The sequence below is a fragment of the Battus philenor genome, unplaced genomic scaffold (assembly GCF_028537555.1).
Source record: "Battus philenor isolate CCGP_79_NKW_IND1 unplaced genomic scaffold, ilBatPhil1.0.hap1 SCAF_9, whole genome shotgun sequence".
NCBI classification, from domain to species: Eukaryota; Metazoa; Arthropoda; class Insecta; order Lepidoptera; family Papilionidae; genus Battus; species Battus philenor.
In genome coordinates, this window is record NW_027181759.1 from 833,700 (window position 1) to 1,062,570 (window position 228,871).

The window sequence follows — 228,871 nt, forward strand, 5'->3', positions numbered from 1 at the left end:
ATTTTGATTTTTATTTTATTTTCTTCTTTAGTGCTTCATATCTACTTTTGTTCGTCACCTTTCGTTCTTCACAACATCTGTCACTCATAACATTCTATGAATTTTGTTCAGACTTCCTCTTTCACGAAATACAATAAACAAAATTTGACAACAACTCTTAATGTAATGTAAGAGATTTTTAATAATAATAAATGTTTGCAATAATTTGATTTTCTACTATATTAAGGGTATTTTAAGTGTCCACAAAAAGAAACATGAGAGAGAGTTTGTTCTAGGCTTTTTCTCACATCAGGTTGCGTTTGTAATTCCGCTTAGGTTTTAAATTAAGGATGTCATTATGGAAGAGTTTAAACTAATTATTTGGGTGATGATTTGTGTAAATAAAACTAATATCCCTAATCATGGAAGTTCTAGTCCTGTACAACTCGTTATTTTTTAAATTTAGTTAACAAAACTATAATCGATTTTTACGAATAAATGTAGAATGGGAATAAAAAAACAGAAATCTGAATTGAAAAACTCGAATATCGATACATTTGAAATATGTCCGTCGGAATTGAAGAACACAGGTGAAATGTTGCCAGTTGCAATTACCAATACATATTACTTTGCTGATATATTAATGTTATATTTATTAATATAATTATTTATAGATTTTAAATAATTAATTAAATTGTTGTTAATTGGTTTTAATAAGATGTTTATTTTTAAAAAAGTCGCTTGCATGCGTCACACAGATGCAATTATTTCAGTGGTTTTTTGGCAATTAATTACATACCATGTTCTAATAACATAATTAATGAAATTCAGCTGGTACCCAAATTGATAATGCGATTTAGCATTACCGGACTATTTTATAGCAAAAGGTTATCTATTCATAGCTTTCCTCGTCTTGGGTACACGGAGACGAGTATTTTCGTTCCCATCTTTTTTCCTTCTAGATGTCATTTATTCATTCATCTTCAATTCTTTTGAAATCTCTTATTCTCTAATCCTTTCATTCATTACCTCACATTCATCGCCTTCCCAACTGAATACTACAATTTACATGTTATTCTGTTTTGCTTTATTTGTACATTTCTTTACAATTTAATTTTTACTTTGCATTTATCACGGATTTAAGCATTAATTTTAATGAGTCGCATACACTTTTAGTTTTTTTTTGCCTGCTTGTTCCTTTTTATGGTCTTTCCTATGACCCTTCTGTAGTACTCTAGAAAGGTCCCGTGACTCTCTTCGTTGTCCATAAGAGATGCGATGTTCCTTTCTTCGACCCCTTGCTGAAACTGAACTGGTAATTCGTTTTTAGCGCGACTAATATGGGACATATATAAGGTTGCATTACATATACCCAAGCGACACAAGAGTTTGGACATCTCTCGATGAAACGGCCCGGGCCTAGGCTTCCGAGAAAGGTCTATCAGTTTGATTTCTGCTAAAGTGATTTACTTTTGTCATTCCCAACATCCTATCACCACCAATAGTGACCATTATCGTTATCATCATATCAGCCTATAGAGACCCACTGCATGGTACAGACCTTGTAAAAGATCGCCACAAAGTTCCATATTCAGCAGCTTCTTGCGATCTTGATTGGGTCATTGGTCCACCTATTGAAAGATCAATCTGGGCCGCGTCTTTAGTAATCTGTACTTGAGATCCTTTCAACTCCAAAAGCCGACGGTTTCAAGAGCGTTTTGCCCCGCCCACTATTACTTTGTACCAGTAATTCTCTGTGCTATGTTAGTGACCTTCGATATTTAACGTATGTCAAGTAAGGTTCGAGCGTTGTCCTATCTATTACTCTGCTTTATGGTGAGCCTTCTAATAAAGCCCATCGTTAACGACCACGTCTTAGATTCTGAAAACAATGACCATCCGACACAGAAGTCTAATTACACACCCCTTACAGTACGTAAACGAGTTCTGATTGCAGCTCTGTTACGTAACATTAACACTCTATCAGAAGTTTTCTCCGGCAGTGCAATATTCATTAGGCGTTGGAGTTAGCTACATATTCCCGAAGCTCTGAGCCCGAATCCGCCCCTACCCCCGCAGCGCCACGCCCGAATTCAAATTTGTTGCCCCCAATGGAGATATGGAATATTGCAAAAGCGAAATGAACTGTTACGATGTTAAATTGAAATATTAATAACCGGCACTAGTCTGCCGTTACTCTTCGCTTCGCGTGCAGTTAATTATTAAAACCAACCGCAACGGCACGCAGCGGCCCGGATCGGGGAATCCCAAATTTCAACAATATTGCACTATTATTCTTGAAATAAAAGTGATTGAGGTTAAATACTTGGTAACAACATGACCTTTTACTCTTTCTGGGGTAAGTTTAACTAATTAAGATTCCGTTCATTAACCCTTTCGTTACCAGCGCTGGAGTTAGACGGCATCCACTGGACACCCCGTGTGCACCAGCGCCACTATTAAGTAGCATCTATATTTAATGGAATCAGGCGTGACCTCGCGGAAATCCATCCTAAGTAAGAAAAGGACCAATATTTAGCCACTTCCGCACATGCAGTGGTAGTCGTGCAATGAAATGCACCGCCCGCCAGCCCGCTGATAAATGCGTATGCGGCAAACAATGCGTCACACAACCGCCACCACCAAATTACTCAACACGTGTTTCACCCCTCCACGGGGCATCTTCAGGAGTTATGTTACACCGATTAGTGCCAAACACAGAGTCTTTGTACTACCACTGCATGTGCGGAAGTGGCTAAATATTGGTCCTTTTCTTACTTAGACGGCATCCATTTGCCGTTCCTTATACTTCATTGTTATTGAATTGATTCCTCTAAGGGCACAATCATGTTATTAAATCCTTAAAAAACAATTCTTCCAAAGTATAGTATGTATTTGGAAACTTAAAATTAAAATATAAAACAGTATCACCGCAATAATGAACTACTAAAGTTGACCGAAATATATTTTTCTTTCAATTTATAAATCAGTAGGAACGAAGTAGAAGGTGAGTTGTTTTCATTGCAAATGAACGCAAAAGACGGGAATCTAAATATGAACGTAATTGTAATGTAGGCTTATGTGTAGATCCATGTTTTAAGATTTATCACAGCCAAATAAATTACTAATAATTATCCTAAATTCCATTTTTAATTAATATAGAAGTAAGTTTAAATATGTAACACTTAAATGAGAAAATTCTAACATTAGCCTACCGCCATGCAATGTGCACACTTTGCGGCGCGATTCACGGTTCAGACCGTCACTTCGGCGGAACGTACTGCGGTAAGGAAAGGGTTATTCAGTTAAACATCTAAATATCTAGGATATCTAACAGAACACGAAGGGTTATACAAAAATACAGATTTTTTTAATGTGTAGAATCAATCATATATCAAATATGAATGCTGATTTGACAGCGCATCGAACTTGCTAAAAGTAAGCTGAGGAAAAATATATTGTAGTGTAAATACAAATTGATAATGCAGATTTTTAAAATACAAACGCTCATAGATCAGTTAAGACTAGAGAATTCTCAATGTTATGTTATGAGCAAACAGATGATGAAGATATCTCAGTGTACATCACCGTTCAAAGAAACTATGATAATGCTGATATTTTAGTATATGCCAAGCGAAGCGGCATATATGTATATTCTGTTTATTTTGTTATAACTACTAATATTGCAGAAATACTGTTGGGCATCATTCGTTCTATGTACAACTGAATTACTATTTATAGAATAATTACGCTTCAACAATTTGTCTCGTACTGTTTTTTTTATTATTGTGGGATTGTTCCTAGGGCCAATATGTCTTGAGGTAACAACACGGAGTCCGAAGTATTGTGTATTCATTCAAGCATCGCCCGTATTTATACCGACGTAAATAAACAATTTTATTTCTGTGGGATTTCCCTTTTCGATGCGCCGCTGACTATGACGTAATGTTGCCCCTGTATTATTATTAACCTATATTCCACAGACATTATCGTCCGTGCGTTTGTTTTATATTTACGTTTAATATTCCTGAAAAAAAATTTTTGACGTCACAGTGTTTACTAACTTACGTTATAATTGACCTTTAAATATTTTAATTAAGTTAAACTAAACTATTTCTTTCAACGCGCCTTAACAATGTCAACTTTTTAACATTACGGTTCGTGCGACAATATTGCCATCCTCAAGTTGTGTGCCAGTATCTGTGCGGCGGTTGCAGTATTCGCAGCATCGATGAATCTTGCTGTCTCGTACTGCAAACTGGAATGATTCTTGAGAACAAAAATTTGTTCGACTCTTTGTACTTTATGCTACGGCAGACTTGATCCTGACAATGAAGATTAAGTCAATAAGAGAAGTTGTTAGAGGAAAGATAATCACAATATTTAATTCAAATAAAACATTTTTCTACTTATATCCGATGAAATACGTCGAAATCGACGTCAAAGCGCGATATTTGCAATCGACGGCAGAGAAATCAAGCGAATATGAGAAAAGTTTCTCAGCGGGAGCTACGGGCACAATTTTTATTGGTTCGAATTTCTATCGCCGTGTGAAATACGAGGTTGCACTCCTCTGGCGCTTTGTCTGGAATAAATCTACGGGCCTGCACTTTCAGGAACTGGTTTTGACTCTTCGCTATTATCCATTTTACTTTTCGTTTTTCCATCTCGTCTGCTTGCTATACAGGGTGATTCGTTATAGATATAAAATCTTAAAGACAGATCAATGATTTCAGAAATTATAAACAACAATTTATTGTTTACTATCTTTCCTCGCAAACTTTGGTACTTCCAGAAGTTCATCATCATCTTATCAGTAAATAACGGCATAGGCCTTCACCAAAGATCGCCACGACCGGTCTCGCTTATTGGCTTGCATCCCGCTACTTCCCATGACCTTGACTATGTCTCGGTCCACCGATAGAAAGTTATACCGGCTAGTGGTCGCTGCTCTAGAACCTTCCGTAAACGGCTGTCGGTTGCAAGAGCGATGTGCCTAATCAACTGCCACTTTAGTCATCATTGTAATATATCAAAATTGACAATATCTATAATTATCTATTAATCAACTATTTCAAAACCATACAACATATATTAGACCTATTAATAGGAAAAAATTATAAAAAAAATGTTCAGTGTACAAGATAATTTCGCAGAAACATATGTGTGTTTTTATTTCTTCCTACTTATATATGTTCTAGGAGTCTAGATTTCTTAATGGCTTCATTTTACAAACAATATTGTTAAATAAATGACATAAAGTAACTTCAGATGATCATTTCTTCGAGCTACATCTGCTATATTGTTTCTTCTGCGGAGTTTCTTATTTCTGCAATAAATGAATGTGATATTTCAGAGGGTGATTTGCTTACAATACATTCATCTATTTATAGCTTTTACATATATATGTATTTCAGTATTCTTTGTCAAAACAAACAATTCACTGCACACACTGATCTTGTCATTTCATTTACCTGATGCACAACATGGAGGAGATGAGAGGTTAATTAGACTGGGAACCACTAAGGGTATAAAAATAAAACTACCCACATTACAGCTGCGCTTGTCGCGGGTAATTGGCCGAGCGAGCACAAAAGGCGGGCAATGAGAGGGTGCGAGTCGCAGTTTCTCATCAGGCTATGCTTTTTAAAGGTAGACACGCTTTTTAGAAAACTGTTAATGACTTCTTAATTACATAGCACGCACTATATACACAGCTAGTCTTTTAAAATAAAACGCGATGTTAAACAAAGGAGTACACATACAATATAAGTACATATATAAAGTGACCAAGTCTTTGAATATTACCTAAAGAAATATTTATTTTCCCCACTATGATGGCTTTACACACTAGTTGTGAGTATCTTTAGACACTTTTTGTTATTATCTTAAAGACTTGCAGAGATTTTCATGCACTTGCTGAAGTTATTTACAAGCACTAAATGGGAACATGTTTAAGCATTTATTGTTCTTGTCTTAAAGCTCTGGAAGTGATTATTTTTATGCATTTTTTAAATTTTTTTTCAAGTACTAACTGAAATAATCCTTAAACACTTTACGTAATTGTCTTTGAACATTAACAGAGATTGTTTTTATGCACTTCGCGGTTGTCTTGCATCTTTAACAGAAATTATCTTCCGGCACTGAGTAAAATTGTCTTGAAGAAGTCTTTGTGATGATCTTTAAGCGAACAAACCTTAAACTTATCGGCACTAACTTTTTGCAGTAGAGATTGTAATCAAACTACCGGGGTTTTTTTTTATTTTTTTTTATTTGCGTTTGACCTCAACTCGCCTGAAGAGACTTGTTAGATACTGTACTTGCTTGCCTTGTACCAAGAAAAGATTCATTAAGTCCTCTTTACTTGTCCAATGAACTTGAGGAATCGTATTTGCACAGTCGACGATTACCTGTGCTTTATGTTGAGATGTTTTAGGATCAAAACGTCAGTTCAGTGCACCTTCCACGTGATTCTGAGTATCGATCTCCAGCACTACATATCCAAGGCGTATCGGCTTTGTTTAACACGTTCACTGCGGGCCCAATTTTGATGAACTTTCAGCTGGTGCGGCTGAGGTCGAATCAGCCTCAAGCTGAACTTTCTAGTAGTGCGGTTGAGGCCTTTTCTGCCTCATGTTTCAATCATTTTTTTTACAATATTGAGTCAATGCTTCGCAGACATAAAGAAAGCTGTATTTGTCTTTGTCATATCTCATACGGTTGAGTGTAAACAGCCGCCGCACTAGAGAGAAAACACGAGTTTTACGCGCCGCACCAGTGCAAAGTCTACCATGAGGCTGAATCGGCCTCAAGCCGCAGTGAACGTGTTAAAAACGATTATAAAGATCAGGCTTCGCATGAGTCGAATCTTCTTTCTGTTACGTCACGTTAATATAAATCTCTCAATCGAACGGTCATCATTTGCCTGTATCTCAAGTCTCGCGTCCGAAGGTAAAAGCAGATCTGAAAGCTCGTTTAAAGTTTTATAAATTTCTTGCGATGCCGTATCGCTCACATCGAGTCCGGCCACACATGGGTGGGCAATGTCCGCGGGGAGTTATAAAACACGCTCGGTTGCAGTAATTCAACTTTCGCATGAATAAATAACGTACGTTTTGGGCATTACTCACAATGGGATCGAGTGCGAGCCAGATTTCAAGTTGGATATGAAATATTCGAAAGCGTCTGTATTTTTAAATTTTATATACGAATACTTTATTATTACGGGAAATATAAATTTACTAAGCAATTTACTGCGTATGTTGGTAAAAAAACTAATCTATCTATATCAGTCAATTTTCAAATTGGCCCTATTTAACAATCAAAATGCAGTAGCTATATATTAGTCCTTTTCTTACTTAAGGACTTCCGCAAAGTAACGCCTGAATCCATTAGATATAGAAGAACCCAGATCGCTCGTGCAGCCGATGGACGTTGGAGCCGATAAGTTCTCGAGTGACGACCACAAGTCAGTAGACGCGACGTGGTTAGATCCCCAACTAGATGGACTGACGACATAGTAAAAGACGCGGGAAGATCTGGCAGCACAGGGCCAGTTATCGTGGCAATCTTTGGCCAATGCCTTGGAGTGAGCGTACATCGACTGAAAAGAAAAGAAGATCTAGAACAGAGTTCCCCAAACTTTTTGTGTCGTAGCCCCTTGCCATGTTTTTCCGTGTTGGATAGACTCCCTACTTACCTGATATTGATTTCCTGTAAATTTTTAACTGTAGTGAAGTTTAGTGTTAAGAACTTAAAGTAAAAACACATGTTAATTTGTACATTTATTAATTGAATTTAAATTAAAACTACTCAAAATAAAATTTTGTATGTGTAATGTAAAATATACGTAACATTAAATAAACATAAAATAAACTAGAAATAAAATAACTTCAGCAATAAGTCAATATTTTTAGTGAGAAGGATGAACCTGATGCTTTAATAATAAACTATCAACATTTGGCGTCAATTTTGTAAGGATTAATTTTAAATCTCCTCGGCGAATGATGTCCAGTCTGTGGACCCCCATTTTCATTTCATGGACCTCCAATTTTTTTTTCGCTGACGTAGACCCCTTGCAGGTTGTCGTCGACCCATAGGGGTCGATATAGACCACTTTGGGAATCACTGTTCCAGAAGAAAGATTGAATTGGCTTTATAGCGGTGAATGTAGAGCCGATTGGTTGTCAGTTAATATAATATACAGCCTATCCAAAGATAATTAATTTTAGAAACAATTTACAACGTAATGATAATATGTTAAAATAATTATTACTTACTATCTTTTTATGGTAGCCCGTTATTGTGGCCTCTCCTACTCCCCTTCCACGTGTGAGAATCTTCTACTTTCATTCTCATCTTATATTCTTCTTAACGTCTACCATTCCATCTCCTTTCTTCACTTCACATTATCTTTTACTTCTTTTGTTTATTATCTGCACCTGCATACTTTGTACTGCTAGAAGTTATTGACCTATTGTACACCAGTAGGTTTAAACTGATCAAATTTACTGGATGATTTTAAATAGGTATAAAATTATTAAAGTTTTTTGCTGGGAAATGTACTGTATAGGCACATTGACCCTTTATATATTTAACAACTAATCTAACTAATCACACTGTGTAAATTCGTATTAAAAATATTCGTTCATTATACCATTATAAATTCTTTATTTCAGCGCGAGGATAAGAGACTTATGGTTAGTTATTTGCTGGTAGCGTAGGCGACAGCGCCACAAAGCTTTCGGTTTAAGATCGTCTTAAACAAAACGCAAAATGGGATCCAACGTCTGTTTAAATTATTTAGAAATCCATTTTCCAATGTTATCATCTCATCGCGCCTTTAATAAAGCTCTATTTTGGACCGGGCTTAAATTATTACCGAACCGTATTACTCTCCCGCATAAAACGGACCGGAGCCGTTATCAGCGACGGCTCTGTGTCAATTTCATTATCATAAAATTTGAATGGACCTTAAAATATCAAAGCCCTATCTTTTCGTATGTAAATGAGAACAAACAGAGATTTCGGACGATGTACGAAATATAATTCAATTGAAGTAGATTTATTGATACGAGGATGCTCCCACGCGCGCGCTGTTTAAAAACATCTACATATTTTTTTAAATTATATAACAAAAGTTATATATACCTTCAAGAAATGTAACAAAAAATGTACTATATGTAAGAGAACAAAATCATATTTTTGAAAATGGAATTATTACTTTTTAGTTATATAGTGAATGGGCTGGGCTACTCGGATGAAAAATTCGGGAAACAATGAAACATCTCATCCAAAATATCGCAATATTTGAAGACGAATGTGTTGCCGGAAGGGCTAAGTTCGGTGGAGATTCGTAGAAATAAATACATTTAAAAAAAACTTTTAAGTTAAACGGTTTTTTGATACCCATATTGTGGTGGTTGTGGAAAAATATGTACCTAGTCCGCCATATTGGAGCGGCGTCCATCTTGAATTTTAAATTTTGACATAAACATCGTGTTTTACTAGTGTAGCCCTTTCATTTGATACCCATATTGAGGGGGTTAAGCAAAAATATGTAATCCGCCATTTTGTATCGGCGGCCATCTTAGATTTATAATGTTATTGGTTTTATTATATTGTATTGACATCTAAATTAAATGTGTGTACCAAATTTCAGATCAATCTGACAACGGGAAGGTGCTTAAATTTCAATTTCTAATTTTGACTCAAATAAATTCCGTACGGGTCGAACTAAATAAAACCGTTTAAAAACAAGGTCACTGACGTAGCTGCAAGAATTGCTCGTATGAAGTGACATTAGGCGGCGTACATCGCTCGTAAAATCGACAACCGTTGGGGCCAAAAATCCCTCGCGTGGCGATCACGGGCAGGTAGACGCGGCCTGGGAACCCCTACAAGATGGACCGACATAGATAAGGTCCTGCAAAGTCGCTAGATACGATCTTGGGGGAGGCCTAGGTCTTGCCAGTGGAAGTCTATCAGCAAAGTGTAAGGTGCAAACATATACTCATATGTTTGCACCTTGAACCTCGCACAAGAGTTTTATTCAATTGAACAAGCGACTGAACACTCCGGCAGCTACAAGCAAAGCGTATTTCTCCATTAATGTTTTAATATCGTACAATGTTCAGCGTGATAATGTAAAGTTTTGCATAAATATTAAATCCGGGCTCCGCGAGCGAGGCGAAGCGGCGACGTGTTCTTTTGAATATTTAAAATTAGTGTTTCTCTCCAGCAAGGATCGGACTTTGAACGTGCATATAGCAAACACTGTTATGTCATCTTTATTCTTATTTACTTTATGAAAATTTACGACTACCGTAACAAAAAATGGTCACAATTGTAATAACCTTATTGAGCGCCATCTAGCGGAGTTGCCGTGAAGCGAGATCGGGTGCAAAGCGCAGAGCCGCGTGCGCAGGCGACGAGCATAAATGGTTCCATTGACAGCTTGGTTACAGCGGCGAAAGCATGAATTTTTCTTTGTTAATTTCTTTACCGCGCGATCTATTATAATTGTCTGGCATACCTCCAATAAAGTTGTATTTACAAGAGTATTGTTTACAGCTTATATCCTACAAAAATCATCACGTTTCAGTCGTAATACGACTACTGCTTCACATAGACCTCCAGGCTAACAGGACCTTAACAGAGACATCTGTCTACTTATTAATAAAGTCCTTTATAGCTTTTCAGTACGTGGTCTCCGGAACCTCAAAACTTAAGCAATAATCTGTTCTGCGAATTGTATATGTTTTTTGATGGCTTCGTCGTCACTAGCAATCGGGAAGCATATGGAAGCTGCAGTGTTCGCTTCTTTAGGATTTGGATATGTGGTTGTAGACTACCATCAAGCAGTGGTACCCCACGGTAGAACAAATTAACGAGATACAATGTTATATAATTAACACTTAGCATTAATTATATAGAATTACCACTACTCACAAATAAGTATCCAGAGATATAAGATATTGCGATATATATATATATATATATATATATATATATATATATATATATATATATATATATAGGAGAAAAACCTTTGTCTTGAAGAGGGACATCTAAATAATGCATTAATTATCTAACCCTTTATAAAATCTTAAGTTAGACGAATAGGATAAAGATTTAAGTTCTTTTAGGGAGTAGAGAGGTTTTCTGTACTAAATAAAATTAAACACGATTTTTTAAAATTATTTATTTACAAAATAATTTACTTACACCAGAGACAGATGCCTATTACAGTACAATTAATTTGATTATTAGAAATATGTGCAAAATTCACAAAATATATCAGGTACAGGACATAAGCTAGAAATCAGATTAAGATCTAATTATATAAAACAAAAAAAATATATTATTATCATTCAACTTTATATATAGTTGTATATATCAAAGCTTCTTTTCTGAACATGCATGGCGATGTATCAAAGATGTCTATACCAGGCAACAGCGTTTAAGAAATTGCATATTTTGTTCTTTTTAACTATGGGAGAATTTAGACCTGTGTTAATACGGTAGACAGACGATGTATGAAAGTGTTTTTGAATATAACATCTAAATATCAATAACTTTTACACACATTCAATAATACACATGGTTTATCCTTATACTAAATTATTCTTAATTACTAGTTGTTATATTTATATTCCTCTTTACTTTATATAAAGACCTGTGCTATTAAGCCTCCATTTGATTGTTTTTTGAAGAGTGTCATAAAAATTACATTTTGAGTTGATTTAGCGCCACCTATTGATCAATAATAAACAACTAGCAGACAATTTTAAAATTAAATATAGCGCCATCTAGCAATAATATTTAGTAACAATACAACGAAACTATTGTTTTTTAATATTCAAAACCCTGGTTATAAAGAAATATACTAGATGGCACTTTAACATCAAAACTAACCAAGATCTATCTTGACTGTTGTTAAAACAAGGAAATCGTTAAAAATTATAAAACAAAACTATTCACTTGTTAAATTCATAAAATCGCTGAAAGGTTGTTTTTAAGCTGGCGCCAATTTGTTCAACTATATGACATAAGCAGTCAAAAGTTCTATTTTTGAAATTTCAAACCGGTCAAGTCTAAAAATTCTCAGTGCCACCAACTTCAAGTCGGAATAGTTGCTCTATAAAATGTTGCAAGGGTTATAAATTAAAACACAGGTTGATTTCAAGCTAAAATGGTCTTTTTATTTGACGTAATCTAAAATTCACAAATTTATTATCCAAGACAAATAGCCGTAAAGAAGGCCCCAAACAACAAACGTGCAGTAAACATTTTTAATATAATAATATGTATTCAATGAGGTATATATCGAACCACTCTCTACGATTTATTAAATAATGGAATTTATAACTACATATATAACGCTATGAGGTATTTTTCTTTATAAAAGCTTATATAATAACTACGTGGTATAAATAGATACATTTTTATATGGTAACATTAGTGTAAATTAGTAGAAAACATGCGATTTGTGGGCAACAAGTCATTTAATTACTACTACGGATTACTGTAATCTAGCATCACTATTTAAAAAGTTATAATTGTGTTCATGTGATTATGAATTTTTTTTTAATTTAAATACAAATAAATATTATTAGATTATGTCAATTGAAATCGAATTATTTTTATTAAGTCAAATTGCTTTTTCTACCAAAAACGATAGATTAAAAAAATGTTACCAGAAATAAAAAAATACTACCGAAAGCTATTTTCATACCAAAAACCTTAATGATTATGAAACTATAGGACTGTAGAAAATATATGACAGTATCAATTATGAAAGATTTAAACCTACAATAGATTTATTCCCGAGATTTTAGAATATTGCGTACTTATTTTTATATCACAATTTATTCTTTGTTATTTTATCTGTTTTAATTTCTAGGCACCGATTATTGAATTAATTCATTGAATCACTAGTTATATATTAAAATAATAAAATATATATTATTGATAATAATAATAAAGGTGCATGCATCGATGAAATAAAACAAAAATAAAATTAAAAATTAATTTTACTAGGCACACTTTTGTCATGCGACACAAATATACATAATACGTCTTTATACCCGTATTGGCCTAAACCAAAAAGAAAAACACATCAAAATGAAATGATTTAAATTAGCCAAAATTATTGAAAAATATCTTGGAAATAAACTACTGATTTTATAGAAAAAAATTATAAAAAAAATAAAATTGCCTAACGATTGGTAATATTTACTAATTGTATTTTTTCATCTGGCAAGAAAATAACGTCAGTGTTGCTCGCTTACGTCCTAAAAAATTTATAATCTACATTTATCACAAAACCTATTTCCAAGATACCATATGACCTCGATATAAAAAAATATCGTATTGCTCTCTGACACGTGCACGTATTTTTTTTAATATACAGTATGTTTAAAGATGGGGTTAGACCTTATATGGTTGATTGGTGTTATATGTGAAGGTATGATAGTGTATTATAAACAGAGAAAAGATATTCGGATGTAACTAAAACTATTTAAGTTTAAAGTGTTTGATTATTATGGAACCTATTTATGAGTTTTTTCTATCCATATACAGGATGATCGGTTATAGGTGAATAAGCTTCAAAAGTGTGAATACATCTCATTTGACTCGTATAGAGACGATAGTGACTTTTATGAATAATTCTGTATAAGAATTTACTGCAAATTGACAAGAGACAATGCCTGTCAGAGTGACACCTTTTATCTAAAATCAAATTACTCTTAGTTTATCTTATGTTTTATATACATGGTGATTGTTAGTAGGTGTAAAGGCTCTAAAAGGATATTTATCTCAATTTCTGTCGATTAATATGTGTAAAAAAATTTTAGAAATAGTAATAGTGTAGTGATAATATTTTTTTATATCCATTCTTGTGATATTCGTACTACTAGAAGGTATTGGCTTGTCACATTTGCTTTGTACAAAATGATTAGACACAGATGTACCCTTTAAAAAATTTACATCTATAACCAAGCATCCTGTAAAAATTTTAAAACAGTTCTTTTTGTTAATATATTTTATGTTAACTCAATGAAACTATCTCCATATTAGCTGGAATAATAATACGTAAATATACATCCGATGATCCAATCTCTGGTCATAATCTGTTTTTGTTATGTCGAACAACCTTTTTCAACACAAAGAAGCTACATGATCTAAAAGAATTTAATAATATTAAACCGTATTTACTTTTTAAATGTTTCTCATATAGAAATTATACTACTAAAATTACTTAAAAACTAAAATTATAAAATACCTTATTTTTTGTATACAAAAGGAGACAATATTTCACGAATATTGTAATTTAAACATAAATCTAAACTTAAACTAATTTAATTCCAAACAAAGCTTTGATAATTTGGTACGTTAATAATTGTCCAAGGTTTTTTAACATAAATGTGTTAATTACTACAAAATACTCTTGTCCATTAGTTCTCAAAATGGTCAGGGTGGACCTCCTGGGGACCTAAAAGGACCACTTAAATTTTTCTGCTTCCAAAAGACTAAAATATTGACCTGATTTTAACAAACTCATAGACTGTTGTAAAAATCATATATTGAATCGTCATCCATTTTTCAGAATATGGTGTAAATGGTGATGGTTTCACCGGAACCAACAAAATTTTCAAAATGATCTAAGAGAAAAAAAAAGTCTGAGAAAACTTTTTCTTTTAATATTGGCCCCACGTCCGTGTCCTTTGCCTTACCAACGATGACGGATACGTAGCCAGGCAAAGGTAAACACGGATACGGCCTCATCTCTAATTACAACTCTAAGGGAAGATCTTAAAATTTTTACATTCTGTTGTATTATGTGAGGCAGTCTTTGGTGATTTTTAATTAATGTAATATTTAATTTTCATTCGCTATTTAATTCTTTTTATATTTATTTTGATCACATCAAAAGTTTATTTAAGCTGATTAATTTTAAAATAAACTTTTGACGTGAAATGTAACATCACGAACATATATTTCATTCAGTTATTCAAGCTATCAAACATTCAAGCACAAAATATTTCCCGCCAAATCTAAATGTCAAATATTACGATTTTTTTTATTAGCGTTCCATTTCACGAAATCGATATTCGACAGATTAAAAATTACGATCGTACAAAAATATGAAAGATTAAAAAATTCCACATTCAAATATAAATTATAACGTACGAAATCAAAACACATTCCTATGTTACTTCACGATAATTCCAAGTAGCCTACAGTCGTACCTAGTCATAATCCAAGCTATTCCAAATACGAAATCCCACGATTAGCCTATTCTATTCACACCACACATCTACACTAATCAAGACAAACTAGATTTGCCAGTATAGACATCTTCCTACACGTCCGCGGAACTTCTTTTTGACAACCAAATATGTCAAAAGTGACAGCAATATTCAGGTTTGCCATTTAAAAAAATAACTACATCTAGCTTCTCATTGAACTTAGTAGGTGTAGAAATTTACTATTAATACTGTATTGCTCTTAATAAGTAGAATTGTATCATTTATTTGATTTGTATCTAATTATTAGTATTGAAACATGATTTGAAACTAATTTTTCACCAATACTCATTATTGACAGTTACAAGGTTTTCATAAATGCTATGTTTTCATATAATTACTGATTGTAATTGTATATTGTTGGTATTTCATTTTTTACACTCATATACAGAAAGAATAGATATTTACATAAAATTTTATGTTTATTATGATAAACAGCTTTTACGCAAAAATAATGAAAATGTGTGAGTGAGATAGACAGCTATACCTTCTTCACTGGTAAGTTATTAAAGCTGTCTCCATATAAAATTAATAATTTTATGTAAATATACATTCGATATCTGTTTACAAATCGCTCAGAAGCTACCACGCTTACCACAGTTTATATTTTTCTTCGTCAAAGTTTACACAACTCTCAAACAGGCTTAACATTATTTCACAGCTTAATTTTATTTTTAAAAAAATCTAATGACTCCAACATGTATTAGTTTTGGAATTAATTAAATTTGATTATTGAATCAGAATTTATTGAATCAGGCAAAGTAAAAAGTAAACAATGATAGTGCGATCATTAAAAAAAATGTTTAGTTTATTCTGATTCAAGTAATAATCTGTTTACACGTGCAAATTTTTAATTACATTCTGTATTATCATCTATGGTTGTATGAAGGGTTATATGATTGTCTCTTGTATTTTTCACTCACACATTGATTCGTTCGTAAAGAAAATTAGTATTTATGACAGTCATTTTGATTTTAATAACATTATAAATGATATTTGAGTGAAACTTGTTTTATTTAACTATACCCTTAGTTCTCAAAATGGACCCCTAGGAGGCTACGGTAGACTTTAAGTGGATCTATGATTGAGATACTATATCTATATCTGATTTTGATTACTAGTAAATAAAATATATACTTGATTTGTATTTTAAGTTCAGACCTTCTAACTTAAATCCTTCACAGTTACATCGAAATGATCCACGTGGCCTATTAGGGTCCAAGTGAACTCAATAAGATCCAGAGGAAAGTCGACAGAGGTTTACAAAAAAATTGAGGTTTACAAATAGGTGTATACTAAAATGTAACAGCTTTCGAAAACTTAACATGTAAGCCTAACATCACTAAAGATATGCAGATATTTTAGCAAATTCAGCGACTTTTAATTTTAAAACTTGCATATTTAGTAAGTGTCCAGATCTGTGCAAGTAAAATGTGATTTACAATTTTTGGTAGAATTTTAATTTGGTAGAAATATTGGGGTGGGTCCACTGGATCCAACTTAATTTTATAAAGGTGTGACAAAAGAGGTTCAAACTTAGTGATTTTTCGAAAATTTATCTACATACAATTGTGAAGAGCTAATGCTGGCATCTTGACTGACAGATATTATTTTAAGAAATAATGCATTAGGTTTTTTTAGTGTCCACTGGAAAGGGTCAAATTTTAAAAGTGATCTATGAGAAATAATTTTGGAACCAATGTTTTATATATTTGTTATTCACACATAGAAATCATCATTTTTTTAAATGTTAATCATTGTTTCATTAACTAAGTTTAGTTAAATGAAAAATTTCTCTCTACCAATGTACCTTAAACGACTATATACTTTTGTAATGTTACTTTTTTTTTTGTTCAATTCCTGATTTCTTATACTAAACCAATGATCCTAAGCGACTCGTACAATTGAATTTCTAATTTCGTATTACGTCTCCTCTCAATTAAGCTTCCTTATACAAATATCAATCCTTAATTAATAATAAACGACCTTGTGGAAGAATGTGCTTAAACAGATGATTTAGTCAATAAAACACGGTCTATGGTCATAGACTTGAAAAAAATCATTTCTTCCACTTCATCCGAACTCTAATTTTTCAAAATGTTCACTATTCAACAATCTAAAATATTTTAAGAGCTTTAGAAATAGTTGCGAATACGACTTCAGACGATCAGCTTACCGTTCGACTTGACCTCACCGTTCCCAACGCTGGGCCCGTCAGAAGATGGCGAACGGGCAGGTTTGGCTTTCCTTATAGCATTGTACTTCTTCGCCTTGTTGCAAATAGGCAGTATCACCAGAACAAGCCCGGATATGCCGATGAACACACCGGCAAGGTAGAAAGAGAGGTCGTAAGAGTTCGTTATATCGTATATCCAACCTGAAACGTCAAAAAACATATAACAATAAAACACACGGATATTATTATACTAACTTCAAGATTTTAAGTGACAGATGAGATATACGTTCACTCTTTTAAAGCCTTTACATCTATAACCAATCACCTATAATAAATCGTAGCCGTTGAAGTTGCCAAAATAAAATACAAGATGGCATTCATAACGCTTTAACTTCGAACCTTGCCGATAGATGGCGTTGGTAGTCGGATTTTCTAGTAATCCCACTTTTAAGTAAATTTACTCGTAGATATGTTATATTGAATAGATTACATGTATTTTCTTTTCTTATTGGGAATTCTTATATGTGAAATACCGGACTACCTTAAGATATATATAGATATATACGACCAAATAGTTTTCTTTTGTTAAAACCACGAGAAAGCTTTTACGCATCACCGGGCCGTTCAATTGATTCCTTACACATAAGGATATTGACACCAATAGCCCAAATTTTTTGTATGTTAGACCATTTCTACTTCTCCTATTTTTCAGCTGATAGATGCCCACTGCAAGGCATAGGCTTCCCCCAAAAATCGAAACGACGACTGATCCCACGCTGCCCTAATCCAGCTACTTTTCGTGAACTTAACTATGTCGTCGGTACTCCTAGTGGGGGAGGGCCTACCCATGCCGCGTCTACCGGCTCATAATCGCCACTTGAAAACTCTTAAACTATTTACTCTAACCTAAACTTTCGCATGACGTCATCAAGATATTAAAATTTTGGATGAATTGTTTCCTAGATACGTTGCTCGATCTTGAGCTCCTTAAAAATTGATAGCAACGCTTCGATGCAATTTCGTTCTTCAATATATATGTATGTCTGTCTGTTTAAAAGCGTCGTAAAACATAAATGAAAACACGAAATATCTTGCAATGAGTATACTGGTTGCTTTCGTATTTGACCTTTCTATAATACTAAGACTAATGGTTGTATCTAAATGGTAAAGGTAAAGAAACCAACCTGCTAACGGCGGTCCTGCCAGATTGGCGACGCCCTGTATCAGAAGCAACAGGCCGTACGCGTTGGTGAATTTCTCCAACGTGATCTGCTCCACCAAGATTATACTTGTAAGGGAGTAGTTGGCGGCAATGAAGGCACCGAAGGCTCCGGAGGCAACAGCCAGTCCAAGGTACGTGGTCAGCAACGGCATGAGAACCGTTACGGCGCCACAGAAAACCATGCAGACCGCGTACACTGTACTAGGGTTCACGCACTTCCAATCCCCCAACCAGCCGAGAAGGATCTAGAAACAACAGACTTACATTTTATATACTTGTTCAGGTGTCATCGTCATTTCAGTCGTAAAAATCCCACTGTTGACCATGGGATTTTATTCCACTAAGACTTCCAACGATCTAAACGAAACCATTGGTCCTCCTTGTGGTTTGTCCCACGCTGAGCTTGCCCATGCGTGGTAAGAGTAAACAAGAAAGCATAGAGTAATTTTAATTAGCTCAAAATGTCAGATATACTTATCCTAGATGAACGGATTTCTGCATATGCAACATACCATATATATATATATACATATTAATAAAATTATTATTTATTTTAACAATACTTTACGTAATTTAAGTCATAATAATACTAAAAGACAATAACAAAAAAAATTAAACTATACTATGCATAAACATACACACATATAAAAAAAAAATTCTTAAATGTTCCGAACGGAATGATATGTGTGTGTATGTTGTGTGTACATACGTGTTACGTTATGTTTTGTGTGTGTGTTTTTTTTTTTTTTTTTTTTTTTTTTTTTTTTTTTTTTTTTTTTTTTTTTTTTTTTTTTTTTTATAGAGGTTTAAAAATACCTTTACGTATCATAGGGCCTGATGTTGGTGCCCCGTATGTCGGACTCGATCTAGATCAATACCGACTAAAAACAATCCTCTCTCTTCGGTATCCCTGGTCCCCACGGCATGGCCGTTAGGCATTACTTCGCGGGGGGGATTTAGCCGCAGCTTTCTCTGATAGAGTGGCTGTTCAGGCCAACTTCCTCCGCTCTTGCTCTATTTTACGCAACTCCTTTAGCACCGTCGTACAGTACGCGCTCGTAAGTTCCCAGGCCGAAGGCGAGGATAGCATTGTAGCTATCAGAGTTTCAGGATAGATTTTGCATCCTACACCTTCTTCCCAAGACCTCCTGGCTTCGTTAAATCGGGGGCAGACGAAAAAGACATGCTCTGCATCTTCAATCATTCCGACACAATTAGGACAGTCAGGGGAATCTTCGTATTTGAACCTATGGAGATACGCTCGGTAACAGCCATGGCCGGATATCATCTGAGTCAGGTAGTAGTTCAACTCTCCATGATCTCGGTTCACCCATGACTCTAGGTTTGGTATAAGCTTACGCGTCCATTTTCCTTTCGTCGACTTATCCCAGAACGATTGCCACTGTTGCAAGCTTTTCAGTCTTCCCCGAATTCTAAGTTCAGCTGAAGTTGGGTCTGATTTGCTTTTTTTGCTACGGTACAGATCAGTTCTTTCGTCTGCAAGAAGCGCAACAGGAACCATACCTGCTATCACGCATGCTGCATCCTCCGATACTGTACGAAAGGCGCTAGCTACCCGTAGAGTGCTGACTCTATAAACAGAGGCGATTTTCCGTCGGGACTCCTGTTTGCTCAGTGCATCGGACCATATGGGTACTCCGTACATAAGCACTGACGTAGTCACCGACGCTAATAACTTCCTTCTGTTTTGCTTGGGACCTCCGACATTAGGCATGAGTCGGCAGAGTTTAGCTGTCACCAGAGACGCTTTCGCTGCTGCTCTCTCAGCCTGATCTTTAAAGTTTAGCCTATGGTCGATCATTACTCCAAGGTACCGTATAGCTGGTTGAGTTGCGATTTCACAGCTGCCGACATTGAGTGTGATGGTCTCCGCAACTCTCCTGCCAGTAATGAGCACTGCTTCCGTCTTCTGCTCAGCCAGTTCTAGTCCGACTGACCTCATCCACAGGGTGATTACTTGGAAGGATCTTTCAAATGCCCACTTCACTTCCTCCACGTGTTTCGCTACTATAACGACTGCTAGATCATCAGCGAATGCGACGAGTTTAGTTTCGCTGGGTAGATGTTTCTTTAGGAGTCCATCGTACATAGCGTTCCACAAAAGTGGCCCTAGTACTGACCCCTGTGGGACGCCTCCGGTGACTTTGTACTCCTCCGTCCCGATTTCCGTAGTGTATATGAGGACCCTATCAGAGAAGTAACTAGCGACTATTTTACGTAGGTATAGAGGTACATTCAGTGAGCATGATGACCTCCCATTTTGCTGAGTTAAAGGCGTTTTTAATGTCCAAGGTGGCAACCAGGCAGTATTTTATCGAGCCTCTCTTCCATCTTTTCCCAGACACTGCTAGTTTTGCTATATTGACTACTTGCTCTATAGCGTCTAGCGTAGACCGGCCTTTTCTGAACCCATACTGTGAGTTAGCTAGGTGGGGTTCAACTGCTGCTTCGATCCTGCTGTGGATAATACGTTCTAGTATTTTCCCCGCAGTATCCAGCATACAGAGGGGCCGGTATGACGATGGCTCGTCTGGTGGCTTCTTACCTTTAGGGTGAAGTACCAGTCTCTGTCGTTTCCACGCGGTAGGAAAGGTGCCTTCCAGTAAGCAGCTATTGTAGGCCTCCAAGAAGACTCCTGGTGTTGCTACAATAGCTTGCTTAAGAGCTACGTTGGGGATCCCATCCGGTCCCGGAGCTTTGTTGTTTTCAACCCTACCGCATGCTACCATTAGCTCCTTCTCGGTAATAGGGGGGATTTCATTCGGATCCACAATCCCTAGTTGAAAGGAGGATTTTGGTTGCGTGGGGAACAGAGCTCTGACAATTCTTCCCAGTAGAATAGGACAAGTGGGCGTTGTATTCTCATGTCTCAGTTGTTTAACTACAACCTGGTACGGCTTGCCCCATGGATTCTTTTCAACCTCTTCCAACAATATTTTCCACGCGTTTCTCTTGCTCTCTTTAATGGATTTATTTAATTTTAATCGCGCTTCCTTATATTTGTCGTAGAGCTGCTCGAATTGTGGTGTTTTCCGAGCCCGTTGGGAGGTTCTACGCGCCTTAACACATATTTTCCTAAGCTCAGCAATGTTATCATTCCACCAGTACACCGGTGGGGTTCGGTTGTTGTTGCGTCGCCTTGGCATTGTTGCATCGCAGGCCTCGGTCAGCCTCCTTATGATTTCAGCCGCCTTTTCACTGGCACTTTTGGAAAGCAGTGGTCGATCCTCGAGTGCTATCTTGAACAGGCCGGGATCATACATGCTAGTCCTCCAACCCACTGAGCCAGTTCTTGTGTGTGGTACTCTATTTGTATTTGGCTTACATGATACCTCCCAGTATATGGCACAGTGGTCGCTAGCGGTGTAAGTATCCGAGATCTCCCAACTGTTATTTCCTCTTGCCAGTGTACTGCTGACGAAAGTCAGATCCACAATTGAGCTCGCCTCGCCTCTTGTGAACGTGGGTTTATCGCCTGTATTAAGTAAGGCGACGTCCAACAGTGACATCGCTTCCAGAAGCTGGCAACCTCTAGTGTTTGTAGCTTTACTACCCCAGTCCACTGCCCAAGCGTTAAAATCTCCAGCTATAGCTACCGGGGAGTACATTCGGGCATCCTCCACTAATTTGGCCAGGAACCGGACGAACTCATCGTGTGTTAGGCTAGGTGGTGCATAGCAACTGTAGAAATGTATTCCATTAAATTTGGCTCTTACAAATCCAGAACAATTATTTTGATTACCCTGGAGAGGTTTAGTGCCACATGCCCAGATGACAGCTTTTCCTTCCTTATCAGTGATCCAGTTTAGGCCACTGATGTGCTTATAGGGTTCCGAAATTAGTACTATGTCTAATTTTAGCTCCTGTACAGTCTGCATGAGTAGGTCTTGGGCAACCTCACAATGATTAAGATTAATTTGTAGTACCTTGATCATTTTTGAGGCTGTCTTAACATCTGAAGTGCTTTTTTAAATACAGGGCAATGACCACATCCTGCAATGTGAGCACAGTCTTCGGAATTCCCAATGTCAACACAGAGGACACATCGGGCTTCCTTACCGCACTCTTTGGCTCTGTGGCCTATTTCCCCACATTTGATGCAGCTCTTCGATCTGTCATGTTTGTTGCTGCATTTGTTTGCAACGTGACCATAGTGCCAGCACCTGAAGCATTTTATAGGCCTTTGAGTAGCTCTTATTCTACAATTGACCCAACCTATCTTGATGTTTTGCCGCTCTGTTAAGGTTCTGGCCAATTCTGCTGCTACTCTAATAGAAGCCGTAAGTGTTCCTCCGTATGCTTTGCGAAGGGACTTGACGCAGTGTTCAGAAATATGGCTTCCTCTGCCAGTTATTTTCTGTAGGGCTTCTACGATTTCAGGCACCGTCGTGGTTTCGTCTAGGTCCTTAATCTCTAATTCCTGTTCAGGTACTTTGCATACTACCGTAGCATCTTTTCCAAGAACTGTGGAAATGGTGTTTCTTATCTCCTGCGTTTTATCTTTTTGATTTTTCGCTAGGATAAGAAGCATATCGCCCGTAGCCGTCCTTCTAATTTTATCAACACATTTGCCTATATGATCCGCGGAAGCATCTTTTTTGACCCGCTTAAGGATCTCGGCGTACTGATCCTTCTGGCTTGGGCGAATGATAAGAGCACTCGGACGCGTTACTACTTTTTTCTTGGGTTGCTTTTTCTTTTTTACCTCTTTCCACTCCGAGTGATCGTGTGGAAGTGGCGGCTTTGGCTTCAGTTCTGGCCTTACCGTAACTGCTAAGTCCGCTGTATTAGCTTTTCGCAGTTTCGGTGCCTGGCTGATCTCCAAGGGTGAAGAGCGTTCCGTCCTTTTGACTTTTCGCGTTTTTCGGCTCTTCGGTGTTGCCGATTTGCTTTCTTCTTCGGTTTCTTTTACAGTCGTGTCCGAATACAATCTGTATAGAGACGGTGACGTTTGCACTTCTCCTACGGATGTGGTGGCGTTTGATTTTCCGACGCTTCCAATTTCCCTGGTGATCTTTGCAAACGATGTACCTAGCGCGGCCACATGTTTGCGGATCTCTCCATGAACGTTTAATTTGCCCTTTATGTACTCCGCCAGGGCAGTGATTGTATTTTCGTGGAGCTGTAATGCCTTCTTCAGCTCCATATTACTTTCATTTTCGTTTGTTTTTTTTATTAATTTATCCATGCTGTTCCCACGAGAACCTAGGGAAATATACAGTCCGCTTCGGCAGAGCCCCGGTTACCGAAGTAAGGCCACTTAAGTACGCCTGAGGTGGGACCTGGTACCCTCAGGGGAGCGCTTGCGACGACCATTCCCTGTCGCCTTCCAGTCCTGTGTGTGTGTGTGTGTGTGTGTGTGTGTGTGTGTGTGTGTGTGTGTGTGTGTGTGTGTGTGTGTGTGTGTGTGTGTGTGTGTGTGTGTGTGTGTGTGTGTGTGTGTGTGTGTTTTTTTTTTTTTTTATAGAGGTTTAAAAATACCTTTACGTATCATAGGGCCTGATGTTGGTGCCCCGTATGTCGGACTCGATCTAGATCAATACCGACTAAAAACAATCCTCTCTCTTCGGTATCCCTGGTCCCCACGGCATGGCCGTTAGGCATTACTTCGCGGGGGGGATTTAGCCGCAGCTTTCTCTGATAGAGTGGCTGTTCAGGCCAACTTCCTCCGCTCTTGCTCTATTTTACGCAACTCCTTTAGCACCGTCGTACAGTACGCGCTCGTAAGTTCCCAGGCCGAAGGCGAGGATAGCATTGTAGCTATCAGAGTTTCAGGATAGATTTTGCATCCTACACCTTCTTCCCAAGACCTCCTGGCTTCGTTAAATCGGGGGCAGACGAAAAAGACATGCTCTGCATCTTCAATCATTCCGACACAATTAGGACAGTCAGGGGAATCTTCGTATTTGAACCTATGGAGATACGCTCGGTAACAGCCATGGCCGGATATCATCTGAGTCAGGTAGTAGTTCAACTCTCCATGATCTCGGTTCACCCATGACTCTAGGTTTGGTATAAGCTTACGCGTCCATTTTCCTTTCGTCGACTTATCCCAGGACGATTGCCACTGTTGCAAGCTTTTCAGTCTTCCCCGAATTCTAAGTTCAGCTGAAGTTGGGTCTGATTTGCTTTTTTTGCTACGGTACAGATCAGTTCTTTCGTCTGCAAGAAGCGCAACAGGAACCATACCTGCTATCACGCATGCTGCATCCTCCGATACTGTACGAAAGGCGCTAGCTACCCGTAGAGTGCTGACTCTATAAACAGAGGCGATTTTCCGTCGGGACTCCTGTTTGCTCAGTGCGTCGGACCATATGGGTACTCCGTACATAAGCACTGACGTAGTCACCGACGCTAATAACTTCCTTCTATTTTGCTTGGGACCTCCGACATTAGGCATGAGTCGGCAGAGTTTAGCTGTCACCAGAGACGCCTTCGCTGCTGCTCTCTCAGCCTGATCTTTAAAGTTTAGCCTATGGTCGATCATTACTCCTAGGTACCGTATAGCTGGTTGAGTTGCGATTTCACAGCTGCCGACATTGAGTGTGATGGTCTCCGCAACTCTCCTGCCAGTAATGAGCACTGCTTCCGTCTTCTGCTCAGCCAGTTCTAGTCCGACTGACCTCATCCACAGGGTGATTACTTGGAAGGATCTTTCAAATGCCCACTTCACTTCCTCCACGTGTTTCGCTACTATAACGACTGCTAGATCATCAGCGAATGCGACGAGTTTAGTTTCGCTGGGTAGATGTTTCTTTAGGAGTCCATCGTACATAGCGTTCCACAAAAGTGGCCCTAGTACTGACCCCTGTGGGACGCCTCCGGTGACTTTGTACTCCTCCGTCCCGATTTCCGTAGTGTATATGAGGACCCTATCAGAGAAGTAACTAGCGACTATTTTACGTAGGTATAGAGGTACATTCAGTGAGCTAAGTGCCCCCATGATGACCTCCCATTTTGCTGAGTTAAAGGCGTTTTTAATGTCCAAGGTGGCAACCAGGCAGTATTTTATCGAGCCTCTCTTCCATCTTTTCCCAGACACTGCTAGTTTTGCTATATTGACTACTTGCTCTATAGCGTCTAGCGTAGACCGGCCTTTTCTGAACCCATACTGTGAGTTAGCTAGGTGGGGTTCAACTGCTGCTTCGATCCTGCTGTGGATAATACGTTCTAGTATTTTCCCCGCAGTATCCAGCATACAGAGGGGCCGGTATGACGATGGCTCGTCTGGTGGCTTCTTACCTTTAGGGAGAAGTACCAGTCTCTGTCGTTTCCACGCGGTAGGGAAGGTGCCTTCCAGTAAGCAGCTATTGTAGGCCTCCAAGAAGACTCCTGGTGTTGCTATAACAGCTTGCTTAAGAGCTACGTTGGGGATCCCATCCGGTCCCGGAGCTTTGTTGTTTCCAACCCTACCGCATGCTACCATTAGCTCCTTCTCGGTAATAGGGGGGATTTCATTCGGATCCACAATCCCTAGTTGAAAGGAGGATTTTGGTTGCGTGGGAAACAGAGCTCTGACAATTCTTCCTAGTAGAATAGGACAAGTGGGCGTTGTATTCTCATGTCTCAGTTGTTTAACTACAACCTGGTACGGCTTGCCCCATGGATTCTTTTCAACCTCTTCCAACAATATTTTCCACGCGTTTCTCTTGCTCTCTTTAATGGATTTATTTAATTTTAATCGCGCTTCCTTATATTTGTCGTAGAGCTGCTCGAATTGTGGTGTTTTCCGAGCCCGTTGGGAGGTTCTACGCGCCTTAACACATATTTTCCTATGTGCGTGTGTGTGTTTGTGTGTTTGTGTGTGTGTTTGTGTGTGTGTGTGTGTGTGTGTGTGTGTGTGTGTGTGTGTGTGTGTGTGTGTGTGTGTGTGTGTGTGTGTGTGTGTGTGTGTGTGTGTGTGTGTGTGTGTGTGTGTGTGTGTGTGTGTGTGTGTGTGTTTGTGTGTGTGTGTGTGTGTGTGTGTGTGTGTGTGTGTGTGTGTGTGTGTGTGTGTGTGTGTGTGTGTGTGTGTGTGTGTGTGTGTGTGTGTGTGTGTGTGTGTGTGTGTGTGTGTGTGTGTGTGTGTGTGTGTGTGTGTGTGTGTGTGTGTGTGTGTGTGTGTGTGTGTGTGTGTGTGTGTGTGTGTGTGTGTGTGTGTGTGTGTGTGTGTGTGTGTGTGTGTGTGTGTGTGTGTGTGTGTGTGTGTGTGTGTGTGTGTGTGTGTGTGTGTGTGTGTGTGTGTGTGTGTGTGTGTGTGTGTGTGTGTGTGTGTGTGTGTGTGTGTGTGTGTGTGTGTGTGTGTGTGTGTGTGTGTGTGTGTGTGTGTGTGTGTGTGTGTGTGTGTGTGTGTGTGTGTGTGTGTGTGTGTGTGTGTGTGTGTGTGTGTGTGTGTGTGTGTGTGTGTGTGTGTGTGTGTGTGTGTGTGTGTGTGTGTGTGTTTATACAGAGAGTATATAATACTGTGACCAAAAAGTAATGTGAATATGTTTATGAAATATAAATTCCTTCAAATCAATTTCATCTCCTTCAAAGTAATAAAACTCACTTTTTTCAACGCTTTTTGCAGTCCAAGAAACAATCTGGATAGTCTTTTTCGGTATAGCCTTTAAGACCTTCGATTCGATTTTTATCTCCTCGATGGAGTCAAAAGGACGTTCCCGCATTGGCTCTTTGAGTTTGATGAATAATCAAGTTTTAATATATGATATCAAATGAATTCTATTTTGACATAAATCGTGACATGACGCGTGTGAGACAAAACATCCTTGAAAATGTTTTGGTATGAGCAATGATATTTCAACTTTTAACCATTTCGTTACCAGCGCCGGAGTAAGCCGGCGTCCACTGGACGACCCCTGTCTGGTACACGCCGAAGTTAGAAGGTATCCACCTTGTAATGTGGTCTTATGTGTACATCCTTGTTTTAAGATTTATCACAGCCAAATAAATTACTTAATATACCAGTAAGTTCAAATATGTAACACTTAACCCTTAATAGCCTGATTTTCGAAAGTGATTTTTTTTATATCACTGTGTTTGCTTGAGGGTCTAGATGAGGGGAAAATAGATTTTTTTTAATTTCGTTGGAAAAAATATTATACAACAGTAAAATTCGTACAGCCAACCTATAAAAAAACTAATAGTAATGTGAACATTCGGTTTAAAAGATTGGTATCAAAATTGAAACTCTAGGCTATTAAGGGTTAAATGAGAAAATTTGAACATCAACCTACCGCCATGCAATGTGCACACTTAGAAATGCACATGCCCGGTTCAATATCGTCACTTCGACGGAAATGACTGCGGTAAGGAAAGGGTTAACATTCAGACGCCTTGAAAGATGTTATACACGCGCTACCAATCTAGAAAAAATACCTACTCATCTTACAAGCAATTGTAATAGATTTTTACTATGTAATAGTAATTAAATTTGGTGTATTACGTAATATAATTATCAGTTCAATTACGGAAGCTTCTAGTAATGTACGTTTTAATTTTTATGATAAGTTCGCGTTATAATTACGTTGTCATGCAGCGTTATCGATAAGAGAAAGATAAGATCCTTGGTCGGACGTTGGTGTATGAACTCGGGTCACAGATAGAGACGCGAAGATATGGATTAAGGTCACTTGACGAAATATAACATAGACGGGACAATACGATGTTATATTTTTACTGTATTCAAATGAGATAGTATGAATTAATATCTAACGTAAGTATATTCAAAATTGAAAATACATATAGCGCACAAATAGTGGCGTATAGCCCGACTATAGCAATATTAAATAGGGATGAGGAAGTGGTCGTAGGAATCTTGTAAACAGTACATTATTAGTACATCGGTAAATAGATCAACAGACTTGCTTATTTACTTAAACACTAAAATGCAAAAATACGAGCGTAAAAATCGGAAATTATAAACGTAAATGGAAAACAAGGACACGGACGCTAATGTCTATATATATATATAGAGAGAGAGAGATATGTAGATATTAGAGGGACCGGAAATGAATGTCGCTTTCTTAAGTTAAATTCACACGACTATATATTCGACAATATATTCACCTTCGTTATCAACAACCTTTTGGCATCTAGTATACAAATTTTCAATGCCAGTGCGGTAGAAATCAATCGGTTTTTCTGTAAAAATTGTCGACACAAACGACATTATTTTTTCCCTAAAATATGTATATGCCAGTCACATTCTAAATTACGTATCTAAAATGGGCAGGTAGACTAAGACCACTTGGGGTTCACTGTTCTGAAATATCTCGTGTGCGTCGCTGTCAGTTAGCGAGTAGCTCTACGAAAATGAAGTCATAACATGTCACATATCTATATATATAAAAATGAATATTCATCTGTATGTCCTTTATAGGATCCTAAACTATACATATGATCATGTGATAATGTTTAGCAAAGATTTCGTGCGTGATCCCACGAAGGTTTTCAAGTTGGTTATTTATTTTAATCAATAAAATAAGTCAAAATTAATTCAATATTCGTGTAACGTTTTCACTTCAGATTTAATATGATTGCTGACATGGCAACGCAAAAAGAATGTATTGTATTGTTGACAATTGGTTTCAATTCCAGTGAGAATATAAAACTCTAGGTCAGTGTTTCTCAAAGTTGGCCCACGCCCCACAGGGGCAATTCCAAAAGGGAGTCGACGCTATCTTAACTCTATTTCTTTAATATTGAAATGATGTATGTTACATGAGGGGCGAAAGAATTTTAGAATGGCTTATGTGGGGCATGGCACAAAAAAGGTTGGGAAACACTGGTCTAGGTGAATCAGGTTAGACTTGATGCACTCACCTCTCCGAACATGTTGAGGATCCCGATCATCGAGATGAGTATAGAGGCCTGGGACTCGTCGAAGCCTATACCGATAGCACAGTCCGGTATGTACACGTATGGCACGTCGTACCACATGTACAACAGGAAGTTGGACACCGTGAACACCAGGAACGCGGGGTTCCGGAAGTGGGAGAAGTCGAGCACGTCCACCGCCAGGTCCCAGAAGTCCCACAAACCCGCGTACCACTGCACCTGGAATATTGACATATCATTTCGATTTCATTATGCATACAATTTTTACCTCGAGTACCTTCGAAAAGGCACTAGGATCTCGAATGTGCAAAAGACACCGATATAGCCCAATGTATTGACTAAAAATGGGACTGGACAAGCGCACAGAACAGCCGCTGGAGCCTTATAGGTTCTAGCGCGGAGACCACGGATATGCAAAGTGAGACATCAACCCACAAGGTGGACAAATTACCTTGTCAAAGTCGTCGTAAAGAAGTGATTGCAAGCCTTCAACCGATCCTATTGGAAATTTAGATGAGGCGTTAAGCACTGGACGTGCTATTAAAATGTCTATAATAATGAAACTAGGATTAAATATAGCTTCTTTTATATGACATATTTTTATCCAAAAGGATTTGAACAGTGGTGACCAAGCGGAGGGGGACTGTGACTTACGATCGTATGTCAGATTCGATTCCCGATATACAATCTTATATAATTCACACTGTGCATTAATTATATAGGATCGTCACTGCTCACAAACAAGTTTCAAGAGGATAAGCAGCGTGTTCTGTGTACAACAATACTATACTGCAATGTGCAACCCGCCTGCCAATCGTGGTTATGGTATATCCCCCCATAGATATCTTTGGGGGAGACCAATGCATTGAAGTGGGTATCTATGGACTGAAACGACAAAGTTATACAAAATGCTAGGTTAACTAATGTGCTCTGATCTCAAAAAAAAAACAAACTTGTTTTTTTTTATAAATCAAAAATATCTTTAATTGGGATCAATTCGTTACTCGTCGTATTGTCAGATAAATTAAAATGAAAAACAGTTATGGATATAATGCAGTTATTAAGGTGGTTTCTAAATAAATGATGATGAAAGATAGCTAACAATATTCTAATTTAATATGAAGTATTTTTAAAATGAATTGAAAAGACTGAATTTTTAAAAAGTTTTTTACTATATTACCATACATTAATTGTCATCAAATGAACCATGCATTCACCAATAAGCTTTTACACTTATAACTAATCACCATGTATTGCCACGTGGCATTTGTGTGAATACGTGGAAAATAAAAAGATCATTCTTCTTATCAAAATCGGTGATTTTCATACTAAAACGGTTCATCATCTATGAATGTACTAAACAAAAGAATTTTTTTTGGCAAAAAGTTTTTGACAGAAATCGTACCGGTATTAAACTAAGCTGGTCGATATAGACCCTCCAGTGACTGTTTAGTGTCAACAATGTAGATAAGAGAGACAAGTAAAATTATATGAAATTCTCACCTTTTCCTTGGCAATGGTGGTCATGGAATTCCTGAAGATGTTCGGGCACGACGAAGCACGCAGCCTATATCTGTTTATATTCAACATGGCGCCTCTATACGTCAACGAATGTCGGTGTATCCTCAAATCTTTCAAAAACGCCGGCGGTTTCTTTGTACTGCCACCAGCTTGCCGTCTTAGCCACAGGGCGACGGCCGCTTTATCGCTGAGAGGGACAGATGTGCTCGTGTTCTCCGGAGGTGGGGGCACCGATGACGGGGAAAGAGGGCCGGGTGACGCTGTCCCCGGGGACATCAGGGCTCTAGGAGGAGACTGCTCGTGTAGTCTACCACTGTCGCTGAAGCTTCTAGAAGGCAACATCATCCCTGGATAATTCTGCGCCATGATGGCGTACGCTCTGCCTTTGTTTGACATCAGTTCAAACACCTCGAGGGAGACACCTTCTCCTCCTGTCATGTAAGTAGGAAGGTCTACAAGGGAACTGAACTGTGGCACTATAGGCGAAGATACAGTCTCTATGTCAGCCGTCTCGGCAACCTTTGTAGAACCAGCGGCACTGCTTTTACTGTCCGAAAAACTGTCAGCCGATGCCGCCAGACGCTTGTTTCTCTTCCTTTCTCTTCTTCGTTTTCTCTCTTTCGCTTTCTCCTCGTGCATCGTCGCCGTCCACGGTAAATCGCGGAAAAGCAATCCGCACACAGCCATGTTGAGGAAAAACCCAGCGAGTATCAATGTAGTGCCCCGCCATCCGTACTCATCTAGTAGAACATGCGTCAATGGGGCGAAGATAAACGTTCCGATACCACTCCCGCAGACTGAGATGCCGGTGGCCAGAGATCGCTTCTTCTCGAAATAGTAAGCGACGATTACCACCGCTGCCACGTAGCATAAACTCAAACCGAACCCAGCCATTATTCCGAACGTGAGGAACAAAGTCTCCACATTATCCACGAAGGCTGAAATCACGAATCCAATAGAGGCCAGAATGGCTCCGAAAATCGTCATGCGACGGCAGCCGTACCTGTCCGTCAGGAAACTGGCGATTGGACCAGAGAGCAGGGGCATCGCCATGAAAATCCCTGCAATCAGAGCCGTCTTGCCTTTCCCCTCCCCGAAATATTCAAGAAAATGCGGGTAGAATACGCCGAAACTAAACGTGATGCCGTCTGCGATGAGATTGACCATGAAGGACGCGAAGACGACAACCCAGCCCCACCCTCCGTCGGGTGGGCGGGCCTCTGCAATCGACAGGTCCTCGTCATCTGAACTGGACGTAGAGCTGGATCCGGACACGGAGCCATTAGCGGGCGGGGACTGCGCGTCGAACTGCACGTGCAGGCGGCCGTTGGGCTTGCGCGAGGCATTCTCACCGACGATACTGAGGCCAGTGAGTAAGGGTTCGCTCTCGGGGATGGAGGCGAGCGTGCGCGGGCCTAAGGCCTCCGCGGGCGGGGCCTCTGCGTCGGTTTGGCGGGGTCCTCCTTGGAGCGGCCGACGGTGCGCGGGCTCCGGCGACGGGTCCATGCCGGCGCGGCGCGGCGAGCGGGCGCCTGCCTGTGCAGCGCGAGCTCAGCAGATCGCTTTCCTTCCATGCGGACACCGCACCGCCGCCGCGACCTCATGCTGCCGAACAAAATAATCATATTTTAGCCACATTATATAAATATGAGTCATAAATATCTGTGTATTACATATATAATGTAAAATTGTGATAGGTAATGTAGACGAGGGAAGATGATGTATGGAAGAAGATTTGCAAATGAAGAAAGATAGAACGTTTGAAGGGTGAATAATAAGACATAAAATATATTGTAAAGGAAGGAAGGAGCATGTAATTTTTTTTATTAAACCTAAAAAACTTATTTACCCGAAATGTAACATCCCTGCCACACATGACAGAGGAAACGAGCGGCCACGAAAAACAGAGGCCACTATTAAAAAGAAACATACTATACTTATTACTTTTATTCTAAACCCATCTATTTCTTAAGGAGTACTACACAGTTGAGTAATATTTAAATGACAAAGATTCTTGGGAGTCTATCTACTCTATTTCAATCTGCTCTCAAAAAATACAAGATCTTATATCAAAAATTATTACTTTTTGAAAAGAACAATTGTCGAGTATCTTCGGAAAGCGGTATAATTTTTAATTCCTATATCCCCAAAATGGGGCAGAAGGCGTTCACAGTACGTCGCCATCCCGAGCGATCTTGAACCTCGCGCTTTACTTCACTCCACGTCATTCCAACTGCTTTCACTTCTGCAGTGATCGTCCGCCGTCAAGTTTGCTTTGGGCGGCCACGTTTCACTTAGAGCGGTATAATGGATGTATAATAGACGTGTCATAAATACACATAAGTAAGACCTATTTGAAATAAAGAATTTTGAATTTGAATTCGGTTTAATACACTATTTATTATCATTATTATTTTTATTTATTTATTTCAATTCTTAATCATTAAATACGTAAATGTAACCCACTATAGTATCAAGTTAAGAATTATTTACTATTTCTGTGTTAAAACCTTCACTGTTTTAGATAACAGATATCACAAGTACATGCATGAGATTTGGACTAAACTTCATCGCTGTATCAAGTGTGATAACTTTCAAACATATCTTTTAACACGGATCCCGGAAGAGTTGAACAATTCAACAGACAGTAACAGGATGAGGCCAGTTGCCAATACCAAAAATGCCAACTAGCCTATTGGTGGCAGAGGAAACCCATTACACGTTGAGGACGATCAAAGTATTCAATTGTTGCGGAACACGCACTAGACGTTTATTAAATCACAATGGTGATGTATGTAACACGCGTACAATGTGCGTCTTGAGTTTCGATAGCATAAAGCTAAGTCGGTGTCTCAAAATAAAGTTTATATTTATTTGGATGATTTAAGACATATAATAATATATATCGTTGAAATATTAATTGATTATTTATATACACAATCTGGGAATTTAGTAACAAAAATGAATGTCTAAATTCAAGCCTTAAGAGTTCGTGATAGTCATTTAACTTTTAACAACTTGTCTTGTTTGCTGATGTTTCTATGAAAATAGTTTCTTATATATATGTAGGAAAGTTATAGTATGAGCAGTAACTTTATATGTATTATAAACCTTCTAGAAAATAGTTCATAATGGTTATAAAGAGACGTGTACATGTTGTGTGTGTGTTTTTTTTTTTTTTTTTTTTTTTTTTTTTTTTTTTTTTTTTTTTTTTTTTTTTTTTTTATAGAGGTTTAAAAATACGTTTACGTATCATAGGGCCTGATGTTGGTGCCCCGTATGTCGGACTCGATCTAGATCAATACCGACTAAAAACAATCCTCTCTCTTCGGTATCCCTGGTCCCCACGGCATGGCCGTTAGGCATTACTTCGCGGGGGGGATTTAGCCGCAGCTTTCTCTGATAGAGTGGCTGTTCAGGCCAACTTCCTCCGCTCTTGCTCTATTTTACGCAACTCCTTTAGCACCGTCGTACAGTACGCGCTCGTAAGTTCCCAGGCCGAAGGCGAGGATAGCATTGTAGCTATCAGAGTTTCAGGATAGATTTTGCATCCTACACCTTCTTCCCAAGACCTCCTGGCTTCGTTAAATCGGGGGCAGACGAAAAAGACATGCTCTGCATCTTCAATCATTCCGACACAATTAGGACAGTCAGGGGAATCTTCGTATTTGAACCTATGGAGATACGCTCGATAACAGCCGTGGCCGGATATCATCTGAGTCAGGTAGTAGTTCAACTCTCCATGATCTCGGTTCACCCATGGCTCTAGGTTTGGTATAAGCTTACGCGTCCATTTTCCTTTCGTCGACTTATCCCAGGACGATTGCCACTGTTGCAAGCTTTTCAGTCTTCCCCGAATTCTAAGTTCAGCTGAAGTTGGGTCTGATTTGCTTTTTTTGCTACGGTACAGATCAGTTCTTTCGTCTGCAAGAAGCGCAACAGGAACCATACCTGCTATCACGCATGCTGCATCCTCCGATACTGTACGAAAGGCGCTAGCTACCCGTAGAGTACTGACTCTATAAACAGAGGCGATTTTCCGTCGGGACTCCTGTTTGCTCAGTGCGTCGGACCATATGGGTACTCCGTACATAAGCACTGACGTAGTCACCGACGCTAATAACTTCCTTCTGTTTTGCTTGGGACCTCCGACATTAGGCATGAGTCGGCAGAGTTTAGCTGTCACCAGAGACGCTTTCGCTGCTGCTCTCTCAGCCTGATCTTTAAAGTTTACCCTATGGTCGATCATTACTCCTAGGTACCGTATAGCTGGTTGAGTTGCGATTTCACAGCTGCCGACATTGAGTGTGATGGTCTCCGCAACTCTCCTGCCAGTAATGAGCACTGCTTCCGTCTTCTGTTCAGCCAGTTCTAGTCCGACTGACCTCATCCACAGGGTGATTACTTGGAAGGATCTTTCAAATGCCCACTTCACTTCCTCCACGTGTTTCGCTACTATAACGACTGCTAGATCATCAGCGAATGCGACGAGTTTAGTTTCGCTGGGTAGATGTTTCTTTAGGAGTCCATCGTACATAGCGTTCCACAAAAGTGGCCCTAGTACTGACCCCTGTGGGACGCCTCCGGTGACTTTGTACTCCTCCGTCCCGATTTCCGTAGTGTATATGAGGACCCTATCAGAGAAGTAACTAGCGACTATTTTACGTAGGTATAGAGGTACATTCAGTGAGCTAAGTGCCCCCATGATGACCTCCCATTTTGCTGAGTTAAAGGCATTTTTAATGTCCAAGGTGGCAACCAGGCAGTATTTTATCGAGCCTCTCTTCCATCTTTTCCCAGACACTGCTAGTTTTGCTATATTGACTACTTGCTCTATAGCGTCCAGCGTAGACCGGCCTTTTCTGAACCCATACTGTGAGTTAGCTAGGTGGGGTTCAACTGCTGCTTCGATCCTGCTGTGGATAATACGTTCTAGTATTTTCCCCGCAGTATCCAGCATACAGAGGGGCCGGTGTTGTGTGTGTGTGTGTGTGTGTGTGTGTGTATATGTGTGTGTATATATATATATATATATATATATATATATATATATATATATATATATATATACACATATATATGGACATCCGCAGAAAAACCACGATCACCGACGTAGCTCGAAGAACTGCCCGTCTGAAGTGGCAGTGATCGCTAGTGCAACCGATGGTCGTTGGGGTCGAAAGGTTCTCGAATGGCGACGAGCCAGTAGATGCGGGTTGGGTAAGCCCCCCCTCCCCACGAGGGTTTCGGGGGTAGTGTATCCACGCATACCCCGGGACGGGCTATCGAAAAATAGCACAGCGCGAGCGAAGACCGCGTGGCGATCCCTGATCGGGAGATACCGCGGTCCCTCGTTTAGCGCAGAGGGCGACCACTGGGGGGGGTTTTAGTGGGTACGAATCCCACATACCCCTGTCCTCCCCCCAGAGGCAGGGCATCTTGAATACCAGAAGATTTCCCCCACCGAAACGAAAAAATAACCCCCCCTCCCCAACTAGATAGATCGACGGCATAATTAACATCCGTTAATTAAGATCCGGAATTAAGACCGATCATCTTGGCAAGCTTTGGGTAGTGAGCTTTGCCTTGCAGTGGGCCTTTTTCAGATTTTATGATGATTATCATCATTTTAGCCTACAGAGGCACATTGCAAAGCGGTGAATCTATCGTCGGACCCCTAGCAGAGGTTACATTGACACAGGTCTACCGCCTCGTGGTCTTTTTTATGCTAAACTATAATGTGTCCAGGCCGCTGCCTTTCCAGATGAGCAATTCTTCAATCTACATCTGTCTTCTTGGTTCATCTATGGATCTCCTCAGTTCTAATTTAAAACGCCTTGTATATCTCTGCATTACTCTCTGGATGCACGTAAGTATTCTTATAATTTACATATGTTTAAGATTTTTTCAAAACATTTTAATTACATTCTATAAATGGAATATACACTGTGATCAATAATAAACATTGCCACATTGACCTTGAATTTATTATAGGGCTTATTTAATTGTGTTATTTTAATTTCCAAGAACATATTAGAATATGTTTACGACTGCCACAGTGCAATGAAGTACGTTGCTTGTTCTAAGTGCGTTGCATTTGCTAGTACACGAACGAGATGTAATTACGCAAATGGGTCCATTCGAATACATCCCGTCCATTTCATTTTTCACTCGCAACTCACGCGGAGAGTTTCTAACAAACAATCCATTTAATTGTAACTTATAATCATGACTTCTATGGCGTATTATATTTAGATACATATATACTATTAATTGGTGTAATCATAAGGCAGTAAAATATAATTTATATAAATTACACCCAATTTAACTTTACACGGTAACTGCGTCGCTGTTCGTACGCGAGTTTCAACTAGTGCGTTGTGGGATCATATAGACCTTAAGAGAACTTTTTTCATTGCGTCGTGAGGTCATAATTTCCCACAGACACTCGGTCTGTCTGTCGATCAATAACGCATTGTAATATCATTGTTAGCTATATGTAGCTGCGTTTTTAAATTGGAAGGACGGTATCTAATGTATAAAATTTTCGTGTCACGGTGTGCGTGATTGAAATCCGAAACGGCTCGACCGATTTTCGTGAATCTTAGCGCGCATATCGGCTAGGGTGGAGAATCGCACGACATCTATTTTTCATCCCCCTTAATGTTAAGGGTGAACCTAATTTTTATTTTTTGGAAAAAAAATTGTTTTAATTTTTTTTTGAAAATACAAAAATACATACAACCCTAAATTTTTACCCTTCTACGATCAACACTTATTTTTAATTTGTTAATTAAAAACTCTTTTTTTTGCAAAACAACGTTTTCGGAATCAGTTAGTTTAAATATAATAATGAATATTAAAAACACTTTGTCTCGCGTTGTTTATAATTTTTGAAACCGTTGATTTTTGAATAGATTGTACCATGACAGTAAATGAACTATACATTCACTCCTTCATAACTTGACACTTATATCCTATTACCCTATATAATAAAGTTTTATATTAACGCCCACTTCAAGGCATAGGTGTCTTCCAAATATACTACGTAATATACTATAATTGCCATGCTTGGCAAGTGGGTTGGTGATGCCAATTTGGTATTATGGTAAGCAGAAGACGCTGCTAACCATTATATATAAACACTAGCTGATCCCGCAAACGTTGTTTTGTAAAAAAAAAAAAATAATTTTTAATTTAAAAATAAGGGTTGATCGTAGAGGGGTGAAAATTTAGGGTTGTATGTATTTTTGTATGTTGTATCATAAAAAAATAAAAACAAAAAATATCGTCAAAAAAATAAAAAAAAAATTTAAGGGTGAACAACCCTTATCACTTAGGGGTATGAAAAATAGATAGTAGCCGATTCTCAGACCTACTAAATACGCATATAAAATTTGGTAAAAATCGGTCAAGCCGTTTCAGAGGAGTTCAAGTTCGAACACCGTGACACGAGAATTTTATATATTAGATGTTTGTGGGTAGTGGCCATTCTATATAACTAATGCACAGAGTCTGAATTATATAAGAATGTGTAGCAGAAATCAAACCTGCGAATTACAATCGCAAGTCTCAGTCTACTACCGCTTGACTACCACACTCAATTCACATATATTAACAATGTTTTTAAATATATTTCAATTCACAGAATCTTTCTTTCAGAGTAAAAAAAATGATAAAAACCTTATTCTAATCCAGCATGAAGGTTTTTTACTCATAGGTACAGTTTATGCATATATAATATAGTTCCACGAGATATCTTAGACCTCCGAATTCATAGTTTTAAATCTAAAATTTAAAGTATACACCTATCCCCCGATTTACACGGTACTTATTTTACACGTTTTCGCTTTTACACGGTTTTCCAAAGAAGTTTTTTTTTTGTTTTAATAACCGATTTTATTACCGTCTCTCATAATGTAAATATTTATGCTTCAAACATCGAATCGGCACAAATAACTTCGAGTGATGAAAGTGAATTCGAGCCTTCGATTCCGAAAAAAAAGAAGAGAAATGAGAGTAATTTCTGACAGTGATAAAGGATACTAAAACACCTTTGGTTTTATTTTTTGTTCTTCTGTTTAATGTATTGTAATTAAATTAAAAAACAGTGTTTCCGTAATATATTAAATATTTTAACTTTTCAATGCATTTTATTTTCATTTCTGTGTACTCCTAAAAATATTGAAAAAATCACGACTGTTGAATAGCATAATTATGCATTTTCTGCAAGCTTTTCGATTTACACGTTTTTCTCAGGGACGTATCTACCGTGTAAATCGGGAGATAGGTGTATTATTAAATAAATCTTATTACAGCATTCAATAGTTCTTAGTTGATCGAAATATATGGAATGTGGTTTGATGGCTCATTTACATGATTGATATTATAATGTACAAATTAATAATTGTTAAATTACATTTAAAAGAGCAACTGTTAAGTTTCTGGCCGACTCTTCTCAACAGATCAGCGTTCAAGCCGGTAGCTTACTGCTTATAATGTTAAAATAATCGACGACACAAAAGCGCATGTAAATGCTTACTTTAATAAAGATATTTTATACACAGGTATACGTGGAATGTTTTTATATATTTTAGGCAAAAATTTCTCCGTCGATTTCACCGCTTCCATATTAAATGATTTCCCAAAGGATCGGCCGATGGGTCGTGTCGTGACGTCATAGGAACCCACTTTGCTAAGAGTCTTAAATTACACTTTAACTAAATACACTAAAATCCCCAGATCCACTTTATATATGATGGACATGAAATCACGTAATATGAGAATGCTTCATAAAATAATATAGGGGGATTTCTGATTTTTAATAAAGATAAATATGTAATTCGTTTATTCAACATTGGAACTTGTAACAGAACACTTATTGATCGTCAACTTATTATTATTTTTAATCAATTTTATTTTTGACTCTACTCTAGTTCGTAAAATACCTAAAGTGCCTGTAAGCGTTTTGAATTTGTGATCTTTCTTGACAACTAAAGAATGTATTGCATTGCATTATGTTTCAATTTTAAAGATACGAGCCCCTTAAAGTAAAAAACGGATAAAAGTTAAAAACATAAAATTCATTTATTCAATATGGAATATTCTGACAGAACTCTTTCTGATCGCCAATTTATTATCTATTTTATTTTTGGTTCTACTGTGCTCCTTGAGGTGTTATAATTGTGGAGAAGAAGCAGGAAGAAACTCAACAACAACACATCTATTAGTAAAGTTTAACAATACAGATTTATACAATTTATCAGATATAGCCTAAATGAAATCAAAATAATCAGACGACATCACTGCCAAGGATTCTTATCATTTAAATATTCGTTTATTGAATAATAATCTTTTTCCGTCAATTTATTTTAACACGAGTTTTAAATTTTGCAAAATGTAGTCCAATAATATTTTGCGGAATTTAATTGTAAAATCTGATTTCGTTTATTACAAATGAATTAGATACTTTTTGCAGTCAAAACTTTGATTTGTAAATGCAGATCATAGTAAATATACATTATTAAAGAAAATTTAATTTATATTATTATTACAAAGCATGAGTTACAGAACCCTCTAAACAAAAACACGGAACTCGAGGATCAAGAAGTGTCTTAAACACGCGTGACCTTAAAGTTATTTATACATTTTTGTGTACGGTTCTCGGAAATTCTAACCGAGTACTATCTCGAACTTACACCATCTATGTTACATCTCCTCCGCAACCTTACGAAGCAAAGTCAAAAATAACATTGATTAAAAAAGGTTAACGAAAATAACAGTTCTGTCAAAACTTCCAATGTTAAATAAATCAATTTAATCTTATTTTGTCTTCCTGACTTAAAAAAATATCATGTGTAATTTTTAAATAATGTGACTATAATTCCAATTTTAGACCGACTGCGGAAATGATTTCAAATTTGTCACAGCGTAGCGATGGAGTTTCGTCTGTCCTTGTGTACGAGGTTATTACTCGAAGCGTTCGTTCTTAAACATCTGTTCGAGTTACATTAGTAAATATGTCTCAAACTAATATAGATTTGTACATCACAGATGCTTTTGTAGCTTGTTTATTTAGTAATTTGTTATTTTTGCATGCTCAGTACAGGACATTTACCCATAATTTAAACAGACGACTTTGTTAAAGCATTTCGGTGTTTTTTTTTGGCCCCCGCTTTTAGAGGTCTCTGGTTCCCCTATTTTATAGCTATAACAAGGACGTGAAATAATTTATCAATTTAATTTTTACTACCGTTCTCTTCTCATGTTCTTCACGATTTCTTTCTCTCTTTCAAATTCTCTTCTCTTCCATTCTCAGTTCTTACACACTACGCCCTCTCCTTGATTTTAATTTGACATTTTTGTTCATTTTCTTATTTGTATACGTATTTTTCTATAGAAGTTAGATGCAACCCACTTCTAACCGGTCTTATTAGAATAATAATAATAATAAAAATAATATACAAAAGTTATGAAGTAGCTTTCGTATTAGTAATGTAAATTAAATGCGGTATATATAGTAAGAAATAAATAAAGAAATAAAAAAAATTAACTTAAAATTCTATAAACCTGGACTAAAGGACGAGAGGCGATGTATGAAAAGGAATGACAGATACTGTGAAGGATATCAGAAGAAAGAATGAAAGACATTGAGAAGGACGAAAGATGGAGATGAAACATTTAATGGAATCAGGCGTTATTTTGCGGAAGTCCATCCTAAGTAAGAAAAGGACCAATATTTAGCCACATGTGTCTAATGTGCAGAATTGGCTAAATATTGGTCCTTTTCTTACGGAGATAAAACAGTTACTATATAAAAAAGACCCCGAAGAAAATGGTCCCAAAAATCCAATTGTAAATCTCTGGGGTCTTATAGCTGAGATGGTGAAGATGGTGACTACATTGGATCACTTTTATATCATAGCGCCATCAAAGTTAGACTTGATCGAAGTCAGTATCGAATTAACTTCTATATGGGATATTATCTTATGCCTTGATGCAATAAAACCCGGATAATTTATGTTGACTTGTATAAATACATGGAACAGATAGATCTACAAATCGAACAGCACGATATTTAATGCTTATAATGGAAAATGATGCAAGAGAGTCCGTCCTCAAATTCTTCAGGAAATTTGCACAATATGTTATTAATAGGAATAAAACATAGTTAAACATAAAATATTGTAAGTCTTATTATATGTTTAAACTTATTAAGATAGATTTATTGAAGTTAAAATAAAAAAAAATGTAAAATTGATGTACGTGAGAAAAATAAATAAACTAAATAAAGCTGTGATACTGCAATAGAAAATACAACTGAAGTGTTTGAGGACGAATGAAAGGAATGGAATGATTTAGAAAGGAAGATGGAATTATGGAATGATAGAAGGAAGAAAAATAAGATATTGTGAACTATGGAAGACAAGGACGAAAATAAAAAATTCATGTGAAAAAATTGTTAAGATAGAAATAAAAAACCCTGCTCCCAAAAAATAGGGGAAGGAGAGGTCCCAATAGCGGAGGTCTCATAAAAAAAAAGATATTTAATGCTGGTCGTGTCCAAGCGACGCGCGTCTGATATTAAACGTTCAATATTAAACAACCGAGATAGTCGCCACAACCTATAATGTATACTCAAACTTAAAACTTTAAAGGTACTAAATAACTTCTGATTTGTAAAGAGGCTACAACGTACTGTCTATTCTACAACTATCTTCATTAGTCTATGTCTAATTGAGTATTTATTTATATATGTTACAAATAAATAAACATAGTTACGCAGTTAAGAAATAAACATAGAATGGTAAACATGTGGGTATGAAGAATTTTAATAACAAACATTCGAAATTCAAATTAGCTCGAGACTTTGGCAAACGGCAGAAATCTGAGGAATCGGGAGAAAAACGTACCATACGCAAGACGCATACTGACAGTACTATTAATGGCAGATGGAGCAGGACTGGCCAATTGCCAGATAGTAATTTACGTCATGTGATATAAATAATATCAATGTTTGCCAACAGAATACCGTCAGACCACGAGGCATTAAAATTTCCAAGAGTAATATGTTTTTTAGGCGAAAATAATATCTTTTACAGTATATATGTAGTATACTACCATCATAGTGATGATCTTGAGACGCCTTTGCCTTGCAGTATCTGAAGAGAAAAAGAAGCTACCATCAGCTCGGAATTCTGATCCAAAAGACCAACCATGTTGTTGTTTCTTCTCCATGCGTCTCGTCCCACACTTCAAGTACGTTAGTTAAATTGTTCAAGTGCGTTATATTCAAAATTCGAACGCCGATTTGAAAATGACATATCTTACGTCTGTCAAATTTGTATTAGATACACACTATTCATAAATCATTGGTTTCAGAAATCTAATATATAAAATTCTCGTGTCACGGTGTTCGAACTTGAACTCCTCTGAAACGGCTTGACCGATTTTTACCAAATTTTATATGCGTATTTAGTAGGTCTGAGAATCGGTTACTATCTATTTTTCATACCCCTAAGTGATAAGGGTTGTTCACCCTTAAAAAAAAAATTTATTTTTTTGACGAAATTTTTTGTTTTTATTTTTTTATGATACAACATACAAAAATACATACAACCCTAAATTTTCACCCCTCTACGATCAACCCTTATTTTTGAATTGAAAATTAAAAATATTTTTTTTGGAAACAACGTTTGCGGGATCAGCTAGTAATAAATAAAGTAATGATACTATAGTAAGAATATTCGTTTTATAAATTCAGATTACTGTATATTAAAATTGATAATTGTTTAATATAATTAAATGAATTGCTTGTCCGAAATGGCAGTGAAAACAAATCGCCGATGCAACGAAAGGTTCCCGAGTGGCGACCACGTTCCCACGTTCCCACTGTGTGGACCGATGACATAGTTAAGGATGTGCAAAGTCGCTAGATGCTCTCAGCGCAAAACCTGTCATCATGGCGATATTTGGTGCAGGCCTATAACTTGAAGTGGCAGACTTTGTTCTACTAAAAGTTATTGGCCTGTATATATACAAGGCGATTGGAAATAGGTGTAAAAACCTAAACAATTTTGCTTATAAATTACCTATATATAAGTATTGTTTGCACATTTGTTGTGACCCTATCGAAGCTCTAATGAGGTGGTTTGCATTATTGAGGCGATGGTTTCGAGGTTGGGGGGGGTTAGTGGGTAGGAATCCCACATTCCCCTGTCCTCCCCCCAGAAGCAGGGCATCTTGAATACCGGAAGATTTCCTCCACCGAAGCAAAAAAAAAAGTTAAGCCAACTTATGCCAAGTATACGGACTCGAAGTCATCATTCAACAACCTTTCAGACCCATGGGTTTCACAGGTGATGTTTTCCGCCCAATGCAACTTTATACGAGCAATTCTTAAATATAAGTCGGTGCCCTTGGTTCTTTGGATCTCATTTCAGATTCGATCGCCCGTATTTCTGTCCATTGTTGTCTGCGTAACCTTATTATAAATATAACCTGTACTAGAGAGATTAGTTAATACCCATATATTTACCGTACATTACAGACGAAGGTCTAAATCCACTAAATGGATTACTTCTACTATATTTACGTCATGGTAGTAAAATTTGTTCAAAGTCGATATATTGTTTTTTATATTTTAATACCATCAAAAGTTACTGTCCAGATGGAGTTTGATTTTTTAAAAAAAAGAATATATGGCAGACTGAATATATAATTTTAATACAGTGTCTTTATTGATTACAACAATTATTAACAATAATAAGACCTAAGATTATCACAAGTTAGTGCCATAAATACACAGACCGTGTATATACGAGTATATATTCAAAAAACCACTTTCACATCGATTCATCAACCATAGTTTTGGTGTCAGGTTGATTTTAATAACCTTTTAAGATATGTTAAAAATTTACATAGTAGCTTAGTGGTTGAGGATTGAGATTCGCGATCGTAGGTCGCGGGTTCGATTGTCAAGAAACATATTACATAATTCACGTTGTGCAATTATATAGGATTTCCACTTCTCACAAACAAGTTTTCAGAGAATTTACAGCAGCGTCCTCTGCGTAACATAATACCACACTGTGATCACCAACCCATCTGCCAATTATGGTATATCTTCACATAGATATCTTTGGATACCTTTTCCTGGTAGAGACGAAATTTATATCTAAAATTGGGTTTATATTTATTTTGTAAAAAAGTCTGACAACGGTCAACATAATGACTTCAATTACAATATGTATGTTTTCATTATAATGTATGACAGTTTTTTGTAACCATTTATATGCTACGCCTCACCTAGGCTTTTTTAAATCAAATTGCGACCGCGGATATGGACTTCACATTGAAAAACACTGCCATAATTTATAATCGTACAAAATTAATTTAACAAGATAAAGAAGACATAGAATTAAATGAGGAAAACAAAAAACAATAGTACTTATAAGATAATTGAGAATTTAATACCTGTAATTGTTTACCGAAAACTATTTATTCTCCAATTGTTCTAGAACTTTCTTTTTTAAATTTTGACGTTGCATTTAAATGTCCACGTGATCACCTAATTTATTGTAATTATTACATCGTCTTCTGTATACTATAATTAAGGTATATCCTCCCATAGATATCTGTGGAGGAGGTACATCCCAGAAGTCGTGTATGGACTGAAACGACGACTATGGAACATTCTAGAGATAACAGACAACTCTTTGAGGCAAGTGGTGTTAAGGAGTTAAATATGTCACGAAACGTAAAAGTTTATGTTCAAGTCATATATCAAATTCAGACAAATAATCAATGACTTAAAAAACAAAGAAGGTTCTAGTTCTGAAACGCCGGCGCCAACGAGTGCCCCTGGTCTAGTGGTCTATCATCCACTTATCTCCTCCGCCCGGAAGACACCCGTCATTCAATTGTCTTACTTCTGTTTAGCGCTCCGACTCGGTAATTTGCTAGATGAAAATCGATTACCTTCTCTTGCTGCCGCATGCTATATTTAAACGACCCGTTCCATATTCTCGTGTACCAATTACATTATTTGACATATGTATTTACATTTCTAATTACTTCCCCATGTTTAACGACTAATTATCTATTTATGTACAATCGTGCACAGAAATTATTTAGTAAATAGTTTATAATTGTAATATAGATTCTCAACACAAGATATATAAAGTTTTTTATTTCCGTACTAGATGGCGCTAGTTGTATTTTACATAACGCTATCGTTACGCTTCTGGAAATATAAGTATCTTAAATATTGATTGTTTTTTGGCCACTTCTCAAATGGTGGTAGTTTTTACAAGGTCTCAGGCGTCATTGAGTCAGAATGTTCGGAGGTTTCCCCAGGAACTCGCAAGGAAAGTTTATTTAAAAGATTTTGGAAGATCTCGCTTTCATCCCTACATATGGTATAGGAACTTTGTTTACAAGTGGCAAATGATTTTTCAGTTTTGAATTTTTAATCTTTCCATTCGTTCTACATATTTTCTTTTGTTCATCATCTTTCGTTCTTCACTATATCTATCACTCTTTACATTCTTACATACCTCTCTTGCATCCAGAATATTTAACCCTTAATAGCCTGATTTACGAAAGTGATTTTTTTAATATTATTGTGTTTGCTTGAGGGTCTAGATGGAGGGAAAAATAGATCTTTTTTTTAATTTCGTTGGGAAGAATATTATACAACAGTAAAATTCGTACAGCCAACCTATAAAAAAAACTAATAGTAATGTGAACATTCGGTTTAAAAGATATCAAAACTGAAACTCTAGGCTATTCAGGGTTAACAAGAATTTATTTTAACCAACACATTACTTTGCTAATACAGACTTTAATTGCTGTTTTACGACTTGCGTCCATACCCTTTATTTCTTTAGTTCTTTTTTAGTAAACACCGATAAAAGAGGTATTAGATTTTAATATACAAGCTTTTAAATAAGTATATATAAAATAGAACATTTATTTTTTATTCATAGAACAAGACTTGCTTGTATCAGTTCGCTGACGATTTATATTCAAATATTAAATCCCGAAACTGGCTTGGCGTGATGCCAGTAACACGTACCGAAGTAGGGATTCCATTAACTTAATAGAATCCTGGATTTGAAGTCTTATGTTGCACGAATATGAAAATTTCATCAATTTGCTTATTTATTTTATACTAGGAAATCGTTTGTACATGGTCACCCTATTATACGGCGTAATTTGGACAGTCAAACGGTGCTATAAAATTACTTGGACGATTTTATTTTTTATATAGAAGGTTGACCTACTAAAAGGACAGACGATCTTTTTAAGGTACAGTAATACCCCGCTTTACGCGAGGGATACGTTCCAAAAATAATCGCGTTAATTGAAATTCGCGTATAACGAGGTTTATGATTAAACATAGTCAAAAATTATTATAAAAAATACAAATCATTTTAATCAATCACTTTAATTCTAGAAACACTTTATGCAACACATACTCTTATTTTTTACGGAAAAATACATCTATTGTCTTTTGGGTAACGTTTTGTTTACGTTCTTGTAGAATACGTTAATAACACCCAACACCGTTTTTAATTGTTTGACAGATGGTCAAGACACCATAGAGAAGTTGATGACATGCCTACATTATATTTATACGCACTCTTTCGCGTAATTCGAGGCATTTCAGCGCGAAATTTGCAATTCGCGTTATAGTGAAACCGCGTATAACGGGGTCGCGTAAAGCGGGGTATTACTGTAGTAGAAAGACTGGGTGGTGTAGACAAGGTCTGGTGACAGTCTAGTGGTGGACGCTTACGCCCAACAGTGGACTTCTTACGACTGATATGGTGATGATAACCTTCAATTTAAATAACATTTGAACGTATCATTCAATTATATTGATGGGGAAGGGAAAAGGACGGTTGTCTTCATCCCATTGCAAGACATGACTCCCAAAGACCGCCACCATGAACGGTCTTGCTGCCCGCATCCTGTCATCTGTCACTTTAACCAGCCACCCAGTGGAGGGCTTACCCACGCCGCGTCTACTGGCATGTGGTCGTCACTCGGGGACCTTTCGGCTCCAACAGCCATCAGTTGCACGAACGATATGAAAAGCCCTATGTCACTTTTGAAGAGCTTCGAGCCACATCTGTGACCTTGGTTCTTTTACGGATCTCGACCTAGCCGCGAAGCTCGGATCATATCTCACTCCATTGCTCTTAACCCTGTTATTTTAAAATAAATAATCTATTGTTTGTATTGCACGATAAATAAAAATATAAAGCGAATAATTAGTAGTACCTTTTAGGAATCAATACGTAATTATAAGTTAAGGAATTTACTCCTGATCTATTAACATAAGAATGCTCAACCGCAACATACCTCCGTTTTGCTACCTGCTTACGTAAATGACCACAGATCACTTGTGGTCACTGCCCATTGGTGTAATTTTTAATTGTAACATGTGGCGTAAAAGTAATGTGATAACGTGAACGTGTCTTAATTTTTACAAATAGCGCCGATTGTCTCTATACTTTGAAATTTATATATTTAGTTGTCAATAAGCGATGAAGCGATATCTCAAGAGTGTAAAATTATTGTTACTGCATATTTGACAAATTTTCAGTGTGTTGTGTTAACAATAGAAATTTAAACATATACATGTTATCAGATATAGCCTAAATCAAAATAATCAGGCGACATCACTGCCAAGGATACTTTTTATTTAAATATTCATTTATATATATAAGCTTTTTATCCGTCGATTTACTTTTAATATGCGCTTTGAATATTATAGGTCAGTGATTCCCAAAGTGGTCTATATCGACCCCTAGGAGTCTATGACAACCTGCAAGGGGTCTACGTCAGCGAAAAAAAATTTAGGGGTCCATGAAATGAAAATGGGGGTCCACGATAGTGGATCTCAACACAAACACTGATAGCACCTATTTACTTACATCACACTATCTTATAATATCAAAACATTTACATAACTTATAAAAGTACCTATGAAGTAAAAAAATTATTATATATGTTTATAAAATTGTGTACGTTGTAGAATGTTGGTATTCGCTTTGTGGTTTGTTACGTATATTTTACATAACAGATACAAAATTTTATTTTGAGTAGTTTTAATTTAAATTTAATTAATAAATGTATAAATTAACATGTGTTTTTACTTTAACACCAAACTTCACTACAGTTAGAAATTTACAGGAAATCAATATCAGGTAAGTAGAGGGTCTACCCAACACGGAAAAACATGGCAAGGGGTCTACGATACAAAAAAGTTTGGGGAACTCTGGTCTAAATGAAATCAAAATAATCAGGCGACATCACTGCCAAGGATACTTTTTATATAAATATTCATTTATATATATAAGCTTTTTATCCGTCAATTTACTTTTAATATGCGCTTTGAATTTTATAAGTGATAGTCCAATAACATTTTCGAGTAAATTACTCGTAAATAGAAAGTATTTAGATATATATTTAATAAGATAGTTTTTTGATAGAATATATATTGGCGCTATGGAATAGCACAAAGTAAAGTCTAACCGATCCGAGCAAGTTTTAAGTGAATGTCATTTATCATCCGCCTCAGAGCCTTCAGCGACCTCCGCAGTGAGGGGGCGTTCATAACTTCGCGTAACAATCCATTGCGCGCTCCATACTTTAATTAAACGTATACAAAGTTAAACAGACTTTCTAATTAATTATTGTTTTTTTGGGACGTAAGCTAGTCTCTTGTTTCATTTATTTATCCAATTATATATATATATACATCATTTACATTAATAGAATTTATAAGTGGTCATATACTTTCGAATAGAATCAAATTTAAAACACTTATACTGCTGTAAGGTTTAAGAGTTCAGTGTTTTCGCTAAGGAAGATGGATTGAATGTTTTTGAAATAGTTTAAATTATCTTTAATACGCGGATATCAATTGCAAAATCAGACGAGACGGGCGTGTGGGAACATCTGGCGACACAGGTGGTCCAACGCTCACACGTCGAGTATCTGATACTATGAAATATATGTGGCCGCTATTGGGGACCTCTAGTACAACTCTGTCTTGAGTTCACAGGGACAGCTTTTATTTAATCATTTTTATATATACATAATCGACAACGATACTTGCCCATACTTGTTCAATAGTACAGACTTATCACTCTTACTCAGACAATGTTCCATATTCGAATCCAAAAGAAGTAACCACGTGACCTTATGCGAAAATCTTAATATGCCTCCAACTTACCGCACCTCCTCAGTAAAATATCTAAGACAGAATCATTCGATGAGTTGGCCCGGGACAACAAACCTCAAGGCATTTAACGGTATGTACCGCTTGGGCAGCGACTTGAAATAAAATAATGATTTAGTAAAACTTCTAAATTATACTGTGTATATGTAAACATTTTAGCTATATTTACCCATAAGAAAAATTGTTAATAATGATATAACGATGTCGTGATTCGCAGCTGGAAGAAAGATTCGTATCAAATAGCGACCACCCTCTCCGAACTCTAAGTTCACAGACCCTTGCGCTCCGTGACCTCAGCTTAGATGAAGCTATAAAAGCCTTCGGGATGACAGCACCTACATCATCAGAGAATAAGTCTTCCGTCTGCGCTCAGTAAACGCGAAAAAAAATTATAACAAAACATACGATAAAAAAAATAGAAAGACAATACTAAGGCGTAGGTAAGGAAATCACAAAGGGTCGTCAGCCAAATGAACTGGCGCACGTGTAACACGTAAACATTGATAAGATTACATATCACTGTCTGATTTAAAAATAAATACTGTCTCCATTTCAGTCCGTGTCAGCTGATATTATAAATGGATCGCGATAAAACATATGATTATTCATTTGTTAACATAGTCCACTGTTGCCGACTAAAACTAAAAGATATATCACTGCACACGAGGGAAACTTTACACTGTATTTTTATTTAATATTCTTTATTGTACACGATAATATACAGATACAATAATATACAGAAAAGTACAATGGGCGGTCTTATCACACAAGGCAATCTCTTACAGACAACCATAGTAAGGAAAAGATAATAGTACTTATAAAGTGTAGTTCACGTGTACAAAAAAATACATATTCACAAACAAATGAACATAAATATATATAAACATACATAGACATACATACTTAAACATACATACATACGTATATAACATATATACTTATAATAAAAAAGGTTTAATACATATAATAAATATAATACAATAATAAATAAAAACATCCAACTGACCCCGATCAGCAAATAAAAAAAAACACTGTACAAATTGTTTAAAGCTTGAGACTTCACATGAGAGTCAGTCAGAAGTTAACATTCTTTGTTTGCTGTTTATTTATTTAAAAAGATTTAAATTTTATTAATTTAGTACCTTTTGCATACAAAACTTGCATACATCACGCACCGGCGAGAGACCGGCACTGCTAAAAGGATTCTCTCTACCCGTTCTGGGTCTCACGTTTTCTGGCTCGTGGCGGAATCATTCTCGTACTCATATCATATCAACCAATAGTTCACCTACGAAGTTAGAGTTCAAGCGCATTGCAGACATATTGGCATGTTACTTAGCGCTATGCCGGCGCTATTCTGTCTCATAAAAGTTTGTCGGCAGGCATTCCACGCCGGCGCGAGACCGGCCCCTTAGTATTCAATATGCACAAAAATAAGGTGAAAATTGTAAAATAGCAGTGCCCAGGAGAAATGACGAAGGATGAGAAGCGATATATGTAACAAGGTGTGGATGTTTAGTAAAAATAAAAAATAAATAAAAGAAGACCGTGAAAATAAAATTATTACATGAATAAATTATTAAGATAATATTGTTCTTGTTCGCCTAAGACAAAGAAGGTACGATAAGAAAAAAAAACTACACTGTAAAAACATAAGGTGACGTAAGAGGAAATAAGATCGAACCACATACTAATAATTAAACTTCTTTTACTGACATAGATTCCCATTTATATTTTGTTTTATAGTGCCATTCCTCTTCTTCTCCACAACTACAACACCTTGCGAAGCAGAGCACAGTCAAATATATAATAAAAAAGTTGACGACCAATAAAGGGTGTTCTGTTAAAAGTTCCAATGTTAAATAAATTAATTTTATCTTTATTTTTTTGAACCATTCGTGTACTTTTTTAATGGAATCAGGCGTTACCTTGCGGAAGTCCATCCTAAGTAAGAAAAGGACCAATATTTAGCCACTTCCGCACATGCACAGAGACTTTTGGCACTAATTGGTGTAACATAACTCCTGAAGATGCCCCGTGGAGGGGTGAAACACGTGTTGAGTAAGTTGGCGGAGGCGGTTGTGTGATTCGCATTGTTTGCCGCATACGCATTTATCAGCGGGCTGGCGGGCGGTGCACTTTGTTGCACGACTACCACTGCATGTGCGGAAGTGGCTAAATATTGGTCACTTTCTTACCATTCGTGTACGTCGTGAGATACCAGATTTTGTATAAAATTGTGCTATCTTTTATCTTTATCTTTTATTTTATCTTTATCGTGAAACGACCACGTCCTTTAGGCGACCGTCAGTACAGAGTGACCTACCAGAAACTCAACAGTTGCTCTTTTATATGAAATTTAACGATTTTTCATGCGTAATTCTAATATCACTCATATAAATGAGTCAACAAACCAAGTTCTACACATTAAAGTCAAATAAAACCTCTTGAATGCTAAAAAAGATTTATTTAACAATATACTTTCAATTTTAAATCTTTACAAGGTCTAAGATACCTTGTGGAACTTTATTATATACACATACACTCAAACCAATGAAAGATTTGTTATCTTTTTGATGATAAGAGTTTATTTTTATTTCTTGTACTTATCATGTACCTGTCAGTATTTCATATAAGATTTTAAATTATGACGCGTAAATAATATGGCGTTAAAATTTATTAGGAAGCCTTTTTAAAAGAAATTACATCTAATATATAAAATTCTCGTGTCACGGTGTTCGAACTTGAACTCCTCCGAAACGGCTTGACCGATTTTTACCAAATTTTACATGCGTATTCAGTATGTCTGAGAATCGGCTACTATCTATTTTCCGTACCCCTAAGTGATAAGGCTGGTCCACCCCTAAATTTTATTTTTAATTTATTAGACAATTTTTTTGGTTTTTAGTTTATTATGATACAGCATACAAAAATACATACAAACCTAAATTTTTACCCCTCTACGATCAACCCTTATCTTACATTTGTTAATTAAAAACTTTAATTTTTTTGCAAAACAACGTTTGCGGGATCAGCTAGTTACCATATAAAGGTTATAAATGAGCACTTCCTGCTATCTGAACTTCAACTATGAATATGCATACACTATAAGACAAAAGGTGACCACGCGTCAAAAAAAAAAGGAATTATAATCGCGATCGAAATTGACCATACAACACTAAACAATATGGTAATTCTCGAATAATACAATGCATTTCTTTGAAACTGTCACCATAGGCCTAACGGACGGTCGACTTACACGCGAATCGATTCCGCAAGAATCGATATCATGGTGCAGTCACGAGAATCGATGTAATTATGTCAACGTACACAAGCTAGTGAAGTGTGACGATAAACGATTATTAATAATGTTGTAGAGCATGTAATCACGGGTCACGGACCGATACGGTGGTTGCTTATCGTACGGGTCAACACGGGTCGCTGCGGGTCAGGCCTCCGTTAATACGACGGGACTATGATCACGGAACAGATATCACAATACGTTTTTTTTATATTTGAAATATTCGAGTCGACTGGAGTATACCTAAAAGATACACCTAAATATCGTCTTGTTGTTAACTTCCCTCATAAGTCTTTTTTTTATGGCCCCCACTATTGGGGGCCTCTCGTACCCCTATCTTTGGTGGGACAGGGACTTTATGGGCAATTTTATTTATTCACATAATTATTTTTTTATTTTCATTCTCTACTTTCATACTTCACATAATCTTTCATTCTATTCTTTTATGCCACAATTTTATTTCTTTCCCTTTTGCTCTGTTTACCTTTCTTTCATCCTCTTTTCATTTTACGTTTTCTTAATTTCTCTTGTTTTATTGTATCACATTTTTATCTATTCTATATAGGCCCTCATAGGTCTAAGTGTATGCATATATAATAAATTTCCACAACATATCTTAGACCATGGTTGCACAGACTAATTAAGACTAGGGGCCACTCGGGCAAATCATGAACTGATGGCGGGCCGGCCGCCAGAAGTATAGGTAATTAAATTTTTTTTGGTTTTATTCTGGAATAGAATTCGATATTTTTCGAATGTACGAGAGTATTATTTTTCTTGTCGGCGGGCCACCAGTATTCGACCTGGCCGCGGTCTGTGCATCCATGTCTTAGACCTTTCTTTTCATAGTTTTTCTTTTTCTTCTTCTTGTCAGTCTAGGGATGCCCAATGCAAAGTCTAGGCTTCCTAGACTTCCACCCCAATCTTCCCAAAAGTGGGAACGATAAGAGACTATCGAAACATTTTTGTACACGAGCGTACGTTTAATCTTACGGCTTCAACGCGCCAATGTTGAAGACGTAATATTTTATCATGTAACTAAGCGAGGCTGTTATGAATCACGTACATTTTGAATAAACTCGTTTCACGTACGTGTGTTATGGACAGATCTGCCAGTAACTTTGTTGTGGTCGCGACAGCAATTAACTGTATGGCGGGCACGTGTTATTTGTAGGGTGACCATGTGAAAACATTCCATTTTGGGATAACACTTTTACATATAAAACGACAAGGCGGAGGTATAAACTAGATGCTCCAACGGTATATTCAAGATCTCGGGAAGTACCAGGTCATCGGGGTGATAAATAGGAGAGGTCTTACTCTTACAGTGATCACCAACAGGCTGATATATGATGGTGATGACATGTCAATAAATTTTAAGTATCAATTCAGGTACAACTGATACATATGTACTTTTATTACAAATATAACAAGATATTTAATATATACAGGGTGATTGGTAATAGATTGGCTTTAAAGGTGTTAATATATATCTCATTTCTAAAACGCAATGATTATAGATTAAATAAACAACGTTCTTGCGTTTTCAAATTTCGAATTACTACATATAGAAATTAATTATTGTTTATTCTCTGTCTTTACAGGTGTTCTACTGCCAGAAGTTACTGGTCTGTCGTATTTCAATAGAAAAAAAATTATTTTAACATATTTAAGAGAAATCACATTATAGATGATAGAAAAGCTATACATTCACCCATTTAAAGCCTTTAATATAAACAATCATCCTATGTTAAACTTCCTGTTTTAATTTGTTGTGTCTTTTTCCAATACAAAGATTCCAAGACTATTTTTGTGAAAATGTCCTATTTACTAAAAATAAACCTACTGCAGATCCCCTACCAAATTAGTTTAAAATTCCTATCTGAAGATATTTCTTTTATATTCATATAACGTAATAACTTATTTAAAACTATGTTTTATAGGAGAAATGTTTATTTTAATCTTTATTAGAGGAATGTTAATTATTTATACGACTATATTAACCATGTGTATGTATGTGAAAATACCGACCTGATAAGACAGTCACTATTTTAGCCAAAGGAACTCCACTGACGTAGGTATCTTATAGGTTTCCTATAGAACTGAAGTAAAGCCGCCCGCATCTAGATTAACAACTCTAACAAGGCCATATGTCTATTGTAGGTAGTCATTCTAGGCTAATATTGGTAGTGCATGGTCTACAATACAGAACCTTAAGATTCTATCGACCATCTGGTCTCCTAGTAGCCTGCCCACTGCAACTTCTACGTGTCAATTCACATCGTTTCTACTACACATAAAGGAATATGAGGGATACATATATTCGTTCAAGGAGGTGGTGCACTCTCTGAGTAGGCGTCCATACTTTGGGAAGAATATCCCGAAACAGAAAAACACCCTGTACCTAACTCATGCCAAAGATAAACAAGTCCTCATTAGCCAAGGTTACGGTATATTGAAATCAGGGAGGAGACAATAGCCTCCCTGATAGGCGAAAAAGAAACTAGGAAAGAATTCCTTGCTTGTTGCAAGAAAATAGTTAAAAACGTTATACAAAAAAATAAAAATCCAAATATACAATAAGAAATGTGATAAAATAAAACTCAAATGTGATAAATAATGTATTATAGAAAATAAGTAAAAATGTAAAATAAAAATGTAAAATTAAAAAAATGTAATAAGAAAAGAGGAAAGAATGATAGATGAACAGAGCAAAAGGGTAAGAAAGTAGAAATGTAGCATGAAAGATAGATAATAGACCGAAAGAGAGAGTAAAATATGAAAGAAGAGAGAGAAAATAAAAAATCATGTGAAAAATTAAATTGCAAATAAAGTCTCTGTCCCACCATAAATAGGGGTACGAGAGGCCCCCAATAGCGGTGGTCATAAGAAAAAAAAAAGGTTACGGTATAAGGAGTGGTTTAGTGACGCTCACCATCCAAGAGGCTCAGGGGGTAAAAAGCGAGGAGGAACAACAGACACCTCTGGACTATATAACAGTGTCCATCATGCGACGGTAGCAATATCACGTTACACGAACTAGTGTATATTACAAGGATGAGAGCCAATGATATCAAAAGATTCATCGATGTGAATACGGCAACCGCCGCACAGATACTAGCGCACTGAGGATAGCAATATGGAGTAGGGATGTGGAAGTGGTCGAATTAAACTTAATTTTAAAACAAGACATTATAAGAACGTCGTTAAAAACAAACAAGATATTAGAAAACTTTAACATTTAACATAGTTTACAATTTAAGTAAGTAAATACATTCAGATACTTAGTAAACAAAACATGCAAAAATTTAAGCAAAAATAAATCTTAAATATATAGTGGGCCATAATTTTTTGCACTTTTGAAACATGTGTAGAAATAAAAGTACAAATGCTATTTTGTTTATGATTTATTTACCGTAATTATCATTTATTAAAATTTATTTTTTAAAAATTACATCGTCGAGATGTGCTCCGTCTCGACGTTGGCACTCCTGTAATCGACTATTGTTTGTGTGTCGTGTTGCTATTTGCAAAAATTTTTGGCCCACCCTATATTAAAGATGAACGCATAAATAAGGACGCTGATGTCTGTGTGAATATAGATCCTAATAATAAAAACAATCTTTAAACAATATTTATGTACATTTATAGTCAGCGTTGCAGTACCAGTGGTGGCAATCTTTGGTGAAAGCTTATGTAACGGTGGGCATTTATCAGCTGATGATGATAATTTGGATGATATGTCAGTTATTATTATAGTTCATATGAGTTATATTTTTTGATGTTTCACAAATATATTTTTTAACGACTTATATTCTCAATATAAATACAATTTTATTCATACGATAAAAGAATAACATAAAATTTTGATTTAAGAATAACATATAATTTAGAATTCTCTGGATCTCTATCCTCTCCAAAAATTTTAACGGCGATAAATATTGCATATCGATCTTTGGAAAGAGACAATCGGCTAATTTCGGCTTAGTAGAGCTTTATCTCTATCACACGACTGACAAAACGTCACATAGGTAGTGTGGTCACATAGGTGGTCCCTTTCCAATGGTTGATGTGCAATATTTATCGCCGGGTACTTTATATACAAGTTCGACGTCGTTTCAGCTCTTAGATATCTGATGGGGAGATATACCATAATGGCCACGCTTGGCAGGCGGGTCACCGATCGTATTGTGGTAATATAGTACGAAGAGAACGCTGCTAATCATCCTTTTGAAACTTGTTTGTATACAGTAGCAATTATATTTAATTATTGCATAAAGTGTTATTATATAAGATCGTATAGCGACCTATGATCGCAATTTCAGACCTCCCTGCAAGGCTTCCACTGCTCACATTGGGTACTCAATTTTATTAGTGCTTGGGTTAGCTGTTTTTTTTAAGAATAATTTTTTTTTCATACTTTAAATAAGTCGATATAGCAACATCCTATATTACTAGTAGTGGACCAAGTAAGTTTTGATAAACATAATTTTTAAAGTACCCTATACTTTGTTTATTTTTTTTTACTAGCTGTGCCCGCAACTACACCTGCGTAGATTTAAAAAAAATATTTAGATGCTATTAATTGTTTTTGTAGTTTCCAATTTTTTTGAAATAAACGTTATCTAAGTTACTCCTTATTACATAAGCTACCTGCCAGTATCAGTTCCTTAAAAACAGGCTTGTCATTTAAGAGATTAGCCAGAAAACCGACAGGCAAAAATAAAAAAAAAATAATTATAATTTTGGTATATATATATATATATGCAGGTAGTAAAAGCGGTTACTTTAATATTAAGCAGACACTCAAATCTTACTTATTTGTATAGATATACATTTAGTTATATAGATATATATTCCAAATTACGAATTAAAGAAATAAAATAATATTGAAAAATGTTAAATTTTTAAGGTTATACCGGGAAGAAAGGCGTATGCAGTAACCTTATAAACAGATATTTGTGACAGAAAGCTAATTGAAATTTATTGAACTTTTAATAATAAATTAGATTTAGTTAATATAATAAAAATAACTTTAATAAATCTGAATAAATATTTTCTGTGAAAATGTCATTCGCATTCTCTAAAAATTCACTTCATACAATTTGACTTCTACGAATGTCAAAATATTAATAATCCGTGTTGTTATAAAAAAAATATAATACATACATTTACGAAGTCGAAAATTCGTACGCATATTGGCTTGAACGTTGTCATTTTGGCAGCTGCTTTTGTTGACCGATCTCTTGCCAAAACGTATTCCCTTTTTAATATCACTGCATTCCTCAATTCGGGAGCGAAGGCTATTAATCAAACACCTCACTGTACACCACTGTACACATTTCGTTTATTTATATTAACACTTGGGAGGGTAGATGGCGAGTGTCACAGAGTAATAAAAATCGGTATATCAAATGTAAGACATATGTATGTCCGTACTCGCGTCTCTAACTCCACTAACGCGGTCGTCCGCGGACCAGTCTCAATATTTAATAGGCAGATAAAAGATTATCTATTGAGGCGTCCTCGGTCAATGCGATGTTAATTTAGGTACTGCTGTACAACTGCGCTATGTCGTTGGAGTTTTTTTTTTAATCGTACCTAATTTATTAATCTGTGACCGTAATTAAGATTGTATAATTAAATGTGAACAAAACAATTTAAAGTCCATATTTCTAATCATCGTGTATAATCATTTTAAAATTACTACGTTTATTTTTTTTTTTTACTTTTGGAATGCCACAGACTAATCATGTCTGGCAGGGACAGACAGTAACCATTCTTTTTTTTTAGCTGATGGAGGTCCACTATAAGGCATTGGCCTCCACCAAAAATCGATACTATGACAGATCTAGAGCTGTTCGCACCCAGGGACTACCCGCGACCTTGACCAAGTCGTCGGTCTACAAAGTGAGGGTTCTATCCACGCCGTGTCTACCAACTCGTGATCGCCATTCGAGAACCTTTTGGCCTCCTCGTCCAGAAATCGCACGAGAGATGTGCCCTGCCCACTGCCACTTTAGACTCGGCCTAGTGGGGGGCGTACCCACGCCGTGGCTATCAACTCGTGGTCATCATTTGAGAACATTTTGGCCCCTACGTCCATAAGTCACACGAGAGATATGCCGCGCCGGCTGCCACTACAGACTCGACCTAATGGAGGGCCTATCCACGCCGCGTCTACCGGCACGTGGTCGCCACTCCACAGTGCGATATTAAACGATAAATTATTTTAAGTAGTAATTCTAATTTTAAAAAAATATTTTTCTTACTATATTATTTTTACGTTATTTTATTTTACACCTGTAACTAATCACTATGTATATAAAAACATATAAATTAATCAATTATTACTTTCACTTTGAAACATGCTGTAGTTCGGTTCTGTCGATATATAGGAATAATAATAATGATGTGACTTTTGCTGCATTTGAAACGATACCAAATTAGAAAAAAATTAATTATACTGGCTATGAATAACCTAGACAGTTTAAAAAAAATAAAAAAAGAAAAAGTTTTATGTTTGTTTAAATGACCTGATCGAAATATCACGTAAGCTCAGAGTTAGATATAAGGATGTGACATTAATGGCACGACACATGACGCGGGTCAACGAACAGTGGAAAATAAACAGAATTCAACAGATATCTGAGTAACTTGAACCCCGAATACCGCAGTTTTTCGTCTCAAATCTTACTCGTGAACCGTATAAATGTAAAGTATAATATTGACTACACTAATTGAAGCAATAGTAGTCCAGTGGTAAAGGACTGAGACTTTTAATCCGATTCGATTCCCGGCATACAACCTTTTATAATTCAAGTAAGAAAAGGACCAATATTTAGCCACATCCGCACATGCAGTGGTAGTCGTGCAACAAAGTGCACCGCCCGCCAGCCCGCTGATAAATGCGTATGCGGCAAACAATGCGAATTACACATCTGCCACCGTCAAATCACCCAAAACATGTTTCACCTCTCTACGGGGCATCTTCAGGAGTTATGTTACACCGATTAGTGCCAAACCAAGCTCTGTTATATAATTCACACTAAGTGCATTAATTATATAGGATTGCGACTACCCACAAACAAGCTTCCATTGGATGAATAATACATTGGGATCGCCAACGCGCCTACCAATCATGGCGACTATAGTAAATCCCCCATAGATATCTTTGAAGAAAGCCTAACACGTCTATGGGCTGCAACGAAGACGACAATGACACGAAATTGAGTTTATTAAATACGACAATATAAAGAAGTGTACACAATTATACTTTAATATAATCATATAGTACAAATACATTAAAGAATTTCGAAACAGTTTTTTTTTTTAAATTTTCAGACTTTTTTGACTTTTTAAATATAAGAATTTACTACTGTGATCAAAATGTAAAGTAAAATTGTCATGTAAAACTCTCAATAGGAAGGTAGGTAATGTTTTTTCCTAGTTTAGTATGACTGTATATAACATTTGCCAAGCGTTTGTTTTTTGGCTTAGACCAAACAGTTTTGAGGGTAGTCAAGTCTGGATTATTCGATGTCATACTGCATTGATTCTTCACGACTTTTTTTGCCAAAAACTGAACTCATATCGTTTCGCAACCACTGTATTCGCCTGTTTTGGCTTCGTGCGTCTTCTGGCTATTCAAGTAACAATAGGCCAATTCAAGGACGCCATTTTAACACAATTGAGGAGTTAAAAACCAAATCGAAGAAGCTCTTCAAGGCTGTACCGGAAAAAGACTATTTCGACTGCTTCGAGGACTGGAAAAACCTTTGGCATTAGTACGTTTTATTGGACGGGAATTACTTTAAAGGGGTTGAAATTTATTTGGAGGAATAAATGAATAATTTACATTTGATAAACAAATTCACATTACTTTTAGATCACAGTATTATATGCGATCTATATATACCTATATATACTTTATATAGGAGTTCGATTAGTATATGTAGTACCAGTAGTATTGAGTTTAAAATATCGATATATTAGTTATATCACTATGTAAGTATATAAACGGGCTGTGGCGTGTACATCATAGTACCCGGCACTTGATTTGGCACGTCAAGTAAAGTTTAATTTGAGCATATTCCCGTTTATAGCACAATATATTTTATAAGGTTTTGTTAATGATATTGTATAAATTTAAGAAAGTTCGCCTACAGTATACCTGGACTTAATGATGCCATTTAAAACGATTAAAAAGAAAATTGTAATTGCTTTTTTTTCGTTAACGATGTCTTATTAATTGGCCATTTACCGTCATTAGTAATTCTCTCATTTGTTAATAAACCTAAAGACAAAGAATCAATTTTTTTTTTTTGTTTAAAGAGCAAAGCATTTTGTTTAAAGTTAGATATGTCATAGTTTAAGCCGATAGACGCATACAAGGCAATAGATCTCTACGAAAGATATCTATAGGACATACTATAGGGTGGGCCATAAATTTTTGCACTTTTGAAACATGTGTAGAAATAAAAGTACAAATGCTATTTTGTTTATGATTTATTTACCGTAAAGATCATTAATTAAAATTTATTTTTTAAAAATTACATCGTCGAGATGTGCTCCGTCTCGCCGTTGCCACTCCCACGGTTACTCTCTCGGTTTTGGAGAAATCAAGTGTTGCTATTTGCAAAAATTTTTGGCCCATAATCGCCACGCCCGGCAGGCGGGTTGGAGATTACCGTTTAGTATTATGGTATGCATAAGACACGCCTATCCATCCATCCTTTTAAGTTTTTTTTTTAATTCTTATTTACATACTCCTACCTTCCTTTACAATATCTTTTATGGCTTCCATGTATCTGCATGTTCTATATCTTTTGCAAATCTTCTTCCACACGTCGCCTTTCTTCCCTCATCTATATTACCCGATCACAATTTTACATTACATATCACAGGTTTATATGACTTCTTTTTACATAATACACTTTTTTTAGTTTTAAAATATTTTGCTTGTATTGCTTTTTATATAATTTTGTCACAGTTTTGTTTATTCCCTGTCTTGCCGACCCTTAGATTTTCGTTCGAATCTTATTATTATTTATTATAAGCTGTTCCGCGTTTTTTACAGTAGTAACTATTCATATTGTTACAAAGCACGAGTTACAGAACCCTCTAAACAATAAACACTGAACTCTAGAATCAAGAACACGCGTGAACTTGAAGTTATTTATAATTTTTTTGTGTACGCTTCTCGGAAATTCTAACCGAGTACTATCTCGAACTTACTAGAACCTTATCCGTAGTATAAATAGGTGTACTCCCAATGACGACAGTTCAGTGTTGTTTTTTGAGTTATAAGATTAAGATCTACGATCAGTGATACAAAGTGACTATTTGGTAAGTTATTTGGACAGTGATTTCTTGAGCGATTTGGAAGCGTAGTTTGGACTAATCGAAAGTATACTTTGTGTTAAAGTAGAGTCCTTTATTTACAAATCAGACGGTCACCCGATTTGTAAATAAAGGACTCGTTGTGTGTTTCATTTCGAGTCAACACCCACAATACGTAACAATATGTTACGGTAAAAATTGATTAAATAAAACTTATAAAGCCCGTTGTATTTTATTAGCAATCTAACTTAGCCTCAGTGTACACTGCCTTAAGTTTAACCTTACATTATAATGTGTCTTGTGTACTATTAAAACTGTTAATATATAACACAAGTAGTAATATTCGTGTGTAATTTAGGATTACAAATTCGAAATAGATGATTAAGAAAATCCGGTAATTATGTATAATTACTAGTTTATTAAATTGACTGCAACATGTAAACAATGTTGTTCTCTGTAAATATATACAATGTACCAATTAACGCATGAATATTTTATCTAATCTATTATTAATTACGATTTGTTAGTTACATCGTTAGAGACGTCATGTGACGTTTTAAATTTCGAATACAATTTATTTTGTAGATAAGTTTTTTTTTATTGTTTCTTTATTTAAATCTGCTTGGCATTTAACCTAGACCATGGATGCACAGACCGCCGACAGCAAAAATAATACTCTCGTACATTCGAAAAATATTGAATTCTATTCCAGAATAATTTTAATAAATTATTATCAATTCTTTATTGTCTTTAATTACCTACACTTCTGGCGGCCGGTCCGCCACCAGTTCATGATATGCCCGAGTGGCCCCTAGTCTTAATAAGTCTGTGCAACCATGCCCTAGACCTTTACAGTAACATATATAAAAGTTCAAAAGAGATTCTAATCATTCATTTTATATGTTTACTGCAAGTAGATATAAAGGCTTTAAAGGGGTGAATGTATTGTTCATTTGTCATCAAAAAGATTTAATAGAATTAATAATCTTCCTCTTTTCAGCCGATGGACGCTTCCATGAAGATCGCCACGACGACCGGACTGCCTTCATCCACAGACTTCCCGTGACCACACGTCTACCTGCTCGTAATCGCCACTCGAGAACTTATCAGCCCCAATGGCCATCAGTTACATGAGCGATATTCCTCGACCACTGCCACTTCACACGAAGCTACTGGTGATCTTACTTCTTCTACAGAACTCATTTTTTATTCGATCTATCAGCAAAGCTTCTATCATAGCGCTCTCCATTACTCTCTGGATGACCTTGAGTCTTTATGAAGCCCGACTACAGAGATTATGTAGTCTACACAAGAAGCAAAGGCGATACAGACTGTATAGGAACAACAACACAGGTGCACAGATCATACAGTATACGAAGCACAAACTGTATGGGTTTATATAGGTACACACTGCATTGGTGGCAAAAACAGCACAGACTGCCTAGACTGTGTGAGATACCGGCTTCAGAACAGACTGCACAGATTGTATAGTCTACACAAGAAGCATATGCGACACAGACTGTATAAAGCGCACAGCAAAGCTGCACAGATCATATAGTATACTCACTACATTAGTGGCAAAAATACCACAGACTGCCTATACTGTGTAAGATGCTGGCTTCAGCACAGAATGCACAGATTATGTGGGCTACACAAAAAGCAAAAGCGACACAGGCTATATAGAAACAACAACACAGGTGCACAGATCATACATTAAACATACAAGCACTTACTGTACGGGTACACACTGCATTGGTGGCAAAAACAGCACAGACTGCCTAGACTGTGTTCTTACACACCACCAGCTTCAGCTCAGACTGCACAGATTGTATAGTCTACACAAGAAGAATATGCGACACAGACTGTATAAAGAGCACAGCAAAGGTGCACAGATCATATAGTATACTCACTGCATTAGTGGCAAAAATACCACAGACTGCCTATACTGTGTAAGATACTGGCTTCAGTACAGACTGCACAGATTGTGTAGTCTAGACAAGAAGCAAAAGCGACACAGACTGTATAGAAACAACAACACAGGTGCACAGATCATACAGTATACATACGAGCACAAACTGTATAGGTTTATATAGGTATACACTGCATTGGTGGCAAAAACAGCACAGACTGCCTATACTGTGTAAGATACTGGCTTCAGTACAGGCTACACAGATTGTATAGTCTACACAAGAACAATGTGCGACACAGACTGTGTAAAGCGCACAGCAAAAGTTCACAGATCATATAGTATACTCACTGCATTAGTGGCAAAAATACCACAGACTGCCTATACTGTGTAAGATACCAGCTTCAGCGCAGACTGCACAGATTATGTAGTCTACACAAGAAGCATAAACGACACAGACTGTATAGAGAAAACAGCACAGATTGCCTAGACTGTGTAAGATACCAGCTTCAGTACAGACATCACAGATTATAGGGACTACACAAGAAGCAAAAGCGACTCTACGACTGTATAGAAAGACTCTCGACGACTGTATAGAAAGAACAACACAGGTGCACAGATCATACAGTATACATACAAGCACAAACTGTATGGGTTTATATAGGTACACACTGCTTTGGTGGCAAAAACAGTACAGACTGCCTAGACTGTGTATGATACCGGCTTCAGTAGTCTGCACAGATTACACAATCTGTGCAGACTACTGAACAAGACTACACAGTCTACACAAGAAGCATAGGTGACACAGACTGTTTAGACCGCACAGCACAGGTGCACAGATCATATTATATATAAACTGTACTAGTGACTAGATAGCACAGACTGCATAAGTGCAGTTGCAAATGTTCCAGACAGTATAAGATGCACAGGTTTCAGAACACACTGCACAATATTTAAATCATAGTGAACGCGGCTTTATGTAAACACATTTGAAATTATCGAAAGAGTCGATTGTGACCGGCCAAAGTCATAAAGGTTACGTAAACAACGTAATAATTCTTAGAAATATATTTTTATCTCATCCCAAAAGATAAATATGTATATGTATATGAGAAGATATATATGTATATGATAAAACAGTCACTTCCAATAGTAAAGATATAATATTAAATAAAACACAACCATAATATGTTTACAATGTAAATTAGGACCAAATTAATTTTCGAACATTTACTTTTTGTACTGAAATTATTTTTGGACTCTACATTTACTGAACTTTTCAGCAGATAAATAACAATCTACAACAATTTTTTGTATTATTGAATCTATTTCATTGTTTGTAGATATGTAAACATTTACATTAAAAACACTACTCGAGATATTACTCGCTCTGAACGAATTCGGAGATGCCGACCAAATTTTTGTCTGTTAAATGTCTTTCGTATTATGACTCCGTTAAGAAACTTGCAACAGTTTACCAACCCAGGGTTAAGCAACCTTTTCAATCAACCAATTTAAATTTATAAAATATATATTTTTTTTTCGGGCCACACATAAATTAACATACATAATTTATAAAACTTTATTTTTAATGAACATTTGAATTAAAAAAAAGAGTAGAGATTTCACGTATAAATTTTGAAACGAAATTTAAAAATAAATAAGAATAGAAAAACGAAATTATTTGGATTATTTGTCATTCTTTTTTCGATACCAGCTGATTAGTATAAGTCGAATTTGATAGGGTAGCTACATGTACAAATCTTTCTAAACGTGCATCACTAATCGATGAACGTTTTTGATTTAACTTGCCTAATAGTCACTTTGTATCACTGATTGTAGATCTTAATCTTATAACTCGAAAAACAACACTGAACTGTCGTCATGGGAAATACACCTATTACTACGGATAAGGTTCTAGTAAGTTCGAGATAGTACTACGTTAAAATTTCCGAGAATCGTACACAAAAAATTATAAATAAAGGTTACGCATGTTCTTGATCCTAGGGTTCAGCGTTTATTGTTTAGAGGGTTCTGTAACTCGTGTTTTGTTACAATATGTTACTTTTTTATTAGAATACGACAGGGCAATAACTTCTGGCATAACAAATTCTATAAGTACAAATAGTAAATAGCAACTAATTATAATACATAGTAATCATTACGCAATATATTAATACACACACCTTTGATTTTTAATAGTATTTACCTCATATTAATTGATAGCAAATTAACTATACATTCAACCCTATAAAACTTTTACATCGATAATCATACAGCCTGTATAAACATATTTGAATCGACAACGATATACACTACGTGATAGCTACAAAGATGCAATTATGTATAGGGCGTCCGGAGACAGAATTCGGATTTCAAATTAAAATTATTTCCTAACCGTTAGACGGAGGAGTGTGAAAAGGACAGCGATAGCTTTGATATTCGTGCGGGTATTTTAGTCACGATGTAGCATTGGACGGAAGAGCAACTTTCATTCGTAATACCAATTTAAATTTAAATAATTTTTTTTATTTGAATTTCGAATATTGCCACCGGACACCATTTATATCCTAGCATTATACCTATGTGACGATAAGGTACTCGTTTAATACTTGTATAGATAAAATGTCGAAATTTTCCAAGTTTTTTTTTAACATTTAATTGAACAGACAAATACAACGCAAATAGAATGTAAACAGAGGCCTATGTGAAACGCCTTGAAATTTAAGGTCACTAGATATACAGGTTTATTGTAAATACAAATCTAAAATGCGTAGTTTTGTCTTTATTCTTCATTACCCGGAATCTTATTTTTTTAGTTACATTTAGGGAACATTTAATTGACCTTCTACTTTAGCCGATGCCTGATCCTGGGTGGTCGATACCCGGCGGCTTCCCGCGATCTTAGCTATGGCTCGTGGTCGCCAGTCGAGAAAATTTCGGCCAGAACGACCATGGGCAGTATGTAGCAATTCGAATTTTGAAAACTATTTTTCTTAATTTATTATCATTACGTTTATTACTATATCTGAAATATAGATTTTATGCCTGAAAACAATCACTATGTATATAAATAATTATGCATACGTCAGAAGTGGAAATGAAAGTGGGCAGAACGCCCAGACTTCAGACGAACAATTCTTAAGTCAGAGATCTTGGTTCTTCTACAGATCTCTTCATTGAGAAGGTTATTCTAGAAATTTCTTTACGAAAACGAATCATGAACTACGAGATCCGTTAACAAGATATTTAAGAGTTTTTAAGCTGATCAAAATGTGTGAAACTTGGTTTGGTGAAGCGTTTCCAGGGGCGGATTCCTGCCCCCTAATAGCTAACAGCGTGGGCGATCCAAGTGGTCCACGCTGCCGACCACACACCACCACACAACACATCTCACATCTCACATCTATACGCGTAGAACTGTTACCTTTATGCGAATGTCATCGTGGAACTGTAGTTCGAGTGTCCAGTAAAATCTTTTTGTCCACAGACCCTTCCGTTGCAATAAGGCTGTATAAGCCCCTGGACTAGCAGCATTAATATCATTAGGAATAATACACATATCACACCTTGTTCAACTTCATACGAAAAGATCAACTGTTCGAATAAAGATTTTTTTTTCTTCAACCTTATATCTTTAGATACAGATTTAAGATTCATAGTTCCAACCAAAGTGATATCTAACCTAATAGAATGCTATTTAATATGCCCAATGCAACCTTGACTCCTCTAGTCTGAGTCGACACGGTGCGACAGCTGATCTCGCGATGCGTATTTTTAGTACCGATGCATAAACACGCGGCGAGTCGTTGGAAACAATTGAATATTTAACATAAACACCGCACGGTAATCGCGGTGCGTTGACCTGCGTCTTGTCTTACATTTATCTATTAAAGTTTATACTTTTATAATTTAATGTTTTTTTTATCAGAACTGTTCTCAATTCGATATAAATGACATCTGTTTTTTTTTCATTGTATTTGAGAAATGTACAATTGCTGATGATGTAAGGTGATGATGACAACCCTTGGCCTAGATCTCTGACGCATTGACACCGACATAAAACATTTCCATGGTCATCCTCCTGCGCTGACCTGCGCTATATATATATACTAGCTAATCCCGCAAACGTTGTTTTGCAAAAAAAAATTAAAGTTTTTAATTAACAAATGTGAGATAAGGGTTAATCGTAGAGGGGTGAAAATTTAGGTTTGTATGTTTTTTTGTATGCTGTATCATAATAAAATAAAAACCAAAAAAATTGTCTAAAAAATTAAAAATAAAATTTAGGGGTGGACCACCCTTATCACTTAGGGGTATGGAAAATAGATAGTAGCCGATTTTCAGACATACTGAATACGCATGTAAAATTTGGTAAAAATCGATCAAGCCGTTTCGGAGGAGTTCAAGTTCGAACACCGTGACACGAGAATTTTATATATTAGATATATGCATACACACATGCACACACACGCGCGCACACGCACAGAGACACACACATGTGTGTGTGTGTCTGTGTGTGCGTGCGTGCGTGCGTTCGTGCGTGCGTGTGTGTTCCCAACCTATAGTACCATTATTTTCTCAAGAAAAATAAAATCTCCTTTAGAAGATTATGTCAATTTCATGTATCTATCTTTTCATAATTACTGTTCTCATTTCCGTCTATTATTAAATTCTCGCTCTCTTATAACGCCTTATCTTCTCTTCTTTCTCTCTCATTCTCAATCTTTACTTTCTCTACTATCTTTCCTTTCTCTCTATCTCTCTCAATCTTTTTCATGTATATCCCTCCCTCCTTCTAATTTCCCTTCGTGTCTCTCTCTCGCTTTGTTTCTCTCTACTCGCTACATACTTTCTCTCTCCTAACTGGAGTTGCGTCTTCATACAATGTTTTTCCACGAGTATTTTCCATTAGCATTTGGATCTGATACCATCTCTACTAACAGGTTTAACGCGAATTAGAAGAATAATATAATACGACCCAATTTCGGAACCATGTTACAGAACAATAAAGTAATAAAAATCATATTCCGTCTGATTGATTTTATCATTGTGTAAAGATAAACGTTATCATTATAGATAAAATATTTTTGGAAACTCAATTAATTATCTTTTCAGTATAAATTTAAAAGAATAGTTCAACACATTACACTTAAACAAATAAATTATTACAAAACTAGTTTAACCATCAAGAACCTATCAAGATGTCTACACGATCTAAGCGAATTTGTCAATCCGGAAGAAATCCCATACATGTATCCGAGTACATTTCATTTCAAATTTGAATTAAACGGAATAACATGGAAAAAACAAACGAAACCCTGGGTGGTAGTAACTAGGTGCGATCAAAAAAAAGAGTAATGTATTTTTTATACCAGAAACTACTGTATCTACATCCATTTGAATGAATACGTTCGATGGTCTGATTCATTGAAATTCTGTATGGAATTTAAACAAGTTGTAACATATCTATCAGCTTCCACAGTTAGAAGAGCAAGCATATATTCGGTGTATTTGTCGCGTATCATGCATTAACATCAAATTTTATTTTGAAAAAATGCCAAAGAAACTAATGATACTTTAAAATTTATGTATTGAACATGACGCCAACATAGATCAGCTGGGCCTGACTGGATTTACCACGAGAACTCGGACCCCTAAAATCTGTTGAATCAGATGATCATTTGGTAACTTTGAAGACTATTTACGAGTGGTATGAGCGATTCAAAAGCGGAAGAAATTCATTGAGTATGGGCAAAGTGGCGTGCTTCGATCATAATATCAGGGGATATATCATAATTGCCTCGCTTTGTAAACTACAATCAAAACCCAAAAGAGCATGATGGATTATAATGAAGTCGGCCATCGTATAGTCGGCCATCGTCGTCGTTTCAACCCATCGACACCCACTGCAAGGCACAGGCCTTCCCTTAAGATATCTATTGAGAGATATACCATAATCGACACGCTTGGCAGGCTTGACGATCACACTGTGATATTATGGTACGAAGAAGACGCTGCTGCCCATCTTCTGTTAACTTGTTTGTGAGCAGTAGCAATTCTATGTAATTGCGCAAAGTATGAATGATAGCAATTCTATGTAATTGCGCAAAGTATGAATGATAGCAATTCTATGTAATTGCGCAAAGTAGGAATGATAACAATTCTATGTAATTGCGCAAAGTATGAATGATATAAGATTGAATCCAGGGAATCAAAGCCGCGACTTTCTATCGCAAGTCCTATTCTTCTACCTCTGCTCTACCACTGCATATTATTCTTAATTCAGTGTAGTAAATAACCTTATATCATACTGACTAATGCATGGGAAAATTTTATTTTTTACTATTAGATATAAGAGTATATATAATGCGAAACGTAATGTCTCGAATAGAAATGGAAGAGAAAAATTATATGTGAAAGAATTATATACAAAACGAAGAATTTTCTAGAACATTCCGTCGTCATCCGCATTAAAGCAAAAAGCCTGCAATGCGCAGTATGTAACCGGATCATGCAGGTGTTACGTTGCACTCGATGCTTCGAATATATATTGAGAAGTATATTTTTCACATTTATTCACGTCATACTCATACTCGAAATATAACTGGAAAATTTTACTTAGTTATTCTACTTTCATACTTTTTAATGACTTGTGAAATTTTGGACGATCCGCCGCGTGCGAAGACAGCGATTCCGATGGCAAAATTATTACTAATCATACATTTATATATGTTTTTTTTTCTCGTACACCCCTATCTGACTTTGGACAGGACTTTACATTTTTAATACGCCGTTCATTTCTTTATTTTAAAATCTTTATCTATGTATAGTGTAGAATATTTTGTTTACAATTCTTGTTTTACTTTTATTTTCATTTCCTTCTGTTTTTCATTCTTACCCGACCTGTTTTATAATTCGGTACTATTTCTTTTGATTACTTCCTCAACTATGGCCCTGCAGTACTTGAGAAACGCGGGCCTATCTTTGTCGTCATTTATTAGTGAGGCGATACTGTCCTTACTAACTTTGTTCCTTAGCAGGAGCTCGGAATCGTATCAAAGTCCTCCGTATGCTGGATAGTTGGCCATCGGATGCACCACAGTCTGGTCCATCCCTGGCTCACAAAAACACGAGGGATTCTCCTTTAGCTTAAACCTGTGAAGGTACTCCGAGAATCCACCGTGCTCCGTAAGCTGGGCCAAGACCGTGTCCAACTCGATGCTTCGGCGTCCGGGAAGAATTTCCTCGTTGTCGAAAGAAATAAGTTTTTTTGTTTCACCCCCCTATTTAGGGACCTCTTGTTTTCCTCCTGCTATATGTGGGGCAAAGACGTTACAACTCGAGCAATTTTTTTTTATTTAATATTTTTATTTGACTTTCTTATTTCATACATCACAATTTATATCTTCTTTCATATTTAAATCATCTCCCGTGCATCACCTTCCTTCCTTCACTATAGTTTGTTATATTATCTCAATATTTCGATCTTATTTACATTTTACTATTTGTTATAATTTTATTTCTAGTTTTATTTTTATACAATTATAGCTATTTTATTGTTTTATTTACTGGCCGATGGAGTTAAGGTTTAGAACCTGATGTGGAGAACACTGACCAGCATACGCAGTGTAGATCGCCCACCCACAAGGTGGACAGACAACTTTGTGAAGGTTGTCTGGAAACACTGGATACAAGGCCGATTTCAACCGGTATTATTGGAAATCTATAGAGGAAGTCTACAGCTGAATTGATCATGAGTTTAAGTACGTAATCAGGTAACACCATTCATTTCACTTGATCATCCAGAATTTAAAGAACAGTTATAATAAGGCCCATGAAATAAAAATGGGGGTCCACGATAGTGGATCTCAACACATACACTGATAGTACCTATTTTTTTACATCATACTATCTTATAATATCAAAACATTTACATTATTTATAAAATTACCTATAAAGTAAAAAAATTATTATATAACGAAAAAAAGACACAGACTGGACATCATTAGCCGAGGAGATTTAAGATTAACCTTTACAAAACTGTCACCAAATGTTGATAATTTTTTATTAAAGCATCAGGTTAATCCTTCTCACTAAAAATATTGTCTTATTTTGCTAATGTTATTTTATTTATAGATTATTTAATGTTACGCATATTTTACATAACAGATACAAAATTTTATTTTGAGTAGTTTTAATTTAAATTCAATTAATAAATGTTTAAATTAACATGTGTTTTTACTTTAAGTTTTTAACACTAAACTTCACTACAGTTAGAAATTTACAGCAAATCAATATCAGGTAAGTAGGGGGTCTACCCAACATGGAAAAACATGGCAAGGGGTCTACGACACAAAAAAGTTTGGGGAACTCTGACATAGAGTATGTGATAACTTTGTTACTTTGGTAATTAAAAACTCTATAGCCGCATAATAAAACCATTCACCTTAAAAACAGACTTAACAAGAAAACAGTTTCAAATGAAATCAGTTAATTGAATGTTCCTAAACAAACTGGAGTAAGCCGGTTTGATACCGGGTCGATATGACCGCTTACAGAGGCTTTTAAACGTGGACATTTATCCGGGGCCCGGCGCGCCGACGTCCGGCTAATGGACGCTTTAATCCCGGGACATCGTCCGGTATGCAATGTCCCGGACATTGACTGGACCGAAATAGACTGTTTTATTAGTTAGAGGGAACAATACATTATTCACTTACTGTTAACGAAATTCACAGGTGCGTTATTGGAAAGAAACTAAGGTATTGTGTTTCGGTACCCATGGACTGATAGATGGTAAAAATAGATAGTAAATTAATCTTATTATAGTTTAGGAGCAACATTTCGTCATCGTCAGCGGCGCATCGAAAAGGGGAATTCCACAGAAATAAAATTATTCGGCTGTATTTAGTGCTTCGGCTTCAGTGATATTTATGTTTCGGTACCCATGGACTGATAGATAGTAAAAATAGATAGTAAATAAATCTTATTATAGTATAGGAGCAACATTTCGTCATCGTAAGCGGCGCATCGAAAAGAGGAATTCCACAGAAATAAAATTGTTCGGCTGTGTTTAGTGCTTCGGCTACGGTGGTATTTATGTTTCGGTACCCATGGACTGATAGATAGTAAATAAATCTTATTATAGTATAGGAGCAACATTTCGTCATCGTCAGCGGCGCATCGAAAAGGGGAATTCCACAGAAATAAAATTGTTCGGCTGTATTTAGTGCTTCGGCTACTGTGGTATTTATGTTTCGGTACCCATGAACTGATATATAGTAAAAAAGATAGTAAATAAATCTTATTATAGTATAGGAGCAACATTTCGTCATCGTCAGCGGCGCATCGAAAAGGGGAATTCCACAGAAATAAAATTGTTCATCTGTGTTTAGTGCTTCGGCTACTGCGGTATTTATGTTTCGGTACCCTTGGACTGATAGATAGTAAATAAATCTTATTATAGTGAAGGAGCAACATTTCGTCATCGTCAGCGGCGCATCGAAAAGGGGAATTCCACAGAAATAAAATTATTCGGCTGTGTTTAGTGCTTCGGCTACAGTGGTATTTATGTATCAGTACCCATGGACTGATAGATAGTAAAAAAATCTTATTATAATATAGGAGCAACATTTCGTCATCGTCAGCGGCGCATCGAAAAGGGGAATTCCACAGAAATAAAATTGTTCGGCTGTGTTTAGTGCTTCGACTACTGTGGTATTGAGACATTAGGCTGCGGCCTCGTGGTCGCTGGCCATTTCCTACTCCCGTAACTAAAATGACATCTTTAAACAACTTTACATCATCCGAATTTACAATCTCTAGTCAGTCTAAAACTACAAAGTTTTGTAAAGAAGTAGACAAGGTACTAGATAGAAGTTGGTCCCCTTTTGGTGCTCGTATAAAAGTAATCCTAGACATTGTACAAACACTTGACCCGGAAACTCGGTTATAAGAATAAAGAAAAACTAACATTTACATATCTTACACTTTGGACAATATTTTACATTTTGTTTTACGATAAATTAGTTCATCGGTTAGAAAATTGAATAAGAAATATTTTTTTACATATACACCCAAGGATTTATTAGATACCTTCCCTGGAAAACCGTAAAAAATCGTGTAAGAAAAATACACGTGATAGATGGTTAATTTGGAAAAATGTTCCACGACTTTACAAATCGTGTAAAATGTAACTAAAAATTTAAAAAAAAATGCCTAAAAGAAGTTATAATGAAATCCATATTACATAAGTATTTATAAAACGAAAATAATTCATTTTTTTACAAAAAAAGTTACAATCAGTGTACAGAGACAATAAAAAATTAATATACGGATTAATATCTATTTTGCAAACTATTCCTCGCAGTTTGATAAGCGTTCACATTTATTACTAACTGGACCGAAATCGAAAATTATGATATTCCCTTAATTGTATATTGCTGCTGTATAGATAAATTTCTATAAGCAATGTCAAAAAAAATTAGGGATTCTTGCTAAAACAAAAAAAAACAATTAAAATCGTAAAAAAGGCTAATAAAAAAAGAGTTAGGGTATACAAAACCAAAATAAAAAATGAAATAGTCTGATATATGTTAGGTAGATATATAGTCTCTCTCCCTCTCCATGTCTCTCCCTTTCTATCCCTCCCTTTCTCTTGATCTGCCTCGATCCTAAAGATCAAGAAGCGTTAGCAATATAAGATAGCACAGGTAACGAATTTCAAATTGAGAACAACGATGGAAAGAGAACCATTTTTATATTCCCCTGACGTACACAAATCACTTAATGACATATAATGACGTATACAGGGTGCATCATTTACAAAAAAAAATAAAAATAAATGTAAATTTTAAACTATTGAAATAAAACTTTAAATACGGATTAGCGAGCCGAAAAATTGCTGACAATGAAAAATTCACTGAGACGAAAGTTTCAATCTGCAACGCCAAGGTGTTTGGCTTTGGAGGTGATTGTACGGCCAGACTAGAGGCCTGGGTGAGTTCAAGGCCCGACCTAAGGATACGAAGGATATTTGCAAGGACATTTATAAGACATACAAAAAAATCAATATATAATTAATTTCATAAAAGTTATATGCTTAGTTAATATTCAAAAAATATATATACAAAAAGGCCTGTCATATTAGATTATTTAGGTTAACGGTAAAACACACTTTTGCCAATACTTTTTAATCCTCGAAACAGTAGAAATGGTCTTTTTCTCGTACAGCCTTTAAGACCTTCTTCGATTCGGTTTGTATCTTTTCGATTGAGACAAAAAGGGCATCCCAGCATTGACCATTTAGGTTTGCTGAATAGCCAGAGGTCGCACGGAGCCAAATCAGGCGAATACCGTGGTTGCGGAACGATATCACTCGAGTTTTTGACAAAATAAGTCGTGAAGCACCAATGCAGTACATCGACCAATCTAGACTAGACGCGTTCGAGACACAAAACATTCTTCAAATGGATTTGGTCTAAGCCAAAGGATATTCCATCTTTTGACAAACAGACGCTTGGCAAATGTTACAGTCTTACCAAAATAAGAAAAAAAATGTGTCTTCCTAATGCCCGGGAATTTTAACTTCTACCGGCGTGGTCTTTACTCGAGCCCCAACGGCTGTCGGATGAACGAGCGATGCCTCACCAGCTCACCAAAACTAGACGAGCAATTCTATGATCTTCTTTTTCCGATCTCCCTATTTCTGGTTCGATATCGCAGGAGCACTCCACAGCCTTCTCTTGTTCTCTGGATGACCTTGATCGTTCTTTGCATCATCACTGGCAACACAGTCAAGGATCTTCGTCTTCAGATATTGCGGTACTTTGTAATTTGATTTGACCTCAAAACCTATCGGCCCCAACGGTTAAATAAATTATATATTGTCTTATTTTATTTGTACTTTTAGTAAACTGTGTGTGTTTGAATGCTACAACCATAAAGACACACACTATAGGTTTCTAAAAAGGAATAATTACATAAACAACACTTCTTTCGATTCCTGTGTTACAACACATACATTTTGATAAAGTCTTAGAAATGAAAAATGAAAATTAATGACATCAATCCACTTTTTTCCCTGATTAGATTTTCAATGAGGCAATGGAAAAGGAACGGAAAGAGTTTTCTGCCATAACGTATTTATTACATAAATGAGAAAAACCACGACGTCAGTGAAATGTATCGATTATTGAAGAAGCAGTTTTTGCGACAAGCTTCGAGTGACGCATTGTCACAATGGTACCTTTAGTTATTCGAGTAGTTATTGTGCTGTAGAGTATCTTTCATAATTTGAACACGTATTCTGAAGTGTACTTTCAATAATAATGGAAGTAATGATAGTCCTTTAAAATACTTTCCGTAATTCTATTATTTTAGTACTGGTTTAACATTACGGTTTTGTTGTATATCTTCTATATAAGTGACCTATGTATTTTTCTGTGGATTACTTCTTACTACATGTACTCAACGTGTAATTCAAAATTCTGAAATGTTCCTATTAGAACTTTAATGTATATTCTTCTCTAGTGTACTTTCAATAATTTGTGCTTAACTGTAAATATTCTTCTTTTTTCATACCGTTCAGTAAGTAATTTTCAATAATTTTACAATTTATACTTCTATAATGTACTATAATTAGAATACTTAAGGTTCTGTAGTGTACATCGCATAATTTTTGTATTTTATACTTCATGGGTCTGGGTGTAAACATACATAATAAAGTTCCACAAGATATCTAGAACCTTCTTAGGTTTAAATCTAAAATTAAAAGTAAATAAATCTTATCGTAGCATTTTCAAGTTTTTAGTTGACCTCTCGATTCGTTGACTCATTTACATAATCGATATTCGATCGATTATCCGACCCGGTGGTAGCATACTACTTGTACTGTTAAAATAATCGTCCATTCAAATTCGCATGTAAATACCTACCCGAATAAAAATATTTTGAATAAGAATTAATTCTTTTGTCATATAAACATTTAAAATTCTGTAGTGTACTTTCAATAATACATGGAGTACGTGTTATTATGTAGTGTCCTCATAGCTATAAAGTTTTCTTATAAAACACGTCGACTGGCAGATGACAAGAGTTCTTTGTTCCACGTTTAAATATTCAGCGAATGAATGCCGGCGCTCTTAGCACTTACCGGCGGAAGGTTTTGTAGCCGTTTTGTTTTTATTTATCATAGGCCTATACTTAATATGGCTAGTACTAACGATATTTTTTTTTCTTTAATGCATTAAGTATGGAACCACATACCGTGATGAACAGATGACAGCTGGAGTCTTAATGATCTAAAGATCGTGAAGGTCTACCCAGAAGATGGAAAAACATTGTTAAGATCATTAGAAGAAGCTGAATTCAAGCCGCTTCCTACCGATCTTATTGGAAATCTTTGAGGAAAATTTCTAGTAGTGGTTTCATATCTAATATGTTATTACAACTGTGATAACTCAAATTATAATTGATGAGTGTACACGGTAATTGGAATTAAATGTAAAGCGTCACCCTGTTAAAAGATTTATACTTATAATCAATCACCGTGTATACATCCGATTGACATCTGTCAATAATTGAGAAAATATTTCAAGAGGTTACACAGTTTCGAGGATCGCTTTAAAAAAAAACTGGTGTACATAATTTATTCGAAAGTCAACCTGCGGAACCAGTAGTGCGGTAAAACGAAAGAGCAGAGTGCTCGTAAAATATTAAAGTAGGCTGGATACATGACGACGACGCCGTGATGCGAAATTATACTTTATTTCTTCCTCCCTAGAGATTAATTTGTATCCGACAATCGTTTCATTATAAAAAAATTAAGTCGACTGTCCGTGTCGTACCGAGTAGCTGGATTAAGTACGGATTTAATTAAAAAAAATGAAGATTGTTTTAATTTGACTATAAATTTATAATGAGCGAGAAGAATACATTCATTCATTCATTCATGTCAACCGATAGGCGCCCACTACTCGCAACGTGCAACCGCAAGCGGCCTGCAGTGTTCCGACGACTTTAACAATGTTCCGCTTCTCTTCAAGTGAATGATATTGTGAAGGAAAAAAAGCAAAAACAAAAGAAATTGAGAAGAATGAAAGTGAGTGAAGAATAAAGATAAAAATTTGAAAAACTTATTTGTAAATAAAGACCCTGATCCCAACAAATTAGGGGTACGAGAGGCCTCCAATAGCGGGGCCAAAAAAAAAACAATGTTCCGCCCTCCATGTACTGCGCACAGTGGAACTGGACACGGGTCTGGCCCACATGTTCACATAGGGCCTGGTATTCTCAAAGTACCTATATAGGTTTACACTCAAAGGGAGTCCCTCGTACATCTGTGATCAAGCGGTGAACCAGACTGTGGTGAACGCAATTACTTGCTGTCCCGTATATGAAGTCTTGGGCTTTTGGAGTGGAAATGGGTTTGCTTTGCTTGCGGTAGCATCGCTTCCCGTTTGGAGAAAGAGGAGACCCGGCACACTTTCTTTATGGTTTTGTTGCAGAGTGGTGGATGTAATCAAGCGTAACAAAACCATGTGACAAAATAAGTAAGAAAAGGACCAATATATAGCTACTTCAGCCAATGCAGCAGTATTCGTGCAATAAAGTGCACCGCCCGCCAGCCCGCTGATAAATGCGCATGCGACAAACAATGCGAATTACATTGTAATTGTAGCTATATATTGGTCCTTTTCTTACTTAGGATGGACTTCCGCAAAATAACGCCTGAAAACATTAGATACAAGATAAGTGACGAGGCATGAGAGACGATGTGATACAAATGAATGCTATGAGAATGACAGAAAATATGAAGTATGAAAGATGGAAGGAGAAAAATATGAAGGATATGAGAGAGAGGGTGAAAATAGGAAGGTATATATCCCTATCCCGAAAATAGGATTGAGGTAAGAATACAAAAAATAAAAAACTATCAAAAGCCGTTTCAGTTATTTTTTTTTATCGATACATCGTGAAACTCGATATCGATAAAAGATGATACACATCCCTAGTTATGGTTATCAGTGCGTAAATAATCCCATGGTAAGGCTATACTTCGATGCATAGATTGAATAGCTGCTGGCGTTCTATAATCAGAACTCACTTCTCGCACTTTTATGGTATCCTGGTAGCTGTCGATATGGCGGGTCCTCCTGTTGTTATATTTCTATACGAAAACTTTGAATTTGAATTCCATTATTAATTAATTTGAATTGCTAATTATTATTACATATAAAAATGGATTTATTTTCCCTTAGTCACCTAATAACTCTTTATTGAAAAAGATATTTATGGAAAAAAAGGTTAAGAAATAGAATATCGTCTGTTTTTGATCCGGTAGACGAAGGCGCCCCAGGTACTTTTAATAATTTGATTTCTTTTTGTATCTTCAATAATATTTCAAATACACATTCTAGCAAATGTAATCCCGTCTGTCCAATAATAAAAATAATAAATAAGGTGGATGAAATAGCTGTGATATTAGAAATGAAAATTAAGAAGTAAAAAAAGAACTAGGAATAAATAATTTTTTAAACAAAGTAAAACTGTAGAACTTGGGAAGACGAAGCAATTGAGGCAAATTATGGAGAGGGACGGAAGATATACACAAAGGAAATTAGAGGGAAAAATGAAAGACATTGAGAAGGCCGAAAGATGAGTGTGATAAATAATTAAAATTATGTGAAGAATTATGATGTAAATAAAGAACCTGTCTACCCGTGACAAGGGTTGAACGAGAGGCTCCAAAAACAGGACCAAAAAAAAGAAAAAAACAATACCGTCCGTTTGGCGTAGGATTAGATGTACAAACAAGCTGCCGCCATAACTCGACACGTGTCCACGTGAATGGATTGAGTGTACATTGCATGCCACACACCGCTTATATACTTACATAGTGATGTAACTAACATATCGATAAATTTAAACTCTATAGTGTTGTATATTCGTACACCTACATAAGGGATATATAGAGCGCATATACCACTATGATCGAAAAGTAACGTGAATTTGTTTATAAAATGTGATGTGGAAAAACATTTATTGAATAATTAACATAATTTGTGCCCGGAAAATGAATAATGAGCCTAAGAGCGGTTGCGCATCGTTCCCTAGTTCAAATCCGACTCCCCGAGAACTGCAACGGCCGCGGGCGCACGTGCTGCGCCTTGGCTACGTGTCAAGGCGCAAGCAAGAGCGCGTATAGTGCACGCCGTGCGAGTGAGCGAGACGAGTGGGCGAGACGAGCAAACGGTTGAGCGTTGTGACGACGTCCGCGGGAACTTTCACATATGGCGGCTTTTTATGTAGCAATATTATTACAATGTAAATTATTTATTTGTTCATCCAAATCAATTCAATCCTCTTCAAAATAATCCCCGTCCAATAAAACGTACTTTTGCAAACGATTTTACTAGTCCTAGAAACAGTCTGAATAGTCTTTTTCCACTACAGCCTCCAAGTCTTTAGTTTTTATCGCTTCAATCGTGTCAAAAAAGCGTCCCCAGATTGGCAATTTGTTTGCTTAATGGCCAAAAGTCACACGGAGTCAAATCAGGCGAACACCGAGGTTGCGGATCGATATAAGTCGAGCTTATAGCAAATATCGCGAAGAATCAATGTAGTGTGACATCGACCAATCGAGACTTGACGCGTTTAAGACGCAAAACATCCTTTAAATTGGTTTAGGCTGATCCAAATGATATCCCAACTTATAACGATTGGAAAATATTATAGAAAATGCTACCGATCGAGGAAAAATTTACCTGCCGTCCTAATGTCCGGGAGTTATAAATGACAATTTCACTTTACTTTTTGATCACAGTGGTATATATGAAAGTATATCCTTTTTACGGAGTTTATATTCCGTTTATATAGTGTATATATTATCGAATTCACTTTGTAATAAATCACTTCTGAAACTGTTGAAGTGAAATATTTAATTATAAGAACACTTACGTTCATCCAGAGAACAATGCAGAGCTATACTAGGCGTTTCGAATCAGAAATAAGGAAATCCATAGAAGAACAAAGAACACAGAAGTAGATTGAAGTCTCTTGCAACCAATGGCAGTTGGGGCCGAAAGATTCTCCCGCCAAGTGGACGAACATAGTCAAGGTCGCAGGACTTCACAGGACGCAGGCAGTCCAAGACCAATCATCGTGGCGTCTTTTTGGAGAGTCCTGTACCTTGCAGTGGACATTCGTCGGCTCATAAGAAGAAAATATATAAAAATTTAGACGTATACCACAACGTTGTCCTTCCTGAACTTACCTGTGAAACAAAAAATAAATCAATTAGTATTAACATATTCGAAATACAAAATATTAACTCCAGCGCTCTTTCAATTTAACAACTTCTCGTTACCACATGAGGTGAAAGAACAATTTAAAAGGAATGTAAAGATGAATTTACACGTGGTCAATTTTTATTAGGTGTGCAAAGAGCTATTTATTGCATTTGGTGTTATTGACGTCTTGCTGCTAGTTGATTTAGGTTTTGTGCAGGTTCTTAGGAATTGAGGTCACGAAAATAGATGTCCGTGAACTAAAAATTTACTCTGGACGATCGTATATCAGTTACATCGATAAAGTTCGCACGATAAGGGTATATATCCGTGTAAGTGTATAGTGTAGTGAGTGGTGTTGTGTATGTTTACAAAGGAGAACTCCTTAGTGGTCGAAGGAGACATGAGCGAGTCGTAATGGTAAAAAGAACTCTGGTGGAGAAATCATATATGAAGAATACCGAACCGAACCGAACTTAGTAAGAAAGGTTATTTATGGTATTAACACTTAAATGCATAATGATGTAAAACTGCAAAATACTACTTAAACGTAAAATGAGTACTACACTTAAAAGTAAATGCAGTGTTGTATATCTACAACTTAAGATTTTTAAAAAATAAGTATAATAAATATTATATACATATTTTTTTCTATTTTTCCCTGCATTGTAGTGTACTTATCTGCAAGGTAAATATTTTTTTTTAATTTATACACATAAGCCATGCATTTAGGGGTTAAAATAACTGTAGTGTTTCTGTTAGCTTATTACTTAATAGTAAAATAATTGATGATTCAAAAGTGCGTGTAAATGCCTACTTGCATAAATATATTTCGAATTTGAAATTCTTTATAGCCTAGGGGAAGCGGGCTACGGCCCGCGAGCCATTCTATCAATGTACACGTGTTTTCTTTGCGTTTATGTTATACTTTGTAGAAATATCATCACGAGATACAAACACCGAGTATTAATATCAGTATTAATTAACCAACACCTGAAAGAATTACTGAGAATTTTTATTCTTTTTTTCAGCCGATGGACGCCTCCCTACTTCACACGAGCAGTTCTTTAAACTACGTCGGCGATTTGGTTGTACGGATGTCATCATTTCTGATTAGATCTCGCAGTGAAACTCCGAGCATAGCCCTCTCCTACTCCCTGGGTGACCATGAACTATCTTACAAGGTGTTGTAAATGACCACGTCTCGGATCCGTATGACATCAGTGGAAACACTTTGCTCGAAGACCTTCGTCTTTGAACATTGCGGTATTTTGGACGAGAAAAGGTTTCGGAGCTTTCCGAACGCTTATCACAGTTGGATTCAGCAAGTGATCTCTTTCTGGAAGATGGACTTGCCGAGCTTGTCCCAGATATATATAGTCACCTATACCTTCAAGAGTAGCACCGCCAACAACTATTTGATGACTGATTTATTCCCTTCACTGCCCTCTGGGTGATCTTGAGTCTTTTTATTAGACTCAGTCACCAATTATTCAAGCAATTTAATACAACATATTCAGAGAAATGTTTATTATTTTAATTTATTACATTTAATACACATTTTATAAATTTATATAATACTTATCTTAGTATTATATTTTTAGTATCTTTTTTGTACACCTTTTAAATACGTATTGAATTGCGGCTCACGAAAAATTATAAATTTTGGTAATTGGTAATAGAATCTTCGGTAAATATAGAAATTTGAAAGCCTGGTACATAATAAATAGATAAATAAATATTTGCAGCCCCACGTGCGCCGCGTGCGCGCTACACGTGTCTCTAGGGACTGACGAAGTGGGTCGAGGCCGCGGGCTATCTGGGCTACTTTCTATCCGAACGATTTTGTATAGTTTATTATCGCGATACATTCAGCCAAGCGTACATTCAGTTATAACTGGACATTATATCATATTGATACATATACATGTAATCATTGCTCGAGATACAACTGTATGAAAATTTAAAAAATTTAAATTTTTTTTTAATTAAACTTTTTGTACGGTGGTTTTAAATATGAAAAGGTCACAACACACATGTATCTGAGTTTAAACTTTGGCGAATATTTTTTTTTTGACCCGAATTGCTCTGTCAGCCTCTTTTGAGGTAGCAAAGATCGAAGGCTCCATAGTAAGCTTCGGCACGGGTTGCTACATACTACAATTTCACCGGATTGAGTATTGAGGATAAATATCATCAATAAAATAATAAAATAAAAACCAAATCATCTATAGGGGACTGTAAGGACTTTAGCCACAGGACAATGTATTTGGAAATAATGTTTGCAAAGTTAAACCGCACCTATCCTGAGGAAGAGTAGACGTCAAGGCAACAAGGCGAAGTGGTCTCGTATAGCTGCTTTAGAACGAGGATGCCGGAGGAGGAACAGCTTCCTCCCGAGATATGTCTTGGCACAGTAATGAGAGGCAGCGGTTTTAGGAGACCTGGCGGTTCCTCCAAAGCTACCGAAGACGACCACAGTCCTTCCCACAAAGGACAGGGTGTCTATCCATCCTGAAGATACCCCCCGATACTATAAAAGTAAGGTAATTCTCAATATACATTACAGTAATTACAAATACAGAAAATTGTATACAAAAAAAGGCTCGTGTCTCACACCTGGGAGAAGAAAGATCCGTATCAAGTACCGGCAATCCCTCTTCCAACTGTTTGCGCTCAGTAGAGAAACGTGACAAAACAATACTTTGTAAGCAATGGATTATTAAAAAAATCCTTAGAAATAGAACTTTTGTTACGAGAGACGACACTGCATGAGATGTCATATAGCGATGATATAAAAACTTCTTAGGGGAATTTTAGCCAAAGTTCGATATATCAGAAAAACTCCAATTCACAGTACAGTAAATACTTTAATTCCATATTCTTTTAATACTCTTATAGGCCAACTAGCATAGTTTCCACTAGACAACTTATCACTTCGATGGTTATCGAACGAGTGACCGAGGTTCCGACTCAATAATCAAAACGCTGTTTCAACCCCACCACTCTCAATCCTTTGAATAGAAGTTGTCACTAAAAGATGACGGGGTCAACTAGTGTTGCCATTTAAGAAAAATAAAACTACATTTTATAAAATTATTACAGACGTAACCCTGGCTGAGGCATTTCGCCAACAAAAAGATAAAGATAAAATTCGTTTATCTAAAACTGGAACTTTTATTGTCAATTTAATATTTATTTATATTTTACTTTGATTCTACTCCACTATGCAAGATGTTGTAGTTGTGGAGAAGAAACAACAGAAACTTAACAACACATCTTCTTATAAAGTTTAATACAGATTCATACATTTTATTTAATAATCCTTATTGTACACGCTAGGATACTTTTGAATAGTTTCACAATAATAAACAAAAGTGTACAATGGATGGTCTTATCACGTGAAGCCATCTCTAACAGACAACCATAGTATGGAAACAGTAGAAGTATAAATATACATATATACTATATCAGATATAGCCTAAATTAAAATAACGCGACATCACTACCAAGGATTTTTATCATTTCAATATTCATTTATTTAATAATAATCTTTTTTATGTCAATTTATTTTTAATACACATTTTAAATTTTGTATATCTAATATATAAAATTCTCGTGTCACGGTGTTCGAACTTGAACTCCTTTGAAACGGCTTGACTGATTTTTACCAAATTTAATATACGTATTCAGTAGGTCTGAGAATCGTCTACTATCTATTTTCTATACCCCTAAGTGATAAAGGTTGTTCACATTTTAAAAAAAAACATTTTTTTCACGAAATTTTTTGTTTTATTTTTTTATGATACAGCATACCAAAATACATACAACCATAAATTTTTACCCCTCTACGATCAACCCTTATTTTTAAATTGAAAATTAAAAATATTTTTTTGCAAAACGTTTGCGGGATCAGCTAGTTGTTCAATAATATTTTGTTAACCAAGTCATTCATATAATCCATATTATCATATAGCATATAGCATATATTATAGTCACTATATTCTAAGTGAAGTACACTATGGACTTAACAGAGTGTATATGAAAGATTTTTATCCGACACCCTTGCTCGTTTTACTCCCTTCCGTCCGCATTGGAGGCGGCGGCAGTCACGTATGTCAAAGGGCCAACGGGGCACCGGCCCCGTTTTTTCTACCCCACCTAGCCATCACTGCAAACATGTTTCACTGTATAGTACATATATAATCTTTGTACTTATATAAACACGTTAACTATATGTTACATTCATATATTATTTGTAAAATTTGTATACACCAATACCTCGCTTTGCGTGGTTTCGTCTTGCGTTTTTTTCAAAGTTTCGTCGCTGTTTAATAAGTACTAATTTTTACTGTGCGTCGTTACATTTTCGAGGTAGCGTTGTTTTGGGTTCGAGTCTAAATTTTTTTTGAAATTTTCTAAAAGATGGCAACACTTTTGTTTCTAATTGCGCCATGCCATCAAAACACGGGGTTTCCCTTTCTAACTAAAAATCAACGCAATTTGAATACAGTTTTATTTTCACTTTGTTTTGCTAATTTTAAGAGTTCAGTTTCAATTACGTTGTGTGTTGTAATGTAGTGTGTTGTGCTTTTTATAGTATTGTACTCTCACTCAATTATAGTACGCCATGTAAAAATCGATGATTTCAGAAAAAAATAGTAACAAAATTACATACACCCTGCAAAGAAATGGTCTTCCCTAAAGAGAGCTATGGGGGATATACAAGTATCAATTGAATTCATGATCAATCAATTGAATTATTGAATGTAAACTACATAAATAAAATAAAAAAATCCCAACTGGTATGCTTTAATAACTTGAATTTTAATACCCAAATAAACTTTATTTTGAACACCTTGTCATTTTAGCCCATAGATGCCCACTGGAAGATATAAACCTCACTTAAAGATATCAACGAAGGGATATACCATGATCGCCATACTTGGCAAGAAGGTTACTAATCGCAAATATAAGGACACATGTTTGTCAGCAGTAGCAATCCTATATAATTAATGCACAAAGTGTGAATTACATAACATTGTATCTTAGGAATCGAACCCGCGATCGCAAGCCTTATTCCTATACCGCTAGGCTTTCACTGCCTTAATGGTGTAAAAACTTTACTTTGTGTTATTATATATTATCATTAATATAGTAAGTTAAAACGTTTTCAAATTTCAGATTTTTATATATTTATTTACACTTTATTGCACACCAACTCTATAAAGATACATCAAAAAGGAATCATAAAAAGATATAGATAATAACCGTAAAAAGAAACTATTTGTATAGAGTGTACAAGAGGCGGTCTTATAGCCAGAGGCGATCTTTACCTGACAACCTTTGGATGGAAATGACAGACATGAATGAGAGGAAAGTTTATTTATTAATTTAACATTTCTTACACAATATATGTGTAATGGTGAACTCAATGCCGAAGGCATTCTCTACCAGTTAACAAAAAAAATATGAAAATGGGCGAATGGGCAAGATATCATATAGGACAGGAAAAAAATTGAAATTGAGAAGAAAAATAGTCACTAAGATAAATAAATACCTAATGGTTATTACTTACTATAATTACATATAATGTACTTAAATATCTACATATACCTATTTATATAAATATAATAAATAATAAAATCCAATTGTCGTGATGATGATAATTCGACAGCTTGTCAAGCGACAGCTTTCGAACCTTCGCTTTGAATGTACGATTCCTTATCATCCTAAAATCGAAGGGTTTTGTGGGTATATATATACATAATAAACATACATACATATATATATATATATATATATATATATATATATATATATATGTATATATATATATATATATATATATATATAGTTATATATACATACGATATGCATATGTCAATAAAAAACATTTAAATATACTACACATATCATAGTACCAATTCTATTGTGTACAACAATCCTCATTATTTATAATCTGTGCAGACATTGTACTGACAAAATTTCTTTACCTGTCGAATTTGAATAGAAAAAAAAGTAACATATTTCAGTGAAAACACTTAATGCGTGGTGATTGACACTTTTTGAAACTTTTACTTGTATAATCAATCATCCTGTAGGTCTTTTTTTCCCTCACGCCTTCTCACCTCGACCGTCAAGTGGCAGAGACTTTCATATTGGTTTTTATTTATATTTTTACTATTTATTATTTTCTATCTGACCGGTTCTTGACTTTACTCTAATTCTTTCTCTTTATTCTCTATCTTAGTCTATTCTAGTCTACTCTAATTTCTTATTAGTAAGTATTTACGTCAATCTTTCTTTATTTTTACATCGTTCTCTCTTTGTCTGCTTTCCACTCTTTTGTGTAAAGCCTTACGGTTTTTATGACTACCTTCTCCTATACTACTTAATCTATCTGTATGTAATACTATTTATTCAATTATTATTTTTAGTTTATTATGCGTGACATCTATACCCAAAATAGATGGCATTTGGCACACTGTAATATCTATTTTAGTTGACTATTTCTTTGTTATTGTTTTTTTATTTTCTTTTCATTCTACGACTTACTGAGCCCGGGTACAGCTGGCGCGTGGGTATTCTTCCTGAAACTGTAAGTGGGCGTCCGACGTTGGGCTTGCCGGTCCGTGGTCACAACTCCAGAATCTTAGAACTCCATGTAAAGTTAAAGGTCATCACTAAAGTAATTTTTAAGCTATGATTATTTTTTTAAATTAGAATCTATAACTACACAAACATTAGCGTCCGTGCCTTTGTGTTTACAATTACGTTAAATATTTTCGAAAAATGGTTTTTTGCTTTGTTTAAGTCTATTATTTAAGTGTATTAAAGTATTTACTTAATTGAATCGTAAACTTTTTAAAACATAGTTAAATGCAACAAATTATTATGATTTTTTACATTATCCGATCTATATATGAGGCTTGATATCTTATTCTGAGTTACAACCGCCCAAATTTTTATTTCAAAGGAAGAAGCTGGTACGCACCGACAGGAATCCGAAGGACGTGGCGTATGCCTTAAAGGAAGTTTATGAGGAAATATATTCATCCAAGGAGGTGGGGCACTACTTGAATAGACTTCCCTGAATAGAGAAACAACCTGTACCTAACTCACATCCAAGCCGATAAACAAGTTATCATTAGCTAAGACTACGGTACAGAGACAGGTTCAAGGACGCTCACCATAAACGAGGCTCAGGGGGTCATCACGAGGTGGTAGTTATATCACGTCACACGTGCGTGTGTAGTGGATCAGACTCAAGATGCGATCGCAAGGTTCATCGATGTGAATACGGCAACCGCACAAATACTGGCGCACAACCTGAGGATGGCAATATGGAGTAGGGATAAAGAAGTGGTCGCACGAAACGTAATCTTAAAAATTGGACATGGTTAGGGTGTCGTTAAAATAAATCAAACAAACACTTTTTCACTTAAACACTGTAATATGCAAAGACGTGAGCAAAAATAATATTCGAAAATATTAAACATAAATTTAAACGCACGGATGCACTGTCTGTATATAGGCCCTAATACTAAAAAAAGATACCCTATTAAAAAAAAAACTTTTCATATATCGTACTTATATCTTACCAACACAGGTCTAAGTTGCCTGGTATTTGCCGTTAACCATTTTCTTGATAATGTATCTGTAGAGATACATCAGAATTAAAAAAAAATAGTGTTCATCAATTTTGAACGCAAAGTAATCATTTGTATGTGAATGTTTAGGTAATTTCTTAATTTTCGAACGCTTGTTCAGTTTTTTTCTGTTGGCATCCTTGGGTATTAAAAGTCAAGTGGTATGAATATTAATGTAATATTTAAAAAAAATCTGCCAAGTTAAGGGTTAGGTTAGGTTAGGTTATGTTGTATGTTTTTAACTTACTTTATTACTTTTAATGCTAATATGATTATGTATATAGATTTACATTCCCCGCAACAATAGTTTTCACTCAATAATACTGTTAAATAGATTACTGGGGCAAACAGAGGAGGGGCGGCTTCGGTGTTGAGGTCGGAAAACTTATTTCAATAACTGTCGCCTTACTTCACTACTAAAATTAACTTGTGTTATTAAAACTACCTTCTATATATTTGATAAACATAAGTTATTACTTATTGTTTTAACTTTACCTGATAAACTATTTTCCAAGTGACATTTACAAATTTGCAAGGTAGCGAAACTAGAAGTTTCTACGGAGTGTCGACTCAAACCACTAAACTCTTCAATTTCACTGGATTTGTGCTTAATGAGTTGGTATATATATACAGGGTGATAATTAAATAATGTTATACTATACACCTATCCCCCGATTTACACGGTAGATACATTTCTGAGAAAAACATGTAAATCGAAAATTTAAAATTTTCAAGTCAAAACCATGTAAATCGAAAAACTTGGAAAAAATGCATAATTTTGCTATTTAACAGTTGTAATTGTTTTCAACATTTTTTGGTGTACACAGAAATAAGAATAAAATGCATTGATAAGTTATAATATTTAATATATTACGGAAACACTGTTTTTTTTTTTATTTAATTTCAATAAATTAAACAGAAGAACAAGAAATGAAACCAAAGGTGTTTTATTATCCTTTATCACTGTCAGAAATTACTCTCATTCTTTTTTTGGAATCTAGGTTCAAATTCACTTTTTGTCACTCGAAATTTTTTGTGCCGATTCGACGTTTGAAGCAGAAATAATTACAATATGAGAGATAATAATAAATCGCTTATTAAAACAAAAAAAAAACTTATTTGGAGAACCGCGTAAAAGCGAAAACGTGTAAAACAAGTACCGTGTAAATCGGGGGATAGGTGTACACTTGTGGGTAACATGTACGAATGACATAAGAACGTAAGTGCGACAACGACGTAATAAGCATCGGTAGAATAATTGAGTTTTGCCAATAATATTAATTGGAGCACTCCACACTAAAAATTTTACTACCCTGTGCTAAAATAATAAACAAACTGCGAAAACTCATCAAGACATCTTTTCATCTCACACAACTACTAAGCGGTCACGGGTACTGCAAGCACCTGCACCGTTTTAAATTAATCAATAATGAGACTTGCCTATGTGACGACTCCACAGTACAGACTTTTGATGACTTACTCAGACACTGCTCCCGATTCGCATCCAAAAGACGTAACCACGAGACCTTATGTGAAAACCTTAATATACCTCCGTTCAACTTACCGGACCTTCTCAAGAAAAAATCTACAGTAGAATCTTTTTATGAGTTGGCTCGGCACATTGTCCTAAATCTCAAGGCATTTAACGGTCTGTAGCGCTTGGACAGCGACTTGAAATAATATAATGTAGCAACTAATATATAATTGAGTATTCTAAATTGTATTGTTAATATGTATAAATTTTAGCCGTATTTACCCATAAGAGAAAATTATGTAAGAAAAATTGTAAAAAATTATAAAACGCTGTCGTGCCTCGCTGCTGGGAGAAGAAAGATCCGTATCAAATAGCGGCAACCCTCTCCCAACTGTCTGCGTTTAGTTTAAGCGAAAAATAAATAGCGATACAAATTAGAATCAATAAAAAATAAAAAAAACCATATGCAAAAAAAAAATCGTTTTCAAAATTGATATTTACTACGTTTTAAAACTAATTATTGTTTTCTTTATGTCTTTATAGACTTTGTACAGCCAGATGTTATAACCCCGTCGCATTATAATAGAAAAATAAATAAATATATACATATTTCAGACTGCGTATATATTTTTGGGGGAGGCCATATACGCCCATTATCGTAGATAATGGGCGTATATGGGCTGATACGACGCCGACAACACTACAAATTAACTTAGTTTCAAAATTAATAAGTGGTAACTTAGTAAGTTATGGGGATCGCCCAATCAACTAATAGTACGTCAAACATTAATCACTAGTGTTGTCTCGCTCGCACAGTACCTACACGCAGACCTGTGCGGGTTCACTCACCCACGAGTTGTACTACGCAAAATGTGTAGATATAGCGGCCAATAAAAAGCCAAAACATACGATACTCAAAAGTTAAACACGATACTATCCATCGTCCGTTACGCAAATGGCGTCGGCCTCCCGACGCCGCGAACAGCGTGGGCAATGCGAGGTAGGCTCAGTATCCTTCCTTACATTACCGAGTGGTCCACGCTGCCCTCCACATTCAGCACACGAACAGCAACACTGACTCGACCAGGAAAGCCTCGTCTCTACTGCCTCATCCTCCATCCGTGAACTCATTTCCGATGAAGCTGTAAAAGCCTTAAGACCAATAGCAAAAACTTCACAGATTCAATATATTACAAGAAACCAAAAATAAAGAAAGAGAAGCAAAGAACAAAGAAGCGTGGGAACAAGCCAGAAGAGAATCAAGAACCGAATCGATCTGCAATCTACTAGCAATATTGTTTATACAGTGTTTCTCATAATTTCGACGAACTTTTACTCAACGACATAACTCTTAAAAAGTTTTTAGCCAATTGCATCCCTTTTACTAGCAAACCCCTCATTTTTTTAATTCCTAGAGATGTGTAGATGTTAATTTATACAGCGTGAATTTTAAATAAAAAGAAACCTTTAAATAACAACTCACCTATGTAAAAGGCAATACAACACAAAGAAAGAGATCGTAGACATATTCACAAAACAGTTTCGATGGAGAGTTCAGACAACTCCCTCTCTCTTTGCTGTCTTCCGTAACTGTGTTATGTATATGAACATCGAAAAAACATCACACTTTTTAAAAAATACCTTTGGTATTTCATCATCATATCAACCAATCGATAGCAAAACAGCATGGGTCTGCCCCAAAGATCGCCAGGTGGCTTTGGTCGCCACATGAGAACTTCTCATAGATATATAATGTTATATGAATTTAAATCCTCCTCCTTGAGACATATACCTTACAACTGAGGATATCCTTTTTGGAAATTTTGAACTATGTCATACTATCTGTGCGAGTCTTCGGAGATGTACATCGATTTATATATATCGAATGTGGTTCACACCTCATTAGACCAGGGTATGGGGGTGCGGCCTGGGTCATCCTACCACTTTATTATTGATCAAGAGTTTTTCTAACGGTTTAAACTTCCAGAATTTTCTAAACGATGAAAATAGATTAATCCAACACTACGCTAATTATGCCGTGGTAAATAAAAAAATAAACTGTTAATTAGATCGTCTGTAAAAAGCAATAAACATTAAAACGCTGGGAAACGTCCATAGAGCTAGCGATACAAACACTAACGAAATGAAAGGCATTAAACTGAAAACTCTAATAAAACTAACTAAAAGAAAATAAAGCTTTACAAAGCCGGCTACGAAATATGCGAGGAAATTCTAAATAGTTTGAAAATGAAACAAAAAACTTTGAACAATAAGATTTATAAACTTTTTTTATTTCGTAACGAAACTTACGAAGAAATTTCGTAAAGTTTCAACAGTTTTTTTTAAAGTTATACTGTAGATTTAATTAAAACTATAAATGTTACGTGCATATACTTGACATATGTAATGAGATAGAAAAATTAACTATTTAATAAGAGAGCGGTGTCCTAGAGAGTGAAAAAGAAGTGAGTTTTGAGACCTTTTATTCCTCCCATAACATGTTTGAGACAGGGACGTTACAGATTCGGATAAATAAATCTGTCACATTTATTATTTTTATTCCCCATTTTCCTTCTTTGCTTCACATTTTATTTTTATTCATCACAAAATCCTTCCTCACTTTGTCACAGTTTTTATATCATCACATTTATTGAGTTATGAAGTTTTTATTATTATATTTACATATTTACATTCACTTTTTTAACTTATATTTATGACATTAGAAGGACTGATGCACAAAGGAAGAGAATAGTGAGAAACAGAAGAATGAAAGACTATATATAGGGCTTAGTCGAAGGTTTAGTTAGAGGAATATATCGGTTGAATAGAAGAATGTGGAACATCTTCGCAATGAATCACGTAGTTTCCTTGTGCGGTAATGGAACAATGACTTTGAGCGCAATTAAGGGCAATCGTTGACCGGGGTCAATCAGCCAGGCTTGTGCCTTGTAAACAATAACAAAACAATTTATGCTACAATTAGGTGGCGTTTGATTTGTTTCATCTGAGTAACTCTGTTTCAATATTTTTAGTTTCAAAATAAATATATTCCGTCGACCAGTTATTGCTGATTAGATCGATAGTGTAGATAAAACAATGGAACAAATAATTATTTTTTGAAATAGGCTTTACTTTTTGCAAGACTTGTGAACCAGTGGCTGTCTGTTTCGAACGTGTGTATATATATATATATATATATATATATATATATATATATATATATATATATATATATATATATATAAAGAGAAGATAGTGATAAAAGCACGAAAGAAACTATAATGGAAGACAGAAGAAAAGAGCAGAAGATAATATGATGATGGAAGAGGTAATGTAAATAAAATGACAAATAGTAAACTGTAAAAGAGACCCTAAGATCCGTATCTTGAACGAGAGGTTTCTAATAAAGGATCCCTGATATTCCTCCCATGTCTATCCATCCCTTCCTGCGCCATGATCATTGAAATCACTATAACTTATATCTACCTGTATTTCTAATTTTATAACATTTATTGCATATTCATTAACCCGACCGTACGTTTTAAGTTTATATGTAACCACCTTCATAATTTTGTGATAATGTTTCAAAAATTCATAGCTTCATTCTTTATCACTTATAAGAGAGGCAATGGTGTCTCTCTGCGCCCTTCTCTCCAACGTTTCTTCGCAATCCGACCTTTCTATTGCGAATACGGGACAGCTGGTTATTGGGTCCAACTCTTGCACTCTTGTCGGTATTCATGGTCATTGCCCCGGTCGGTTCTGGTGCCCCTGCTGCTTTGCATATGCGTGACGGAGTGAGATCGTTTACTTACTGAGTTCTTATTTGCAGTTTTGATGACATTTTTTTCATCTTGCTGAAGTGTGTCCACGAGAACGCTTGCCTTCCAGCACCAAACGTACTACTGTATCCAGAGAACTTGAGGGTCCGTATTTCAACAGTCGACGATAACCTGAAAAGCCTAGGCCTCCGCCACGTATGGCCACGATGACGGATCATGCGCTACTCGCATCCAACGACTTCCTGTAACCTCGACTAATAGTTGCTAAGGGTGCACTGTAAATGACTTAATAGAAGATGGTCACACCATCAATGATGTGCTCGCTAGGTAATTTCGATTTTTAAAAATGTAATTTTTATTTAAAAAAAAAAGAAAAACAAAGTCCCGCTGAATTAATTTCAACTGTCAGGTCTGGGGCAGTTAATCCGAAGAAATGGTACACTCAATTACACTTCAACAAAAGATTTAAATTTGTGGAATAGAATATTTTTTTAATTCTATTTTGACATTTGCTGTATTGACAGTAAAGAACAGTGTTGCCACACGTATAAATAATTTTACCAACGCAGCAGACTAGATAGTTTGTATATTGTAGAATTAGTTATAAAAGCTGTTTATCTTCGTTAGTGATCCACAAATGGCATAACGAATCTCTTTCGCATTGGCGCGGGATCGCCCGCACTGCGGTGCCATCGATCGAGCCTATCTCCCGCCTATCCCGGAAATACCCGCACTCTTAGGGTTGCCAACTTATAAAACTGTCCCGGATTTTTTTCAGAATTTTCTCAAAATACATACAGGTCAATTGAAAATAGGTGTACGAGTTTTAGAGGGGTAAATGTATAGGTCATTTGCAGTCAATATATGATACTGCTTATCAAAAAAGCAATAGTTTCAGATATAACAAATAACGAGAATATGGTGCGAAAAAGTGTTTTTTCAATTCTGATTACTATGTACTTTCTGTCCCTGCAGGTTGTACTAACAGAAATTATCGGCGTGTTCCAAAAGAGTTTCAGAACGATCACTTTAAACAAGGCAATTGGAAGCAATTCCCAATCATCCTGTATAACATAATTATAAGCTTGTCCTTTGAATTGTACAGTTCAATTTTGGAAACTTTGGAAGTGCTTCAACTGTTTTTTTTTTAATTTGTAGCAATTATTACAACTGGCAATGCATGAAATTCTTTTTTATTTTTAAAATAGAAATGAAACGCGTGAAGTTGAAACCGGTTCCATTTAAAGCCGACGCTCAAAGTTCCGACCACGGGACGAAACTAGCACGTTGTTAAGATTTAGGTCACTCCAACTGATATCTACGGGCTGTTATGAATTGTTACTTTCGCTTGTAAATTACTAGGGGTACCGGGAAGTAATGTTGCTTTTTTAAGTTAAGTTCACACGACTACATTTTTACAAGTTTTTATATATTATCAACAATATATTCAACTTCGTTTTAACAACATTTTGCCATCTAGTATACAAATTTACCGGTAAAAATCAATCGGTTTTTCTGTAAAATATATCGTCAGAAACGACGTTACTTTTCGGTCCTAACACATCTTAAATTTAGACGATTTTTTTTTTATTCTTTATAGGCAAAGCATTTAACTTCCGTCTAGTTTGATATTAGGCGATGACGAGGTTAATAATGCTATATGCTTGCCTATAAGAAACCTATTCACTCTGATATTGAAGACCCCTAGGTTATAATAGGCACCGGTCTGATTCGATGACGAAATGGGGAAGAAGATCGAAGAGAAAACATCGTCTCTTTCATGAACGACGACATATGTCGCCATATATTCCTAGACTTCTCCGAAGAAGTAGTACAATATACAATAGAAGTGAAGAAGACTCAGAACTAAGTCAAAACCGGTAGAGCCAGATCCCGAGCTAAAATAAGAAAAGATAATAAAATAGTTTTAATTGTATGTCAATAAAACTAGAAATAAGAATTACGACATAAACGACAGACATAATAGTAAAATGTAAATAAAATCGAAATATTGAGACAAAACTGTGTGTAGCAAATTGCTGTCTAAAAACGAAGATGAGGGAAGGAAGGTGATGCACAAGAGAAGATTTGAATGTGAAGAAAGATAGAGACTATGAACGACAGGAGAAAATAGTAATATAGGAGTTTTTGAATGGAGAAATTGAAATAAGAGAATAAAATAAAAAATAAAAGTTTATCAGTGTTGTAACGTCCCTGCACCACACATTTGCAGGGGGATCGTCAGGACCCCAAAAAGAGGGGGCCATAAAGAAAAAAGTTATAATTGACAGGAAAAGATGACGCCGGTAGGTTGTTACACTCCTCAACTGTTCGCACTATAAATCGCTTTGTGTGGGTAGAACGAATTTCAACCGTGTACGGATGCTAAGAAAGGACACGGGAGTATTATTTGGTGTAATCCTGCTGCACAACCTTCGAAATGTCATCCCAATAAGTGAGTTCTCTATCTACAAGCATTATTATATCACCATTTCCCTTTTAGATTTCCAATGGAACAAATTGGGAGCGACCCACATTCAGCATCTTCCCAAGACCTTAACAAAGTCTGTCCACCTGAACTTGCCGATCTGCAGTCTCAACTCCAGGACCATAAGACTCCACTGCTCACTACCTACTTTAACTTGCCAGTGGACTAGGCCTACTGCTACTATTATCTTTTGTAGGTCTAGATATAAACTTTCTTTTAAAAGGCATAAGCTTCCGCAAAAGATATCAACAAGCTGATATATCATAAACGCCACGCTTGGGTGGGTTGGCGATCCCATCCTCTGGAATCTTCTTTATGACCAGTGGCAATCATATATAATTAATATACAAAGTGCAAATTATATCAGATTGTATTGCGGTCTGATTGTATATCAATGATTAAAAAAGAAGCAAAGAGAGAATATTTAATGAACAGTACTTCTTCGGCTTACTATTTTTTTATGTGCGTCCAGATATAAACTTCCTTTACTACACTATTACGTAACGGAAACAAATTATCAGGTGAGGTATAAGTATGTAAAAATATAATAAAGTTGCATATACACGAGGCGTTAAATTCGTTTCTAGAAGCCGGTCCGCGGCAGTGTAAAAGGGCCCCAACATCACTCGTTCGGCTCGCCGGTCGCCTATATTTAGAATGAAGAGGTTGTTGATTTCCACTCGAAACTAACGCGACGTTTTACGTAACCTTGTAACGTTACGTAAACCGAAGACGTTTATATGCGACTCAGAACTACTTCAAAGAACGGTATACAATCTACTTGCTAGTTTTTGTTTCAATTCAACTAAAAGGGACTTCCCCGACATACGATACGACAATCGTGTGGTGAATGTCTGTGATAAAAATAATCTGTGATAATAATAATCTGTGATAATTAATGTAAAAAACTTTGTAAACCCACGAGGCAGGGGAAACGAAAGGCTCCTAAAAATGGTGGTCATTAAAAAGTAATAAAATAAACCACCAGGTGAATTAGAAACAAAAAATTCGTCCATTCGTTTTATCACCTCCAGAAACAAGATTTCTCATTACTACACATCAATAAAAACGATAGGTCCTGTACCCTCTTAAGGTCTATTTTATTTAATTATTTTGACCCCTTGAACTGGACAAGAGAATTGATCACAAGATATCTTATAACTTAACACTTTTGTACGCATAGCTATATTCGTCCAATGAGGTTTTGCACTCCGTGACTACTCAGAGGAGTCCTAACTCTGGGTAGAATATCCCGAAACAGAGAAACGTATCTGATTCATACCGATAAACAAGTTCTTATTATCCAAGATTACGGTACATATGCAGATTCAAGGACTAAGGATTGAGGTAGTCATTGTTGTTCATCAAACAACAGGCACCTTCGGGCTGTATAACAGTGTCCATCATGCGGTGGTATCATCACGTCACACGCACTCGTGCATGTGTTACTCAGACAAGACTCAAGACGCGATCGCAAGATTCATCGATGTGGCGAATACGGCAACCGTCGCACAGATACTGGCACACAACCTGAGGATGGCAATATAGAGTAGGGTTGAGGAAATGGTCGCAAGAAAAGTAATCATAAAAACTGACACCGACGATTTAAAAACCTAAGATTTAAATCAAGAACCCGTTTAAGATACTTTGTAAACACTAATATGCAGAAACATAAGCACAAAAAAATACGGAAATATTAAATGTAATTGTGTTTTTACAAACAAACAAAACACGGACGCTAATGTCTATGAAATATATATATTAAATAAATATATATAAACTCTTTTGTGAACACACGTTTTATTACAATACACTTATGATGTCTATGAACTATCTCGTAATATATTTAAGAAGTTCATTATGATACCATTTTTAAAATTATCGATCCTCTACTGTCACTGAATACTGGCAGCATAAGACTGGTCATCGTGGCAGTTTATGGGGGTGGTCTTTGCCTTGCAGTGGTCGTCCACCACTACAAGTACTTGTGGATCTCCATGGCTCCTCGAGCGACTTTGAGTTTAACCCTTTCGTTACCAGCGCCAGAATTAGACGACATCTATGGGACGTCGATCCATTCACCATATTGCATCGTTATTGAATTGATTACTCCAAGGGTACAATCATGTTATTGAATGCGCCTATACACAAAAACAATTCTTCGCAAGTGTCCCACACTAGCTATGTGACGTTTTGTCAGTCGTTGTATTTCGTGCGACAGAGATAACGCTCTACGAAGCCGAAAATAACCGATTGTCTCTTTCCAAAGGTCGAAGTGGATTTATCGCCGGGTACTGTATGTATTTGGAAACTAAAATTTCAAATATAAAAAATTATCACCGTAATAATAATGTACTAAAATTGACCGAAAGACATGTTACTTTCTATTTATAAATCAGTAGGAAAACATCGAAGTAAAAGGTGCGTTGTTTGCAGTGCAAATCGCAAATGACGGGAACCTAAATATGAACGTATTTGTAATATTTACTTATGTGTAGATCCCTATTTTAAGATTTATCATAGCCTAATAAATTACTAATAATTATCCTCAATTCCATTTTTAATTAATATAGAAGTAAGTTTAAATATGTAACACTTAAATGAGAAAATTCGAACATTAGCCTACCGCCATGCAATGTGCACACTTCGCGGCGCGCTGCACGGTTCAGACCGTCACAGGGTTTCGTCAAAGAGTTAACAACGAGTCCCAGAATGATCCAGAATGATCTAGAGCGATCTCTTCATTTAAACTCCTGAGGAAAGTGAAGAGGAAAGGGAAGTGGCGCCGGAAACCTCTGAAAGCGTACTATTAGCCTCTCCTTGGCACGTTGAGAGACAGTTACCTATCCAACAAAACCTAGATGTACTTATATGTTAGTATTATAAAACATATATGAATTATTTAAAGAAAGTCCTTCGTGTACACATTTTAATTGGTTATAGATTCACCTACTCGGTTATGGCGCCGCCATTCTTTGTTACAATAGCTCGTTACGTATGACCTCGATAGAGGAACTTTAATTAACATATAACAAACATAAATAAACATACACATAACATACATTATATAATTTTGTTTAGCTACCATTAAATAGCATATGTATTATTTATTTCGACAAAATAAAACACCGAATAGAAAATTGTACGATTCTTTTTTTATTTACGATTCAATTTTTCTGGTATTAATGCAACATCAAATAGCATAGAGCTCCACCAAAGATATCTATGGAGAGATATACCATAATCGCCACGCTTAGCAAGCGCATTGGCGATCGCAGTGTGGTATTTTGGTACGGAAATGACACTGATGTCCATCCTCTGGAAACATGTTTGTCAACAGCGGCAATCCTATATAATTAATGCACAAAGTTAATTATATTAGAGCAGCTGTACCCTGATGTAGCAAAGCACGTCAACAAATAAAATAAATATGAAAGAGATATATTACACAAATATTATATAAGTATATATGTGTGTATGTGCAGATATATATGTATGTGTATATATATATTTAGTTAAATATTATTTCCAATTTATTTATTAGCAGAGTTATATTATTTTTGTTTTAAATGTTTACTTTGTTCAGTTTTCTTTTTAAAAAGCGGTATTTTCGTGACCCTGGAACCTATCTTCGATCTTTACATGATTTGCTATAGAAAATCTTAATTCACTTTGCGCTGTTACAATCAATTTGCGTCGTGTTTTTTTGGAACACGAACCACGACGCAAAGTGAGGTATTGGTGTACCTTCTACCTTCTCTTATAAGACGTAGAGGTTCAAGGTAGCTATAATAGTACTAATAAGCATAATAATTACGACGCAGTAAAATATCCAACGTAAGAGTTAAACATGAAAAAAACAAAACAATAATCATTAATAACTATGTATGAAATGTCCTTGGTGTGTACGAAACATGTGTATGAAACAAAGTAAGAAAAAACATATTACTCTTAACAATTTTATGATACACTAGCTTTGCCTGCGACTTCATCCATGTGGAATTCAAAAAAAAATATTTAGTCTATTTAGTTTTTTTTTTCGCATAATATTTTCATATATAATAGTAGCGTTTGTTACTTCAGCTATCTACCAGTATAAATCTCGTCAAAATCGGACCAACAATTTCAGAGATTAGCCGGAACAAACAGACAGACAAAGAGGCAACAATAAAAAAAAATTTGGTACAGGTACCGTATATATATTCATATGCATGTACAGTACGACTGATAAAACGTCACATAGGTAGTGTGCGACAGAGATAACGCTATACGAAGCCGAAATTAGCCGATTGTCCCTTTCTAAAGGTGCAATATTTATCGCCGGGTACTGTAGTAAAAAGCAGTCATTACAATATTACAAATAAACACTCAAATATTATTTATTTGTATAGATGAACTCATGAACAACATAAATAAATATTGTTTAAATTTTATAAAGGCGTCGAAAATGTTGACCTTCAAACTGCAGCCATCATTTCTCAATCCACTGTGACGTTTACAAAGGCTTCTAGAAGTTTGTAGTGTTGAATCATTAAATTTAATAAGAATGTATAGAAATACAATACTGTGATCAAAAATGAAAGGTGAATTTGTTAATAAAATGTAAATTCTTTATTTATTCTTCCAAATCAATTTCATCTTATTCAAAGTAATCCTTGCCCGATAAAACGCACTTTAACCAACACTTTTTCCAGTCCTCGAAACAGTCGGAGTGGTCTTTTGCCGATATAGCCTTCAAGACTCTATTTTTATTGCCTAAATCGTGTCAAAAAGGCGTCCCCGTATTGGCCTTTTGAGTTTGCTGAGTACCAGAAATCTCACCGAGCCAAATGTATGTAAATGATGTAGTCAAATTTTTGGCTAAAAATTCACGAAGAATCAATGCAATTTGACAACGACCAATCAAGAACTTGACACATTTGAGACACAAAACATATTTCAAAATGGTTTAGTCTGAGCCAAATGATATTCCAACTTCTGACAAACAGACGCTTGAAAAATGTTATAGACAGTCCTACCAAATAAGTCAAAAAAATTTACCTGCCTACCTAATGCCTGGGAGATTTAAATGAATATTTGACATTACTTTTTGACCGCAGTAGTATATATAATGTCAATAAATCAATTTCAAACCAAGATTTGATAATAAGGCAGGTAGTGACTGAGCCAAAAAAATTAAAAGTAAATAAATAAAAACTTCATGGTATATTTCAATGTCACTAATGACAGTTTTTAATAACAAAGGTTAAAGTTAGTAGACAATTTCATATATAAACTTAGTAAAAAACCTCTTTTGACTTTCAAAATAAGGCCATTGTTTTATCAATGTATGAGTCATTTAAAAAGGTTAGTAATCATATTAACAGAAAGAAGGCCACGAGGTGCAAAACTTGTTTACTTATAATGATTTAAAAATAATATGACAGAATGGTATTTAAAATAAGCAATACAAAATTTTAAAAAATTAATGACATAACCAAGAGTTACCTAGTGAGATACAAATTGTAAGCAAGTTTAAAAGTTTTACCTAATCAAGTTAGTAATAATTACAACAAATTATGTTTTTAAAAAAGATACTGATATATATCCAAAGACCATGAACCATACTATGGCATAAGCATACAGTAAAGATATTATGAAACATAAGTTACCTAAACAGATCTAACCTCTAACCACCTAAGTTTTATATAAATTAAAGACTTAAATATGGCAACATTATAAATACATCGAATCAAAATAATTTTTCAGCCAAAAAGCTAGGTTAATCTGAAAGGATAGTTCAGTTCACATTTACTCATCTTTCATTCACTCTCATTTGTGTCCATCAAAGAGTTTGCCAGAAGTAGTAGTTTCAAGAGAATGAATACAAAGTTGGCCAAAAGAGAAAAAAAGACATACTAAATGGACCATAGCAATGTATTGCATACATAAATATGAGAGGAAAGTTTAAATGAATCTACCAATTGTAGAATAAATACATGAACAATTTTGTAATTATTAAATGTAAACAGAAACTGATTTTAAACCAAAATGATATATATATATAGACCATTTCTGGAATTTAAAGAGAGAAATATATATTAATTGGTGATAGTATTATTGCTAATTGTATGTGTATAATGGCAGTATGTTTGTTTGATAAAAAAAAAATATTTGGTAGGTGAATCATTAACAAATTACCAACTCAATTATTTATATGCCTATGGCAATATCATAATTATTATAATAAATATTTTTGTTTAAGTAAAGTATCTAAATACTGGTCATTAATAAACATAAAAGTTAACTAGGGATTATTTATTGTTAACAAAAAAATTCTTAATACAAAGGAGTACTTGAAAGTACAGACAAAGGTATCTATCTAATTAGATAAATATATTCATTATACATATTTTTATTGACCCAAAAATTCATATCTTAAAAAAAATATGAATTCTCTTAATATTGTTTACAAGTATTTATTGACATCAAAAATGTAAGTTTATATGTAGGAGATTGTTGTTAATATATATGAGGTTATTGTTAATTTTAAAGCCACTCAAAAAGGGAAATTAAATTATACTTAATTAAAATCTCAAGATTTCTGTTAACAAACTTTTCGTTATTTTTGCAACAATATTAAAGCGTTAAAATAAATAAAAACGAATCCAATGTAAAATTTCATCTAGGTATTCTAGAAAATGTACGTACATTAGAATATAAAGATAAAATAGTAAAATTCATTTGAGTGCAAAGTGTAATTTGACAGTAAATTAAAAGGAATAATAACAATTTAATAAACAATGACTTCATTCAACGTAAGTGAAGAAATTATAAATTTAGTAAGGCACGTAAACTATTACGTACTTGTGTACGACACTTTGTGAACACTTACCAAAAAATTTTGTAGGACTGGACAATGCTAGAAAACAGCTCGGACCATCGCAAGTCCCGTTCAAAAACACTAAATACTCGATCACAACAATTATATATCAATATTAATAAAAACAAACGTGTAAAATGTTATAGGCACTTGTTTCGATTGTTTTCGTTTTGGAAGAACTTTAGTTTTGTAATCTATTACTTAAATGCAAATCTTAACCTTTTAAATACTTATTTACTTATATTTTTAATTTAGAAGGTACAAGTAGCTTTAGATCCAAAAATATAAACACATTCACTTATCCGACCTACTATTGCTACGGAGTAACACTGCTTGATACGGCAAGCGATTGGCCAGTGAAACCAGACCGAATGCCTAGTATGGTAACACATACATGCTTCCAAATTCACTGACAATATTACAATATAACATTATAAAATCATTATCACAAATTATTATATATATTGCGTAAAATAAGCTAAAATAGCGATTCGTTTATTTGGCATTTTAAATATTAAAATATAATATTAATACACTTTTCGTTAAATAGTGTCGTAATACAAAGTATTGAAGATAGTCTGTCCGCTAAAAGTCATTAATGGTATAAGGCGGCAAATTTGAAAAATCATAACAGGTTATACCTAAATAAAATATGAAAACACTTGATACTTGCTTATGTCTCAAAGAAACTGTTTTACATACAATAAAGATACAAGAACGCGTACAAATATGTCAAATTAACAAATTTTAATTATGATATATTTACACTGTAATGAAATAAATATTTTTTTTAAATATTAATTAATTTAAGGGTGCTTGAAAAATAATAAAATATATATTATTTTAATATTAATTACGCGATTGTCGATACGTAATTGATAATTTAATAATATTTATTTTAAAGACAATACCATATTGATTAACGTCTTACTTGGATAAAAAATAAACACTCCTCTCTTTCCTCACCATAAATAATAGACATTATTTAACATAATAATAATGATAAATATTTTATTATTATGGTAATGAAAACTATATTTAATTATGTAATTTGTGTTCAGATTATATAACTTCATTTGCTTTTAGTACATGTAGTGTTTTGATTGTCTTCTAGATAATCAATAGTTTTTTTTTAGATCTTCAATCAAACGTATATTTATCACACCAATTTGTCAAACATACTAATCTGGGCTTAAATTTTATGCTCATAGTGTGGAAATGGAAGTAGTTAATACTAATTCCTTAACAATTTTGCATAGATAGAGTAAAGTTACGATTTGACTTTTAACGAAATTTCTTATTAACACAAAAGTAACATAAAAGTTAAAAATCACGTCTTCAGTTTTTAGTGACACATTACTTATCGTATAATTTTAATATAAATCTAAAGATATGAAAATATGAACTTAAAAAACTAAAAAGTGAAGATAAACAATTATTAATGGAATAAAATGTGCATGTAGGCTCTTACAAAATAAATATTTGATATTCCTTCTCTTACATAAGTTGAGAAAACACTTTTGTTTAGCTTTCTTTAATTGTTTAATTTTCGATAATAGATTAAAATATATGCTTTGCTATAAGTATAATTATTTATGTTATTGGCAACACCGCACTTTGCTTGTAAATTCAAATTTAAAACAATCTGTCAAACTTAAAAAAATCAACGGTCAAGTAAAACTTCTATTTAGTTCATAATCGTTAAACTTATTCTGGTATCTATTACATATTTTTATTTCTACATCATGGAATGTCGATCACTGTTTCTAATGGATGAAAGAATAAAAACGTTTAAGCATTGGCCGTTCTCTGATAAGAATAGGTGTAATGTGTTCAATATGGCAGAGGCAGGGTTTTACTCCGTAGCAAGTGGAACCGATGATGCGGATTCAGCCAAATGTTTTTTGTGTGGAAAAGAGCTAGATGGCTGGGAAGCTGATGACGATCCCTGGGCAGAACACAAGAGTCACGCTGCTAAATGTGCATTTGTCCAACTCGGGAAGAAAGAAGATGAGTTATTGGTAATTTTCTATTTTTAAATTTAATACAAGATGCGAGATGTAAGCTGCTTTAAACCGGCTCTATTGATTTTTTTTTGAGAGAAGTTCCGCTCCCAAGTTTAATATATCTCTGGCGTTTCTGGCTTCCGTAGCTTAAATTTTTTGTCCAGGCTCCACCGCTCCTGTTCAAATTTTTTCTATTTTGCAATAACAGCAATGGATTTCTGGAATATGATTTCTTTCCTCAATTATAAGTTTATAAAGTCGCTCTTGTATAGGATAGTTATAATTCAGGTTCACAGATGCAATTCTGTCTCTTCGATTAAAACTAACTTATTTAAATTATATATCTAAACTAATTCATTTTAACAGTTTTTTTATTGTATAAATATTACAATGTTTCTGTTTTGTGTGATCATCAATATGTTGGCCATGAAACATCCACTGCTGAATATATGCCTTCCCTCAGCGATTTCCAATGGGATCCTTTGGTAGTGACCTGCACCTTGTACCTTATACCAACTTTAACAAGTGTGTCTGCTGTTTGGCAGACATCCTTGACTATACTTGCTAGTCTGTGATATCCACTCCTGAACCTTAAGGTGGTCTTAATATTTTTTTTTTTTGGTTAATGATGTGGATAACATGTTATATGCAGATACTCTATTGCAGATAAGTAGTTATCTGCAATAGAGTATCTGCATATCTGCAATAGAGTTATGAAGATGAGAAAGAGTACACTATCAAGATATCTATTTTCTTTTCCTAATGTCTGAATGTACATTGGCAGGCCTTGTTTTACACCTTTACATACTGTTTACACCTTTTTCTCCCCTTTGCTCTGTCTTGAATGTTTTCATTGAGGGATAGTAACTCTCCTATACTATCCATATTTCCAGTATACCTTTACAAAATATTTTTACTTTTAAAATATCACTGTCAACACTGCCTGTTTTGGTGAGAAATATTTTAATAGAAAATATTGGTTTATTTGATACCCTTTATTGTTCAAACCATAATACATAATTTTCTTTATAATGTAGATAAATAATAATGTAAAAGAATTTTTTATTAATATATATTAAATTGTATTGAAATTATTTAAATCTAGCTATGCCTGTCACTTTGTCTATGTGGTATTGAACAAAAAATATTTAATTAATGAAGGTTTTTTTCATTTAAGAATTTTTCTAAAATAAAATTAGTCTGAGTTACTCTTTATTACATCAAGTACCTGCCAGTATAAGTCTTGTCAAAATTGGTTTAGCTGGAATAAACAGATAGACAGGCAAACAAAAACGTAAACAAATATAATTTTGGTACATGTACCATATAGTTATTCATCTGCTTATACTAAAATAGGTTATTTTAACATCATAGACACTACAATTTTATTTATTTATATAGATATTGAAATAATAGAAATCTAATCAAGTTTCGTTAATCTGTGACTTCTTTTTTAAAAAATTATACAACAATATATGTGTCTTATTCTATTGTTTAACTTATATAAGAGCCAAATTGGGGATTCTGTAAGTCTGAGCTAGTACTCTTGTGAACAGCAATTCCCTTGGAGCCTGACACAGAACTGATGCTATAACCATCCAATTTCCCCCACATTCTTAATCTGAGTTTCTTGTAATGGATATCAGATGTTTACATCGTTTAGCAAACAGCTTATTTGGTAAAGTCTAGGAAATAGATATAACTTCTTGCCTAGTGTGTTCATTGCTTTGTAATAAGCCAACTGCTGTTTTTATGACTATCTAGCAAACTGAATAAAATATGAATTGCCTATAACCCACAGAGCAGAATTAATATAAAAGTTTATTTTAATACATCAAATTATTTCAAACTATGTGCTCTGGAACTATCAAAATGGCCTGTATATTTTACTAAAAGTATTATAGTGTAAAAATGTTATTTTATACCTTCAAAATATTCATAAATAGTTTTTTTTTCAGCTGTCTGAATTTTTGTCCATCATCAAGCAGTACATGATCAATGAGATAACCCGAGTTGCTGAGGTATCTAAAGAACAGCTAGAAGAAAATGTGAAAGTTGTTCGTAGAAGGTGTTTGGGTAGAAAATAAGAGTAGTTAAATATTTAGAAGATTTTGTAATAAACCCTTTTTTGAACTAACATTTTAAACATGTGTCTCATTATGAGTGATTGGAAGGAAGTGCTATTTTGCATATGGCCGAATTTTGAAAATGATTAAATCAAAATATTAGAATTTTAATTGACTGCCATTTTGGCTTATACAAATATTAATTAGTTTTGGACATGGGTTTCATAGACTTCCAAAGGACTGATTAAAAGGCCTGTACATATCTTCCGATGATCTTAAGAGTGATATCTGTCCACCTTTTGAGTGGATGACCTTTGCTACACTTCCCAGTCCATCACCATCCATTCATCCAGTCATTCAGTATAAATAACTCTTTCACTAGAAGCATTGGCTATAAATGATACCCTTGCGATGCCCTGTGTAAGAATGTCACTTCTTGTATGTGACATCTGTGTATGATACCTGACCATTTGATCATGAGCCTGATCACTTCAGCAATGTGATTTTGTTGAAGCCACAACCGTAACAAAAGGGTTCAAGATTATTGTTATATAATAATACAATAGTTATAATAAATAATACCTGTAGTACAAAATATTAAAACATTTGGTGGTGTGTAGGTAGTTTTAAATAAGAAGTGTTCCTCGCACAATAATGTTATTACATATATTTAGTGATTGTTTTGTAATATTACTAATTCTTTTGCCAAAATAGTAATTACTTCATGAATTTGATAAAAATATAAAAAGGCGAATTCTAGTACTTCTGAGAGAGCAGAACTTTCTAAAGTTACTCTACCTGTTCCAATCACTCATGACCATGTGTATTATGTTTGGCTGTCTATGTTGACTTCGATAAAATAATGTCATTAATAATATATGTGTATAAGGCTTATGAATGTAAATAATAAAAATTTAATTAAATTTAGCATTTCTATTTACTTGTCCTTGTCCTATATCTGAGTTAGTTAAAAATTTTGGTCAGATCAATCTCTGGTATAACTTTAGAATTGTATGGGAATGTTAAATGACTCATTGACAATGTCTTAAATGTACCTTATTTGTGAAAGCAATGGAAAGGGCTATGCGCGGAGTTTTGCTGCGAGATCGAATCCGAAATGAGGAGTTCCTCAAGGATTGAGGTCAACGGTTTACTTGTCTGAAGTGGCAGGTGACCGGGAACATATTCATGCAAACGACGATCGTTGGGAACGAAATGGTTTCGAGTGGCGGCCACGAGCCTTGTATAAGATTGGGATTGACTTCAGTGGACTGTATTTAATTAAAAGGCCTTTGTCCAGAGAATGATTTCATTTATTATGAATTAATTTTACAAGGAAGGGAAACACGTGCGCTCGGTGGCGGTAGGTAGCAGAGAGAGCACAGATAAAAACATATTTTACCGATTCGCCAAACCATAGATTAATCTTAACTAAAACATTTTTTGTTGGTACTATTGCCAAGAAGCCTGTAAAGGTAGCGTGGGTAGTTCCTCACTAGATGCCGCGATGACGCATAAGGTCGTTGGATGCGAACAGCGCAAGACATCGTATCTTTGAGGCCTATGGTTTGCAGTTGACCTTTCGACTTATATGATAGTAATGAATCATAAAAAATAAAGTTTTATGTCAATACTTTGTTTTACTGTACATCTTCGTTTCAATTAGCAAAAAGTGATTTTATTTAAATGTCAGTGTTTTATGTCTTATAGTGTTTATGATATAGCTTATTTCAGCCTGAGGAATGTAAGTGGTGAGACGTGGGACACACGATATTTCAGAATACGTTCACGATTGTCCACCCGTTTAGTAAAATCCGAGTTTTTAATATATTTTAGGGCAACACTACCCCGGGTATGAACTGTGTTAAGAGGTGTACACATTACAGTCAAGCTTTCATACTTGTATATTAAATCATTAGCTCGCTCCAAATTGAACGCCGATTTAAATTCGGACACCAACAGTAATGTGGTCGATTCATTGTGTTAGGATCTTGTAAATACTTTTTGTATGTATATAGATCCACTTTTAAATCACTCTTGGCGATCATTTTACTTTCCAATATGCTAGGATGGTGAATCACTTTCCCCCGTAAAAGGCTTATACTTCATCGAACGAAGATAGAGTAAGATAGAGTAGTAGTAGAGCACGTAGCTCTGGCGGTAACTAATCTCCGCTAGCTAATGTATAATTTGAATTCGAACTCCTAAGAATGATTTAATATAAAAATATCATGAACGACCGTAAGCATTACGGAAATTGAACATTTATTTATGGCATAAAAATTAAAATGGTGTATTTAAAAGTAATTTATTACTACAGAGCACAAAAGAAAAGCAAAGAATTGTTTTATTTTATTAATGACCTATTCACGAAGATTTGAAAGCATAAATTTTATTTTATTGGTAATTAAATAGTATTTTTACTAATGTTAAATAGCCACAGATAAAATAGAAATAAGTAGGAATAGGGATATGGTAAAATTTAAAGTGTAGATTATAAATCCTGATATTTATTTTTAATATTTCACAAAACAGTACCACAGAAGAGTAATAAAGAAGTAAATAAATATATTATGAATAATATATATTATGTATACAAAAAATCGGGCATAGAAAATACAAACGAAGTGTAACCTTTGTGATTGATTTAAAAACATTGCATCGTTGCCTAGCAACTGCAACAAAACAAACCTGCAAATTCCAACAACCGATTTGTTGTTTTTAGTTTTAAAAGTTTTCTTTTTTTATACTCTATACAACTTATAAGACTGACTAGCTCATAATGGACGTCAAGAGCCTAGAACCATACGCAATTATAGGATTTGATGGTAAATAAAAAATAACACAATTTTTTTCTAGTTAATAAAATTAACAACTCTTACTTATAAATTTTATTAAACAAAAGTTGTTATCTTCAAAACAACTTCATTCTTTTATACTAAAAGATATTTTTTTTATTAAAATAAAAAATTCTGTGATTAAATTGCAACGTGAGGTAACGAAAATTGGCTTTGTAGTCTTCAAATATTATCACATGAAAGCACAGCTGTAAATGTTGTTAACATATTGCTAAATACTCGAGCTCACCGAATTGACTAGTTAAAGTCAAAGTTAAAACTCCAGCCTCAAAGTTTTAAAATAACAAACCAGTTAACACAGTGCATGACGTCCATCCATAAAGTGGACAGACCTTCTTAACCCTTAATAGACTGATTTACGAAACTGATTTTTTTAAATATTACTGTGTTTGCTTGAGGGTCTAGATGAAGGGAAAAATAGATTTTTTTTTAATTTCATTGGAAAGAATATTGTACAACTGTAAAATTCGTACAGCTAACCTATAAAAAAAACTAATAGTAATGTGAACATTCGGTTTAAAAGATTGGTATCAAAATTGAAACTCTAGGCTATTAAGGGTTAAGGATATTGGAAGCCGATTTATGCAGGCCGCTTCTTACCGTTCCAATTGGTATTATATAGGAGAGGTTTAAACCAGATGACGTCTTACGGCTAAAATGATAATGATGAGGCTTTTGCCAAAGCTTGAAAGTATTGGTAAAGACCTTTTCGATTGCTGAGTGCAATTCAAAGGCGTCGCCACAATTGTACCACATTCAACATGCCGAAGGACTGACGCAACCTTTTATACTATTCTCATAGCTGTATAAATAGTCATATAACAATCATCAACAACAACAGCTTCATCAACAGAAGCTTTTCGTATGGACATTTAGTTTTCTTACATAATAGTGTTGTACGTTTTTATAGCAATTAGAGAGAATTCTATGGACTATAGAAAGTTTTCTTAACCTAGTTTAAATAAAAAAAACTGTGATAACTGTTCCACATGGAACAGCATCACATAATTTATGTATTTATCAAACTTACATGGATATTTATAAATCTGCGCGTATAATATCATCGAAAATCCATCGGTTGTGGCCAAGTCGTTGATTTCGACGCCGATTCGGACTCGAGGGTTATCAAGCGGTCACTAAAATATGGGTGTTCAAGTGATAATTATCAATTTAGTGTAAATTTGTATTCATTATTTATTATTGCACCTTCCAGGGTCGGCAATAAAAGGGTTAAAATGCCATCCCGACGGCAATCACATCGTCTATCCGATGGGAAACAAAGTGTGTGTTCAAGAATGGAAAAGCAAGAAGATGTATTTTCTCAGTGGCCACACAAATAGTGTCTCCACCGTTGCTGTCTCACCATTGGGAACTTTCGTGGGATCTGGACAAATCAACCACATTGGCTTTAAAGCATCAGCTAAGATTTGGGACTTCAAAAAGAAGACTCTACTTGGAAGTCATGAATTGCATAAGGTATTTCTTAACGTGTGTTTCGATTGTTTTATTCATATTGTTTTAGAAATCATTCGCATTCTGATAGAGTTTCAGTGTGATCACTTCATTCAGGTTGATTATAAATAGATGTAAAAGCTATAAATTTTATTGCTGACTTGACTATATAATGTTATTATAAAATACGAAATGAATGCCTCAACGTAATACTAAAAATTAAAAATGTTAGCTATGATCTAAACTGTGTAAAAACCAAATGAGGAACAAAATTAATAAAACTCACAATTATTGTAAAACAAATTTAAAAATTTAGGAGGTAACATCATAAAAAAGACAATCAAAATGTTATATACTCGTATAAGTAAGCCAAACGGAACTAAAATTAGCAAATTGTACTGTATCTGTGATATTATGTGAGAAGCGACATTTGAAAGGTAAAAAAAGAAAAGTGTGAAAGAAAAAGACTAAATAAAAACTATTAAAACTATGAATAACAAAGTCTGCCCATATAAAGCAAAACAATATAGGCAATAAAGAATTCATTAGGGTATTTGATTCAGGTCCGTGTAGAAGCGCTCGCGTTCTCATCAGACGAGCGGTACATGATTTCTTTGGGCGGACGAGATGATGGGTGCGTCGTGTTGTGGGATTGCGCCAGTCAAGCCGCCACAGGAACAGCGGCCGCAACCAAACTCACTACGGGTGATGCCTTCACACTCGCTCCACTCAATCTGAGGGTGAACGCCTTCGTTACTGGCGGAGACTGTAAGTTAATTATTACTGATGTTATTCTATGCTACAGTTCTCTCTCTCTCTTTCTCTCCCTCTTTCTCTCTCTCTCTCTCTCTATTTATATATATGTGTGTGTGTGTGTTTGTGTGTATATATATATAGACTTCTTTAAGGAAAGTTTTGGACTGGTTGGTCTTAAGGATGATTACAAGACGAAGTCCAAAGTAGTGTATATATTCATTAAACTTAGTCCATATTTATACCGATTTAAAAGAATGAAAACAGTTTTCAGCTAATAAAACTCTTCAGCCAATCACAAGCGCTTTCTTTCGCCCGATGTATACAAGGAGTTATATTTCTGGGGAATTCCCCTTTTCGATGCGCCGCTGATGATGTCTTTATGTAGCTCCAACAATTGTATTAAACACTATATAGGAAATAAACATGCCTGGAATTAGTATAATGACTTTCAAGTGTATGAGCAATAGTGTGCGTGGAAATGCTAGCACTAATTGCGGTAAGTGAAACGTTAGACGGAGGAGGACACAAAAATGCCCATGAGATATTTAAAATCAGGTGACCAGATCCTCAAAAGTCGTATCGTCTCAAGTATACCTCGCAACTTCTGTCAATCACATACTTTGATATATGACTAGAGCAAGCGCACATGGGCAGACCCTCCACTTGGTAGACCGAAGACATCGCTGGATACGGGTAGCACAGGGATGATCATCGTTGCGATTTTTTGGGCAAGTCTATGCTTTGCAGTGATCGTCCATGGACTGAAAAGAAGAAGCGCACATTATATCAAAAGTCGTTCCATATATTTTCATCACAGAATGTTATCTAGTTCTATCACTCATATCTCCGTAGGTAACATTTGTAACTAAATTACTATCAAGAGTTTATTAAAGTAGTCGAATTGAATGTCTTGCATTTAAGTGGTTCCATTAGAGCGACTTAGCTATGTAAGAAAAGGACCAATATTTAGCCACTTCCGCACATGCAGTGGTAGTCGTGCAATGAAATGCACCGCCCGTCAGCCCGCTGATAAATGCGTATGCGGCAAACAATGCGAATCACACAATCGCCACCGCCAAATTACTCAACACGTGTTTCACCCCTCCATGGGGCATCTTCAGGAGTTATGTTACTCCGATTAGTGCCAAACACAGAGCACGACTTAGCTATGTTAACAACCATAAGAAAGACCCTCGGCTTGGATTGTCACATGATATGTATCCAGCATTCCAATTCGCACGTGCCCCAGGGCGATTTTTAAATTTAAATTTTAAATTATTTATTTAAAATGTAATTCTAGAATATTGTTTGCGGCTGTTACAGTTACTGTGTCTAGTTGGTTATTAACAGTGACCTTGTCTTCCCAGTCTTAAATATCCACATACATAACAAAAAAATGAAATTCATATTTAGAATTGTATTACCACATATACGTCTAATATTTATTTACTTGTTAATGTGTGCGTGTGTAACAGATTATAAAATAGGTTTACCTAAAGGGTCTGTACCGATGGTTGCAGCAAATCTCCGAGTGTGGAACGTTCGAGCTGCGAGCAAGGCTCTGGACGTGGTGGACGTGTCCTTGGGAAAGCTGCGACGCAGTGTGCGCTGCATCTGCATCAACAAGGACGACGCTTACGGTTATGCGGGCACCTCGTATGTGTTTCATTATCATAGTTATCTACTAGCCCATAGCTAGGTAAAGGCCTCCCAGATTTCCCATAAGACCGGTTGGAAGTGGCCTGTGACCAGCTGCTAACGAATGACAGGAAGGAACGTGTTTAAGGTGTTATTGACCCAAAACATGCTTTGACTCTTCTTTAGTCTACTTTACTGAATTTTTTGCGGCATCCGTTTTTAGGGATTCTAGTTCGCCCTGCTTTGTTTTGGGACAGGAACGTTACATTGCTTTCTCTTTTCTTTCCCCACAAATTCTTCCGATCTTTTCCTCACGTTCATTCTTAATATCATTTTTCAGGCTCTGATCTTTTTTCATACGCCGCCTTTCTTTCCTCTTCTACATTTCTCATTACATTGTTTCTATCTATATATTCATTACTTTCTTCGCAGTATGTATTTGTCTGTCTATTTATTTACAATTTTTGCTTATACTTTTTATTTATTTATTCAATGATTATATTTTGTTTTCTTATAGTCGCGCTTCACTCTCCCTTTATTTCAATCCTTCATGTAGTGTGCTATCTTATGTTGAATTACTACTCGAAAGAATCCCGACAATCGCAATAATTGAACAAATCGTTGATGTCATCTCTCAAAACAATTCCATTCCTGATATTTATATGATGTTCCGTCCTGCGACATAGAAAGTCACTCATCTTTGCGGACTATGCGACCACCAGACCTCAGATGAAAATTAACATAGGGGTCATACACGACAACATTGACCACCAGCGAGATCTATGTGATCGATTTCTTATCTCTTCTTATTTTAAAGCCTCTACAATTACATGAAATTGTCAGTGATAATTTTGCAAGAGTCTTGTATTAAGTAAAAGTCAAGTCATAGCTAAGATTGTAGGAAGTCGTTAGATGCGGGCAGCCCAGGACAGGTCATCGTGGCGATCTTTGGAGAAGGCCTATGTCTTGAAGTGAGAGCCCAGAAGTCTTGTATTCAAATTTTCTTTTAATTTTCCCAGCACTGGTGATATGATAAAGTTTTCCGTCAACTACCCCGCGGATCCCAACGCATCGGTAGCGGATTGCAAGCCATCCCTCATTGGGTGTCTTGCCAAATGTGGTCCGTGGAAAAAAGGCAAGCGTCCGGAGTCAGTTTGCTACAGTCAAGGTGAGTTCATGCCTGAAAGGTTGTAGATATTTATTGAGGCCGTATTACTGCGGCTGTAGAAGATGCCAAAAAGTAGAGTATTAACATTATTCTTCTTTACTAAAAGACGTGTCCATCTAGGAAAGTCATTATCTCTTCTGCTTTCCTCATGGCAGTTGTAAAAGGAGTTTTAGAAGAAGGAAACCTTAAAATATGACAAACTTCGAGCAACAACTGAAGTGCAATAAGACGATAACATGAACTTTCCATGATTTTATTCCCACAAGCGTGTAACTAGCCATTTAATTATAATAAAAGGCGTTCCGTATGGAACAGTGATGCAGTTTACTTTACCCAACTGTCTTCTTTGTACTGGTAGTCCTCTACCACTGTGGACTGAGACTTGCGATCGTAGATCCTGGGTTCGATTCTCGGGATGCAATCGCATGTAATTCACACTTTATTCTTTAATTATATAGGATTGCCACTGCTCAGAAATATGTTTTCAGAAATGGATAACAGTGTCCTCTGCGTACAATACTTCCACACTACGATCGTCGATCCGACCCTATAGATATCTTTATCTCATACTAGTGGAATCTGCAAATTCCATTTGGGCAGCACTAAGAGTTTCTTAAAAACATGCTACTATGTTGAATCTACGAATGTATTTCAAAATGGAATTTGTAGTAATATTGCTTCCAAAAAACCGCCATATTTAAAAACTGCCGCGGACGTCGTACCAACGCTCATAACCGTTCATTCGTCTCGCTCACTCGCACGGCGTGCACTATACGCGCTCTTGCTTGCACCCTTGGCACGCAGCTAACGCGCAGCACGCGCGCGCCGCCGTTTGTTCTCTGGGAGTCTGTTTGGAACTAGGGTTCGATGAGTAACCGCTCGTAGGCGAATTATTCATTTTCCGCGCAAAAATTATTGTAATTGTTAAATTGTATTAATTAAACGTTTTCCAAACCACAAATTTAATTTGTAGAATAAATAAAATAGATCTAGCTTACTGAACCATGTGTTTTTTAATCATGAATTAAGACTTTCTTTCTTTATTAATACGATATATATCAAAGAGTTGCATCAAGATATTGAACTATGTGATTGGTTAGCCAGAATATTTAAACAGCTATCTCTTAATTCCAGTTAAAATTTTCTTACCTTTCTGGAATAGGTATAGAAACAATGCTGATAATGGACGACGGGTGCCTCATTGTTGGCGCCGGCGACGGCACCGTCGACATCTTGGACGAGATCAACTGGAAAGGGGAATTCCCCAAAGGAAAAGTTCTCGATCCTAACAAACCTCATTTTAAAGCAGTCAGTATAATAAATTGCATCTATTAATTTATTCTATAAGTAATTTACGATCGTGATAAATAAAGTTAGTTTCATTCTTTGATAACACAGTTGTAGATTGCAGCAATGTCAGACCAAAAAAAAAACTAATGTTCGTTAAAACAAACATATTTATTTTGACTGCATTGTAATAAACATATATAAAGTTAAATTGTTGTTCAAGTCCTGATACTTGAAGTATTTTATATAGTGTCTTTCCTATTTCGAGAGAAACTTTATTGGCTGAGATTATTTTGACAATTGACCCAATGGATACATTACGCGGCTCGCAGTCCGCGAGTCTGACAACACCAGAAAAGTAATCGTGGTGAGGAGCGGTACTTGAATACCACCATCATTACCAATTTGATGGTGTACCAAGGTGATCAAGTGTTTTGCATAATAACGCCACCGTGTCGGTCCGGAATACAAGTCTGATACTTATGTTAATATGAAAGTGCAAATACATTGGAAAAAATATTACAAGGCGCAATTTCTGTACCCAGATGTCTAATTGGCGTTGATTTATGGGACACGTGTTTCCCATAAATCAACGTCAAATTTTTTGTCGATTTTAGTTGAAAAGCGTGAAGGTGCAAGGCAGTATAACTTCGCTGGAAATGCTGGAGTCGCCGACGCGTGCTGGTGACCAGCGCCTGTTGTTAGTGGGCACGAGGAACAGCGAGATATACTCAATAGACATGAAGAAGTTTGCGGTGACATTGGTCGTTACATGCCATCGTTGCGCTATCAACGACATTGCTTTTCCCAGGTGCGAACAAGTCTAAGTAGAAAGATGTAAGAGTAAAGAAAGTAAGAGAAAATTTATTTTTACTGTTCAAGGAACAACATCAACAAATATCTGTATTGAATTGAAATAGCCTGTTGTACTTATTAAAAATGTAATTTCAAATTACTTAAAAAAAACTTGTCAAGTTTCTTTCGCCGATTCTTCTCTGCTCTGTAGACTCAACGTTACGTCAAAAAGAAATATAATTAATAATATCTTGAGTAAAGATTTTTTTTTACTTTGAATTGCCGTTATATATGCCAGTCGATTTTGTCGTGGACTTTATATAATTAAAAGCAATGTATCAGGGGTATGTCGGGTGTGTTTGCAACTGCGGGATCGGGATCTGTGCGTGTTTGGTGCTTGGAGACGGCTTGTGAACTTCTCCGCCTTGTCGTCCCTAACTTTACCTGCTCTGCTGTTCTCTTCTCCGGCGACGGCAAGTCTATTGTCACTGGTATGTTATTTTAATTCTAGTTCACTTTTGCAATTATTTCTTAATAGAGTATACTGCATAGACTCCGAGTCGACTCCGGCTGCTGGTTAGGCACTAAAATCAGCGAAGACTCAATAGCCTCGCTAATTGAGAACGATGAGACGCGACCTGAATTAATTAGGCTATGCAAAAAAATGGTAAAACAGATAATAAAAAGAAAAAAGAATTAAAAATGTAAACATAACAAAAATAATTGTAAATAATAATAACATGTGCATAAATTAAATTAAGTGAAATAAATTAAAAATCAATATTGTAAAAGTTGAGAAATGAAGTGATGGGTGAAAGGCATCGAAAAAGAGGGAATGAATGAAATGTAGGAAGTAAGGAAAAGAATGAAAGGTTTGAAAATATAAAATAATATGTGGGAAAAAATTTAATAAAAAAAAAGTCCCTGTCCCAAACTAGTCAGGGGTATAAGAGGTCCCCAACAGCGAGGGTCATTAAAAAATTGTTTTGTATAGTGCGTCCAAATGACGCTCTATACAAGACTATTTGATCAATTGATAACGGTGACTTTCACTTCAAAGTCTGAATACGTGAGTGCGTTCGGAAATGGCTCTAATCAGTAAAAGTACATCCATACCGTTCAGAAATTATCACAACTTTCAATATCTAAGTGACTAACTATAACTTAAACAAAATACTATGTTTTATACGTAAAGCCTTTTCATATCACTCTTTAAGCGTGTTTTTTACAAAGACTTATTTAATACTGTGTGTCTCTCCGATACTTTAATGCTATTGAATTATATGAGGAGCTATATTACGTCATTATCAGCGGCGCAACGAACAGGGGAATCCCACGCTGGAGCTATATTTACGTCCGACGAATCAGAGCGCTCTATAACACTTCTCGCCTTGTGATTGGCCGATTGTTTTTATTGGTTGAATATTGTTATCATATTTTAAGATTCGATAAAATATGGGCTAAGTTTAATCAATATACATATAGTTCACGGAGTCCTCGGAACTCGTTTCCGATGAAGCTGTAAAAGCCACAAGGCTAACAGCAAAAACTTCACATGAGACAATTGACAATCAATATGCACATTTCTAGTTTTGACTTCGCTTTGTCATTACCTACAATACCTTACTATGCCCTTGGAAGAATCACACAATATTATATTTATACTACATAAATAATTTAAAAATTTATTGTTTTAATTGTATGTTAATAAAGCATGGAACGATGGCAACATTAGGGCGTTTACTCCGCTCACGGGCCGCCTCATTTACTGCATCTTCAACACGCACAACAAGGGCACGTCTGCCCTCGACATGACCTCCGATGGCCGGACCCTCATCTCCGGCGGCTGTGAGGGACAGGTTTGTATCTTTAATGGAATCAGGCGTTACCTCGCGGAAGTTCATCCTAAGTAAGAAACGGGCCAATATTTAGCCACTTCCGCACATGCAGTGGTAGTCGTGCAACAAATGCACCGCCCGCTAGCACGCTGATAAATGCGTATGCGGCAAACAATGCGAATCACACAACCGCCACATTACCGCCAAATTACTCAACACGTGTTTCACCCCTCCACGGGGCATCTTCAGGAGTTATGTTACACCGATTAGTGCCAAGCACAGAGTGACCTCTGTGTTTGGCACTAATCGGCACGACTTACCCTTGCACGACTACCACTGCTTATGCGGAAGTGGCTAAATATTGGTCCTTTTCTTACTTAGGTTCGTATCTCTTTTCAATGTTGTCCAAACCAATTCGGTTTATATTTTTAAACTCCTGTACCAGATTTACACTTTATATTAAGCCATTATATTTTGTATATTGACTTTTTTCTCTCCGATATATTGTTTTCAATTTCTTTTAATCTAGTTTATAGCGTGATTTGGGTGAGTTTTGATATTCTTGAAGAACGCCGCCGCAATCGAAGGTACTCTTTTTTTATTTCATTCACGCAGTTGATTAAATAACAGCGTGGATAAACCTAGGTACCTACCATCTAACTAGGTGGACAGACAAAGGGAAGGAGGGGGAGGCCTATGCTTAGCTGTGGGCCTCTATCGGCTGACTTGATGAAATATATGAATAGATACAATATTTTGTAAATACAAAAATTTCATCCAGAACTCTAATTCGAACTGTTTAACATAAAAATGTGTTAGTTCAAGGAAGTATTGTGACGACAGTTCGAATATTGGGTAAAGTATGTATTCCACAAACGAACCAGTCGGGGCTGACGGCGCGCATCAAATGGTGCTAAAGCTATGCGGGCTCCATTGTGCGTGTCTTTTTCGTCTTTATTGCACCTTTTACAGCAGCTGGAGAAAGTGAGATGAAATAACGCACAAACTACCGTTTCATTACCTCGCCTCCTACCCCGGCGTTGAACCTTTTATAAATTAGTTGCCAGCGGTATCTAAGGAGTGGATTTGATGAAGGCGGGGGTTTTAGTTGTCTGACTTCTCGTCAGCGATAACAAGCAATAGCCGCACGTTCCCCTGGGTTGTAGTGGCGTTCATGTCGTGAATACTAAGGGTGTTCAGGAAGTTGCAGTATAGTGTTCGCAGAATTTAAGTCTCGATAACACGATGACTCAGAAAGACGAAGTAGAACTAGCAATGTCCGAAAGGAAAATCTTGAAAACAATTGTCGGACCGACGCGAGAAGAAAACGGAGTGTACCGTGTAAGAATGAATTACGAGCTGAATGATTTGATTCACCTTAAAACGATTATCTGGTTCTGCTGGTTCAAAGAATCGGATGGGCGGGCCACTTGGCAAAGATGATTAACACCAGTGTAACAAGTGGACCCAGCAACAAAATATACCTTGAAGATCCAGAAAGAAGTGGTGGGTTTAAGTAGATGGATATGTAATGGACCTCAGGAGTATCGGAAGGAGACATCATGACAAAGAGCGGTGAAAAGTAGAGCAAAATGGAAGAGAATCCTGAAGAAGGTCAATACTTATAAAGGGTTGTAGCGTCATGGAAAGAAGAAAAAGAAGTCTCAGTCTCATGTTCGAATAATTAATAAATTGCACATAAATAGCCAGTATACGTATCCTTGGCTATTTGTTATTTCGGTGCCGTAAATAAACACATATTTATATACAAATGTCTATTTTAATTTGAGCTCCAACTTGATACGTAACAATATCAATTACGTGTTGTTTTCTTCAAGGTGCGAGTGTGGGATATCAAGCCGGAGTGTCAGTCGCTGAAGAAGGTGCTGAAGGAGCACAAGAGTCCCGTGTCCGCCATTCAGGTCTCCCCGAACGACACGGAGGCGGTCAGCGCGGGCACTGACGGTTCAGCTATCATCTGGGATTTGGTGTAAGCTGGATCATTAAATCTAGCGTGTGTTTGTTTTGGCAAAGCTTTTGAACGAGAATACTTCTGAACCTTGTTTCTTTATATAAATCATAGTAATGTGTCAAATATGAACTTATTTAAGTGATAAGAATCCTTGGCAGTGATATTGCTTGATTATTTTGATTTCATTTAGGCTATATCTGATAAAGTATATACGTAAATCTGTTTTAAAAGATGGGTTCTTGTGGAGTTTTTTTTTGCTTCTTCTCTACAACTATAACGAGTAGAGTCAAAATAAAATAGATTAAAAACAATAGATAATAGGTTGACGATCGAATGAATGAACGAATTTTAACTTTATATTTTTTTATAATTATTCACATAGGTAGAAACTGGGATCAGATTGAACTCCCCTATAAAGCAACTATCAACGTTAAACAAAGTTCAAAGGTTCAAAACCCATCTTGCTCTGAGAAAAGCCGGCAACAAACCCAGACAGCCTGTTTTCGTTGTCACTTTTACAATATTCTTAACACAGCTGTTAGAGCAATGTCATTCGCAAGCTACTTAAAAGTCCTTCAAACTATAATAGAGGAACACAACATCATCATCAGCGACGCATCGAAACGGGGAATTCCACCGAAATAAAATTTTTCATTTAAATCGGTTTAAATACGGACCAAGCACGAAGGAATACACACTTCTAGTTTAGGCTTCGTGTTGTTAATACTTCAAGACCTACCGACCCTGGGAAGAATCCCACTATAGGATTTTAATGATGTTAGGATATGCAGCAGCGTCCCCTGCGTACTATAATACCACACTGCGATCGCCATCCCGCCTGACAAGCATGGCGATTATGGTATATCCCACCATAGATATCTTTCAGGGAGGTTTAGCTTGCAGTGGTCGTCTAAGAGCTGAATCGGGTAAAAACCTTAAGAAATAATTTCCAGTAACACAATGCTTTGTGCAGGTCATTGTCTCGTCGACAAGTGATGTACGCGAATACACTTTTCATGTGCATATGTTTCGAACCACGAGGATGCCAATTGCTCACTGGAGGTACTGACCGTCGTGTCGCCTATTGGGAGACGGCCAGCGGCAACCTGGCACGAGAGGTGAGTTAACGTTTATCCAGTATTTTACTTTTACTTCATAGACCTATACGATATCTAGTTAGCAAATAATTGGCAGAAGAACCAAGGTCACCGACGTAACTCGATGTACTCCTCGTCTGAAGTGGCTATGAGCTGAACACATCGCTCATGAAACCGATAGCCATTCCCACTAGGTGACCGATGACATAGTTAAAGTCGCGGGCGGCATAGGACCGATCACCGGTAGGCGTTATTTGGGCCTTGCAGTGGACATCCATTGACCGAAAAAGGAGAGAAAGAAGTCATTCAGTGTATATCGGACAACAGTCAGTTATTTCAGTAAGGGTAGAGAACCTTTCCACTAAAGTTCGTGTTAGAACAAACTTGGTTCAAAAATAAAACTATGATGCTATGTGCTATTGATACGTATTGTGTATGTGGCAGCTCCGCGCGCATACGCCGTTCGACAGGTACTGAGGACCGGCTTCCCACGAATGCGCGTTTTATACGGCACTCCCTCTTAAAGTGTGCGAGAGGGACGCCAAATGGAGCGCCCTTGCATATAAATAGAAGTTATTAATCGAAATAAAATCACTCTATCAAAACGTCTTTCTTTAAACACGCAATGTTAAATCGGTGACCCAAAACATCTGACAACGCCAAATATATAATACTTGTCATCTTAATCCAGTTGGAGGCGAGCAAGGTGGGAGCAATCAACGGGTTAGATATAACCCATGACGGAGAACTGTTCGTCACCGGCGGCAATGATCAGATGGTCAAGGTATGAAGCATCTTTTTCAGCTAATTATCTATTACATCTGTTTCCAATAATCCTGTGCAAAATGATCACTCTAAAATATGTTACATTCATTTATACTATTGAAATGCGACAGACCAGTAACTTCTGGCAGCACAAATTCTGCAAGGACAGAAAGTAAATAATAATTAATTTCAATGTGTTGTAATACTAATTTAAAAAAAAAGTTTTTAACTATCAACTAAAATAAATTTCAAGGAGAGACATTACATAAATATTCAATTAATATTGAGTCATTTTATTGTTTGTTCGTTTAAAAAAAATGTCAATTCGGTTCAATTCGTAACGTCATTTATTCGCTGTTTCCGTTTCAATTCAAATCAGCACGAACTGTCACGGCATTATATGAAATTCATTGGAATGACAGTAGCGCCATCTGTCGAAAATTAGTCACACCAACTTTGAAACCTTTGTGAGCTCATGCACAATAACTTTGTTAAAGATTATTACATGATCAAATGCAAAGTTCAAGATTCCATAAAGGACATACAGACAAACATTAACTTTTATAAATATGGATTTTTGAAACCATTGATTTTTGGATAGGTTATACGATACTTTAAATGACAGCAAATGGATAAAACGGTCAGACATTTAAATTTTTTACGCTAAAACCCATCACTCTGTATAAATGTCTGGTTGTTATTATGCAGCTATGGAAGTACCAGGAGGGCATATACACGCACATGGGGCTGGGTCACGCGGCCGCGGTTACCTGCTGCTGCTTCAGTCCCGACGCGCGTCACGTGGTCAGCGCCTGCGCAGCCGGCGGCCTGGTGATTTGGCGCGTGCCCGATGTACGTACTATCTTTCTTACAGATATAACGGAGATAATTTTTTGGGGTATTGCAACGTTTTTCCGGGGAATGCTCTAATATGGTTTCTTAGTTCTTGATATAAAGTAGCACAACATGCACGTATGAACCAAAGCGCTTCATTCTGAACCCAAAAAGGTGAAATGCATGTTGATGTTGTTTCTAATAATATATTAGAATATACTACAGGAATCAATATTTATGCGTTTATTAACTTGATCACTGTTTTGTTAGTGTAAACGGCGAATATACGTACATTGTGAAAGTTAAGATGAGTTTGACAAAGACACTCTTGGCAAATATCATAGGCACTCCCACTAACCTAAAAAAATTGCTATCTTCCTATTGCCTGGAAGTTTTAAATAACAATCGTACCTTACTTTTAAACTACAGTAGTGTGTCATAAGTTCGTTTTTATTATATAAAAATAAAAACAGAATTATCATATTAATAACATTAGATGTTTCAACGCTTTTATAGGCCACTTAAAGGCTCCTTGGGCTTGGGCACTCAATAGAGAACCACGGCTGGGACATCAATACACTTTTAGTTTAGTGCTTTAATCTAGTTATGCCCGAGAAGGTCAAAATTCGATTTACTAGGTTACTCTTGTCTTTCTAACACTACTAACAGTTTGATAAGCGTTCGCACGGGTTAGTGACGGAAGAAACTTTAGCAACAGTTTTATCTAGGTTGGGAAAAAAACCTCTCAAATCGAAAAGCTATCTTGAGTGTTCTGCCCTAACCGGCAAGACGGCTGCTTGCGAAGTTAGTTGACTTTTCCTGGATTAAGATAGGCTCATTTTATTCGAACGTTTTGTACCGTTTTGCTTCTTGCAGCAATATATCACAAAGGACTCAAAACCGGCGGCTACTCTAAACTCAGTGGAGTCCCCGAAAACAATACAGCAAGAGTTGCATCTCCCGCTCGAGGAAAAGCCTGCAAAGAAACCCACGGAACGCCAGCATAAATTACCTGCAGCACCGTCAAAGGTATATAAGTCCTGGTGAGATCTTCAGAAAGGTTATTACCAAGGAGTATTTAGACTTTACAGGAAATATTAAAAAGGTCGTTAACCTACTTTGTGGACAAATGACTAAATTTTTTTGTTGACGCTTTTGTTCCTCTATCGTCAAGCCACAGAGACTTTATATGTATTTTTTTTTTCAGTTTGTACTTTATTAACTTTTGTACTAATTCTTTTTCGTATTTTCCTAAACTAACCGTCTTTTAAGCTTTACTTTGTTATTTTACATCATATCTTCTCTTGGTCTAATTTTAATTTATTATTAGTAAGTAAACATTCATGTCGATCTATCTTATATATTATCTTCTTCTCCTTGTCTGTTTTCAACTTTATTGTCGAAAGCCATGCGACTTTTATATCTACTTTATCTTATTTATTCTATTACAATATGTTATTCTATTACTATTTTTGCTTCTACTTCGTGTTCGTGGTATATATTCGCAAAATTACCATGACGAGGTCGCCGGAAAACGCTGGGTGTAGGTTTGCAGGTCACATAACTTGCAGAGCTGATGGCTGCTGAGACAATAGGGTTCTGGATTGGAGAACACTCACTAGGTAGACAGATGATCATGTTAAGGTCTTCGCAAGATGCTTAATGCAGGTCGTTATTAACTAGTCCAATTGGGAATCTTCAGATGAGACCTGTGTAAACGTGCTTTGGTTGAAATTCTGATGATGAACAATCTACGAGCTTAGATATCAATAATATTCTTCAAATCTCCTCTTTTCTCTTCTTAGGTAGAGAAAATAGAAGCTATAGACACAACTAGGAGCAGTGTTCACTCATGTTGTCCTTGCGACGACACTGTCAAGTCCAAGGACTCGAAGTCAACGCCGAAAACGGTGACGAAGAAATGCTGCAGACCTCCAGGTTTATTCTTAATACTATGAAGTCACGATGTTGTATATTAATCTTTGCAGTGATAAAAAAGTTTTAATATTACATTGTCCTGTCTATCACATCTGTTTCAATCATCTAGACACTTGGGTTGAGTATCCAAATAAAAGTATGAATTATAATAATATGGGTATTGTCTTCTGCATTAGTGTAATGAAGCTGAAGCTTTCTTATAAGCATAGGAGTGTTAGAAAACTCCGCTATTTCATGAAACATTTATTTTTGTTTTTATATAAAAATAAATATATGTGTAAAGAAATCATTTACCTTTATATCATCATTTCAGCCGAAAGATGTTCACTGCTGGACATGGGGCATTGCATTGACATTCCCAATAGGTCAATGGGAAGCCGTTCTGTATCGACTTTTACATATAACATATTAATTATGCCATTTTATATAACATATATAACATATTAATTATTGCCGCTCCGTGAACTCATTTCAGATGAAGCTGTAAAAGCCTTCGAGCTATCAGCATTAACTTCTTCGAAACAATACAGTATTAAAATACAGTCTGTTCTCTCCACTCGTTTCTACTTTTAGTTTACAACATTTATAGCTAATATTATTATTAATTATAAATATAGTTAGTATATTATCTCAGCATTTTCTGAAATATAACAAGTGTTAATTGCACATTGCAGATAACCTTCCTACGAGAACCACGAGTAAGGATTACATAAGTGGAAGCGGAGACAGGAAATGATGATAAAATCATTCAACCATACGAATTGTTTATTTTAATAAATTATTTTCCATTATTTCTAATTTTTTATTGGTATAGTCTGTGTGTATATGCTGCCAGATTAGTATCGATTATTTTTACTTAACACTCGACGATGTTACCATATGCAAATTTTCGTTTCAATTTTTTTTATATACACACACATAAGCAAGCATTTTTACATTAAAATATCTGTGAATATACTACACAATATTATTTTATTTGGAATTGCAACACATGTCATGGGCACATGTAGTAAACACACGAAAAAAATGTAATAAATATAATTTTATTTAAAATTTTCAAATAATGGATCTATGAACAAATTTATTTGTCTCATATTTAGCTTTAGCTATGTCGTCAGTCCACCACGTGGGGGTAAACCCACGGCTGGTCTACCTGCCACTCGAGAATCTTCCGGTCCCGGCGTTCATCAATCAGTGCCACTTTAAACGAGAAACCTTTTCATTGGAAGGCCTAGATGTATCAACCCCTCTCTATATATTAGAATATATATTTATCTTTACAGTGGTTTTTATAAAATTAGAGCCTGAATTAAAAGACTCTGCTCTACTCTATTAGATATATCTGAATAAATTTTATATTTATTTATTTTAATGATTTTTACAGGCATACTATATATCTAAGGCTTTGATATACAAGATAGTTGATTATAATCGTAAAAGGTTTAAAATGGTGAACGTATATCTCATTTTGCTGTCAACGGATTAATCTAATAGATTCAGGCGTTACCTCGCGGAAGTTCGTCCTAACTAAGAAAGGGACTAATATATAGCTACTTCCGCTATGCAGCAGTAGTCGTGCAATGAAGTGCACAGCCCGCTAGCCCGCTGATAAATGCTATTTGTTTGTAATGCTGCTAAATGTTAGTACTAACATCTTAGGATGCCCCGTGGTGTGGTGAAACACGTATAGAGTCGATTAACGGTGGTAGTTGTGTTTCCCATTGTTTGCCGCACGCGCATTTATCAGCGGGCTGACTGGCGGTGCACTTTTTTGCACGACTACTGCTGTATAGCGGAAGTTGCTATATATTAGTCCCTTTCTTAATTAATGTATTTGTGGAGTGCTCCAATTAATATTAATAACATACGCAAAATTCAATTATTTCGACCGATGCTTATTACGTTCGCTAACAAATTTAGAACGTTAAAGCGCAATGCAAGCACGTTTGTATGTTACTTCGCGCAATGCCGGCGTCGTACTGGCTCATACAATTTGATCGGTATGCATCTCGCGCCGGCGCGGGAACGGCTCCTCACAGTACACCGCGTTTCCTGCGCCGGTGCGAGACTGGCAGCAATGTTGTTAATGTAATTTCAATAAATATTTATTATAATCATAAGAAAATTAAATTTAGAATGCATGATTTTGTTAACAACGCGGCTGCCATATTGGGGCATTAGATGAGGTCGCTAGGGTGGCAGACAAGGACAGCTCTTATCTGCCCTGGACAGTCAGGACATTGTAACATCCACACATTTCAGTACAGTTAGTGTTATATAAAATTATATTCATATATAAGTTCGTTACATCGTTGTCTTTGTTACAGATTTATATAAATTCAACCGTGAAAAGACTAAATGTTAATATTTATCAACTTTATTACATAAATGCATTCTCAAACGGCATCCACTTATTTTGTTTCATAAAAGCTCCTTGATTAAAACTCACTTATCTCTGGCTGACCCGAAAGTAGAAAGTCCATCAAGAGAACCATGCTCACAAGGGTAGTTCGAAAAATTTCTAAGCCGAAGTGACAGTGGGCACGTTGTTCTAGCGACCGACTGTTGTAACCGAAAGGCTTTCGAGGGAGGATCACGAGCCGGTAGACGCGGGTGTAGGCCCACACGTAGGTAGAGCGACGACATAATCCAGATAGAGGCGTTCTTAGGGGGAAGCCTACACCTTACAGTTGACATGAGTGATAATTGTAATTTGAATAAAAAAAGATTATGTCTTCTAAGGCACCTAAAACTACCAGGAGTTTTCTAAAAATAACCCATTAAAGCACTTTATAAACAACCATTGTGTTACCAATTGGAACAATTTAAAATCTACAATACGTTATTGTCAGCAACGCTTCGAACAGGGGAATCCCATGTCACAGCGCTCTATATTTACGTCGGGCGAAAGAGAAGACAATACTTTTCTCGCCTTCTGATTGGCTGACGGTTTCAATAAGTTGCATATTGTTTTCATGATTCTAAAAATTGGTATAAACATGCGCTAAGTTTGATCATTGTACTTGTGACTCTTTCGCTCCGTGAATTCATCTCCGATGAAGGTATAAAAGCCTTCGGGCTAACAGCAAGTACTTCTACAGAGTATAAGCAAGTAAGCAAAGTTCACACTTCTACTTTGGACTTTGTGTTATCATTACCTTCAACACCTAATAATAATGGCTCCAGGAAGAATTCCACAAACTAGTTAAAATATCTGATTCAGTATGACATACCTGTCAGATGGATAGCTGGTAGAGTGCTTATTAATTAAATAAATAACAAAATCTTCAATTTTTCAATCTGTTATTAAATATTCCAAAAAAATTTTTTTTTTATAATGAAGAAGTACTACAATTATCAAATCACAAATCAGACCAATACAAGATTAAATCATCACTTTACTTTTAATCACATTAATACAGATTTTCAAATGCAGTTTTACACATAATTATATAACACAAATAAATATTTTTTTTATATCTGTAAGTAAAATTCCGGATTTGTCTGGTACTAGATGCCAAGAAAAAGCAATTGAAAGGAAAACTTTAATATTATGGGAGTCAAGGTCAGGTTAAAATACCAAGTAAGTAACACATGAATAATATGAATTTGTGCTGATTGAACGCACCATAGTACAGAGATCCTAGGTAACCCAGAGTTATATCCCGGAGTCACTTGCAATAGGCTTGATGAAATTCCTCACAAAGCTTAAATATATGAATAGTATATATATCATACATTTCCACCAGACATTGTACAAACTAGACCATGTTATTTAATCATCATACACACTGCTGGTATGAGATGTGGAAGGGAGAAACCCATGCAATAGAATCCTGGCGGTAATCTTGCCTTTTGATAGGACTTAGAGGACCTGACTAGGACTGCAATCCTCGATATGATTGTTCCATGGATGCATGATAATTTCTATGCATAGCTTCTAAACTAGGTCAAGCGAGTAAGCTACTTGTGAGCTCTATTCCCCACCACTACTTAACTGTGTAGAAATGGTCTTTATATCCAACATTAACTTCCTACGTTCTGTAAATACATGATTAAACATCAGACCAAGAACCACAAGTTTTATTGGCAACCTGTTATGAAGAACTGTCAACCATAAAACAACACAACTTATGGATGGAGTCCATCGAAGGAAGTACGACATTTTGGAAGAAATAAAAAGCATTGCAGGGCATGAAGCAAGGTGAAGCCCTAGAGTGATGTTACTGGATATTTATGTGGAAATATCCTCTACCCAAGTTCTGGGGATGCTGGATCATAAGTCATTTGATTTACACATAATTATATTTTCACATTGATACAAAAAATATTTATCTCTTTGGTATATTTTTAAACTATACACCATATTGGATCATTCTATATATTTTCATGTAATATTTATAAATGCAAAATTATAACAATATTTTCCCTTAAACTAGAAGCACAGGCAACACTGAGATCACAAAACCAGCAGCAGGTCCGTATCAGCCCCATGCTTGGCTCTTGCAATAATGGAGCACCAGTTTGCCATCAGTACCAAAACACTCATAAAGATTCCTTATTATTTGATCTGGTGATGGTGCAAATGTTTGATTCACATACAAAAACTGAAAGGAAATAGAAAATAATTGATTATTTGCTATTCATGAATTATGTGTCACCATAATGATAATAATTAAGTTTATTTCCACATAACAAATGTTACCAATTAATTTCTCAATTCTTGCAACTGAATAAATAAAAATGAAATGAGACTTAATTGCTGTCTCTAAAAGCATATTAATACCAGTTTCTCTTCAGGCTCCAGTTTCAGATACTTCTTCACAAACTCTATGATCCAGCCAATAGGTTTCTCTGCATCCACAGCCCATTTCTTCTTCTTCATTATTGGGGCATCACCAGTTGCTTTTAAAAGTATATCAACTGCAAATTTAATAGTAATGATTAAAAACTGTAATCTTGTATAAAATTTAGACAAACTTTATTATATACATAAATTTAGAGGCATATGCCTTGTATTAGGCATCTATCTACTGATATAATGATAATAAATGCAAAATAGTTTACAATAGAAACAGATTTGAGTAATAGATAGAAAATTAGCAAATTAAAGTGTGATACTTATATTCAAACACAAAATATTTCTTTATCAAACACTGATAGTTGATAAAACTGACAAAATTTTATTAACATTATAGGTGTAAATTTTGTGTAACATTCACTAAAAAACACTTCATATGGCTACTATGGCCACAATACTTAGTTTAAAATAATTCAATTTAAATTCACGCCAATAATGCTACCGTCATCTTTGCAATTGGGTTAGTTTTTCAGGAAATAACGTGCATCGGTGGTAGTCCAACCACCCACTAAATGAGTATATGACCCGTGACCCAAAGGTGGTCTGAAACCGACGATCCACTTCGAACAACAAAAACATGATCTTACTAGACTTGAAAAATAAAGTTGTTAATGTTTTAAACATACTAAATTCATCCACAAAAATGAGTTCGTTTGATTAGTAACTTTTAATGCAGATATTGTATGCTATTTTTAATTATAAATGTTAAAATAAATTTGAGGCTTTCTTTTACAATTTTCCTTTTCTTCTACTGTGAAAACAATTTACCTTTTACTTTATCTGACTTCCCATCTCCGTTTTCTTTATTTCCTCCTTCGATTTTTAGATTTTCCGTTGCGCTAGACAAATCTGTCTGCTGTTCATCACCAGCTTTTTCATCAGCCATTTAAGTTGCTCACATTAACTTCTTAATAAGTTTATTAATATATTAATAATAGAAGCAATATCTCAATACAAAACAAATAATTTTGTCATGTTAGTTGTCTTTGTGACAACTACTTCACACTTATGAAATATAGTACACATCGAGTACACAGTTTATGTTTTTCGTTTTTTTGTTGGTAATTAAATTAAGGAATCTGAATAAAATAATTTAACTTTATTCCTACGAAAACGTTTATTTTTGGGTAGGACTGAAAGTAAAACTTAAATCTCCATTTTAAAAAAAGTGTTTTTTTGTATTCTATTAAAATTGTTAAAATCAATTTTAAAAAAGGTTACAATAAAATATTGTAGATATATGTCAGACTTTAAATATAATAAAAAAATCTATTGAAATTAAAGAAATTATTTCAAAAAATAATTTATTTTGTGACAGGTAAAAATTTATCGTTTAAAATATTTAATCCAAGAATTAAAAACAACAAATTTAACAAACAAACAGATAAGATAGGTATGATTTTGTAAATTATATCAAATTATTTTCTAAAAATGACCACACCTTTTGATGGTAATTTCGTTTACATTCACGACATATGTTACATTTGTTACACTTGTCCATGTTGTAATTTTTCTACACAGAACATACAAAACTTTTTTATTCTAATTTCGTTAAATCATTTTTAATTCACAATGACTTGGTATTCCAAAAAGGACGTGCTCGAGGATCTAGCGCAAGTATCAAGCAGCGTGGTGAAAGAATTGGATGAAGAATACATTGTTGTCGGAGAACAACCCCCTCCTATGTTTACAAAGGACGAAACAGGTATTTTTTATTATTAACAATCAAAAGTAGTTGTAGTAGTAAAATTCTGTACCGTTATTTTAAATCGTAAAATTCTCTTGTTAAAACTATGTACAATATATATTATATTAAGCCTCTTTAATGGTATTCATTTTAAATTTGTTTACAATTTAATATCTACTATAATGTTTCTAGATTGTTCGCAACATCATGAAATAAACATAAATATAATCTGAAAAGATTGTGGCCTGCGAGCTATGGTTTGCTGACCATTGTTTTAGTATTTTAGCTATGTTATAGCTATATGTGCAAATTTGCCTCAACTAGATGTTGATAGAAAATAGATATTCACTACCACCTGTATGTTTATGTATATTTACATATATCATATTCAGATTCATCTCAATGTGGTAAGGTTTCTTAGTAAACTAACTACACATGGTTTATATTAGATTTCTTTTTAATTTTAGTGGATCATACTAAATATATTATAACAAGAGATTTTTAATCTGTGTCAATAAATTTTATATATTTTTAGTTATAATCAAGGTTTCAGTATTCAGCCAGAATATTTGTCAAATAAATAATAGTGTACCTACTTGTCAAGCAATATTCCAACATCTTGACATATTGTAAACATTTCTGTCATGTTTACCTCCTGTAACATAGTATATTGGTTGTGCTCTTCTTTATTTCTCGGCAAAGGATATGTTAGTGCTTAAATTTATTTAAATGTATGTCCACATGCTTAAAAGTCACACATCAAAAGTACAGAAAAAAAAACTTTTTTAGATGACAATGAATTTTTATTGCAACTAAAAGGAGCAGATACTAGTGGAGTAACCATTGAACATAAACAGAGCCCTGACTTAGCTGGCATAACTGAAATGCTGCGAATGGTAATACAATTCAACTATTTATTTATAACTTCCTTTATACCTTTTATTCAACTACCCATTTAAAGATCAGATATTTGAATGAATATATTGGATAACAAATTACGGAGGCAACTATAATGAGTTATATATAATTGAATTACATAAAGAAATTATTAACTTAGTCCCAAAAATATGTATGACAAACCATCTCAATTATGACATTAATATTCCATGCATTTTCAATGCTAAAGCACTTTCCGTAACAAGCAAACACTTTAATTTCAATAAATACACATTTCAATGTACAATATCTAGTACTAACATGATGATTTAGATTTTCTGACAACAATAATTTAATGTATATTATTATTCATTTTTCTTCAGAAAAAATGTCAGATTTAACCACTGCTTACATAAGTTTCATCTATCTAATGAATATGGCTTCCAAAATCTAATTGTTAATAATTATTTTCATATTTTATTTAAAAAATTATCTAAATAAAATTTAATTACCAATGAGTGTTGGGTACATGTAGACTTTTGACCAAAACTCCTTAAACAAAAAAAATTAATAACAAAAATAAAAAGTACAGAAGTGTTACAAATTTTCATGATTTTAGTAAATAATGCATTATTTTAATTTAATATAATACCGTGTGGATATCTTTGGGGGAGGTCTACGCTTTGCTGTGGACATCTATTGGCTGACATGATGATGATGATGAATTAATATTATTTTCATTACTGTAAATCCTTTTTGACAATTTTAGATAACATTTAAAATGTAAAACAATTCCAACTTCAGGTTGACAGATTTGAAAGCCCCAATGATAAAGATAAACATGAACAGAAACCTTCAGATGGGAGAGGCACTACAATTATATCAATTTCAAAACCAAATTTTAATCCTAAAAGTACTAGTACTGAAAATTTTAAAGGTTTAGATAAAAATACAGTCAACAACATAGTTAAAGGAAATAACAATGGGCGGTTACAATCAGAAACACCAACAAGACTTGATAAATCAATAAAGGAAGAAATGAGTGATAAATTGAAAGAAAAAATTAGCAGCTCTTTAAAAGAAAATAATTTTAAAGTTAAAATGAGTAGAAACCTGGCATTAGCATCATTATTGAAACTTCACTCAGAACCCATTGATAGTGATACAAGAAACAAACCAAGGCTATATACTCCAAAGGACTTTGAAAATCCACATATAAATACAAACAATCTTGTAAATAGTAGTGAAAGTTGTGATAAATTAGAATTAAATGTAGAAGAAACCAAATCCCTTAGCAAGGACACTAATAACAATGACCAGAAAGTGAACGAATCAATTGTAAAAGTACAAAATTGGCTGAATGGGAAAGAAAAGCCTAGGGTTAAAGAACCAGCCTTATATTTAGGTCAAGTTACATTTAAAAGGAAAGATATACCAAAACCATCTGCTGCAATAAATAATAATTCGGAAAAAACCCATAAAACGGATAGCAAGTCATTCATACCTTCATCATATGCAAACAAGTTGACAGAAACTTACATGGTGCGCAACAAAAGTAAAGAGAACAAACCAAAAGATATTTGGACCAAATTAGAAGAAGAGCTAAAACAACGTGATGTTATTATCAAAGAAAAAAAAATTACAGGAAAACATTAGCAAAACATGTCCAACAGAATAACAGTTGATGCAATTTGATCAAATAGCCTCTGTGGACTGCATTCCTTATGCAGGTTGTCCCATAATGAATGAATAAATGTTAATCATTATAAATTTTGAGATTTTTGTTACCAAACAAATATGAATGTAGAATCTATGACATAATTTGAAATATCATCTAAAAATTTCAATAGGGTTTTCAGAGAATGTAATACACAATAAACTGTCACTAAAATTGAAGCCAGAGGGTTAAAAGAAAACTATCTGGTAAACCATTTGACTACACAAATCCTTTGAGCAATTTAAGTAAAACTGAATTTTGTATGGTTTATGTAGCGTTAAGAATACAAAGACTGACCAAAAGTGGCTTTGTTACATCATGGCCATTTGCTAGGAATAAACAAATAAAATGTATATTAATCTATTTATAATTGTTTTTTTTATTAATAAAGAAATATTTCTTCAATATACAATTATTATTAAAAAAATTATCCACTAATTTGAAACAATAGGAAATCAAAATACGAGACTATGTGTTAAATCTTGCGGGGCCGCCATTTTGATGACGTCATGGTTGAGACGAGCAACAAAAATTACAATGGCTGGGGAATAGATTTTATTTTTAATAATAAATGTTATCTGTTTAAATTATTTGGTTTTATTTATTATTACCAATTAGTCCAGGATAACAAATTCGATTTTAAAAGCGTGCGAAGAAATGCGGCCGCCTGTGCTTAGCCTACTTTACCCATTACTAAACAGCAGCAGTTTTACTTCTGTCGAATAAAAGAAAATGTCACGTTCTCAAGTTTTCACAGCCACCTATACACAGTCATCGTCGATAACCAATTGGTCTCGTCGGAAACAGGAATCTGCGAATCCCATTTGAGAAGCAGTGACAGTTCAGTCAAAAAACAAAAATTCATTAAAAAAAAGTTTAAAGGAATGCCTCTAATAATAATTTAAATTCATCTTCAAAATACAATAATTAAGTGGTGGATAGATAAGGAAAGCCGTCACGGACCCTGCGCAGATTAACAGGGTACCATTTTTTAGGGCCCAGGAAAGGGCTGACACTCAAAATAAGAAAAACTTAGCCCACCATAGAGGTCAAAGTGCGACCACAATTACGTAAATAAAATTTTGGCTTAAATTTAAAACTCTAAAAATACTCAGCGGCTGCCACTGAGATTGTGGTTCCTTTGACCCGTCTCATAGTTTGTAAGAATAAGTATAAGTAAGAAAATTTTAAAATCTTAACCAGCAAATTTTTAAAAATAAAAGAGGGTAGACACGTATTGACGAAGTTCGAGCCGCTTACGCGCCGCCCGCGCGTCATTCTGCGACATCTACCGCGCAACTGCGCCGCGGCCAAGGTCAGTGAGCTCGGACAACACAAACGGGTCAATATACTAAGATTTTAAAATTTTAATACTTGATTAGTGGCCCTATTGCCTTAGATTAAGAAAATTGACTGCCTATTGCACTAGGATAAGAAGATTTTGTGTATATATTGTCTAAGTATTTTAAAAAGAAAATAGCGTAAATTTTATATAGATATACACCGTTTGTGCAAAAAGCCAGAAAGAAAATTTTAAAATTTTTATTATAATTTTAATAATTGACATAACTGTGATAATGAGAAGAAGGAGGATACCCTCTTATAGCAAATAAAAAAAAATTTTTTTGAAGGTAGATAGATAAACTAAAAAATTCGGATACCGCACAGAGAAATTAATCTTATTATTATCTTATAATATTACTTATACAACTTTATATTTTGAAACAAATAGACTAGTACACCCCAAAATGCTGAGGACCCCCACAAAGATGGCAGGGAGCGACGTGAGTCAAGTTGGAGAAGGGGCAACGGCCCGGGTAAGCACGTCGCCCATATTAAGTGTATGGAAGAGTGTGGGGGAATGGGAAACGGCCTAGGACCTCCCCCTGGATCGCCGCACCGGCCGGAAAGATTTAACCACGTACGGTGCCAAGGACCGTCGAGCCTGCGCTGGCGGCCGCGGAGGCTAGAAAATCCCCGAAAGGGGACAAACCTGCCCAAGGGCCGCGTAAATGAAGCGCGAGCCTGCCTGAGTAGGGCAAAACTACATTTAGGCAGCTCGCGCAACCTAAAGACGGAGATAAAGGACCAAGTCCTCAGCGCGGTCACAAGGCTGTACGAGTTAGTGAAGGAGGCGGAGCTCCCTAATGGGAATCGAACCCGGGTCCCACTAAAGGGGCCACCCGCCGAGTCGGCGAGTGGGGCTAGCGGAGCGAAGGAAGGGGAGAGGTGCCTGCCAGTAAATCCGCCGCCGACGGAACAGCAACAGGGACACAGTGAGTTCATAAAAAAGTTAGAGAGCCATGAGAGGCTCCTTGAGGCAAATACCAGAGAGCCGGTCGGCCTCAGGGAGGTTCTCAGGGAAAATAACGAGGTGCCTCAGAAGTGTTGCGGCCGGACTGGCAAAAAAGGCCGCCACCGGGGTGCGAGCCGACGCACTCGGTGGCAGTTTCGTCGGGTAGCGACACGGGGGATCTGGATGCGACCAAGATCGGCGGATTAAGACTCAAAACCAACATCTTCTGAGTGACATCCCTGAGAAGGACCAAAGGATTGAAGTCAGGTTCAGGCGGAGAGCGCGGAACGCACTGACCAGCCATGTATTCATTTGCGTGTCGCACAAACTCTGGGGCCACTTAACGGGCGCTGGTACACTGCACGTGGACCTCCAGTGGGTGCGGGTGCAGAACCACGCCCCCTTGGTCCAATGCACTCGGTGCCTCGGTTACGGTCACAGAAAGCGGCAATGCACCGAATCTGAGGATCGGTGCGGCTATAGCGGTGGTCGTCACATGCGCACCAAGTGCAAGGACAGGCAAGCCGGGAAAACCCCCGCCTGCCGGAACTGCCACAATGCAAAGGTAGACCGGAGAAGGTGGGATGCCATAGCACGGGCGTCCATAGCGTATTGCTAAGGGCGCCCAGGCGACCCACCACTCTCCGGGCCGGGCACCACCAGTACCAGATTGTGCAGTTAAACCTGCAGAGGTCCAAGCTCGCTACGGCCGAGCTGATATGCGAAGCGCCAAAGAGAGGCTGGGTACTCACATTGGTCCAGAAGCCGTACATCGGTGCTATTGGCGAGATGCGACACTACCGAATGCGAACAAGGGGGGTACAATGCGTCACCCGAGACAACGGGGTAGTTGTTAAGGCGGCCATGATACTATTCGACGAAACTTCAACATCACTCAATGTCCTCACCTCACGTCTGGCAACGTTGCTGTAGCCAGGCTGAAAACTGGGGCTTGGGAGATAGGGGTGGTGTCCGTCTACCTGGAGCCAAATATGCCCGTCGGACCATACCTGGACCGGATCGGTAAAGCCGTGGAGGGCTTGGAGACTGCCAACGTGGTGCTGGGTGGTGACGTGAACGCCCGGAACACCGAATGGGGCTGCCAAACCGTGAACCGGAGGGGAGCCGAGGTTGCATCAGCATTAGATGAGCTGGAGCTCCATGTGCTCAACCAGGGGTCTGAGCCGACGTTCGACACTTATCGGGGTGGGAGACATTTCTCCAGTCGCGTAGCCATAACTGCTTGCTCGAACGCTCTGCTCGATCGAGTGGAGGGTTGGCAGCAACAGCTCTCTCTCCTCAAGGCTGATGTCTTGAGGAAAAAGAGACGGATCAGGTACGCGAGGCCGGCCCGTAAGGAGCTGGTCTGGCGGGAGCATGTCAATGCGAAGGAGGTCTACCTCCTCGAAGCTAGATGCGCTCAGACCCAAAGCTCGAAGCAGTTCTGTGAGAGGCAGGACCGCGAAACCATGTGAGACGGGGTCTATCGAGTGATACGTCGTACGTAGGTAAGGCGAGAGGACGTCCCCCTCGTCCGGTGTGGTCAAGTGCTGGACGCAGCGGGATCTGCCAGGTTGCTGGCGGAGGTATTCTTCCCGGAGGATAACCCCGGGGAGGACAATGCGGGCCACAGAACTGTAAGAGATAAATCCGACGAAGTCAATGCGGGGGGCCAAGACGAAACAAGCGACCCCCCGTATACGATGGATGAGCTCCAATGGTCCGTGTCGACCTTCAATGCCAAGAAGTCACCTGGTGCTGATGGACTCACCGCAGACATCTGCCGTGCGGCGGTCGCCGTGAACCCCGTTCTAGTGCTCGCGCTTTCCAACCGGTGTCTCGCTCTCTCCCACTTCCCCACAAGGTGGAAGGAGACAGTGGTTGTGGCGTTGAGGAAGCCGGATAAGGAAGACTACGCGCACCCGGAGTCCTACATGCCCATCGGATTCTTGCCCATTCTGGGCAAGGTCCTGGAAAAATGATGGTCTGTAGGATCCCGTGGTACATTGCGCCTTATATCAGTCGCCAACAATATGGCTTTATGCAGCAGAGGTGTACCGAGGACTCCCTGTATGTCCTGGTCCAGCATCTGCGGACTCGGTTGAAGGAGAAGGAGATCGCGGTGCTGGTATCATTGGACATAGAGGGAGCTTTCGATAACGCCTGGTGGACTGCTATAAGGTGCAGACTGGCAGAAACTCGCTGCCCCGCGAATCTGCGGCGCCTTGTCGACAGCCACTTAAGCGATCGCAAAGTGTCCGTACGGTATGCGGGGGCAGAGTGCGTCAGAGAGACCACCAAGGGGTGCGTACAGGGATCCGTAGGCGGCCGAACATTCTGGACCCTTCTCATTAACCCTCTCCTGATCGAGTCGATCATTTTGTATGCGGCGAGTGTATGGGCGCCGGCGGCTAATAAGCTGCTGGTACACAGGCAGTTGGGCGCGGTCCAGAGGGACTTTGCACAGAAGATCGCAAGGACCCATAGCACCGCGTCCCTGCATTCGGCCCTCAGACCTGGAGGTACCGGTCAGCTACCTGAGACTAACACACCCGTCTGGTCAAGTTGGTGTGGAGTTCTCCTGTCTGGGGGAAAGTGCGGAGGAAGTCCGACTTGCCACCGCGGCTGCCGATCTGGTAATTTATACCGACGGCAGCCGTATAGAGGACAAGGTGGGTGCGGCGTTCTACGTCATGCGGGACGCCGCAGAGTTGCATACAAAGAAACTCAAGTTAGGCAACTTCTGCAGTGTATACCAGGCTGCTGGCTCTAGCAGAAGCATCGGGGTACGCGGCCAGCGGGTCCGCGTAGGCATGCGCTATAATGAGCGACTCGCGGTCCGCCCTCGAAATTGTCACAAGATCGGATACCCTCCATCCCTTAGCGGTAAGAGTAAAATAGAATTGTATGAAAGCAAGAGAAAATGGCAAGAGCGTTACTTTCTATTGGGTGAAAGTGCACGCAGGGACGGAGGGAAACGAGAGGGCGGACCAACTGGCCAAGGACGCGGTCCTAAAGAGTAAAAGACGACCAGAATATGAGGAATGCCCTATCTCATACGTCAAGCGACCGCTTAGGCTGGAAACGCTTGACGAATGGAATAGCAGGTACATGAATGGAACGACGGTCTCGACAATGCAGAAGTTCTTCCCGGACGCCGTCGCGGCCTACCGCGCGCTCCGTAGCATGGAGGTGGACGTGGTCTTGGTTCAGCTCTTCACGGGGCACGGGGGGTTCTCTGAGTACCTTCATAGGTTTAAGCTCAGAGATGTGCTCTCGTGCTTCTGTGAACCGGGCGTGGACCAGACCGTGATCCATTTGATAGCAGAATGTCCCGCATTTGGAGGGCTCCGGTACGAGACTGAATGCCGGAAAGGAAAAAAGATTGAGGAGGCCACACTCGCCTATAATAATAGGATGACGCCTAATAGATAAGGATGCAAGAGAGTCCGTCCTCAAATTCTTCAGGAAAGTTGCACAATATGTAATTAATAGGAATAAAACATAGTTAAACATAAAATATTGTAAGTCTTATTATATATATAATCTTATTAAGATAGATTTATTGAAATTAAAATAGAAAAATGTTAAATTGATGTACATGACAAAAATAAATAAACTAAATAAAGCTGTGATACAGCAATAGAAAATACAACTGAAGTGTTTGAGGATGGATGAAAGGAATGGAATGATTGAGAACGGAAGATGGAATTATGAAATGATAGAAGGAAGAAAAAAAGATATTGTGAACTATGGAAGCCGAGGACGAAAATAAAAAATGCATGTGAAAAAATTGTTAAGAAATAAAAAAACCCTGTTCCCAACAAAATAGGGGTGGAAGAAGAGGTCCCAATAGCAGAGGCCTCATTAAAATAATAATAATAATTTAAATGTGATTTTTCTTCTAATGTGTGTATCCTCAATGGCTAGGCAACTATAATGTTGAAAAAAATAAAAATTAATCAATTCTTAGATTACCCAAAAGATGGGAAATTTTTGATACTGTATCAGAGATGGTGAAAGGTAGATTAAAGAATGTGCAATACTTTTTTTGATATTATAATAAAAATTATTTGCAATGAATAAAATAAAAAGGCTTATATTTTCATTACTCTTTTGTTAGCAAAGGTGAAATTAATCATTAGTTATGTGAGTTTAGGAGGCCTTGTCTAACTACACCCATAATTACAATAAAAAACCTATAAAACCTATTGATTGTCTTGTCTCATTAAGCTGATTGTCACAATTCCACAAAACATCCAAAATTATTAAAAAAAGTCTATGGTGTTACGACAAAAAATAACAATAAGCTGTATACTCCTTTTTGTCTTCCAAAATATAAGTTGTTTATGGCACAACATATGGCACATATGTATGTAAAATAAAATTAATTAATTTCAGATCTGCCACTAGAGAGAATTAAAACCAATATTAAAAAAGAAATATTATTAAAAAAGTATGTTATTCTATCCAAGAATAGTATACTGATGTTTATTTGTGGAATTAAATGTTGTTGGTGCTCACTCAGCAACCTAATTATTGTCACACTCTTTATAAAACTATATTTGTAAAAGGCAAGTGTTGAGTTTCTCACTGGCTCTTCCCAGCAGAACTGCATTCCAGTGGCTGCTTCCTGTAGGGAAAACAATATTGACTCTTAATGTTTATTGACAATTTAAAAGTGATTGTAATATCCTCTTTGAATACACAATATTTTGATTTTGATCAATGCAGCAACATTGTGCACATATTGATTTATATAATTTATCTTTAATTGTCACACTTTTTGAAGTCTATAACATGTTTTTAATTATCTTCATAGGTAAATAGCTGACTCCCTGAGGAGACCTCCAGGCATAATGCATACAAATTTATTGTAATCATTTACAAACATATTCTTAATATTTGAATGATAAACAGCTCTATCTTTATAGAATAAAGCAGGGGTGGCCAACTCGCTAAGCCAACACATCTCTTCGAAAGATTATTTGTGGCTCACATCATATGTGCCTAAGCTCACCGTTTCATTTTTGTATTATTACATTTTAATTTTAAAATTACTGACAACAAATATTTATTCACCAAATTTAATTTGTTAAGTGAAATAATTGACTTATTTTTAATTTTCAGTGTATATATGTAGTTTTTTATTTATGTTTTAAAAAATATAATATCTCTAAATTTCTTACACCTTTTTTACTTTTATTAAAACATGTTTTTTAATTGCGGTTTATGAGAATTATAAATTTTGAAAAATTGCTCGACTATCAAGGAGCTTGCAATAACGTAATGTGGGTAAGGAAATAAAAAATCAAAACTTGATAATTCCATTCAAAGTCAAAAATTAAAATATTACTACACATATATTTACCAGTATCTTTTTAACTGTAGCATAAGTTGATCACAATAAATTTTTCTCATAGGCAACAGCTTTCAGTATTTTAGATCAAATATATATATAATTATATTAATTAGTTCCAAGCTGCCATGTAGTCTGCAAAAGTTGCTCATTTTATTTAAGTCACTTTTTCATAACACTCAGGATATTTATTAAAACTGCTGTTCAGAAATTTTAAAAGTAAGTATGGACTATCAATGTTACTGCTCTTGTCTGGCTGGCTATAATCTAATGTTGATGCGCGCTGTTAGCCGTTTTGGCTTTTACAGCTTCATTGGACTCAGGGCTCGCGGATCCAAAGTCCGCGAGCTAATAAGCTAAAAAAAATCTACGTCAGCTCTTGTGTCAGCATGCCGGCTCTTATATAGGTAGTGCAGATGGTAGTCAGGGAGTTGTAGCTACCAAATTTCACAATCTAACTTGCCTGTGTTAGTTTTTCCATAGGCAGCTCCACTCTATTTCCACGTACAAGTAATATTGGATCTAATTTTACTTAAAGTACATAACTCTGATTTAAAAAAAAATAAACGCCACACAAAAACAAGTCAAGAGATGTCACTATGATATTTTTACGTTTTTCGTTTGGCACCTGAACTGAAACGGGCACTCGGAATATTGTATTAGCAACTATTAGTTTTGTATTAAGACTTGGTGAAGTAAGTCAATAGATCAGTACTTGGGTTTATAACCCAAATAAAGTGAACCAGTGACAATGGTTAAAACTACAGTTAAAGAGTCTTCGAGAACTTTTGCTTTATATAAAAGTGATTTATCTTCTTGTAGAAGATAACGTTTTATAACTGTCCTATCCCAATATTCTTAAAGATTACTGGGATAAAAGAAAACTTTAAAATTCTTATTTTGGCGGTTTGTCTATCCACTTTGACATAATTTGATACTTTGTAAATAGATGTCAAAAAATTCGTTACTCTACTCTGAATACAGTTCTTTTTGCTTATGTACTATATTTATTATTACATTGTGTATTATGGAATCAAAATTGAAATTGATCGTAATTTTTCGCGATACTTTACTTTCTCTTCTCTTCTTCGTTTTGATACTTCGCAACTTAAATTTGTTGGGCTATTAAATATAGGCTATTATAATAAAGATGATAACCAAATGTGACTGAATAATGTGTATTCACATATGTACAAAGAGTATTTAAAATTTACACAACCTTAACAACAGCAGCTTACATATCACTGATGGCGACTTAATATAAATCAGCGTTTAAACTTGAATTCGAATACTCTAGAATCAGCAACACGAAGCGTAAAACGTTACAAATTTCTCCTTCTCCTCCTCCTTTTATCAACTCTTTCTTTGTTAAGAATAATATCGATCGTACATCCATCAAAAGCCTAATTTACTAACTACTTAACTTTACTAAAAAAATGTTTGACGCCTGTACTTCAGCGATTTCCCATACGAATGTTTCTAATTCGTAGCAGACAAGAATTTAGATGATGAATGGCGAGCTCATGCTATGCTGAACGCTACCGGGCAAAAGTATTCTCTTCTAAAAGCACCGCTGGACAATATTTGTTTCCAAATTTGAAAATAGTGATCCTGTTTTTATTTATGCTTCCATTCGCTAAGGCACCAATCGAGAGGAAGTTCAGGGACTTATAAAATATTAAAACAGCAAACGGAAACAGACTACACACAGATACGATAGTTTCCTTAATGACTACTAGAGACACGCAATAAAAACAGGGTGGGATTGTCAGATTTATACCTTTTAAAAATATGTTAAATTATAAGATATGGCAAAAGCCTTAATAAAAATAAATAAAAACTGCATGATTTTTTTTCCTTTATTTCTGTGTGGGGAATAGGTTTTTTTCCCTCTCCGGTTAAGGGAATTTTGCTTGGATTTTTGGGGTATTACGTAAATAGGTGTTGGCAGCCTTGGTTATTTTGACAAAGTCAAAATATCTGGCGCAATAATTGAAGTTTTATTTATTATTTTAATTGTAACTTATATAAAGATATTTTAACTTTAGTGGCTACGTTCATAAATAATGGAGCCTGAATGGACAAATAAAAAAATAATCAAACGTGATTTATTACGAGCACAAGGTAGAATACCTGGGGATGTTGCACATGTTATCACTACGACAGCAAAACCACCAGATCAAAAAATTTTGGAAGGTACCTTATAATATTACATATGTATTATTAATATAATACCTGATTTTTACATATAATCTGGGTTAACAAATCAAACTCTATGTTTATCCCTATCTGTGCAAAGTTATTTAATTATCGGATTTCATATACATTTAATTATCCTGTATACAGAGATTATTCTCAAATAATTGACATAAATTTGATTTTTATATTGGAATAAAACAGGCCAATATTTATATTCTGGCAGTACAACATGTGCAGGGACAGATAGTAAACAATAATTAATTTTAAGTTGTAGTAATCTGGATATAGAACACTATGTTACATCAATGATTGATTCAGAAACAAATGATAGTAAGGATAAAGTTTATCATTTATCACTTGATGACTAATGGGATACTCATTCACCATTTTTTGCACCTATAACTAATCACCTTTTGCACATATATATGTTTAAATATTTAGTTATATATCACTTTCAATTAATTTATAAACAATTTGTTTATTTTATAAATAACCTAAATTAATAAAATGTATATGTTTGAATAAATGAACAGATAATGAAATGGAATACTTTGACAGCGGTTGTGCAGTTGAGGAATTTCATACGGGGCCTGATGTAGATCTCATCCGAGAAATGATAGAAATGGTAAATATTTACTGTATTCTTCATTTATTCAAGTCAGACGATAATCACTACAATACAATACCAAAGATTGTGATAATGATTGGTCTTACACTCAAAACATCTAGGGACTTCCCACTACCTTGTCTATGTCATGGGTCTAGTGGAGGACTTACACCTGGTCTTCTGGCACATGGTTGTTACTCCAGAAGATTCTGCCCACTACCACCTCTGATGAGTAATTGTATGAGCTGTGTCAAATTGTGTTCACATATATTTATTCTTCTTAAAAAATTACTTCTTGATACTATAGCAATAAATAGAAATCTAGGACGAAGGGATCAGACTGTGTGCTAAAGATAATTATCAATCGTAATTATTTTTATTTCATATAAAAACACACATGGATATAGTAAGGTAGATAAATATGTAAATATATAACATCAACATCCTGAAAAATAGACAAGAAGTATAGATAATGCCTGGTTTTTTAAACTGTATAGGTATATAATATTTGACTTCTTTCTTGCCTGATGTTAAGCAATGTCATGGTCTACAATGTTACATGTTTGTTTAGAAGAAATCTATTCACTTTTGTCTTGAAGATTTCTGAGTTCTAACTGGCTGGTAATAATGAAGTGGTGGTGCCACTTCTTGGCTGTTTGTATTATAAAAGTATTAGCAAAGTGCTTAGTGCAAGGAAAAAATTTCAACAGTGTTTGGATGCAAATTCATGCATCTCATCTGATGTGGGAATTCTTTTGTGTAATTCCGATGTGCTAATTGAGACTTATCTACAAAATAACTTATGTAAATAAAACATTATTTGACTATAGATAAAATAGTTACATTGTGCAAGTAAGGAATAACTAACAGTCATAGGTAGCATAGCATAGAACCTTTTATTGCCACCGTTCAATGCATAGATGTCTAACTCTAAATTTTTCGGCTACATCTATAAACCTACTTTACTTTTATTTAGTTAAATTTACTTTTTTACTGTTTCATTTAATTTAATTTATATTTTTGTCCCTAATATAATGTTAAAAGCAAAGCAAGTCTTTGACAATTAACTTCTAGTTTAACCACACTATTATTCTGTACATACACATTTATCTAAAGCATTCATCCAAGACATTCCATTGCCAGTGGTAGAGGACTGAGACTTATTTTCATAGGTCGTGTAATTAACACTGCAATATATTAGGATGGGCAGCAGCATCCTCTGCATACCCTGATTCGACATTACGGTTGCCAAGCCTCTTGCCAAGTGTTATGTTTATGGTATATCCTCGCTTAGATATCTTTTCCCCTATATATCTTTTTGCTAAGCTTTGCAGTGTGTGTCTATGAGCAGCAATGACAGTCTTTTATATAAATTAATAACCAAATATCTCGACTTTGAATATTTGAATAAAGCACATGTGTATAAAAAACATATTATAAATAGGATTTTGGGATATAATATCTGATGATCTACACGCATATGGAGTATATAGAAATTATATAAATAAAATAGATTGTAGTAACTACACTGTGTCATTGTCAGTGACGCATCAAACAGGGGGTTCCCAGGCCAGGGCGTTCTATATTCACAGGCAACTTCCAGCAGTTCAAATCCTGCTGGGACAGATAAGACAGTAAATAATAAACAATTTGAATAAGTAGTAATACAAATTTTAGAAATTATGAAATATAATTTTATTATATTATCATTACATTATTTATTATTTCAGAAATATTTTTATATGTATTAGTTTTTTGTTTATATTAATCGATTTTTATTACTTATAATTGACTTTCATTTCTTCAATTTCAGGTAAAACAAACAAGTACATATCCAGACAACATAGATTATGACGAGGAAAATGTTTACGAATTTTGTAAAATTGGTACTGTTAATCCGCCTGTTACTATAAAAGAAGTTCATGACGAAAAAATAAAAGTGCATAAGAGAAAGAGACAGAGAAATGTAGCTATTGCATCAATACTTGAAATGGCCAAAGATTTTCCAAAGACAAGCGGTGAAATTGAAAATTATGAAGACAAGCACTTAAAACTGTTGAAACCAGATGATTTTATAAAAGAAAATGCATCTACATCCGCAGCAGAAAGTCCTGGGAATGATAGAGTAACAGAATCTAGTGTAGTCAGTGAGATAAAAGATAGTAATCCTGGAGTAAGTTCTGATAAAATTATAAACAATGAACCGAAGACCTTTGGCACATATAGACCATCAGCCATGGCTGATGTGTATTACAAGAAATATTTACAAAGAAATAAACTTAATATTTCAATGCAGGATTATTATCATTCAATTGTTGAAAAAGATGCGAAGGAACTGAAAATACAAGGTGATTATTATTCAATTTATATATATATTTTAATTTATTTCTGACATATACATACAGCACTGGTCACCATGGAACGTTATGACTCTATCCATCCACGATCCATCACCTGCTTGCCAAGCGTGGCAATTATGGTATATCCCTCTATAGATATATTTGGGGAACGTTAACGTCTTTTTCATGGCCTCCACTTTTGTACTTCCCCTGTCGAGGGTACACAGGGACTATTTTTACAACGTTTTTTGTCATATTATTTGCGTTCTCATCTTTTCAACGTCTTATTTATTCATCCTTTATTCTTCACGAATTATTTCATTCCTTTAATTTTTTCCTATTCTTTTCATTCATCACGTCAAGTTCGTCGCCTTCTCACCAGAATACGACAGATTTACATTTTGTTTTGGTTTGCTTTATTTCTATTTCTTTTACTTGCTTTTTTCTTACATTCGTTTAGATATTAATTTAAGATTTAATTATTTATCTTGTTCCTTTTAATGGTCTCTCCTGTGACCCTTCTGCAGTACTCTAGAAAGGTCCTGTTACTCTCCTCGTTGTCCATAACTGTTGCGATGTTCCTTTCTTCGACCTCATCCTGCAACCGAAACTGGTAATCCGTTCTAAGCGCGCCAAACACGGGATTGCCGGTGCTCAGGTGCGTCACGTTCTGGTCCACCGCAGGGTCACAGGTGCACGAAGGATTCTTCTTGCCGTGCTGTTGACGATGATGGGCTGAAATGACGAACAGGAATTATCAGTTTCAAGTTCTCTGATCCGAGAAACTCAGAGAAACCTTGATTTAAAGCAATAAGTTAAAGTCCAGTAAAACAAATCCTTTTTTGGATAGTGAAGAAATGAAACGTTAGTTTAATTTCAAGAGTCATGCAGGTCAGTGTTTACCAAGTTAGGCCCACAATCCACGACCCACGTGGGGGCAATTTGATTGTTAAAAACGAACAATTGCTCAATGTCTGTTTCTTGTTAAAACTTGTATATTACATGTTCAGGTGATAGACTCCCCTATCCAGTAAAATAGTAGCGGCCTGAATCGAGGCTTCCCCGGGAGCCCTTGAACTTCGCCACTACCATCCACGGAATCTTAAAATGCCATTTCGAAAGCTGTGACATTCCAGTCCAAAAAATGTGGTGTATTTGTATGTGTGCTTAGTTGGAACTCAGCTATCGCAATTTCCAGTTAGATATAATCTTCAGGTTAGTTGTTCAGTTTTGGGAATATGGTAAAAAAAATGCACAGGGTCATCCATAAGCAGGTAATTTTTAAAAGTGGTCATTGAGAATAAAGAAGCTTGGAAACCTCTGTTTTAGGTGATAAACCAGCTATTTGTCTTTCTACTGTTTAAATATAAAATGTACGGTAATTTTTTAACAGGTTTAGGAAAAGTTGGGCTTGCAATGCACCGTCACGAGCTCTCCAACGATTGTGTCGTTTGCAAAATCTTCTACAAGAAGTTCGTCGCGACTGGTCATTAAATTAAGTGATCTTATGAACAAAGTTCATACAATCATAACTTAAGGAATATACAGGGTGTCCCAGTAATCAACGTCAAGTCGAAATTATACATTAAGTGGATAATGTAAAAGAATTAAAACAATCAATATAAAATGCATTATATTTTTACGTTAGTAATACATTTATTAACACGGTCAGTTAGAGCATATATGATATAATAATTTTGAGCACATGATTATTCAGTAAGGGCTAATTTTATATATCAAGGTTGCCAAATTCCTAGACATCTTTTTGCTAGCCGCTATTAAAAACGTTTTAAAAGGTATGAAAAAAAACGTATTTAAAAAAACATATCATTTTATTATTTAATGGAATCAGGCGTTATTTTGCGGAAGTCCATCCTGAGTAAGAAATGGACCAATATTTAGCCACTTCCGTATATGCAGTAGTTGTCGTGCAACAAAGTGCACTGCCGTTATGTTACACCGATTTGACTCTGTGTTTGGCACTAAACGTGTTGAGTGATTTAACGGTGGTAGTTGTGTAATTCGCATTGTTTGCCGCATGGGCATTTATCAACGGGCTGCATGTGAGGAAATGGCTAAATATTGTTCCTTTTCTTACATATCATTTTACTTTTGTTAATAATTCTTTAAAATTTAGTGAAAATTAGTGACAATATTTCTCAATAACTTCTTGAGGGGCTAGTTATTACTGTTCGGTTTTGAATTTTTTTATATATTTGTAATGGAATAGGCGTTTGTCTTTCATCTCACCTGATGTAAAGTGTATATGAAGACGAAAGTGGTACACACCCATCCAAAAGAAACCTGTTCACTCAACTCTTAAAGGCTCCAGTGTTCAACTCATCAGGAAAAATAGACCCAGGCAGATCGTTCCAAATCTTGTCGACTCTCACCAAAAACGAGCTTTCAAACCGTTTAGTTCGACTTTTGGGTATGTCAACAACGTATGGATGAAACTTTTGCCTGCGCCTAGTACTCCGATATAGGAATGAAGATGGCTCAATCAGTTCAAAAGAGCTTTCGAGCACTCTCCAAAGTGCATCCTATAAAAAACCGATAAGCTGGCAACTAGACGACGATGCTCAAGGATGTGTAGTCTGCTACTTGAGAGCTTTTCGTTGTTAATTAACCTACGGGCTCTTCGGCCAACTGAGTCCAAAGCTTCAAGATGATATTTGGCTGCACCGTCCAAGGGATGACTGCAGTACTTCTTGCAGGATCCAACTTGGGCAGTGTAAAGATTAAGCAGCTGTTCAGAGCTGAAGTACCGCCTTTGAAAGAATTGATAATTTATTGGATGCCACTTGTGCCATAGACTCAGAACTCAACTCACAAGCTTCAAAGTGGAATAAAACGATTCACATTAGTACATCGTTCAGTGTTAGAATTTCACAAGCTTCCAAGTGAAATAAAACGATTCATGGTAGTACATCGTTCAGTGTTTGAATTTCCAAGTTGCCCGCGCACGCGGCTCTGCTCTTTGCACCCCAACTCGCTTTGCGGCAACGCCGCTAGATGGCGCACAGTAAAACGATTGCCACATTACTTCCACGACGTAATCGTTGCTTGGTTAAGGCCGATAGTAAACTGTGCGACCACTACGAGTTTATCTCTCCTGATTATCAGGTTCAGGTGTTGGTTGTGTTGCTTACCAATTTTATTCTTTCCTCAAAACTAATCCTTATAGTGTACAAATGAAACACTTGACAAAGCTTGGCAGGATATTATTTGCGTGTCATACAATTAGCGATACCAGCCAGCTATGATCGAAAGCGCGGGAAAATTGGTTAGCGAGTAGTATGGGTCCGACGTCTATCGATGTCTAGTCGCGTCTGCGTGTGCGCCTGCCGTCTGGGTGCAGGTTCTGTTAGCGTGCCCTCCGCGCCCGCGCATGACCCTCGTTCGCCTGCCGCTAGTTAGTCGTAGTGCGGGGACAGCTAGTGTGTGCGCAACAGGTGTGTTGATTGCCGCGAACACCTTGAGACTGTATGCCGACTTTGATTTTCGTTTGCTGTTCACGACGAAGACCGAGATGTCTTCGACCGTGTCGAAGAGGGAACGTTCTTGATCACACAGACGTTCGCTAAGATCGGTCTCGATTTTAGTTTTCCGACGTCTTCCTTCTTGTGTAAGGAGATTCATTGTCTTGCCTTATCGCCGAACTTATAGTGATAACGGCATTTCCAATATTTACTTCCATGTTTTCGACCGACCATCTTGCCAGCCATTGCTGCGAGTGTCGAGCTTGCTCTCGGCGTTGATAGCGAGTGGGCCTGGTATCGACGGTGGAAGCTGGTTTAGCCACTCGATATCCAATCAATCTTCTGTGATCATAATCCCTCCCGAGTCCACGCATTTTTCGGAGCAATGTGGACGATTTCTGGTCGCCTAGCTCAAGTCCGCTGATAAGTTTTTGAAAGTTCTTTACTTCAGACTAACCGTAGACCGAGTATAGACGTTCCCTTATCGCTTGGTATTTCCCAGTCTCAGGTGGCTGCAGTAATAGATCACCGACATGGTTGACGTCCGTCGTCTGCTGTTGTTGCAGCAAGTATTTAAATCCCTGTTCATCACCGCCGTGTAGTGGGTCGATAACCGCTTCAAACTGCACGGACTATAACTTCGGATGTTCTCTCCAGAATGGTACCGAGTGTGATTGCACTGGGAATGCTGATAAACCGGACTGGACTTGTTGAAGATCTTTGCTTGGTGTTTTTTCAATGGTATTCTCTATTTGGGATTATTGAAACGTCGGCGGTTCAACGGTAGAAGATGGTCGTTATGTGAAAGTTCGTTGAACGTATAAGAAAGTAAGGATTCAATATTGCTAGTCGATTGTTGCTAATCGATTTGGTTCTTGATTCTCTTCTGGCTTGTTCCGACCCTTCTTTGTTCTTTGCTTCTCTTGCTTCCCTTCGGCTTCTTTATTTTGCCGCTATGTCTATACATTTTTCGTAGTACAACTCGTGGGCGAATGAACCCGCACAGGTCTGTGTGTGGTAGGTATTGTGCGAGCGAGGCAGCACTAGTTATTAATGTTTGATGTTTTCTGTGTTTGAATTTCTCAGGCTTTAAAGTGGAATAAAACGATTCACTTTAGTACATTGTACGGTATGAATTTCACAAACTTAAAGCTTTAAAAGTGGGATATACTATTCACTTTAGTGCAATGTTCGGTGTTTGAATTTCAAATGCTTCAAAGTCGAATAAAATGATTCAGATTAGTACATCGTTCGGTGTGTCAATTTCACAAGGTTTAAAGTGAAATAAAAGAGAAACCGTTTTCTGCGGAGGATGGATGGAAACTGACACGGCGAGGCGGTTGCGTTTTTGGGACTCTGGGAAACGCTGAGTGATCGGAAGTGGGAATGTTAAGTGGATGGTACTTAGGTTGGATATAACAGTACAGAACAATAATATAAATGATTATAAATGCATCATATTTTTAAAAATATAACACATCACACGAATTGTTGGTTGGCATCCTTTGTTATATAATTTTTAAAAAATAAATTAGCAACGTTCTAATTTTGAATTTGAAAATTTTGTTTGTCGAATACAGGAGTACCTTACCCACGGTAACATAAAAGTCAGGAAAAATAGACAATTTACGGTTTTTAATCTAATTAAAGGGGAAGGGAGGGTTTCCCCCACCTTTCCAGGTTGACTTTGATTTATGGGACACGTTGCATTTTAAACGACTGATAGTAAAGTTTTATATATATATAAGTGAAAGTGCCAGTTTTAATGTAGATCTACACATATATTGTTTATTTTATGATGGTTTTACTTCATAGGCTTAGATAATGTATATAGTTTATATGTTAAGGTGTACTAGACATTTCATTTTGTGGTCAATTTGATACTAACATTGTAAAATGTTGTAACAGACATACAAACTGTTATTTTATACATTTATCGCTATATCTATTAGCTCTTATGTTTATATGTATATTCTTTCAAAGGCAACGGTTATGTTTTAATTAATTTAATTTCAGAATAATTTTAGTTATGGAATAAATTTGTGAAAGGAAAGGTAAACGAAGTGATCGAAACTAATCTGGTTTAACAAAAATTATTAGTAAATAGCAAACAAGTAAAAAGAAACTAAAAAATATATGAAGAGATTTGATCTAAATATGTGAACAACATAGAATGATTTGTAATCTATCATTGCATGCAATTAGTCGATGAAATATAACAATGGTTGCTGAATTGATATCTCTGCTAAAGTATCATTATATTTAATTTTAATTTATAATATTATATGTTGATTTCCTAATAGATTTGTAGTGCCAAGTTATTTGATTTTTTCGCTTAAAAAGCATTTGACCTCTGTCTCGGCTGATTTTATGCTATGACGAGGTCTAAGATGGTTCATGCTTGCGTAAAAGATACCTATTCACCTGGTTTCAAACACTCCCAAGTTATATTTGGCTGGAATCTACGAAGTCTGTTGGATGTTTCATTCCTGGGCTGTTCGAATTTTAAAAGTATTATCAAAATGTTTAGTGCGGGTAGGAGGAATATAAGTAAGCGGTAAATATATACTGTTTTATAATAGTGTCTCTAAAAATCTACTAGGTGGCGCTAGTCAGTACTCTGTTATACTAAGATATTCCTTATAAATTTCCAATATGACCATGAAGCTGGCTACATCCAGCGTCTTTGAAATATCTTCCTTATTTATCACCTGTGGTGAAGGGTGTCCTGTGATGTACTTTCAGTTTGTTTACCCCCACTCTAAAACTTTATTTGGCCTGTCAACTGTTTCGTCGGAAAAATCCCGAGTATAGACAGATATATAGGCATTTTACACATAAAAAAAAATATTAATGAAAGAAAAATGGCTACTCTGGAATAGAATACTTCAAAATGACTAAAAACCGTTTTTAATATGTCTGCAAGTATAAACGATGTGTTGAAATAGCTCATAAATATAGCATATAACATAGCTGTCTCTATGGTTCGAGTGTGAGGTCTCTATGGGTTCGAAGAATTTTGTTTACATTTGTTTAAGGGTCTGAACCTATGAAGTATAGCCTTCGGAGCTATAATACCAGCAAAGTTTCACTAAATACTCATTGTCTTCCAAGTCTACGTTTTGTCGGGGACAGGATTTAGTACTCTATAGTTCAACAATTTTTACAATCCTGGCAACACTAAACCTTTGCCTTGATTTACTTGGTACCAGCAATTTCATTAGTAATGTTGGCAACTCTGATATTACATGTTACCATATAGAAACCGAGTTTTTGGTGCTATTTATATGGTCTCTTAGAGTGACCAAGTGTGTGACATATGTGACCTAAGGCTGATTTATTGTTGAGACTTTTATGTGATTAAATTGCATTTTAATTAATTTGTTTCATTTATATTTATCCATTTTATGAATTTATGTACGTTGTTTTATATTTTTTAATTAAGGTAAATAAAAATATCCTGGTTTTTCATTTTACACCGTAACCTATAAAAATACATTTATTAATACACGTGAAAGGATACAATAATGAAAGTAATATGATTTTTACAAAATGCGATCTTAATTCTCAAGGTGATTTGCGCCAGACAATCTTTGCATGGTATATATGGGGATGGAATCAGCAAAAACGGCAGATTGAGGCGTAGGTATAAAAAAAAGGATACTACGTTTTAGAGTAGTACCCCAGTGGTATACGACCGAGACATGGGACTGTAGGTTGCGAATTCGATTTCATTGATACAATCTTATATAATTCACACTGCATAAATATGTAGAATTGCCACTGCTCACAAATAATTTCCAATGGGATGCGCAGCAGTATCCTTTGCGTACCATAATACCACACTGATCCAAGCGTAGTAAATGCCAAGCGAGGCGATTATGGTATATCCTTCCCTAGATATCTTTAAGGAAGGCATATGCCAAGGGCGGCCAAGCTCTTTGATAGTCCGACCCATTTCTCGGAATTTGAAGTTTTTTGTAAACTGCAATTTAATACGCATTTAAAACACAAAGAATGTTTTTTTTTTGTTACAATTTTTTTTTTTAATTAAACAAAAGTACAAAACGTGTACTGAAGTAACATATTATTATTGTTACATACCTCAGATGGCTGTTAATTAATTATGATCGGTATTTGGATTCCGCTAATTTTATGGTGGAATAATAATTACACAAGTAATTTGTTACCATTTCCCAGGTGCTAACATAGGTTATATAAAATCAAATATTAAAATAATATAACAATCAATCGGAGCCAAAAATAATCGTTCAAAGAGCCATATGTGGCTCGCGAGTAGTTTGGCCACCCCTGGCATATGCTTTTCAGTAGGCGTCTAAGGGTTGAAACGACAACTTTGACCATAAATACTTTTATAATTAAAAATAAACAAAACATAACTTTTGAATTTGGAATCTGTCATTTCTATTACTCTTATATATTTTCGGGCCAAAATATTCCAAGCATTCGGTGATATTAAAATGAAGAAAAGTGATAGAGGAACCGAATTGCTGTGATTGCATTATGTAAAGTATGTATGTTGCCAAATACATTTTTAAAGTCCTCCATACGCTTCGTATTATTTAAATGTTTGTGTACCGGGCTTTTGATAGGGTCAATGGAACCTCTTGTTTGTGACAAAAAGTCGCTCAAAGTAGTAAAGGAAAGAATTCGATGAAATCTTGTCCGAAAGTAAAAGATTTTATCTTGGGAGATGAAGATATCGCCTAGAACCATGTCGTGTAGTTTTAAAAATGACTTGCATGCTATAAGATAAGCACTAATCATTAATAAAATTATAGTTTGAAACAGAATAGGGTGCTAAAACCGTTATAACTACTTAAGCGGAAAAAAAAGGTAGGTCACAAAAAAATTTTGCTTACAGATGAGGAAATTAGCAATATTTTTACAAAATAACCGTATTTATGCTGAAAGCTCTAAAGAACCTTCCCAATTGGACAGAGAACAACGTGGACATTATTCAACTTCTGAAGGTTTAGTGGGCTTTTAGCTGTGAAGAAGTAATAAGTAGTAGTAGTAGTATAGTATCTATAATATTTGTGAAAAGAGTATCAGGAAATCGGCACATGATTATTAAGATACAATTTTTGAAAAGGTAGTTAGGCCACTTGACAACACTATGTTCAAGAACCAAAAATAGTCTTTTCAAGTAAGAAAAGGACCAATACCCAGCCACCCCCGCACATGCGGTGGTAGTCGTGCAACAAAGTGCACCGCCTGCCAGCCCGCTGATAAATGCGTATGCGGCAAACAGTGCGAATAACACAACCGCCACCGCCAAAATAACTCTTTTCAGCTAGATTCGGAGCTGAGTCATAAATCTCGATCCACTCAATCATTGGCCGCAAACAAACTTTCCGGAATTCATTAAAGCTGGAAAACTGGTGGTAGTCCTGATCTTTATCGACTAGAGTATGAGTTATGCTTTCTCTAAACGCCATGATAAATTTGAGTCCCTAAGACAATCCATATAGTGAAGAATTTGAAGGAGACAAGGTAGTTCTGTAGCTTCTTGTTAATGTTGACCACACCTCCGCTCGCAGTTACAATGAGCGCGGAGACTCTCAACAGTGCGATGCAAACTTTTGTTGCGTCTACCATCTATCCGTTTCATTACCGACGCTGCCGCGATCCGATCGACTGCGCGGGCACGTGGGTAAGAGCTCGTTGCTAGGCAACGCGTTTTTCGAGACGCGGTCCAAAGGCGGAGCGGTTAGCGAGTGGCGCGCCATATGCACGCCACAAATTCTTATAGAAAGAATGCGTGCTGCTAATTATAACTGTCTTCAATACTTAAAGGACTGTAGCCAATGTTTACCACTTCGAATAAGCTTTATATATTTTTAATGATTATATATTTATTTATTAAAATAATACAATACAATAGTAATAAATGTTACGTACAATAAAAATATTGTGTTTGTAACAATATTTATGGTAAAAATAAGTATGTCGACGGTTGGGATCCGTCCGGGATCCACCGTTAAATTTATCCATCATACGAATAATCTCTCTGGGCGTGATTAAATCTTAATTTGAAATAAAACTTTAGATATCACACTGACAATGCAAATTAACGCGGATTAAATTTCGGTAGGATGTACGCGATCCGCATTCACCCGTCGTTCCGCCCTACGTTAAATCTCGAACTGCGCCCTCAGGAAGGAATTTTAATTATTAAAATTCTTGTAATTTTATTTGAAGATGACGCGAGAAAAATTATAAATTATATCACAGTAACAAAATTATTTTATATACATACAATATATATAGAGTTTTAATAACGCAATAATTATACCAAGTACTGTACGCGCTGTCACGCGATCGCGTCTATGGAGTCCCGTAGAGGTCGCTAGCTGAGCGCTTTCGCTCTGGATTCTGTCGCGATGCAAACGTGATGCTGTCAGCATCTGTCGCGACGCTCGGTTCTCCACTCGCGCGCCACCTTCCGTCATCGCTACTCTATCGACTTGCAACAAGTGACACGAGTTAGTAGTTTGTGATTCATCCGAGTGTCAGTGGGTCTTGGAGGTAATAGCAACAAGAGGTCCGAACTAGAAGTGTGTATATTCATCAAACTTAGCCCATATTTACCGATTTAAAACTATTCAACCAATTAAAATCGTCAGCCAATCATAAATCAAGAAGTATTGTAGAGAGCTGTTTTGCCCGATGTAAATGAAGAATTATATTTCTGTGGAATTCCCCTTTTTCGACGTAATGTATCCCCTGCAGTAACAATCATACAGGCGTTTTCGGCGCGAGTATAAAGATAAAGGTCTATAGGACAGATGATAATAGCGAACGTCTACAATTGTAAAGATTTAACGTGTAGGAATAGAGAAACTTAGACGAAAAGGTTTCTACTGTAATTGAAATAAAGACTTCCATATGGAATGAATTTTCGGAATACTTGTATTGTAAAAGTTATCTTACTAATCTAGTAATAATATTGTGTAATAACACAAGCCGATGCTTTCGAATGAGACCTCGAGCACAGTTATGTGGCGTTTCGGAACGTTGCACATTATTTTGAGACTGGCAACAATATACAGTGTAGTGTTCACGTTTCGTATTACTGGCCACTACGGCCATAATACTTTTTTGTGATATCATCCTTGGGAATTCGATTTTCGAATTTAAATTCGAACACTGTTTTGAATGGTCGTTGCCTTAAGGCGTATAAATAGTAAATACTCCTTGTACATATGTGAATACACCTTCGATTAGGCTTGGTTATTACCTTCCTCGCCAACGTGCTCGGGTGGTCAACTTAGCCCGCTAATCGCTTATAACAGTATATTTTACCTAACAATTCAAGTAACGTTATAGACTCGTTTCTTTTTTTTTCTGGCGTTAGTTCACAGTGTTGCCAGCCATAAAATGATGAGCGGCGTTCCGAAACGTCACAGTTCCTTCGAAAGAAGTAAAAGAATGAAGAATTTCTTGTTTGAAGTGACAGTGGGAAGGGAACATTGTTCATGCAACCAAATGTCAATGGGGCCGAAAGACTCCACGCGTAAGTATAAGCCGGTACACAAGACTTGGATAGGTCCTTCCACTAGTAAATTTTCGTGAAGTCACTGAATACGGATAGCTCAAGACTGATCATCGTGGTGATCTTTAGGAAAGGCCTATGCCTTGCAAAGGGTGTCTATCGACTAATGTATGATGTACCTTCCGTCATATAAAAAAGTATGTCCATATTGACTATAAATTTATTATCTGTAAAACACACTTCTAAAAATATGACGGTATAAAACCTATTTAAAAGTGTTAATAATATGTATTTTTAATAAATCAAGGTGACATAATAAAGCATCCGGTATAAAATCCAAAAATATATGTATACAGACTATATACATAATATAGAGTATAAATAAAAATTACGTCATCAACACGACGCTCGTGAGAAAGTCATAATAGTAATTAAAAATACGTAAAAACAATGTAATAAAAATAGATATTTATTAGTAAAAATAACTGTATTAGTACAATAAAAATAAAGACGACTAGCTTAAATAATAAAACATACAATGGCGGAAATGTTTGCACAGATATATACAATGTTTGAGAACAGATTATAATAAAATTGTTGATCATATCTGATTATCACTATTGTACATACAAGTATAATTTAATAAATAAGTGTATCATCTATGGCAGGGGTGGCCAAGCTCCTTGATAGTTTGAGCCATTGTTCGAAATTTGAAAATGTTCGTGGGCCGCAATTTTATACGCATTTAAAACAAGCAAACGAATATTTTTTTTACAAAAAATATTTTTATTGAAGTTATACGACAAAAGTACAAAAAATGTGTATTGAAGTTAGATGTAACGGCACACGTATAAGAAAGCTATCCTAATAAAAATACGATAAATACTTAAGATGCCTGTTAATTTTATAAAACCATTGCATTTTTAGTACAATAAAAGTAAATTGTAAAAAAAACTTCGCTAAACATAAATAATCTCTGACAAATTATATAAATAAAAAAAATTAAAAATAGAACTCAATAAGGTACGTTATGTTTTAAATATTTAATGTTCACAAAAAGTAATCTGTATTTCAAGAAATATTATTATATAACATCTCTTACGAGTTCCATTACATACGACGCAATGGTCAATTCAGAAGTTGATTCATTGTATTAATTTTTAATCTGTATATGATAGATTATGGTTTACATAAATTGTAATGTACTTTATGTCATTTATATAAAAAAGATAACTAACCAACAAAAAAACAATAAATTACGATGATGCTATGATGCACGAAAAAAGTTTTTAATTGCTTTATATAGATCAGTTTTTTATTTTTAAGTTGGATATGCTATACAAACTTTCTAACAGCTAGACTATTTATTGATATTCTGCTATGCTATTCCGTTTTAATTTTTTACACTGTTATGTGAACAAATATAAATTTTAATCTGTGATACATTTTTAAAAATCGCAAAGGAAATTTGTTAAGTCATTTATTTATAATTATAAGAATATTACTAACCTATTATAATTGCCCTAGAATATTTCATCATCATTTCGGGTCTATGACTACTGAACATACATACATAGACCTGTAGGAAGCGGTTTTCAAGTAAATGATAATAATGTTACAAAGCACGAGTTACAAAACCCTCTAAGCAATAAACACGGAACCCTTGGATCAAGAAGTGCCGTAAACACGCGTGACCTTGAAGTTATATATAGATTTTTGTGTACGGTTCTCGGAAATTCTAATTGAGTACTATCTCGAACTTACTAGAACATACTCAGTAGCATAAATAGGTGTTCTCCCCATGTCGACAGTTCAGTGTTGTTGTTGAAGTTACACTAACTTACTGTACTTGGATTAAGATCTACGATAAGTGATATAAAGTGACTATTTGGCAAGTTATTTGGACAGTGATTTCTCAAGCGATTTGGAAGCGAAGTTTAGAGTAAGCGAAAGTATACTTTGTGTTAAAATAGGGTGACCTAATTTGTGAATAAAGAACTCCTTGTAAACCTGTGGTGTTTCATTCCGAGTCAGAAACCACAGTATGTAACAATAATTGAATTATGTCAACCGGTATCTCTGCCCGCATGCATATATTAATGTTTATTTTCGATCCCGTATAGAAGCTAAGATCATACGTATTACTATCAGTATCTGTTTAGATGTTCGCTGTTAAGGATATGTTTGTTCACGAATTATTAACGTATGAGTCATTTAACAAGTGATCTGTCTCAGTGTTCAGTGCTTTGCCGTGTCGCTGAACGACACTCTTTATTTGACAACTCGCTGAGTGCGCGGGAACGGCGGATTATTGTTGCCATGTGTATTAATCAGTAATAATTATTTGTTTTAAATAGCTGTTATAACAAGGTAAGCTTTTTGTTATAAACAACCGCTATTTTATTCGTTATAATATATTTAAAATAATTTTAATAGTGTTAAATTTATTTACAGATTGTTTATTTTATAGTGTTTTAGAATGTTGAAATAAATATGTACGAAAGACATTACAGTAAATATTAAAACTATATAATATATTAATTATATAAAATGCATAAAACTTTTTCCGTTTTTTTATTTATAATTGAACAAAGATTATTCGTGTCTTTTATTATTTAGAAACCCGATTAATATTGTTTATTGTTTTATTATTTTATTAACGTTTAGATAATAACTAAGATAAATACGGCCAGGTTTATTAAGCCTACAAAACGCAAACATATTTAATTTTGTACTATGTAATAGGAAACTTTGTATGCTGAAATTATATTTTGTTGTTGGCTTTGTTATATAAAATAAATAAATAAAATAGATTTATAATGAACATAACGTTTTTGTTTAAAATAGAAACAAACTGGAGGTTTTAAATCTATAAATTAATTTAAATAAAACAAATCAAATTTAAAAACAAAGACAGCTCTTTAACAAAAAAATAAACATTACGTACCTGTTACCGTACATATTTGTATATTAATATGATATATGCAAATCACACAACCGCCACCACCAAATTACTCAACACGTGTTTCATCCCTCCACGGGGCATCTTCAGGAGTTATGTTACACCGATTAGTGCCAAACACAGAGTCAAGTAACCAAATATGATATATGCTAAGTCTATAAAAGATATGTACCTTTTATAATTCCAATTTTTTTTTTGTGAATAATTGTATTTAATAGTTTAATGATTGTATGTATGTCGAAGTTTTCGTATTAGCACGTAGAAGCCCACAATAAGGATCACACCCAAAGATATATATCTATATCTATGGGAGGATATTCCATAATCACCTGGTGCATTGGCAATCGCAGTGTGATATCATGGTACGCAGGGGACATTGCTGCCCATCCTCTGAAAACTTGTTTATGAGCTGTGGCAATCTCATATAATTAATGCAGAAAGTGTGAATTATGTAAGATTGTATATCGAGAATCAAACCCGTGACCTAGAATCACACGTCTTCTATCGCTGGGCTACCACTGCTAGATATAAGTAACCTTTTGTTAAGTTAATAATACAGAATATTTTAGACACTTAAATTCTACCGTCGACCATCATTACACCAAAAAAGTACGTTTAAACAAATAACTTCCATTATTCATATGAAAGATAATTAAAATAGAAAAGTCTATTACATTCAATTATCTTCGTTTTAAGTAAGACGCATACATTGTGTTTTTTTAATTAGTGTGGTTGTCCCATAAATCAACGTCAAGCTGAACTTTCGTTATAGACCGAGGAATACCTGATCCTAGAATCTTTTTTAAAAATCTATGTAGCGTATTTTTAAAATTGTCGTTATTAAAAAAAAAGTAAATGATCTTTATGAACACTCCGATGTTTTCAAGTTCGAGTATCCATTTTGTCAACGATAGATGAACCATAAAATTACTGGGGTTAAATATTGAAAGAAATTATCATTTTTATCAAGGAAAGTAAACGAAGTATTCAATTTTTTATGATATATGACGTTTTTCTAATTATTATTGATGATTTTCTGTAGTCGCAGCGCCTTCATCTCAATATATTTCAGCTGTAGAACATGCAATGGACACAAGCTTTCCTCGTTGACTTACAAAAGTTTCTTTTTAATTTTTTTAGCCCAATTTTCGGAGCCTCGTTTTACCGGTATCATGGGTGGAGAGGGTATTCATTTACGTAATAATTTTTAAAATAATTTTAATTAATTTTCAAACTCATCTTTCGTCCCTTTCTTTATGTTTCATTCATTTCCTTCCATCGTTCGCCTTCCGTTCAGATTTCTACAATATTACGTTTATTATTATTATCATTTGTTTAACAATTTATTTATTATTAATTATTATTTATTTTCTTAATATCTATAGCATGCACAGACCGCGGTCCGCTGGTCGAATACTGGTGGCCCGCCGGCAGCAAAAATAACACATTCGAAAAATATTGAATTCTATTCCAGAATAAAACCAAAAAAATTTAATTACCTATACTTCTGGCAGCCGGCTCGCCACCAGTTCATGATTTGCCAGAGTGGCCCCTAGTCTTAATAAGTCTGTGCAACCATGATCTATAGTGTCCATCTTGTAGGTGAATAATTTTGCTCGTGGGTCTGGTTCTTTACCAGATTCTTCAGGCATCATCGGCTATTAGTCCTGGTGTGGTAATCACGAGACACGCGGCGTGAGTCCGACTACGTGAACCGATTTCATAGTCAAGGTCACGGGTAATTGCTGGATCTTTGGGCCTTTGAAGTTGATAATAATCTGTATTTCACCACCGGCTCTATGAAACGACTTGGGTAGACGTTGATTTATGGGACAAGATGTTTAGGCGAAAAGTCGTAATTGTATTACCCGGATTGTCGAGTATAAATCTTGTGCGGTGTGTAATCAGTGTTTATCTCCTTGAGATAAGAAGAGACATCTCGCTAGACTAGTAATAAGGACCATGGTTACTTAAAACCGGAATAATATGTTAATACCAACTAGTCCTGAACGAATGCCAAAAATGGCACAGATTCAATTTACAAAATGAAATATTTAATAGCAATATAACATTGCTCTGATTGCAACTGCGGCTCGCAACATTGTGCGGTTACCGGATTTTTTTTAATTTAATTAAAATATTTTATTTAACAGCGTCTTACATACGAAAACCTTTGTAAATAAATGAAGAAAGCTTTTCTTATTTATAACTAGCTGTGCCGGCGACTTCGTCCGTATGAAATAAAAATAGTTCAGTTTTTTTTTCGTTAAAGAAATTTTCTAAAATAAAAGTTGTTTTAGTTACTCATTATTATTAAAGATCAACTACCTGCCAGTACGACTCCCGTCAAAATCGGTGCAGCCTTTTCAGAGGTTAGCCGGAACATACAAACATACAAAAATTAAAAAAAAAATGTTTTTTTGGTGTATGTACCGTATAAACATTCATACGCATGTAGTAAAAAGCGGTTACATTATCACTATAATTTTTTTATTTGTATAGATGACTGTAATTATTTGGTTTTGTACAGGGTGATTGGTTATAGGTGTAAAGGCTTTAGAGGGTTGAATGTTGCTGATGAAGCTTATTTGTTGTCAATCAATCTTAGGTACATCGTGTCCAAAAATCAACGGTTTTTAAGCGTTTACAATATTTTGATCATCCTGTAGATTTTTATAGTTACTGCCAGAAGTTATAGGACTATTACATTTCACTAGAAAAAAATAGTTAATGTGACATATTTCTGTGTGATCATTTTATACAGGGTGATTTGAAATAAGAGTAATATTTTTGATTTAGTGATTTTTACTAATGAACTATATATTCCTCCGTTAAAGCTTTTACAATTACAATCAACCATCCTGTATATTAGGATATAGCTTCTGGGTACATTAATTCAAAGTTTTAAAGCTTTTTTGCGCATAAATAATTAAATATGCATACATAGATCTTAGGGTTGGTCACATATTATAAGGTGATTAAAGAAATAATTGTTTTTGTGTTTCAGTTTAAAATGGTGCATACGAACATATCTATCGCTCTAGACGGTATATTGAGGGAGATGGTAAGTTAGATTCATAATTAATTTCAAACAATTTACACCAGTAGTACTTTATACAACTGTCATTCATTTGTTTTAGTATGATCCACTCATCATTACTTATAAGGGGAACCGGAAAGTAATGTCGCTTTCTTTAATTAAATTCATACTACTACATTTGTTACAAGTTTTTATTTCTAATCAACGATATATTCACCGTCGTTATCAACAACCTTTTGCCATCTAGAATACAAATCAGTGCCGGAGCAGTAACAAATAATCGGTTTTTCAGTAAAAAATGTCGACAGAAACGACATTTCTTTCCGGTCTCCTTAATATTTAGGTAAAGAGAAGAATGTTACAAGAGTTCAATTTGATAGAAACTACAATAAATTTGAGCTCCACTATAAATAGATCCTTAAAATAAAGCGGTTAGGGTTCAAAATGCGTCCTGGTTTAAGAAGTGACCATAAAAACCTCCGTAGAGTTTTTTGATCTCTTAAACAAAGGATTCTAATTTATTCGTCAAAGAAATTCAGTTTACTGTTTCCTGAATATCAAACAGCCTGACATGGCCATCCATGTATGTGGGCATACCACAAAAACCCCTTGATTTTCATCAGAGTTTGTGATGGGAGTGTGTGGAAGCAGAATCTCGTATCATATAGTCTGCCTGGTCCACGTTAGGCGCTAGCTTGGCAAACAAAACCTTTTTGTTCTGTTTATCAGACCTGTTATACAGGGTGATGTGACATTTCGTCCGCTCCGTTATCCACTCGCCTTGGAGCCCGCATCTTTGGGAACTCCTGCTCATTAGAGTTTTTGTTCTTTAGAACTACCGAGCAACTACAAGTCCAAAGAAGTCAGCTAGTAAAGCGACATCGGATGTTCGCTAGGCGGCGATTGTACAGGTCAGATAACCGTGTCCTACCGGTGGTCAGCGTTAATCTGGCGGGACCTTAGAGCCCTTTCCCCGACTCTTGCTAGCAGAGCTACGGGGAAATCCAGGTCAAAGGGGGACTGTTGCATTACAATTGAAATTACAATTGATCCAGCAACCAGCCTAACTTCATATGCCCAAAACGCAGGAGGTAAATTAGATCGCTGGTTGAACCCACCCCAGCTAGGTTTAGCCATCAATCCCACCACCACATACCAGAGAGTGCATCCGAGTATTGTTTACTTCAATTTGACTTGGATTTGTTTGCTCGCACCCTTCAGTCCTGACAGAGGCAAGACTGATTTTGCCCAGAGTACGCCAGGACTATGGGTCACCGCTACCCGGTCGGAAATTTACACAGGGTTGCATGAAGTTGAAAAAAAAGTAAAGAGTTTGTTATCATAGTAACAAAACATTACATAGCATAAACCTCCTTGATTTTTTAAAGGTATTAAATTAAGAAACGTGACAGGTTTTTTTAAATTCATTTACATCTGGCCAGTCATTCGATTTTGGCTTGACGTTGATTTATGGGACACCTATATAAACGTGTTGGCCATTTCTGTTTTGAATGATGAAAGGAATTTATATGTATCTATTACTGCGAAGGTACCACAATATTATAATTATTTCAAGAAACATACTAATTCTTATAAAACGCACACAGTTTGGAATAAAATTGTTGTACTTTATTTAACCTTTACAGCAATTTTTAACTTTCTCCTTTTTAGGTTAAGAGTGATTTTTCTTTAAACACGCCATGAGTTATAACTTTTAGTTTGAAGTTTTGATTACACTGCATTATAATGCTTGAACACAAACCTTTTAGGTTATGTATTTCTAATTGGCAATGTGTTTGTAAAAGTGTTAAAAGAAATTGTTTCACGTGAATAAATCTAGTTAATTTATTCTAAATGTCTGTACATTGTGTGTATACAGTTGTCAACGCGGTAAGATATGTATTTGTACTGAATTATTACGGAATGATTGCGTTAACTTGTTTTGCTTTCTTACATCGATGTTCATATGTGTTTAAGTAGGTGGTAATTTTAGATGTACATATATATTACCGCGTTATGGGATGATTTTAGTAATATAAATGAAATTTATATGCAGATTCCTTCCTTAGTAATAGCATATTTAAAAATTTTATTTGACAAAAATAAATATAAAGATTGTTTTTTAATTACTAACGGATGTATGTCATGTGTCGATATTTTTTCTAAAAAAAAATAAAGATAATTTTGACATTAGACTGCTTTTATATTGTGTTACATCATATAATTATATCACTACAACGGAAGGAATAATGGCGGCTATACAATAGGGTTACCATGTTTGAGGTATATATCTCAACGTAACAAAAAGATGTTTTTAATGCACAAAATAGTATTTATAATTTACTAATAAATATAATTAATATTAATTGTCGTATTAAAATTCACTTAAACACTTTTAATGGACACCAATTTAAATAAATGCAAATCGCTGAAAATAGTCGGTCGCCATTTTCTCAATGTCAGATGCTTTGAACATTAAACACCGTTAGGAAGAAAAATAATTGAACAATTGTTTTTTTAAGCTGTATTATTGTTATTGGCTTCAATTTAATGTAGCAAATGGAGTAGATAAAACCTGTTATTAGTCATAGAGGCAAAAAATAACTTATTCATTACATATAAAAACGCATACGTGTTTAGCTAGTATCTTAAATGGAATATTTGAAATCAATATTTGTAATATTATTTATGTGTTTATTAATAAATATTTGTAATGTTTTCAATTCTTTTAATTTGATTAATCGTGTAACTATTTGCGCTGTAATTTAGAGTTTAAATTTTTTTTTCTGACGTAATATTTTTTTGGATGACGAGTTGCATCAAAATTACAATTTTATCTATCTGGTATACATAGGGTGTTTGATTATAGGTATAAAGTATAGTTAATTTTCTGTTTATTAATGTATAGTATAACCTACCAAAAATCAATGATTTCCAAAATTATATACATCGTAAAAAATAATGTACAAAAAGCATTTAAAAAATTCAGATTTCGCAAGAATGATTTAAAAAAAAAATATTGTATGTAAAATATTATCGTTACGCATTCACTGGTACTACAAGCATTATTCATCTTTTATGACTTGGTATGCTGTGATTGTTAGCGACCAATTGACTTTGTATCTTCAATTATATGGCAGGCTATTCACTCCGCGTGCGTGTAGAGATACATTGGTATAAGTGAAAGTGTGTCAACACATTTATTTGTTGTTGTTGTTTTTAATTTTGCATTTCCTACTTACTGTAGAATAATGTCCAAGCTAAACAAGAGATAATATCTATTTCTTACGCCTTGACGAGTAAGCTATCTGCAAGACTGTGTACATACAACGTCCTTTCTAAGAAAAACAACTGAACAACGCGAGGGACATAGGATGGTAATAGAGGTAGTTTAAGTAAGGCTCCGAAGGAATCAGTGCTCACCAGAGTACTAGCTTAGGCTTATAGAGTCAACAAATCTACTCTTAAAAAATTTAACAATGTAAATAGATTCTTGTATAACTTTAAAAAAAGTTTTAGAATAATGAAACTTGACTACCTACTAGTTCCATTTACAATACTTTTTTTTATTTAATGAAATCAGGCATTATTTTGCGGAAGTCCATCCTAAGTAAGAAAGAACCAATATTTAGCCACTTCCGCACATGCAGTCGTAGTCGTGTAATAAAGTGCACCCCCTACCAGCCCGCTGATAAATGCGCATGTGGCTAACAATGCGAATTACACAATTACCACCGCTAAATCACTCTACACGTGTTTCACCCCTCCACGGGGCATCTTCAGGAGTTATGTTACACCGATTAGTGCCAAACACAGAGTGTCTCATTCTGTATTTGGTACACATTTATATCGGTCCTTTTCTTGCTTACAATACTTTTCTTCAATTTTAAAATTTCTTTACATAAGTGGATTTTTGAATCGTCTAATATTCTAACTTTATATGTCGTAAGCTACCACCGGTTCGGAAAGCTGATCTACTGAGAATAGTCGACTAGACACACCACGATTCATCTTTTAAAAAAATTAATAATGCTTGATGTATACATTATAATATGAACCATGTAAATGAGTCAACATATAAAGTTCCACATATTTCGATAAAATTAACACTTAAATGCTACAATAAGATTTATTTAATAATATACTTTTAATTTTAGATGCGAAACTAAGAAACGGTAGGTCTAAGATATGCATTGGATTTTATTTTACATACACTGATATACCTAAGATTGATTTTTTAACTTCGTCAAGCTGAAGTTAATATAGCGTTTACTTATATTTTTCATGTGTCTGCAACTAATTTTTATGTAAATTTTTAAATTTTGATTTTTGAACAATGTGTTATTAAATATAAATATAGAAGCAACAGTCAGAATACTTAAAACGGTTTCTTAATGAAATTTGATTTTAAATCCTGATAAATTAAATTTTTAAAGATTTTAAAAGAATGAGGTTTGATAGTAAAAAAAAAATCGGCCAGATATGTAATAAGGTCACACATATATATGTCGATTTTTTAATCAAAATTTCAATCACATTTAATCAAAACGACGGATCTATTCAAATAGTTACGTCACGTACTCGTATTTATTTTAAAGCTGCAATCGATTCGACGGGGTGTGTATTATTATTCTTTTAATTAAGGATATATCTCAAAACGATATACGATGACGTTCATTTATTTATTTTTTCTTTTAATTATGGAGATAGGACAGACAATACATAGAGGTTACAATTGTAAAAAGCAACAATTATGAATGAATGGATAAATATATATATTACTAGTTGTCATATTACACTATCTTTTATTAAAAATTGAATTAGGACAAAATAAAACGTTGAAGAACAAACAAATAGGTACTATACGGAAGAATACAAAATAATAAAGGTAAAATTTATTAATTAAATATTGGAGCTTTTAACAGAACTCTTATTGATCGTCGATTATTATTCTTTTAATCAGTTTTATTTTTGACTCTACTCTGCTTCGCAAGTTGTTACAGTTGTTGAGAAGAAGCAGAAAAAAAATCCACCAAAATTCTATTCTTTTCTTAGGTTTTCGGTCATGTCAAGTATGTTTTGACTTCTTGTACGTTTGCTGTTAAAAAAGAAGTCGTGGCCATGATATAAATATGCCTAAAAACAATTTTTTTGTTAGGTTCTATTTAGTAAATGTAATACGTAAAGTCGATTATGAAATAAAAATGTCAAGTTATAAACATCACGACATAGTTCAACAAGTTGCACAAACATGTATTGCGCATAATTTTATTTAGATTTATAATTATAATAGTTTATTTATATAACAACGGAAAGATTGCATCCTTTTTAACCTGACACGTTGTTGTTAATGAATAAGACACTGTTTCCGCTACGATACGCTAAGCGGTTCGACCTTCAGGCTTCGACGGTATCACTTCGTCCATTCGTGATCTCCTCACATTTTATTGCTGCATACTTTTATAACCATATACAACCTTGTAACCACAATGTATCCTTAGCTCGGTACGATTTCGAAAGTAGGTTGGGTAAAAAAATAAGTGAGGACACCATCGCTTCATTAATAGAGAAACTAGTATTCCTTGATTATTGCAAAAAATATAGCAAAACATGTAATAAATGTAAACACAAAATACAGGTTGTAGCTAAAAACAATTAGAAATAATTATAAAGTAAGTAAAATAAAAGCTATGTAATCTGTGATAAAATGTAAAATAACCAAATTATAAAATGTAAAAAAGACAAGATAAAGTAAAAATAATATGATGACCAAAAGCTGCGATAGTAAGGAACAAGGCGAAGGAAGTGAGGCGATGAATGAACGGTAGAAAGTAAGTAGAAGAAAGATAGGTCATGTGAAGTATGACAGAAGAGTATGGAAATAAAAAAGAAAAGAAAGTGAATCATTTAAAGATAAAAACGTCCCTGTCCCATAAATAAGATAGGGGAACAAAATGCCCCCAATAGCGAGTGAAAAAAATGCATCATTAGCAAATTTAAAAAAATATTTCAAAGCCTTACATCAATTCAAAGGATTTTAAACCTACATGTCCCGTCAGACTGTGTAATATATTTCCAGTATCCATGCCTTGCAATGAATGCCTATCTTCTGATATGAAGGTGATGATTTCAGTGTGATCACTTTATAAAGAGTGATTACAGGTAAACCTAGTGAACTTTTGTCAGTGTGATCGTGGTCAAGACCCTGTTGTTTCTTTACCCCCACTGGTCTCGCTATGCGTCGCCATGTAATTCTGTGTTTGGCGGAGTAAGAGCATCTATTAACTGACTTATTTGTGACAGTTTTGACAATATCTGTCCGTCTTCTCGGAGAGTGTCGACAAAACGTTCCATTGAGTCATTAAGGGTGATATATCTAATTAAAATGACCTATACATACCCTTTAAAGCTTATACACTTATAACCAATCATTCTGTATATAGTTTAGTGGTATTTAATTCAACATGAAACGTATATTTCTTAATAACTATATTTATCGTCGTTATTTTAGTTATGGGACGTCAAGTGTTGGACATATTTCCTCTCCATGTATTTCCAAACGTATTTATTGGATGCGACCTAATTCTTGTCGTATTTCAATGACTATAATAAAGTCATATGTCTAGTTTATTATGAATATCGTCAATTTATATTTGTTCTATTTCTTTCGTATATTTATTTCCTCTCATTTGACTTGCTTTATTTATGGTACGTTAAAATGCAGATATAAATTTTTGTCATTTTTTAAATATATTACTCTTTCTCTTTTCTTTCCTTACAAATTCTATCTCTCTTTTTCTCAAATTCTTCACCAAATCATTCGTTCTTCACGTTCTCATCTTCTTTTACACGCCACTTTTTTTTTTTTCGTCTCCATACCTAACTACATTGCTTCATATTTCGCAGCATATATTTATTTGTTTTATTTATTTACTATTTTATTTCTTTATTTATTCACGGAAAATAAAACTCACTCTTTTTCTTCATCTATTAGTTGTAGCACATTATGAAGGCCACCAATACTCGTGTAATGTTAAAATTTTCAAGGTAACAAGAGATACAAAAGATGCGTACAAATCATTTAAAACACATGTACGTTTCTAATTACCAAACGTACGTATGAATGTGATAATTTCGGTGTAGTTATTGTTATGGAAATTATATTCATTTAAAATATAATTTGGACTTACCGTGAAATCTTTTTACTTCGTTGCTAAGTAATGGTTGATTTTAACTACATAATACTTGAAGATAGTACAATGACTTCCTAGTGTTCAGTTTACACGTATTAAAATATCCAGAAATGTGTTTTAAACACATTGAATATGTATTTAAAACTCAATTTTAAGTGATGTGTAATTAATGCGAATAAAACTATTTCTTATCTGTGTTAATTCAAAATTCATTAAAAAGTAATAGACGATATATAAATTTAACACCCAATTAATGTATATAGTAATTGTATATTAAGAAAAGCATTATATTAAAAAAAAATCGAATTTCGAATTACTGCATATAAAACATTTTTTACTATCTGTTCCTGCAGTATGTTACTAGTAAAAGTTATATGCCAGGCGTATCAGAAAAGAAAAAAAAAATGATGTAATATATTTCAGAGTGATCTCTTGGTACAGATTGATTGTAAATTTAATGTTTTTCTAAAAATATTTTTATATATTTATACCTTTAAAACTTTTACAACTATAACCAACCAACATATATATAAAAGATGATAAAAAAAGGTTTTTTTTTTTGTTTTGTTAAAATTATGATTTTTTAATAATGTAATAATTTAGAATTTTTATAGTGGTTAAAACCAAAAAATGTGGAAATTTTATTAGACATTATACTCGTAGAGTTAACAGGCACAGTCTGGCACAAAGGATTATAAATATATCGAAACACAAACAAAACATAATATAGTTATAATAAAATTAAACAATTCTTACATCTTTTAGGAGACTATCTCTTGGAGTTAAAAGTAAAACTCGAGTGTAGAGAACACCCCGTATTTCAATTTATGAAAACCTGTTTTTATACCAAAACCTTAAAACTACGTTAACGAATCTATTTATATATATACAACCAATCTCGCATGTCGTTTGTATGAGAGCGACGGAAGATGTGTGCGACAGAGAAAGGTATAAAATCGACTTAAAAAAGTTTGTTTCCTGTCGAGGGTTCTTTTTGAAGCCCGGCATCGCAAAGGCATCGTGGGCCAGTGCCATCGATGCCAGCTCTATGGGCAATGCGCTTACAACTGTTTTTCACGCCCCAGGTCTTTATAGTGCCTTGGGGATCACGGTACAGCCGACTGCTCCCGTCCCTCGGTTACGGAGACACCGCCTTCGTGCATGCTCTGTAAGAGCGAAGACCATCCCACCAATTATAACGGTTGCCTTAAGGCGCCCAAAAGGCTTCGTACAGGCCGCCCATGTTCCACTCGTACCCTCAAGAACGCTAGCATGATATCTTTCGCTCCCGAGTTGAAAATTTAAAGCCAGCATCGAAACCTTTCCCCCCTCTTCTATCTCCGGATAGATCAGCCTCTATCCGTAAGACAAATCTGTCAATCATACCTCTATACCTTCGGAGGTTTCGTCTCACAAATTCACGTCTCCGGCGGCGTCTGTGTTCGCCTAGCCCGCGTTCAAGTAAGGGTGGTCAGATTCGGCCCGTGTCGCTTCCGACCGCCGAGTAGTCCTCGCTTCGTACAACTTACACTACACTGCAGTTACAACACTATACACCAACACGAGTGTAGTTCCTCTTCATATAAACATAACTGTTGTAACTGGGATATGATTTACCAGACTAAAGTTTTTAGCTGAAAAACCTTTGTCTCCGTGCATAATATCATTCACACCGCCTAGCTTGTAGTGTAGTAATCTATACAGCTAGTTGTTGTGGCTACAATCTTATATTATTCTTCTCTTTATATAGAGTCCAGAAGACCGGCCAGAGGGAAAAGAGAATGAGGAACGTAAAGGCAACGTAACGTATGGCATCGACGACACTCCGCCATGGTACCTCTGTATCTTCATGGCTCTACAGGTAATAATACATTTTAAAATCTCATAATGTTATACAAATCATAGAATTAAAAGTAAGAAAAGGACAAATATTTAGCCACTTCCGTACATGCGGTGGTAGTCGCGCAACGGAATGCAACGCCCGTCAGCCCGCTGATAAATGCGTATGCGGCAAACAATGCGAATCACATAACCGCCACCACCAAATTACTCAACACGTGTTTCACCCCTCCACGGGGCATCTTTAGGAGTTATGTTACACCGATTAGTGCCAAACACAGAGTCTCATAGAATTAAAAGTGTTAAAAGGTTATGGTTATCTAATTACTATTGTGGGATTGTTCCTAGAGCCGGTATGACGTATTTGCAGTCATGTTTAACTTAGTGTAGACTTTATTTTAAATAATGCATTGTGGATTTTTTCCTAGGGCCGCTAGGTCTTGAAGACAAAGACAACACGAAGTCCAAAGTAGACGTGTATATATTGGTCAAGCTTAGCTCATTTAGGCAATAAAAACCATCAGCCAATCACAGGGCGAGAAGGATTGTAGAGAGGCGTGGGATTCCCCTATTCCATGCGTCTCTGACAATAAAGTAATGCTTCTACAGTATTAAGAAAAATATACAATCATTATCATCATTTCAGCTGTAGGACGAAAGGCACCCACTACCTATTTCGAATAGGACAGGTAGGAATCTGCCTGCATGCAGCGGACTGTCCTCCTTGTATCTGTAATGTACAATGAGTTATATATAACTTTTAAAGCCTGCAATCTTAAGCGACCTTTGATGGATACTTCTGTGAAATAGGTGACGGTAGACTAAGAATAAAGATTCTAGATTAGATAGATGAAACAGAAACATACCTTCCATATGAACAGAAGACGTTGGAACAGCGACAGTAAGTGATCGAATAAGGAGAGGAGAGGATTGTAAAAGGCAAAAAGAAAGGTCTATACAGTGTGATTGTAAATAGGGAAGCTTTTAAAGTGATCACTGAAATAAATCACATTAATTTTGTTTTCCCATTGAAATGTGGATAGGCCAGTATATTCTTGCAGTACAAAGTATACTAGTATACAGTTAATATATACTACATATATTATCATTACGATATTTATTACACCTGAAACAATAGAGATCTAAATAGGGTATAACATATAATAATTGACAGTAAATAAGCTATGCATTTACCCCTTTAAGGCTCTTACATCTATTTTTACTCATCCTGTGTAAAGTTTTTATAATGCTCTATTTCATTTGCAGCATTACCTTACTATGATTGGTGCTATTGTCGCCATACCGTTCATTCTCTGTCCCGCGCTCTGCATGCAAGAAACCGATCCGGACCGATCCAACATAATATCCACCATGATCTTCGTCACCGGTGAGTTACAGAACCTTTCTTTTTAAGTTTTTAACGGTTGACGCGTCTATTATTCTGTCTGTAAGAGGCGACTAAAATGTCGTCGTGCTCACGGGTGTCGGGTTCGCGGATGTTGAGTGTGAAGCCCTTATTGTCCACTCAATGTAAACCCAAAGCAAGGCAGGAAAGCGAAGTGGTCTCGTGTTACAGCAGCACAGCGAGAATGCTGGGGAGGTCCAACTCCTTCCCGGGATATACCTTGGTAAAGAACGGAAGGGTATCTGTGAGCTCAGCAAGAGATACGACGGTCCTTTTGAAGGTACGGATGACGACCAATGAAGGTTTTAGTGGGTAGGAATCTCACATTACCTTGTCCTTCCCAACGGCAGGATACCTTGTGTTTATCTAGAAGATTTAAGCATATATATATTATATATATATATATATAAATTATGGGTTGACGACATATACTTTTAAAAATATTCTAAAATAGACACTCTAAGAGAAAATTTAAAAATAAAAAAATTGTCAAGACGTATTTATAAGTGTTGGGATATGAATCCAGGACTTTTAGGATGCGAGGCACGCACTCAACTCAATTATACGTAAATTTTATGATTATTTAGAATACTTAATTACTGTGCATAGCCAATGTACAGGGCGATTGGAATATATATAGCTCATTTGTTGTCAATTAATGTACACCAAAAATCAAGTGTTTTAGAAGTAATATATAACGTAACGATAATATAGTAAAAAAAGGTTTTATATTTCAGATTACTACATATTAAAATTACTTTTTGTTTACTACAGACTTTCGAAAGCCAGGAGTTATTGGCTTATCACATTACAATAGACAAATAAGTTAATGTAACATATTTCTAAGTGATCACCCCATAGATATTTTTAAGGAGGCTTAGTAGTAGGCTTTTAGGGCTGAAACGACGACGACAAGTATTGTTGGTCTATTATCATTTCAAAAACCTTCATGTTATAATAGAATTTTTAACAACCTTCTGTTTTAATAACTTCTTAGATTTATTACGAGATAATTATAGTGAGACATGTATATAAAAAAATAAATGAACATAGTTCGTAACATGTCAATACAGACATTTTAAAATAGGTCTGCGCTTTTGAGTCGAAGCTATTCGAGTGTTCAGCGAGTAGATGAAACGGGCCGGGTCTCTTGTATCCGCGGGGCAGTGCTTTGATGTCAAAAGACCGTGAAATTGTTGGATTGAGCGACTTGAAATGTTCTAAAGCAGGTTTTTTTATGTTAAACTTTATACAGTATGATCGGTTATGGATGTAAAAGTTGTAAGTGGCTCAACGTATATATCATTTGTCATCAAAAATCTCTACAAATTTTACACCTATTTCAAATCAGCCTGTGTAAAGTGATCACTCTGATATATATATACGGCGGAATTGACGGCGGACTGACGGAACGCAGGTCCTGATATTCCCCCATATCTTACTGCATACTGCATACCTAAGGCGCGGTATAGCAGTTTTGGTGGCAACAGTCGAGTTCATGTAACGGCAAGCGTGGCGTATGACTCACAAGGCTCTCAATCTATTTAGTTATTCATTCGTTTACAAACTTTATATATCCTTTTAATATATATATGGCTTTGTCGAAAATTACAGCCACGATCGATAAACATGTTGGATGTTTCATCGAAAATTCGGATAAGAAAATAGAAGATTTTAATCATTTGTATTTTATAAACGATTGGATGTATTAAAAAAACGATAAACAAAAGATATTTGGAGGTGCTGGGATTTGAACCCAGGACTTTCAGCATGCGAAGCAGACACTCTACCACTGAGTTACACCCCCTGTGTAGGATATATTGAATTTAATATTGAATATAAAATTATTAATAGGTTTATTATACTATAAAAGTAAAACAGTACAAAATTTACATCTAGCGTGGTTGTTATTGGAAAAAACTTGTTTCGTTAAATTCAAACCAAATGAAAATTAAAATGAAACCAAAATATTTTGATCATAGGTCCTGCTTATTCTTCTTCTATCCAGATAGAAGCCCATTCCAAAGCATAGGCCTCCACTAAATATCGCCACTATAACCAGTCTTTTGCTGCCCACTTCCAGCGACTTCCGACCTTGACTGCATTGATAGTCCACCTTGCGGGCAAAGTGCCCACGCCGCATCTACGGGCTCTTGTTCGCCAGTCGAGAACGCACGCAGCAGAGGTGCAATTCTAATCATATTAAACGGTGATAAATACATTTTTCTTCAATGAACCTTTATAAATTAAAAAACTTCGGACAGGGCACAATATGTAAGGACAGATAGTAAACAATAATTAATTTTAATATATAAAAAAGAAATCATGTAAGTGCATTTATCAGCGGGCTGGCGGGCGGTGCACTTTATTGCACGACTACTGCTGCATGGCGGAAGTAGCTATATATTGGTCTATTTCTTACACATAAATATAGCCTTTCAATATGGCTTTGTGGACAGTTATTTACGTGATCGAATAGAAATGTTGACCATAAAAAGGATTCACCGTAAACTGATCGTAAGAGATATTGCTTTTAACGATTTGTATTTTTAAAAAACAGTACTCAAAAATCATGTGGAGGTGCTGGGATTTGAACCCAGGACTTTCAGCATGCGAAGCAGACACTCTACCACTGAGTTACACCCCCTGTATTTTTATTTACAGAGAAAAGTGAACCCACGTGGTTTGTCACATGAACTTTAGTAAAAATAAGGCCTAGATTAGGCGTCCTTCTTGTAATCCCACAAAACTAAGTAATGTAAATGCTAATACAACATTGACCTTTCAAAAATAAAGTAACACATTTTTAACGAGTTTAATTTTTTTTTGTAATCATGTTAATTGATCATTTCGTAATGACTTATGAATCTGTGACAGTCGTTTTCAGTAGACTTTATATGAAGGCATAAAGTCACTCGGAGAGCAATGGAGAGGGCTACGTTCAGAGAAGCTTGTTCTCTCTCTTCTTTTCAACCAATGGACGTTCACTGCAAGACATAGGCATACCACAAACATCGCCACCATGACCGATCTTGCGCTTCCTGCATCTAGCGACTTACCTCGAATTTGACTATGAAGTCGGTCCATCAAGTGAGGGGCCTGTCTGGCTCATGGGCTCCAGCGACCATCGGTTGCAAGAGCGATATGCTCAGCCTTCTACAACTTCAGATGAGCGATTGTTATTTAACATTAACTTAGCTGAATGTAACTTATGATCAAAATAACCGACGTAGTTAGAAGAATTACTTATCTCAAGTAGTAGTGGGCGGCGTATATCTCTCGTGCAACCGAATGCCATCGGGGCTGACGCAAAGTGGAATTGCTCTCTATTATGCAGACCGACGACTTAGTTAAGGTCACGGGAAGCTGCTGATTGTTGTGTGAAGCCTAATCTAATATGATGATGATATCGATGAAGCACTTTCTCAATCATCACATACATAGTTTTGTTTATTGTTTGCTAAGTGACTTTAATAAGGTTTACCAACCTTTCACTGTTTACAATACCGTTCGATTTTATTTGAACACGTAGTAAATTATCAACTGCAAAGTTCAACCAGTTCATCCAGCGAGCGTGTCCGAACGTGCGTCCACCGGCTTTCGAATCTATGCCAACTACATATTGGTTTACTGCAGGGGTTCCCAACCTGTGGGTGCACATGAAAATATTGAGAAATTATAATTTTTTTAATGTTATTGATAAGTGTAAAGCTTTTAAGAGGGTAAAGCTTTAACAATTATTTCCAATTATTCTTTATAAGGTAATCACTCTGAAATTTATAACAATTTTTTCTATTCACCAATAATTTGTGTCAATAGAAAGTCTATAAGAACAGAGAAAACACACGCGTTTACTTAGTATTATAGTATACTAAGAATATATATATATATAGATATAAATATACGTATATATCTAACCTTTGACAAAACTTTATTATATTTATATTTACCTATTATACTTTAAAAGTAGACCTATACTTACATGTTTCCACCCTGATAACTCTATGGTCATACTGGTAGAAGTTCATAAATGAAAACTTTTATTCAGGGGTACAGAAAAGAAAATTCAGTTTATAGGTCGGGATATAAATCGGGATAATCGGGATATAATCTTATATTATTCACACTTTGTGCATTAATTATATAGGATTGCCACTGCTCACAAACAAGTTTCCATGTGGGCAGCAACGTTCTTTGCGCACTGCGATCTTCAACCCGTCTGCCTACAGTAGCGCTTATGGTTCATCCCCATATAGATATCTTTGGGGGACCTTGGAGGTGTTTGTGGGCTGAAACGATGACGAAATAAGAAAAAAGGTTGAGAATCACTGGTTTACAGGATTGAATAGTATTTTCACTTCATCTGCACGTAACGGGATTACCACGCACAAACAATACGTGTCATCTGCATCATTTCCGAACTCTATTGATTTTAATCAGGATGCACAAGTGGAGGTGGATGTATCAATGAATACCTTATTATAGAGTTAAGGATATTTATGGTCACTTTCGACTGGTTTCATGAGAAGGCTCAAGGTCATCTAGAGAACAATGATAAGGGCTATGTTCGGAGATCCGCTGCGAGAACCAATCAGAAATGAAAAGATCCGCAAAAGAACCAAGAAGTGGGCGGGGCACACCGGATATACAAAAGATGGCCGTTAGGGCCGAAGGTTCTCGGGTGGTGATTCCGTGCCGGTAGACGAGGCGTAGATATGTCTCCCAATAGGTAGACTGACGACATAGTCAAGTTAGAAGTCTCTGGATGCGAGCAGCGCAGGCGATCTTTGAGGAAAACCTATGCCCAGCAGTGGGCGTCCATCGTCTAAAAATAAGAGGAAGAAGAAGCCTTTTCCTTCCATATAAGGTCCACCGTAAACGACCATCACAGATCCATAAGTCACTATGAACTCTGACTCTGTGTTTGTGTTTGGCACTAATCGGTGTAACATAACTCCTGAAGATGCCCCGTGGAGGGGTGAAACACGTGTTGAGTAATTTGGCGGTAATGTGGCGGTTGTGTGATTCGCATTGTTTGCCGCATACGCATTTATCAGCGGGTTAGCGGGCGGTGCATATGTTGCACGACTACCACTGTGGAAGTGGCTAAATATTAGTCCTTTTCTTACTCACTATGAACTGTTCAACGTATGTGATAACAAAAAAAACTAAAATGCTTAAAATACGTGGAAACTTTTTTTTGAAGGTCACTGTTGTCATACTGGCTTTTACATTACCTGGCCTTGTAAGGTTAGAACCTGGACACTTAGTTTAGGCCTTTTCTTTACAAAAGTTTGAGTAGCAAAGCAAGAGGGTTCACTATTCTCTGCGGATAATAGCACAGGGGGTGTAACTCAGTGGTAGAGTGTCTGCTTCGCATGCTGAAAGTCCTGGGTTCAAATCCCAGCACCTCCACATGACGTCTTTTTTTACATATTTAAATTAATTATTGTATACTATTTGTCCGTGTGAATCGTGTACTTTGAATAGATAAAAAATATGTTTATCATATTTCAGAGTTTAAGTGGATTGTGTCAGAATAAATGCATTTAAAAAACTTTTAAGTTAAACGGTTTTTGATACCCATATTGTGATGGTTGCGGAAAAATATGTTCCTAATCCGCCATATTGAAACGGCGTCCATATTGAATTTTAAATTTTGACATATTCATCGTGTTTTACTAGTGTAGTCCTTTCATTTGATACCCATATTGAGGAGGTTAAGGAAAAATACGTAATCCGCCATTTTGTATCGGCGGCCATCTTATATTTATAATGTTATTGATTTTATTATATTGTATTGTCATCTAAATTAAATGTGTGTACCAAATTTCAGATCCATCTGACAACGGGAAAGTGCTTAAATTTCAATTTCTAATTTTGACCCAAATAAATTCCGTACGGGTCGAACTAAATAAAACCGTTTAAAAACGGACAGTATTCCGCCGTCTTGTTCTCTTTAAAGTCGATTTTGCCTGTATTAATGACTATTGGTATGTCTGAGTCAGATTTTCAAGCGATTTTTCCGAGAAAGTAGATCCGTTGCAAAATCCTCTGTCTCTTATTCATATTCAGTTTACGTAATTGTAAGTCATTTGCGCTGTGCATAAAACGAGTAATAGTTTTCACATGCACCATATTTGAAATACCTAGATACATTTGCAATTTGCAGTCTAGAGCTTCCATATCTCTGTACTTATTGAAATATGGAGATCATCGGGTAATGTTTATAACTCCGGTTAAAGCTCAAAAGATTTCTAAATTTCTAGTTGCAAAATGGTAAAAGATAAAAAGGTATGGAGGTGCTGGGATTTGAACCCAGGACTTTCAGCATGCGAAGCAGACACTCTACCACTGAGTTACACCCCCTGTGATCAAGTTACTATAAAATTTATATTACATTTATTGTATCGAACCTACCAACAACTTTCACTTATGCTTGCCGTATTAAATCAAGTTTCGAAACAAGTTTATAAACCATACAGTAATAAATATCATTATTTCATTCCTAATACGTCCATAGTAGAATATACGCTTCTCTCCTAGATTTATAACAGGACCGGAAGTGACCAGCATTCAGCATGTTTCAACGAACTTAACAAAGTTGTCTAACCATAGCGTGGACGTATTACGTTGTGCTTACCGAATTGTTGCCTCCATTCTAGAACCTTAAATCTCCAAAGGACAAAGTTGTCCAAACCATAGCGTGGGCCGTTTTACGCAGTGTTTACCGATTTCTTGCCTCCATTATAGAACCTTAAATCTCCAAAGGCCATATGTACTGCCAGCTATGTGGCCTGCCCACTTCAACTAGCAAATTACCTGAGCCATGTCGGGGACTTCCTTTCGTCTACCAATTTCCTCATTACTGATTCGGTAAAGTAGGTAATTCACACAATTATTGTTTTAATTAACCAAGTATAACTTCGTATATTGTATATTATTACATATATTTACCATTGTGCTGTATTTGTTAAAGTTTTACTAGTTGAAATAAAATGTTGAATAGCGAAATCTCTTGTGGGAACCTTTAATTGTTTTTTTAAATGGCCCCCGTTATTGGGGGTCTTTCATTCTTCCCTATTTCGTTTAGGGAAAGAAAACTTACAATTCTTAATTAATTACTTTAAGTTCTTCTTTTTATTTCTTTACTCCACTTTCAGTCTTCACATGATGTTACATAGTCATCAATTTTTATTATCCTCCTTTACATCACCTTTTCCTTCACCTCACTTCTTAAATATCACCGGTATCGGGTTTCTACCTTTTTATTTTTTTCTATTACTATTTATTTAGTGTTTAAGCTGTTTTTACTGATTAAATGCGTGGGCCCCAATATTGAACAAACGTTGGATTACACTCTCCCATCTCATACATGCAGTTCTTATATCAGAACTTGTTTGAACAATTGCCTGCCTTATTTAAACAATTGCCTGCAAACGTTAAAATTCGCGGCTATTACGGAGTCTTCAGAAACCAATTCACTGTATTTATAATAGATTTTTAATTTAAAATTAAATACATGAGGTTTGGGAGCACAGTGGTGGCAATGTGACTTGCTATCGTAAATACGTCGGTTTAAATCTCAGGATACAATCTTATATAATTCATACTCTGTGTATTAATTGTGTAAGATTGCTATTGCTCAAACAAGTTTGTAGAGGATGGGCAGAAGCGTCCTCTGCGTACCATAATACCACACTGCGATCGCCAACCTGCCTGTTAAGCACGGCGATTATGGTATATCTCTCCATAGTTATCTTTGGAAGAGGCCTATGTCTTGTAGTGCACACAGCCTTCAACCTTCTATCTTCTTTCAATCTTCTTCAGAAGATTGTGCACCGGAGGAAACATTTTCAAATTAAGAACTGTTTTGTGTCTAAAGTTATCTTATATATATATATATATATATATATATATATATATTATGTATATCTTAAGTTATTATATATATAAATATAAGTGTCTTAAGTTACCCAGATATTTCTTCTTATGTGCGAATACTTTTTTTTTAAATTTGATTTGTTGTAGCCTGATATTTCTACAATGTTGTATATAATACATTTTAACGTTGTATCATCTATAAGGGAACAACAACAGAACCATTATTTATATGGCAAATTTTAATGTAATTTTAACATATGTTTTACTGGTGTACCGAAATAAATAAATAAACACGTTCCTTTGACCACAAGTGTTGCAAGTTATAAGTTAATAATAAAATAAGTATTGTTAGATCTTATGGTTGAATATTACGTAATTCCCTATATTTTGTGATACAATTTATATAATAGATACAAACTGTATCAAACTGTCAGATGTTTTTGGCTGTCGTATTACAATATAAAAATTATTTAATCTATTTCATAGTGATAACTTTATAAAGGATGTTCGGAAATTGGTTTACAAACTTTTAAGCTTTTTGTTGCGAAATGAGCATATAATATATACACATTCACCTCTTTAAAGTTTTTACACCTATAATTATACTTGTATGTATTTATATGCGATCCAATATACACTCTGAGAACCTTATACTGGATATCTGGAAGCTATGCTAATATTTCTGTAACAGTACTGATTTATGAACTTTAAACTTTTACATGTCATTTGTAAATTATTAAAAAGGATAGACAATATTCAAGTCAAATATTGACAAAAGCAACATATAAAGAAAAAAGTATCCTGTGGAGGTGCTGGGATTTGAACCCAGGACTTTCAGCATGCGAAGCAGACACTCTACCACTGAGTTACACCCCCTGTATTTATGTTAACAGTAAATTAATATTAATATCAATTGCACAGCGCATATAAAACTTTCACTTACGTTTGTTTTTATAAATACATTGATAGTCGCGTCCAAATTAAAGGCCGTTTAGTTAAATAACACATAGAGTGACCTATGCAAAAGGTCTTCGAGAAGGTACCTCGATATAGGCTATATAAGGGATATATGTTTATCGTTTTTGCTAATGTCGGATAAGTTACTGCGCTAATTTTACATAGCATTTATTATAAATTTATATGAATAAATATATATATAGATATCAGCTTCTTTGATACGACAGCTAGTTTGAAATAAACGAAACCCTTTTGTTGCATACAATTGCATTTATTTTTGTCAAACGAATGTAGATGGCGTTGATTTTAAAATTGTATTTTTTTTGTACATAAGCAATGTTGCTTTATTATCATTTCAAAAGAGGACATCCACTGCTGAATATAGGCATCCTCCATAAGTTTTCTTTAACAGGTGGGAAGCCATCTGCAACCAATATCTTCTCAAGACTTTGACAAGATCATATGTCCACTTTATGTGTGGGCGTTTCTTCAGAACACTAGTACGCGGATAGCGGTAGACCGACTATGATGTCTTTGGGGGAGACATATGCCTTGCAGAGAACCTCCATCGACTGACATGAATAAATAACTGAAAATATTCTACACCGCACAGGTCTCATAACTTGGCTACAATGTACCTTCGGATGCAGGCTGCCAATCGTGCAAGGAGGAACCATTTCTTTCTTAGTCCCAACGCTGGCCATCCTAGGGCTGCCGGCATGGAAGTGCCCAGAGCCTCATGTCCTGGCAGCTATGACGGACGAGGAACGTCGGCACGTGTGGACCAGTCGCATGTGTGAGCTGTCCGGAGCTATAGCAGTGTCTGCACTCTTTCAACTCTTCTGTGGTTCGTATTCTTCTATTCGTTCTCTTGCTAATGAGACGTTGGCTCTTCCTTTAATCGCTTAAACGGGGGATTCGTGAAAAACGGAAACAAGGGTAGACGTAGGGAGTTCTGAGAAAACGAACGGTCACTATAAAAATACTTCAATGCTGATTATAGATATCCTAGAATATTTAAGAAGTTCTTCAACTGCACACTTAAGAAATTATTTATTATTTTCTTTTAGTTCTCGTATGCATATATATTGTTTGGAGGGAGAGGAGGCAGGGTCTAGTTATTACCAGTTTTTTTTTACTAAAAACTTTTATTAAAATCTCTCAGGATATTTCGGGATCATCGGCTCCTTCCTTCGTTTCGTGACCCCATTGACGATCGCGCCCACGGTCGCGCTTGTGGGCCTAACACTGTTCGATCACGCAGCCGAGGCAGCTTCCCAGCAGTGGGGTATTGCGGCTGGGTAAGTACGCTATTATTTTTACTTCTTTTAACTGGAGCCACAGAAAGAGGAAAGTTTTCAGTTTTCAAAAACAACCTTAAAGGTAATAACTTCTACGTTTGGCACCAAAAGTTAAAATAAAAATGTCTGTTAAAATGATACTTGTAATGTAATCATATTTCTACCAATAAACTGACATACTTACGAATATTGTATATTTAACTTAATAATTATAAATAAAATTAATATTTAAATTGAATCGAATTATTACATATTGCAATTACTGATGTCGTCCTAAAACGAGATAAAAAGATAAGATCACAAATAAATAGATTATTCATCTATTACTATCATTAACTTTATATTTATTATTTTCAATTTAATAAGTAAAAAATGTTTATTTATTATATAATATATAATAGCATAAATTATTAATTTATAACTTTTGAGTATGTTAATATGTTTATTAAAAATTACAATATGTAACAAAAGAAAAAGGTACATATATACCACTAAAACGTGCGTAAATTTTATCCTTTTTTTGTGAAAATATGAGTATATGTAAAGGAGTGAATTTACAAAAATGATTATTAATAACAAACAATTTTTTCGTTAATCGAGAAAGGTTTCTACATATGTCGTTAATAAAGTACAAATTAAAAAAAACAACACACACAACATTGCGGGCCGCGGTTTAATCAGTCCTGCCATTTATTAGATTACTTGTGTATGTCATAAGAATGTAATAAAAGCCTAATTAGGTAGAGATACAGAAATTCAAGTAACCTATAATGGCATCTTTCAACTTCAAATATATGGCTAGAGGGATCTAATAAGCGCCCTGATTTATGAAGATAATCATAAATTCAGACAGATTTTGTTTAATTCAAATGGATTTTAAATTAAGAATATAATTCATCGGGGGTGTAACTCAGTGGTAGAGTGTCTGCTTCGCATGCTGAAAGTCCTGGGTTCAAATCCCAGCACCTCCAAATGTTTTTTGAATACTGTTTTTTAAAAATACAAATCATTAAAAGCAATATTTCTTAGATCAGGTTTATGATAAATCCTTGTTATGGTCAACATTTCTATTCGATTACGGAAATGACTGTCCGCAAAGCCATATTGAAAAGCTATATTTATATGTAAGAAAAAGACCAATATATAGCTACTTTCGCCATGCAGCAGTAGTCGTGCAATAAAGTGCACCGCCCGCCAGCTCGCTGATAAATGCGCATGCGGTAAACAATGCGAATTACACAACTACCATCGTTAAATCACTCAACACGTATTTCACCCCTCCATGGGGCATTCTCAGGAGTAATGTTACACCGATTAGTGCTGATTAGTACTCTGTGTTTGGCACCTATATATTGGTCCTTTTCTTACTTAAGATGGAATTCCGCAAAATAACGCCTGAATCCATTAGATATATTTATGTGTGTAAATGAATGATTAACTAAATATATTCGTCTCAGTTCTGAATTAAATGTTTCAAAAAAATATTTTGCACCGTAGTGTTCTTTGTTCAAATTTGAAATATCTTAGTAAGAAGTTTGAAAAGATTTTTCTAAGATAAAATGTGAAAAATGACTTGGTAGTTTTAATATTTATTTTTGATATTAAAAGCTGAATCATAATTTAATTATTAGTTCGACTACAGTAACCAATTAAGCTTGGGTTCGGCATGGGCAACCTGGGCATAGGGTGATAGGCACCCTTACTCTGAGGTTAATGTCCCAAAACAGAATATCCTGTACTTTACTCATATCCAAGCCGATAAGCAAATTCTTATTGGTGAAGGTTATGGTAAAGAGACAGTGTTATTCACGCTCACTGTCCTCGGGCTCAGGGGCTAAAGAGCGAGGCATGCCATCGTGTCCGTCGAATGACACCCTGGTATAGTCGCACGAAATGGTATTTTAAAAACTGAACATTGATAGGGTAAAGACGCTAGTAGATGGCCACTTAACGCAGTTCCATTCCATTTGTAGGCATTCCTAGGTTGAATATAATTATATTTACTTAATTAAAATGTTATGTAATAGTTTGAACTCCACTTTATTAGGAACTTATGAACAAATAACTTCAAGCGAAAGAAATTTAGCAGATTTTTTTAAGAAAGAAAAAAAAACGAAAACTCTAGTAGATGGCCACAAAAAATTCAGTAGATGGCCACTTCCTAGCTAGTAGTTGCCCACCTCGTTTATTTTTGTTTATTAACACATGTGTCACGTGTTATACCACTTAATGAGTAAGTTAGTATGAAAAGAAAGAAAGAAAGAATGTAAAGTTTATTTCTTTTATAAAAAGAATGAAAAATATGTCAGTAAGTACTTAATAAGTTTTTTGCAATTTTTCAATCATAGTTATAGTGAAGTATTTCTCGCACATTGTACAGGTCTCTCGTTTACTGGTTTTCGTCGGCTCTTCTATGCTTGTCCTTGTTGTTACATCTTTATTTCTTTTCATGAAGAGTCTAAGAAAAGTTTTTCCTGGCTTATTTTCATCGTTTGAAAACTTGCATTCTCGCTTAATGCCCTTAAGGTACCGTTGAATGCTAAAGAACAATTGGTCTGTCGTTATGGGGAAACCAGCCTTAGCGGAGTCGTACACCCATGTGCATATGCGTTGTTCTTCATCCTTAGTTAGCGTAGGAGCAGGCCCCATTTTCCTCTCAATTGGCGATTTCCCTTTTACTTTATTTGATAAAGTTTATCGGGGTACCCCAAATTTTTTGGCTGCTTTTCTTATTGAGGTGCTGTGCAGGCGCACATCCTCAACGGCGTTTTTCATTGCATTCTCCTCATAACTTAAAAAAATTTGCTTTGTTTCCAGGCATCTAAAAGAAAAAATAATTCATTAACAACGCACGCGGCCTAATGTATAGGCCAAATAGGTATATTTTTAGTAGTTGGCCAAAATTGAAGTCAGTAGTTGCCCACCCGGACCATTACTGAAATAAAAGAAGATAACACAAGTATTTTTAAGCTGTTTCAATGCTTCGTGTATTTCGGTCAAATTTAAAGATATTAATAAAATTTTACATATAAATTTCAAAACCTCGGTAGTTGCCCACCCCGGGCAACTTCTAATTTTTATTGAAAAATAGATGCCAGTAATGGTCCTCCCCCTCCGTTACTAATGTAAACAATCCGAATTCACTGAGTTCATAAAAAATCCTTGCAATACTTCTGCAAATTCCAAACCAAATAGTTTAGCGCATAATTGCAAGAAAATTCTTCAAAATTTGCAAAATACCAAAAGAATATCCTTAATAAATTACTTAAGAAATTACCTTGAATAACTTGGGACGCCGATGCTTAACAGTGAATATTCGCCATTTTGTAGTTACAGAGCTGCCAGCATTCACACTTTTATCTACAAACTATTAGATGGTGATACCATCTCATAAGCTAATAATATGCTAAAAACAATATTTAAAACTCTTATTTTTTAACACTTTATATCAAAGTGGCCAACTACTGGCGCATGGCCATTTACTAGCACTTCTACCTTAGGGCGTCGTTAAAATAAACAGAGACATAGTAAACACTGTAATATGCATGAGCAAAAAAGGCAATGAGGAAATATTGAACGTAATTGTAAAAACGAAGGCACGGACGTCAATGTCTGTGGAATATAGATCATAAGAATAAAACTTTGAGAACCCTTAAATCTCAATGTTAAACGTACGTAATATAAAGCTGAATTATTAAGCTATATATATTAAGCTAGTTCCAATTTTCTGAATGACCTTTATGAACGTGACCTAACTGGTTCGTGGCTGAAATGACGATTTTTAAATAAAAGACTATAAAGAACAAAAGTTTCGTAAATAAAATTTCTGTATATGATATATTTGGAGGTGCTGGGATTTGAACCCAGGACTTTCAGCATGCGAAGCAGACACTCTACCACTGAGTTACACCCCCCGTATCTAACTATTCGTAATGTTTATACTAATTTTGAATACTTGATTACTGCATGTAGTCCTCGATTTCTGTTGCTAAAAAGGCTTTGTTTTCCCACAGAAAAGTTGAACTATGAACACGCACACACGCACCCACAAACACGCGGACATATGCGCACACACACTTACACATACACGCATATATATATATACGCTATATATTTATATATACAACATAATAAATAGTAAGATGAACGATAGCGAAGTGAAGATATGGTATACTCGTATATGTCACAGAGGTGAGAAGTGGTCCGAGTAACAACGGAATAGATAAAGTTGATTCATTTTTTTAGGGGTATGTGGTAAGGTACACGCTTCTATTACTTTCTTCACTGGACTGGTTCCACTCCACTTCACTGGACTGGTTCACAATAGGTTGCACGCAGAGAACGCTGCCATTCGTCGTCTGGAAATCTCGCGTGCGAGCAGTGAAAATCATATATAATTAATGTATAAATTGTGAATTATTAAAGATTGTATCCCGGGATAGGTAGATGCGAATAGGCTTTCCACTAAGTGGACCAACGAGTTATTTAAGGTCATGGGATGTGAAGAATGTGGGCAACACAGGCGTCCATTCGCTGAAAAGAAGTAGAAGTATCCCGGGATTTGAACCCGCGACATGCTATCGCAAGTCTCAATCCTCAATCACCAGGCTACCACTGTAATCATTATGTATAAAGTGAAGATTCTGAAATATGTTATATTACTTCACGGGGCGCGGGGGGTTCTCTGAGTACCTCCACAGGTTCAAGCTCAAGGAGGACCCCTCGTGCTTCTGTGATCCGGGTGTGGACCAGACCGTGATCCACCTTGTGACCCGATGTCCCGCATTCGGGGGACTCCGGTTTGGCTTCGAGTGCCGGTCTGGCGTTGAAATCAGGGAGGAGTCAATAGCCTCCCTGATAAGCGGAAAGGATAACAGGGAAGAATTCCTCTCTTATTGCAAAAGAATCACACAATATGCAATAGAAAGAAATAAAAGTTAGGCATAGACAACAAATAAAAACTAACAAGACAAGTTAAAAAAATAAAATAATATAAAACTGTGATATAGAATAGATAAAAATGTGATATAATAAAAATAGAAATTAAGAAAATGTAAAATGAAAAGAGGATGAAAGAAAGGTAAACAGAGCAAAAGGGAAAGAAAGCAGAATTGTGGCATAAAAGAATAGAATGAAAGATTATGTGAAGTATGAAAGTAGAGAATGAAAATAAAAAAATAATTATGTGAATAAATATAATTACCCATAAAGTTCCTGTCCCATCAAAGATAGTGGTACGAGAGGCCCCCAATAGCGGGGGCCATAATAAAAAAATGTTATATTAAATTTAACTAAGACAGGGACTAATATATAGCTACTTCCGCTATGCAGCAGTTATACGGTCTAATATCTGAGGATGCCCCGTGGAGGGGTGAAACACGTGTTGACTAAATTAACAGTGGTAGTTGTGTTTCGCATTGTTTATCGCCCGCGCATTTATCTGCGTTGCACTTCATTGCACGACTACTGCTGCATAGCGGAAGTAGCTATATATTAGTCCCTTTCTAACTTAGGATGAACTTCCGCGAGGTAACGCCTGAATCTATTAGATACATTAAATTTTTTGCACTGTATTGTATTATATCAATGCATGTAGACATGTTTAAAGAGTAAATTTATATTGATTTACTTCTCAACGCATTCCGCTACGATGTTAGAGCTGAAGCCCCAGTTTTCTAGTTCACGGCGTTCATTGACCCCGCCCCGGGCTTCGCAGTAATTTCACGCCTCCGACGCTGTCACGTTACTGACCTCCGACAATTCGGTTATGTCGATCCAGGTCAGTTTACTTATATGACTTTAAAGCTTATTTTGGCTAAATCTAATTGATTTTAGCGTCTATATCTTTATTTAATAAGTACTAATGCATTCCATTTTGAATGCGTACCTGTAATTCGATTAATTACATATAGTACTTCATGTGATAGAACGTAATTATTAAAGTGATTTGTTATAAATGCGTAGGTTTGAAGGGATGAATGTATAGCTCATTTGAACACAGAAAAAACAAAAGCTAATTAGTCAACTAAAAGCTTTAGTTTCACATGCCTATTTCCAATCATACTGTATAAAGTGATCAATCTAAAATATGTTGACATATAACAGACGAACGATTTCAGTACAAAGTCTTCATGGACGGATATTAAACAATAATTAATTTAAAAATGTAATAATTTGAAAATTACAAACGCTTTCTCTTATTATATTATCATTACCATTATATACTATCTCTGAAACTATATTCTTCTAGGTGAGATGTACTATACATTAATTGATAACAAATGTACTAAACATTCACCGATTTAAAGCTTTCATATCTATAAACTATCACCCTGTATAAGTAATGCTGCATCGAGTTTTATTGCACTAATGTGTTTAATAAGACAATGCGTGCTTAGTGGCAGTGTACGTCTAAACTACCACACACCATGCACACATTGTACATATAAATAATAATATTATTACAGATATAGAATGGGAAATAAATATTTTTTTGGCCCCCGCTATTGGAGGCCTCTCGTACCCCTTAATTTGTTGGGATCAGGGTCTTTGTTTACAAATAAATTTTTCAAAATTTTATCTTTATTCTTCACTCACTGTCATTCTTCTGAATTTCTTTTATTCTTACCTTTTTCCCTTCACAATATCTTACATTTTGTTCTTTCATTCCTTCTTGCTTTCATCGCCTTCCTTCCATCATCTTATTATTCTTAGGTGGCTAGGTACATTACAACATAAATAGATTAATATTTAACAATAAATAATTTAGGTAAATAATAAGGAAAGAATAATTAGGTATAATAAATTAAATTAAATATGGAATTAGCGGTAAGTAAAATGTAAAAAATAGAAATAATAATAAATGTAACAAATATAACTTGAGGTAATGATAAAATGAAAATAAATATACACTATTTTAACATTATCATTTTAGTCGTACTTTGTCCATTGGTGCACATAGGCCTCCCTCATAAATTTTCAATAAGGCGTTTTATAATAATATTAATAAATCATTTACGTTACGTGATAACTAAACTGAATTAAAAATAATTTAACAAACAAACAAACACCTCTATAAAGAAATATTTCTTTTATTCAACATTAGAACTTTTTTTTGGCCTTTCTCTGCTTCTCCAAGTATTATTGGTGTGAAAAAAAAACAGGAAGAAACTCGTCAATAAGGCATCTTTTTAAAAAAGTTTAACAATATGGATTTATACATATACACTTTATCAGATATAGCCTAAATAAAAACGAAATAATCACGCGACATAACTGATAAGGATTCATTTAAATATCGCTATGTATGTATATTATTTATTGAATCTTTATTCAACAGACATTAGCGTCCGTGCCTTTGTTTTTACAATTGCAATTACATTTAAAATATCTGTATTTTTTTTGTTCACGTTTCTGCATGTCAGTGTTTTTTAAACTAAGTTATTGTAGTCTCTTATACAATTTTCTAACATAAATCTTAAATTAGTTTAAACTAAATTTATATAAGATGTTTTTTTAATCGTTGGTGTCGTGTTTGTTTTCCGCGACGCCCTAACAATGTTCAGTTTTTAACATTACGTTTCGTGCGACCACTTCCTCATCCCTACTCCGTATTGCTACAGTATACTCCGTATAACAAATTAAGAACTTGTCATCAGTTCCTGGAAAGAAGATACTTGGATACTTAAAATAAGACTAGAAAAAAACAGGAATTCAGTATTCGTATTTGCATAGTCGACGATAAGCTCTGTTTTTAAATATTTAATGGAATCAGGCGTTACTTTGCGGAAGTCTATTCTAAGTAAGAAAAGGACCAATATTTAGACTCAAGAATGAATCAGAGATCAGAGGGGAGATCAGATGGCACAAGTGTCTACTTAAATCTAAGTTTGAAGGCTCTTTCTTTACTTTACTATCGGAGTGGCGCAAGGGACTCCTAGAGTCACTCAAAACACTGTGTTTGGCACTAATCGGTGTAACATAACTCCTGAAGATGCCCCGTAGAGGAGTGAAACACGTGTTGAGTGAATTAACGGTGGCGGTTGTGCAATTCGCATCGTTTGCCGCATACGCATTTATGAGCGGGCTGGCGGGCGGTGCACTTTGTTGCACGACAACCACTGCATGTGCGGAAGTGGCTAAATATTGGTCCTTTTCTTACTTAAGCTCTGTTTTATTATTTAGTATTCGTATTATTAGTGCGCTTATTCTTATGTTGGGTTTTGTATGTGGACTTAAAACTAATGTTAGTATTGTCTACTACTAATGCTAGTATTATCATGTTAAATTGACAAATGTTTGATTCGCGGAATGCCTTCTCGAAAAACAGTTGTATAATGTCGAATTTGTTATCCTTTATAGCTTCATTTAATTCGAGTAATAAAAATGGTAAATATCTTATTTTGCTTATATTTTTCATGTCGATATTTCGCCTCGAACTATGGCAGAATTTTTTTTGTATATACAAAACATTCGAAAGTATCCCTGATAGAGTTTAAAGGGTGTGGATTGGTTTGGTCTTCCAACGTAATTCGTAAGTCGACGGGGAGCTGAAAGCACAGGTGAGAACAGGAACTCACGGGGCCGAAAAGGTCATGGGGTCAACGAACTCCGGCGTAGCTCTATCGATTTTATGTTTCATTACGTTTTATACTGTAAACGTTCTTTAATATTTTACCGCTCTTGGGTATATATATGTCTAAGTAAAGCAATTACATTTGATATTTGACAAGTTTAAAATGAAAAAAATAAAATAAAAAAACAGTTGTTGTTTAGTGTTTCCACTGGTTGATAGGTATTTAAAAAAATGTCAATAAAATAATTAATGAATATAGCTACTCTCGTGAATTAGTGGTAGCCCAGTGGTTAGAAAGTCGCGGGTTCGATTTACACACTTTGTGCATTAATAATATAGTATTGCCTCTGCTCACAAATAAGTTTCTAGAGGATGTGCAACAGCGTCTTCTGTATAATACGCTGCACTCACCAACTCGCCTGCTAAGTGTGGCGATTATGGTATATCCCCAATAGATATCTTTATAGGAGGCCTATGCTTTTTAGGGCCGTCTTTGGGCTGAAAAGACGAAGTTTGTAAAACAAATATCCTAAAAAAGGAGGTTAAGCCTTTTGGCAAGAATAAATTTTTGTAACATTATTATAAAATAAAATTGCAAATAGTTATCGATACTAACTTTTGTATATATATAAAATGAACGTACGTCTGTCTGTATTCGATATATTTAATAATGATACACACAAACCCTGTGAATCTTTATGAAATTATTAGGTATATCATCGGGAAGGTTTTGAATTTTTTTTTTATTAATTTAAGTTTGAGATTTCAAAATACGCATTTTTTCAGGTTTTTAATTAGATACATAGCAACATTTGAACCGGTACACCTTGTTACTCATATAAATTGATCATAATTTAAAAATATACCTTTGTTATGTATTTTGGATTCCATAAAAACTCTTTTGTAGGCAACTGTGTGTTGAGTAATGTTTTACAATAAACTTTCTTATTATGCCTTTGAATTAATATGATATATAATCTAAAAATAGCATTAAAAAAAACAAGAAGGTAAAAATATCTTATAACAATGTTTAGGATTTATAAATAATAAAAAGCATTGGATGTATAGCTCTAAGTAAAAAAAATTATGAGATTAACTTTGTCGTTTGTTCTGTGATCCGGGAGCGCTTGGGATTCTGGTAGCCATGTATTTTAAATTGTAGGATGCGTTATAAGAGTATATATGTGTATATATATATATATATATATATATATGTATGTATATATATGATTCTAATTTCTATGCAATCAGACTTCTCTTTTCCCATTCTCCTCTGTCACATCAGATCAGTAAATATCAGGAGTTTCTTGAGAGAATGAGTCGGATTCTTTCTGAAATAAATAATTATTAACAATTAAATATACATTCACTTAAAGAATAAGTCAAGTTAAATCAGTTATGGTAAGGGTATTTAAAAAAAAAATTTACCAGCCCACCGCCCGAGCCAATGAGTACCAGGGCGGCAGAGCTAAGCAGGGGCGGCGCTGTTTCCATGGCAACCCGGTCGTTGCCCCCGCCGCAACAAGTGAGCTGTATTGATTGCATTCGCATCACGGATGCGCGTTGCATGGTGACCTATTTAACGCGGACCCGGGGAAGCGCTGCCGCCCTGGTTACCTGGGCGGACAAGTCACCGTCTTTTCCTTTTATTTTATCCACAAATAGCAGCTTATCTTCTATAAAGTTAAAAAAAGAGTTAAAAGTCCCCCCTAGAGAAGCTAAAAAACCCCTAATAATAAAAAAATAATGTATTTTTAATCTCTCATGATAATCATTGTCTAACATAACTTTGTTTGAAGTCCTAAGAAAGCGTTAATTTAGTAGACATTCAAATTTAAATGCACTTTTGAATTGATTATTATTTTAACATAATAAGCAGTAAGCTACCACCGGTTCAAAACGCTGATCTGTTGAGAAGAGCCGCCAAGAAACTCGACAGTTGCTATTTTAAAAGAAATTTAACATTTCTTTTATGTACATTATAATATCAACCATGTCAATGAGTCAACAAACCAAGTTCCACACATTTCGATCGACTAATAACTGTTGAATGCTATAATAATATTTTTTATTTTAGATTTAAAACTAAGAAACGGTATGTCTATGATATATCGTAGAAATAAAATATATATGCGTATACTCAGACCCATTAACGATTTAATTACTTTTAAAACAAAATTTATGTGTTACTTGTTTATTTTTATTTCTTGAATTTATTAAGTGTCAATATTTTTCACAAAAGATTTTAAATTATGCAGCAAATTGTATAATAAAAATGTGTAAAAGCAGCCATTACAATACCGATTACTTTAAAAATATCTCTCAAGGTATCTCTAGCTTTTAAGCTACAAATAGTCGACGATAACGATGAAGATGACAATGATGACGATGACAGCAATAAGGATGACGACAATAATGATAAAGATGATAATGATGACGATGAGCGCTATAACAATGACGATGATAATGATGAAGATGACATTGACGACAATGACAGCAATGAGGATGACGACGATAATGATGACGATGACAGCAAAAATAATGACGACGATAACAGCAATGACTATGACGATGCTGACAGCGATGATGATAACGGTAACGATTATGATCGTCTTTACAGTTACGATTACGTTGACTATGACGACAATGACGATAATGATGATGATGTCGAAGACGGCGATGATGATGACGATAACGATAACTATAGTAAATATGGTGACGATAATTACAAATATGACAACAATTACAATAATGATAATATTGTAACGCCAAATAACCGCAACAAGAGTTAAACTAAGTTTACTGATAACCGATATTCGGTTGTGTACCTTACTTATTATACATAATAGCTTAATTGCTACCTTCCAACTTAAACTTTTAACAATACTAATTAACCTATTTACTCAGGGAAGAGCTAATAGTCTTTACTTTCATTAAGTTGTGGACAAAGGACTTGCAACGTGAAACTCTCCGGGATAACTTTAACTTGTAGAAGTTTCCGCTTACAACTTGAAACGGAACGGCTCGGATATAAAGATAAATTTGAAAATTTATTAATAATTTTATACTCTATTACCGTTAGTTGGCTTGACTTCGTATTTTATCTGAGAAGTTAGTTTTGACCTGCTTTAGACAATATTTTTAATAATCTATTCATTTAAGTGCCAGACAAAACTTATTTGTAAGAAAAGGACCAATATTTAGCCACTTTCGCACATGCAGTAGTCCTTTTCTTACTTAGGATGGACTTCCGCAAGGTAACGCCTGATTCCATTAAAAAAAGAAACTTTTTGACACAGAATGATTGGTTATTGGTATATGTTATCCGAAATCAATGGATTCAGAATTAAAAAAATACGTAAAATCGTTTTGAAAATTCTGATTATTGTTTACTATCTATCTCTGTATACTTTGGGCTGTTAAAAGTTATTAGTCAACATTCAAATAGAAAGAGTAAATTAATGTAATATGTTTCAGAGTGATCACTTTATACTGGTTGAATTTATGTGTGAAGAAATAAAACTGTTTCCTGACAAATTGGCTAAATATTCACCTCTTTGAAGCTTTTATATCTAAAACCAATGAGCTTTATGTAAAAGTTGTAAGTAAATTACTTTGCAACAGATCAAGCAGGTTCATTGTTCTTGTAAACTTTTCTTTCTTTGATAGGGATTGGAAGAAGACAAAAAAATGGAAGAAGTTTCACGATGAACACGTTTGTATATGGAAAAAAATGCAAGAAATCTTTTGTAAACACAGTACTTTTTTATAACTCTGAATATGTTTAGCAAAATCTGAAACAGGTTTTGAAAAAATTGTTATTGACTTACAAAATTTCGTAATTTGAAATTTGAAATTTGTGAGTCGTTGTAAGACAATTGTAATTTGGTTACTTTTTTCTCTTGTTAATTATGATATCAGGGTAAAGATCAAGTAGAAGTTTGTAAATGACACTTTGTTTGTGTATTTAGGTGTACTCTTAATTGGTCTTCGGTCTTCACACTTCACCTCACAAGCACACTGTTCAAGTGAATTCAAAAATGGCAGTGAGATAGGCATATAGTGCATAGAATAGATGGCTTTTAGGCGACGAGTGACAGTGCAAGCAGAGATACCATCGTGGGAACCTTTGGGCCTAGTCACTCCATGGAGCTTCCACTGAAGTGATCTGGCGAGATGTAACCGCCTGATCCTCCATAGTCATAATACTTAAATTGACAAAAAAAAAATAGCAAAGGCCCACACGACTAATACTGGTAAGTAAGACATAAACAATAAGCAAAGATTCGAGGAAAACCTTGACCTGGAGACGCATAGAAAGATCTGAGCAAAAGGCATCGACCTCCTTGTCGATGGACCAATTTGAAAAGTGGGGAGATTGGCAAACGGGGTTTTTAGTCGGTTAGAGTCCGACACTGCTTGGGCAACATTCCCAGATGTCCAGGAGAATTTTCCCCATTTGCTAATTAGCTCTACAACATTAGTAAAAAAAAACCACCTGATCCTAAGCTCCTCCGAGTACCTTCGAGCTTTGCGACTTTCAAAGAGATTTTAGGCTAGGCGATTTCTGCGCCCTACCATATTTAACCCACGGATTCTGCAAATGGTATGTAGGCAGCAGTGACAATCCGATCCAAAAAAAATGGGCTCTGGGGTCTATAATTTTAGAGTGGAGGCCACGGACCCAAACATGGACGGAAACGACTTTGTTGATGAATGCAAAGCCCTTCAAACCGATCTTGTTGGAAATCTATGTGGGAACTCTATGTCCACAAATGGACGTCTTATCACTGAAATGATATTGATGATCAGTAACGGGGCCGACAAAATCCGTCGAAACATTAACAATTTTCGCTTCTCCCTTGTACCATATGCTACAAACTCAATGGGCGTGTCATAGTTTTGATTACGTAGGTAGCTCGGTTTAGTTGCATACATTGGCAGACTAGATAAACTTGAATATTGAATTTGTCGTCATACTGTTTATAGAAACTGTGTTTGGTTCTACAAAACACTTCTATGTAATATTTAAATTATCATGTAAGTTTACAAAGTTTCATCATGATTTCAACCGTAAGACGTCAGCTTCGCTTCTGGGTCCCCACCAGAGACTTTGAATACGACTGGTAAGAAACAGCCTGCTTCTAGCAACTTCCGACAAGCTTAATAAGCGTGTCTGTCCGATGCGTCGTCCCACGCCAGAACCATAACGCTCCAGCGGCCATCTGTTATAACTGTTAGGTGGCTAAAATGTTGTCATAACAAAAACTCGAGAAGAGTAGTATCAAATAATAATTGTATAAAAAAGAAACTTGGGAATGAATTGTTCTATCTATTGTGTTTAAATTTTTTTTGTGTGCTCTTCTGAGTGTGCTTCGAGCCCTCGTAGCATTAAGTTGTAAGATGCCATAATACACATTCTTGCCATGTTCACAACTGGTCACTGCAAAAGATCCTAAGTGAATGGATATATGAAACAAAATAATATTTGTCTGTTGGTTGGTTGTTGTTAGTCTGATATGTGCAAAGGCAGAATCCACTTCAAATGCAAATCGCAAACTTCCTAATTTTTAGTTAGGATTCTAAATAGATTATCTTATGATTTCACACCACTAATATTACTACTATTGAAGACATTTTCTAATTTCAGATGATCAGAATGATCTGCATCATTTGTGCTTTTTAAATACTTGCGTTTATCTTCAGCATATCAGTTAAGAATGCTTAAGTCATAACGCTTATTAAGCCACTGTTTATCTGCAATACTTGTTTAATAAAAAACTAGACTGAAAAAAGTTATTTCTTAACTAACCATGAACAGGGTACTCGAGTTTGTTCCGTCGTCTCGGAACAATGGACGCAGAAAGCCGTGGCAACGTTTCCAGTCAGGTTTTTTCCAACTACTTAATCCTTTACCGCAACGTGTTTTATGGTTAACCTACTTTAGCTCGCTTTATTGTTTAAAGTGATCAGGCTTTGTTTACCACCGGAACACTGCATTATTGTTGCCAGTTTTAGTTTTAAATTTATAGGCATATATTCGCACTATATATTCTATCACTTGTCTTAGAATTCGAGTAACGTGTAAACCATCATCTCTACTGATAACACTATCACAATCACCACCATTAAAAACATTATCATCTTTTTCGCCTCTCCTACTTTAACCGCTTTTATTTTCTCAGTCTTTACTATCATTTTCACTACCACCATTATCTAAAAACTGATCAAATATATGACCTTTACTAGCACCAACAGCTTCAATGTCATTACCAATATAAAAGTCGTCATCTTCAATGCTGCCCCCACTAGCATCTAATCGTCACTGACAAATTTATTATCATCGTTTCCGGTACAGTCACCATCATTGCCGTCACTTTCTATGCTATTATCACTGCCACAACTAATATTACCAACTAAAATACATTTCACTAGAATTTGAAAATTAGTAATGAAAGTCACTATCGTTAATAATTGGTTCTCAGATTTCAGGAACATGTCTAAAAATTTGGCATCTTAGAGAGAATCATAAGTTGTAGTCCAAATTGTAAACCAAACACTTTATTTCTAAAGCATATAATCTCTAGAAGAGATAAAGAAAATCTAAATAGTATTATTGCACAACCAATGTTGTTTTACTTTATAACTTATAGGAACGGTTCATCATCAACATCATTTCAACTATAGGCGTTCTTGTGCTTTGCTGGATCTTCTCCAGAAATTTGTTATAGATTTGGTTTTTTTTTTGGCCCCCGCTATTGGGAGCTTCTCGTACCCCCTATCTAGTTTGGTACAGGGACTTTATTTACACATAATGTTTTCAGAGTTTTATCCTTATTCGATACTCACTTTCATACTTCTCAATTTCTTTTTTCTTTCCTTTTATCCTTCACAATATCTTGCAATTTTTGTTCTTTCATTCCTTCTTGCTTTCGTCGCCTTCCTTTCCTCATCTTTTTCCTCTTAGGTGGCTAGGTACATTTATTTTCCAATCTTTATCTTTATTTTTTGCTATCACAGATTTGTTTGGATTTGAACTTTTTAATACATTGCTAGACTTGTCTTATATTCTATTATTATTTGATAAGTTCGTTTACATGTGCATTTATTTAATTTTTGGTTCTAGTTTTTCTATTTGGTTTTGTTCCATTTAGTAGCATTACTTACCACTCTGCGAGCAAACGATAGGAATGATGGGCGAAGGTTATCGTCGCCTATCATTAACGCGATGCTTTCCATATCTACTTTCAGTTTAGTCGACGTTTCCAGGGCACTGCGCATCTATAGGTTTGGTTAGAAGTAGCCTATGTCTAGTGTCTTTCGAAAAGTTTAGCATCGTTGTCTGTCCACCTTATGAAGTTTTGTTTTTGTCCGTGGTATTAACTCTAGAAACTTTATAACCCTTACCATGTGATATCTAAATGTTCATCTCTTTGTTTGTTGATTTATTCAACCGTGCGTCTTTCGCTTGTACCATACCTGTATAGTGAGCGCTCGGTTCCTGATTGTCAGTGCTGTCCCCTTTGTCTGCTTTGTCCACTGACAAAGGCCTGCCAATCAAAGCTCCCTTTGCAGGTCGTAATACCTTATCTCTGGCTATAGATCGATTAGTGCTCGAATTTTCGATTAAATCATCTGTGCTCGCAGTTTTAGGTGTGTACTCGTATCATATGTATATACAGTAACATTTAATTGAAATTTTTATCAGCCATTTACTTACTTCTAGGTGTGACTACATGAATTACTGTATACTATATATGAAGGTCCTTACCTACCGATCCTATGGCAAATTGGAAGTCTATGTTCAATAATGGACTTTCACAAAATGATGACGAAGTTGGTAGCAAAGTTTCCTAAACATATTTTTACTTTGACAACCTAGACTGCTATTTTCTGAGTCTCAAATTATTTATCATTGTGTAATTCTAGTCTAGTAATAAGTAATTGAATAATTCCAATTTACGTTCATAATTTTTTATATATTAGGAGCAAAAACAATAAGGTTATAAATATATAAAAATGAATAGCCATAAATGAGAAGGATGTGTTTGTTTTTCTTAACTTAATTTCTCAAAGCGGATAAGAAATTTTTTTGCGATGCAGTGCAAAATAAAGATAGACATCTTTAACGTCGAAATAATTGGCAAATTATCTTTAATTATGTGTTCTAGATATTCTAAAATTATTGTTCATGTTCCGATATTTAAATTTACTTCATATTTATTTGCTCCATCTATATTGGTGGCGCTCAGAGTCCTTGGTTTAATATATTTTTTTACCTGACTTACACTGTTGCCTAAATGGCATTTACCGATTGCAGAAGGTGGCATGGCGCTGAGGGCTTTTAATCTAAAACCGAAGGTATTTGACATAGTCCAATTAATTGGCCAGTTGAAGATGAACAGGCTACATAGCGCGCAGAACATATGGCCGCTGGGGCCTTAAAGTTCCACAGTAAAAGCCACAGGCTAAGATGAACAGATGATTTTGTTAAAGTCGCCGGAAGACGCTGAACGCTAGTCACTTTCAGCAGGTCCTGTTGGTAATCTATAGGAGAGTCCTATGTTTTATAGTCTGACGTCCTCCGGGTGAAACGGTGATAATGAAATAATTTGGGGACCATTTTCAATGATTAATTCATTTGTGCTCGCGTTTCTTTGTGTTTTACTAAGATACGCAAAATATCTTTGTGTGTATGTTGATAGGTAAAAGGACGCATCACACAAGTAAATACCGAAGGCTTATAAAACTGACCCACATAAAGCACGCTTTGATACGTGTTGTGATATACTTCTATGAAGCAAATAAGCTTTCGTTCTCACACAAAGCTTAGCGCGGGTATTCATTAAATAGTTTGTTTTCATATAGGTTTAATAGAAATTGTTTAAATAATAGATGTATTATATAAAATGTTCGCTATATTTAAATTTTATATTATTTTTTGGTTTCTTTGGAGATATCTTTCGGATGTTCAAGATACCCTGCTCTGGTGGGAGGATAGGGTTATGTGGGATTTCTACTCACTAAAACCTCCCCGGTGATCGCTTTCTGGGCGTTGTGAGAGATTGCGATATCTCTCGATCAGAGATCACCGCGCCATCATTTTTAATATAAAAATCATATTTGTTACGTACGGAGGCGTAAGAATTTAAGAAATTATTAAGTTTGGTATGAAACAAATAAAGGTTGGGAAACACTGTTCAAGCCTGATAGTAACACTATGTTAATCTTTGTCAACACTCATATTGTGTTTAGCATCCCAACTCAATTGTCCAGAGAGGACCGAAACTCGACTTGATCGATTACTGGCAGGCTAAGTTTACTGCCTTTGAAAAGCAATAGCAATAGCACCGAGATATATGGTTAAAGAAACGAACTGAATATTTATCTTCTATAAAAGAAGACCTGTACGCCATCTAGGGCGCTAAAAGAGATCTAACTCGAGTATTCGATAAGGAAAGATTCGAGTGCGAGATGGAACTGAAAGATAGGGTTAGATGTGATACCCTCGCAGATGGGAGACAGAGAAGGCTGTCATATCTTCTTAACATATTATCACAGAACTGCAAAGGAAGTGATTAACAGACAAAAATGGAAATAAGTGTAAGAACAAATTAACCAACAAAGTAACAAAGTAACCAACTGTGATATCAAAGAACCTGAGGAAGAAAGAGAGACGACGTGTGTAAGGACTGTAAATAAATGTAAAGTTAGAAAGAGGATAAAGTGATATTGTGAAAGAAGGGGGAAGAGAATGTAAACAGAATGATGAAGAAATTACGTCTGAAATACATTCCTGTCCCTATAATAAATTAGGTAAAACGAAAGCCCCCCAAAAAAGCAGTGGCTTTATAAAAAAACAGAGAACTAACACAGTGTACAAATTGAATTATATCATTTAAATCTAAACTACATCCTTCAAACCAAAAGACAATATTACTTAACCCCTTGCGGTCAAATCGGAAACATCTCTTGTTAAGGAAAATATTATATATGTACATATTTAGATGTAACATAAACTCTAAAATAAAATAGAAAGTTTGTAAAGTTTTGCGGTGTGTTAATTGAATATTTCTTTTTTGTTTTGTTCCAGCACTTTCATTTTGCTCACGATATTCTCGCAATGTATGACGGGAGTGAAAATACCAACTCTCTCGTACCAAAAAGGATCCGGTTTTACCATACTATGGTTTCCGCTCTTCAAACTTTTTCCGGTAAGTAACCGTATTGTCACCTAGCCTTTGTTACACAAATGGTTTTTCAACTACAACTTCGTTTTTCAAATTACAATAATATTAATAATTTGTATGAAAAGAATTTAACTTTTAATTGTATTGAAAAGTATAAGGTTTGGCATTAAAAAATAAATAATAATTTATATAATTATTGCATACAACAATAACAAGCAATTTAATTTGTGAAAACATAAAACACAAACACGAAATATTAAATAGTAATGTATAACATTATTAATAATATAATTCACACACATGAAAACATCTCATAATTGTTCCGAACGGAATGGTATACGTGTATGTGCACAAACACTTGACTAATACCAATCGTATGGATCATTTTCAATAATTGTTTTTGACTAAATATCTACATTTTGATGATTTCACAACGATTCGGTTATCTTTATCACCCTACTTCATTTTTATGTCGTAAATTATTTCAGAACATTTTGGCGCGAAAATAATAAAATACAATGAAAAATTATATAACATTGACAGGTTCCAAATTCAAAAGTGATATTTCGTTTAATTTTAATTATAATAGTATTAAAGCGCAGGAGGGCCTTCTCAGAATTTATGTCAGGTGGGCGTGGTCGCGAGAGGTTATGAAAGTTTGAAAATTAAAGTAAGTTTTCTTTATGATCACTTTCTTTGCGCATTCAGATAATAACAAAGTTGGAAATTATAATGATTGATACGATATCGAGCGATTCGTCGCAAACGTTGTGCGCCGGCGACCCTACATTCTAAAACTGTCTCGATCCAAGATGGCCGCCCCGCTACCATAGACACGACGCTCCGCTAGTGACTCTTGACGTTGACTTTGACAGCACGACAACGCGACCGAGCCGTCAAGTATTTACGGCCAGACTACGTACATATTCATTTGTCAAAAATATTATCGACGTGGATCAATTATTGTGACCATATAATCGCATCTTTAGTACAAACTTTTTTATTTGGTCACTTTTGGCGTCTTTCAAATAAACGCCCTTTTTCCCAGATCTTACTTTTTTTTAATTCATGTCGTAAGTCAAAATAAACATTCCTGATAAGTAAGCAATGTAAGTTTTTTAGAACAAAGTTATTTGAGTCGGTATATTGCTTTTTACTTATTGCAAAGGATTTCAACCCTTAAGATCTACTCACGGTATTACGCCATCTGTTGTACCCTTTGCTTCATTTTGCAGCCTTCGACCTTACAAGCCTCGAAGGTTTAACAAACCTATTAGAGTCTGAAAGTAGAAAGAATGTTTATTAAGCTGATGTGTGTTTCTGTGGCAGGTCCTCCTGACGATAGCGATCATGTGGTCCGTGTGCGGCGTGTTGACCGCCACTAACGTTTTCCCTGCTGGTCACGCCGCACGTACGGACCTTAAATTGAAGATAATTGAAGATGCACCTTGGTTCCGGATACCTTATCCAGGTTAAAAATTATTTATGACGTCATAAGAACACCTATACGACAGAAGCAAGAATCGAACTGTGCTTTTCTGTAGTGGCGTCCATCTTTTAGGTTAAAATACTAGTCGCGGTAAACTCTAACTCTCTCTTTCATTCGTTTTGCTGGTCGAAGTCATCGCTTTCAAGTCATAAACTTCATTTCAGCTGTAGGGCGTCCAATGTTGTATATAAGCCTCTTCTATAGATTTCCAATAGGACCGGTCTAAAGCGGTCTACATCTAGCGCCTCCCAATGACTTAGTCCTGTCCATCTCGCGCATGACGGTCTGTGGTCTTATCCTCAGAACTTTCGCCCCAGAGGCGATCTTTCACAAGTGTTCTTAATACATAGAAATAATTTTCCCAGCTGTAATATAACCTTGATATTTTATTAGGTTTTACTAAATTTATAATTTAACATTGGAACTTTTAACAGAACTTTTATTGATCGTCAACTTATTATTTATTTATTTATTTTTTAACCTAATTTATTTTCGTCTTTGTTTCGCAAGGTGTTATAGTTGTGAAGAGGAAGCAGGAAAAAACTCCTCGGAAAACTTTATTTAGATTATATAATAAATATAAACCATGTAATACTTAAGATTGTTAAAGTAGTCGGAAAATGGTGGGTGCTGGCCGTTTTCGACTGATCCTATAAGAAATGTGGGAGGTCCATGTCCAGCTGTGGACGTCATGCGTCTGAAATGATGATAATGAATGCGTGAAAGTTTATTTTTGTTCATATTATCATCACCGCAAGGCATAGGTCTCCCCCAAAGACCGCCTAAATGATCGGTCTTGCGCTGCCTGCATCAAGGGACCTGGTTTCCCGTGACCTTAAGTATATTATGTCATCGGTCCACTTAATGGGGGGGAGAAGGGGGGTGGCTACCTACGCCGCGTCTACCGTCTCGTGGTCGAGCGATATCAGCTGCCTACTGCCACTTGAGATGAGCAATTCTTCGACTGACGACTTCGTGATACAAAAGAATTTTTATTTGTGACAACAAATGAATAATCTTTATCCTTTTTTATAATTTATTTACTTTTATGCCAGGACAATGGGGTACTCCAACGGTGAGCGTGGCGGGAGTGCTTGGCATGCTAGCGGGCGTCCTGGCATGCACCGTGGAGTCCATAAGCTATTACCCTACTACCGCCAGGATGTGTGGTAATCATCGCAATTTTTCAAAAGAAAATATATACAATTTTTTTCACATATTCGTGATACAAAAGAATTTTTATTTATTATTATGCTTGTACTTTAGTATATGTAGTAGTAATATATGTACAGGTTTTTAAAATACACAACTGGAATGTTCCAGCTGCACCACCACCTCCCCTTCACGCCATCAATCGTGGTCTAGGGACCGAGGGTCTGGGGACCATGCTGGCGGGACTTTGGGGCTCTGGTAATGGAACCAACACCTTCGGCGAGAACGTTGGAGCTATTGGAGTAACAAAGGTAAGTTAATTCGCATAACTGGGTAAGACGTCTATATTCTGAAACAGATTCAAAATATGTCAAATTCTTATTCGAATCAAATTCTTTTTTTCTTTCCCTTCTTCTTTCTTATTCTTATATTACATTACGTCACATAACATCACATTACATCATATCACATTACATCACATAACATTACATCACATTACATCATATTACATCACATTACATCACATTACATTACACTACATTACACTACATTGCACTACTTTGCACTACATTGCACTATATTACACGACATGACAGTACATTTCACTACATTGCACTGCATTGTACTACATTGCACTGCATTGCGCTACATTGCACTACATTGCACTACATTACAATGCATTACACAACATTGCACTACATTACAATACATTACACTATATCACAATACGCTGCACTACACTACATTACATTGCACTAACTAACAATGCACTACATTGCACTAGACTACACTATACTACAATACATTAAAAGCGGATCCCTTATAATGATAGCTTTCATTTTTAAATAACGGTAAAGGAGCTATAAAAACATCTTGATCTCCCTCTTTCACCTCTAACAAGAGCTTACGACTAAGGTAATAAGGTTTTAGTTTTGTGGTTAATTTTTACGATTGTCTTGTGATACAGCGGGTAAAGCATTTAGTTTATGCTTACATTACTTATCAATTTTTTTAATTTTAATATTGTCAAGATCATTACTTGGCAACGATTCCACCTGATATTAATTATATCTGAGATATTGTTACATAGTTAGTCTTAAAATTTAATAAAAAAAATACAAACAGAAATTTTGTACATTACAACTCGTTTAACTTTAAAATTATGTTAACAATTTCCATGAAAATTGTATATTGTATGCATTTTTATATGACTTAAAAATGTTTGGTTGAATATATATTGACGTGTTCTGTAGCAAGAAAGATGTTTGTAATAAATTCGTATTTAAGATACGACATACAAATGTAGATTTAAGAATGATTAAATTCTCGTAAGATTACTACGTTAAATGTTTATTCTTTTAACGTAATTTTAAAAAGAGTAAATCATTAAATAAGATCGCGGAATGTCTCTGTATGCGGGCAAGGAAGGACCGTTCATCATGGCGATATTTGAGGGAGCCATGTGCCTTGCAGTGAGCGTCTATTGGTTGAAAAGAATAAATCTTTAAATGAATAATCATTGTTGTGTTTGGTACTAATAGGTGTAACATAACTCCTGAAGATGTCCCGTGGAGGAGTGAAAGACGTGTTGAGCGATTTAACGGTGGCAGTTGTGTAATTCGCATGGTTTGCCGCATGCACATTTATCAGCGGGCTGGCGGGCGGTGCACTTTGTTGCACTACTACCACTGCATGTGCGGAAGTGGCTAAATATTGGTCCTTTTCTTGCTTAGATTGGACTCCATTGAATAATCATTTACTTAAAAACGTCTTAGAGTCGCTCGGAAGCCAATGCGGTCAAGTTTATATTTAAATTTTTTTAACTATTTTTTAATTTTGATGAAATAAATAATAATCTTCTTAGTTATTAAATAATTTACTTATGGATTATTTTTTTCTACATCAAAAAGCCCTTTTTAATAGCTTCTGAGAATATTGTTCTATAATTTCAGAAGTCGTTGTTAATAAGTCCACCTTTTATCAATATTTTTTTTTCATAAACTTTGAAATAAAAATTAAACTATTATTCGTATTTCGATATTTCTTGGTAACACTGAAAAACAAGAAATTCAAAGTAACTGTAAACGTTACATAAATTTCTTATCATTTTCAGCTGCCAAAAGTTATGTCCTAAAATTTTAAAGATTATGCTGTCAGTTTAACTCAATTTATTACAATTACGTTTTTATTTACACAACCTGAACATATTTTGTTTTTTTTTGCAGAGACTTTTCTAATTAAATTAATAAACGAATTTTAAAAACTGATATATCAAAAAACATTAGTTTTCTCAATTTTTGTATTTTGAGTTTAAACGCATTGGCTTCTGAACAGCTCTAGTAGTTGTTTTGTGATTTTTATTTGCTTAAGTCCTGGTTGTAGGTGGGGTCAAGGCGCGTGGTTCAGTGGGCGGCGGCGCTGATGGTGGTGCAGGGTGTGGTCGGGAAGCTGGGCGCGGTCTTCATCATCATCCCTCAGCCCGTCGTTGGTGGACTCTTCTGTGTTATGTTCGGCATGATCTCTGCTTTCGGTGATAAGATTATAATTACATTCTTCTATTCTGCCTTTCAGCTTATACGTAATCAACACAACTCTCTTACCGTTTCAAAAAAGTGGTATATATATACATGACTTCGCTGCACCTGTGTTCAACGTACATCCTGATCCAAACGAAAATTCTTATCAAATTATTAACATTTTTATTATATAAATCAATAAATGTATATATATTATTATATCAACATTGAATCAAATGAGCCAACTACGAAAGTTTCACACGTTTCAGTCATTTAAAATTTCTTGAACTTTCTAATAGAATTTATATGGTAATATACTTTTAATTTTAGATTTGAAACTAACAAAAGGGAGGTCTTGGATATCTTGTGGAACGTATGTATATATATGCGTATAAACTTTGAACACGTAATTTAGACGTTACGAGTTTATTTTTATTTGTTGTATTTATCATCCGTCAGTCATTATTGTTTATAAAATGTAAAAAATATTTTTTTTTAATTTTGAGGCATAAATAATATGTCCTTAAAATATATCGCGAAGGAACCGTTGTTGTTCTTGCAACCATTCTTTGAAAACATCTCTCTGGGAATCTCTATCTTTTAATCTATTATGACACTGCCCTATAATAAAAACCGTCTCTGATCTAAATTATTTTCCTGTATAAAGGTCTTTCAGCACTGCAGTACGTCAACCTGAACAGCTCCAGAAACCTGTACATCATCGGCTTCAGCCTGTTCTTCCCTCTGGTGTTGACGCGATGGATGTCTGCTCATAGCGGCGTCATCAACACAGGAGTAGAAGCGCTGGATGCAGTTCTGCAGGTCTTACTATCTACCTCCATTCTCGTGGGGGGTATTGTTGGATGCTTACTCGACAACTTGATACCTGGTATTTGATTCTTACATATTCAAATAAATTATCAAATTATCTTTAAAATGTTTCATAACTTCTTCTTACACAGGGTGATTGATTATAGCTCTAAAAGGTTTAATGGGGTGAAGTTGATTAAAAATAGGTGAAAAGGCTTTAAAAGGATATAACTCATTGCTATCAAATAATGTACATTATACACCATCCCAAAACAAGAAGTTTAAGTAATATCAATAAAATCTCATTATGATATAGTAATAAAAAAGTTTTCAAAATTCGGATTACTACAATAAATTGTTCACTTTTTGTACCCTCAGACTTTGTATTGCCTTAAGTTTTGCCGCCTATAACCAATTACCCTGTATTTATTTTTATTAGTAATAATTATAAACCAAAAAACGTGCATTCTACTTTAAAATTCTTAACAAAAATATCTTTACAGCTGCCTATACTTCTAAAGATATCGATATAAATAAATAGTTCATCTTTACATTTTGAGTTGGAGTCTTACGAACTTTTGTATCACATTTATCAGCTTTCCTGCAAACCTTTGTCGCAAATTATCAAACACCTTTTATATTGGATTAATAATTTTATCATAATCTTTTACTTAACTGCTAAATTCTTAATATTAATTATCTGTATCACCGCTGGCTAGTTGCTTCTTGTTATTAGTTGTCACATGCCTTCAGAAGGCACATAGGCCTCCCTCAAAGTTCGCCACGATGACCATTACTTCATCACCAGCTACTTCGCGAGCTTGACTACATCGGTCCACCTAGTGGCTTACCCACGTTGGGTCTACCGCAGAGTTCCCCAAACTCTTTTGTGTCGTAGACCCCTTGCCATGTTTTTCCGTGTTGGGTAGACCCCCTACTTACCTGATATTGATTTTCTGTAAATTTATTTGTTTGTCCCACATTCGTATTTATAGAGTGATGAATTGAACAAGTCAGTGCAAGGTAGCGAAGCTCTGAGACTGCGACTATCAGGTTTTTACAGGTTCAAAATGTATTGCGACCACAAAGCGAATACCAACATCCTACAACTTACACAATTTTATAAACATATATAATAATTTTTTTACTTCATAGGTACTTTTATAAATAATGTAAATGTTTTGATATTATAACATAGTATGATGTACTATCAGTGTATGTGTTGAGATCCACTATCGTAGACCCCCATTTTCATTTCATGGACCCCAAAATTTTTTTTCGCTGACGTAGACCCCTTGCAGGTTGTCATAGACCCCTAGGAGTCGATAAAGACCACTTTAGGAATCACTAGTCTACCGTTTCGTGGTCGTCACTCGAAAACCTTTCGATCTCAACTCTACCTTACATTGTTATTCTTTAGATTGAATATTACTAGTTGATTTATTATTATTTATAACCTTCTCTACCGTATTTACAGTTTTTATATATTATGGTGTATCAATATGTATGTTTGCAATCGATTCTTAAAATACATGGAATTGAGACACACTGTTTCGATCTAATTCAAGAAAAAAAGACCAATATTTAGCCACTTCCGCACATGCAGTGGTAGTCGTGCAACAAAGTGCACCACCCGCAAGCCCGCTGATAAATGTACATGCGGTAAACAATGCGAATTACACAACTGCCACCGTCAAATCACTCAACACGTGTTTCTATTTTTTCGATCTAATTCCTTATATTATATTTTTTGGTGTAATATTTAAATTTACTCAATAATATGTTTATTATAATTTAGTGAACGGAACTTTTGTGATTTGAGTTACGTCTTTATGTGTCTAGGTACCGATGAGGAACGCGGCCTAGCGGCGTGGGCGAAGGAGATGTCGCTTGAGGCAGCCGGCGCTAATGAACTTGGCGACACCTATGACTTTCCTATCGGCATGAGCCTCATACGAAGGTATGTCATCATTTCAACCATAGAAAGTCTACTGTTGGACATGGGCCATTACTATACAACTGTAATAGTACCTACGAAAATTTAAATACTTCATGGGTATAGATGCATATATAATAAAGTTCCTCAACATATCTTAAACCTTCCGTTTCTTAATTTTAAATCTAAAATAAAAAGTATATTATAAATTGAATATTAATATAGCATTGAATTGTTTTCAGTTGATCGAAATGTGTTGAACTTAGTTTGTTGTCATAGTTGATATTATAATGCACAAATGAAAAATTCTTAAATTCCATTTAATAGAGCATCTGTTGAGTTTCTGGTTGGTTGTTCTGATAAGATCAAAGTTCCAGTCCGGTGGTAGCTGACTGCTTATAATGTTAAAATAATCGACGATTCAAAAGCGCCTTTGTCAGCAAAAAGTTTCAGAGCTGTTCAACTCATTTACAATCAACCTGTACCTGATCATTTTAGATAATTTAATACTGTAAGATATAAGTATTATGAATTTGTTTATAAAATGTAAATTATTTATTTAGAGTTCCAAATCAAATACATCTCTTTCAAAGTAATCGTCGTCTGATAAAACGCATTTTGCTAAAGCTTTTTCCAGTCCTCGAAACAGTCTGAATAGCCTGTATAGCCGTTAAGACCTTCGAATCGGTTTTTATCGCCTCACTTATATCAAAACGGCATTACCACCTTGTTCTTTTGAGTTTGCTGAATAGCCACAAGTCGCACGGAGCCAAATCTGGCGAATACGGCGGTTGTGGAACGATATCAGTCGCGTTTTTGACTATTTATTTATAAAAATATTTGGCGATTTTGGCACTAATATAGACTTGACGCGTTTGACGAAATTAAAATATTTATCAAAAACATGTGTAACTCTGAGATAATTAAACATTTTGACAAACAGACGCTTGGTAAATGTTATACAGTCCTAATAAACTAGGAAAAAAATTACCTGCCTTCCCGGGAGTTTTAAATGTTAATTTCACCTTAGTTTTGGATCACAGAATACATATAACACCCTGTATAATTATTAAATAAACACAATGTTTTTCAGATGGAAGTGGACGTCATACCTGCCGTTCATGCCAACGTACGAAGCTGGTAAATTCACAGCGTTGTTCAAACGTAAGAAAGATAGCTGAGGATAAGCCCTTTGCATATTGGTAAGCTGGAGCGAGAAGTTCTTACACAATGTTGTGAAGAATCACACTGTCTTATGTGAAACGTCAATTGTGATCGGTGATCGGAAAACGGAACGCAATTATATAACAAATATATAAAACGTTTATGTTAATATGGATATACCTGTGGGAATACATAATATTATTTATTTTTTATTTCACATTCTTTTTTCACTTTGGATCCTTCATAGTCATCCTCGTATGTCTGTCACCGAAGTTCGAGAACTTACGGAATCTGTAGATTAGTAGCAGAGAAAGTCTGTTCCTAAAATAGGTTCTTATAAAATCCTTCAACTTTTTGAGGTGTTTAACTAAAATGGCCCCAATTTTTAGTTTTATTGATAAATTGACAAATCTAATTATATCATATAGCATCACGCGTTAAAGATCGTTTTAAAAATATGTTAAAAACAATAAAAAAATACGATGAAAAGAATGTCCATGTTATGATTTTAAAGGTAACAGTAACAAATATTGCTCCGCCTTTTCCGATCACTGCAGTTTTACTATTAATGTTTAAATAACTTATTTAAATAAATATAGTTATTGTATACATTTGTTTAATTTTTTATTATGATGTACTGCGTTTTAAAGATATATTATTATAAAGTATATCGATTTATTGGTGCAATAAAATCAATTGAACGATATTAAAATACAATTCTATGCAATAACTCAATTGTCACGTGACATATTTAAGAAGTTATTTACAAAAATGTTGTAAACATATTAATTATGGTGCAAATAATTTTTTATTGTAAGAAAAGGACGAATATTTAGCCACTTCCGCACACGAATCCAACTCGTATCAGCTTTAAGCTCCGAGATATTTTCTCGCCTAAAATACCGCAGTGTTTAAGACGAAGGTATTCCACCTGGTTTTTTATAGGTGATGGTTTATGGGTCCGAGACGTGGTCTGTTACGGTGGAACTTATAAGAAGGCCTAACGTCACCTAAAGAACAACGGAGAGGCTATGTTGGGAGTTTCGCAGAAAAACCAAGGTCACTGACATAGCTCGAAGAATTGGTCGTCTGAACTAGGAGGCGGGGCACATAGCTTTGAAAGGTTCTCGAGTGGAGATCGCTACTCGGTACATGCGCCCTGGATAGACGACCCGCTACTAAGTGAACCGACGACATGGTTCGGTCATCGAAGCGATTTTTGAGAGAGGCCTATACCTTGCAGTGGCCGTCTGACGGCTGAAAAGAAAAGACCACAAACAAAAACTAGGTTTGTTTTGGGCTCAGCGTGCGTCTGGGACATTCGTTGCTTTAAGTTAAAGGAAGTCATTACACTGGAACTCGATCTGATTCTAAATTCAAATTTTAATTTTTATATTTTGCCTAGAAATATATTTTTCTTCTTAATCACGATCTGATAGGTAAAAGACAACATAAAATGTTTTGATGACTTAATACTATGATCAAAAATTAAGTTGAATCTGTTAATAAAATGTTTATGCTTTATTTATTCTTCCAAATCACTTTCATCCCCTTCAAAGTAATTTCCGTCCGATAAAACTATTGCCAGCGCTTTTTTCTTTTCTCGAAATAATCGGAATAGTCTTTTTCCAGTCTGGACCATAAGACCTTCTTCGATTCGGTTTTTGTCCTCCCCCTATCGTGTAAAGATGGCGTTTCCGTATTAGCCTTTTAAGATTGCTGAATAGCTAGAAGTCGTACGGAGCCAAATCAGGCGAGTACGGAAAAATATTAGTCGAGTTTTTAGCAAAAAACTCGCAAAGAACCAATGGAATATGACATAAAGCAAACGAAACTTGACGCGTTTGGGACACGAAACATCCTTCAAAATGGTTTGGGCTTAGACAAATGATATTCCAACTTTTGACAAATAAGCACTTGGCAAATATTATAGACAGTTGTTTGGAAATAAATTACCTGCCTTCCGGGAGTTTAAAAGGACAATTGCACCTACATTTTTGTTCACACCAGTATATAAATGTCAACATATATAATTAAGAAAAGATTAATTGTAAGCGTAATTAAACTTTACATATAAATAGAATTATAGCAAAGTTGATTTTGAATGTAGACTAAAAATATTTTGAAAAACATTTCTGAACTTTTTGAATAAATTTAACAGCAATTATGTTCTTAAATAATAACTTTGATGTACGTTATAATGTACTTCGCATTTTAATGATACTCGAATAATCGCTCAAAAGGATCGCTTCGGCAAAGTGCCGTTTGAGTGGTGTTAAAGGAACACTCAATGTTAAGTGTTACCTTACTTTAACTTTCCGTACTTTTCATTTAATTAAATACTAGATGTGCCCGCGTTTTTGTCCGCGTGGAATATAACAAAAAATATTCAGTTAATAACTTTTTTCTTCAAGATTCTTTTAAATAAAAGTAGCCTAAATTACTCCTTATCACATAAGCTACCTGTCAATATATGTCTCACCAAAATCGGTTAAGCCATTTCAGAGATTAGCCAGAACAAACATACAGATAGACAAACAAAAATTATAAAAGAATCACTTATTTTGGTTTATGTACTATAAATATACATATATAATAAATACATACACACACACACACACACACATATATATATATATATATATATATATATATATAGTGTGTATATATATAAATATGTGTATTCATATGCACAATATTACTAACAGATACTCCAATTTTATTAATTTGTACAGATTTTAAAATTTTTGAATGTACATCTTATAACAGATAATATAAACAAAATATAATACAAAACGATCTTGAAAAATTGCACATCTAAATTGGCAGTAAGCTAGGCACATCGTTCGTTCATTATTCCTAAACATAAAGTAAAAAGCGGTTTAATAACACAAACAGACACTCAATTTTATTTATTTATTTATATAGATTACTACCTGATCCCGCAAAAGTTGTTTTGCAAAAAAATTAAAGTTTTTAATTAACAAATAAAAGATAAGGATTGATCGTAGAGGGGTGAAAATTTAGGGTTGTATGTATTTTTGTATGCTGTATCATAATAAAATAAAAACCAAAAAATTGTCTAAAAAATTAAAAATAAAATTTAGGGGTGGACCACCCTTATCACTTAGGGGTATGGAAAATAGATAGTAGCCGATTCTCAGACATACTGAATACGCATCTAAAATTTGGTAAAAATCGGTCAAGCCGTTTCGGAGGAATTAGAACACCGTGACACGAGAATTTTATATATTAGATATTCTATTCATCGCAAATTCAATTTTAAATTAAGCCGTAAATATAACAGCCCTTCTATGGCAGAGGTTGATCACGTAATGGGTAATGAGTATGTGGCATACATAACTTGGGAGTCTTCAATTCAAGAGTGGAAAGGTATCTTCTAAGTAATGCTTACTTAGTAGCACCATAGACCTCGTCATCGTTTGACATCAGGCGTGTCAAATCACATGCTTTGCCAATATTCGATAAATAAACAGCTGACAACGAGATGACAAAGAAATAATAGCTTTAAAATGGTGAATGTATGCTCATGTGTGAGTAAAAGGCTTTAATGGTCTTACATATGTTTTCAGATACCTTATACAATGACTCTGTAATATGTTACATTAATTGATTTTTTTCTATAGTATTGCTACAGGTCTATAGCTTTTGAAAGTATAAAATTAGCAGCAGGAACATATAGTTAACAATAATTCAATTTATTATGTATCAATTAGAATTTATGAAACGCTTTTAATTACTGTATAATCATTACGTTAATTGTATTATTTATAAAACCACTGATTTTTGAGATTCATTGTACTATATATTAAGAATAAGCTATACAAGATTAGTAAGCGGTGGTGAGTTACCACCAGAGCACGTTAGCGAGGAAGATGATAGCCAAGAGTGATGGAAGAAGGTATGTTCACTTATATACATAAAGTATTTAGAATTTACAAGACCCTAACACAACGGCAGCGACCACCAACGGTGTCCGAATTCAAATCGCCGTTCTAACTTGAATTCGAGCGCCCAAGAATTGTTTTACATAAAAGTTTAATGGAATCAGGCGTTACCTCGCGGAAGTCCATCCTAAGTAAGAAAGGGACCAATATTTAGCCACTTCTCCACATGCAGCGGTAGTCGTGCAATAAAGTGGACCGCCCGCCAGCCCGCTGATAAATGCGTATGCGGCAAACAACGCGAATCACACAATTCATTCCGCGGAAATATGCTCCTTATAACGAATGTTAAAATTTCTACCAGTTTGACCCACGTATACCCCATCACACCCACCATACTTCAACCTATAGATACCCAACTTCCTGCCAACCTCGGTTCTTTCTTTGCCGTGGTGAATCGCACGCCGAATAGTGTTGTGTGTTCTGAACGCCACATAAACGCCGTTTTTCCTTAATATTTTAGATAATTTTTCCGATATTGGTCCTAGATATAATAAACTAGATGTATAGTTATGAATACATGGATATGGTGTTCAGGTGTCGCTGGATATAAAAGTCCCCTCACCTGTGGCCAACAATGCGGACGGTGAACGCTACTTCACCTCTCTACGGAGTAAAGACACCTCCAAAACAAAGAACTATCAAGAAGACTGGGTTCAGGTAACGGAAAAAAAATAATAAAAAGCATTAAACATGATGACACAAAATAACCAAGGTAGGTTTACAATAAATCATACAGTAATTACAAATAAAATTGCCCTTTTTCAATTGTTATACATTGCCAGTTATATCCCTACAAAGCTCTTACACCAATCAAACTATATAAAATTAATTGATATATTTAATACACGTAAAGGAATGCATTGTTTTATTCTTCTTACGAATAATTAACCATTGTTTGAACGAACGGAAGTTAGTTGCGAAACACTTGAATCAACTCTGAAGTTGTTAACTTTACCTACGCCCCCGCAACCGGCTAGCTATTGTAACAAAGATGGCTATTCTGAACTTTTAATGAGTTCATTTCCATTTCACTTGCTCGAATACATAGTTTTTTATTTATTCAGTGCAGTTGCACTTAAGTTTTAACCAAACTAAAGTTAGTTACTGCAACAAAATTGTTAATGCATATGCAATTAATATTAAAATTTTGGACTAAAAATACTATATATAAATACATATTTGGTCATCGTCGTATCAGCCCAAAGATATCCACTGCATGGTATTAACCTACCCGAAAGATATCTATGAGATTGCGATCGCAGTGTGGTATTATGGTACGCAGAGAACGTGGTTGCCTATCCTCTGGAAAACTTGTTTGTGAGTATTAACAATTTATATAGGATAAACAATGTACACAGTGCAGATTATATCCCGGATATTAAACCCACTGAGCAACCAGTGCCCTTATATATTTAAATTTGTATTATATCAATGTCTTGACTATTTAAAGGTGTTCAGTTAAACATATTTGAAAGAATAAATATATATTTGATTGTTTCATTTAAAAATTAATAATATTTAAGACAGTCCTAGTGTAGGTTTTTTTTAAAATATACTAAATGTTAAGAAGAAATTACTCTCATTACTGTATTTATGACGTTATTGAAATTGAGCACAAATATACATAGGACTGAGTTTATTTTTGACTTTTCTTAGATCGTGATCTGGGCTTTTAATAATATTTGTCAAAGCCTTGATTTAAACATAGTTACTACGCACAGGGGACAATAAAATATACCAGAATCGGGACCACAGCGAACTAAAACTGCTCAGAAAAGCAATTATTTGACGAAAACACACACACACACACACACACATATATATATATATGTATATGTATATAATAAACACTGTTACTGAAATATGAAATTTCATGTACGCTTTCAACCCTAGCTTTTTTTAGATGGACGTATTGCCCGGAAGAGAAATAAAATGTTAAATATTAATTCATGGTCCCATGAAACACCGTAACAGTAAGGTGATACGTGACTCTGAAGGCTTTCTCGAATGTTCACAGCAATAACGGTGCGGTAACTTTCATAGTACTCTCCTCCTTAAATATTTAAAAGGATAAAGAATTTGGGAGGCAATTCTACTTTTATACTGTAATGTCATACTTATATATTTTTTATTTTAACTAACATTTAACGTATCTTATACAAGTGTCAAGCTGTATGTTAATACACTTAAAATTTAGTGATGCGCCACAACGTAATATATACTTCGCAAAGCAATAGTTACAGAGTACAATATTTATCGAAAATTTTGCAAATAATACTTAACGCATTAGACATTATTAATTCCACTTTGCAATGGAAACATTGTAAAACAAACAATATAAAAGTATATTTTGCTCAATACCCACAAAGTATATTATGCAAGTACTGTTTGCAAAGAGCACAACATAGAGTACACTTCGCAAAGTGCACATTATAGAGTACACTTTGCAAAGCGCACATCGTAGAGTACTCTTTGCAAAGCGCACATCGTAGAGTACTCTTTGCAAAGCGCACATCGTAGAGTACTCTTTGCAAAGCGCACATCGTAGAGTACTCTTTGCAAAGCTCACATCGTAGAGTACTCTTTGCAAAGCGCACATCGTAGAGTACTCTTTGCAAAGCGCACATCGTAAAGTACACTTGCAATGAGCACATGGTAAAGTACACTTTTGCTAAACACAAACAGCAAAGAACATTTTGTAAAGCGCACATAGTAAAGTGCACTTTTCAAAACACATCCAGTTAAGATTTTGTAAAGCACATATAATAAAATACACTTTGCAAAGCACACACATTAAAGTACACTTTGCAAAGCGCCCATCGTAAAGCACAATCTATAGATATAAATGTCATTTGGATAAAAATTTATAAACAATATTTTGCATACAGATTTGTTGTTATAAGGTTTGTTATGTTCTCGTTTTTGGAACATAAATTCCGGCGCGGAGAATAAATACGGACGTATTGTAAAATTTTCAGTTACCTTTTATTTAAATGAATATTTTTTTTATAACATATATATTTACATTGTTGCTTTTATGGTATTTATAGATTCCCTGGACTTAGGGTTGTATCTACAGGGTAGGCTATGATGATGAAAAAAGTGAAAAAATAGCTAGAAAAAGTTCCATAGTTTAATAACCCTGTTTTAAGTCGGACCTGAAATAACAAGGCGGTGTACATTAGCGTATTTTTATTCTTTTTAATCCGGGAGCATAGCGATTTGTTACGCTTTGATCGCTCCCGGTTCTCCTTTATCAAACATACCTAATGAATATACAGAACACGCCAAGCATTTACTAACAACATTTGCTAATTGACCTGCGCGCTCAATTGTAAGGAAATTTGCACCTTATATTATTTACAAATAGAGTTATATTTTTATTCCATTTTTATTTAAACTACTATTATATTATCATAGATTTTATGACGTATATAATGGGTATATAATAGTAAATATGTCATTGGGATTTTAACCTTATGTTGTTAGTGATAAGTGTTATAATTTTAGTAAAGTAACTTGTTAATGATTTATCAGACAAAATGACGTACGGAATGGACAATGTATCGTAGAACAAATGTCATAACAATATTAATCTTATCTACTAGTATGTGGTTGGTATTTTTAGTTCTCCGATACAGCCTTCTGCGAGGCATAGGCCTTCCCCAAAGATACCTTTATATAGGGTGGGCCATAAATTTTCCCACTTTTGAAACATGTGTAGAAATAAAAGTACAAATGCAATTTTGTTTATGATTTATTAACCGTAATTATCATTTATTAAAATTTATTTTTTAAAAATTACATCGTCGAGATGTGCTCCGTCTCGCCGTTGGCACTCCTGTAATCGACTATTGTTTGTGTGTCGTGTTGCTATTTGCAAAAATTTTTGCCCCACCCTATATAACACAATCCCCACGCTTGGTAGGTGAGTTTGCAATCGCAGTGTGATATTATCAGGTACAGCAGCGCTGAGAATGGCCACGTCCTCAGAAAACTCGTTTTTTTTCTCGTTCAACCCCTATCATAGATGGATAGGATCTTTATTTACATTACAACCTTTTCTCGTATTTTTTTTATTTCCATACTGATCCTTCGTCCTTCTCAATATATTTCATTCCTTTCCATACATCGCATCACTTCCTTCGTCTTCCCTCCAGAGTTCTACAATTTTTACGTTTATTATTTATATCATTTGTGTATTCTTTATTCCTGTTTATTTTCTTACTATCTACATATGCACTTAACTAAAATTTATAATATCACAGCTGTTTTATCACTATTTTTATTATTTTCATAATTCTATTTATTTATAAACATTTTATTGTTTTTCCTATTACCTTTTTTACAGAACTCTTAAAAGATCTGGGGACACTCATCTTTAGTCACCAGTGAGGCAATGTTCTCCTCTGCTTACCTAAAGTGGTATTCTACGCGTTTCTGGTATGGTGCCCCACGGTCTAGCCCACTCCCGGATCACAGATGCACCAGGGTCATTTTGTGACTTTATATCATAATCGTCCTTATTCTATGAACACTGGAAACTTGTTTTTGGGCAGGTAATAATTAATGCAAAAAAAGTAAATCTGTACAAAAAAAAAGGAGGTACCTGTTTTAATATCAAAACAACCGCTTTTTAATGCTTATAAATGTATATACGATACATATATTTAAATCATTTTTTTTTTTCAAATTTTGTCTGTCGATCTGTCTGTTTGTTCCGGCTAATTTCCGAAATGGCTGGACCGATTTTGACGGGACTTATACTTACGACCTAAGTCTCAGTACTTACCACTGAGTACTACTGCTGCACTTTTCTCTAGTAATACCGGGATATCGCCTTGATTTGGCCACTAAGTAAGCGGACGATATATCCAACACCCCAAGAACTCGCATAATGTAGCCAAGTCCTGTCATCGTTGTGATCTTCTGGACAAGCTTGTGGCTTCACATGATGGTGCTGATAAAAATTGGTGAATAGTGTTTTTAGAGACTGAGGAAAGGTATGAAAAGTGTTTCTTTATTCCTAGTGCTAATTCGTATATTTTTATTAATTGATATAGTTGTACACAGAGAAAATATATGTGTATATGATATGTGTATATACAGTATGTTTGCTTATATATTTAAAAGCTTTAAAGGAGTGAATGTATAGCTTATTTACTATCAATTAATATATGGTACATTCCATCCAAAAATCTATAAATGCAGCAATAATAAAAAAAAGTTGATATTTGTTTACAACGACTTCCTGTAGACTTTGTACTAAATAATTTTTTGTAGACTTTTTGTACTCCCTATCTTGTTTTGGAACAGTGTTTTTTATTCCTTCATATTTTTTTAACTTTTTTTTCCGTACTCTTATACCAGAATTTATTGGCCTGTCACATTCCAATAGAAAATATAATTAATAACACATATATTAGAGTGATCATTTTATACAGAATTATTGGAAATAGGTTGTAAACTTTTTGCTGATACACCGGCTATAGATTTAATCATTTCAAGTTTTTATAAGTATATCTGTATTGTATGTTAACCAAATACAGCAGTGGAGTGTTTTAAAATAATATAAATTTTACGCAGTCTTATGTATAGGGGGTGTAACTCAGTGGTAGAGTGTCTGCTTCGCATGCTGAAAGTCCTGGGTTCAAATCCCAGCACCTCCAATGCGAGTATTTTGTTTTTACTTTATATGTATTTTTATATATATTTTGGTAGTCTACGGTCATTTAATTAAAAGTATGCAGGTATATAATCTGTTACGACCGTTTTTGAGGGCCTGTTGTGCTTCTCCTATCTTGGATACACAAGGACTATTTTTAGAAAATTTTCTTTCATCGTATTATTTGCGTTCTCATCTTTCTTGCTATCTTGATATCATTTATTCATTCGTCTTTTTTATTTTAATTTAAAATTCTTTACATAAAATATTATTATAATAAAAAAGTACATTGGGCGGTCTTATCACACGAGGCAATTTCTTCCAGACAGCCATACTATGGAAACAGTAGAAGTATAAATAACGGGTTGTTAACGTGTAAAAAATATACATGTATACAAACATATATACACATGTACATATATACCTATGATAAAAACTTCAAATTGACTTGATCGCATTTGCCTTGGAAAGAATAAAAAGATTTTAATACATATTTATAAACATATATATATATATATATACACACACATATATATATGTTTATATATGTATATATATATATCAATATACATTCAGGTTGTATTTCTACTTCATTTAAATTAATTTTATATAGCATAAGTGTATAATTTTCATAAAATTCAACTTTATAGCATAGCAAAGTTTACCGCTGTCAGAGCCTGTAAATATTTTATGAAAGGCTATATCACTCAAAGTTTCAAACGAACGACGAGCTTTGGTTCAAGTTAGGTTTTGACGGAACCTCGGTATCAAGCATTCATCCATTAGGAATCATACTATTCAATGTTTTATCAGTTTTAATGTAATTTATAAATAATTATTTTGTAAACATATTTTTAAAGATCCCGGCTTCTATTAACGCCGTCTACCGTTTACCTTATACAGGATGATGGTTATATGTATAAAAGCAGGGTGAATGCACACCTCATTTTCCAGCCAAAAGCTTTACGCTTTTATATCTATTTCCAATCAACCTGTATTAAGTAATCACTTACTCATATTTAAACGGTTTCATTTAGTTCGACCCGTACGGAATTTATTTGGATCAAAATAAGAAATAGAAATTTAAGCACCTTCCCGTTGTCAGATTGATCTGAAATTTGGTACACACATTTAATTTAGATGACAATACAATATAATAAAATCAATAACATTATAAATCTAAGATGGCCGCCGATACAAAATGGCGGATTACATATTTTTCCTTAACCCCCTCAATATGGGTATCAAATGAAAGGGCTTCACTAGTAAAATACGATGATTATGTCAAAATTTAAAATTCAAGATGAACGCCGTTCCAATATGGCGGATTAGGTACATATTTTTCCACAACCACCACAATATGGGTACCAAAAAACCGTTTAACTTAATAGTTTTTTAAATGTATTTTTTCATATTAAAATGCTACAGGCCAATAACTTCTGGCGATACAAAGTCTATACGGACAGTTGGTATACAATAATTAATTTTAATATTAATAATTAATTTTATTTTTTTTTTTTTTTTTTGGAAAGGGTGTACCATTTAGTTGACTGCTAAAGACCTATAAGAAGAATTTCTCTTCTGAAGTGAAATTGGGCGGAATACATCGCTCTTGCAACTGATGGCCGTTGGGGCCGGAAGGTATTCGAGTGGAAACCACGCGGTGGTAGACGCGGCGTGGGTAGGAGCCCCAATAGGTCGGCCGACAGCATAATTGATGTCGCGAGAAATCGTGGCGATGATGAAGGATATGCCTTGCAGTGGGCGTTCAATGGTTAAGAATAAAAAGAAGATTTGAGCTATACATTCACAACTTTAAACTCTTAACATCTATAACAAATAATCCCGTACATTAAAAGATCCTTTAACATTATTTTAATGGCATTATAATGATTAACATATCAAGTTATAAATAAGTCAATGAAGTGTATACGAGTAGTTTGATATCTCTATACACTCGCGTGCAAGTCGGGTACACTTGCGTGCACGTGTAAAGTTTTTAGTGCCCTTAGTGTAGTGTCGTAAAACTTTAATATTATTGTTAAATGATTCCAGACCTTATGCAATATAACGCATTTAGTATATTTAAATATTGATTTATATATTCCTAATTTTATTTGTACATAAATCGGAAAGTAAAATAAGGTAATAGAGTAAGATAAATAAAGTTAATTTGGCGGTATTATCGTCCATTCAGCACATAGATGTCCACTGTAACACATGTCTCTCTTAAAGATATCTATGGGGCCCGCCTGCCAACAGTGGCGATATATCATAATCGCCACAGTTGGCAGGCGGGTAGGCGATCGCAGTGTGGTATAGCAGGCATATTACGCCAATTGCCCTCTAGAAACTTGTTTGTGATCAGTAAAAACCCTATGTAATTAAAGCAAAAAGTTTAAATATATAAAATTGTACATCAGGAATTGAACTCGCGATCTACAATTGCGGTGTTACCACTCTAAGCAATTTACAGATAGGAGAATGGAGACACGTGACAAAAAAGAATAGAGTAGTTTATTTGTACATTATATATAATAAAGATACGATATAGTCAAAATATCAACGCATATATATTCGTCACAGTTATTCGTTCATTCTCGAAGGTAGTGTTTTTAAAACATGACAATTTATCAGTTTTCATTTGAACCTATATATGTTGAAAAAAAAAAAATATCATTAATCAAGTTCTTTATAAATGATTGTTTATTATTAACACTTAATATTAATACATAAAATAGAAGATCATTAACAATATTAATCGCAAATATTGTTAAAGAAAATTGTGATTTTCAGATATCCATATTGTTTACAAATTGAACGCCAAAATGTAAGGCAATAAATTATAAAAATAACCAGCGGTTTAAATTCTTTGAAGCCAATTAACGAACCGGTAGAGTCAGAGAGGAATTCTCTTTTTTTGATCGTGAAACATACAAACGAATTTGACCTACTTAACACTTACATTCCGTTTACCTTTCAGGGGTGTTCAACTCATTTGAATACAGAGGTCGCTCGTATATTATTTTAAATCTTTACATATAAATTTATACGTATGTCTCTATATCTAATACGAGTATATAAAATTCTCGTGTCACGGTGTTCGAACTTGAACTCCTCTGAAACGGCTTGACCGATTTTTACCAAATTTTATATGCGTATTTAGTAGGTCTGAGAATCGGCTACTATCTATTTTTCATACCCCTAAGTGATGAGGGTTGTTCACCCTTAAAAAATTTTTTTTATTTTTTTGACGAAATTTTTTGTTTTTATTTTTTTATGATACAACATACAAAAATACATACAAACCATAATTTTTCACCCCTCTACGATCAACCCTTATTTTTAAATTGAAAATTAAAAATTTTATTTTGCAAAACAACGTTTGCGGGATCAGCTAGTATAATATATGTATAAAGGATGATTGGATTAGTCAGGCAAAATCTTTAATACTTTTTACACCTATTTGCAATAAACTTGTATAAATTGAACACTGAAATAAGTAACATTAGTTATTTTTTATCTATTGCAATGCAACAGTCCAATGACTTGGGGCAGTACAAAGTCTGCTGGGGGATAGATAGTAAACGATTATTAACTTTGGAATGTAGTACTCTGAATTTTGAAAACACTTTTTCTTACTATATTATCATTACGTTATTTAAAATTATATATTTCGATAGAGTGTACAAGGCATTAAATAAGCTATACATTTTTTTAACACTTTCTTGTCCGCGTTTGATCACCAACTGATGAAAAGCGACAATATAGCACAAGATGAAGCACGCAAACTCATAATGTTCTGTCGGAACGCTTATAAAAACTACTTGTTATAAGGAACCTACGCGATAGAGGTTCTAGTGTCTCGGGTTAAATTCAGTCTAGGCAAGCTGATCTAAATTGGCTTCATGTCCAATACAAACAAGACTGATTAAACCGAATTCAAAGAAATCAAAGCCTAGATGACAAAAGACTACGTAGGCGATCATCTAATCGCTGGTCTCAGGTTAAATCAAGAACTGAATTCTCTATTACTTCCGCCTTGAGGAAAGCAAAGAATACGATAGAAAGAGCCTGTCATCGATTCCGTCAAAGCGTTTCAAGATGAACACGAGATTCAGTAATGAAAAAACAAGTGAGAAGATGAAAATTTTGTGAGTGCTTTAAGCTAGGTCATTTTATGGAGCGCCTACCCAAGCGGTTGAAAAGCTCGACAGCAATCCGGTAACACTGCACAACATGCTACAAGCCAAGCCAAAGTTTGCAAGCAAGGTATCATATATAGATAAACGAGGTATATGTAACTATGTAAATATTTACCTGGTTAACTAAATCTCGTTTATTTCTTAATATAGAAAACTTTGGTCTAGGAACGAAGATGATGGAAGGAAGGTGATGCACGGAAGACGATTTGAATTTCAAGTAAGCTAGAGATTGTGAAGGATGAAATGAGAAAGTGAAGTAAGAGATATAAAAAAATAACTAAAAAACATTGTTTATTATTTTTAGCTCGCGGTTCTCTGATACGTAAGCTCTATGTCCGATGAAGCTATAACAACCTTACAAAGCTAACAGCGTCGACATCTAACAGAAACTAGAGAAACAAAATTAAGATGGAAATTTATAAGGAATTTTGTCAATAATTCAATATCTTTTCAAACAATAAAAAGCTTAAATCGCACGGGTCGTAGTGTAAGCGCCCCTGAAATTACAGATACAGAGCTTTTGTGGTTTCAGATTTCAGCGCTAATTAGGTGCATTAAAAGAGAACGGATTTGGCGTCCACCAGCCGTGAAATCTTGAATCGTACATTCAAATTATAATTTTTGATATCGTTTTGTTTTTAATTAAAGCAAAATGCGTTGTAACATATTAAACATTTAAAAATGTGCCATGTTTATGAGATTTGCGTTAAAAATGTTCCATAAACATGTTCCGATGTTATGAAGGTGGACGAAAATATTCCTTTGAACATCCTTCGGTTGAATACTTCAAACATTGGCGTAAAACAT

At 35.3% G+C, this 228,871-nt stretch overlaps 7 protein-coding genes and 8 non-coding genes across 17 annotated transcripts; 8 read left to right on the forward strand and 7 right to left on the reverse strand.

Annotated features, from left to right (window-relative positions):
- Positions 1 to 16,954: 16,954 nt before the first annotated feature.
- LOC137932184 (monocarboxylate transporter 9-like) lies at positions 16,955 to 104,731 on the reverse strand. 2 transcript variants are annotated; one of them, XM_068775781.1, is made up of 5 exons: positions 104,414 to 104,731; positions 31,031 to 32,653; positions 29,513 to 29,746; positions 18,651 to 18,933; positions 16,955 to 17,667 (listed from the first exon to the last, which is right to left on the reverse strand). In XM_068775781.1, exons 2-5 carry the CDS (start codon positions 32,552 to 32,554, stop codon positions 17,450 to 17,452), a joined length of 2,259 nt encoding a protein of 752 aa, XP_068631882.1. In that variant the 5' UTR covers positions 32,555 to 32,653; positions 104,414 to 104,731; the 3' UTR covers positions 16,955 to 17,449. The 2 variants fall into 2 exon arrangements, with proteins under 2 accessions (XP_068631882.1, XP_068631881.1); XM_068775780.1 differs by lacking the exon at positions 104,414 to 104,731 and adding an exon at positions 58,774 to 59,126.
- Positions 104,732 to 106,239: 1,508 nt separating this feature from the next.
- On the forward strand, positions 106,240 to 127,629 carry LOC137932251 (cilia- and flagella-associated protein 52). Its single transcript, XM_068775854.1, has 17 exons — positions 106,240 to 106,422; positions 111,250 to 111,301; positions 112,545 to 112,807; positions 113,347 to 113,551; positions 115,060 to 115,195; positions 116,197 to 116,345; positions 117,508 to 117,653; positions 118,250 to 118,443; positions 118,770 to 118,918; positions 120,141 to 120,286; positions 122,104 to 122,255; positions 123,211 to 123,355; positions 124,026 to 124,118; positions 124,808 to 124,951; positions 125,810 to 125,962; positions 126,739 to 126,871; positions 127,546 to 127,629. The coding sequence occupies exons 1-17, from the start codon at positions 106,240 to 106,242 to the stop codon at positions 127,605 to 127,607; spliced, it is 2,505 nt and encodes an 834-aa protein (XP_068631955.1). The 3' UTR covers positions 127,608 to 127,629.
- Positions 127,630 to 130,225: 2,596 nt separating this feature from the next.
- Positions 130,226 to 132,726, reverse strand: Atg12 (Autophagy-related 12). Its single transcript, XM_068775831.1, has 3 exons — positions 132,501 to 132,726; positions 131,658 to 131,794; positions 130,226 to 131,478 (listed from the first exon to the last, which is right to left on the reverse strand). Exons 1-3 carry the CDS (start codon positions 132,616 to 132,618, stop codon positions 131,356 to 131,358), a joined length of 378 nt encoding a protein of 125 aa, XP_068631932.1. The 5' UTR covers positions 132,619 to 132,726; the 3' UTR covers positions 130,226 to 131,355.
- Positions 132,727 to 133,243: 517 nt separating this feature from the next.
- On the forward strand, positions 133,244 to 136,612 carry LOC137932151 (uncharacterized). The gene is made up of 3 exons (XM_068775731.1): positions 133,244 to 133,437; positions 134,209 to 134,315; positions 135,100 to 136,612. The coding sequence occupies exons 1-3, from the start codon at positions 133,305 to 133,307 to the stop codon at positions 135,949 to 135,951; spliced, it is 1,092 nt and encodes a 363-aa protein (XP_068631832.1). The 5' UTR covers positions 133,244 to 133,304; the 3' UTR covers positions 135,952 to 136,612.
- A 2,688-nt stretch (positions 136,613 to 139,300) lies between these two features.
- Positions 139,301 to 140,290, forward strand: LOC137932252 (uncharacterized). The gene is made up of 2 exons (XM_068775855.1): positions 139,301 to 139,779; positions 139,882 to 140,290. The coding sequence occupies exons 1-2, from the start codon at positions 139,301 to 139,303 to the stop codon at positions 140,288 to 140,290; spliced, it is 888 nt and encodes a 295-aa protein (XP_068631956.1).
- Positions 140,291 to 145,670: 5,380 nt separating this feature from the next.
- LOC137932437 (uncharacterized) lies at positions 145,671 to 150,474 on the forward strand. 2 transcript variants are annotated; one of them, XM_068776051.1, is made up of 4 exons: positions 145,671 to 145,863; positions 146,400 to 146,491; positions 148,287 to 148,821; positions 150,206 to 150,474. In XM_068776051.1, exons 1-4 carry the CDS (start codon positions 145,734 to 145,736, stop codon positions 150,304 to 150,306), a joined length of 858 nt encoding a protein of 285 aa, XP_068632152.1. In that variant the 5' UTR covers positions 145,671 to 145,733; the 3' UTR covers positions 150,307 to 150,474. The 2 variants fall into 2 exon arrangements, with proteins under 2 accessions (XP_068632152.1, XP_068632153.1); XM_068776052.1 differs by lacking the exon at positions 145,671 to 145,863 and adding an exon at positions 146,152 to 146,196.
- A 7,389-nt stretch (positions 150,475 to 157,863) lies between these two features.
- LOC137932253 (solute carrier family 23 member 2) lies at positions 157,864 to 214,368 on the forward strand. The gene is made up of 14 exons (XM_068775857.1): positions 157,864 to 157,971; positions 165,783 to 165,839; positions 174,759 to 174,869; positions 176,114 to 176,234; positions 185,707 to 185,940; positions 186,259 to 186,394; positions 205,063 to 205,183; positions 206,489 to 206,630; positions 207,704 to 207,817; positions 207,972 to 208,111; positions 210,183 to 210,330; positions 210,984 to 211,205; positions 212,969 to 213,086; positions 214,156 to 214,368. Exons 1-14 carry the CDS (start codon positions 157,864 to 157,866, stop codon positions 214,241 to 214,243), a joined length of 1,860 nt encoding a protein of 619 aa, XP_068631958.1. The 3' UTR covers positions 214,244 to 214,368.
- TRNAA-CGC (transfer RNA alanine (anticodon CGC)) lies at positions 177,988 to 178,059 on the reverse strand. Its single transcript has one exon. It is a non-coding gene; the product is annotated as a tRNA-Ala (tRNA).
- Positions 178,828 to 178,899, reverse strand: TRNAA-CGC (transfer RNA alanine (anticodon CGC)). The gene has a single exon. It is a non-coding gene; the product is annotated as a tRNA-Ala (tRNA).
- TRNAA-CGC (transfer RNA alanine (anticodon CGC)) lies at positions 181,596 to 181,667 on the forward strand. Its single transcript has one exon. It is a non-coding gene; the product is annotated as a tRNA-Ala (tRNA).
- Positions 182,550 to 182,621, reverse strand: TRNAA-CGC (transfer RNA alanine (anticodon CGC)). The gene has a single exon. It is a non-coding gene; the product is annotated as a tRNA-Ala (tRNA).
- Positions 184,941 to 185,012, reverse strand: TRNAA-CGC (transfer RNA alanine (anticodon CGC)). Its single transcript has one exon. It is a non-coding gene; the product is annotated as a tRNA-Ala (tRNA).
- On the forward strand, positions 187,294 to 187,365 carry TRNAA-CGC (transfer RNA alanine (anticodon CGC)). Its single transcript has one exon. It is a non-coding gene; the product is annotated as a tRNA-Ala (tRNA).
- Positions 190,237 to 190,308, reverse strand: TRNAA-CGC (transfer RNA alanine (anticodon CGC)). The gene has a single exon. It is a non-coding gene; the product is annotated as a tRNA-Ala (tRNA).
- Positions 214,369 to 223,791: 9,423 nt separating the features above from the next.
- TRNAA-CGC (transfer RNA alanine (anticodon CGC)) lies at positions 223,792 to 223,863 on the forward strand. Its single transcript has one exon. It is a non-coding gene; the product is annotated as a tRNA-Ala (tRNA).
- The last annotated feature ends 5,008 nt before the right edge of the window (positions 223,864 to 228,871 follow it).

What these genes read in the sequence shown, in the direction of transcription:
- LOC137932437 (XM_068776051.1), top strand. Translation starts at nt 145,734, where the DNA reads ATGGAGCCTGAATGGACAAATAAAAAAATAATCAAACGTGATTTATTA. An exon ending in TCCGAGAAATGATAGAAATG is followed by an intron (nt 146,492 to 148,286) that starts GTAAATATTTAC and finishes CTTCAATTTCAG; the next exon opens with GTAAAACAAACAAGTACATA. An exon ending in GAAGGAACTGAAAATACAAG is followed by an intron (nt 148,822 to 150,205) that starts GTGATTATTATT and finishes ATTTTTTAACAG; the next exon opens with GTTTAGGAAAAGTTGGGCTT.
- Atg12 (XM_068775831.1), bottom strand. Translation starts at nt 132,618, where the DNA reads ATGGCTGATGAAAAAGCTGGTGATGAACAGCAGACAGATTTGTCTAGC. An exon ending in GAAGTCAGATAAAGTAAAAG is followed by an intron (nt 131,795 to 132,500) that starts GTAAATTGTTTT and finishes TTAAATTTGCAG; the next exon opens with TTGATATACTTTTAAAAGCA. An exon ending in TGGAGCCTGAAGAGAAACTG is followed by an intron (nt 131,479 to 131,657) that starts GTATTAATATGC and finishes ATTTCCTTTCAG; the next exon opens with TTTTTGTATGTGAATCAAAC.
- LOC137932184 (XM_068775781.1), bottom strand. Translation starts at nt 32,554, where the DNA reads ATGGACCCGTCGCCGGAGCCCGCGCACCGTCGGCCGCTCCAAGGAGGA. An exon ending in CCACCATTGCCAAGGAAAAG is followed by an intron (nt 29,747 to 31,030) that starts GTGAGAATTTCA and finishes TCAATATTCCAG; the next exon opens with GTGCAGTGGTACGCGGGTTT. An exon ending in GGCAGGACCGCCGTTAGCAG is followed by an intron (nt 17,668 to 18,650) that starts GTTGGTTTCTTT and finishes TTGACGTTTCAG; the next exon opens with GTTGGATATACGATATAACG.
- LOC137932252 (XM_068775855.1), top strand. Translation starts at nt 139,301, where the DNA reads ATGCCCGTCGGACCATACCTGGACCGGATCGGTAAAGCCGTGGAGGGC. An exon ending in AGGCAGGACCGCGAAACCAT is followed by an intron (nt 139,780 to 139,881) that starts GTGAGACGGGGT and finishes GGGATCTGCCAG; the next exon opens with GTTGCTGGCGGAGGTATTCT.
- LOC137932253 (XM_068775857.1), top strand. Translation starts at nt 157,864, where the DNA reads ATGAGCGCGGAGACTCTCAACAGTGCGATGCAAACTTTTGTTGCGTCT. An exon ending in CGCTCTTCAAACTTTTTCCG is followed by an intron (nt 205,184 to 206,488) that starts GTAAGTAACCGT and finishes TTTCTGTGGCAG; the next exon opens with GTCCTCCTGACGATAGCGAT. An exon ending in GTTCCGGATACCTTATCCAG is followed by an intron (nt 206,631 to 207,703) that starts GTTAAAAATTAT and finishes CTTTTATGCCAG; the next exon opens with GACAATGGGGTACTCCAACG.
- LOC137932251 (XM_068775854.1), top strand. Translation starts at nt 106,240, where the DNA reads ATGGCAGAGGCAGGGTTTTACTCCGTAGCAAGTGGAACCGATGATGCG. An exon ending in GAAGTCATGAATTGCATAAG is followed by an intron (nt 112,808 to 113,346) that starts GTATTTCTTAAC and finishes TATTTGATTCAG; the next exon opens with GTCCGTGTAGAAGCGCTCGC. An exon ending in GTCAGTTTGCTACAGTCAAG is followed by an intron (nt 116,346 to 117,507) that starts GTGAGTTCATGC and finishes TTTCTGGAATAG; the next exon opens with GTATAGAAACAATGCTGATA.
- LOC137932151 (XM_068775731.1), top strand. Translation starts at nt 133,305, where the DNA reads ATGACTTGGTATTCCAAAAAGGACGTGCTCGAGGATCTAGCGCAAGTA. An exon ending in GTTTACAAAGGACGAAACAG is followed by an intron (nt 133,438 to 134,208) that starts GTATTTTTTATT and finishes AAACTTTTTTAG; the next exon opens with ATGACAATGAATTTTTATTG. An exon ending in TAACTGAAATGCTGCGAATG is followed by an intron (nt 134,316 to 135,099) that starts GTAATACAATTC and finishes TTCCAACTTCAG; the next exon opens with GTTGACAGATTTGAAAGCCC.